The sequence below is a fragment of the Nelusetta ayraudi genome, unplaced genomic scaffold (assembly GCF_046127955.1).
Source record: "Nelusetta ayraudi isolate G7.1 ecotype Tasmania unplaced genomic scaffold, CSIRO-AGI_Nayr_v1 ptg000011l, whole genome shotgun sequence".
Lineage (NCBI taxonomy): Eukaryota > Metazoa > Chordata > Actinopteri > Tetraodontiformes > Monacanthidae > Nelusetta > Nelusetta ayraudi.
This window is the reverse complement of record NW_027466061.1, coordinates 21812173-22100530: the sequence shown is the minus strand read 5'-3', so window position 1 is coordinate 22100530 and position 288358 is coordinate 21812173. Positions and strand designations below refer to the sequence as shown.

General features: G+C 41.9%; 11 protein-coding genes and 1 long non-coding RNA gene across 26 annotated transcripts; 5 read left to right on the top strand and 7 right to left on the bottom strand.

Annotated features, from left to right (window-relative positions):
* Positions 1-28411: 28411 nt before the first annotated feature.
* On the top strand, positions 28412-32585 carry LOC142885472 (alpha-amylase). The gene is made up of 9 exons (XM_076021945.1): positions 28412-28604; positions 29576-29722; positions 29915-30112; positions 30270-30500; positions 31220-31353; positions 31603-31825; positions 31913-32034; positions 32145-32270; positions 32350-32585. The coding sequence occupies exons 1-9, from the start codon at positions 28437-28439 to the stop codon at positions 32537-32539; spliced, it is 1539 nt and encodes a 512-aa protein (XP_075878060.1). The 5' UTR covers positions 28412-28436; the 3' UTR covers positions 32540-32585.
* Positions 32586-98988: 66403 nt separating this feature from the next.
* Positions 98989-163834, top strand: LOC142885471 (netrin-G1-like). 2 transcript variants are annotated; one of them, XM_076021944.1, is made up of 7 exons: positions 98989-99367; positions 105237-105932; positions 128655-129298; positions 147649-147821; positions 151907-151933; positions 154701-154745; positions 161676-163834. In XM_076021944.1, exons 2-7 carry the CDS (start codon positions 105675-105677, stop codon positions 161894-161896), a joined length of 1368 nt encoding a protein of 455 aa, XP_075878059.1. In that variant the 5' UTR covers positions 98989-99367; positions 105237-105674; the 3' UTR covers positions 161897-163834. The 2 variants fall into 2 exon arrangements, with proteins under 2 accessions (XP_075878059.1, XP_075878058.1); XM_076021943.1 differs by lacking the exon at positions 98989-99367 and adding an exon at positions 100222-100703.
* Positions 140073-141524, bottom strand: LOC142884241 (uncharacterized). The gene is made up of 3 exons (XR_012926149.1): positions 141411-141524; positions 140434-140568; positions 140073-140324 (listed from the first exon to the last, which is right to left on the bottom strand). It is a non-coding gene; the product is annotated as an uncharacterized LOC142884241 (long non-coding RNA).
* An 11180-nt stretch (positions 163835-175014) lies between the features above and the next one.
* vav3b (vav 3 guanine nucleotide exchange factor b) lies at positions 175015-224200 on the bottom strand. 7 transcript variants are annotated; one of them, XM_076021937.1, is made up of 28 exons: positions 223690-224195; positions 220236-220352; positions 215411-215469; positions 214669-214734; positions 214036-214153; positions 213027-213116; positions 212700-212768; positions 212487-212590; positions 211908-212007; positions 211597-211692; positions 208351-208419; positions 207789-207875; positions 206490-206575; positions 205635-205767; positions 203369-203478; positions 199015-199116; positions 198411-198502; positions 198107-198129; positions 197441-197465; positions 195282-195412; positions 190512-190577; positions 190228-190262; positions 187517-187633; positions 184806-184893; positions 184586-184715; positions 179242-179295; positions 176986-177134; positions 175015-175739 (listed from the first exon to the last, which is right to left on the bottom strand). In XM_076021937.1, exons 1-28 carry the CDS (start codon positions 223891-223893, stop codon positions 175698-175700), a joined length of 2562 nt encoding a protein of 853 aa, XP_075878052.1. In that variant the 5' UTR covers positions 223894-224195; the 3' UTR covers positions 175015-175697. The 7 variants fall into 7 exon arrangements, 5 of the variants coding, with proteins under 5 accessions (XP_075878052.1, XP_075878053.1, XP_075878054.1 ...); XM_076021938.1 differs by having other exon boundaries at positions 213027-213113; positions 223690-224191; XM_076021939.1 differs by lacking the exon at positions 179242-179295 and having other exon boundaries at positions 223690-224186.
* A 6557-nt stretch (positions 224201-230757) lies between these two features.
* Positions 230758-240185, top strand: dcaf8 (DDB1 and CUL4 associated factor 8). Of its 2 annotated transcripts, XM_076021936.1 has the most exons (13): positions 230758-231086; positions 231630-231701; positions 231813-231896; positions 232447-233120; positions 233513-233653; positions 233772-233866; positions 234661-234771; positions 234912-235042; positions 235451-235558; positions 236231-236361; positions 237054-237173; positions 237554-237670; positions 237818-240185. In XM_076021936.1, the coding sequence occupies exons 2-13, from the start codon at positions 231665-231667 to the stop codon at positions 237923-237925; spliced, it is 1857 nt and encodes a 618-aa protein (XP_075878051.1). In that variant the 5' UTR covers positions 230758-231086; positions 231630-231664; the 3' UTR covers positions 237926-240185. The 2 variants fall into 2 exon arrangements, with proteins under 2 accessions (XP_075878051.1, XP_075878050.1); XM_076021935.1 differs by lacking the exon at positions 230758-231086 and having other exon boundaries at positions 232450-233120.
* Positions 240186-240459: 274 nt separating this feature from the next.
* On the bottom strand, positions 240460-246635 carry ndc1 (NDC1 transmembrane nucleoporin). The gene is made up of 18 exons (XM_076021934.1): positions 246477-246635; positions 245597-245717; positions 245410-245511; positions 244850-245024; positions 244646-244778; positions 244426-244534; positions 244251-244302; positions 244014-244140; positions 243761-243853; positions 243571-243652; positions 243339-243500; positions 243002-243250; positions 242227-242339; positions 242054-242104; positions 241888-241951; positions 241710-241810; positions 240985-241145; positions 240460-240888 (listed from the first exon to the last, which is right to left on the bottom strand). The coding sequence occupies exons 1-18, from the start codon at positions 246615-246617 to the stop codon at positions 240825-240827; spliced, it is 2100 nt and encodes a 699-aa protein (XP_075878049.1). The 5' UTR covers positions 246618-246635; the 3' UTR covers positions 240460-240824.
* Positions 246636-247021: 386 nt separating this feature from the next.
* Positions 247022-249154, bottom strand: LOC142885465 (uncharacterized). Its single transcript, XM_076021932.1, has one exon. It carries the CDS (start codon positions 248189-248191, stop codon positions 247448-247450), a length of 744 nt encoding a protein of 247 aa, XP_075878047.1. The 5' UTR covers positions 248192-249154; the 3' UTR covers positions 247022-247447.
* A 139-nt stretch (positions 249155-249293) lies between these two features.
* On the bottom strand, positions 249294-253080 carry yipf1 (Yip1 domain family, member 1). Its single transcript, XM_076021931.1, has 9 exons — positions 252698-253080; positions 252442-252593; positions 252247-252327; positions 252078-252165; positions 251835-251951; positions 251585-251751; positions 251246-251428; positions 250455-250564; positions 249294-249882 (listed from the first exon to the last, which is right to left on the bottom strand). The coding sequence occupies exons 1-8, from the start codon at positions 252729-252731 to the stop codon at positions 250475-250477; spliced, it is 912 nt and encodes a 303-aa protein (XP_075878046.1). The 5' UTR covers positions 252732-253080; the 3' UTR covers positions 249294-249882; positions 250455-250474.
* Positions 253081-253202: 122 nt separating this feature from the next.
* lrrc42 (leucine rich repeat containing 42) lies at positions 253203-256484 on the top strand. Of its 6 annotated transcripts, none has more exons than XM_076021926.1 (7): positions 253203-253990; positions 254073-254204; positions 254311-254396; positions 254540-254625; positions 254701-254814; positions 254899-254983; positions 255065-256484. In XM_076021926.1, exons 1-7 carry the CDS (start codon positions 253602-253604, stop codon positions 255328-255330), a joined length of 1158 nt encoding a protein of 385 aa, XP_075878041.1. In that variant the 5' UTR covers positions 253203-253601; the 3' UTR covers positions 255331-256484. The 6 variants fall into 6 exon arrangements, with proteins under 6 accessions (XP_075878041.1, XP_075878043.1, XP_075878042.1 ...); XM_076021924.1 differs by having other exon boundaries at positions 253206-253990; positions 254311-254429; XM_076021925.1 differs by having other exon boundaries at positions 253206-253990; positions 254308-254396.
* Positions 256020-259001, bottom strand: tmem59 (transmembrane protein 59). Its single transcript, XM_076021929.1, has 8 exons — positions 258784-259001; positions 258462-258567; positions 258065-258159; positions 257828-257980; positions 257641-257713; positions 257014-257128; positions 256788-256905; positions 256020-256690 (listed from the first exon to the last, which is right to left on the bottom strand). The coding sequence occupies exons 1-8, from the start codon at positions 258937-258939 to the stop codon at positions 256538-256540; spliced, it is 969 nt and encodes a 322-aa protein (XP_075878044.1). The 5' UTR covers positions 258940-259001; the 3' UTR covers positions 256020-256537.
* A 256-nt stretch (positions 259002-259257) lies between these two features.
* On the top strand, positions 259258-261406 carry tceanc2 (transcription elongation factor A (SII) N-terminal and central domain containing 2). Its single transcript, XM_076021933.1, has 4 exons — positions 259258-259656; positions 259739-259880; positions 260176-260369; positions 260678-261406. The coding sequence occupies exons 1-4, from the start codon at positions 259558-259560 to the stop codon at positions 260864-260866; spliced, it is 624 nt and encodes a 207-aa protein (XP_075878048.1). The 5' UTR covers positions 259258-259557; the 3' UTR covers positions 260867-261406.
* A 13-nt stretch (positions 261407-261419) lies between these two features.
* On the bottom strand, positions 261420-280670 carry cdcp2 (CUB domain containing protein 2). Of its 2 annotated transcripts, none has more exons than XM_076021921.1 (7): positions 280312-280670; positions 265623-265725; positions 265085-265432; positions 263968-264309; positions 262872-263225; positions 262137-262315; positions 261420-261744 (listed from the first exon to the last, which is right to left on the bottom strand). In XM_076021921.1, exons 2-7 carry the CDS (start codon positions 265687-265689, stop codon positions 261439-261441), a joined length of 1596 nt encoding a protein of 531 aa, XP_075878036.1. In that variant the 5' UTR covers positions 265690-265725; positions 280312-280670; the 3' UTR covers positions 261420-261438. The 2 variants fall into 2 exon arrangements, with proteins under 2 accessions (XP_075878036.1, XP_075878037.1); XM_076021922.1 differs by having other exon boundaries at positions 265085-265496; positions 280312-280668.
* Positions 280671-288358: the final 7688 nt, after the last annotated feature.

Here is a 288358-nt window from a genome sequence, read left to right as displayed (position 1 = left end):
ACTCGATACAATTGTTTTGCTATTAAAGTCAAAGGAGCATTGAGCGGTTAAAATCGTCCATTTAGCTACTAGCGCAGCATCTGAACGTCAACTAAAACGACGCGGGTAAAGGGCTCATTTTGAAATATTTAGGCAACAGTTGGAGGAGAAACTGCTGCACAGAGAAACACACAATCCACCTCCGTCCAAATTAAGACAAGTGTGAACAGAAACTAAATAACAAGCAACAGTGTGTTTATTCATTAGAAGCTCTGTTGTGATTACGTAGCAGTCCAGCTGGCACTGCTGCGTGGATTACCACTCCGTTTCAAACAGACACTGGGGCGGAGGAAAATTTCACTCCAACCAGCAAAATGTCTCAGCATCTACGTGAACTGACGAATTGGAATAAAATTCTCCTACGTCAACATTCATTCTTCACTGACGGTAAGTTCCAGTAGTTGGAGATCCACTTTTCAGCCCGGTTTCACCTTGAGCATCGCAATTCTTGCTCTTTAGCTTTTAAAGTGCTAATTCTAAAACTCTCAGAGTAACACAGGAAATATATGTGGATGCAAATCCTTGAGCATGGAGAGGCCATCTGTTTGGTTAGGCTGATTGTAAATCATTCTGTGCAAAAGAGCTCCCAGGGTTTAACATTTTCAAATGCTGCACCCATTTATTGGCGTCTTTCTTGTCACTGATACACTGCACATTTATATTTGGCATTCCTTGCTTCACACTCTTTGGCTGGTTCCAAGTACCTGAGTGATGTTCCATTTATCAGGTAGTTAAAGGGGCAGCATGTAATGTAATTTCATCGTTAGATGTCTTGCCTTGGCTCCCTTTGTGGCTACGCTTTTAGCATGACATTTTGTTATTAGAACCACTGTTTTTTGGTATCTGTCACAGTGTAATGACACGCATTACTATCAGCAGTGGGAGGGGCCACAGACAGGTATCGACAGCTGGTCATATTCAGTCGTTTTGCAACTATTTTTGGCGGTCACTGTTGGCCGAATGATAGAATGCAGGTTTTTGGCATTTTGTTAGACTCCTTCTTGAAATGGCAAACTCTGTCCATCTTTATATATAGTCAATGGGCTGCCAGTTTGTCGTAGGGCCAACACAGACGGAGAAACAACCATCCACACTCAGACTCAGGCTTACGGACAATTTAGAGTTACCAATCAACCTAAAGTACATGTCTGTGGACTGTGGGAGGCAACCCAGAGAGGCACAGGGAGAACATTCCACAAAGAAAGGCCCAAGTTGGAACCAAACCAGTGCTAACCACTGCCCCACCTCGCAACCCTCGATAATGAATGCGTTACGATATAAACCACAACTCTTAAGACATAATTTGAACCTCGCAATGACACAATTTTAACGACCCTCCTGGAGAGCAAGAATGGAAATTTGATGTTCATTTCATTTTTTCATTCATTGTTTTCTGTCTTATTTTTATTTTTATTTATTTTTTTTTTTTGGGGGGGGTTACACTTGAATACAGACTGCTCTATCTAGACAGCATAACTTCCCTCTACCCTCCATGCCACAAATGTGCGGGTGGGGTGTCTCAGTGAGAAACTTTGAATTAGAGCTGCTGTCAGCACAAGTAAGAAATTTAAAGCACGTATGTGCGCCAAACTACATACTGTATTGTTTCGTTGAGCCACACCTCAGAATGCTGGCAGAGTCTCAACGCTGCAGGAATAATGCAGAGCATCAACTTGTTTAACAAAATCTCTGATGATCTCATAGCTGCTTTTCCTATATTAGTGATCTGTTGTTGGTTATTGGTTTTCAGACCAGTGTATGTTGAAAATTCATGTATACATTAAACGTTTACTCCTTCCCCAGTTTGTCTGCATGCCAAAACCTCCTGACAAACTGATAACCAATGAAGTAATAAAAAAGGTTAAACAAAGATTAATTTCACTTAGAGACATCTGTGACTGCATCACCCCACCCCAAATCATGAATTGGTTAAAAAACAAACCACAAAGGCATGGGATTGTTGCGTGTGCTCGCATTAAAGCAGCTCAAGGTAACTTGAGCTTGCTACGAGTTTGCTACGACAATAACGTCGTAGCAAACATTCAACACTTTTATCATCGTCTTTCATCGAGGTTACTTATTGGGTTCCATTCCATCAGTTTACAATCTTATGCATTTGTAATAGTTGTATGTAAGAGTGCCTCTAAATAAACGTGGCGTTGCCGTAAAGTGGTTCGTCCGGCGTGTCGGGTCGCGCTTGAAAGTTACGCAGTGCAGTTACAGCCGGCACAAACCCCCTCTCGCTACAGAGGCGGCACCATTGATCCTATTAATCATTTATCTACCGCTTTTCTGAGTTTGGAATCATCATTTTATGGTCGAAAAGTTACCTGGAGCTGCTTCAAAGACTGGGTTGTGGGACCAAATAAGGAAAAATAAAGTAAATAACAACGATCCAGTAAAATTATCCACAACTAAGGCAGTTTTAGAAGAACTAATTCATTCCATTTGCAATGAGAGAGACTTTTAACAATCATTACATGTAATTTAATTTACAATGAAAAGGCCCAATTCATTGCTGTGGCCATTCTCCCTCATCCCAGTTCTATATTGACTGTGGAATGGGTGAAAGTAGTAGCAGGAGTAGCTTGCTGTCTGTTTTCCATGTACATCATCTCCCACAGTGTATGTACTGGCTGCTTCCCAAAATAGTGGTTTCTGGTTACTCTGAGCGCCAGCTGGATGGAGCATTGTTTCCACGCTGCTGGTAAGCTGCTCTGCCTATATTTGAGCCTCTGCAGGCTCTTCCAGCATTCCAATCAGACGTTGACACTGTCAGAGGCAGGCCTGAGGTGGAAAACCAGTGAGTAGGCAGATGTAGAACAGTTGTTTCACTCTCTCCCTACCTCCATCTCTCCTCGGGGCTCAACCTTGTCATGGTTCCTCAAGCTCCAGAACTTGTCAACTTGTTAACTTCTGCAGGAAGGCAGAAATAAAACATTTTCTGTATCGAAGTGTTCCCACATAAATCTAAAGTTGTTTTTCAATTATAGCCCGACATCCCATATATCCATTTTCTGCCACCACTTATCCCACGCTGCCGCTGCCTAGCCCAGCTGTCTTAGGGTTAAAGCAGAGTTACGCCCTTGACAAGCTGCCAACATTTCGCACTGCCATATAGACACAAGTATACATCACATCTACACCTGCCGCCAATTAAGAGTTGCTACTTAGCTTAAAGGAGCACATCTTTGGGCTGTGGAAGAAAGCTGCAGTACCTGGAAACACAAAGGGGGAACAAACAAACTACCTACAGAGGGGCTACTGCGCTTTGGAATTGAACCTGCGACCTTCTTGATGTGAGGTGACAGTGTTAACCCATGCTACAGTAGCTGGGTTTCCATTCTCCTTAGAAATGCACAAAAGCTAAACAGTGAAATAAAAGAACTTGTAATGGAAACTCCTGAATTTTGAAAAACCTCTCAAACATTGCTACTGTCAATATAATGTGAACTGTACCAACACTTCACCTGTTTTGAGCATCAATCTTGAAAGATTTCAGTGAAAAACGTTTTTCTTTTTTAGAGCTATTATATTTAGCAAAAAACTGGATCACCTCACTGTGAAATCCATTGGAACTTTTCATATTGAATATGCATCCTCCATAAGCCAAAGGAGGAGGTTCAACTCTGAAGAAAACTTCACGAACAAGCATGCCATTCAATATGACTGTCTATCTAAATTACCCACACTGACTGTGCCCTTCACACAACATTGTTCACCACATAATACATTTTATGTGCCAGTAAAATGGTGGTAATGACATTGTTGTGCAACTACCATCAGCAGGACATCTGAGTTTGGTTTTTTTTACAAGCAAACCCATTCATGCAAAACTTTATTAGCTAAAAATGATACAGTAATTACAGTCATTATTTTTCTGACCTGCATAGTTTCAGAAGGTCTAAACCAGGCATGGGCAAACTATGGCCTGGGGCCCAGATGTGGCTCGTTAAGCTTTATAATCCGGCCTGCTGAACTTGAAGAAATGATATTAATAGTGAGTAAGTCCTAAAATAGCTGTATCCCATCCATATTTTCAGTGTTTTAAGAGTCATTTCAAGAAAGAGCTAAATACAGTGGGACTTCAAAGACACATATTTTGTTGTAACTTTGCTTGTGTTCATTTTCAATTGACGAAGCACGTTTTGTACATATACCATGATATTTTTTTTCCTTCTATGATGTGGGTCACCAAAATACTCCATCCATCTGCTCCTGGTTCGGCACCTCTGTCACATTTTAGAAATTGTTGCGTGCCGCGTGTCAAAAAGTTTGCCCACCCCGGTCTAAACTTAAAGCATACCAGGGCGTCTGTAGCTCAGAAGGTAGAATGAGTTGTCCAATGACGGAAAAGGTGACAGTTCAAAGCTCACTCCATCCCAATCTCCTTCGTTGTGCCCTTGGGAAAGACCCATATTGCTTCATATGAATGTGAGTCAATGAACACAAGGCGTTGCTTCGACGCAGCTCTGCAAAAAGTCAGCAAACTGTCAGAGGGCAGGAGGCTCGTTTGAACAAATGTTAGGCCAGTTTATTTTTGCATGACAAAATCATATCTCTCTTGCCGAACTCTTCTGCGCGCACACGCTAAATCCTTCTACGGTCTTGATGGCTTTTCTAGCTATAAAGTGCTTCAATTAAAACAATTTTTTGCTCATTGATAAAGACAGTCGATCTATGAAGGCCTTTTACTCATCACACCTTTCATAGCCCTTTGCTGTTAGGGTTTGCTTGCCAAAGCTTATTCCACCCTGTTTTGAGCACTCCTCAATGACCAGAAGTTGAAATTCTTAAGGAAGGCTTCATTTTGTTGCATTCAAATAAAATGCACATTGGTCTTCTGTCGAAGTCATCCTAAGAAAGAGACAGTCACACACGTCTCTCCAAACATCCCCACAGGCCTGTGCACAGCACACACACTGTCAGGCCGGGACTAGACGCAGGACTCAGAGGTTTCAGGAAACAAGTAAATTTATTATACACGCAATTGAAACTCAGGCCGGAGAGATCAAACAAATAGGCTGTGAAACTCCTATCATCTCTGAGCCATCGGGGATAAATAATTGAAAACAGAAAATCACTCCTGAGGAAGCCAAGGGACTAACGTCCAAAATAATAAAAAAAATAAAATAAATCTAGTCGAAGACATTAACAAAATTAAAATCACTCGCAAGGACGAAAAAGGCTAAATTACAAACAAAAGTCTACAAAAAAAGAGGGGGAACTCTGAACATAAATCACTGGCCAATATCTAATAATAAAACTTTGTATTAACAAAAAAAATAAATAATAGATAACTCGCTCGACCTCGAGGAACAACTGGCTTCCTGTATAATCTTGTGCTGTGGCTGTGAGCAGGTGCAGGGCTAGACGGGACAGACAAAGACACTCTGGCACAACACAAGCAGAACACAGACTATTTAAACACACAGGGTAACAAGGCACAGGTGGAAACAATTGGTAATTGGGTCAAACGCACAGGTGGAACATGAGGAGGGGGGCGTGATCTGAAACGAGAGGAAGCTGAGTTAAGCTGTCAAAATAAAACAGGAAATGACGAGACAAAACCCCAAGACAAGACCTCACCACGGTGTGACACACACCTTTCAGGGGTCTCTGTCATCCTCTTGAACTGGATAACATGTTTGCCCCTTATTAACAGCAACATTAAACAAACGTCAGGAATGCTGCAATATGAAGACGAGTGTGGTTGATTGTGCGGCAAGAACGAAGTACGAAGAATTTTAATTGCCTGATTTCAAAATGAGGAACAATTGCACTCCTGTGCGCTACGGGCATTACCACCGCTGTAAGTTCGATTAGTTCAAGTAGCTGTTTAGTGGCTGATCTGATCAAGTCAGTGCAGATTTCAAGTGTAAGCAGATTTGTTACTTATCAATGTTTCCCGTTTTTTAAAAAATACATTAATAAAAATATCTATTTTATCTGTCAAAGTACATGCAGACATGCATTCGGTTTGTGGGATTCTTTATTCCTCTTCTGTTCGGTATTTCTTCTTGGCTTGTTTTGCCCATTGGGGGGATTGACTGGTTCTTCTCCAATGTTCTGTCCTCTAGGTCCATTATTATTGTTGCATGTTTGTATAATGTTCTGACTATGGATAGTTTGTGTGTCGTGGGGTGTTCAGATGTCCATAAAAGATGTTGGTCTGTGTGTGTGGGTTTCCTGTGGATTTTTATTTTAATGTATTTTTATATCTAGTAAGGCTATGGTTTGTTCTAGTTCTTCCTTGTGTAAATGTTATAGTTCCAGTGATGTCTAGGGTGTTGAGGTGATCTGTTAGCTGTTGGGTGTGTCCTGTTTTTACTTTTTACAAGATGTCATCGACGTACCTTTTCCATAATATAGGATATAGGATAATATAGGATATATAATATATATATCCATATATATCCGTAATATCTTCTGGTGCAGATGTTATGGCCTTTTTTTCCAGGTCTTCCATGAAGAAACTGCATATAATAGCTGACAGTGGATGTGCCATTGCAATACCTTATTTTTGTCTGTGTATCTTTTTTTTTTAATTGGAAGTAAGTTGATGTGGCGATGAACTAGAGAAGTTGTATGGTGTCTTGGACGGTAAACTTGGTGCATTTATTGAGGGTTCTGTCTGTTTGGAGCCAGTTCTGAACTATGTGAATGGTGGCTTGTATTGGTGTTTTTGTGAAGAGTGATACGACGTCATTTGAGATTAAGGGTGAATTCCAATTCCTCCCTTAACCCTCAATCTCAACCCTCAATCTCAAAAATGTGCGCTCCCGCGAGGTGCAAGTGCTGTCCCGATTCTAAGAACGTCAAGTTGAGGGAGGAGTTTAAGGGCTGCATCGCCCTCAATATTGAGATTCTCCGGCACCACCCTTGGCAGTAAGGGCTACCCAGAAGGCATTGTGTATTTTCGCCAAGACATCTTTGAAAAAGATGGCGATGTAAAAGCGAGCTACAAATGGAAGTTTTTTCTTAGTTAATAAAGATATAAATATTACGAAACCATTTTATTGTCTTAGTTTAAGACTTTTTTATGGATTATTGACATCGTTGTTGCGTAACATTTTTTTTTTTACTTTACGAGGTTTGTCAACCGGACCGGCGGTCCCGGCTTCACGTTACTTGTGTACCTCGTTGTGTAGCGAAGGAGGACTTCTTCCTTTTTCGCCGTCTTTTTGTTTTTCTCCTTCTTCTTCGTCGTTGTCGTCTTCTTGACAGACTGGACGTAGCTTTGGCGTAAGGCCGCCCCCCACAGTCTGAAGACGTAACTGCACTTAAGGGGTGTCCCATTTCTAAGCCCTTACACTTAGTTTTGAGGGCCAAAGATTGAGGGTTAAGGGCGAGGGTTGAGATTGAGGAGTTAAGGGAGGAATTGGAATTGGCCCTAATATTTCGTCCGGGCCCAGTTTGATGTTTTTCGATTCTTTTGCTAGTTCGGGGCCCGGGATGATGAACAGGGACGAGGGAGTCTACATGCTTTCTCACACCTGGAGCAGCATCCTGGACAGCGGGGGGCATGACGAGTCACACACGCCACCCAGTGCCAAGGTAGGACAAACAGAACCCATGTCTGACATGACTAACAAAAGAAATCCACAAATCTATGAAAACTGAAGACATAATGAACACAATTGTACTATAGTCAGAGTGGTCTTGACATGTGCGTGTCAGTCCAGTGCCTACAGCAGTTGGATGATAGGGTCAAAGTGTGGAGAAGACGTGGAGAACGTTATGCTGATTGCTGCACCGACAGAGTAACATCTTTTGGTGGAAGCAGTGTGATGGTGTGAGGCTCCCTCACTGGAAAAACATGGCTTGTCATCATTGGAGGTAATCTCAATGCAGAGAGATATGGTGATGATTATTATTGTATTATAACAATATATCAGAGGTTGCGTTAACTGGATATTTTCCATCATTGACAGATTTTTTTTTTAGACTGTGACAGAAAAATCTGAAGGCTATGAGTCATTTTGACCGTTTGCAATTCACAAACGGTGAATTGCAAACTGTGGTCACCAAGTGGTCAACTGAGGTCACCAAGTGGTCATGAGCATAACCAAGTAATCATGCTCATGACCACTTGGTCAATGAGCTTGGTCACTTCTGCCCTCTCAGATACTCACTTCTGACCTCAGCCAATCACAGATGTGTTGCCTTCACCGGACAACGTTCACCAACATCATCAACATCAAATAAACAGAGCAGAACAGGACACAAGAGAACACAGTCCAACTGACCAACTGTTACAATGCTAATTGGCCCTTGGCACTCTTGATGCGTGACCTTGGTGGTTTCACTCAGAAGAAAAATGTTGCAGCAGTTGAGTGTCAGAAGTTTCTTTAAAAAGCTCAATTTGATGACGCACTAGCGGGCACGCGATTCAAGTTGATGTGGACTACGAGGAAGGTGTGAAATGGTGCGTTTAGGGCACAGCCGGTTAACTGTTCATATTTCATTTGCCCCCAGAGCTGCGAGGAATCGTCAGGGAAATGTGTTTTTGTGTGTTGTGAGAATTATGTTGTGTGTTGGTGTTTGAGTGAGAATGCGGGAGAGAGTGTGTGTGTGTGTGTGTGTGTGTGTGTGTTAGTGCGTTAAGGAGAATATTTCATGTATGTTACGTGCCATGCTACGTTTGTGGCTATATAGACCTGTGACTCAGTGCGGAAACGGTTCGACTTAGAAGGTGGCCAACGCCAGCCAATATTAACTTTAACCCTAAAATCAATGTCGCAATGGGTATGTTGTTTATATTGTTTCCACACACCAGCACTGGTTGTGATTATAAAGATCAATATAGCGCTAAGCTTGATTGTAATTGTAATACTTTAGTATTAAGGATATTATTAAAAAGTCATTTATTATCTCATTTGTACAGATTGTATTGCAGTGTAATACTTGTCTTGCGGAGTTATCGCGGAGCAAATATTGCTGAAATGAATAACATTACATAACAATTTATATATATGTGTATATGTATATATATATATATACATACACATCAGCAGTCTTAAACTGTCTTAAAGTGGATGTCAAAAACCCAGATTGCATTGATTTAAATGAGCAGTAAAACAGTCTTGCTCATTGAATCATTGATCACTTTTGATAATTTGTTTTTTCCAGTGGAGGTGCAACTATTCAACTGAGTGAGACTCAAACACAGTGGCAACTGAGCTTTTGGGTCCAAACAGCTGCCTTTTGTTCACGGTTGCATAATAAGCTTTAAAAAAAAAAAAAAAAAGCCACTGGCAAATGATGCAGCAGCCGAGACCCTTGGTGTTGCTGACAAGCGGCCCCATTGGTCCCTGAGGCTGTGCATAGTTTGAGGTTTTCGAGCGTGCATGATCACATTAGCGCGTGCGCCCTCACTCCCTTGGAGCCCATGCAGGCCGATCAGGACAGCAGCATATCTGGAATCATTTAAACGAAGTGAGAACACATTTGTGCACATGGAATCATTCCTCCCAACAGGAGTCATTGTTTCCAAAGACAGCTCAGCTTTCCTCATTTTTCCGATGTATTTAATTTTCCCCTGTCACTTATACATTAGCATGTTTATATTTAATTTTTTTAAGCTCATGACCCCCACTCCCTAGGTGTGATTGAGTACTCTTTTTGGGAGGGATAAATACATGTCATTGAATGTTACAGAAAGCGGTACCAAAAAAAAAAGTTGTGTATGCGTGTGAAGAGCAAGATCGTTGATCAATTCAAAATCCATTTGTTGCATTTTGTAACGTTAATAAATAAGTACATTTCTCTTTCCTATTTCTATCTGCTTCCTTATATTGTCTGTCTCTGAAAAATATCTCAAAAGCAGGTACTTTTCCTTTAAAATGGGGTTTGCAATTTCAGCAGCTGCTTACCAGCTGTGTAAATACAGTAGTCCATTTGTTTCGGACTATTCACAACAAAGGATAACGCGTTTGATTGTTTTACTGAGTACTTTGAATCAGCAGGCTGGACTCATAATAAACTGCAGAACCCTTCATTTCTCAAAAAACTCAGCATTTCTTTTGGTGTAAACATGTGAAGCTTTGCTGGGATTTAAATCTGCTTGGACAGTTGTGGATACAAACGCAGCTACAGAGGTTGAAGTCTTATATCATTAATATGTTTTGCTCATCAAAAGATTCACTTCCCCCCATGCAGATATTTCAGCGAGGTCTTCTAACAAATAGAAGCATAATTTTACATGCTTGCTATCTGTGAAACATAATCAAAGGGTGCTGACTTCATTATTATCCAAAAGTTACATTTCACTGTTTTACTCGTGGAAACCCCAAAAAGAATCCAAACAGCAGCAACAGAAAATCATTATTTTTATTATGCTCCTTATTATATGATGTTTGAATCCAAAATTGTCTTTAGTATTCAATTTGCCAACTTTGCAGCCAATGCATACGTTTCATGTTAAATGTCTGAATAGTTTCCCAAAAAGTCCGAGTTAGGCTGACAACTGTATCTACCTCTGTGTGGCCTTTAGTATAGTAAAGGGGCAGTGAGTCATACCAACCAAATGTATGGCTCTCCTTGTGGTGGCACGAGCGGCCAGCCACATAGTTACTGGTGGTGAGGGCGAGTGCAGAGTGAGCACTGGAATAGAAGTTTATTACTGGCCAAGCCCTACTCACCAAATTGATACCTTGGGTCAAATATAACATAGAAAATCACATGACTGAGTAAACACCGAGGAATACACACATGCACGCACGTCTGTGCTTCAGCACAGTGGCATTAAACCCCTGAGTGACTATATGACCCAGCTTGAACAAACCCAGTTTATTCAGTTGAGTAGACCTGCTCAACTGAACATCAGTGCAGTGAGTGACTTTCATGGCATGTAGGCATGGTCAACACAATGGGCTGTCGTTCAAACCGAGCGTCAAAAAGAAGAGGTTGTTTGTGCCAGACAGGCTGGTAGGAGTATTTCAAAACCTGCTGTTGCACTGGCATTTTTTGGCACAACCAGCCCAAGGCTTGACATAGGATGGTCTGAAAAAGAGAAAATAGAAAGAAAGAAAATTGTGCCGATCCCAGAAGGCAGAATGGCAAGACTGGAGTGCTGTGCGACACTGTAAGATTTGGGATAGCTCAAAAGTCCAAAGTAATCCAGTGCCACTATCAGAGATATTATATGTTTTAATTATGGGATTTTTTTTCAGTAAATTGCTAAATCTGAATGAAGTATGAACTTTTGATTTGTTTGTTTTTTTCCTCCCGTGGATTATTAATTTATTAAAACCCATAGCAGAATTTGGACAAAGCTCTTTGGTAAACCATAAGTACTTGTTTACACCATTCAATGAGTATCTTAATACAAATCTATATTGTTCTCAATGCAATCGATCAATACCAATACCAACATCGGTATCAACATTATCGATATTTGGATTGGTACGTGCACTCCTGCCGGGCTGGTTCCACAGTGGACGAAAGGAGAGAGTAAAAAGCTCTCCCTGAGCACACAAACATGTCGAACCTTGAAGCAGGTGGGAAGCAGAGGACCACACCTGGTATAGTGCTACTGTCAGCTAAGACCAAGAAACTGAGGTTGGATACAATTTACAATTGCCCACCTGCCTGGAAAACTGAATAGTGGAACATTTTGCTTTGGTCTGACGGTAACATCAGAATTCATTTCACCATTAACAGCATGGAAGCATGTGTACAGGCAGCTGTTGATGATGTCATCATGTGGTAAAAATTCTCTTACACTCTTAAGACCTCTTTAGATCAACTAAGCAGCATTTGAACACCACAGCTCATGTCTGTCCCATCAGGATCACAGAGACCCATTTTTAACCCGATCCTGGTATAATACAACACTGTCACATTCACCAGATCCCAATCCAATAGAGTAGCTTTAAGATGTGGTGAAACAGGAGATTGCGTATGTGTTAGCTGACAAATCTGCTGTGGCTACATTATGCTGTCATGTCAGTATGGACCGGAGTCTCTGATAAATGTTTCCAGCACCTTGCTGATATGGCATGATGAATGAAGGCCATATCAGAACTGCCAACGTGGTCAGTTTAATCTAAAAAAACACTCAGTTAAACACCAATTTGTTGGAGTTAAAATCAATATGCAAAATGTGCATTTGTATATCACTGTATTTGTGGTGATTACTCGCACAAGGCTAGAGCTAAGCAAAGTCTTTGTGCATTATGATTGTTCTGGACACAATCTAATAAAAAAAACAACATTATTTTTTCAAAGATCTCCTAACCTTTCAAATGTTGGGATTGGTAAGAATTTAGGACTTTAATTTTGTTTATCCATCCTGCCAACCTTAAAAAAAATTCCATAAGCAATCTGCTCTCTGTTAGTCATGGGTGCAGGGTTCCTTTGAAAGCAAAAAAAGAAATGGAAGACGTGGCTTTAAGGCACCGTTAGCTGCAACAGTGGCATTCTTCCCTCAGTTTAAAACACTTTCTTGATACACGACTCAAAGGATGTAGAAGGGTTCCAACTGGTGTACCTTGGTCAAAAGACTTCCAGCAAATATATCTTTTTTTCAGGAAAGCCTGGACAATGAACAGACATGCATGTGGTCTGGCAGGGGCACGACTAGTTTGGCTGATCTGGCACAAGGTTTTTAAACTGCTGAGTCAAAGTGTTTCAGTTTGGAGGCTTGCAGAGTTGTAGGCTATAAAATAAGTGTTCCCATTATGGTTTAAGTGGGTGCGAAAAGGAGGAACAAAACTCCATCTGAGAGAAAAGTGGCAGAGAGGAGCAAAGCCAAGCCACAAGAACAGATAGTGAAGTTAGGCAAATGGGGGAAAAAAAACATGGCACGTTCCAGACATTGAAAATCACATGGCGCTCTGGAAAAAATGTTCTGCTTTTAATTTTGGACCTGTAAGAGTATGCAACTGAATTGTTTTTTGTTTGTTTTTGTTTTTTTCAGTTGTTTTCAGAAGCAGTATTTCAGTGGAAGAGCAACTACTGCTGCATTAAAAAGAGGCATGCTTTCTCCAGTTGCTCTCCCCAGGTATTTGTGGAAAAATGGAAAAAGCTGTGGAAACTCTACCCTGCGAAAGAAAGAGTCCCCCCGCTGATCTGTGGGGGAGAGGAGTGATTTAAAACAAGTGCAAACAGAAGGATATTTTCTCCATGAAAAAAAATGCTACGGTGTGTTGAAGTCAGTTCCCCTGTCGATGTGTTTCCTCATCCCAGTGGACGTCCAAGGGTTTACAGCTGAAAAAACTGTCTCCTAAATCAGGAGTTAACTAGACAACCTGGCCTACTTCTGATCATAACTATTGCACTTAATCACGAGCCCAACATCAAAGTTGGAACACTTTCACTTGACTTTGTGCAGTAGTTGGATCACTAATATTTGATTTAATTCTGAAGTTTTACTCATCAGTCTTACTAACATCCACTGCACTGCCTCTCAGCTTCCTTTACGTACATAGAGGGGGGACTCATGAGGGAGCTGAAGTTGCGATGGAAGTCCGAGGTGACTACTGTAAGAGCAAGGAAGAATAGACTGCCGGGAGTCATAACCAATACATGCAGGACCAGAATTAAACATAGATGCTGCTATCTTGGACATGTTACTGAACCAGAAGGCATTTTCACAACAAAACAATAAAAAGAAAATACAGAAAAGGGCTTCTCACAGGCGAAGGCATCATTTCCACTCTCCTGACCACTTTTCTCAACAAATCCAAACGCCACGTGCTGGTGTCACCAGCTATGGGTTTGTGGCTTTAATGCCAATGCTGCCCCTTGCACAGATAACCTTGAACTTTCTAAATTAGCGCAAACACATGCGAATGGTTGACTTGAATGCAATAAACAAAAGGTTTGTCCGGTCATGTGGGTTTCTCCTCCCCTTCACAAATGCTTTCCATGGGAAGATGTGGGGCAAAGGAATCGGGGAAACATTCCGGCTTCAGGAAAGTTGTTGGCAGAAACTATGAATCATCATTTTCTGGTGTGTTGCTCCAGTTCCACTATTATTACACTATTGCACCATTTTCCACCTGTTTTCAAATCAGGCCAGTATTGTCAGCCAAATGTCACAGCACAGGCCTAAAATTCTGTATTTTGAATATTGTTGCTTAAGTAATGCATTGTAGTCTTTATTTTTTGTGTGTTTTGCATTTAATGGAGGGCCAAAAAGGTCAAAGTTTACTTGCTGTCTTCTTGGCCTGTAGGTAGTGTTGTGTGGTTTCAAATGTAATCTCACTGGATGGATGTTTGTTGAGACTTTGATTAATGTTCATATCCTGAAGACATCCCATGTGCCAGCTGAGATATTTGTCTTAGGCTGAGCAATATAAATCCAACACTGCACCACTTATGATGCTTTATATAATCAAGTTTGTTTTGTTTTCATTTTTTTTTCCACAACCAGTGAAAATGAGTTGCATTTTTATCAGACCTATATTTTAACTTTTAAAAAAACATGAAACTAAACTCTCTCTCTCTCTCTCTCTCTCTCTCCCTCTCTCTCTCTCTCTCTCTCCCTCTCTCTCTCTCTCTCTCACCCTCTCTCTATCTTACTCTCTCTCTATCTCTCTGTACATATATATACATTTATGTGTGGGTGGGTGTAAAGACTCATCAAAAGGGACTGTTTTTGTCGTGTTGAAAATCTTCTCAGTTACACATTAGTTACACATACAAGATGTTCTCTTATCTCTTAAAGTTCTTTTCTATGTCACATGCCAATCATCTTTTGGGTGTCTGGGTTACTTTGGCAAAAATCTTGAAACAATCTAATGAAGATAATTTAATCCTGACACAGAGAGGCTGTGGGTTGGATGGGGGCTGTATCGTGATGAGCTGCAAACTCACATGATTGTGATTTGCCTGTATGCAGATTTTTACAGAATGTGTCATGGAAATAATCCAAAACTAACATCCTGGATGTTATGCAGGGCTCTTATATCCACATATATTTTTCTCTGTGAAATGGTTCTCGGGGAAATTTGTGGGAACGTTTTCCAGAGATGATTACCCACAAATGTGGGATTCACAGTTGTCAGGATGATGGAAAAATACCTTTGCGTGAAAATCATATATGGATCTGATTAGGGGAGGATGAAAAGCAACACTGAACGATCCCAGCTGGATGAATAGCAAGAGGGTTTCCTTTGCTGTGATTATCAGGTATGAAAATGAGATGTGAGTGGTGAAAAAAATGTTGCAAAATAATTTGAGTTTGTCTGGTGTTTTATTCTTCTTTTCTTTGTGTCTTTGTATCTGGTGTAAACAATAGTATGGAGTAAAAGATCATGCAGGAGTCACATACTCCAAGCTAACCAATCCAATTCAAAGCAATGTACTGTAATCATGTTAAAGCAATTCAGTTTGTATTGAGTTTTTAATTGAGAATTTTGGGAAACAACTGACAAATTCTGGATAAAGGTATCTTAGTACCACAGGCTCTAAATTCAGAGGATCGCATTCCCACTGTATCACACTTACACCTGGAGGCCATTCAGTCCAACTACAGTCTGATGTAGCAAGATTTAAGGGCTGCCGAACAGACTGGGGTGGGAATCATTGTTTTCTGTCTGACTTTTCCTAAAGATAACATAGTGGTCTGAAAGCTAATTCAGCTCTGTGCACTCTAATGAGCTGCAAAGATGTTATCTCGAGGAAAACGTTTCTTCATTAACTATCCTGCCAACACAGACAATTGAAGCCAGATGATTTATAGCAATGATCCTGGCTTGGTAATGCACATTTGTTTTCCTGTCTTTTCATTTAATATTAATTATCAACATCGAAGAACTCCTTCAAAACAAAAGCACCATTTCGTTTTAACCACCATTTAGCAGTCATTTTAGTTTATGTCTTTATTTACCAAGTCAACTCACATTCTGTCAGAAATGAAAAAAGGTCTGGACCAACTGAAGGACCTCCTAATCAGCTGTTGTCAGTCATATTTGTTCACAATGTGTAATTACCTGACAAGACTTTTTTTTAAAGCCTGTAGTAATATGAGAAGAAAATATACACTTAATAGATGGCATTTTAAGTGTGTCAGCCTATCTATCTATCTATCTATCTATCTATCTATCTATCTGTCTGTCTGTCTGTCTGTCTGTCTGTCTGTCTGTTGCTCATTTCAAAATGTCGAGTTAAGTTTTGAGAAATCTTAAGGTTATCTTATTCCAATGTTGAACACATATTTAGGAGTTTATTTTCCCAGGAAGTCCCTTGAGATTAAATGTCAATCTCAGACTCACCATTGGAAAGTTCCAATAAATTATAGATGTCTTAGCTGTGGTTATATGATTTATATGTGGTGCAAATGCATGGATTTACAAACCACAGACACATCATCACATGTAAGGCCTAATTGTTGCAAGTTTAATGTTAGTTTTCATTGAACAATAAGATTGGATGATATAATATAAGATAAAGACCTTACAATATATAAACAAACAAACTTGCGTCTGTCTTTCTTTTCTCCCCATGTTCCCTCTGTACCTGTCTGAGAAGTGCAGACATCACTTTTTAATTATTACACCATGTGTTCGGGGCAGCCAGGACTGGAGGCTGTGCAGTGTGAACATAAATGGATGAAGACTCCACTCAAACACATTCACACTCTAGAAATGTCCTGCAGTGCTCAGTGTGAAGGTTTTTACTACCTTTTCTTGCTGCGGGGCAAGGTTCCACTTATCATCCCAGTCCATGAGATCTGACTGTCTGCCTGCCTGCCTGCCTGCCTGCCTGCCTGCCTGCCTGCCTGCCTGCCTGCCTGCCTGTCAGTATGTCTGTGCACGTCTGCTAGTCAGCCTGCCTGTCTCCCTGTTGGTCTGTCTTTCTGCCAGCCTGTCTCTCTGTCTGTGGCTGTGTCTTCCAGTGCTTCTTGGCTGTGGGCGCAAAAGGAAGCAGTCAGCTGAAGACAGGAACTCACATGGTTTCGTCTCAAACTAGATGCTTTTACGACCTGAAGCAAATAAAAGTCTGAGGAAAACAAGCGACGGGGTGCTTGCCGTGTTTATGCCAGAGCTCATTAGCGAGAAATCAGGTGGAGTTTTACAGCCAGCCTCTTCCCTCTGCGTGCCAACTACACAACCAGTGATTATTCCTCTTTAAGTACAAGCCGGAGACCTACAGCAACGTGTCTTTGCCTGAGAAGACCTGATGCTATTTTTTTCTCCAGCGGGGAGTGTTGTGGGGGATGATTTCAGTGCGGTAACGCTAGCTCCTGTGCCGCAGACAGACATCTGTCCCACACATTGCTCTACCCCATCGAAGACCTTCATCATCTGTTCAGCAATTTTGGCATGCCGCTTGCTTCCCATTTAAACAAATTATGATCTATGTATACATTTGATTTTCTGGCAGCCGTGCAGTGCTGACTTTATTTTTAGTGAGCTCTGATGTCAAATGACTGGAGATAAAGCAGCGGGGTGAGGACTCAGTGAAGACTGGAGGGTGGGACACGCCGGGGCTGATACGTGCGATAAAAAAAAAAAGCATGGCAGATCTTATGTTGTTGAAAGGATGGCTGTCTGTTCTACGCTGTCACCGAACCTCCTCTCATGTTGCTCCCCTTCTCCGTCTGGAGGCTGAGCGCTGCAGCACAAAAGAGGATCTTTGTATCTCAAAGCCACTGGTGAAATCAAGGAAAAAGCCTGACATTTTCTCAGGTGCAAGAGACCAGAAAGATTAGCTCCACTTTCTCATAATTCTCAGTTTATTTTATTTTATTTTATATATTTATTTTTTAGGGGAAAATAGGTTCGTCTTTATGTCTTAATATGTTGAAGGAGTACTCGTATTCATCCCTGGAATGTTTTATCAATAGTTCATAAAAAGGAAAAAAAAAAAAAATTTCATCAGTCACTCTGCCGGCAGAGTTTATTTTAAAGGCTCTATTTAAGGGAAAAGCAAAAATAATTCCCCAAAGCCAGACAGCTGTAACATGAAAGTGCTGCGTTCTAGTGCAGAGTGGAACAAATATATAAGAAGGAGGAACTGCAGGCATTTCAGAAGTTCTGGATAACTCGGAAATTTTCCTCACAGTAAAGCTGTTGCTCGGCTTATGACCATGAAAGAGAAGCTCCCATTTCCTGCTGACTACTGTGAAAGAGGAACATAAAATTGACTCCAACAGTAGTTGAATGCTGAACTTTCCAGTCGCCGCAACCGGCTGATGCCTTCTTTCTTTCTTTTTTAATCCAAACACTCTTGAGTGTATACCCTGCTGTGTCTAAATTTGGATTTATTTGGGGTTTTTAGTGAAATGTTGTTTGAGGTCTCTTTTAAACATCCTGAATGGGCCAAGGCTTGAATTTGAAACTTGTTAGATTTGATCATGAGTCTCAGACATCAGCCAAGTTGTCTTATGGTAAAGATGACCCATTTATGAAACATTCACCAGTATGCAGGAGATGACATGATACATTTATAGCAGCACATCTCACGAATGCAACCCTGAAATGCTGCTGGATGTGTGAAATTCCACTTTAAGTTCTCAAATCACACACAGTGTCTCCTGAGTTCAATTCTTGAGGTGTCTTTGTACTGCTGTCAGCTGCCTTTTGCTACCATAGAAGAAGTCAAAGCTGGAACACAGGAAGTGGTTCTGTTTGACAAAGGAGGCTGCCGTGAATACTGCAACAGGTGCAAATTTCATGCCATTTAAAGAACTGAAAATGGCACTGGATGCCTTTCTTGGTGGAAAAGATGTTTTTACTTTCCTCCCAACTGGCAGTTTAATTTTCAAAATGCCTCACTAGTGTTAACTTTTGCACCAATAGAAAGCCTTGAGCTATCACTGGCAGGCTCTGACAGTCTGTTCTAGCTGACATACATAGAGGGCTCTATGGATACCGAGAGGTAAACAAAACCAGCAGTGGAATATAGAGGATTTCAGGAAATACTGGAAAGTTGACGACTTGTATTTGGTGTTAATAATGAGGAACTCACCTCGTACAACCAATGTAATACATGCAAGTTTCCCCCACAATGGAGTCACCCGGGAAGAAGCAGGCTGAATGTTCGTTATGTCAGTGTAAAACACACATTTGCTCTGATCATAAAAATTCTAAAACAATCAAACAACAAAGAACTTCAAGCCAGTGTATTCTAACTCTTTTCCGAATTAAAGAAAGTTGTTTCATCATTGATTTCATAAATTTTTGTAACTTTTCTTCCTCTTAATGCGAATCAAAATGTGCCACATTTTGGAAGTAACTTACCCACCAGTGCTTACACCAAGGTTCTCTCGATCGCACATAAAACCCCTGGGATTGTGCTGCCAGTCAAATCTGTTCATTGAACCTGTCACTTCTTTGAACTGTGTTGAGTAGTTAGGAGATCCTGGAGACTCAGGAGAACATGCAGCCCCACTGTTGGGGATCAATACGTGTACAAAATTATGTACTTAGACCTTGGTTTGAACCACAGGGAAAAGAAAAAGCCCTTGATCTTAATTTCTGCTTCTTCCCTTGGCAACGCTTTGTCTCCAAAGGGTTGAACAAACTCTAAAAGAACACACATCATCCTATTTCTTGAAAGTCTTTGGTTCCACCTCCTATTGTCATCCTCATCTTTTGTTTTTTTTCCCCCCGGCCCTCTGAATTCCACTCAGCAGCAGACAGTAGTCAGACAAGGTCAATGACGAGGCGGTGATCAAAGGGAGCCAGATGTTTCCCTCTGGAGTGTGTGATGAGCAAAACAGGGCGGAGCGTGCATACAGAACAAACATTCATCAGCTGGATATCTCACACAAGGACTCCACGTCATTGATGGTCTTGATGTTGGTCTGAGCGAGGCGTGTCAGCTGGCAAGTGTCACCAAGTTTGAAAGACAAATTTCGAAACGTCTTTCAAACCAAATGTTTGCAGCCGTGCAAATTAGTTGGATGTAAACGCGAATGTAAGGAAGTTATTTTTCCAATAAACACTGAGGACATTTGTGGATTTCATCAGCTCCAGTGTGAATCAGTCAGTCCCATTTACTTTTGGTTGAATACTGGCAAGCCTTAAATGGCAATTTTTTAAATTATATTTTTAAATTTCAATGTTATCACGGTGCAAATATTCAATGATGCAGATCTTTAAATAAACAGTGTTGTTTCGTAGATGGTCAACACGCATGTCTTCATTCTTTGGTGTTTCACTGTGAGAAGCACGTGATTGATCAGGCACGCATGCACGTGTGCGTGTGTATGTGTGTGTGTGTGTCACCACACATGTAATGTGGTCTGAGCCTGCGTCTTTGCTTACGTTAGAGTTCTGTTGATTGTTTGTGCGCCTCTTTTTGTGGTGTGTGTGTGTGTGTGTGTGTGTGTGTCACCATGTGTGAATCAGCGTGTGCCTCCTCCCCTGGGGGTCTCCTGCTACTGCTGCTGTTATTCCTTGCAGTGAGACGAGGAACTTCTCACAACATCTGGGCAGGACATCATCGCAGAGATTGGGCCTGGAACACCGGCCCCCACCTCCCAAAAAACGTTGAGTATTTTACTCGACAGAACTTTTTCCTCCCTCACTTGACAGGTCGTGAAGGCAAACCTTCCCAAATGTTGATCCAAACTGACTCCCTGAACGGAAAGAATTCCTCCTTGTGTAAGCATCAGTCACATACTGGTGTGTGTCTGTGTGTGTGTGTGTGTGTGTGTGTGTGTGTGTGTGTACTATAATTTAGTTACATTGTAAGTATACTGTAACAACTATATATAATAAACGAAAATACTAATTGAATAAATTGAAATAAGAATCTCCTTTGTCAGTAAAGTTCCAGCTGCTGAAATTTAGTTTAACATTCTCATCATTCTCTGAAACGTCGCGCAACAAGCTCCGCTATCTGTTGGCCGACAGCTCGTTGGCCATCAAAGGTTCCTTCCGGAGGTGTGATACGATACCCCTCCTCTTTTTGTTTTCCACTTTCCCCCTGTGAGTTTCCCTTCATTTTGCACGAACAGCAACAGCGCCTCCCTCTCTGTCATCCACTGTGGTTTCTCTCTCTCTCTCTCTCTTTCCCAATGTCTCTCCAACCAGCTTCTGCATACCCACCTCTTCTTCCTCCTCCTTCTTTCTTAACCCACTGACCCTCCCCCCTTTTTTCCCTTCCTTGCTCTCTTCCCGTGTCCACGTCCACCCTTATTCTTTATGGCTCCTCCACTTTCCCATGACGGAAGCGGAGCAAGAGTCAAATGACTGACTTTGCTCCTCTCACCTGCTCTTGGCGCTCAGGGCTGTGAAAGGGACGCTTTGTAGCGCAAGGCCCTTCATCACCTCTGGAGGTATGTACGCTCCTGTGTCATCCACACGGAGGAGGACTTTGCTCTGACTGGAATTTTTTGGGGGACACACCTGAAAATGTGAACCGGTTGAGTGCCTTAACTCCTATGGCACATTTTCACCTTGTGGATCATGCTGCAACATTGAACTTTGAAACAGAAGAAGTTGAGAGTGAACTATGTTGTGAACATTTATCAGCAATGTCACAATAAATAAAAATGGATATATAAGCAAAACTTAAAGCTTTTCTTAAAGGGACAGATCACACGCTCTCCCATGTCATAAAATTCCCATCATGCTCCAATGATGTCAATCACCTAATTTAAATATTAATTACAATATTATATTTCTTTACGACCCGTTGTGATACATCTTTAAGCCTTGTCTACTTCACTGTTTTGCTAATCAGCAAAGCCAAGCTGTACCTTATGTGGTAAATATTTGAATTTTTCAAATCCCTCTGAAATGGAGCAACTTCATTTCAATCACATCTTTCGCAAGATTTATCCTTAATGTCGAAATCTTTAAGCCAGAGCTTTCGGGGATACATCATTCCCCACGCAACAATAATATTAAAACATGGCACGTGACATACGTGAAACATTCCCCTTCACGCACTAACACACACACACGAACACATTCTCACTCAAACACCAACACACAACACAATTCTCGCAACACACAAAAAGCCATTTCCCCCATGATTCCTCGCAGCTCTGGGAGCAAATGAAATATGAACAATTCACCGGCTGTGCCCTAAACGCACCGTTTCACACCTTCCTTTCCCACTTGTGTGTCATCAAATCGGGCTTTTGAAAGAAACTTTTGACACTCAACTGCTGCCATATTTTTCTTCTGATTCCTTGCATCAAGAGAGACAATAGCCAATCAGTATTGTAACAGTTGGTTGAACTGTGTTCTCTTGTGTTCTGTTCTGCTCTGTGTTCATTTGAAGTTTATATTAACCAACGCCAACCCCATATGTTATGGGCTTAGTTAACATTGTCCAGTGAAGGCAACACATCTGTGATTGGCTGAGGTCAGGTGTGGGTGTGTGAGAGTGCAGAAGTGAGAGAGAGCGCTGAGACACGCAAAGAAACTGCCTGACGTCTACACGCCATGTGTCGGAAGGGGACATTGCAATATGCTCAGTGCCACCAAGTGGCCAGGGTTGTGAATTGCAACCTGTCAAAATGACCGATGGCCTTCAGATTTTTCCATCACCGCTAAAATAAAAACTGTCAATGACGGAAAATGGAAAAGTCTCCCAACTGCTGTCCAGTTCTTACAAAACAGGTGCTATGCGGCCAGATCCACTCTGATCTCTTTTCCAGCAACAAGGCTTGCACACTGTACTTGTACATTCTCCTCTTCTGGGGCAGCAGTTACCTCCTCGTCCCATCACAGATAAAAGAAAGTTGATTGATCGTGGAATCCTAAAACCAACAGGTTTTAACAGGTAGTCTAGTTACCTTGTGAGGCCAGATACCTTGAACCCCATGAATGGGTGACAAGGCAGAAGTTGTATAGTAGTTGTGATTTGATGTGTTTTTGTGTTTTATTTAGTGTTTTGCATGGTTTTATTTTTTGGTTTTATTATTGTCGTGTTATACAGACTCCCAGGGTGTTTTGAAAAATTTCTCACTTTCTTCTGCACGTTTTGATCTTTCTTCTTGTGCACTTCCTGCATTGCTCAAAACTGATTAGTAAATCAGCAACAGTCTGACTATCGACTACCCACAGCCAAACAGAACCGTGCGGTGAGCAACAGCATCCAATGGACAGGCGGAGGAGGATGACAAGGAGCTCACGGTAGCAGAGACAACGAGAGACGGGAACGTTGACGGGAATGCCGACCGTGGACATCCAGCGGTGAAAGGATAACGGGCAGAGCGTGGCCCACGTTGTGTGTCTGGACTTTATTCAAAAATACATTTGATAAAATACACATACACGCCCACACACACACACACACAGAACGCCACAAACCGGTACATATTCAGAAAAGGATATCCTACTGCACACGACACCTAACAACTTGAGTAAACTCAAGCGTGTTAACTTAGCTAATGACAGCGAGTGCAGTCCAGGTCAGGCTCCAAAAATGAAGCAACTTTATGCTCTTCACTCCTCTATGTGAGTTGTCTGACTGAAAAAATATTTAAACTATTTAATAAGCCTCATTGTTTGTAGAGGCAATTAGCCAGTATTTACTAAATGTATAGTAAGTATTTATACTAAAATATTTCGGCTGATGTTTTAATATTTGTTTAGTACTAAGAGACAAAGAGTGAAAATGACCTAGTTCAATAACAGAGGGTGAAACGAAACATTTCAGTAGGTTGTACATGTGCTCTGCACGTACTGTGTACTGGAAGCAGCAATTTCTTCTGAAAACCGTTGGGGGAGCTATTGTTGTATGAAAGAACCTATCATGCTTTTGTTGGCGTGATAGACAGAGCAGCACAGACTCCAACAGCAAACTTCCACTTTTTGAAATCTGGATATGGTTAAAAATAGCAGTTAATTGTTTTAAAAACACATACATTACCACTTCCTTTCCTCTCCAACAACATTAGAACACCACAATGTCCTTGACTTGGTTTGTGTAATTTCATTTTACACCTAACACATTTTGTGGTCACTGATGTTTTACATGTCATGCTTTTTTTATACTGTATAATTTAGAGTGTAAAATATGTGATAAACTGAAAAAAGTGTGAAACGTGTAATGTTCACGTGTTGCAAATTTGAAAAGTTAAACATAGATAGAACTAATATCCATTTATAACTCAAACCCATTTTTTTCTGCTTAGAAACACAGCAAAACTATAAAATGCATGACTGGGTGACACTTGGCACGCTTCATCAACCCCCTCCCACCTTCCACTCCCGTTTTTACTGAGAAATTATGCCCAGTTCTCGGCTAAGTGCTTTTTTTAATTATTTATTTTTTTTTTTTTTTACCAGAGCCATTATTGTTTATAAGTTTGCAGTCACTTTCTGTTTTTTAACCAATTAAACCCTGTTGAGAGCCAACCGACCTTCGTCAAATTTGATTGGTCACAGTTACTCAGTATGTCCTCCTCACTTACCCCCAGTTTATGGGTGCAGACTGTGACAGTTTCTTCTGTTCAAATGGCTCTGTAGGAGTTTGTCCGTGGGAGGTTGATGAGAAACATGTTTTTTTTTTTTTTGCTATTAAAATGCATTCACTAAATGTAATAGGCAATTGGAACACAGCTGTAAATAACGGAGACTGAAACACTTTGTAATCATATTAAGTTTGACCATTTATCTCTAGTTGTGTAAACACTGGTCTACACAAATGAGTTCCAAGAAATCAAGATACAGCAAGTAATGAGCCTCAGTGCATGAATTGTACTAATTGACTGCTTCAGTTGCTTCTTATCACAATCTCATTGTGGAATCACAACAAAAGGGACAAACTGAATAAGCATCAGAACAGAAGTAAACTGGTGTTATTTCAGCTTAAATATGTCACTGTTAAAACATGCACTTGGAGATGATGGATGAAGATGATTTTCTGTTAGCTTACTGATTGGCAGTTGAATCCATCACCTTTAGAAACTATTTCCTTCAAGGTTGGTTTTTCAGTGTGGTGCCGAACTCACCAGGAAATGGAATGGCAAGAAGCCAACACCTAGCGTGTGCGTGTGTGTTTCACTGTAATCAAGCTGTCTTGGTGTCCGTGCCCATTCTTGTCTCTCAGTCTAGTGAGTATGAGTACTGCTGAATCACTTTGGCAGAAAGCCAAATACCAACTCGTCTGTTTTTTCAGGGACAAACGTCCATTGCTTGTAATCACTACAAACAAACACGCATACTGTTTTTCAACATAATTATTCAGAAAGAAGATTAATCAGAGAGTTTCTGAACAAACCTGTTTTTTTTTTTTTCCTTTGGCAATTTGTCAAAGCAAAACTTCTTAAAAGTAGAATATGATTGCGGTGTTCCATGCCTAACGGCAATGCTGTTTTCATTGACAGCAACGACTCATTGCTTCCATCGTTGCCTTATGGGACTCTGGGCCAGGCTACCAGCTGCATGTCGGCCCATCTTTACCAGTGTGAGGTGAAGCTTCCACTGGAGCCGCCACTTCACTTCAGTCAGTGGAATGGTAGATGCTGGAATATTATTTCTGCGGCTTTTGTTAGCAGACGTTGTTAACCTCAAATTATTTTTTTTATGACATGCAGGACCAAAATGACTGGGTGAGTCCATGAGTCCTGTACAATGTCCTGCACTGTCATTGGTCGTGTTTGTGGTTTTTAAAAAAACAGACCAGGATACACCAGTTCTCACAACATTGGCGATCGTCAAGAAATGAAGAGGCTTTCTCTAGTATAAAAAGTAGAGCAAATTAGAGCAATTTCTTAAGTGTGGGATTAAAGAGCTTGTAACTAGGTCATAAGGCAACACAAAGTATTTGTTTGTTGCAGAGGAGACACTTTATCCAGTTTATTTTGGTCTTCAAGGACAAGGCTGAGCATCTTCTCCGAGAAGGCTCCCCAGCTGCTCTGATGTCTGTACTTTTGCACTTCTCAGAAATCTCAGGAATGGAAACCTAACTTGTGGTGTATATAAGTCCAGTGGGAACTGCCCCTTTCTTAACTTTTTTTTTTTTTTTACAGACCTGTGAGGTTCTCTGTACTGGTTGGTGTTTCAACACAAGAATAAATAGTCTTGTTTGGCTGTCAACATTCTTTATCCTCATCATGTTTCAGCCTCAATTCTATTATTTACACAATTTTATTTTTGCATTGGTTAGCACTTTCACCTCACAGCAAGTAGGATGTGGGTTCCCCAGGTCTGGGGCCAACCTGTGTAGAGTTTGCATGTTCTCCCTGCGTCTGCATCGGTTCTCTTCACAGTCCAGAAACATGCATTTGAGGCAAATTGGGAACTCAAAATTGTCCTTAAGTGTCTGTGAGTGTGAATAGTCCAGGGTGCAACCTGACTTTCACAAAGGACAGCTGGGATAGGTTCCGGCAAACCAGTGTAACACTAGTTATGCTGCAAGTTACTCGTTCCTACTTTCACTGCTCGTTACAAGTTACAACAATTGCTTTAGATGCTGTAAGTTACGGAGGAATCTGTTTTACAATATTAGGGCAAGAATTTTAGGGCAAAAAGGGTTATACATTAAATTTGTAGATCCTTTGTACAATAATGTTCTGGAGTTTGTAACTTGATGTGTGAACACTATAACTTGTTTCAATATTGAAGATGATCTATACTATTTCAGTATAGATCAAATCTTCCAATTTGAAGTAAACTCATTTATGTATGTACACACACACATATATATATATATATATATATATGTGTGTGTGTATATATATATATATATATACACACACACACATATATACACATAGACATATATAAACACTCATACACAACTCAAAAGTAGGGTGATTGACAGTCAGCATGGCAATTTCACCCAGTTAAAGGTGAGTCATTTGGTGGGAAAAAACTTGTGTTTTGACAGGATCTGTAAAGGTAACTTTGTTTTACTTAACAAACAGGACTCTATCCACACAACAGTGTCTTATCTCTATTGGTTTTACCTAATGGGCAACCAATAAGCACACATTGACACAGGTTGGTGCAGGTTTTTGTATATACAGGGGTCACAATGTCATTATTTTACCTTGAACGTCACAACCTACCACCTCAGTAATTGCTGGTGTTCAGGGGAAGAACAGCAGATGTATTTTTTTTCTGTGTCAAGAGCATCATTGCACAATTGAAATTTTCAACACATATTTTCACAAGGAGTGTTTGCACAATGCAATTGTGACTATTGATATTGCCCGATTCTCAATGTGTCCCAAGAAGATATTCCAGATTGAAAAACAACAAGCGCAAAACACAAAAGTTTAGCACAATGATATAATATGATGTGTCACATACACTTACTTTGCTCTCAACACACATACACTCATTGCATGCACATGGATTAAAACTGAACGCAGCAGCCTAAAATTGGTTATCATTTAAACTTTTGACAGTGTAAATGCACCGTACTTTTTGCAGTGGTACAGTAATTTACAGTACCACTGCATTATACTCCGTTAGTGTCAGAAGATGAAGAGATATGACTATTTTAGTTTATATCCAGTGTTTAACAAATATATTTGACCACTAGTCACAAAAGCAAGAAAACTATTATTTTCTTTAAAATTAAAAATCATATTCATATTGATTTGGATAAATAACAACGTAAAACAAATCAAACAGTAATTTGAGTTCACCCTTTTAGACTAAAATTTGCTTCTCTGAGATGTCAGAAATTAATTAAACATTGCATTCAACCATTCAAAGAAAAACGTATCTTCAGAAATACAGGTAAATCATTATTATCAATTGAAATCTTATTCAAACACTATTAATGTGATTTAATATTTTTCTGTAAAACGGCATATTCAAAAACTAATCCATCCATCATTCTTCTCACCTTCTCCTGCACTCAGGCTCGTAGGGATTTACTCGAGCCTGTCTCAGAGTGAAGGCAGGGTTATACCCTGGACAAGTCACCAGGCTGAAATCCAGGGATATCAAATCAGTAATATATTTTAGCATTAAAATATAACGACAAAAGTTAAATAACTTCTAGACACCATGTTTCAATGATTACATAGATACAAAACAATAATTTTGGTAATGATCAGTGATAGTCTTTCAGGGCACTTATGACACACTGGGTATGCTCATACATTTATACGGTGATGTAAAGATAAACAAAAGAGAAATCCTTTTGCATAAGTAATAAAAAATAAAGTAGTAAAAGTTAAGTATTGTTGTTGTTGTTGTTGTTAATATAGGTAAAAGTATAAAAAAAAATAGAAAATTAAACGTTTTCATATTAGATCTAGAAATTTACGCGGCAAGTGAAAAAGGGGAAAACAATCTTACTTGTCAAAAAAAAAAAATGATAATCAGGATGGAAATATAGCAGATCAACAGCGAACCATCTTCTGTTTGCTTTTGCCGAAAGTAAGCAAGTGTGAGAAAGATGCACCTGTTTAATATGCTGATAAGTGCCGCTTCCCCATTGGTCCTGGGGACAGGATGAAATATATAAATACAAAGTCAGGGGCAGCGAAAAGGTACTCCAGGGTGTGCAGAGAAATCATGAAGTTGTTCATTTTGGTGGCGTTGTTCGGGCTTGCCTTCGCCCAGCATAACCCCCACACCAGGCACGGCAGGACCTCCATCGTCCACCTGTTTGAGTGGCGCTGGGCCGACATCGCTGCAGAGTGTGAGCGCTTCTTGGGTCCAAATGGTTTCGGAGGAGTCCAGGTATGTGCGGCCAAACATGGAGATGGCTGAAGGCTTAGGGCCAGATCCATAAAGAATGGAGATCCGCGTTGTTTTGACGTTCGGAAACTCCGCAATTTTAGCGTCAAATCCATAAAGGTTTCTTGCCCTGATGATAAACCCGAGGAGTCAGGGGCGCAAATTGAATTTCTGCTAACCCGGCTGTAATTTGCGCCCTAGATCGTTAAGATATACACGTGTGTGGTTGGTTGTGTGGCAAGAACGATCCCGGCAACCTGGACCTTCGTGTAATTAAAAAGGGAAAAAGGGAAACTCTGCCCCAATATACGCACTCCTGTGCGCATCTGGTAATATGATGCGCGTCTGTCATTTATTCATACAGTTACCACCTGAGTGCAATTTGCTGTGTTGCATCTGATTTTGTAGGGAAAACTTTTTAAATGCTTCGCGTTTTCTCTCTCTCTCTCTCTCTCTCTCTCTCTCTCTCTCTTTCTCTCTCTCTCTCTCTCTCTCTCTCTCTCTCTCTCTCTCTCTCACACACACACACACACACACACACACACACACACACACCATCATCATCACCACCATCTAATAACATTCAATATCATTTACACTTACACTCTGACGCCATGACACCTGGTTTTTGCAGTCTGTCAAACTGTGTGGACGTCTTTGTGCACAAGGTGTTTTTTTATTTTTTTTAATGAGGCATATTTACCTAGAGGAGGGTGTCAAATTTCTGCGAAATGATCAGTTAAAATATATTCAAATTAGCCTGTCAGTCCTGTCCCTACCTGTGCCTCATTGCATTATCCGTCACTTTTTACCTTGGAAATTGGTCGTAATACCTTGGGGCATTGAGAACAACTGTTTATCATGTTATCATGGCCTCTAATCCTCGGGACAGTGTAGCATGATGAGCTCTTCATGCGATCCCTGTATTGGAATAAGGACTTACTTTACTGTCTTCTTGCACTGTTCTCACACAGATCTCCCCTCCCAATGAGCACATTGTTCTCAACAGCCCTTGGAGGCCCTGGTGGCAGAGGTACCAGCCAATCAGCTACAACCTGTGCTCCAGATCTGGAAGTGAGAACGAGCTGAGGGACATGATCACCAGATGCAACAATGCTGGTGTAAGTTTGATATAGTGTATATCCTGATATAGGAGCAAATACTCTTTAAACAGCACACATCTCAAATGCCATGTCTCTATTTCCAAAAAACATCATGCTATTGCTCTCCTGTAAAGGAAATGTCTAACTTTTGGAAACACAGCATGATTCAAGATGCCTAATTGTTATTCACTGCACACTCAATGCCAACAGGTCAACATTTATGTGGACGCTGTCGTCAACCACATGTGCGGTGCCGGTGGTGGCCAGGGAACACACTCCTCCTGCGGAAGCTGGTTCAATGCCAACAACAAGGACTTCCCCTCCGTCCCATTTTCTTCCATGGACTTCAATGATCACAAATGCAGGACAGGCAGTGGCAATATTGAGAATTATGGCGATTCCAATCAGGTAAGAAACATTGCTCGCGTAGCTTGAGTGTGTAAAATTGTCAGCGCATTTTAATTTTGTTGCAGCTCCACAATATTCTGCTTTATGTATTCAACAAGAAAAGAATTTAAAGCTGGTTACATTAGTAATAAAAGATCTGTTCCTTCTGGTCCTTCAGGTGCGTGACTGCCGTCTGGTTGGTCTGTTGGACCTTGCCCTGGAGAAGGATTACGTCAGGGGCAAAGTGGCCGGCTTCATGAACAAGCTGATTGACATGGGCGTGGCTGGATTCAGAGTGGATGCCTGCAAGCACATGTGGCCCGGTGACCTGTCTGCTGTCTATGGTCGTCTGCACAACCTCAACACCAAGTGGTTCGCTGGTGGCTCCAGGCCCTTCATCTTCCAGGAGGTGCTTTTTTTTAAAGACACAAATTCAAATCAAGTATCAAAGCTAACCACCCACTGTGCCCTACTGAACAAATCTTGTAGCAAACATTGAGGGAATACATGCACTCTGTGTTACTCTCTTTGGTATATTTTTTCACCTCGAAGGGATTGATCAATGTTTCTAATTTGCAGCCAATCACCAAAATTCCCAAAGCCACTAAAATGTAATAAAGCCACATTCACATTAGGGCAGACCTAGTCACACTCTACCAAATTATTCACATAGATACCAACAAAGAATAGAATTTATGACTGAGATAAAAAAACAAAAAAACAAACGTTTGACAGCAATGTATAGGAAAGTAAACCTATTTTATGTCATATTAGATATCGCAGAAGGTGTTATCCCGGGCTTTGACATGCTAATCTGACAAAAACCTAGCCTAATCCCAACCCTAAACAAACCCAATTGATTCTTCCATGAAAAAAGTGCACCAGCTGCAATATGCTCATGTTGGAGGTAGTATGTCCAAGTTTGGTCCACACAAAATAGAAAGACAAACAACACTGTTGTCATAACTGGTAAAACTGCTAATAATACTTTGGTAAAGAAGAGTCATGAGAAGTGTGATAATGTTCTGGACTGCTGAATCAGAGCAGTATCATTTTCTTCCGTCCACTATAACCTACCCAAGTTAACTTATATTAAATGATATTTTATATTTTTTGATATCTATGCAGGTCATCGATCTGGGTGGTGAACCCATCACTACTGGACAGTATACCCATCTGGGTAGAGTGACTGAGTTCAAATATGGTGCAAAAATCGGAGGAATCTTCAGGAAATGGAATGGAGAGAAGCTCTCATTCACCAAGTATGTATCGTTCTTTCAACATGTTGAGATTTTAGTGAGTTTTTGTTTTTGTTTTTTTTACAAAATCTTTAAAACAAAATCATACAGTCCATTATTTGTAATTTGTGTTTCTTGAAAACCCTTTGATAGATTTACATAACGATTGCTATATACTAAGTGTTTTTTAAATTATAGACTTATACATATATTTGTCCTAAGGAAGCATTTATAAAATCCACACCTTATCTTAATTTATTTGTTTTCTTGCAGGAACTGGGGAGAGGGATGGGGTTTCATGGCCAACGGCAATGCTCTTGTCTTTGTTGACAACCACGATAACCAGAGGGGCCATGGTGCCGGAGGTGCTTCCATTGTTACCTTCTGGGACGCCAAGCTGCACAAGATGGCTGTTGCCTATATGTTGGCCCACCCCTACGGAGTTACCAGGGTGATGTCAAGCTTCCGCTGGGACCGCAACTTTGTCAATGGAAAGGTAGAGTCAATTTTACGTTGGTGTTTTTTTTTTTTTTTTACGTTGGAATAATTGCTATAAAACTAATTTGTACGGCCTATCTCGCAGGACCAGAATGACTGGATGGGCCCACCCAGCCATGGTGATGGATCCACCAAGTCTGTTCCCATAAATGCAGATCAGACTTGTGGAGATGGATGGGTGTGCGAGCACAGATGGCGTCAGATCAAGTGAGTCAGAAGATGACGATGCCGTCCTTAGCCACAGAGCCAAATCAAAAAGTTAAATGGGTGCAAAACCTTGTTCAGTTCACTGAAGTTTTGCCTCAACCTTTTCTTAGGAACATGGTCATGTTCCGTAATGTGGTCAATGGACAGCCTCAGTCCAACTGGTGGGACAACCAGAGCAACCAGGTTGCCTTTGGACGTGGTAACCGTGGTTTCATTGTCATCAACAATGACGACTGGTAAGGACAAACTGTGGCATTTTTTCCCCTCCTTTGCATTTTCTTTTTAAAGCACAACACTAACCTCTTTTAACTGCAGGAACTTGGATGTGACCCTGAACACCGGCATGCCTGGTGGCACCTACTGTGACGTCATATCCGGCCAGAAGGAAGGAGGCAAGTGCACTGGGAAGCAGATCAATGTTGGCGGTGACGGCCGTGCTCACTTCAGCATTAGCAACAGAGATGAGGATCCATTTGTGGCTATTCATGCTGATTCAAAGTTGTAAACACGTCTTTGGAAACAATGGAATAAATCCTATGAATAACTGTAAATGTGTACCTAAAGATCTGTCTTTTCTCACATATGCTCAAAATTATATATTGTTGAATCTGTTTTAATCACTTTGTAAATATAAAACGTTAGCCTGATTTAGAGGAACCCCATTTCACAGTTTACCTCAAATCTTTATGAGCTGATTTTTAAGAGTGGACAAGAGAATGAATCATGTTTATTACAGCTGTAAAAGCATAAGTACATAAGTAAGTAAGTACAAGGTGCTTCACAAGTTAAATTACAAAAAATATAAAATCATTACAAATACAGATCAGAAAAAAACAGAAATATAGTCAATACAGTAAGGCAATGAAAAAGATACAGGAACACACACAATGATATATTATTGCAGGAACGCAAACCTAAACAAGTGAGTTTTTAACTGCTTCTATGAGCCATAAAGGCTCTAGCACCCTTTGTCTTTAACCTTGTGTGTGGGACAGTTAAAGGATGTCACGTATGCGGGTGCCTGACCATGGAGGGCTCTGTAGGTGATGGTTAAAATCTTGGACTGTATCCTAAAATTAACAGAGAGCCAGTGCAAGGATGCTAGGACCAGGTTGATGTGAGCCAGTAATGATTTCCAGCTATGAATAGGTTCATTTGGATCTGAGTTTGGAAATGTTCTTAGGTGGAAAAAGAAGGAGTGAGTTTTGGATGTGTTTGTTGAAAAGCATTGCATGATCCAATGTGACCCCCAGGTCTCTTGACTTGGGGCGTACATTTGCACTAAGGGACCCTAAGCAGCCAGCCACTTTGGAAACACACACACACACACACATACACACACACAATTACATTCAATTACATTTTTTAAAACATTTGTAAAACGTCAGCAGGAGCCCTGAGCAAGAACTGCGATGAATGCCAATGTCTTTCCTGCCTTGTGCCTTCTTCCCGCGTGCAAACAGACTTCTCTTTCTTTTTTTTTTTTTTTTTTTGTTGCCATCGCAGCCACTTCAGTTTCACCTGAGTGCAATGCTGGCATCCGTCATTAGGGCGATGTTGGCACCCCAAGGGCTGGCGAGTCTTCCTCACTTCCTCCTCTCCTTCTTCCTCCTTACTCGGCCCCCCGCCCCGGGGGCGGCTTGGCACCGGCGACACTGTGTGTCGTCAAAAGGTGAGACAGCGAAGGTGATGCCTGACAACACTGAGTTCCTCACTGTTGTCATGGCAACGTGACCCACGAGAACCTGTGAAATTCATTAACACCTCATCGCGAGGATGGATCACAATGAAAAGAAGTGATGTTTATTGCGTCAGACCGGTAAACATTGCAGGATCAGTTGGTCTGCAACATGTTCTTATAGTGATTCTCGAAAATCAATTCCAAGTGTCAGTGCAATCACAGCTTGAAAGCAGTGGTTGCAAACAGTTTTGACTGTATACAGTCATTTACCTGGTTTAGGTCTTGAGCTTTACAGTCATGCCATTATTAAATTAGCACTTTGTTTGATCTCAAGTGTGCCAAGTTAAAAAAAAAAAAAAAAAAAAAAAAAAAAAATCTTTGTTCCCTAAAAGGACTTTGAGCGACACAGAGTGCAGGAGAGGGAAGCAGGAAGGAGACCTTAATGTCGGACCAGCCGCGACATATTGCTACTGTTAAATTATTGACCCCCTTCCCCATCTTTTGGTCCAGCAGCTGTGAGGGCCTGTACCTTCCGATTAGCTGCAGGGATGTCACCGCAGCAGACTGAGGTCTTTGGTCCTGTCATCCTCACTGATGCTTTGTGACATGGCTGTCAACGGCGTCCCCGTCCTGTTTCATTTTTCATGCGGCGCGCCAGACCTGCCCGTCAATTCACCCAAGGACAGTCATCAAGTTGGAGCTGAAGTGGCTGAGTTTTGTTGGACCTCCGACTCTGCCGTCACAGAATACGAGGCCAGAGTGTGACGGAACCGCCGGTTGACCGCTCCAGACACTCTCTTAACATTGTAAAAGATTATTCGTCAGAGTATCATTTATACTCCCGTTGTTTGGTTGAGGAGATTTCAGACAAGGAAAAAAACAAGATATTGAGCTACACTGATGGTGATGTTGACGTGCTTGTTTGAGGGCTGCTGAAAACAGGCAGGAACCATAAAGGTTCAGTGCGACTCCAGGCGAATGCCTGAACAACATACTGCCTGGTAGCACATGGTGGCAGTATTGAAGCAAGAACTGCAGCTGACCAGCTTTCTCAATACTAGCGAGTGCGTGTCTTATAACACGAGTTATCAAAACTCAAAGCAGAATCATGAGATTTTTATTTTTTTAAAAAAGGCATTCAGGATTATTGTTGTAATACAACGAGTAAATAATATCGGCTGCAACTGCAGCTTGCCTATGAGTTTTATTGTTTTGTTGTTGAGGAGAGTTATATTTTTGATAGCAGTACAAGAAGAGGATGTCAATAAAGACATAGTCAGAGTGATCTCGACGGATGCTTTTAATTTATCCATCATCAACAATTTATAATGCATATTGTTTAGGTTTCATTTCATGTTATTTTGCTGGTTTAAGTAAAAAAAACTTCTCTAATTTCAAATTACTTTCAGTTCCATCAAAAATTATCAACACATTTTAAGTTATCTTAAAGCTTATATCATATTCTAGTTGTGAGGACAAACTTGACCCTCCAAGCTGTTGTTGGGACGCAGATGATCACGTTGTAGTTGTGACTCAGCTAGTCGGGTTTCCACTGTCGGACATCCACTACAGTCATTGATGTTTTCTTGTTGCTCCTCGAGCTTCTGCCTCAGCACAGGAATATTTTCTTAATGTAAAAAGGTTCTTCACTTGATATTAACGCCACATTTTTCCTGACATTCATTTGCTCAAATGTAGGAATCAGAGGTTTGCCCACCCTGTTCATTTTCCTCCTTTTTCTGGACACTGCTAAGTCAGGCCAAGAATCCAGCTAGAATCCAGCAAGAAAACAGCTGTCACGTTTTTTCTCTGAGAAGGAAGTTTCAACAAAAACTTTGAAACATACTTCGAAAGGTGATCAAAGTAAGTTTCATATTGACCTTTTACAAGACAAACCATTTTAAAGCATTTAAAACAACTGGCGCACAATAGTCTTGATGGGCTGCTTTGCGTGAGAAACCTCCTCTATGAACACACACACACACACACACACACACACATACAGATATCCCAGCTTAAAATGGATAAATATGATGTAATAACTTATTTCAGTGATGAAGTGGCAGCGAGAAAAAAGAGTCGAAGAGGGAAACATTCTTGCATTCATCTGTATTTCTGTTTCACCAAAGAAATGAGGACAGCATACCTGAGCGATCGCCATATGGTGCCACACTGCTTGTGAAATCAGCCTGCTCACTATGATTGCTCCTGCCCCCCCCGCCCCCTCATAACACACACCAATTTCCTATTAAAGCAAACCGGGATGTGCGTAAAATGATGCTGATACACGTGGACATTGGTCTGTGTCACAGTTACCCTTTTCAGCCGCACCTCTGCCGTCCTTGCGGTGAGCTTATTCACACCCCCCACCGACTGATTATACAGCAGCGCACTGAGCAACGTGAAGTTTGGCCTTTAGTGTCCTCATACATTTTTCTGCTTTAGTCTTTAATGATATCATCGTCTGGCTAAGTCATTTTTTAACACTGACACCCCACCGGGTGGCTAGTATTACGCCTACGGTCTGTGTGTGTGTGTGTGTGCGTGTGTGCGTGTGTGTGCATGTGTCAGGATCTGCTTGGCCCCTAAACCTTGGACCTGTGCTCCAATGCGAGGCTAAAACACCACCGTGTGGAAAGAGAGTCCCAGAGCAACTTGAAATAATTGAGACAAAGTCATGCGGTCGCGGCTCATTGGATGTAATGAGCAAAGTGAACTGTTCAATTTGCATATCCATCAGCATACGAAGCCTGCTCTCCGGGTTTTGTGGACGTTATGTCCACTCAGGGCCTGGGTGTTACAAGCACACTGTGACGACCCCGCTTAATCACATCCGATGCAAATTGGTTCCGGCGGTGTCTCCGAGTCACGTTGCCGATAGCTTTGATACAGGGTTTAACCAAATCAAAAGGATTGGAATCACAGAGCACGTCCCTTTAGAAATTTGGTCGCAGGAGAGGAAATCTTTTCTATTCCAGCCACATTCATATTTGATGCGCCGGCTTCGGGATCCTTTGCGATGACCCCTCTCAGCTGTCGGCCAAGCGCCTTCTTTATTGATCCCTATTGATCCCTATTATTGCTGTGGAAGTCCCCTGCTGCCTGTGTTTGCTCCCTCCACAATCTCTCTCCACCACGGCCAGCACAATGCAGTGCAATTGCACAGGCGCTCTAGCACTGAGCTGTTTGTATTGCTTGCGGTGTTATAGCCGCGACCAAAACAAGCAAAGGGCGCTCTAAATCGCATGTTTGCGCAGTGGCTCCGAGCACAGCCATTGCACCCCCTCGCTTCCAGAAGCTGCAGGCCTGTGGAGCAAGACTCTGTGAAGGGAAGCAGATGGCGGCATGAATAGTGCAGCAGGTCCCCGCCACCCCCGCCCTTTGCCTTGCGTGCTGCACATTACCTCAACAAACGCCTCACATAATTGATGTGCTGGAATGGCCCCCATCATCATCTTCATCGCCTGGTTTTGCAGACTGGCAGAAACATCAAGGTCATTACCATTACTGCTCCTCCAACTTGACATTCTACCACGCAGGCTCTGGGACCTTCTTGAAAAGGAGTGGACTTTGTTGAAACTTCTTGGAGAGCACTGAACACCTAATGGATGTGTGTGTGTGTGTGTGTGTGTGTGTGTGTGTGTGTGTGTGTGTGTGTGTGTGTGTACAGGGCAGTGGTTTAAATGTGTTTTTTTTTTTTGCAAATGTCTATACATCATTAGTAATACATGGTGAGTCATTTTAATTTCTTGTTAATTTTAATGGTTAGCATTAAAAAAGCAAAAAAAAAAAAAGAGTTGCTGCTAATTCATTATCCATCTACTCCATTTTTGACAGAGGAACTTTACTTCTGCTGTTTGATGCCACAATGTAAATGGAAGAGGGAGAAAAATATCAGTCACTGATAATTTATGAAGAAGAGGGCGGGTTAAATGAATTGTGCTTCTGCCCACCCATTCTGCATTTTCATTTTGCATTGCTTGCTTTGCTGAAATTGCTAAAACCTATTTAAATTCTTATTATTCTTATTATTTTTTTTACTGCTTCCTCAGTTGTGCACATATATGATGATATTCCAGATACATACTATCTCATCAGATATTCAGATAGTCTTACGATCAAAATATTCAAAGCTCTGTGATTGTGGGCAGCAATTGACTGACTGGTCATTGGTTCCACTGAAATTTTAAGGTCAAAAGTGCTGCCTATTAGAGGTTGGCAAGATGGAGGAGCTTGAAATTTGAGTGGTGGAACTACGCAATGTTTTTGTGCACTAAGAAATCCTGCAAGCTTTAATGACGTAAGAATCTCAGCCATCATAGTTATTTTTTTTATTGGTAAGTCGTCACTTATAATGTAGCACTCTTTCACCATGACCCAAAATATGGGCTTTAAGGACTTTTCACACCAGGCATTCTCACAATAAATTTAAATGTATCATTTTGAAAGCTGTTATCACTCAGTTGGATGATGAAATGCACACTGCAATTAAAACGACATGACATGAACAGTAAAAGAAAACGCTGACAGCCAATCAGAATCCATCAGTGTCACACATCAAAAAGCATAAATAGAATTCTCATTCATTGATACCCTCCTGTTTTTTGTGGGGGGGGTTTGCGTAACATGTAGCAGTAACAAAAACTCTGTTGCAAGGTTCTTCTGAGGGTTTTCCAGCCAAAATAAGTCCTTGGCCCCACCATTTACAGAATCATAAAAGTGTATCGTCCTTCAGCGTGAAAGCCCATAGAGTTATATCGCCATAGTTAGCGTTAGTGCTAGGTGGGAATAGCCCTTTGAACAAGCGAAACCCAAGGGAAGTTGTCAGAATTCCCGGCCGTATTCAAGAGACTTTCCTGGACTTGAAATCTGAATAAAGGAAAACAATAACAACCGCAGCCAACCAGCTTTTCCAAGGTGAAACACTAGTGTTATTTATTTATGACCCACCCAAACAAACACACACAAACACACACACACACGCACGCACACGCACACGCACACGCACACGCACACACACACACACACACACACACACCTTCCTCACCCCACCACTCTCCTTCTCCGTGTCCTCTCCCTCGGGAGCCAGGTTGCTGTGCCCCAGAAAGCTGACATGCCCAGGTTGAGAGGAGCGGGAGCAATGGAGGGAGATGGGCAGCCTCATGGTCACCCAGACAGAGCAGGCACTCAACACATGCAGCGGTTCTCCTCCGCTGAGCCGACACACACACATTTCCCACATGAGCTCAGAGGCAGCAATGGCAGTGTTTGGTGGGCGGGCAGCGGCTGAGCAAAGAGGAAACTTTCCACTTAAAGACTGTAGCAAATTTATATCAGCTATAAATTATCTTACGTCATAAATGCATGATGGGAGCTCTTAGGGAGCTGCCGCCCTTTTTCGTCAAAGATTGATTAGCTGAGGACCAAGATTGACATGTCAGCGACAGCTGCAGCAGCCAAGCAGCCCTGTTAGGTCAATGCACCCTGACAGCTCGCTGACACCCCAATTTCCTGATGAGCAGCCCGCTGCACAGTGTCTGTTTGCTTAAGGCATCTTCTCCTCCAGCTTAGACATTTTCCTCCGCTTAATTTCATCCTCAGCACTTGTCACCTGATTACGGGCTTGCTCACCTTGTTGTGTCAGCAGATGGAGAGGAGAGTTAATGAGTTCTGGCCGAGAGTTCTGTGGCACATGGCTACTCTGCACGACATGTAACCAAAGAGCATGTAATGCATTCAAAATGGAGATGCAGTGACTGGCATGCACTTGCCGGACACTTTCTCAGGTAAGCCTTACTAGTGCCTAATAAAGTGGCTGTTGACTGTACATGTGCACTGCAACACCGTTGTGAGGTGCTCAGGCTGTTCTGGAGACCCTGTGTGAAACCAGTGGTTATTTGAGTCGTTGTTGTCTACCACTTTGCCCATTCTAACCTTTAACCCCTGACATCAACAAGGTATTTTTCATCCACATCTAACTGCCACTCATTGGATATTTGCTCTTTTCAGCTGGTTGTCTGTGAGAATCCCAGTAAACCAGCAGGTTATGAAATACTACGGCCAGGTGGTCTGGCACCAACCACTTTGACCTGTTCAAAATCCTTTAAAATCTTCTCTTTCTTCCTTCTTCTTTTCTTTCTCCTTGTCCTTGTTCTGCTTCTCCCTGCCATGTGATGGCTGTTTGTATTAGAAAATTGAATTGAGCAATGCACCTAAAAAACAGTTGCCAGTGAGTGGAAGTGCGTTCATGTCATTTTAAAATGCAGCATTCAGAATCTGCTTAATCTGTTGTCATCAAAGAAAAAAAAAAATAGAAATAAGTAAGATAGACAAAATGAAATAATAAAATTCCCTTCTCTTCTTATGTTCAGCCTCCCACTGTAACTGGTGCTAAATGCGACCCATACCCAGAGTTTCATCATTTAAGAGACAAGGCCACATGGTCTGCTGCGTGGCAACGTCTCTGAGCACATAAAGGCCACATCACGGGGCATCAAGGTTGTGAGGGAAAAATATTGCAAGATAAAATATCAAAGGCATTTCACAGGGTTTCCATGCTTCTTTTGAAATTTAAGTAAACAGTGTCTAGCAGTGAGGCAGGAGTGGGACAACTGTTGGTCATGAGGCTAAACTGAAAAGGATGCTCACTAAATAGATCTAGATCACATCTTAAGATAAATTATAACCAAGTTTTTTGTACTTTCTTTTTAGCTTCTATTGAAGCTCTATCAAATCACCAAGTGTTGTATCCTTGTCTCTGCTTTTCAGTTCTGAAATGAGACATTAAAGCTGCAAATCATGAAGCAGCATCAAGATGAAAACCCAACAGCAAATGATGTAGGTCGCAGCATTGTTTAACATGTTTTTGTGACAGTGCACTATATGAGTTTAGTGTTGAAACTAAAGCCTGGTAACCCATTTAATAAACAAACAAATACAAACAAAAAAAACAAAAAACCAGAGCAATGTATTTAGATTAAGTTTAATTCCACAGGCTGCAGATTATAGCCAGGACTATATCACACTGAATATTTTGATTCCAGTCCAAACCTTCTTTTTTCATACTTCATTACAGAAACAGAGTATTTTGTGCTCACTATTAATAGAGATTGTGGGAATGATAGTAAACCTCAAAAAAACATCTGGACTCAGTCCAGCAAATGAGCTCAGGCTCCAGCAACTGAGCAGCTTCCTTTTAATGCTGCTGTTTATTTTGTTTTTGCCTCTTTAGTGCTCACATTTTAAGTTCAAGCACCTGATAACAGACTATTACTTTACCTTCGACACAGGTGGAGAGTGATACGCTTCATGTACAGTTTTACCTCAAGGACGTGACATCTGGAGGAGAAAGTGACTGGGACACAATTCTGGAGTTTTTTATTTTACTTAACTATTACAATCTTAATACAACATTAATATTTATGCTAGATTTTTTATTTCAATTAATGAAGTGATATTGAAACAAATGAATTAAATGTAATACAATACTAATCGAGGAAAAAGTTTCTTGCTGATCTGTTTAAAAAAAATGAAAGGAAAAAAAACAAAAGACGGTTGAAGAAAAACATATTTTTCCCCATTTATTTACTTACTGCTTACTCATTTCTTATTTATTGGCTTCTTCCCACTGTCTAAAAACATACAGGGTGAGGTGAACTGAGAACTCTAACTCTCTTGTCCATAGGAGTTAGGGTGAATTCCAATTCCTGCCTTAACCCTCAATCTCAACCCTCCATCTCAAAAATGCGCGCTCCCGTGAAGTGCAAGTGCTGTCCCGATTCTCAGGACGATTCTCCAGCACCACGCTTGGGAGTAAGGGCTACCCAGAAGGCATTGTGTATTTTCACCAAGACATCTTCGAAAAATGGTGATGAAAAAAGCGAGCTACAAATGGAAGTATTTTCTTAGTTAATAAAGATATAAATATTACGAGACCATTTTATTGTCTTAGTTTAAGACTTTTTTTTATGGATTATTGACATCGTTGTTGCGTAACATTTTTTTTTTTTACTTTACGATGTTTGTCAGCCGGACCGGTGGTCCCGGCTTCACGTTACTTGTGTACCTCGTTGTGTAGCGACGGAGGACTTCTTCTTTTTCGTCGTCTTCTTCTTCTTCTTCTCCTTCTTCTTCGTCGTCGTCGTCTTCTTGACAGACTGGACGTAGCTTTGGCGTGAAGCCGCCCCCCCACAGTCTGAAGACGTAACTGCACTTAAGGGGTGTCCCATTTCTAAGCCCTTACACTTATTTTTCAGGGCCAAGATTGAGGGCCAAAGATTGATGGTTAAGGGGCGAGGGTTGAGATTGAGGGTTAAGGGAGGAATTGGAATTGGCCCCAAGTGTGAGTGTTAATAATTGTTTGTCTTTCAATGTGACCCTGCATGAGGCAACTTACACGGGCAGCTTGTCCTGCTTCGCCTGAAGACAGCTTGTATAGGCTGCAACAAGATCTGCAAACATATTTGTCCTCATTATATAACTGTGATGCCCTGATTATCTTTAGTGAACAGGGTTCATCTGTCAGGCAAGAGAACCCCCTCACTCATCTGTAATAAGCCACATCATCGACCCTATCAGACATAACTTAATGACTCAGCACAAGACTGGTTCCAACTCCACTCCCTTGAGCTGATTAGAAACATGCCACGAGGAACACACAAATGCTTGTGGCCCTGCCTTGTTGTCCTGGGAATGAATTCGCTTCAAGCTGCGTAATGAGAGCCAGTATGGGGGCCATATGGTTACATCAGGGCTGGGTGTGACAGAAGACAGGGAGGCTGGAAGGGGGTAATGCACGTTTTAATGAGATGTGAGTCTCTGCGGCACACCTGCACTCCAGTGATCTGTGGCGATGGCTCTCAGGAGCCCGGAGAGGAATAATGTGAATAACGTGCAATAGAAAAGCCTCAAAGTGGCTGAAATGGCCCTCCACCTTCACCAGCTACTCTATTAAATGCATGGAGGTTTGTGCAGGAATCCTGATTTGCAGAAATACCTCATTTTCCCAGCTTCCCTCACTACGTTCACAGGACACTCGAGAAAACCGACTTATTGCCTTAGTCCGACTATGACTGGACAACTGAAGTGCGTGTAAATGCCGACTACAATTGGAGTTGGAGAACTCTGATTGAAGTTGGAGAACTCTGATTGAGACACCCAGATAATACAATTGGAATTCAAATTTCTCCTCCAAATACGTTTTAGTTGGAGTTTAACTGGCCAGTGCATTTGCGCATGCGCCACACCCCTTGCGCTGGCGTCCGCCCCAGAACAAAAACAATAAAGACACAAGCTTCTTCAATGTGTGGTGCTTTTACATATTCGTGTATAACTGAGAACACAATTCCTTAGATATGTTTCATTGCCTTTACTGAAGCTCCATACACTGCAATTCCAAACCGTCTCCAACCAGTGTGTTTTCCGAACCCGTACGCAGAGCTCTCAAGTTTTGAATGCAGATCAGAGTGACCCCCCCCCCCCCACTTGTCACTCCGCAGGGGTTTGGATGGGTAATAGGAATGGGGGTCTTTCATATTATTCATATTATTTCAAAACTGCTCAGGCTTACAGAAGTATGACACTAGGCACCGACAATTAAACCAAGGAGAACATCTTTATTGAAATTCTGTGTATTGAATCTGAGTAAGTGAGTGAGTGAGTATGACTTGTGTTGTTTGGTATTCGTGTTTGTGGCCTTTTTGGACTCAGTAATCAGTGTTGTTGGCTCCCACTTAAAACAGTTCGGCTCAAGTCCTGCCATTCTCAAGGTCATATGCAATGATTAATGCATCCATGGCCAGGATTATGATCATAAAATATGACATGATTTTAAAAGTGACCTATGAAAACAGCAGTGTCAATTTTGTAAACGACGACGTTTACTAAACATAAACACTATTTCAGCAGCAGGTACACTAGCTCAGCACAAAGCAGCAGAACGCAGTTTCTATTTAACTAGCAGCTAGTTACCATTGGTCAGCCGTTAACATAACAAACCCGCTGTCTGTCACAGTGAAACCATTTTTATGTATTGACTACCGTCATTCAAACAACCTAAGAAGGTTCACTGATGTATGTGAGTATTTATGACTTACTCTGTTCGCATACTCTGGTCGTCTCTGTGATGCTCGTAGCTCATGTAGCTCGCACAAAAAAAAAAAAAAAAAAAATCACAAATGTACACAACATGTTACTAGCGACTTTAATGAAAGTAAAGAAAACATGAAACCAGTTGAACCCGTGAACAATTCAAATTTCATTGCTGCATGTGTACAAGAAGAGAAGTCCGATTAGACGAGAAAACCCAAATTTTGAGGATAGCTCGATTAAACTGTGCATATAAACGTAGTCTAGTCTGGTATTGATGGTCATTTTATTTAAATGAACTCACAAATGACTCTGTACGGACTGGATATGACCCAAAGAGGTTTTTGACTCACTTGCGTCTCTGACTCAGCCGATGTTACACCCTGGTCTCATCCTTCAGCGTGGAAGTTGGCCCTCAGCCTTCCACACGGTTGACACGACTGAGAGATCCATTCCTACCATTTGCTCACATCTTGGCGTAGCTGCCTTGGCAGGGTCTGTGTCACATGCCACCGACGCGACCGCGAGCTCAGTGGCGACGCACGCCGCCTCGTAAATGCCACAGATGGAACTTAAATCTGTTGTGCAGTTGTTATTGAATCTTGGTATGGTCAAAAGGAACAATGCATTCAGTCAGGAAGAGTGGCACTTAGATACACACAGCCCCAGCATTGTGTATGAATGTCTTGACCCTGAAGTCCTGCAGGAAAATAATCAAAATTCCTCAGACGTATTGTGAACAGCACTCAGTACAGGAGCTGCACAAGCATTTATCGCCATTCAACACAGATGCTTTATTTCGCATCACACCCGACGGGCTAAACGATCTTGGTTAGAATAGGAAACAGCCATTCAAGGTTAAACCTGGACAAACAGCATGTTATCTGTGCTAGAGGGAGACAGAGACGACCACACCATGACCACTGGGGGCCTATTAGGGGCTACATATTGTCGAGCCTTGTCATGCATTCACTCCGCTTATGCCTCTCAGTTGTCTTTTAAATAATACAGCTCTGTTTAAGCAGAGTACTGTTGTTTTTATTTATTTATTATTTTATTTATTTATTTATTTATTTTTAAACACAGCACCTAAGCACACTTTGGTATTGCACAGTTTGATCCCTGCGGAGGTGCAGATTTATTTATTTATTTATTTTTTATACGGCTTTGTGAGGAGGGGGCTTTGGTTCAGAGACGTGAAGGGGAAAACACGACAGAATCGAGAGCCGAGAGCTGCTGCATGACAATGAAGGCAGTGGGAGGAATGGCTGGTTTGTATTGTGTCGCGCCGGCGAATGCGCGATGAATGCAAAGGAGCAAGGTGGAGGAATAAGATCGCAGTCAATCCGGCAATTTGGATTCTCTGATGACGTGTGGATGGGGAGAACCAAAACAAAAAAGAATGCAAGATCAGTGTCTTTTTATTCAGAGTCTTTTAAATGTTCTTGTTGTGACTGCATGGGTTCTCTCAAGGTGTTCCAGCTTCCTACCACTGTCCAAAGACACGCGCTTTAGTCTAACTGGCAGCTTTACATTGAGTGAAAGTCCAAACAACCATTTGCACTCCGCAGCCACGCAATGAAATAGTAGCTTACTCAAGGCGTGACTTTGCATTTGCCCCAGAATATACTGAGTAATAGCAAATGGATTAATGGATTGTAGCATTGCTTTGCAACCTCCCGCTGCACACAGTCGCAGGTGCTGCAACCCCCTCAGAATCCCTCCATGCCACTTCTTGCTATTTATGTTTGATACACATTACAGATCCCCGTGACCCCGAGCTCCGGACTAAGCGGGTATGGAAAATGAATGAATGAATGAATGAATGAACACATTACAGATCAAATATGTGTAGCAAGGAAAGCCTCTCAAAGGCATAAAGGTGCTTTGCATAAAGGTGCAGTCCAATCTCAGTGGTTAGAGATGTCACCAATTGGACCTTCATTGCCTCTTGAAGACAACGTATAATGACAGTAAAAATACCAAATGTATCTGTCTTTCCTGGGGGTCTTGGTGTCATCGCTTCATCCCACCACCACGCTTAAGACCTGGACTTGTTATCGGCAGATTGTCCATCGAGCTAGGCTCTTGCCTCCCAAAGCATGGACACTTACACTTACATTCCACATGGACAGCAGCCTTGAATCATTTCCTATTCTTTGTGTTTCTATCCGTTTTGCCTGGTTGGTGTATCTGTTTTTCACTCTGTCCTGTCTGCCACCCTGGCTCACTCTGCTCCTTTCTCTCTTTCTCTGTCTCCCCTCTATCTTTCTACTTCACCCCAACTACTCAGAGGCAGATGATGGCCCTCTGGAGTCTGGTTCTGCCCTAGGTTTCTTCCCACAGGGGAGTTTTTCCCAGCCACTGTCGCATCTTGCTTGCTCCGGGGGCCCGGTTGGTTCTCTCTGATTGTATAAAGCACTTTGAGACGCCTTTGGTTGTGATTTAGCGCTGTACAAATAAAAAGTTTATTTTTTTTAAAGTTTTTATCTGTGAATTCACTCTGACCTCTGTGCCTGTGACACTATTCAGTAGTGCTTTGCAAGATATTTGAAGCATCTACAATTTGCTAACCACAAACTTAGCTGCCTCTGTCGTGAGAAACTTCCTCACAACTGAGGTAATGAACGTTTGATGCTTGTGCGGTCAAGTTTCTTTACGTTCACCTAATTGTCATTATAATTGTCAAATTGCTTAATCCCGACCCTGATGAGGTCAATAACATCAAGTTTCATCAAGCTTTTAGATTCAGACTTTATTCATTCATTTAACAGGTGATTTAGAAAAACATTGTAACTGGGTTGTCATGAATGCATGGAAGTAAATAAGCATTTTCTCTCATTACTTAGAAGCACATTGTTTTTTTGTTTTGTTTTTTAAACAACTGCACATTAAATGAATGATGCAGCATGTGGGAGTTGATAAGATTTGGATTTAATTTTTTGCCAACGGACCATAAACTAAATAACTGACCAGGCAATTTCAAAGTCACATACATATTTCCAAAATTTGGAATAAATTACTTATTTGCAATACTGTTTTTGTTGTGGTACCTTATTTGTTTTGTTTTACTTTGAATGGAGTTGAATAGGCAGTAGTAATTACAAAATCAGTGTTCATTGTCCTGATCACTACAGCACACAGATTATTTGTGATGCTGAGTGTGTTAGATTCTGGAGCTTCAACAACTCTGCATTGATGCCAAACAGTAAGGACACAGTAATGAAAAATCTGAAAATCAGAGGATCATTTCGCATTCAACCATTTGTGTTATTCTGATTCCAAAAAAATTTAAAGAAAACTTTCCCAGGCAGCAGCGCAGTTTGAAGGCGTCTGTGCAGTGCTGCTGACGTCCTGAGGAGGGCCCCAGTTGCAACTGGGCTCAGTGAGACCAGCTCTTGGAGTTGTCTCATCTTTCTCACCATTCTGGCCTGGACAAATTTTGTGTCTAAAATTTCACATAAAGACCAATCAGAATCCTCAGGCTCAGGCAGAATTAAAGTTCAACATTGAAAATACGTGGAGCATGAATAGCCTACAGAGTATGTGAGAGGAAATGTAATTTGTCAAACACAAGGCAGGCTGTCTGAAAACAAAAGGTGACTCCGGCATTGACTGTCAATCAACAATATGCTGGCAGGCACGGCAGGTGGACAGTGAAGCACACAACACTCACTGCAAGATCCTGGTAGTGTTCACCATGGTGACTGACAAGACAAAGCACAGTGTCATTCTATTGGCCAATACCAAAAAAAAAAAAAGAAAAAAAGTGTGGTCAGAGGAAAATAAAAAAACAAAATTTTGTCAATCTTAACAATCAGAGAATACTTGTAGCTTGTTAGCCATGAGACATTTTTAAATAATTCATGTCGAGAGAAGGTCAACAATATCGAAAAAAATAACTAAGTGCACTAAATTCCATAAAATACAAGGATTTAAAATTAAAGCAATGCCAATAAAATAAAATGTGGGCAATGCATGCAAACACAACCCTTTTGTAAGGAGATTATCTTGGCCAGAAAAAAAAGAAACTGTGTGAAAATTGTGAAATCTGTTTCCTACCAGAGCAAACATCAATAATAAAGGTATTAAGTGTTTTAATCCCCCCAGTGATTAGTGAAAGCAAACAACCAATGGTTCAGGAGTGACAGTTGCGAATCCTTTATTAGTGGAAGAACTCCAGTAGAAATTCACTGGGGAGAATGCCACTGATTTTCAAAGCACCTGTGCTGGTAAACGACTGTTTACCATATTCAACAGTCCCAAAATCAATATGTTGACGAGGATCACGTCTCCCTGGCTACACAGCTAGCTCGCTGATGATGACCTCTGACTTGAGTTTTAGCGAAGACAACATCGCCCGCCTGCTGATAAGGACTAAAGGGGACATAAAGCAAATAGCCTGTTTAAACCCTTCCAGGAACAAGCCCACAATAAGCGATCAAACGGGACAGGAACAAGCAGGGTCTGTCGCAGAAACCTTCAGGTGAGGCACCAAATGTCAAGAAGGCGGTGACAAAGGTCAGTTTGCACCCAAACCTTCAGGTATCGTCACAGGTGGTGACGATTCAAAGGTTGCCAAAGAATAAAAAACAAACTATTTTTGATTGTTTATATTTTCTATTAACTTGCATGTGTATGATATATAGAAACTGAAAGAACTGAACTGAATGATTGACAATGAATAAAACAAAATAAATGTGGCTAAAATTGTGTTAAAAATCTGCTAAAAAAACCCCAACATAGAATAAAATAAAAGAGAATGATTAAGAAATTGTTAAAAATTTAATTTTTCCATTTATTTTTGTTTAACACAACTTCATTTATGAGTAATAAACAAAGGGTGTCATTATCGTTAGAAGACATCCTCCTTGTGTCACTCAGTGACAGCAGCAGCCTATTTGCTGCAATATCTTTTGAAATATTAGCATTTAAATGGACGGATAAAGCATCTGATTTACTGTCTTTTTTTATTTCTTAACAATGGGACATCAGTCAGACTCTCCGTCCATCCATGAACGTCACATTCCTGCAGCTTCAATAGGCGTAATGCCGTGTCTGTCGCCACCAACATCTTTATGTTTGTGTCTCCAGTTCTAATGTGGATATTTCCTGTTATGATGTGTTTGGATGTTTGGATGCACAGCAGGTGAATGCTGAAAGGAGGCAGCCTTGTGATGCTGTGCCTGAACATATTAAAGCGTTTCACCAGCAACCAGTTACCTTGATGCTGGAACCACACATAAAGTCATTAGTTTACAAGTGTGCTGATGTTTGACCACTTTCTTTTCCTTTCTTCTGTTTGGATTAACTAGTTAACTTTCTTTGAACAAGGACTTCCCCCGAGATGAATGTATATAAATAAAATGAGAGTTGGCCAGGACAGCACATTAGTACCGAAAGAAGGAAATATTAGAAGAGGAAACAATAATAATAATAATAATAATAATAATAATAATAATAATAATAATAATAAAGCAAGAATAATGCTCGCTGTTAGTTAAGGATTGTAACTGTTTTTTTCAGTATGTTTAAATAATGACTTTTAGCAAAACAATGCATGAGATTTTTTTTTATTATAAAAGCACTGCTGAGCTCAAGAGGATTATCAAAATGTTATTAAGAACTGAAATGAGTTGAATTTCCTGTGAGTGAAGAAGTTATGCTTCTGTTGTTTTGTTATTTGCACACTGTGTAATCCCCAATATGAACTTGAAGGTGCATTTCTTCAATTTATGATTTCATTTTAGCAGCACATTCAGATGCATTTACCTACCGAGGGAGTTTCAAGTCTTAATCACTTAATTTGTGAGCCTCTTTAATCAAGGAGAACTTAATCGATTGACAGAGAAAACTGGTATACAGATATAGCTCCATATCATTTAGCAATTGTTTTAAAGATGATGAAAAACATAACACTGTAATAATGGTACAAAACTGTCATTCCTGTCAGGCAGACACATGCATCGCTCTCTGTCTTTAGTCACAGGCTTTAGCATCTACCACATTTCTGAGGCCACAGATGGCAAAGAAGTAGGGAGATTAGATGAAAGCTGTATATTTTTGTGCTCTCTGATGAGGTGAGGGAGATGATGGATGGACTAATACCTGCCTGTGTCCTCCTGCTCTCCTGGCTCGCGCTTTATTGAGGTCTTTAGATTCACTTATCTGTGGACCCCTGGGTGATCCTCCTAGACTCTTTCAAAGACAAGTGCCACCTCGCACAAGCCCTGCAGACACCCGTTTCCCTAAACAAAGGCACAGGCTCCCCTGCTCTCTCTGTCTGCAGTAATGCACATCAGGCGCGGAGTGAATGTTTGGCTAAACATCCCCGACAACAGATCCATCATGTTTTATTAAGTGCAGCCGTAGATGCCAGCCGTAGATTGCGTTCGTGCATCTGGGGGTCAAGAAAGTCACGACACTTTCACAGCGCTCGGCCGTAAAAACTCAACGAACTTTGCTTCCCCTTTTTCCACCCGTACGACCAATTATCATTTTTCCCCCCATCCTCGCGTGGCCGAATCAAATTCTCCCATCTCGGACCACGACCAAATAAGCAGCAATACCTCCGCATGAGTTTGAACATCTGTGTTTGACAATCGTCAACACTGTGCCAGTTCCCCTTGTTTTCCGTCGCCAGCGCAAACAGGCACAGGAAGCGAGAAGTGAGTTGGCAATTCACTTCCATTTGGTTTGACTTTATCCTTTTGACCATGGGCTCTATTTAAACAAATGCTGTAATCTCTCTGACTGCCGTTCATATGGGGTGACCCAAAGCAAGTCATTTCCTGACGACACTGCAGCTATAAGGTATACTTTCTGAAGAACCTTAACCTCTTCCATATTGAACAAAACAGTACACACAACTCTTGACTCTTAACTCTTTTGAGGTGGTAAAACTGCCCTGAAACCTCATTGGTTCTCTCATTAGCCACATGGAAGAAAGTCATAGGTTGCTTACCCTCCCCTCACTGCCTCCAGGGAAGGTGCTGCTCCTTTTTTCTCTCTCATATGACAGCGGATGGTGTTATTATGAAGGATCGAGGCCAGAGCCTTCCTTCCACCTTCCACCATCAGGCTTTAGTCGACTGGCTATCGACCGTAGTGACTGCTGTCTGTCCTAATCAATGATAAACATTAGCCGCCACCTGGCGAAACACTTGTTCAGCAACTGGATCTATGCAGCTGCGTGTTTATACTGAGAAGACAAAGAAATATTTTCAGACAGCTTTTCAAAAGAAAATGCAACAACAACTGTGCATCAAAAGGTGCCTATTTGGTGTTCCAGTGTTTAAGAATTCATATCCACAAAGTCTGGGGGAAGTTTAGCAGATAGTTGGTTTTTGCAGCACTCTGCAAGGAGGAGACAGGAACAACCGTGATGTCACCCAGACTGCCTGTTTCAGATGTCCCGGCTTCTTTGCCTCAAATTTGGACTTGTTGCAAGAAATGCCCCGGGCTACAGTGCCTCAAAGAAGTCCAAGAAATACCCTTCATCATCTCCGAAGCGCTTCCTCTTCAAAGCGCAAGGGGCATTTAAATAAAGACCTATTGCTTAGCTGACTGCGCCGCATTCCCAATCATGTCCACGTGAGAGTGGCTTTGAAGGCAGATTTTATGACAGAGAGAGAAAAAGACGATGGAGCAAAGACATAGAGAGTGAGCAGCAAACTGGAGGTGGGGGGAGGTGGTTTGCCTCCGTGTCGCCAAGTTCGTGGCAACCATAAACTCAGATGACCGAGGAAAGTAGCAGTTCTGCCGCAACTGAAGAATCCATTCACGCTAGAGGCGAAACGTCTTCAAGATCCCAAGAACAAAGTCCAGTTGCCTCAACTTCACCCTTCTACATTAAGATGACCTGGACGACTGAGAACCTTCACAGACATCTGTCGCCAACGTGTCAGGATTTTTGTGAGACTTTTACAAAGTATACATAGAGTATTCCATGCAGTTTGTCATTTTTATATCCCATCCATCCATTTTCTAACCCTGCACTCAAGGTAGGAGAGGGGTGGGTGTGGGGGTGCAGGAGCTTCAGCTGTCTCAGGGTGAAAGCGATGTAACACACAGGACAACTTGTCACGTAGAGACAAACAACCATTCACACTCACACCTGTAGCCAATTTGGAGTTGCCAATCATTCTGACGTACATGTCTGTGTACTGTGGGAGGGGGGAAGCTGGAGAGCCTGGAGAGAACCCAGGCAGACACGGGGGGGGGACATGCAAACTCCACATAGAAAGACCGCATGTGGGAAAGAAAACTGTGACCTTCTTGCTGTGACGTGACAGCATCTTTACTAACCTTATCTTGCTTCAAGGCCTGTACTTGGTTAACATTTGCGTCTCTCTGCACACACTGACCTGTCTCAGGCAAACGTGTCAGGAAATCTGCTTCAATGGTGTTTTCCAGAATCACACAGACCATGGAACTCATGCTTGGTAGTTGTTTTTCAAAAACGTTAAATTGCGACTCAAAAATATCTTGCAGTGGAATCTCGGAATCGGAGGGCGATGTAGCTTTTTAACTGAAAGCAGCCGCTTTATAGCACATGATTCACAGTAATGGAAAACAAACCAGTGATGCTTGAGGTGAACCAGGGCAAGATTGTTTAAAAGATATCAGGCCATAAATGTACAAGAACAGGGCACATCCTCTCCTGTAGAAGTTCATCAGTTTCGGAGTATATTTATGTGTGTCTGTGTTTGTGTATGTGTATATACAATACTCTGTATTGTTACTCATATATATCTATATATATCTATATATATCTATATATATATATAGATATATAGATATATAGATAGAGAAAGAGTGAGAAGGAGAGAGGGAGAGAGAGAGAGAGAGAGAGAGAGAGAGAGAGAGAGAGAGAACTGCTGCGTCAGCTCCGGCATGCGTTTTGAAGATTAAACCCTTAAAGAAGAGGCTTTGGGGTGGGAGAAGGAAAAAAAAAACTTATCTGCCAACTTACATCAGTGCATCCCCTGAATCCAATCTCCAGCTTGCCGCTGCGGTGACAGTCACTGAGCAAAGGAGAAACAATCGGCTTAAACTCTGCAAAGAACATAGCTTTATTCCAGCCGAAGGGATGTAATTCTCCTAATAGAGAAGGTGTTTTGACAAAACTATTATTTCTTTTCTATTTCTTTCCATTTATTACAATGTGATTCAGCTTCCACCGCCTTCTCGTAAAAAAATACAGCCCCCGGTCTGCAAATTTTAACCTTAGGATTCATCATAACTTGAAGGACAATGGCAGATGAAACATTATCCATCTGTTCTGCATCCACTCAGCCCTCTGCCTTGGCCTCTGCCTCCCCCTTGCCTGCCCCTCCCCTCCCCTGGCGAGGCCGCGGCAACCTGCGCATTACAAGTAGACGGCTGATGATTACATTGTTGGACTGAGAGCGATGCTCGTGGTGCTGTAATCCCAGCAGTAATCAATATCTCTGGCCGCTCCCCCAGCCACCCCTCCCCTCCAGGTCGCATCCCTTCCTCCCTCCGCATGTAAAATATCCCCGAGCAACACTTAGCCCACACTTTAATTATTCCCTCAAAGTCATCAGTGGCTGGAACCAGGGCTGATCATGGGCATAGTTAAAAAATGCATCAATTGTGTTGTTGTTGTTTTTGTTTACAGCCACTCAATGGTGATAAATTGTTCCCATTCTGGAAATGTCTTTATGTTGCAAGCCTTTAGCAAGAATAGGAAGCCGTTAAGGGGACAGCAAATATTTAATAATTATGTTTTCTAATTCTATAATCCTTTAACTCATTTCTAGTAACTGCCACAATTTCACCACAGTCTAATATCTTTTCTGTTAGAATTCATAAACTTGTGATAATGTACCGTTGTACGCTTTACTGAAAATCTCTGTATTTTGTTTTATATATATAACAAAGGAAGTTTTGCTTTTCCTGTTGATGATTTGTAAAGTCCATTTAACTATTAGTCATTCACTGGACATTCATTATATCATTTTCTGATATGCTGATTCTGATTATGGTCATATGACTCTTGAAACACCATCAGGTCTTACTTTGCAAGAAGAAGGCATTCCTAGCTGGAATGCAAAAGTAACTAAACTAGTATAAAATAGAAAAAAGAAGGAAAAGAAGAAAGTCAAGAAAAAATGGCACCTGAGAGACGGTGATGAAGCTGAAAGAGACACAAAGCACAGAGGAAGACGTGTAAAAGTAATGAGGAAGAAAACGATCCCACCTGCTTGCATGAGATCAAGTGTGTCGCCGAACCCACGAAAACAACGCATAAGGAAACAAGAGAAAACACAAGGCAGAGAGACTTTAAGAATAACCCTTGACAAAGAAGGAGTTCAAAATAAGGACAGAGAGGGAAGCGGGGAAAACACCAACTTTCAAAAATAGCAATGAAAAAGAAATGACATCAATTCATGTCTAACTTTGGCTAATGACCCCGGTCATTTCTCAGATGTGATCCTGATGAAAGAAGTAGAGGAAGAAGGACCTCAACTTCCCAAAAAGGCAAGCAAGCACACGCGCGCGCTCACACACACACACACACACACACACACACACACACAAAAACCTAAAAAGTGATGATGGAAGAGCCAGAGGCTAAAATTAGACCACCTAATGCATATTTTATCTCTGCTCATCATGTAAAGGCTGGAGAGCTGGAGAGGTCAGCAGTCCGCCGCTGACACGACTCCCCTGCCTTCGTGCGCAATGTGCGCTGTAATAACCGGACACTGTTGCACCGGGTTTGGCTTTGAATTGATGCTTCTTCTGGCACCCAGCCACTCTTTGCCCCTATCGATACAGCAGTGTCTTTTACATGCAGCAGTGCTGAGCATCCACCCTGTCAATGCTTTAAGTAAGAATGTGTCTTGGTGATCAGAGCAGATATTTTGCCTTCAGCACTGTTGTCAGTGCGCCCTGTAACTTAATTCTGTGGAAACACTCGTATAGGAAAACACTATTTGAATCCATAAACGTATCTCCAGATGGCTTCACACCTCTAAAAAGCTATTACTATATTTTACTTTCTGTTTTTGTTTTTTTTCAGAGGTCCAGGTGCGACAACCGCAGCAAAACTTCTGCTCTCCCAGCATTTATTTATGTTGATGCAGCTATTGATCATGCTCACAAGGAAATTATGTCTCCAGGCTTCAGTGTTAGTTGGTGGGCCAGGACATTAATCAGGAAATCAATTGCGCTGTCGATTGGCCCGGCTGTGTTTGGAGAGGGATTGCAATGCGAGACCTCGGCTGGAGACGACGGAGAGGCAACTTATCGTGCAATTGCACGGCAATTTTGCAATTTGCAAGTAATCTAGAGGCGCCGAGGCATCCCGAACCGACACTCCTGGTGCTGTCATTGTGGCGATAGAATGCAATACGTCTGGTTATTTTACTCACCCTGTGGATGTGAATGGCATCCTTTTACACTGAAGGGTGGGGGTGATGTGGTTGTGCACTCTGAGCCAAATAGAGAAAAGTTGAAAAAGACTTTGGGCAGGATCCAATAAGATGTTGTGCAGCGTTTGCGGCACAAAGAAAATGACAAAAAAATAAATTGTGTCCAATCTACATGTAGCAGCATAGATATGTTCCTTATTAGTGCTACTGATTGTGTGTCCTGCCATCCGTTCTGCACCGGCTCTTCCGTTTGTGCCTTTTGTCATAGGTGCATCACTTTGGGTCCGAAGGCTGTTTGGCTCGACGGCGTTGCAGCCAGGTCCCCGGAGTCCACGATGGCGGCCCATTTATTTGAATGAAGTTGCTCACCCAGCACATACGCTGCAAAAAATGTTGACTTCTGCATTAGTTAGTCAGTGTCACTTCCCATCATGCCTCTGTAACTCCATTGATCTATTTGGCCCATCAGAACGATGCTGGAGAACGTCACCTACAGACGCGTCAGGACGCAGCCAATCAGAACAAGCTGAGATGCAGCAGCACGTACGACGTTGTGTCGTCACGCTGGGAATAAAATATTTTCTGGTGATTTTCTGGCCTTTATCATTTTTTTCAAATGATTAACAGACCATAAGTGAAAAATCTGCAATAGAAAGATTTGGCCGGTGCTGGTGTCGTGGTGGTGGTGTCACCCCTTGTTTTGTCTGCTGTGTCCTGGGAGTGCACACATACACCTTGAGTGTGTATGTGTGCCATGTATGCTGGGTGACTTTGGTCATTTTCTTATTTTGGTGGGTCTTGTTTTTTTTTAGTGAATGAATACTTTTAACAAAGGCACTTTTCATAAATAATAAATTAATATTAATGAAGTTATATTACTACTATCCGAGAACCACGTGCCCGTTCATGATTGAACTAACCTGTGCTCCTTAATTGCTTCACTTACTCCCTGGGTGAAATTCACAGGGTGGCGTTGTTGGTCTCATTTACTTGTTTTTTGGAGAGGAAACCCCCCCCCCCCCACCCACACCCCACCCACATACACTATCGGTGAAATGCAATGCAAAATGTGATACGCAGGTGGCGCCACGGCTGGCCATTCTCAGTTCACTACATTTTAATTGGTAGTTTGCAAACATTCTGCGCCTCTTCGATGCAAATAAGCCTCATGAGAAATTACGCCTCAACCACAAAGGCTTCCCGCTGACTTCCATACTCTGTTAGACAGCCGCAAACACCACTAGAAAGGATATTTTTTTTACAAATGTATGTATTTCTGAAAAGGTATTTCTGATGCAGTCAGAGTGGACTCTCCTCTCTGCAGATGTCTTGTAATGTAGGAAACCTTCTCTCCTTTATTCTCCTCCTCAGGTCTTCTCATCTCTTCCTGCACTCACCTGGCTTGCGTGTAAACTTGCCGCTGGCACTTCTGGTTTGCTTTCCTCTTTGACGAAGACTTTTTGATTGTAATTCAGCTGCACGCCACTGAACCTCGGCAGTGAGGACGGCCTGCTCATGATCTGAGTGTTTGTTTTCTTTTTCTCTCCTCTAGTTTGAGTCACCATTCTTGGCACACAGTCAATTAAGTATGTATTCCTCACGTTGAGGTAACAATTGAATCACTCTTCATGTGGAATAAGGAGGCAAATGATAAATTGTGACTAAATCATATGAATCCATTGAAGGAGATTAATGTCAACAGGTGTTCTTGTTGGTTTGGCATACCTTGTAGACTAAGTTACACAACAGTAACCAAGCGGAAGCCTTGAGAGGAGACACTCGTCATGCTTTGTGGAGTTGAGGGGAAAATACCAGCGTGTGCAGCTGCATAAGGGCCCCATTTGAATCTCAACAACTGATCAATGACACCAACTATGCAACTGCTCCAGGAAATTCTGAAAATTGCTTATTCATTACTTCCATGCATTATTATTATATTATGCTATAATAACACAGCTATATTGTTGTACTTCATTTTATAATTTGGAAAATAAAATGTAAAACTGTTGTTTACGATTATGAGACCACTTTGGCTATTTCATTGTGGGAAATGGGACAATTAATAGTGTCGGCTGACCGATATTATCGGACATCCCTAAATTATAATGAATATGGCCGCAATTTTCCTCATATAAAGGTTTAGGGTCAATAGGCAGCAGGTAATGTATCCTCCTCTTCCTCAGACAGGAGAAAAGCTCTTCATATTCACTGAAATCTGAAACTGGCCTTAAGTGTGGAAGGTGTTTCATCTGTAAAGAATGTTCAGCCCTTTGTGAATGTGAGCTTTGCTTGTTGTGCTTGTTCTGTTCTGAGTTTCTGCCAATGCTCTCCCTGCCTCATGCTGTCCACGTAGGAGCCTGGAAGGTCAGGGAGCAGAACTGAGCCACACTGGCAAAATTAAAAAATGTGCGACTGAAATAAAGTTTGTCTTTGACGAAAGTAGACTTGAATAGCTGTTGTTTCTACCAAAGTGTCTTTCTTTATGCAGATATGGCTGGATGAGAGCAGCTCTTGAGGAAGTGCTTTGTGATTTCAACAAAACCGAGACTCAGACATAATAACATCATGATGAACATATGATCATGTGTTTTGCAACTTACTTTCGGACGCACTGGTTTGTGCCTGAGCTTATCGCCCGTCGCCCGGCTTTGAAAATGTCCTTGTCTGGGTAGAGTATCGCGTATTGAGAGGAAACGCGTGGAAAACAAGTTTGACTGCACCAAATCTGTCAGGGAGGATCATTATCGCTCGAAAGTTTCCTACAGCGAGCAGCTGGGAAATTGTCAAAAACCATCTTGTTGTTGATGCAAATGAACCCCTTTGAACTCCATTTTAGGTATGTAGGTGTTTATGGCTGTCAATCACCTTTAAGATTTTGAGAGTCTAGCAAACACGACACTGATTCGCAGTCACCTTCTGTTGTTCGGATGCTGCAACACCGTGGAAAGATCTGAACCTATAGTAACATGGCAACATGCATCAAATGATGATGATTGACTCATCGAAGACCAACACTGACATTATGTGATTTCTTTATCCAATGATGATTTCCATGCAAATCAGATAAATATCAACGAGCGAGTGAGACTCTCCAAAACAAGAAAGAGAAATTGTGAAATTGCAGCATATTATCGGTGTTGCAGGTTGTAAACAAACACTTAAAATCTTCCTTGCAATCAACAGCAAGCTGGAAAAGGGATTCAAGCAGGGGGCTCTCGGGAGATATTTGCATATCACCAGGGGGAAACAGAAAGAGTATAGAACACTTCTAGGGGGAAAGGGAACTCAATGACTGCGGTTTTCTAAAAAGTTGCCAATGTGCTTGTCTTTGTAAAGTGCCTGCGTACTTTTTTTCACTTTCATAAAACTGATTCACCAGAACTGTTTTAACCCTTTTGTAAAGCACTGAAAGGAATGGCTAGATTCTGCTGATGACGTTTAATATAATTCAATTTAAAAAAAAAAATACAACTGTGACGTGTTTAAATTAGGGTTGAATTTAAATTCAACAGTAGGGTTGAATTTAAAGCCACGGTACTCAAGGAAATGCTTACGATAGAACCTGAGGCTGCATGTTTATTATACACAGTGGGTTCGGAAAGCATTCAGTTACCCTTAAATATTTCAGTCTTTGTCATAGTGTCATTTGCTAAAATGAATAGCTAAAATCAATTCATTTCATTTTTGTTCCTCATTCATGCACATAAAGCACCCAATATTGTCAGAAAAAAACAAGACATTGACTTGTAGACATTTTTGCAGATTAATACAAAATAAACAATGAGATATCACATGGTCATAAGTATTCGGACCCTTTGATGTGACTCTTTGCTGTGTATTTAACTCAGGTGCTGTCCAATTCTTCTGATCATCCTTGAGATGGGCCTACACCTTCATTGGAGTCCAGCTGTGCTTATTTATACTGACTGGACTTGATTGGGAAAAGCACACACCTGTCAATATAAGACCTTACAGCTCGCAGTGTAAAGTCAGAGCAAATGAGAATCATGATGTCCTGAGTGATCTGATGATGGCTGTCCACCAACATTCACCATCCAACCTGAATCATTCCCAAGAAGACTCATGGCTGTATTGGCTCCAAAAGGTACTTCTACTCGATATTGAGCAAAGGATCTGAATACTTATGGCCATGTGATATCTCAGTGTTCATTTTGTCATAAATCTGCAAAAGAATCTCTACAAGTCTGTGTTTTTATGACAATATTGGGTGCTGTATGTGCATGAATGAGGGAAAAAAAATATTTAATTGATTTAGCAAATAGCTGCAATAGGATTAATGGCATTTAGGTTTGAATGTAAGGTTGTTGTTTTTTTTTTTCTCTTTTTGTTCTGTCTTTTAAAAATATAAATTACAAGCTCCTCCTGTTTGACCCAACAGGAGCTGGGAAATATTGACAGGGAGAGGGTCTGTAGCATCCTGCAAAGCCTGTTGATATATAACAAAGGAATGGAAGGATGAGTTGAATAAAAATCTGAAAAGGACAATAGACTATTCCCATTGTCACTGGTCATCATTGTCACATATAAGGTAATAAAAATGCAGGTATGGAATGATATTAGGTATGTGAAGCTGGTGACCTCTCTGCTGGTGCAAAGCTTCACAAAACACACCAACTGGACGAGCCACATATGCATGTTAGTGGGTGTGAATCCCCTCCTCCTGCTGCCATTGGAACAGCTGCCCTACCACTGTAATAGATAGAAAGATGCAATCGCCTCGACAGCAGGCAAATGCACAACTTTGGAAAACACGTGCAAATAGCATAACAAATGCCAATGTTACTTAAAATTAAGCTGGACATAACTCTAAATCTGGAGGGTCAACCTTTCTTTCAACTACGAGTGATGGACTTACAGTTTATTTTTGTCATAACTGACTTGAGATGAAATTTAACAAATAGTCTTGGTAACAAAATTCTGTGTCGGAGGCAAGTCTGTCAATTTGTCCCCTTAGAAACAAAATGCCCTGCTACCCTCCAGACTCATGATTATATCCTGCATACTTTTAGCTAGCATTGCCATCTCCAGCTCGTTCAACTTGACATTCACACACTTGCGGCTTTATCATCACTCAATAATTCCACTGCTGGCACAGTGGGTGGTCATTGCTTCCCCATGGTGAGAGGAGCACAAGCGTGAAGCCTCTTTGTTTTAGTTTGCCTGCTCTCTATCGCATTGAAAATTTTTAAGTGACCGCATCATTATATCCGTCAAATCGAATCCACTGTATTGGAGCTTTCATTTGAGAACCTCATACATGTCAAAGTCAACACATGGGCATCCAATACCCGCCGAGGAAGGGGTTGACGGTTTGCCGCACCTCTGTTTTCTCACACAAACCCCTGCGATCATTTCACCAGAGATGGTTTATCTTTCGTTCTATCACTTATCGTCATCGCAATCTCGCTGTGAGAAATTCTGTTTCTGTCTCGCAGAAGCTGCCAAATTCACAAAGGCTCCCTGCAGTTTGGTTGACTCCTGTGTGGGAGCTGGATGTGACAAAGGCTCCCTGTCGTTTCGGTCGTGACATATTTGGAGCGCAGGAGATGTGGAGACTGGTGATCTCTGAATGTAAATTTTCAGCGAGCCTGGAAAAATTACTCAACTGTGCTGGTCACAGAGAAGAATAGCACAAACACACATGTATGTGTAATCAGCCCATTGATGTGCTGTTGCACGTATGTCTTTGAAAAGTGACACCCCTCCTGCTCATTTGGTTTATGTTTGGGAATAGATATGAAAAAAGAAAAGAAAAAGTGGGAATAGAGTTAAATCAGCCTTGGATGTCATCATGCAGTAATAAAAGCTTTCTTCTCATCACTCCCAGGCACTGAGGTAATTATCCTAGAGGTCTCGTAAACTCAGAAAGCAAATTTCTTCAAACATTATGTGTTTGATCATGTATTTGCCTCCAATAATGGAGTCACACCTGTCGAGAAAGCAGCTTGACGGAGAGGATTTGAGGGGAGAGTGCATGTAAATTGAACAAGATCTAACTTTGTTTTTGTCAAAAGTTAAGGACAAAAAACTTTTTTTTGTTGTTGAATTGTTCACACGTTTGTTTTTTTAAAAACATCAAATCAATTGAAAGTTTAAAGCCACATTTAAGGCCATCACCACCGCATCAAGTGTCCAGAGAGACAATAGTTTGATAGGTTGTTTTTTTTTAAATATTTCTTTCTAAAACATTTTATTTAAAAACTAGCTGTTAGATTTGTGTGAGTAATCACCTCCTGCACCTCTCGTTTCGACAGGTAAGTCATTTTTATTTGTTCTGATTGCGTTTTTTGTACATTTCCTAACGTGTTTTTATGTCTTCCATCATCAACTCCAATTCCAGTGGTATCAGAATTACTATAGTTCTGAGCTCACAGGCACTCTGCACTACATACAAATTCACCCACAACATGGTCACCAAAAATAAAGGGCAGTCTGCACACCACTTCCCAGTTTTCTTTTGAGGTCTTAGTGAGTCCTCTTTTGATTTTGACCAGTCCGCCGTTCCTCAAGGGGGGAATTCTTTACACTTTGCACCAACACCTAAAATTGATTAGAGCACTGTCAACATAATAATACTTATTTGCTCATCATTCTTTGAGGAATGTAGATTAAAAATCACAAGGCGTAGAAAGTATGCTTTTCTGCTTTACATAAATCGTCTCAAACAGAAAATAAGCTTATAGAGTTAATTGCTTTGCGTTTTAGCTCATTGTGGTTTGCTTTCAGATGTCTGCAATGGGTTTGGTCTTAAAAAGACTAAACACAATTAATCTCTTTGTTGGTTTTATCCTGCAAAGGAAAACATATCTTAGTTGTGCATACGCAGGTATGACAGCAAGGTAGATAAAGGAAGAAATTTAAGTTTTTTTTTGTTTTTTTCTGGGAGGGAAAAATGAAGTAACTGACTTTGTTAAGAACTAGAAAACATTGTCACTAGAGAACGCTGGTGTTACTCTCAGCAAGCTGTTGCCACATCAGGCTGTACCGTAATGGCCACAACCCGCAACTGTGTCCACGTACCCCCTTCTAATATGTAGCGTCATTCTTAAGATTTAAATATCCTATTACAATTCAGTACATGGAGAGAAAAGGGGATGAGCATCCAAAGGAAATGCTCGGGACCTGTCTGCGAATACTAAACAGATTATACATATGCGCAGGGGCCAGTGCTCCTCGCTGAATAGAGAGCTGTGGATTTGTCCAGACTCTGTCTCTGGCATTTTAATCCAGTGTGGAGATTGAAGCAGTAATCCACCCTCATTTCAGATAATTTGATACATACTGTACAAAAGGGCCAGTGCCACGTTAGCTTTTGATATAATTTGGAGTGTTTCAATATATCGAGGGTGAATTTCAATTGAAGGACAAACCTAATATGGCCATGCCATGATCCACAATGTAATTCCTCTGACAGGGAGACCAATTAGTTTTTATCATTAAAAAGGTCAATTTGGAGCCGCTTAGACTTGTATACTTATTTTTACAATAACCTTGGCTATAGTGGGATTCAATACATTGACCCATACAACTGGAATGAACTCCAAAAAGCAGACAGGATGTTGGATATTATTGTTAAAAACAAAACCTTGAGGTTTTTTTTTCTTCATTGCCAAAAATATCGGATCAGGGCTGGGTATGGGCTGATACGCAAAGTCAAGTGATTGGGACATCAATAAAAATGACCAAATGATAAAATTAATAAACAAAGACACATTTGTCACTTGCAGAGGTCAGTCATGTGATGTGTTTGAGGGGTGGGGGCGTCTTTCTCAGGGTCAGATGAGTCAGAAGTCAGGTAAAGAGGCAGGTGTTGTGATTAGTATGTACTGTATAAAACATTATTTTAAAGGTTCTTATTATTATTCTGATGTTATTTAAGCATTTATTCTTTATAATTTGCTTATCGGGGCAACACGGTGGCGCAGTGGTTAGCGCTGCTGCCTCACAGCAAGAAGGTTGTGGGTTCGATTCTGGGCCTGGGACCTTTCTGTGTAGAGTTTGCATGTTCTCCCTGTGTCTGCGTGGGTTCTCTCCGGGTTCTCCGGCTTCCTCCCACACTCCAAAAACATGCATGTGAGGTCAATTGAAGACTCTAAATTGTCCGTAGGTGTGCATGTGAGTGTGAATGGTGGTTTGTTTCTATGTGGCCCTGCGATGAACTGGCGACTTGTCCAGGGTGTCACCCTGCCTTCGCCCTAAGACAGCTGGGATAGGCTCCAGCAGACCCCCGTGACCCTGAGCTCGGGACTAAGCGGGTATGGAAAATGAATGAATGAATGAATTTGCTTATCTATCAATAACTAATTGATATTTGTATATAGCAATAGCAGTCACACAATGGTGACAGATCATGTGGCATCATGACTCACACATTGTTGCATTGATTCTCTGATTGATTCAGGACTCCTCTTCATTCTTGACATGAACATATGAGTCATAAATACACATAGGACAAAATCAATGGTTTTGCAGCTGGAGACCCTCCAAACGTTGGAGCGCAAGCTATACTGACACATTACAGTGTTTTGAAGACCATGCAATCTAATTGAGATGCACAAGACACTCAATGGTTTGACGTAGATGCATAACGATATACACAACATTTCTAGGCAACTTGAACAGGTGACAGTACAAAACACTTGACCTGAGTTTCAGTTAAATAGCAAAACAGATGTCGGCAGTAGTCTCATTCAAAAGTACCAGAATTTAATGATTACAGCTCTTTGCGAAACTCAGACAGTTTTTTCTGAAATGCAAAGTGCAACACAAGTAAACAAAACAAAAACAAAAAAACAAAAACCCATACAACCCCCTTGCACAGTGTGGTGAAGTCTTACCTCAGGTATTTTTATTGTAACCATGGATTTTCTTTGATCAATTTTTTGACTTTTTTCAGATTTTTTGACAGATTTTCTTTATTTTATTTTATTTTTTATTACCCACATTGAGAGGGTCTGTCTACACAACACTGACCTTGGGTGAAAATAACTGACACTCTTGTGCATCATGGTCAAATGTTGCAAAAATTAGTTGGCCTGGCTTACTTGACTGAGCCAATACAATCAAAAGGTGCTGAAGTAAAACCTGACATCATCTGGAGAGCAAAATGACTCACTGGCACCTTTGTTGATCAGCTTGCTAATTTTTTGTTCCAGTCAATTCCCGCCGGATTAACGGTCAGATTCCAGAACTGTTGTGCACGCACGTGCACAAGCTGCCACTTGTGTTACAACAGACAGTCTAATATTGTATTGATCAGTGCAGGAAAATTCTCTTTTCCTCTGTCACTTTTCACAGGATGGCGAGGGCAGCCAGAGAACAAGCTGCTTGGAGCTGGAAAGGTGTTTTGATCTCAGGCAGACACAAGCATCTTGACAGGGGACATCCATCCATCCATCCATCCATCCATATTGATTCGAAGTCTCGCCACCATCAGCATTCTCCAATTTTTAATCCCGCTTCATTCAAATGGCTCACTCCTTATTTTTTTTCTTTTTATGAAATCCTCATGTCCTTGGATCTACATGGCTGGTTCATGGTGCTGGATGACACATCACAAAAAAAGATGGGAAAAAAAAGACCATCACCTCCTGAGACACATCAAAGATATAACATAGACTCAATTTGGTTTTTGGTTTTCAGAGCTAAACACAAAAAGTTATCTGCTACTGTTCTTCAAAGGCAAGCATGCTTTTAGCAATATCCACACTATTAATGTGTAATCATGTCATCGTTATTAAAAGCTAAACTGGAATAGCGTACCCCATTGTCAGCCCCCTTGCACATATACTGTAAACCACTGCTTGCAAATTGCTTGCTTTATTATTTAGATGTCATTCATTCATTCATTCATTCATTTATCATCCATTCATTCATTCATCTTCTATACCCGCTTATTCCTATTCAGGGTCACGGGGGTCTGCTGGAGCCTCTCCCAGCTGTGTTAGGGCGAAGGCAGCGTGACACCCTGGACAAGTGGCCAGTTCATCGCAGGGCCACAATATTGAGATGTCATCAATTTAAAAAAAATAATAATTTCCTATCATCCCCTTACGCACCCATTCAACTCCAAACTTCATGTTAGACTCGCTATCAAAACACATTCATGGGCGAAGGCAGGGTGACACCCTGGACAAGTCGCCAGTTCATACCAAAATGCTGAACATAGAAATTTGAAAAATGTATGTGGCACACGATGCAAAAAACGTGTTGTTGTTTTTTTGTGATATATCTCTTTAATTTGTTGTCCATGTTGGAACTGTTGTATCAACAGAAAAAATTAAAGGACAAGAGTTCCTTTTTTTGTTTTAACTGATTTACTCAGCTACTTTGTTTATTTCTTTGTGGAATAATTCTGCACTGATTGCTGTTGAAAATGGCAGATTCGTGTTTTACAAGCCCGTTTTCCTGGCCGGCCTACAAACACAGTGAACCATATTTATACCCTAATTCTCTGTGTGTATGCCTTTGATCATAGTACCTTTTTCTTGCTCCCTACCATCTTTAGCTCCGCAGCGAATGCAAAAGCCAAGATGGCAAAGTTTTCAAGAGGATTACAGGCAGACTTTGTCAAACAATCCAGGACAAGGAAATCACTTTCACTAATCCCACTCTCTGATGTCAGCCCCACAAAATGTCCTTTTCATCAGCAATAATTGAACACTGAGCTGACTATTGTGCTGGAGTCATTTCCTATGTCCTGAGCCTTTTGACTTTCAAAGTATCTCGTGACTGTGCCCTTTCTCTGTTTTGTCCACACGCAGATGTGCCATGTTGACTGATTCCCTTACACCATATTCTACTTTTGTGGTCATTTTTTTAGCCCACACCTCTGTTAATTTGAAGATTTCTTCATGAAGTGTTTCTCGTAATTCACAATACCTTGGCATATTGTTATCTACAGCCACCAGACCTCTGTCAGGTCCCTAATTTGGACGAGAACCGAAACCCTGGAACCGAACCTTGAATAGTTTCAGTGGGACCACCAGTTCACTGTGACAACACTGATTTACGTCCACATTTAAAAGTCACAGTTGAAGGTCTGATAACAAGAGCAGTAGCTGTATAAACAAAGATGAAGTAGTTTGTTTAGTGTGTGTGTCTGTCTGTGTGTGTGTGTGTGTGTGTGTGTGTGTGTTTGTGTGTGTGTGTGTGTGTGTGTGTTAGAGCAGATAGAGGTGGGGACTACAAATGATTATAATGATGTACATGCAGACTCGAGTGCAAAGGAAGTTTGGATAGACTTCACACTGGTCTGCTAGTCAAGTGAAAGTGGCGGATGCTACAAAGAACTGATTGATAATGTCTGTGGCTCCAGAGACGCTGCCTTGAGTTTAAAACTTGACCTTTGGAAGTATTGTGGCTTTCCTGTTTCAAGGATTAAAAACAGATTTATAAAAGAAAGTATGCCAATACTGCCATAGTGTATACACACCTATGGTACTTTTGGACCTGAATAATCCTTAACTAATGCCTGTTTAGTGAATAGTGGACTTGTAATTTATTGGTATTGTTGTGAGATTTATTTGAGAGCCAGTTTGCTCTTCTGGCCTTCAGTTAGCTACATACTCCAGATATTGACACTGATTATTTTGAGAGTCATGGACTATTCACAATCAGTCACTCTTGCCAGGCAGCAGAGCTTATCTCATGATATTACTCTTTGTTTTTTTAGAGTTTGCTTTTGGAATTGCTTGGAAAACACTGCGAATAACAACTCTGACATGTTGAGTCTAAAGTTAGATGGGTTAGAAGAGTTTACTCCTTGGAAAGAAGTTGAATTAAAGGCTCCATGAGCTTGACTTTGCTGCTCAGTCTAATCTCTTGAAGTGCTTCAGACAGCAATGGATGGAGGCCCGCAGGTCAAAAGCAGTAAACGTGCCCACCAAAATGGCCCAGCAGCAATTTGGGCCTCGGTAACACTGTTCAAACAAACTGTTGACCTCGTGATGGTTGGATGGCTTCTCCATCGGCTGACCTGTGGCCACCTGCCCAGGAAAAAAAGAAATAGTAACGTCTTTGCAAACTTTTAAAATCAGGTGAGATATTTTAGTTTAACTTCATTACGCCAGTCGGCGGCAAGTGAACGGTAGCCAGGTTGTCCCTCAGCAAACGGAGTCGGTGGGATGTCAGAGTGGGCTCTGGCTATTGGTTCATGCAATGCATTTACAAGGACGGACAGGCTGTTAAGGTTTATATATTTGGACTTGTTGTTTTGTCTTGTTTCCCCCACCAGCAGGGAGTTCTCAAGCCCTGCCATCTTCACACGTGGTTTAGCCTGGGGCAGTTTAAAGCTTCTTCTCCACATGCACACACTCACACACACTCACTGTCTTTTTTCTTTTTTTCTTTATGCCTGTCACTCTCTCTCTCTCTCTCCCTTTCCTTTGTCTGCATCTCCTTCCCTCCCTCGACTTCTTTCTTTCCCTGTTCAGAGTTCGGTTAGTGAATCCCTCAAGTCTGCACCAGACCACTTCCTTTGACACACACACACACACACACACACATAAACACACACACACACACACACACGGGCGCACACACGCGGGCACACACACACACACACACACACACACAGTGAAAAGCCTGTCTGTCAGCTGTGGCTCTGACAGGATGAGGCCAAGCTTCCCCCCAAAGTTGTGCAGATGTACGTGAGTGTATGCAGGACTGAGCTGTGTGAATACCAGCACCACCTTGAACACTTTGGCATGCATGTGATGTCATATAAACCCAGTGACTGTCAAAAAACTCCTCCAGTTTTTTTTCTTTTTTTGTGCCCCCCCCCCCCCCCCCCCCCCCACACACACACACACACACACACATACACACACACACACACACACTTTGCATTGAAAAAGTCATGTGGCTGTGGTTCAACATGCATATGAACTAGTAAAACTTTTTGCACAGTAGCTATAAGGAGCTATAAGGCTCAACATTTAAAAAAAAAAACATTTTTTTAAGATCATTTAACATGTTATAATTGTATAATGATAGTATGTATGTTACGGCTGAGCTGTACTGACATTCACTATTAAAATATTGTAATTTTTAAATCACAAAATAACTCCACCTACCCATGCTACTGTACTTGTGACTAGAACATATGAATATAATTCCCTGGAAAGAAGTGAGTAAAATTCTGCAGTCACACATTACCTTGTGCGGCAGTGCTTTTAGGTTGTGTCTTTGTTCTAAAAAAAAATAAATGTATATATATATATATATATATAAATATATATATATATTTTTTTTTAGAACAAAGACACAACCTAAAAGCACTGCCGCACACAGTATATATATATATATATATATATATATAGTCCAGCAGTTTGGTGGTTCTTGATAAAGTCTCGTCACGGGAAGGTTATCTGGCCCTAATGGTTTTCATTCACCGTCCCTCAAAAAGACAAATTGTTCCACTGGTTTTGAAGGTCGACTGGTATAGACCAGCGCCGAGCTGAAAAGATGGTGAAGGATGCAAATATAGTTCACTTTTCTTCCAAACCGCTGAAGATCATATGAAAACAACACTGAAACTATTTTAAAACCCATGAATTTCATTATTTTTAGCCATTGTGAATTCTCCCAGTGCCCATCATGACCTTTATGTCTTTTTGTTTTTCATTCTGATATAAGTAAATATAAATAGATCTATATTTAACACTAGACAGGCCTCGTCCCTTCCTGTTTTTAAATGTCTTTTAAGAGCACACTTTCATTCCTTGGTTCTCAATACAGTTGAATACACTTTTACTTATTTCCACTTTGTTTGGCTTCCTAAGAAAACACTCGTCGTGAGCCCGTTTGTTTTGTTTTGTCCTCATGCTTGTGTTGTTTCTAATTCAATTGTTTAAATGTACAGCACTTTGGCTACCCCTGTGGTTTTAAAATGTACTATATAAATAAAGTTGATGATGATGATGATGATGATGATGATGATTTATGGATGTAAATGTTTGTGATAACAGTCAGGTTTGAAATTAAAATATTTGTGAATATATCAGTAATCCAAATTGCATACATTAATGATACAACACAGTTCAACATACATGTGGAGCTATTGGGAGTACAATTCTTCTAAGGGACTAAAAAGTTGAAAACAACTTTGCAGCAAGGCCAACTGGCTAGGCAGACTTGACCGATTGACTTTGCTTCCCTCTTCAAGGACACTCGCCCCATCCTTACCCCTCTGTCTCTGCAGCCTTGACTGGTGCGACGGAACAAAAACGTTGACACCTTGTTTCAACAAATGAGAAATGACAAATGCATAAATCATTCAAGCTCTGCCGCGTTGAGATTTCAGTTTGCCACTGTCCCCGGCTGGATGGCAACTCCACTGATGACAACTTCCCAGGAAGCTTCCACTGAAGCCTGCTGACATTGTGCTAAAATGCAGTGTCTTTGTCCAAGGAAAATTAAATCAATAAATTATTTCATAACGTTGATGATTGCCTTATTATCGACTCACTGGAACTGTGTTTGCAGTTTATGAAGCATGAGTTCAACACCGAAGGCTGTTTATGTGTCGGAGGTCCGTGCGTCCTCTTTAAACCAAACCAATGATTAAAATTCCCAGAGAGGGAAAAGAGATAACATTTTTTCTCCAGCTTTTATTATATCAAATAAGCATAACTCCAAATGGCTTTAATTTGAGCAATTTGTAGCAATACAGCATTTTATTACACTGTGAGTAGATCCCTTTTTTGTTCCATCAACTTCCAAATGAATTAGCATTTCAATTATGCTCCTAGTAAGTGCACATGATGCAATTATTGTAAATTCAATGTCTTTCATTATTTCAAAATTTACTTTATTCTCCCCACAAGCCCCATATCCCACAGACGCACCAATCTTTCTCAGGGCCTGTCCAATTATCTGTTTAGCCAATCGTATAATTACTCGTCTGTGTGCCAAGAGTGTTTATTAGGATTCCCCGCACACAAATTAAATTGCCCATAAACAATTTCTGGGAGCCATTTAAGCATCGCGAGAAATGATTCACTTAATGAGGGGGCGGGATGGGAATGTTTAGAAGAGGAGACGGCGGTGTAGTGAATACACAGCACCCGGCGACATTAGGAAAATAGACAATTAGATCTTGGCACGCCTAACTGCCACACGCCCACGTGATGGCTTGTTTGAAATTAATACGAGCAGTGTGCGTTTCATAGGAGGTTGTTCTTTTTCATCTCAAAGCCAGACAGAAAGAGGTGGAGGGGGAAACACACACACACACACACACACACACACACACACACACACACACACACACACACACACACACAAAAAAGATTGGCGTTGGATTATGAAGAGGAACAAAAATGTCAGGCTCATAACAGCGGGCAACTTCCTGCCGCCTGCCGTCTTGTACAAGTTAGTTCACAGTGCCTCTAGAAGGCTAAGCAGGAGGTGTGTGAGCGGAATAATGAGTAGCAGCCGAGCAGCTGTCCCTCAGCGCTGTAATGAGAAATGTATATCCACTGACTACAGTTGGGAATGCGCAACACAGAATCTGTCTGGACATCTGTGGTAGAGGTGGAGGCACCCAGGACCTGAAAGGACATTGAACAAATGGGGGGGTGGGGGGGTGGTATAACTCATAGATTATCTATGCGGCTACAAATCTCTTGAGTTTACGAGTTTATTGAGAGCGTGGTTTCATGACAACAGGCTACATTTTAGGGGTGAAACTATTTACTTTTTTGTGAATTGTGCTACTTTTGAACAGCAACTGTGCAGCGCTATCGTGTGTAGTAGAATGAATGCATGATGAGAGGCTGCACTTGGAAAGTGCGAGAGAGTACATCACACACAAACATAACCTGTGCACAGCTGTGTGCGGCGAGTGGCGTTGACGGCTCAGGAAGGCAGGCAGACCGCGTGGATAACTCCAGTCCGCTCAAATGCAACAAAAAAAGAACATTGTTGCTATTTAGAGAGGGTGGAAAAATCATGAGCATATACTGTTGGAACAGGGTCGCAAATCATTGTGATACCATATTTAGCTTGTTTCATGGGGTTCAGAGCAGAGAAGCGCAGGAAATGACATCTAGAGCTCCTGTTTTCTATGACACTCCTTGAATCAAAGGGTGTAATGCGGCTACATTATGAAAACAACGTTAAGGTAAGTAAATAGATAAAAAAAAGGGATTGGCACGGGGGACGCACTTCCACCCACCGTCCCCTCCCCACCCCCGCACGCTCCCTTTGACCAACTAACGCATCCTCCCTTCATCTGAAATCTTTAAAACAAAACTGGGGCCTTTTCTGAGGTTGTTTGGAGACTTTAAAGTCAGGTGACATCACATAACTTACTCCATTCTGCAGTTCATTCAAGTCCTTTCATTCATGCCCTTAAACGAGCAGCAGCAACTGTTGCGTACCCCCCCCCCCCTTCGTCTCACGCAGCACTCCAGCAGTCACTCACTGCCGACAGCGCAGCTGCACATTGGGAACAAAATACGCAACCCTAAGTTGCATGTAACTTTTCCATGGCCCCTTGCAGATGCTCATTAACTTAATTGGCTATCGAAACAATCCAGGCACCCGTTTGAAAAAAAAAACACATGTGGGAAGCATGGTTTTGAACTAATTCCAAACAAACCACGAGAAATAAAAGTTTGACCACAGGAGGAAGTGTCTTGACTTATTCAACAGCAAGGGAGGACTCGTGTTTTGACACCCGACTTCAAAGAATCTGGATTCTATTTCATGTCGGCATGGGAGGAAAGTCAAAAGGATGCCAAATGTAAAATCCGTCACCGAGGTCAAAGCCTCTCCCCAAGATGACAGTGGGGTCGACAGATTCATTGGCGCGGCGATACCATGCCACCTGTCCTTGAAATCCTGTTCCAAGCATTAGCTTTGTCTCCTCTATCCGCCATGACCGCCTCTCTTTTCTCTTTAGCTGCTCTTTCATCTGTTATTTAATGGAGGGATTGCCAACATGAAAGGCATGACCACTTTCCCTTTCATCACAGTGACATCATCCCTCTGGCTACACCTGAGAACTTGTCTCATTAAAATGAAATGCTGCGCATTAAGAAAAATCTAAATTGATTTATGATTCCTGTTGTTCAGCGGATTTTTTTTTTTTAATCAAAAGTCCAACTGGTACAACAAGGGGTTGGGGACACCACCAGGGGGTCTGAAGCTTGATATTCAATTGAAAACAAAAGGGTTATCCACTGTCACACCAACTAGAGTGTGTTCTGCAACAAAAAAAAAACAAATAAAAAACTTGCTTACATGTTTGTTTTTTCTTAAACTATGATGATGGCTTTCTGCATACGCAGCATGTTCAGGGCGCTGCTTTACCCTTAAAAAGGAAGCGACAGATGCGCAACCTTTTAAGTTTTCAAGTTGATGTTTTTATTCAAATAAGCAGCGTAGTGATGGAGGACAACATAAACAGGACAATCCACCTGGCTGTCTGCGGACCCGATTAGCAAATTATTTCTGTTTAAATAATAGTGAGTTTGAAAATGTGCAAATTAGGATGATTCTATCCTCCACAGACACTTAGCCCGGCTACTCTCTGTGAAGTAGCCGGGCAGCTGTCTGAACTCTAGCTTACACCCAAACCTTTCTACAACATGAACCTTTCGGATTGTCTCCCAAATGATCTACTATTCTACCTATTTACATAATAAGGGGCATTACGACACGTCCCCTTTATGAACCTGGAGTTCTTAAGTTCTGAATCAGCCCTTATGAAGCAACCATACCGTTTTATTGTGTCTGTGTCGCCAGACACTGAGACATCTGACGCCACTTGCCTCTTTCCTTTCACAGACGAGCCGCTAATGCGAGTCTTGTCCCAGAAAGCTCCAGCATTGCGCCGATGCAGCATTGACGTAAACGTTATCGCAGAAGTCGTTGGGAATTCCAGCAGCTGCTGTGGTTCGGGTTCATAAGAAGGCTGGAAAGCTGAATAAAAGTGCGGCCTTTTGTAAGCTCTGCCGAACAGTGATTAGGTGCAGCAGGAGAACGCCACTCTGATGAGTCATTCGCATTGAAACAGTTTTATTCCGTTGCCTCAAAAGGTTGCCTTTAATAGGCACATGCTTAGTCAGTAGTCATTTTTAAATGTCCGCGACTGTCATTGGCTCAAACTTCTTCCATTCATGAAATTGTAATCTTCGTCTTAGAGTCATTGAGTCTTTGCAATTTTGGGGAGCTGAGAATAATTACAGCGTCTGGGCACAGGTGCGTAGCCCAGGTCTCACTTTATATTCTTATTGGCATACAATGTTTCTGCAGACTTCAGTCCCCGGATTTTTCTCTGTAATCAAACTGTGCCCAAGTAATAAACACAATGCCAGGTTGTTGGGAGGTCTACCCCTGAATGCTTCTGCCATGAAATGAAAAGGAATCTATTCACATAATTCTGGGGTTTTCCTTGAAATGGCAACTTCAGGGTTTGCAGTGATTCTTGTGTTAGTGAATGTTAATGTCGCAAAAAAGCGTATTCATATAATCCATCCATCCATTTTCTATAACCACTACTGCTGCACTCATGCTGGGGGGGTGTGTTGGAGCGGAGTTGCGTGGCTACCCTCAGCTGTCTGCAGGCAAAGTCAGAGTTACACCCTGGACAAGCTGCGAATCAAATGTGATCGTAGCAGCAAATCATCATCATTCTGTAACATAAATAACTTTTTCTCTGTGAAGAAATAGCGTCTGTGTGCATGCATTGCATCACCCTCAGTTTTATTCATTCATACTGAGGGTTTCCACAGACTTACTGGCAGAGGTCTGATGCCATTTTTTCTAGTTGATCTATTCATTAGATTTACATTATTGTAAGGTTTGGGCCTTCAAATGCCTGTGTTTCTAGATGCTGAAAGATAACCACATGGTCCAGGTTAGCGTGTTCATGATGGAATTCCAATATTTAGATTTTATTCTCATTTGATAGCAAAGTGGCTGAAACGTCTGGCCTCAATTCTGCTTGTACCAACTCCACACTGGGGAGAACAACTTGATCCAGTGGCCCTGATTTTTACTCTCTGCAGCGACTGAAGTAGCGACATTTGGCTGTTCTCAGTCAAACATCGCTACTTGACACTGTGCACAAATCTTCAATAGGACACCTGCCCTTATCAGTGTGCTTGACCTATTTCCCTCGCTCTTTTGCGTCAGCCCCCTCCCCCTCTGTAAAGCCCAGGCGAGGGCCGATAATCCCACTGACACTATCTGCTGCCTGATGCTGGGCACCTGTGATCTGGTTATCTCGCACCATCTCGGGTGCAGGTAGAGTCACCAGCGCGCTCTTGTCGGACGGGGTTGCCATAGATCACTGCAAAGCGCTCGGCTAAGCAAGGTTTTAAAGCACATCCTATTAGGAGTAGCGCTGCACGGCAAAATTTAATGAAGGTACCGATCACAGATGCAGGAGGCGCAGCCACCGTATGAGAAGCTCAAACGCAACGAAAAAAGAACATTTAGAGAGGGTGGAAAAATCATGAGCATATACTCTTGGAACAGGGTCGCAAATCATTGTGATACCATATTTAGCTTGTTTCATGGGGTTTAGAGCAGATAAGCGGAGGAAACGACATCTATAGCTCCTGTTTTCTATGACACTCCTTGAATCAAAGGGTGTAATGCGGCTACATTATGAAAACAAAGTTAAGGTAAGTAAATAGATGGACAGGACACAGGAGGGTTGGGGAGTGAAAAAAAGTACCCGGGGCACGGTCAATAAAGTGAATCAGCTAAACATAAACACAGTTAAATATTGATGGGGGGAAGTGAATCTCCAGGGAAGGAAAGCAAAGGCATCTTCTGGTGCCTCCCCGTCTGTCTAAGGCGCAGTGATGCACCAGGAGCCTCGGCAGCGATGAAAGACGCCAACTAGCGAGCGCAGTCTCTATCTGGGTGCTTAACTCTTTTTTTTATTTATTTTTTTTACTCATTTAAAACATAATGGCCACTTTGTTTTTATCACAGCGGTGCAACTCAATCTGTGCAAGAGTTGTCCACTCATTCAATTAATTGATTTTGCTGTCATCAGCCACTCTCTGCAGCTCTCTCCTTGCATCCTTTCTGCAGACTCTCTTCTGCCTCTCAGCGGGCTCTTGATGGCGGCTGGATGGTCATAGCGAGGCTCCGCCAGGTATTTAGGCTTTCAGAAGCTCGGGATAATATGCGCCTAGTGCACGAAGTCGAAAAGGCAGCCACTCAGGCCTCTCTAATTCATTTAGCAGGCGGCCCAAGAACGGCGCTCCTCGCGGAATATGCAAAAAAAAAAAAAAAAAAGAAATCCATCAGCTGGCTCGGGGAGTTCAGGTGGGAGCTTGGCAAAACAGTAGAACAGCCTGCAAGAAACAGGGTTGAGTGCATGAAATTTAATCCTCCCATCAGATGGGGGACTAACGCGGCACAGTGCTCATAAACTCAAAGAAGAGAAGTTGATCAGCCCCAGATTAGATTTGCTCTTTTTCCCCGATTCCGCCTGCATTTTTTTTTTCCTTCCTTCCCTTCCACTGAAGGCGAGGCAGGTTCCATCTCCTGCGCAGCGCTCATCTTTCTTGCAGAGGAAACCAGGGCAACCACCTTTTGACAAGTCCCTCGACTGACTCAGCTGCCTTGCAGAGTCAGGCGGTGAGCACATGAGCGTGCGCAGGCACACGCCCAACAAATGCCGTAGGTGGTGACAGACAAGCAACCGACCGAACATGCTTGCACACGTGCTGCAATGACGGGGAGGCAGAACCAACGAGAGATGCTGGTGGATGGATAAAGATGGAGAAGGAGGGAGATGCAGTGAAAAAGAAAGGATGCAGCGAGCGAGGGCAAACCATGTAGCAGTTAAAAGACATGTCAGCAGGGCGCAAATCCCTCCGCCGTCTTAAATATTTTCAACGTGCTCCCAAAATGTAGTTTGGACTCCGACTCGCAGATATTCAACTCAGTCGCCTGCAGCGCTGCCTTTAAGAAAAATGGATTTGGGTTTGTCCCACTCAGCCGTCGTCTGGTAAAACTTACTCAAGCGCATTCAGACTCTTGCGCCTTGTTTTCTCTCGTGGCGACAGAGGTACCGAGGCCCGACTTCTGACTGATGTGCTGTGGCACGAGTCGTCTTCGGTATGACACGAGGACCGCCGAGGGTTTTGACAGTGTTCACTCCAAATAACCTGCTCCGAGGCGGCCTGATCGGAACAGACGCCTCTCTCGGCACCGCCAGGCACCCACCGCAGTCGCCCTGTCACCGCCAAAATCATGAAGTGGGTGCTGCAGCTGGATGCTCACTTTACAACATGGCAATGGCCTGTAACATCTTGTTAAACCAGAAAATATGTCAGCGCTTGACGTACAGGTCCAGATAGGCCCTGTTACTCATGGTAAGTGTAAAGGCAATGGCCCAGAGCAACTTTAAATTCACTTATATACCATGAATTTGCTTTAAGGAAGGCCAGTATTAAAGGGACTTGCTAGCAGCTTACTAGGAGCAAAACCCTTATTGCTCTATGTATATTCTAAGTGTATATATACATACATAAAATATACATAATACACACACACACACACACACACACACATATGAGAGCCGTTCTAAGGGTGGAAAAAAAACAAATAACATTTGTTGTTATCATTATTAATGTATTTATCATCAGTATGCTAAACTTATGCCAATATAAAAATCATAAATCAAGCCAGATTTTACACATTGGACCTTTAAGTCAAGATGCATATTCAAACAAACTCTTCAAATCTTTGGGGCTTTATGGGAGTCTTCTTTTCAACGCTCCCCTGTATTTGTTTCCAGGACACGGCTGTCATTACAGGCAGACTCTGCAATGACTCCAAGAGGTAGCAAGAGGTAAAAAGTGGAGTGAAGAGAAAACCTACATTAGGAACTCCCCCATGGGTTAATGGAGAATATGAGGAGCGATGAGGAAAACACACATAATCCTGAAAATACAAATGCCGCGCTGATGCAGGGCAACGTGCATTGACAGGCAGAGGCGGAGCTGAGGAACGATGTTGTTTAATTAGAGTGGCCAATTATGAGAGTGCATTCGATAGGCAGTTGTGGAAGATAGAGCGAGTCACGTGTCACCTGGTCGGGTTGGCTACCTGAAGGAGCTCTTGCGGGCATGATTATGTTGTGGTCAGACCTTTTTCTTGGTTGTTAGTTTGTTTATCTTCAGATGCCACCACAGGGGGCTCCGTTGCGCACACTAGGGACCTGGCATGCACACTACAGTGTTTACAACCACATGTCGTGCTCCACTCACATAAAAACTTACCAAAAAACACACTTTCCAAATGCTGGCGCTCTGCATTGGTGTGAAGGTAGCCTGAGGGACCTGGCATGCACACTAAGCTTAAAAACAAAAAACAAGAAAAAAAAAAAAACAACACCCCAGGCTCGTAGACTGGTGTAAAGGTAGCAGCAGTGTATATGCAATGGAAGGTGTGTTTCTCGAGCTGAAAGATAATAGATAAGGTTTTTATTATTATTTTTCCGAACATACGGAGGAACGGAAAGCTCGTTCTCTCTTGCTTTGCTTCAGAAGAAAAAAAGGATCAGAAGAGTGGTATGAGATAAAGACAATCCCCTGATGTAAACACTGTTACTTTCTTTATCATTCAACAATTACAGTGTTTTCAAAGCACAAAAACTGTCTGAAGCTGGCATACAACACTGCAAACGAACAACATTCATGCTATATTGTGGCCCAATAGAAATCATGTCACAAAGCGGAACCACTCTACAACCTGTAACATACTGTGGCCGAGGAATGGGACACACACAAGCACAATATAACCAGCCTTGAGAGGGAGTTTCTATGGTTTTTCCACCAGCAACTTAACCTCCTTGTTTTTGGTTAATTCAATAAAACCTTATATTGCCAATGTGTGTCTTGTTTGGTCCTTATTACCGATAGTAGGGTTGAACCAACCATTCAAACCAAACAACACACACACACACACACAAAAAGAGAATCAATACCAGCAGGAGAATGGCCACAGCGTGTTTTTCATTTGAAGGGAAGAATATTCTCAGTTGTGCCATTCTTTCCACAAATGAACGTGCGCTACAAAGATCAGATTACTGAAGAGGGAGCAAACAAGCTTTCCAGGGATACCAGAAACAGTTAGAGCGATGTGAACAAACCCAACACAGGGTTCCAACATTAAGATGAATTGATATTGTGACACAATAAAATAGAGTCAAAGAAAAAGGCCTTTAAATTGGTTAGATTGCATTATCATTTTACCATTTTCTTATGCAAATCCATGCCTTCCCCTTGACTTTTCCTTTCTGTGAAATCTTTCCCCTGATAGGTAAGGTCCCTCTTGTCACAACAGCAAATTTTCACCCAGACTCACAGAGCTCACGCTGCATTTCTGCCGAGCCCTCCAGCGATAATAGCCTCCCGACGTCCAGGTGCAGACAATAGATGGTGTGAATTAGTAGTAAAAGTTAAGAAAGGACAGAACAAGTCATTTGGGTAATAGGACCTTGTAATAATCTCATTAAAAAACAAGGAGACGTGCACAAGGGGCCAGGCCATTATCGCACTTGGCTCCCCACATTAGAGGTATTTATTACTTGGGCTTGGTCTCTCATCAGTAGCTTGATTTGGGATTCTGCCTGGGTACTCGCCCTCTGGGCACGGTGGCCGGAGAGAGGCCGTCTCAACACTCAGCCTCAGTCAAACCGCTGGCTGACGCCGCCCTCCTCGTTGACAACATGGCTAATGGCCCTGCCCCGGACCCACCCAGGCGGCGTTTGTCGATACAATTCCTTTTCCCTCTTTGCCACTTCGCATCTGGAGCACAGAGACTCTGCATACATTTTTTTTTTTTTACCCCAGGAGGTCACCGTCTGCCTCCGCATTTTACACTTAGGCCCGTTGCTCTCCTTCACATCCCCTCTGGCCCTCCTTCCTCTCGCACCGCCGAGCCTCCCATCATTGTGACAGGTAGTGCATTACGGTCCGCTCTACTGTAAGCCTTGCATATGCTGAAAAAAATAAGTGGTTAAAGTGCAGCCCACTTTAAAGGCACATTTATGCAACAACAAAAAAAGTTACATACAATTTTTTTTCAGGTCATCCTCCTTCACACCAGTACGATTGATTCCATATTTGGCCTGGTTGGCCAGGTTATCAGTTTGTTGTTGATGGTAAAAAATGATTATGAAAGAAGTTGGAAATTTCACATGTAATACATTCCAAGTAACTTCTTTTCCACAATCTAAAAATGGCAGAGTTTTGTGTTTTCCCTGTTGATTTGACCTCTGTTGGGATTGGAAGTGTATTGAAACCTTGAGCGGTCTTTTTGCTGCTGAAAGACCAAGGTTTCCTACTACTCTATGAAATAAAGCAATGCAAGGAGGCTCAGGCCCCTTCTTTACAAACACAACAGCAAAAAATGGACTTTGTTCCACTGCTTTAACGGTGACTTCACACATAATCCCCTCAAAAACACCAGCCGTGATTAAAAGCAACCAACAAAAAACAAAAGAAAAGAAAGGACTTTGCATGTTGCCAGGAGTCAAGTGTGGAACAGCAGGAAGCTGTCAAAGCGGCTGGCCTGAGGAGGTTAGCGTTTCCCACCCACCCAGTCAAAGTGCATATTCATTCACACTGCTCCGTTGTGGTTCAGCACTGAACTGTTCTACCGGGTCTCAAGGGTGAGCATCAGACAGGCATTATTTCAAGGCCACGCACCGTCGATCACATTACTATTCCGGGCCATGTTTACCTGTACCTTGTTTAACTGAGGGAGGAAAGAGCCGACACCAAAATACTGGAGGAAGATGACGTTTGATTAACTCAGAGTAAGACCCCTGAAACCATGATGTGCATTATTTTATTTTTATTTTTCCTTTTTTTTTAAAGATTCAGTTATTCATCGTGTGCATCTTGAGACAGGACTTCCTGTTATAGGGCAAACATAAATAAGCTGGGTGTTTCATCTTCAACACCTCTCTACATCTCCTCGCTGGGCTGGGCTTAAACTGCAGCACACACTTTTTGTAGTGAAGAAAAATGACTTAAAACACAAAACCACATGAAGGTTCAAATTATTGAGAAACAGAGTGACAGCTACATTTGGTGAACCTGCTTCACTGTTGAGATAAAATTGTGCCAATTTAGCTCCAAGAGCGCCCAAGTGGAGTTTCTATGTTGTTAGATTTAGCTTTCTAAACAAGTTTAAAATAGTGAAAAAAGAAAACCTTATGAAATCTAACTGATGGAATAATAATGGGAGGGGCAGTGTTTTTTTCTACACCACCATCTACTCTCACCTGTGTGAACAAACTGGTTCACCTCAGTTTTAGTGGGGAACAGAGTAGCAGGAAGTACCATCTCCAAGGACAAAGACTTTCCTCATGCTACAACAAACCAAACTGGGCAGAAAGTTTTTAGTTTTATATTTTGTGTGCGCTGTTGTGGTGATGTGGATCTGCTTTAAATGTTAGATGTTAAATGTTGAAGGCAATTCAGTTTGCCGTTCGGACTGTGAAGCTATTTGGTTTTATTGGAAATGTTTGGAGCAGTCTGAAGAGAAAAAACTCTAAAAATGTGAAATGTTTACTGCGAGTGGTTTAATTACAGTACAGTAAAGCCTCAGCTGCACCTGCTGTCTGCGTATTTAGCACAAGTCAGGTCACAAGACATTATTACAAGTATCCATCCTTCAAACTGATATTGCCTGTAATTAAAAAAAAAAAAAAAAAAAATATTCACCTCCTTGGGCCCCCAGATCCCACTTTGAAATCATTGGCTTGCAAAGTTCATGAGTTGGATTGTAATCATATATTTTAAGTTGTTCTGCTTTGAGCAGAATTTATGTAAAAGAAGTTGATGATTCAGTGTTTAACAACTTCTGTGAGCTATAAAATAAAGTAGAAAGTGAGAAGGCTACTTTTCCAATTTCCTGGATTTTTGTCCAGCCTCCAAACTGCCAAATATTTGCATTCTTCAATCTATTTTTGCCGGCCACCGGCACACACACAGAGAGAGAGAGATCGGAAATAATTGTAAAGTCAGTAAACTTGTTGTCTAGTGTATGTGTGCAAATTATTGTATGAGTTTATGAAGCAAATCACTGAACCAGCTTGTTGAAGCGTGTTGTGCGGTAGGAGCGAGAGAGACTGAGACTCCGGCCAGCCTGCTTCTTGTACCTAAGACGATGACTGGGCAACCAGGCGTGCCTATCCTCCAGATACTGGCCCTGTACTCCTACTTATACATAGAAACATCAAATAAGGCCAAATCAAAATGGACCAGATCCAAAAGGAGACGGGCCACCACATTCTCAAAGAAGGACTGTTGTATTTCAATCAAACGAGAGATGGGGAAACTACATTCTTTTTTATTACTGATTTGTGTTTATGTGAATTCCACAATTGGTGCCTCATTCAGGGTGTCATGAATGAAAAAAAATATGCATAGGGATTTAGAATACAAAAAAAGTTAGTCAGGTCCCTTTTTGTCAGTGTTCACTTGCAGAATTCAGACCTAACCTGAGTGTTGCAGTACACTTAATGTGTTTTCCGTCTAGTTTCACTACTGACTGTCAATAAAGATTCATTACAAAGCACCATGGCTGGTTTGTTTACTTTCATCAACACTCGCGAGGCCAAACGTTGTGCTATTGTGTGTATCGAAACAGAAAAATTGGAAAAAGTCTACGTACTTGATCGCCAACATTAGGCATACCAAGGTCCCCTATTTAGCTGCTATGAGCTGTCCGTGTTGGGTGGACACATCTTGTTTGTTACTAAGAGGAGATTTAAAGAAAAAATAAAACTGCACAAAAATTTCTGAAATGTTAGAAATATCATAATAACGCAGCTCAAAAAGAAACTAACAAATATTAAACAGGTAGCAACAGATGAATCGTCTTATCAACAGATGACATCTTTTGTGACAACGCCCACAATCAAAGCTCATTTGCACAGTTGCAGTCAGGTTTGGCAGAGGACACGGAGAACCAGACTCAGGGTGTGTGCATGCATGCATGCATGCATGTGTAAGCAACATTTAATTAGAAGGCAGAGAGGAGTGAGATGGCAAGAGGTCGATCGGCGGAATGGACACAGAGAAGCTTGCTTGTTTGTGATTCAGACAAAAACAAGTTGAATCTTTTTCTTCTTTTTTTTAGCTAAACTTCAGGGCAACTTCACTCTTACACACATTTTACATACTGCACCTGTTAATAACGTTGATTCTCCCTTTGAAGATGCTGAGTTCAAATCATTCGTGAGAAGAAGACCGTGTGCCTTTCTGACTGTGCAGCTTTCTTCCTTTGCAAACTTTACAAATGAATGCCTAGACCTCTACTCATCTCTGAGTTCTCTCTCCCTGATGGCCAGCTTGGCGGGCCTAAATGATGGGTTCACAGATTAGGGTGAACGGTTTCGGACCTTCATGCAACTCTGTTCTATGGTTGAACTAAGGATTGTTGACTTTCGCGGCTGTGATCCAGACTTGCTCTCTGCAGGGTGGACGGCGGCTCGTCTCCCTCTGATGACTAATTAAATCATTACTGTTCTGTTGGCCGGATGGGAAGCCTTGATTGGCCAGATGTGGCCTGCGGGCCGCCAGTTAATGGTCACCAATCATCAGAGTCAACCACCCCTCACTGGAGCCAAGTTAATTTACACCACAGTGGACTCTTAGGGAACCGATCCAGATTTTACTCCATACATTAGAACACCCTGGGCTTTTTGGTTTTCATTTCTGCTTGCCAATTTAGCTGTTGAAGAGAAAATACATACAATCAAGCTGATTAATCAGTATCTACTAGAATAGCACTGTGGAAGGAATGCAAAGGAAGAAATGCCACTTCTGATGCTCACGAATCACAGCAATCTGCAAGCCTGGAAAGCTGCTAACACACACACACACACACACACACACACACACACACTCACACAAGGACACACGGCGGCTTTTCATGAGAAATGAAAAAAAGCGGGACCCCCCCTCCCCCTCCAACCTGCTGCTGCTGCCTCCTACCTGCCGCTCGTCTCTGAGGAAGGAGAATATTGCATAGCTCTCTTTTTTATGTTCTCTGTAAATCCTGGGGGAGAAATTACCCAAGCCCGGTGACCGGCGTTTGTGACAGATGGAAAACCTTTCCGAGGGGATTATGATGCCCCCAGACTTGCTCTCATTCCCATTTCTTTTAGAGCCCAGGTATCAATGATCTGTCAGTGACGACGCGGATCGCTCTGACGGAGGTGCGCGCGTCTCGCGTCTGGCCTCACTTAGGAGCAGATGAAATTCCCTGTTACGACCTCTCCGTCTGTGTCGTTCACAGCTGTCAGGCGACACAATGACATTGCGGTGACATTTGAAATGCACTCTGCTGGGCCTTGTTACTGCTATCTGCCCTACTACAAAAAAAAGTCTTAAGTGTAGCAAGTTTGCAATGGCCCCTCAGCAGAGATAGTTGGAGACGACCTCCCCTTTTATTGAGACACATGGTGAAGGCATTCACCAAATTCAGACAAAGCACATTGCTCTATTTCTGACAGGATTATCACAAAAAAGGTGTCCTGTGTACTGACAATTGTGGGTAAACAAGTAATCTAAAAGCACAGGAAATTTATCTTGATATTGCATTGTTTGAATTCGTAAGACATTGCCTTTTTTCCACATAAACTTTTGGTTTAGAACCAAGAAATACCAATGGGACCCACAAAAAGTTTTCTCCTTTTTGGAGCTATAACACGACTTCACACCCACACTGCCATTTCTGCTCTCTCTCTCTCTCTCTCTCTCACATACACACACAGGTACACACAATGGACCCCAGTCCTCCCCTCTTTTTAAAGGAAAAAAGAGAGAAAACAAGTTCAGTGCCTGTGAGAGTTGATCTCATTGCCTTCCAGGAGGAGAGGAAATGTAAAGAAAGTTTCAGACATCATGAAGTGTGGGAAAGCAAAGATCTTTAGCAGATGTATACAACCACACTCTCTGTGGATAAGAACCCCAAATGCCCAAACTCTGCCTCTTCCTTGTGCTTCCCTGTACTCTCCAAGTATCAATGATATTTAGTGCACTGGATGTTAAAGATGGACCAATTATATCTTGTTGGAACCATCTGGAAGGTTTTCTGAGAAATGTTCTCTGATATGGAAACGTACAACTCGGCAAGTTGGTATCGGGGTGAGGGTGGGTGATCCACCCATCCATTTTCTATGACTGCTTATCCTGCACTCAGGGTTACTGGAGTGCCTGAGCCTATCACAGCTGAGCTGCCCACGGGTTGAAGGCGGTGTATGTTGAGTCCTTCAATATGCTCAGAAAAAAAAAACGTAAAATGGAAAATCAGCCATCAATTTCATTCATTTTCAAACAAGCCCATCAATACAATCATTACCAAAGTATTTGCAACACTTAGACATTTGCAGCTGTTGGAGCACCAAGCCTGGCAGTGGTCGAGGAAACAATATTAAGAGTCTTTCTCTTTAGTAATGTCTGTCAACCTAAACAAGTCGCAGAGTACAAGTTTAAATATGCAGAAAGTTTGGCCACATTTCAACAACTTGGAAAAAAGATTATACACATGCTTTTAGATTGTATGAAACTAGAAATATGGACTATTTAGAATTTTAATATAAATCAATTTCACTTGTTTTTCATAATTCTAAAACCATAAAAAGAACAATTTTTGAAAAATTAGAAAAATATTTATACATATATAATAGCTATAGAATCATCTTATTTGTAAAGGTAAGTACATGATGAACTTGACCTCATACTCTAATTATCCTCATTTTACTGCTTCATCCGGCTCTTTTTTTTTTTTTAAGTGTAATTAAGGTTCAGATAAAAAAAAAAGTTGATCTGCTTCTTTAACAGGCACTGTAAATAAGATTATTCAGATTTTTCTCTTTAATAACTTATTAGAACTTTTGCTTCCTTTGAACCCTCTGGGTGAATCTTGAATATTTAAACTGTTAACACATGTTTTCATTCGAGACTGTTTTCTCGGGTACATTTTTGTTGCTGCATGTTTACTTTGGAAACAGCCATAGAAATCCAACGCACATCTGTGGCTCTCATCTGGCTTCAAAATAGTCTTTGCTATTCCTGGAAAATCTTTTCCAAGATATCCCTGTATAATTGAAATACTGCATGATTAAGATTTTAAAAAGTTGTATAATCCTTGGAGTCCATCAAAAATATCTCTGATTTATTTTAAATCATGCAAAAACAAAAGTCTTTTAACAGGCTGAGCCTCAGAAATAAGAGGAAAAAAGAAAGCAGCAGGAAGAGTAATCTTTGGAGACAGGGCTGTAATTTTGCTAAGTGAGTCATCAAAGATAGCCATTTAATCCCAGATTTGTCCCAGACAGGAAGAGAGAACTCTTTTGATCAGGAAATGAGGCCAACACTGGGCCTCCAGAAAAAAAAAACACACCAAAAACCCATTTTGGGGATTGAAGTCAATTCAGGGAATGAAAAGATCAACAAACTATTTGTCAATAGCAAAGCCTGTGGTTATCTAATTAAGTAAAATGTACACAAACAAGGCCGTTGCTGCACTCTAGACATGCCTGGGAGAGTGGGGAATGCTTGGAAATTCAGACTCCTTCTGGTGTATTTGCAGATTTTTTTTTTTTTCATTTTTAAAAAGGAGTGTCTTGAGAAGACTTTCTTTCCAGAGCAGAAGTTCAGAGGGAAATTTTGCTCATGACGCCTCCATCACAGCAAGTTAAAAACAACTCCACAAATCTATGCTTTAGTTTTGTCATAATCAGGCTTTGAAACTATCTCCAGTATTTAATCATTTCTCCGCCACATAGACAAACAATTTACCTCACTGAACCCACCAAATTGTCCACCTGCCTTTTTTTAGACACCTGAAGTTAGGTGGACTTATACTGAAATCCTTGATTGTGAGCAGTGTGATGGGTTGGCTCTTGGATGGTAGTTAGTTGGTTAGTGGCAGTCATTTAGATTACCACAGCGTATATACATATATATATAGCCCAGTAGATCTCAACTGGTGGAGTCTCCATAAATATATGTATTTACAGAGAAAATGCAGTCGGACATTTTCTCTATAAATACAAATATTATTTTAAAAAAAGGGAAACTGCCCACGAAGCCGCGAACCAATCAAAACAGCTCCGCAACCCAAAAATGGGTCCAACCAGTTGAGAAATGCTAGTATAGTCCAAGTTAACAAAGGTAGTTAGTCGGGCAAATTACTTATTTTTAATTTTTTTTTAGTTCCAAGGATGGACACTAACATTTCCAATACTAGATAAGTGTTGTTGGACGCAGTCACCTTGATCACTCGAGCAATTACTGCACCTCCCTCACAAAGGGAAAGATCGCAGCTTGGACATCGTTGGACATTGTTGAAAAGAGAGAGAGGAGAAATGAAAAACTGCAGGAGGACGGTGTTTAATATTTACGAGCTTTCGCTGGAGTCCACAGCACCTGCCGTGCATACTGAAGGAACGGATCCCTCAGAGGAACTGGCCCGCAGACCCCGTGGCCTCCAAACAAGCCCTCCATCCCACATCACCCCACAGCCCGCCCACCGCATCTCGCAATCCAGTCTGGCCTTCTCCACGCAAGCCCTCGCCACAGCACCCAAACACTTTACCTTCATGCGTTATTCATCCTCCGCAACGTGGACATCACAAGTCAGTCTCTGTCCGCCAGCCGCTCTTTGCATTCTCCGGTCCATGCAAGACCCGACAAACGACGAGGGGATTAAGCGGTTGGTAATAGATGGGTGTGATTTGCGGTGTGAATTCATCAGAAGTGCCTCCATCAAGGATGTGACTTGCCTTTGTTTGGAAGCTGTGGGAGCGCATAACACTGAGTTAATGTATTATTATCATTATTATTATCATTATTATTATTATTATTGTTATTATTATTATTATTATTATTATTATTATTATTATTATTACAGGGGCAAATGTAGAAGCTGACACAGGGAGAACATGCTCCATGTAGAAAGGTCCCAGGCCCAGGATGGAACCCGCAACTTAACTGCAGTGAGGCGACAGCACTAACCACTGCTCCACCGTGTCGCCCTAAACCCAAGATCAAGGGTCAAAATGAGTGACCCAAGTTTTGGGGTCAAAAACAGGTATTTTCTTTTAAATCCGTGAATTGGGTCAGCACAAACTGACTTTGGGTTTTTAATGCAAGCTGGGTTTTCATGACGTGAATGAATGCACCTTTATTTAAAAAAACAAAAACAAAAAAACAAAAAAAAAGCAGTTCAAAAAAAAAAATCCACTTTTTACACTAACATTTGGGCAAGATGCGTAAGAACTCAAACATAGGAACCCAGATCGTGAGGCTTCTTTAGCAGGCTCTTGGCAGATGAGGACACGCTGTTTCATGTCTCCTGTGAAAAGTGGTGTCGCCAGGCTTTCACCAAATACGCAGGGACTGCTTTTGATAGCCGTTCTCCACGCCCCCGTCTGTCTGGTGCCTATCACTTTGCTGCCATTTTTTTTTCCTCATCATAAATAATGCAGCTTCCACCCTGGCCCGAGCCAACAAACACCTCAATGAAGGCAGCCTGCATTGCAGATCCTCGGAATGAGTAAGGTGACTTCAAGGAGCCCATCAAACCCGGAAGAAGAAACAAAACAAAAACGGGAAACATTTAATGAGGAAGCCTCTGGTCGAGGGTGGTGTAAACAAATATGAGGATTCTATAGTGTACGTCGGTGTCGAGCATGCTTGAGTGCACGTGCACCTGTGTGTGTGTGTGTGTGCGTGCATGCGCGTGTGCGTGTGTGTGGGTGGGTGGAATAAATAAATAAAGGCAGCAGGGTGTAGTATGGGAGTGGGAACAGAGGCGTCTATGGGTGGATTTGCAAGCTTGTAAAATACAGTAGCTCCATCTCCAAAAATATCATGTTTTGGGGGGGTAGAGATGAGATTGGCAGTGGAAAAATATATGCGATGACAGTTATCTTCCACATAAAAGTACGACGGAGCACTGCTCCAGAAAAAGTTGTGCCTCAGACATTTCCAACAATCGAAAAAATCTGCTTTCCCCTCTGCTTTTAATCAGCCAGCGTTCTGATGAAACACCTTAGCTGGAGGCATGTCATTCCCCGAGTAAGGACAAACTAACTGTTCTCTGACTGCAGCATACCAATGAACAGGGGAACGTGTAAACAGCAGTAGTTCTACGAGTCGGTAAATTCTTACATCAATATTTATGCAACACGAAAGCGTTGGCAGGTCATTATCAAATTGATGGGCGTCTTATTTTCGGTGATTAGCAAAAGACATTTGCGTTAAACGTTGGATTTTAATTAGTCGTTAATAAAAAAGCTTTTGTGCAGCGGCCCACCCTTGTTCCGATGCTCTCGGGCTCTTTTTCTTCCAGGTTTTAATAGCACATTGGCTTGTCTTTCCTGAGAGCTAAATAGATTTAAAGAAAAAAAAAAGCCATGCTTCACAAGCCAAATGGTTTACTGACTGCCTGGTAACAAATGGAAGAAGATGTATAAAATTGAAGTCAGAGAAACTGGTGGTGGATTAAATAAAAATGCAGCTTGTCTATATAGCTTGCCAATATTACAGAAATTGCCTACTTGTATTTGTGTGTTCCTAATTTCTCATGTTTGGCTGAGGTTAGTTCATGTTACTGAATCACAGAAATGAATCAATGTCATTACCTTGTTTCACTTACAGCACTGAACTATTTCACATCTAGAAGTTTTTTCCATGCAGCGTCCAGAGTTAATTAAACTGAGGTCCTTTGTCCGGATTAACTTGACTGTGAGAATACATTAATGTGAAATTCCTTTAAGAATAAAAAATTTCCATTTCTCTCTCTGCTGAGGCTTTATGTACTGCATCTCTGAATGAGCTTCCGGACTTCTGAATAAATGTATGTATTTTATATGTATAAAAGAAATATTCTTTCATTAAGTGATGCAACAAAGGAATCGGTGACCATGACGTATAGAAGCGATTTTCAATATTTAGTTAGTTTTAAACTTTATTGGTACACGCAGGTGTGCAAATCCTCCAGAATTAGAGACATACCCTGCACATTTTCTGGAGTTAGAAGAGGCTGTTTCTTCCCTTTATTGATAATGGGAAGAATATTATGATAACTGTGTAAGAAAATGTTTAGTTTTTGCGGTAAAACTTGTAATTCATTCAATTATATATGATATTCAATGTAGTTGTGGAGATATTAAAATTTAGATTTTAACATACTGTACATGAATCAAACATTCAAGACAAACCAAAACTAAGTACAACACATGACATGACAGCTTATTAAACACATTTAAACAAAGACACAAAACTACATTCAACGTTGCTTCAGTTTCATAGTTGGTATGGAGGAGGGAGAAGAACCGCTGTAGCTGTTGTCATGCTATACTGAGTTGGTGCCATCCATATTAAATCCAGGGGTTCTTCTCAGTTGATCAATGTGGAATTGAGTGCTGTTTTGTCATTTTTTTTGTCCAGTTTTTATTGGAGCGTCTGCTGCCCTTTGTTTCAGGTCAGTATAATATTCTTCATTCCTCCTGTTCACGTGGCAGGGAGTGTCTCCGTCGTTTAGAGGGGGCTTGTTTTCCGCTCGTTCGCTCCCACGTCATCGAGCACCTTGGTGACAATTTGGTCTGCTGACGTCTGAAAGGGGAAGTTTCCTGCCGAGATCGGAGGTGTGACGATGCTGGCGATGAAGATGATGATCATGAAGGCATTCCCGCTTAAAAATATGAGGTTCACCTGCCTTAACATGCATGAGCAGCCAGACCAGGTTTGTGAACAAGAGGATAGTTAGGTATCAATAGCAACAGATAGACTTGTGATGCGCGACGTTCCAGCGCAGAAAAAATAATACCACTGGAGATTAACATACCGGGTGTTTTGTTACCCTATACAGTATCTGCCAATGATGAAAATCATGTAATGCCAATTTAAATCTGACCTTGTTTTCTAATTACCTCTTCCTTAAAAACTTCTTTTGATGTAAAGTAAATCCACCAGAATCGTGAGTCTCTACTATATGCAGGGCAGGAAAAGGAGATATTGAGCTCTAATCATTGAGGCTACTATTGAAAAGAATCTACAAACAACGGAGCATGTGCACACTTTTACTTCTAACAAGTTACAATTCAATCTTCAATTGCAAAACGACTACAGGCAATCAGTAAAGCAGTCAGCCTATTTTGTCGCAACTCTTTTTCTTTCTTATTTAAAGCAGCAGGGGTTGGGGGGCCAGGGTGGGGTTTAAAGCTGGAGATTTGTTATTCATTAAGCCAGCTAAAGTTCTTGAAGATGCAATCTCTTTCTTCTTGATACGGAGAGCAGTTTTTGCAGCTGAGCTCAGTTTATGAGCAGCGCAGGTCCCTGAGGCTTCCGACATCCCAACATGTTAACCTCAATAAAAAGTAGATTAGACACGGGCGACTGAATGCTTAGTCAAGCACTGACACACAAACACACACACACACAAATCAAGATAGTGCACTCTATTTTACAGTGTGCTCTAACACGCTGAATCAATATTCTCTAAGTGCAGCCGAACGTTAGAAAGCACGTCCCCACTTTTAAATTTGTCACCCTCAATCAAACGCACATTAGGCGGAGGTCAGTGACCACCTTGTCGGCTGCTGGTGGTCCGTGTCGGAAATAATGAACAGTTCAGAACATGACAGGCTCCAGTGGCATGATGTATGGCACATGCACACCCTACATGGTGTCTACAAGGGTTAATTGATAGTCAAGTAATTAATGGGGCAAAACGATTCTATCGATACATTCATGTTCGTTGATCTTGATTTCCAGACAGTGTCTGTGCGACAATAACATAAAGTAATGTAAATAATGGGCATAGAATGACTAAAAAAAATTGTTCGCAATAATTCCAGAGAGGTCCTCCAAGGCACGCGACATTGCACTGCTGTTGGTGCAACATTGATAGGAAATGATGATATATTCCATCAATGTCTGCCTTCTACAGAGGATCAAATAATTACTGAAAGGCTCCAAGACATGAAAGCAGAGCGCCGGGCTATTCCCATTTTTTTCATTCTGCTTGACAAAAAAGGATGATTTAATAAAATTCAACAGTGTCCTCCAAAAAAGGATTGTTTTTGTCTTCCTCAGACATAAAGCTAAAAACCTGTTCACACTCGGCCAAGCTCCAGCCACAGGCCAGTGAACAGATCAAGGTGAGTTATTCCATGTTTTCTGAATTATGCACAATGTGCCATTGACGTCAAATCGTTCCTCATCAGACCTTGTAGGAAAATCTCAGGTTCATCTTTACCGCAAGGAAACTCTTTGCCAAGACGAAGCAGAAAAACCCGAGGGGATGTGTGGACATTTTATGCATGCCGTTCCTTGTAAACGTCAGAAGGCTTGCATGTGTTTGAATTGCATTTTAGAACGAGTGTTTTAGCGCTAGAGGAGGTAAGCAAGCAAAGGCTCTATACTCGTATCGCATATTGGGATGTTCCTCTGCAAAACAAGAGGCAATGTTTCTTTCTTCTTGTTTTTTGCCATTTCAAGCATGGTGACTTTCTCATCGCAAGCAAGGGCCTTATATGTACACGTAACGAGAAGACTGAAAGGATTAGTAAGACGGAGGACCAGGAAATAAGCCAAATGGGCTATTTGCCTATCAGTCAGAAAGGAATAATTCACAGTCATTCAGTGATGAGTAATTTCAAGACCGTAATTCTAAACAGGAAAGAAAACAAAAAGAAATGCTTTTATATTCCTGGAAGACATTAACAAGGTCTGTCGACGAGCTGATTTGTTGTTACAGTTAAAAGTGATTCATGCCATCCATCATGTTAGGGAATGTAGCACAGCTCCCAAAGAGCCTGGCATGTTGCCCACTCCTCCTCAGGCAATAGGCACCAGGCTCCAGCTGCTCGCATGGCCTGGTTTTGGTGCAGCTGAGGTGCCACCCGCTTACCTGGAAGAGTACAAGTGTGCCACCCACTCAACCAGCGCCTGGATCCAAGATCACAGTCTCTATCTATCTATCTACTGCAGCTGATGTTGCTCTTCTAATGTACCAAGGAAAGAAGTATCAAAGTGCACTTTTTTTTGTAAATTTCCCCATCGTGGGATCAATAAAGGTCTTCTTCTTCTCTTCTTCTAATCATATCATGCACTGAATGAATACATGTCTGGTGGGGTATAAAAAGCATTATCTAACACTTAGCCACTTGTAAACTTGTAATTTCCAGCTGTTACTCCTGAGAATTAAAAAATCTTACCTACTTGTTGCCTTGTTTAGCACCTCTGCATAAGCTAAACTTCTTTACCAAATTGTGAACAAAAAAGCGCTAAACAAACTCTTTGAACTCTTTTAAACATTGTAGCGATAACATGTAATTGCCGGATTTTCACCAGGTTCTCTGGTATGTACACAGCATACAAAACCTTATCATGCTCGCTGGCAAATTTCACTTCAGCATTTTCACATGTTGAAGACAAAAAAAACACATTTTGCTGGCATTTTCTCCCTCCGAAAATCTGTGACTATTTTCATGAGGGGAAAAAAAATTCTTGTAAATTCCCTCCGTTTTTGCTAAGTGAAAACAGGGTTTCAGTTTTACCTTACAACTCAAGGCCCTTATACCAACATTTTTTAATGTCTGAAAACCTTCCTCATTTCTGAAACGATCCCAAATTTCAAACAGTTTTTGTTTTTAGTGTTCACCAATGAACTTTGCATGTGCTTGCACAAAGGATGTTAACACCTCGTCCCGTGTTTTGGAATCGAATCATCTGTCTTTTTAAGTCAATTATAGCCTTGCGAAACCGATGACTTCCTTTTAATTGTGGCAGAGCAAGATGTGAATTCTGCAGGCTGATCCAAAAAAGTCAGTCCTCTCTCTCTGTCACAGGTGGCAACGGGCATGGAGCTGTTTCACCAGGTCTCTCCATTTGAGTCGATTGAGGGCAATAGGCACAGCTTCAGCCAGTGGCAGGCCCAGTTGTTATAGGTCCCTTGTGATGACAGCCATCCTTCATCCAGCATCAAAATGGATTATTTATTGTGTAGGTTTGAAGCTATGGTGAAATCATGGCAGTCTACCTTTTCTTTGTGCACATGCTATGTGAGCAAGCTTTAATGCTGTAAAATTTGGTGTTGTTAACTGTTTTTAATGCAACTGTGCTGCCGTCCTTTTCCCCAGGTCTCCCTTGAAAAAGAGATACAGTATTTGATCTCAAAGGGACTAACATGGTTAAAAAAAAATAAGTAAAATAAAAGTAGGATGTTCAGTGATAGTCTTTTGAGGTGCTGTTTTGAGGTCCGGATGGGACGCCGGGGGTTGTTGTGAACATTCTGAGAGTCTGACATTAGACACTTGGTGGTGCCAATTTATAACCTTGATTGTGTATAGTGAGGATCTTCCAGAGGGACACATGGTCCACCATATCAAAGGTGGCATTGACATCCAGGAAGGGCGATGTGAGGACGTCTGTCTTGGCGGAATTCCTTGGTCTTCTCAATGTTGAGACAAAGAGCAGCTATTTGATCCATAGTGGAGCAGTTTGGCATGAAGCTCAACTGTTGGGGGTGGCGTTTGCTTCGGATGGCTGGAAGGGCCTGGGAGAGAAAGATACAAGTGAAGATCTTTCCTGGGATAGAAAAAAAGTGTTATTTCTCAGTTGTTACTGCAGACCAATCTGTTGCCCTTGTGCTTCCAGAAGCTTCTCAGGTCCAGTCCTCTGTTGGAGGGGAAGGAGGGAGGGGGGTGCTCAATTACCCATAACGTGTCCATGATGTGGGTAAGCCAGTCGATGGTGTAGTCACTGCCCTTTTTCAGCATTTCTACTGTGATGTTGCAGACACCAGGGGCCCTGCCATTGTGTAATTCTGACACAGCGTGTGCGACCTCTTCCTTGGTAACGGAGTCAACGGAGGGTGGCGTCTGCTGACGGTGGGGGGATGGTGGTGGTGCAGAGGGTCGCTGAAATGCTCTTTTCAGCAGTTGAGACAGTCCTCCTTCATGTTGAGAATGCTGCTCTGTGTGTTTTTCGCCAGGTATGTGTTCTGGTGATCGCCTGCTTTTCCTTGTCCTGGGCTGCAGGAGGCATTGGTGAGGTTGTCGCTTTTAGCAGTTGCGCCTTCAATGAAAAAAAAAAAAAAGTAAACAGAAAAAAAATGAGTTGTATTGAAAACAAGAACTCTGGATTGAAAACAATATATATATATATACATATATATATATATATATATATATACATATATATATATAAGCATTATGTAAAGCTGTAGCAAACATACGTAGATGCAGTTTGAAGTCAAATCTGATGTCAGACTTTGTCTGTATTCATTCTCTGAAGATGATCTGCTTGACAGAAATTAGCCGGAGACTCTCATAGAGACCTAGCAGAGCAAGGTCTCTCCAGTGTTGCAGACGACACAGACTTATAAGCCAAAGCGAATGAGATAAATATTCAGACAAGACACGCATCTGAACTAATTTTTCTTTTTATTTATTTTGCCGTAAAGGTCAACATGTAAACTAACCTGATAATAACTGAAAAAAAAAATCTCATACAAAGTGTATCCCTGGTGTGCACATGCATGCACCCTCAGCTCACTGCAGCACCTGAACTAATTCCAAAGTGTGTTACCTGACCCCCTTCCCCTTCCCTCCCATCCTCCCCCATCATCCACCCACTCCCCTCCATCTCTTATGTTCTTGCCTGCGCCGCAATGCCATGCTCTCCAGCAATGTGTCGCACGCTCCCCTTACACGCAGGCTTTCATGTGCGGCTACAACCTTGCTGCAATTCCCGACGCCGTCTCACTCTTCACGTAGAACCGCCGCTCTATTGCTGCTCAGTCTGACACTTCAGGAGTGTAGTTTCGTTGCAATTTCACTAAAGAAAAAAATGTGTGGTGAGAGAAGTTTCGCTGCAATTAACAGTGAGCTCCCGGTGATGCAATTGGCAATGGTAAACAGTCTAAACAACCATCTCAGTCCAGCGTTGCAGAGGACTGATGTGCTTCTGGCATTGTGGGATAATCTTGTTTTAATTAAAGCCAGTGGAAATCTAAAATCTTTATGTAAATCTCTAATACGTGGGGAAAAATGCAACACGTTTCGTGTTAATTTTCTCAGGGAAATTGGAAGCAATCGAATATTTATAGTTCCTTTAATTGTGTGCCATAATTACAACCTTGGCCTAAAGAAACTCTTCTAATGAATTGAATTAAGGTGGCAGCCATAAGTTGTACCCGCATGCTGATTCACTCTGCTTCACCTAGGGAGGAAATCCTGATTAAATACACTAACACTTAATATTATAGTATCGAAAACACATAGAGTAGCTTTGTGGGGCAGAGAAGTCTGCAGCTGGAGTGAATAGTGAGTGTTATTTCAAGTCTCAACCAAAGCATGTAGGAATATGGTTCGATGGCAATGGCGCCGGAAAGCATCCCTTATCTCTTCAGGTCCGAGTGTTTCTTTATCGGCTCTCAAAATCTGTCTATTTCTCTCGCTCACATACAAATACGCACACACCAACAGAGCCAGTGATCCTGTCCCCCCCTCTGTGGTCTTCTAACATGCAGCCAGGGTCATGGATGATTAAAGCAGTGGCAGCTGGACTCCACTTTGAAACTATCAATAGACCCTCGGGGGCTGAATCAAACAGCTAACCCTCCATCTCTGTCACCGCTGGCCCGGAGTGGCACCGAGGGAGGCAATGCGTTGTGAGGTTAGAGGGCACACTCCACCTCTGCATCCTCACCGCATGTTGCTGCATGGAGCTGGAAAATAAAGGGGGGGGGGGGGGGGGAGTGAGCATCTGTGAAGAGCTGTGGAGGAAGTCCTGTCTGTCTGATGTGGTTTCAAGAAAGCTTTGTGGATTTATTCAACTGACCCCACAGCCTTCCACCGCGTACACTCAACAAACAATAGTCCACTAGTTGTGACTGTGGTGTCTTTGGAATCAAAGTAGCCAACACACCAAAAAAAAGGGACAGTTGATATTTAATTAAACTTGGAATGGCAAAACAAATGTTTTGGGAGTGTTTTGCCATACATTAAACTCAGACTTCTGTTGAACATTTACCTACCTACCAACAAGGAACAGAACGGTTCAGGAAAAAAATCACAACCATTTAGTTCTACTGACTGTGTACTGTACTGTCCGGCTCACTGTTTGCATGCGGATATTTCATTCCGCTTTGCGGCACAGTTGCACTGGCATAAACAGCATCACTCAGCAACACAATCAACTATTTTATGTTTAATCAGCAATTAGAATGGAAACCTTGGCCTCGAATGTACTCTTCATTCACATTAGTCTGCTGCACAAATGCATATTGCAGTCCTGTCTGTCTAGTTCTCTGTTATGAAATGACTAACCATTTGTTCTTAGCATTTGTTAAGGATAACCTTCTTTACCAAACAAGTGAAAAGCATGTTGATGCTTGCAATGTCTCCCCTGCAGCGCCAAAATGTCAAACTGTCACATTATTCCAGTTTTTACATGATTATAAAACACGTTTTGTTTTGTTTTTTTAAGTATTGGTCAAATACTGGACTATACATGTCTTAACTCATATACATGATTTGTGAAGCCTTCAAAACAACAGCAAATGTCAAACCAAAAAAATTGATATGAAATGAAATGTGGATTTTGTGAAACATTCCACCTATACTACCTACCCAGTTGTCCGTCTGCCAATAAAGCCAGCTGCTCTAGCTTCAACCTTGCTTCAAACCTAACCAGCCTCCTGCCGTCAAGTCTCGGACCTATTTAGAAATCACCCTGGTCGTCTAGCCACCAGGCCAGCTTCCTGACCAGTGTTCTATCAGCCAAGCAGTAACTAAAGCTGCGTTCAGACTGCCAGCCAAAGTCTGATTTTTAGCCCATCCAGATTGAAACCGGATGGATCTTTTGTAGTCTGAACAGTCACAAATCACATGAAAACCAATTTTTGCAAAACGGATTGAAACCACCGTCGGGAGGCAGTTTCAAATCGCACAGATGCGTATCAGCCGGAACAGCTCCAAACACACCAATGGGTTTTGACTGTCCGTGACATCACTCTACATGACGCAAGACCCAATGCGCCAGACCAGAGAGCCCCATTCCAGGTGTAGAGCTGCAATGTAATGGAGCAGACACTAGAGGTACAGCAGTCCCTGGACAGAGGTGGGAACTCATTGCCTCATCAGTCTGTGGGGAGATAGCTCCATTCAAGCCAAGCTCCAGAACATGTATTGCAACAAGTGCCGCTGTCACAATGACATGACGTCACACACTATAGGCGCTGGACAACGCCTCCGCTCCGACATCGTTGCTCAAGCAACCTGTCAGATGGGTCAACAATGTGACCCAGTCTGAACACAGCAAGATCCCATTTGGACACTGGCTAAAAACAGTGTGCACAGTCAGCCCTAAAAATTAGACTTGAGAATGAATCAGATTTGAATCAGATTTGCCTGCAGTCTGAACACAGCCAAAGTTATTTACATAGTGGCCTATCAGCCAATCAGCTAGCTAAGTGCCTCTCTCTATAGCAAACTTGCTACCAACCTCTTAGCCTCCATTCAGCAACTTAACAAGCAAGCAATCCCTATGTACACATCAACCTAGCAATTTATGTGGTGAAGGATCTAATAACCATGCTATTGTCCTAGCCACCTACTTATCTAGCTAGCTACCTATCTTCCGAGGCAGATGATGTTGCTGTTTTGTAATATAAAAAAGGAGGATCAAAATACAAATGTGCAAATCTGTCTGTCGAGGAGGAGGGTGAACAATAGAAGCAAAAGAGAAATCTAATAAATATAAACCCACGCTTTCAACATACATTTAAACATTTAACAATACTGTCTGTCTTATCTACATAAAAGATGATCTAATCAGCCTCTCCCAATTTCTGAGCTCAGCCTCCACTGCCGTCTGTCTGTCTGTCTAAGCTAATCTTATCTAATCAAATGAAGATGAGCCAGCACCATCATGTATGTGGCTGTCAGGTGTGTGTGGTCGTATTTCCAGGAGGAATGATTTAATGGAAATGTCAAGAGCAGCAGTCGCCCCAAGCAAAGGCAGAACACCCTGGTACAGTGGTGGGGGGTTGGAAGGGAGTGGGGGTGTTGTCATCCATCTCAGGTCTCACCCATAATCTGTAATCAATGAAAACCCAGCATTGTCCCTTTTATTGTTTTTATTACGATCATTTTAAAAGCATAAGGAACGGTATCAATGTGCTCCAGTTCAGCTCCAGTTCACAACGTGTGTGTTAAGCAAAATGAGTCCTGAAAGGCAAAGGGGGAAATGGAGAGCTTTCAGATTTCCAGCTGGGATTGAGATGAAAGAAAAGAGAGGTGTGTGGAGGGGGAGTTGGAACCAACCTTTTAATGAAAAAGGGTCTTTTTTACCCCACTGGCTCATCTCACGCGTTCCATAATAAAACGTTGTGGGGACGAAATTTTAAGAGAGAGTAAGCAGGGGAGGAGAACTTAATGAATGGATTTAGTTTTGCTATCGCACACCCGTCATAAGTGCCCAGTTAACAGTCGCATGAGAGTCTGTATTCCCCGTGGTCCGCAGAACGCTGGAGCTATCCAGGGTGCTGAAACACACGACCGGCGACCGAGAAGTTGCTTCTTCTTTTTTTTTTTCTGGAGCAGTTTTTCTTTCTAACGTTGCTCAGACAACAAGTGAGTGGAAAAAACAAAACAAAAAAAAACATCTTCGTCGACTATAAATACAGAGAAAAGACACGCTACAGTGACTTGAAAACACAACACGTGTGTCACCATGTCTTGAAGCTGACACGGGATAATAAAGGTCCGCCGCTCGGTTACTGTGGTGACCTTCGGATTTGCGCGGTTGCTCTTGTCGCGCCATCTCCGCCAGTTGGCATTACACCGCAATTAAAATGCGTGTTCGAGGCGCCCTGTCAACGCGGCTGTTCGCCGTGCTGCCTGGCACCCCGTAGTGGAAGAGGGTGACATCTATGACTCCGCGCCAAGGGAGCCGGCTAGACGCGCCTGGCTCCAGTTTATTCCTTCAGCTCCTGTGGAATCTTCGTATAATTACAGCAGCAACTACCGCCAAGGAAGGGAGTTTGCGTTACGCGTCATTTAGCCCCCTGGTTTTGTTTTCCCATTTCGTATCATCAACCCCTAACCCTTTACTGATTAAAGGTAAGCTTTTGTCTGTTTTTCCTCTTCTCACTTTGTGTTTTCGGAAAGCAGAGTGAAGTCCGAACGACGTGGTTCTGGTGATCGAGCCACTTTACAACGAATAACCGACGGTATTTTAAGAAAGTTAATTTTGATGCATTTTACCCCTTTTCACTTGTCGATAGCATCTGGGCAACTTCGTTCGCGGCATCGTTACGTTAGGCGGCATCGGGGTGAGTTTAGTTTGTAAAACTCGCTTTTAATCTCCACGTGCATAGGGGAAGAGTGTGACATTTAACCACATGTATGCGCGACATCTGCCGCGGTGTGGGGATACATTTTACGAGTTTCAATGAATGATCATCGCCGCTTTATTTCACTCTTTGTTGATGTACGGACGCGCTTCCCCAATGACATCAGTGTGAATCTCGCACCTGGGCGTCGAGCAACTTTAATGTCTCGATTCAGCGCCCACCGCAAAACAATAAAAGACACGTGAATTTTCCAGAGCGAAGAAGCAAGTGCAAGTGACACGCTCTGTTAAATACTGACCACAGGTTACATTGAAGTCGTGCTAATATGGAGGCGATAATTAAACAACTTGGGTCAGTGTTTTTTTTTTACGCCCTGTACCTTAATGGCAATAATAAACGATTCCCGCATGGTAATGATTCAATACCTGATTCATTAAACTTCGGATTTGCCCCCTCGCTGTTATCTTTAGGACCCGGCGGAGCGCGCGCAGCCAAACAGGACACAGTGGCTCCATTTGAGGAAGATTTCTTATCTCTCCCTTCCTCCTCTCTCCACAACTCGGCTTGGCAAGGGGATTCTGATCACCCTCCATATATAGTTAGTCTCCGCCGTGGATACTGTTTAACGCGCCTCGGTGGACTTTAATTAATTTGCAACCCCTCCGTATCCCCCCCCGCGGGGAGCAGCTGCACCTTAAGTGTTTGTAGCGCGCCGTTCCGATGAACAGTACGCCGGGAGCAGCGCTGCGTAACGGCCAAACAGCCCGCCCGGAAGCCGTTCAAAACGAAGGGTGCGCGCCCAGGAAAGTGTCTGAATGCAAGCAAGTCTCTGTTCTGTCAATTTAGACGGAGGCGCCCGCGTTCTTGAGGCAGGAAGAAAAAGTTGCGGGAAAAGTTGAGGATCAGAGGAAGCCGGGCGCCTTTCACTTACAATCGACGGACGGCACCTTTTTTTTCTCTTCTTCTTCTTCTTCTTCTTTATTCATTCGCGCGTGAACATTAAAACAAACTGAGAGAAGAAAACCATTCTCCCAACTCTTTCTCTCTCTCTCCGCCGTAATGACTTGTTGAACGAGCAGCTCGCCCCGGGAGCACGCATAAATGTGAGTATCGTCGCGTTCACAACGTGTCTCTTTTTTCTTCTGGCGCAGCGTCATTTGTATAATGATGACAATCGTGACTGAATGGGCGATAATGGGGTAATTGTAGGGGGCTGTTTGATGGGCGGAACTGCTGGTGATCAGGTTTGAAGTGAGTTAAACGACTGAGGGAGCTGCTTGGGTGTAATTTTACGTAAAATGTTTTAATTTTTTCCCCCCCTCGGGGAGTTAACGTTGCCGTCACTGAGAAGTTTTTTCTTCCGAAGGGGGATTTATTTTCTTCTAAACTTTAACCGTAAAAAATCTCGATAAACACTTCGTATGTCTATTTCACAATGCTTTTTAGATATAGTATATTGTCAACATTTAAAACCTGACTTTCAACCTGTTGCGCAGACGGTCAGTAAATCATCCTCAATACGTAACCTCAAAGGATTTTATTGACCTTATATTATTATCTTCAAATCCATTTTTAGAGCGAGAGTAGTTGCTAGTTTATAACCATTTTGCACACATTAAAATTAAATTTCATTTTCTGGCTCATCATGCATGCAGTGGATTTTTCTTATTTTAATGTTTGCAATGTGCTTTGCATTTTTACATGCCACTGGCTCAAAGATGAAATTTAAATAATGCACGCCAGCAGATTTCATGTGTAGTATATGGCTAAGGGCTACTTGGCTATCTTGCTGGGCTCCACACTGAGAAACTCTCACTTTAATAGCAGCACATCCACCAACAATCTCTCAGCAGCAACAAAGGTCGTGGTTGTTAAAGAAAAAAAGAAAAGAAAAGAAAATGGCAAATTACAGACAGCATGTCTGCAGACACTAAGTGTAGGTTTTGTGTTTATTTTATGTGGCGGCAGAGTGAGCACACACGCTGTTTAAGACAAGGCGAGGAAGGAATGAAGAGGGTCTGAACAGTGAAAGACAATAAGAAGGCAAATGTGTGCCAGTGCAAACATGCTTGTGGTTGCCAGTGGATCCCACTGTGACTAATACGGAGGGGTTGGATCTTGGCTCGTAGGACGCTGGAAGCATTAACCCGTTTATTGTTGCACTCATCAGGCAGCCACAGAGAATCAGTCTGCTCAGAGCTGGCCGTGGATCAGAACTTATTGGTTGGAAGTCAGCAAAATCAATAAGCACAACATGGCGGTATTGTGTGTGCACGCATCCAAAACCCTGAGCAGGTGCTCAGTAGCGAGCGCAATGCGAGACAAAAAAAAAGAAGAAGCTATTGTTGGAGTGTAATGCACAGAGGGAGCATCAATGTAGGCTAAGAGGTTTTTTTTTCCCATTTATTTGAAATCAATAAACATCTTTGCTGTTGCCTGTTTAAGCGACAAGCAGCACTGTCAGCCCTTCCATTTCAGCACCACGGACAGGTCCAGCCCAATAGAAACGCTGGTGCTGGGACTCAAGAGGGTGAATTATAAGGGACACGCTTGGAGACTAAGAGCACGTCCACATTTTATTGTGGAATTACTCGAAAACTCGAAATACAACCACCATGGTTCCTCTGAAGCCCTGGCTAGCAGTTTGTAACCAATCCAAGCCACAGGGCACGGCCGCCCGCCGACTTTTGAAACACTCTGCCATGCTTGAGCTGCCCCGGGGACGGAATGCAAGCGGACACAAGGGGGTGTTTCAGAGGCTTGAAAAACAAGTAAACGAAAAGAGGGAGGGAGGAAGTGAGAGAGGGAGGGAAGGAGGAAGAGAGGGAGGGAGGAAAGAAGGGAGAGAAAGAGACAGAGTCGATGGTGGTCAACCTGGGTTCGCTGACTCTCTTGCCGCATACGCAGTGGCTGCTCAAATATTGATGATTTTTAATATAGAACCTGACCTCATATATTTCCCAGTGAAATTATGACATTTTTTCGAGGTTTCCCTGCCACCACCACATTAATATAAAGCACAGAAAAAGAAGCGGTTGCAGTTTCTCTTTCTTTATTTCAAACCAAAATATGGGAATGGAAATGAAAACATAAATTGGCCGCTTGGATGAGAAGAGAAGTGCGGTTTATTTTTTTCTTTTTAAATAAATCAAGTCTCCGTGGGTACTAATCAGCTTAATAAAAGGTCAAACACGTGATATTTTTTTAAAGTAGACTACACTTCAGAAATGTTCCATATTCTGCCAAATATTTCTCACTTAACTGTCCTCTTTATGGTGTTGTGAAGGGTGTGTCCGCAGCAGCTCACACACACAGTGTGGCCCTGACACCTTCCTTTCATCTGTTTGGATGTCATTACTCTGGGTCGCTACGAATTAAATCCAATATTCCCCCGGTTGGCTCCTATTGCTCCCTCATATCAGCTTTGAACGTACCCTATTAAATAAAAATTAGGATAAGCGACCTCCACCACCCACCAACTACAGCCTAATTTGACTGTTTTCATAATGAGAGTCAACAGCTATGCAGAAAGCTAGGTGTGAGATCAGAGCAGCCCATCCCATGACGCCCCTCTGATCCTTCCCTGACATTTATATTTATGAAATTTTGTGAAAGCTGCAGCCATATTATGAAACGTGTAATTGGTCTCTCCTTCCGGAGTCCTTCTCTCCTTACACACACATATATATATACATACATTTTTTTCCTTGTATGTGCGTGTTGTTTTTCTTTGCACAGTTCCTCTCTATCTGGAGGTGGAACTGTCCATCTGCATTGTCTCCTGCAAGCCTTTTTTTTTTTTTTAAATAGTAGTGTACATAATTTCTTGGCAGTTTCTTGATCAGCAATTCTCCTGTGGTAATGTCGTATTCAAGCCTGCAGTCGTTTTGTAAAGGGGGCATTAGGTCGTGGAAAAGGAAGGCATTAATTGGCTCAGAAATGGTGCAAATTCATTCAAATTGGCACCCTGTATCAGTGCAGGACAAGACGGCCAAGTGTAATAATACTGAATTCTAATACCTCTACATGTCTGCGGCTAGCACCGAGAGCAGCATGCACGTGTGAGCCGCAGCGACTCATTAAAACGGGTTTCTGTTTTCCTAAATCTGATCATCAGAGTCTTTGTTCCATCCCACGATGAAGCTTTTCATTAAAACTCTTTCTCTAATTAATTTAACTTTCATCAATCGTTCTCCGATTCTAACATTTTCTTTCTTTCTTTCCAAAAAAAAAACTGTTTCCTTTTGATGAAAATCGAAAAAGCAGCCCTCTCTTCTCTGAACATAAAAGGTTCTCTGCGAGCTTCGAGCCCTCAGCTTACCTGAAAAGATTTATTCCAGCAGTGACTGTCAGTCACGGGGGGGGTGGATGTAGCCTGAAGGGAAGAGAATAAAGCCGCTGACCGGAAAGTTTCTGGTTCAGCTGCACAGGGCCAGCAGGTTGTGCCGGGCATTTTGCAACTCAGAATCTGCAAAGGAATAAATTACGCGACGTTATAGTGCAAACATGCAAGGGACGTGGAAAAGTGATGGCTGTGCATGCTTGTTAAGAGTCGTGGGCATAGGTTAAATGTAAATGTAAATGAGCTCTCTGAAGAGGAACCTTTCGTGGCTGGTGACGTACATTAACTCGGGCAAAACTTCAGGCCGCCTGTGCTGAGTGACTCAACTTCAGCTCGTGTCATTACTCTGACAGGGACCAGGTGCGCCTCGCTGCCCCATTTTATTGGCTCTGCTCGCGCACAAGTATTTGAATACCTTCAAAACATCGAGATCATGCGGGTCTCCGCTGAATGCTGCCAGCTTCCATTACCTGGCAGGTTCAGTAATGTGACTGATGGCTTGTGATAGGCCCTAGAAAACCTGCAAATTCTGAAATAGACCATTAGGCCCCACAGAGTTGCTTTTTTATTATTATTTATTTCCCCAAATGCCTCAGAGTTCACCGGGACAAACATTGCACCATCCGAGTGCGTCGCGCCGTTGCAGGAGCTATAGGGAGAAGCAATTCCTTAAATGTTGTGACTTGACACATGGAAATGAGCCTTTCTGCATGAAAATGGAATGGAAATTAGGGTTTGGAGAACAAGCTCAATTTGAATTCCATACAATGACGTCTGCAAGGTTGTTACTGGAAAATGGATGTAACTGTACTCTCACCATATATAACCCTGTGGTATTTCTATGTAAACATCCATGCAAATGGAAGCAGACGGTGTGATGGACATATTCTTACGAAACCATGTGTATACATATTTCTTTTTATTTAAAGGACCTGTGATATGCCCTTTCCCAGACTGTTTTTTTTTTTTCATCCTGGTCGCCAGTGGAGCATTCCTCCATGATTATATAGAGATCTCCAGAAAACAGCATATTTAGCATTCTGTTTTCAGCCTACCAGGAAAAAATGCTAGCTGGCTTGGGCCTGCTGTCACTAAATCGGGAGAGAGCTCTCTGTTCCATTTGTGACATCACCGAGGGATGTTAAAAATAACTGTTTATCTTAAACACACACTGAAAAAGTAAGGGGAGCGAAAACTGTTCGGAGACATTAGCTGAGGGAATTTTACATATTGATATAACATTGTTTGCAAGTCGTTTCATTTGCCACATTTGTCTTTTTCTTCTGTCCTCCAGGATGCTGCGTGCAGTGAAAGCTAACAAAGACGAGAGCTCGAGCTGAGACGTCGGATAGCCACTGACTTATGAGGAGTGTCACTCCTCTCCACACCTCACGCCTGACCGGTAGTTGACCCTTTCATCGGCGCTTGCAGAAGAAACTCACTTGTTGACACACCTCATCATCCAGGCAGAGGTGGCGGCGATCGAATGTCTCAAATGGGCGCTAATCGTTGCCTCAAGCAGCTCATTCTGAAGTAGCGACATGCTGCCGCATTTCCCGATCATTCCACAGCACCGATCAAAGCTACGGTCGATTTGAGGAGGAAAAAAGAAGAAGAAGAATCGTCGGGCATTAACATTATCTCTCTCTCTGTGTGTGATCAACTCTTAAGATAAAAGAAGAAAAAAAAAAACCAAAAACCAAAAAGAAGATCCTGGGGTTAAACAAACAGGATGAGATTTGCGATGCTCTGGCCGGCACTGTTCACTCTTCAGGCCACGTGCACCACCGTGGCGCTCGCCATGCAACATTACCCGGCGGCCTGGGGACACTATGACGTGTGCAAATCCCAAATCTACACGGAGGAAGGCCTGGCGTGGGACTACATGGCCTGTCAGCCCGAAGCCACCGACATGACAAAGTACCTGCGAGTGATGCTCGACCCCCCAAATATCACGTGCGGGGACCCGCCAGAAACGTACTGCGCTTTGGTGAGTCGCAACCTCGGCCGTCGCCTGATGGAGACGAATGAGGCAGCAGGCACGATCACGCAGCAGACTGGGTCAGGGTTAGGGAGCGGCGCACACAAGGCAGCTCGCTGCCACTGCGGCGGAGATTGATGCGCATGCTGAGCCGCTGGTGCAACAGTATACAGGCGTTAACAAGCACACGCTAACAAGCACGCGCGCGCACACACACACACACATGCGTCGAGTTAGTTGCAGGCACACGTCGATACATGTGGCAGTACTGAAAGGGGAGCAGGTGTGAAAACATGCACAGGGACAGGGACATTCAGGCACCTATTGGCCTGATCGACACACTCTTGACACGTACACACACAAGTTCATACAAGATTTGCGTCAAAGTCAGAAAAACCACATGAACTACATGATGACTTTATTGAAACATGTGAGTTTATGTTTCTCTTTGTTTTAAACATCACTTTAACTGTAAAGACTTTTTTTTGTCTTTTCTTGTGCACCGTTTTACTCAGCACAACTTCCTTTTGCCACTTGTCATCCTTGGCGCTTGAGCCTAAAGTGGGTCGCAGAGCTGTTTTGATCATTTGGTCGTGGCTTAGTGGGCAGTTTCCCCCTTTTATTACCCCTTTCTTAAAAAACAAGGATATCTATCTATCCATTTATCGGAAAAAGCAGCATATACATATATGTATGTATATATATATATATACATACATATATATATATTTAAGTAAAGCATTTATATATATATATACATATATATATATACATAAAGATATATCATGATGATATATCATATATCATTCAATCATTGTAAGGGTAGGGAAACCAAATGACTTTTATTGCACTGCGATGATACACTTTTATTAATGTTTTATATGCAGTATATTAAGCTTTTACCAAAATAAAACGAATAAATTAAGCCAAATTTTGCACATTAGACCTTTAAGCAGCCTGAAATCGTCTCCTCTGGTGGTTCCACATTTTGCACAGCACTGCAGTACCAGCCTTGTATTTATAGTATACGCAAGCATGCACTTGCAGAGACTTCCACGTGCGCAAACACACACACACAGAATGTGCAGCGGCAGCGAGAGCCGCAGAGAACAACAGAAGGGCCAATGCCAGCGATGACATCGTGCACTGTGCGCTCGCCGCGTGGCGTCTCACTGACGGCTTTTAAGAATTATCTACAGTTGTTCAACCACAGGTTGAGTCTGAGCACAATCGCACTCAAAAGAAAGAGCAAGGTGCCCAAAGGCTTTAAAGTGTTCATTAGAAGGCACGTGTGTGTGTGTGTGTGTGTGTGTGTGTGTGTGTGTGTGTGTGTGTGCCGACAGCTCCTCTGAGTAAATATTTACCAATTAAAATGGGCATCTTTTAAAAGGAGGAGTTGTTGTTCTCGCTGCTCCAGATGGCACTGAGACATTTAATGCCACAGTCAGAGGAAGAGGGAGGCGGCCTTCAGCCGTGTGTGACGCTCTCGTTCTGTGAAGCTCCTTATCAAAGCAAAACACTGAGACCTTTATCTGCCCAGTGGATCATTCTGAATACACAGCGTCAACATAATGGGGGAGTATGAACAGCAAAATAGAAACAAGGAATGTTGGTTAAAATCTAATTTCCTCCCCGTGCATTACCTGCTGGCCCTAAAAGATGCTTTTGTTTTCATTTTCCCCTTCGCTTCCAAAGTTTTAATGCCTGACCTATTCATTTGATCAGTTTGCCAAACCAACCACTGCTTGTGTTTTCTCTGTCAGTAAGCTTTGCTTTTTTGTGCGTGTGCACCATATGCAGAAGTGCATAATGTTTATATTTAATAACTGAAACTGTGCATATAACCCATTGTTTTTTCAAACTGCTGTGCGATCTTGTATCTGGCCCAGTTCCATGCGTTGCTAATACCAAAGTCACAAATTCAGTCCTCCTTTTAGCCAAAAAACAACAAACTTTCATCGTTGTTGTGGGCCAAACAAAGATCTGTCTTTACATCCTTTAGATCCTCAGCAAAAACCAGTGATCAGTGCCATCTGGGACGCTTCACGACTGCAACAAAGAACATTTTTCCCCTTGTGAGACAAATCCTACGACGTGTTCCTTCATATTGACGCCTTCCCGGCTACCTCCCGCACAGTGACTGATTGGGTTTCTGGTCAGGATGACACTTGTAGTGTGGTCACTATTCCGACCAAGAATTCACAGCACCATGATCCTCTAATCTGACCAAATTGTGAAGGACACAAAAATAAAATCCTGCAGTGTGGCCCTGGCATAAAATACCACCAGCCACAACCATCTTGACAACTTGCCATTGGTATACAATGTTAAGGACACTTTATATGCAGTGATGTTGAAAATGTGCAAAGAAAAATTGCACGAGTGAATGATTACATTTCTCATCTTCACCACCTTGCTGAATAAAAGATCACACACTGGATGCATCGTGGACAAACGACACAACAATGCAGACATTCATGGAGATTTCACATCAACACTATTCAAATCAGCTGTCATGCAATTTTGTGTCATTACGGCAGAGGTTTCACCGCTGAAAACTTACTGCGAAAACGCAACAATAACTGCAGGCTGCCAGCAATGACGGTGACGGAGTCGTCCTTGATCTCCAGCAGCGATAAAGAACTTCATGTCGTCAGGCAGGGGGGAGTTTCACCTCCTTGTACAAGAACTCAAATTATACCATGATCATTCTGAAAGAAGTTTTAGGTGTCATTGGGTATGAGTGCTTTTGTTCTGTCTGAGGAAGAGGAGGACAAAAATTACTTGGAGCCCATTGACCCTAAAAAGCACCAAGAAGTGGCTTAGAGCTAAATTATGGACATATTAAAATAAGCTATATGACTGTCATATGAGCCAACAATACGTGGCCTCAATCATGGACAGATGCTTTTGCCACATTGCAAATGCGCTGAAAATAATCAAACTTCAAACAAATCTAAAAAAAAAAAAGGCCTCACTTCCTCCTGACGGAAATTTCAGTGGTCCATTTGTTTTAATCTATACCACTTCCTGACCACTGTGTGTGTGTTTTTTAAACTGTCAAGCAACAGTAGGCTTTCACTTTCTTTTTGGTAATTTAGTCTAATGTGTAATAGTGTATTACTTTCAGCTGCCAGTCAGAAATCTTTTTAGTCTCAAACAAAGTCAACTTGTCATAACCACAACTGAATTTTCCTACCTCTAATTGCCTTCACACAGCAGCTATTTTTTTCTTCTTGCAAACACTGGCATTCGCACAGAATGCAAATATTACTCTTCTGACACTCAATGTCCCAAATTTTCTGGAGTCAGATTTATTTTAGTTTTTTTTTGGTTTTGCACTGCGAACAAACAAACACGGCATCATCAGGCTTGTGTGCGGAACAGATGTCTTGACTCATCACTAATAGCATCAACCACAAAGGCTTCCAAACTCATCATCTGTGCCTCTCGTTGTCTGAGAAATGAGACATGCACAACGACATATGGCAAAGTATCACTGATGAGTTTGGCTAGTTTGCTAGCATCTGTCAACAAGCCTCAAACTGTCCCTTTGACAACCTAGAATACAGTCAGAAATCACAGGAGCAGACAAACTCTTCCTTTTTGTCCCAACTTCAGTACCATCAAAAGGCCACGTTTGTTTCTTTATTTTCCTCTGGAATTCGCTTATTAGTTTCAAACCCCAATGTTTAACACAATTAAGGAGAAGGAAATGTTCTACCTACAACCCATGAAGGCCTTGATGAAGATGTGGAACGAACAAGAGAGTTCTTTTTTTTCTTCTTCTTCTTCTTATTGTACCTCGCGAGCACTCGGTTCCGACCTCTCTAAAGCTCTGCGGATCACCGTGGACTGTCAGGATTACATCCTTTATCATCATTAGGTCAGACTTTGACCTGCCAAGGTGATGTTGCTCTGATAAGCCTCTACTCACACATTGCTAAATGGCTCATGATCACTTCACTAAACTCAACAATTAAACTATACTTTGGTCATTTATAAATGTAGACCTTGCTAAAATGTCGAGGCAGTCCTGTTGCAACCGGAGACTTTTCATACAGGAGAAAAGCAGAAAACACCATCAGCAGCACTGTGAACATTCACACTGCTTATGTTGCTTCAGACCACATGGTGTGTGTAGTTTTTGGTTTCAAATGAACTTGCCTGTTTAGGAGTAATTTCCCTGATTTGTTTTTTGTTTTGTTTGTGTGAGTTATTATATAGAATAGACCAACATCTACATTGATGATAATCCATGTTCATATATTTATATTTATACATTTTTACTTCAATATTCTGGAAGTTTTAAAGCAAATTAGGACAATGTCATTGGATTGTTTTGTAATAGCATCAGTGTGGCCGTGACATAAAGAGCGTATACCGTGGCACTGACAATACAATCCTTTATTCTGTTTCAGAAGAATATATCATCTGACAAAATCGCACCGCTTCACAATTTTTTGGAAAAACAAGAATCAGGAAAGATCAAACTTGCTCATGTTTTCACTCTCTGAGCCACATCACAGGCGTGAAGTCATCCAAGGTTTAGAAGTTAAAACGGCCTCGGCAGTGTGAGCACGGCTGTGTTGATGTGACCTTACCAACACCTCGCTGCCAGGATGTCGATCACTGCTGACACAAATCTGAGGCCATTATTGTCCCGATGATCAAGAACACAGCCGTTCCCTGCGTTCGCCCAAACGGCTGTAGCGCGTTTGATCTGTTCGCAGCGTGAGGCCAGCACACAGGCAGACTGACACCGGTGACCTTATCCAGCGGAGCTTCCTGAGAGCCGCTTGGAGATGAGAGGAGCATGCAAATGAGCTTTTTTTTATCCAGTTGCCCAAGTTGTGCCTAAAAACTTTACCCTGGAGTTCGGTTGTGTCTCATAACGGACGGTCAGAGAACCTCCTCACCCTGCGGGCTTTGTGTTCATCATTTGCATTTCTGCCCCGCGATTGAATTAATCTGTATTAATCTGAATATAGTCATGAAAAGGGCACCAATCATTCAGGAAATGTATGTCTTTGAACTAAAAATCTTTTTAGTGATGGAAGAAGTTGAAACCCTCCAAGGCTTTTCTTGCTGGAATTCCAGGCTTGTTTTGCCCTGAATGTTTAGGACAAGTGTTAAATTGGCTGTGGGATAAACAGTGGCTCGGACAGGTGTTCAGCATGAGGGATTTAGCCCTATTTTTATTTTTAGCTCCACACCCTCAGGGGTTCTTCAAAATGTGTTGGTATTAAGCATGTTCTCCTGCAGTGTGCTGTGGCAGTGTCACTCACCATCATCCAGCACCGTTTTCGCTGTTTCTTAACCATTGCGATACTTGGTAGCTTTCAAGCTTGCACATTAGTTCATATACTTTACACTTTATTAGATAAAATGTTCAACTGCTTGTTAACTAGCTAATCAGCCAATCAGATGGCTGAAACAGCAAAAATGCATTTACTCTCGTAGACGTGGTAGGACAACCTGCTGAGGTGAGCATCAGAATGGAAAAGAAAGGGGATTTAAGAGACTTTGAACCTTGCATAATTGTTGGACTCAGACAGGCTGGTCTGAGTACTTCTAAACTTTTGGATCTACTGGAATTTTCATGAGCTCTCAACCATTATGGAGATTTACTCAGAATGGTCTGAAAAAGAGAAAATATCAAGTAAGTGCAGTTGTACGGAGGAAAATACCTTGCTGATGTCAGGGCTGAGAATGGGCAGACTGGATGGAGATCATACACTCTTAGAAATGAAATGCTGATCTTACATAACAAAGTTATGTCAACCGGTCCCACAAAACTGTGTTGTTTAAACCCGAAAAGCAAATGACTATTAATATGAACAAAACATCTTAAGTAAATCTAACTTAATATTCTTACTCTAAAGCTTCAGGATACTGTTGAATTGCATAACCACAACAACATTATGTTCGATTTACTGAAACCACATTCCGGTAACTTAACATGATTGAGTTCAATTCACTTTACACGATTTAGTTGAATTAACTAACACAGATTAACACAATTAATGTGGTAGGTTTGTGTTAATCTAACGCCCTTGTTGTATTGGCTAAATACAAAAAAATAAATGAATACAATTTAAATTGCACACCTACGGACAATTTAGAGTGTTCAGTTGACCTCACATGCGTGTTTTTGGAATGTGTGAGGAAGCCGGAGAACCCGGAGAGAACCCACGCAGACACAGGGAGAACATGCAAACTCCACACAGAAAGGTCCCAGGCCCGGGCCCCAGAATCGAACCTACGACCTTCTTGCTGTGAGGCGGCAGCGCTAACCAATGAGCAACCGTGTCTGTACCCTGCCTTCGCCCCAAGACAGCTGGGAGAGGCTCCAGCAGACCCCCATGACCCTGAATAGGAATAAGCGGGTATAGAAGATGGATGGATGAATGACAATTTAAATTGCTTATTTTCACTTGAATCTTTTTTATTCTCTGCAAACATTAGAAAATAGTGGGACTATTACAAAAAATGTGTGTAATATATGTATATATATATATATATATATATATATATATAGAGAGAGAGAGAGAGACATGTATATATGTATATATATATAAGTCATCTGTATTTGGTTCAATGGTTCAAAAAGAAATGTTGATTTGAACACTTGGGGTGTATAAATGATGACGGCTTCAAACTGACCACGTGGCAGGCAAGTGCACAACGGTTGGTTTCCTTGGTGGTTACTGCGAATGTCTAAGAATGCGTCTTGCGTGTGTGTGTGATTTAAGTGAGGTGGTTATGTTCGTTTGAAACGTCTGTGTGTTGTAGCCTAGAAATATCTCACTGTTGAGTTAATCCAACGAGACCTTGTTATTTTTGGTGTAAAAACGTAATAGTCAAAGTAATTTTAACACAACAAACTTATATAATATGAAAAATAGCACTGTATCATTTCTTAGAGTGTAGAAAGGCAGCAGTAACTCAAATAAAAACAATCTTCAACCAAGGTCTGTAGAATAGAACCTCTAGACAATGTAGAACCTCCAACCTTGCAACCTTATCAGGCACCCGGTACTCCAGAGGAGACAGAAGAAAACATCAACATGACTCACTGAAAAGGCAAACCCTGCACCCCATCACACACTCACTCTAAAATGAATATTTTGAACTGAGGTAACTACACCATTAAAAAAAAAAAAAAAAAAAATGCACCACATGGGCTCTAATGAGAGTTTTTCCATTAACGGGGAGGAAGCCTTCTAAAAGGCTCCTGAATTCAAACCAATAATTTCTGATATGGTTAACAGACACAAGAGGCTGTTTAATTGCAGTTTCCTCCCCTTGATAGTGTTGACTCAACTGAGTTTTTAATGAGATTTTTTTTTAAGTAGCAGGCCCTTACTTCCTCTTCACCAGGTGAATGGATTGGATTTAGCCTGCTAAAATAAGTTGTATGTGGTAAGTCATTGGAAAAGACGGCTTCCTGCAACAAATTCAGTCGAAATCTACTGGTTAAATACGTTTGGTTCTGTTGTGTTTTAAGCACTTGGACCTCTGGGGTTTGATGGCTTGAAACGTGGCAGGGTGAAGCTGCTTTGCCACCACGTCTGCAGCCATCAGGCCGCCCACACGAACGGACGGACGTTTGAGTTCCAACATCGACGGTCGTCTCACTCCTGACTCACACAGGTCACGTTGGCCGCGTCTAAACATTTGTGAGACTGACTCAGTCACGGCGTTTATTCCAGCTCCTCTGATTTTAAGTGGGTAGATTCTTGTAATTCCTCTGAACTTTATTCAGCTCTCGCAGAATGGATGAAAGGAGCTGCGGCTGCCAGCTCACCACACAGCCCCTTTGGAGGCTTAGGAAGGAAAGGCGAGACAAGAGCTCCCACTAAGCTGCTGGGAGACTGCCCCGTTACTGACAGTCAATGCAGCCGAATTATCTTTCCTGGCAATGACAGCAGTCATTGTGAACTTTTAATCTGCGTCTTGCATGCCCACAAGAGCTGATGTAATAGACCTTTGCAAAGATAAATAGATTATGAGGTAGAGGAGATGATCCGGACGTTTTACAAACTGCAGGCTGTGGGGTCACTGACAGAAATAGTGACAGTAGAACGGCAGACAGAGAGAGCGACACAAAAGAAAAGTTCCGCCCAGTTTCCACTAACAGATTGTACCAGTCATGCTTTGTAATGACGTCTAGCCTGTTCTCAGGTGTCTGTCTTCCATCATTCTTTCATCCTGTTGTGTCATGTACAAGGCTTTAATTGCTATCCAAAGGAACTGACATCCACAAGAGACTAGCTGTACAAGTGATGCTGCTCAACCTTCTGTCTTTCAGAAAAAACTGAGTTGGCGCTCTTCAGCAGACACTAACCCAGCAATACATCCCATCATGCATCAGGCTCACACTGACCCAAAGGTTGAAGAGCGAGAGGAGCCTAGCGTTGATTTATTAAATATCTAAAGATGCTTCTTATCATTTATGTGTAAATGAATGTATTTATTTATTAAGCCGTCAACAAGATGTTTTAATAATGCAATTGCCATGACATTATTAATGGCACCAAGAATTGTGCCTGAAAATTTTACTTATTTATTTTTTTATTTTTTCATTTGGCTATTGAGTGCACTATACTGTATAGCTGGCTATGAAACGGGGAGCGTCTATTTTGGACCCAAATGCACCACGCAGACAAGGTTTGGAAGGTTCAAAAAAAGGCACAGCTTTATTTCTTGAGAGAAGGCGGCTGGTCAGTCGAAAAGAGGGGAAAAAAGGGGCCAAAAGAAATAACTGCTCCAAACAGGTCAAAAAGGGGCCAACGGCAAAAACGGAATCTTCTTCTTGGGAAACAACAGGTCAAAACACAAAACTCACTCAAACGCCGAGGTCCAGGGGAAAAGCTGGAGGCGAGAACCAGGACAGGCAAGGTCAGTAGCCGAGGAGTCAGTCCGGGGTTTCGTGCTGGAGCGTCGTGCATGGCAGAGGAACAATCTGGCAGGGAGGAGAGGGAGCAGGGCGGCTAAATAGTCAGGCAGGGAGAGCCGTAGCTTTTTGCCTTAGCTACTCGAATAAATAAACCATATTATATTTACGTCATAGCTGATAGTAATATCTATTTTAAAAAAAAAGTTAGAAATGCTGAAAATTTTGAAAGATTGTTTGTGCTTTTCTTGACTCCTTGAAAATGGGGGTTTTAGTCATGGCCTGTCTGAAGCGAAACAGTTGGAGCACGACTGTCACAAGTAGACTTGTTCTCCTGGCTAAATTGACTGTAGAGGTCAGAGGTCACCATAGGTTGCCAATGCACGTCCGTGACCCCTGTCCTCCACCTCCTTGCTTGGCGAGTCACTCATCCATGTATTTGTTTGGGGACAGGGAGCAGTTGGAGCGTTTAGCTTCCTGTCAACCCTGTGCCCTTGACTCGGCTCCGAACTAGACCTGCCCCGCTCATCATCACCGCACCACCGCGCACCAAGACACCGAGATGACATGCAACATGTCCCCCGACTCCAGCAGAGGGAGAAGTCATCGTTTATTCTTTGACTCGCCTGCCACTTCCCTTTGTCTCCCGGCTTTTTAATTTCCCCGTCCCGTGTTTTCTGTCGGCTGATGATGCATAATATCCAGGCCCTGTTTGAGTGCGTAGGAGGCTGCATGCACCTAGCGTGAGGAGGAAACGTGACAGATAGAGATATGCCACGCGCTATTTCCCTGAGATGTGTGACAGGTTAATTCTTGGAGGGTTGTAAATACAAAGATGGATGAAATATGTATGGAGATAGGCGGGAGAAGTGATGGGCTTTGTTGGTTCGATGAGACTGTCTGGACACCTTAATATCCGAATGCATGTTTGTTGTCTGAGCCGCAGTAGCAAAAACACACCAGCGCTTCATTCTTTAATTGTAGTTTGTTTTTTTTTTCCCCCAATGACAATGTAAAACTTTGCAAGGTGACACATCTTCAGATGTTTATGCAAAGTTTACAACAGCATCTTCCCCAATCATCCCATCAATCTAGTCATGTTTCATATCATGTCACATTTCACATTTTTCTGGCACGTTGGAGCCAAGATGACAGACTGTCACATCCTTATTATGTTTGATCAAGCCAAGTTCAGATGAGATGCAAATTTTCGACAACACAGTTGGTACTAAAGGTACGTTTACTTTGAGACAGTGAAATGGGCAGAAATGTAATAATAATTCTTACATTAAAACTAGAATTTATCCAGGTTTACCTTGAGGTCACTCTTACACCCGGCGGCTATAGGAGAGAAGTTGGTAATGTTGTCATCAGAGTAGAATGGTGCAAGTGCATGGAAAATTATCATGGAAATTTCATACATATTACTGTATGTACTTTTTGGTACTTTTTACCTCCAAATGACCTTTGTTGTGTTAATGACGTAAGTTATGCAGCAGGTTCTGCCAGTTCAACTCTAAAGCTGAACAAAGATCGCTTTGAATTAAATGAAAAATGTGTTTAAAACCTTTATGAGCGACAAAAACAGCAATCAAGCCTGATTAGTTTGCAATGTGCCAGTAAAAAGAGCAGTCACAGCTGGTCTCGTTATACTGGGGAGCGGAAGGTGGACTGCACCCCGGGGTGGCAGTGCTAACCACTGCACTACCATGTCACCCCAAATGAGAATAATATTAAAAGTAATTGGTATCTTATCTTCTTTTCTGCCTTTTTTACATTCGGTCAAAATATGAAAAAAATATAATAAAGTTCCAGAAGCACACTTAAGACACAAATGTTCCCAATCAAAGGAAAAGGAAAACGGCTCCATCTTTAATTTCCATCTTTTTTTTTTCATTTTTTCTTCACAATCGTTCCATGAGGTATTGGATCTTTTTTATTTTATTTTTTTTTATTGTCCCTTTAGGGTTTGAGTTCTGAAACAGGGTGACAAAGACTTATCTCATTAGCATTTGCCGCTTGAGGACCCACATTTCAGGAGATAAGATGGTATTTTGGAGCGATTCAAAGGAAATCCTCTTACCTCACCACATGACTCAGCCGCCTTTCTTTCCCAGAGTCCAGACACATTTCGCTAAACGGACCCGCATGCCAGCATATTGTTTGCCGCAAGACACAAGCTGCGTGACAACCACAAATGTTGCTTTTTTTTTTAAATCATTGTTTTTGTCGGTGCAGCGGCGCACAGGAGGCAATTAGTTCCTCCCTCGGTAAGAGACGAGACGGTCGGATCCGAGAGAATGACGACGGCGACGCTTTGAATTGGGCACTCGGTGAGGGGAGAGTGTCGGGATGTCCTTTGGTCAGAGAGTGGGCTCCCAGCCTGCCTGGTTTGCCACTGCAGTCTCCACTCGTCAAACTTTTCAATAGAAAAACAAGAGCAAATGACTTTTATCAGTGTGCTTTCCTCGCTCCCGTCTCTCTCTTGTGCTTGAACAGCCATTCGGCGTCCTCGTGTTTCGACAGGCTGAATGGGATTCTTGAAAAGAATACAGTAGCTCAATTACACAGACAGTGGGTGTTTACTTCTCAATTGGAGCCCAAAATAGTGCAGTGTTGCACTTATCAGCCAATGGCTTCCTTTTTATTTATTTATTTTCCAGGTTCTCGGATGCAGCTTGACATAAATCGTGCACTCGTTCTGGAAACTGCCTGCGATTACACAGACAACAAAGCACCACTTTCAATCGAGAGTCGGAGCACGCGGAACGCTCGGAGGTCTCCAACACACCGGCTCTTTAAATATTTTTCCAACTGCAGATTGGGCGTGTGTTGTTAGCTACAGTAAGGTGATTGCGGCTCTGCGCTAGCAGACATCAGTTTTAATCAAACTGTTCCACTGACATCCTTCACATCTCACCATCCTTAGTGGGAGAAGAGCCACTTGTGCAACTTGTGCCACTTGTAGAGAAGAACACAAATGGCCAGTGGTCATCAGACGGATTTAATGTGAGTCTTTAATTCATGCATGATTTTGTGCAATAACAAGAAAGTACAGCAGTGGGAGTACAGAACTTAGGCCACACTGGCTGTCCCTCTGACTGTGTAATAGAAAATAGGACACAGGTGTGCATGGCACTATCATGTAGTGGCTCCGGTTCAGAAATACATAACGGGTGACTGACTCTCCTTCATCTCATTCTTAAAAAAAACCCAAAAAAAACAGGAGTGACATGAATCCCTCCCTTACGCAACCTTGAAATGATAGTGAACCATTGAAACCATTCAACCACTGTAAATATGCAATGACACATTGGATCAAATCTGAAAATGCCACACAAGTCAGTCTGGCATTTTCTTTTTTTTTTGAATGTTACTTTCAAAAGGCCAGGCATTTCAGGTGGACGTCTCACGTTTATTCATTTATTTATTTTGATTGAAAGCGAGAACTGAACTTGAATGGCAAGATGACAGGCAGCGGCTGTGACCCTCCCCTCAGGAAACCCAGCCATCATTTTGTCAGGCCATATCGATCTCAGGGAAAGAGTGAAAAAGACTGAGATGGAGAGAGAGAGGGAGGGAAAGAGAGAGAGAGAGAGAGAGAGAGAGAGAGAGAGTTAAAGGGGAATGTGGGGGATGATGGTTGTAGGGACGAAAACACAGAAGGGAATAATGTTCCTTTCCAAAAGTGGCTGGTTTGATTTTTATCACGCTAGGTGAAAAGGGTGACATTTCAGTAACGCTTTATTCCTCGCTTTGGCATTTGAAATTAATAAAAGCCTCTAATAACCATGCAGATTAAAAAAGGTGGAGGATGAGTTGACACACAATGAGCTGACACTCTGAACAATGCAGCAATTTCACTCCCGCTGTCTCCACGTTCTCTCTGACGCTCTGTTAATTTCATCCCAGTTTCTATCAATTCCGCCGTAATGACCCCTGCGTCTGAGTGTGGAGGGCTGTGGAGTCAGACTGTGTCTTCTCTGTCTATTTCTCAATGAGGGAGCAGCGCCAGCCGTCAGTGTGTTGCAAATCTGCTTATATGAAGCCAGCAAGAGTGGAAATCAATAATGCGCTGCCTTTATAATAGTTCATCACTCTGCTGTTATGGAATACAGATGAAAATTATCGATTTAACTTTTCATCATTGTTTAACTTATTTCAGGCATTTATATGGCATGAAGAAGCAGAATTTGAGTTTATTCCTTTTGTTCTGGGTTGCAGACAATTTGGATTAAAAGATGCAAAAAAACAAAAGTATGGCGGCCTCGCTGAGGATTATCTTCTAGTTTTAAACTGTTTACAGCAGCAGAGATCTGCGCTGAATTAATCCGATAATCTTAAAGCATTTTCCATTAACAGATGAGTCACTTGAAGCTTAAGTTGATTTCTTCACTGTCTTTGCCATCACTGTAATATGGGACGACTGTGACACGCGCCCGTGCGACAGCAACCCAGTGAGAACTGTAAACCCAATGTAAACGTCATGCTCACAATGAGACTATGACGTCTGACATGTACGCACGTGAAGTGAGCGCTGGCGGAGATCGAGGATTAGCTTTCAGGAAAAGTAGAGTTTTTAAAAAAGGCAACATATCAGCATAATACATGGATGAGAAAACAGGCCGGAGCCCAAACATGCACAGTGAGAGTTAAAAAAAAAAAAAAAAGTTGCACATGAGAATTACATTTCAAAAAAACGTTTATTGAGAGACAAATAAGAACCTAGAAATCAGCCTCTTTGGTTGTAAGCATGAGGGGCAGACTTGTAAGTTCAGGCAGTTAAGCATTCTCTCTCATATTTGTGCACTCTGAACATAAGCGAGCATTGAGCAAAAGCGCAAAGTAAATGCACCACTACTCAGCAGCGTCATGTTGACAGACTTGGTAAGTAAAGTCAAGTTTTGCCTCATGTCAATCCTTTTACTATTACCTTCCTCTGATGGGGCTTACAAGGTCCTGCATAGGTTACCGGTTACGTACTTGCTAGTTGTCCATATCTCTTCACTATTGTCTTCTCTTCAGCGCACTTTATTTTTCTGCCAAAGCCAGTCAGAGCCTCCTCATGATAAGCTGACTGAAGACTGAAGGGAAGAAATGTTTCATTTGCCATCATTTTACCTTACAATCACGGGCACAACAAGCGATTAACAATGTTTTCAACACAGTAAATGAAAAAAAAAAAAAAGTTCAGTCATGCCCCTTTAACCTCCGAAACGTCTACATGATTTTTTTTTCGCCTTTCGTCCCGTCAAATATTAAGTTGAAACGCTTCAGCAGTGTTTTATTTTGAGTCTTTGCATGGAATAGGAAATGTTCAAAACAATGAACAGCAAAAGAATGTTGTGCCGCGTGATATTTTAGTCACAAACACCTAACGAAACTCCACATCTTCTTTATTTATAATGCTGATCTTCACTCATGCACGTTGTTTTCTTCAAGTTGAACCCAGCCATCAGCAATCCAACACGATTAGCGGAGAACAATGCTCCTTCTGTGCAAGATCGAGGGATGACGCGTCAATTTTACACAGATATTTGTTGATATTTCTCCAAATCCAGTATTAGGCCCAAAGTGTCAAGACAAGAGAGATATCAGTTCCAGCAGTGCGACGCAGGTGGCATTTATCCCACGGCTGCACAAAGAGAATTAAACAGCCTCTCATTATAGCAATGTTGAAGCCCGTTATTGAATCCCAACATAAAAGAGAACCTAATCCCTCACACAACCGCACTGACACTTGCAGCAGCATGTGGCCACACACACACACACACACACTGACACGAAAAAATACCTTTGCATGCGTGCAGTTGACTTTGGTTCTGGATATCACAAGCGCCAAAGCCCACGTCACCCCCAGCACCCCACCATAATAACGCGCCGTTAAATTTTACCCTTGCGGGATTCTGCCACACGGGACAGATAATGAGGCCAGGTGTTAATTAATGTGGAGTGCGTTTCCTCTCCCGTCTGCCGACGCCCCGTGAATCCCAATCACGGAAGCCGCGCAGGACGGCGGCGCGGCTGATTTGCTAAGCAGAGCACTTCAAAAGGCCAGACGGGCTGTGCTGCAGCCCTCAAAGGGACTGCTTTGGCTAGCGCTGCCATTCCAAAGGGCGGAGTTCTTGGCATGTGGCTAATCGAAACAGGAGCGGCGGGAAAAGTCCATGTTTTTGTTTCGATCAAACGGCTGCCACTGGCGGACTGCAGCCGTCGCCTCCACGCTCTGCACCCTCCGACCTGCCCGTTTACCCAGACGCCCGGTGTGAGTCCGTCTAGGCCACACACGCACCACAGCACAGACACTCGCAGCAATGCACTCGCCACTGTAACATATGCTGCACATGTATATATTATACAGATACTGCAAACAAGGTATATTCCCCAGAACGGTCAGTTCACATGAGGGAAGGTCATTTGCTTTATGCCTACTGCAGTACGAACATCATTTTTGATGATTCATCAATGACTGAAATGTCTGTAATTAGATGTTATGGTCATAACTATTTTTTGTGTCTAAAGTTCAAACTGTTGTGAGAAAATTATTAAATGCATCAAATGCAATACAAAGACACATCATAAATGGCATGTAAAAAAAAATTGTGGATTATGTCAAAAGGGTTTAAACGAATCTCACAAAGATCTGTTTGTGAGAGCTTAATTCAGTTGAACTCCGTTGAACAGTTCAATTCAGTTCAGTTTTGTTTTTGTTGTTGTTTTTTTGTTGTTGTTTTTTTTAAGAGGCAGGCTTTAGGTGCAGAATCAGTTTTCACTTTGACAAATTTGAAAGTCAGTGTTTCTTCTCAGCCAATCCCTCACATCTCCCGACCACTTAGTATATCAGAGCATCACGGGAGATTGTGTGTCTTTTAAATGCATGACAGGGAATCCCCATTGTCTCCTGCCGGGTCTCACACGTCGAGCACACCAGCAGCGTCCGATATAATATGACGGAGCGCTCACAGGTCAGATGGGCAATCCTGTCCTTCGTTGCTCTGAAGGTCAGCAGAATGAAAAGCCTGGCTCCATTTGTGAGCCAGTGCTGGCCTTGACTGCGGGTCATTAAAGCTCTATTGAGTTTCTGCCAAAGCTCTGACTCTCCCAGTATCTCACCATGACTCATCTCAGCTGTCTCTTCCGTCAGGGCTTATACCAAGTCCAGAAGGATCAACGCCGAGTCTTTTCGTTCACTATGCACTTAAGCATCGCCTCTTCTAAAAAGCCGACCCAGATCCACCTTCATATCGCCCGTTTTTGCCCTGTTGTCTCTGCGCACCGACGCAATAGGAATCATCCCTAGTTTTAAAGGAGGAGGTGAAGAGCGTGGCCTTTGGAAAGACTGAAAGCCAACAGTTTAGTCCTTCACCTCAAAGCACTTCCATTTTTTTCCAACCCTGGATGGAGTCCCAAAAAAGCTGAAACACAAGTCGTATCACCAAAGTGTCACTTGCCATCACTTGTGAAATCCGCCCTGCTGGCGCATCCTGAGCGAGTGTGGGCATCCGAAGGTGTGATGCAGGATGGAGGTTTAGGCCAGCGACAGGTCTGCAGGTGTCATGTGGTGTGCCGGGAGGTGTAAGGCAGAGCAGGATGATGGGCTGATTAATCCAGCAACACCTTCAGTCCGGTGGGAAGAACCGGGCTGCAGTCATTGATGCACTGCGGCAGTACTGGAAACAGGCCGACATGGTAGGGTTGGTTGACTACTCTTAATGTACAGCATGTCAGACAAGACACGCGGAGACTGTACGTGCAAAAATATTTTTCAATGTCAGTTTATTAATTAGATGCAATGTTGACTCGTTGGCTCGTGGTTTGGACCGAAGCACATCTGACCCAGACAATTCTTAACACCATTCTGGAAAGTAAGAGGCAGTGAATGCACAACAGCCCCCTCAACACTTTAACAGCTTCAGTGGAAACAGGTACAAAAGTGAAGAGGTCAGCTCCATCACATTGTCATAGATGAAGCAGCCCAGGAGGAGGATATGCGCGGTGCCAGTATGGGTCAAAGTTTAGCATAGGGAAAGGTATAGTCGAGGAGCTTGTATTTGGGTTGACTTGACAGTATTTTGATTTTGACTCTGATGTTTCATATTTTCACTTTTGTGACTTTCCAGTTTTTATGTTGGTTTTAAGGTGAGTAACACAACTGATATTGTCATGATCATAAGTAGCTGAATCAATTAATCAATGAATCCACTTGAATTGATGAAAAAAAAATCCAAATCAATCTGCTGCCTCTAAACATTGGTTCTACTGTTTATGCTTATCGCAACACACAACACCAGGATGTAGTTATTTTTTAGATATCCCTTTACTTCTATATTATTTGATGTTGTTTGAGCTGGACTAAAGGACAAGGTGTTGTTTCTTCCATATTTACTTCTTTTTTAATTTTCAAATTGAAAAAAAAATACCATAGATGAATCAAATACAAAATACTTAATAACAGTTCTAATCATTAGACAACTTTATTGTTAACCCTATTGTCATTCATTGCATTTCATCAATTAGCTACAAAATGCAGAAATCTACAAACAATGTTTTGGATTGTTCTTTTTTTCAGTTGTATTTTTTTGTTATTAACTAAAATTGAGACTGACTATTAACTGATAGCATAATATTTGTTTTTTATGGTAAATTAGTACCACTAAACTACATCCTCATTTTTGAAGCAAACACCGGCAAAGTTAAACCATCTTGCGGTGATGCCCTGAGAAATGAAGCATATGTGTTTGCCTCTAACTTCGCCCTGAAATGTCACAGCTGTGAAATAACAAGCTCTGCCTTCGGGGAGACAGTAGCAAACTGGCGAGCCCGATCTCTGATGCGAGCCTCAAGTCTGCAGATCTGACAAGTGAACTGATTGGTTGCTTCGCCTGCGCTCATCCTTCAGCGGGGAGCTGTCGTTGGCTGGGAGAATTTATCTGCCGAGCCACATCTCGTGTCAAAAGGGGCATCGGCAGGTGGCACTTTGTCAATCCCGTCGACTGTACTTCAGTCCCTCAAACATGTGGCCCACGTTACATCATCATCGTTGATTGTTTTGTGTCCAGCGCTCCAGCATGGATTTCTTTTTCCCTGAGTGCCGTGCGAGAGGACGTTCGCCGTTGCTGCTGGTGTCTTTCCTTCAGTCACGGTTTGTTGATTCCTTTAATAGAAACCTCAACAAACTATTGAACACAACCGTGAAATTACATCTAAATAGCCACTGTCAGTCTGACGGGCTGCTTGGTGTTCTGCTGAATGGCATCAGGATTCCTGTTCCCCCAATAACAACTGCCTCACTCTCTTCCTACTCTGACTTGTTCTGCAGCTGGTTGACAAACTGATATTAGATTGACCACAGAGGATGAAGAAACCAGGACGTTGGTGGACTGCTGTCTGGTCACCACGTCCCCACAGATAGCACGGGTAGAGGCCAGCTGGGTTGCTTCTCCTCGAGAAAGTGAAATGCTGATGTTTCCATGGAGTGGTTATGCAACAATGCTAGTCTGAAAAACGGCAGTTTCGATAATGTGCTAAAACATTTCAGTAATAAAGTGTTAAAGTAAAAGTGGGAGCTTGGTAGTGATCATATCAGTGTAAAGCTCAGGAGGTTGATGTCAGAGTTCTGGCTGGTTTTTCGATTGGTTGACATGGATATTGTCATTAGACGCTGTGTGTAAACATAAGTTCTGTATTCGATAGTTCCCAGTGTACTTAAAGCCAAAAGTGGTTCCATCTCCCAGTCAGCAGAGATTCACATGCACTAACATGCACGTGTGGCAGATCAGGATGATAGGAAGGGCTCTAAATCAACAGATAGAGGAGGGCGTGATGTGACGCTATGCCCCAGAAGAAATAACACCACTGGAGCGCCACATGCCAATATTTCAGACAACCAATATTTCAATTGAAATATAACATTATAATAACCTTTAACTTTAATAATAATCCCAAATTACACTTGCGCGGCGGCAATTCTTTTGGCAGGACAGCGGGCATTTTTCAGCTGGTCGATATCTCATTTTGCTGCTTAACAGCTGTTTGGTTCTGATTCTCTGCTGACTCTTTCCCTCTCCCGTAGCCATGATCACAGGTAAGGGATCAAGCTGGGAAGCCTTATTGTTTTCCAATAGCTGCCCTCTGGCATTGGCCCTGACCAAGGCCCCGCAGAAACTATTGATCCCCATAATGCACTGTTTTTTGTTTTTAAATAAGCACTGCGGGAAATCCAATAAAAGGTCCTGACCTTTCATCCCGGCTATATCATTCCACCACCACCGGGGCCTGCGTGAAACCAGTACTGGTATGCGGGGGATGACTGGGAGAGGCAGTCCTTTATATGTCAGTTGGAGTTAAATCTGATGTGTGCCGTTTGCATTATTGAGCGTTATTAATGATGAAATAGCTTTTATGAAGGGTCTCGTCCCCAGCCGGCTCCCATTGGTGGGCTGGCTGCTCACTCAGACTGATCACTTCCCTGCAGGCCTGAAGAAGTGGAGGCAGGCTGTGAGAGAATGATTACGGATTGAATTTATGGCTGTTTTCCACCGGTCACCAAACACTCACTCCACTGCTATGATGAAGTAAATTTCTCTCTCTTAAAAGTCTCTTATTTACCTCCGCCTCTCACAGTTTGGCCAGGAAATGATTTTTATTAGTTGCCGCCGCCGCCGCTGCTGCCATTCCGTCTGTGATTGCAAAGCGAGGGTCTCTTGGGACGGCGACCCCCGCCCGCTCTATCCAAACGTAGCCGTGGCGGCAAATGAAACAAATAAGGGACACTTGATGTTGTGGAAATGTTGACGGGGAAATTGCTCTCTATCTGTCTCTGACTGATACTGAGCCTCACCTCGAGGGCTGCCGCAGACAGAGGAAGGAATATAACGAGCGGCGGCACACGTCAACAGCAAACAGTTGGCACGAGAACAATTTATTATCTGTACGGTCAAACTCAGGCAGTTGACATCCTCCCTATTACACCTCGACACCTCCAGTTTTTTTTTTCTTGTTATTTTTTTTTTTTTGCGCCTTTGCTTTCAGGCTACAACCTCCATCTTTTTCCACTGCGTTTGTGCGTGGGCGTGCACAGGAGTGAGGGAAGGGAACCTTGCTTCACAGAGCACATTGCAAGCAGGTCAGCTCGTACACTCTTCTTAAGCTTCCAGCCTCCCGTATCATGTCTGTCTCAGCGGCACAACCCCTGTTAATTGTCCGAATTAGACATTTTTCTGAGTCAGCTGGGCAGACCCAGTGACCCACACCCCTTCAGTCCTGTTATCAATGGCAATGCTATCATTTGCCTCAACCAGTGAGCTGCGCAGGTCAAAGACAGTGTGTATACGTCTTCACAGGAAAAAAAATAAATGGGAGATGATTTGTGGCCTGTATGCAAAAGCAGCAGGTGGGAGTTTTTTTTTTCTCTTTGAGTGAGGAATGGTGTGCAAAATTCAGTTCATTAGATTTAAGGAGAAACTAGTGGCATCACAGGCCTCGTGTTGATCTGAAGCTTCTGCCAGGCTGCTCACATTTTCATTTTGTGTCAAACAACTTTTCAGCAAATTTTTATTAAGTTCACTAAAGAGAGGGGGGGGGGATTTGATGCAAGCTAACAACACTACCAGAATGTGCATGAAATGGTTTCATGTAAACAATCTAATCTAATCTGACATTCTGATAACAGCAATCTATGCTTCTGGTAACGTCCATCCATCCACCATCCCTTTACTATTCCCGCTTCTCCTGCACTGAGGGTACTGGGAAGTGCTGGAGCCTTTCCCAGCTGTCTTTGGGCGAAGGCTGAGTTGCACTGTGGACAAGTCACCAGTTTTTTTTTGCCTTTGAGACATTTTGAAAGGGACAAACATCTATTCGCATTCACACTCACTCCTATGGCCAATTTAGGGTTCCAAATTTGCCTCAGAGGCACATTTTTGGACCGAGGCTAAAAGCTGGCGAACACAGAGAAAACCCACACAGACAGGGAGAACATGGAAAATACAGGAAGGAAAGGAAAATGTAAGGAAAAAAATAAATAAATTACTAATGCTAAAATGGTAGTCTGACAAAAAAAAAACAATAAAGGAAAAATATTGACATTATTTGGTTTGCCACTTAGCTGTCCATGTGTCACTTCAGTAGAGGTTCAATGTCCACTACTGGTGAGCACTGTGGATATGCAGGTCTTGGTGTACATGAAGCCGACAAACAAAACACCTAGTGCTGAAACGATGTTACTGGCTCCTCCCTTAAAGTTTTGTAAAATACATAAATAAATAAATAATAGTCTGTCCTTATCAGTATTCCTGCTGTGCAGTCTGTGTGAAATGCAGCGCAACACCAGAGAGTAATGTTCCAGAGAGCGCCTTTCTCACCTTTAGATATTTTTTTTTTTGAGTGCTGGGTGTCCGATGATAGATGATTATCGAACCACTTTACAGTTGATCTGAATCTCAGCTGCACTTAACCTCACTTGTTCTGAAGCAGGGGCAACGAGAATGTCAATTGGAGCATGTCGCGTGCTCCTAGTGCTCCGTTTCCAGCTCCCTCTTTTGCCTCTTTATTTTATGCCGCACTCTCACTCAAGGCACAGTACAGCGCGTGTGCACAGAAGTAAACACATTCAGAGTTGGCGACCAGTACCCCCCCATCCCTCTCCACCACCATCACCACCACCACCACTACCACCTACAGCCCCATTCCCTTTCACTCTCACAGGCAAACACAAACACATCAAGAGCCGCTCTTTCTCCACACAAACACACTCGCACAAACAGGCTCGGTGGAAGTCTATAGTACAGAGGAGACACAGACCCATGAAAAATGCATGTACCCTTGCCTGTTTCATAAGAAACACTCATTGGGATTCCATCCACATTTCAGCTCTAAAACCACACAGGAATATCAATTACACCGGCAATGTTGGCGGGAGTGTAGTTGGGAACGGTGCTGAATGGGAATATGGGGAAGCGCGGTGTCATCCTAATGAGAGGGTCACTGTCTCCTGCAGGTCTAGGTGCCACATTACTGGTCTAGATTGTGAAATACACTTTAGCCTGAGCGTAACAGAAATGCTATTGAGTGCTGTAGTGGAATTGTGATGGAGTGGCAAGCCAACAAGCTTAGCAATAAAAAAAAAAAAAAGTGGACTAACAGTGGACCTGGGATATATTCCAGTGTTCCTTATCGTGAGGGTGAAAGCAAGCAAACAAGCACCAGGGCCCCACTTATGCTCACTCTTAATATTTTATTCAAAGCTAAATATTAAATCATTGCCTTTTTTTAGACATCACACGTGCTTTCCTTAATCTGGTGGAGCGCAGCTTATCCTCTAAATGTTTCTAATGCAGTCATTCAAGGGGAAGATAAAGTGGTGAGGAAATGTCAGATATTTGCAACATTTGCGGCTTTGTTTCAATTCATATCAGCTGTCACTTTGATCAGTTAAATTTGTTAGTGCATCATGGAGTTAAGAGGCGTGGAATTGAGTAGTCTAATGAGATGAGGGGCAAAGCAATTAAATCCTGCCTTAATCCACTTTTCTGCAACTTGTGAGAAATTAATTTTATGACCCGCCTCTCAGGTATGATTACTGTCAGGCTTATTGCATTTGTTTACATGATTTGAGATGCTTTTCGCATTTCCCCTGAGCACTGCAGACACTGGTTGGATTCCTCTAATATAGTTATCAATGCACATGCTGGAACATGTTCATGAATGCACAATGGACACTTCAGTTTACCAAAGCACAAAAAAGCAAAAAGAATGTTGGTGTGCTGCACCACTTTCTCTGCCTTCACATCTTTACTAATATGCTTTGTTCTGCTTTTTTTTTTTCTTTGAAGGAAAACCCCTACATGTGCAACAATGAATGTGATGCCGCCACGGAGGAGCTGGCCCACCCTCCAGAGCTCATGTTTGACTTTGAAGGACGCAACCCGACAACGTTCTGGCAGTCCACCTCGTGGAAAAAATACCCCAAACCGCTTCAGGTCAACATCACTCTGTCTTGGAACAAGACCATCGAGCTGACCGATGACATCATAATAACCTTTGAGTCGGGCCGACCAGAGCAGATGGTCCTGGAAAAGTCCCTCGACTATGGCCGGACCTGGACCCCGTACCAGTTCTATGCCACCGATTGCCTGGACGCCTTCACCATGGAGCCAAAGACAGTGAACGACCTCACCCAGCGCACCCTGCTTGACATCATCTGCACCGAGGACTACTCCAGAGGCTACGTGTGGAAAAACGACAAGACGGTGCGCTTCGAGATAAAGGACCGCTTTGCCCTCTTTGCTGGGCCGCGGTTACACAACATGGCCTCGCTGTACGGCCAGCTGGATACCACCAAGAACCTGAGAGACTTTTTCACTATCACCGACCTGAGGATTAGGCTGCTGAAGCCAGCCACTGGGGCCACCATGGTGGATGAGAATAACTTGTCCAGATACTTCTACGCTATATCCGACATCAAGGTGCAGGGCAGGTGAGTTCTCATCTCAAACCTCCAAGATCCCCTTCAAGTGCCAACCCCAACTGCACATATTTTCAAACTTACCATTTTAACCCCCTCATTGTAAAAAAAACAATGTGCTGTCTCAGGGTTATTACGAACATGATGAAGTCATCCTGCTCATAAAACTTTCAAGGAGTTGACTCCTCAATATTTCAAAAGGTACGCCTTAAAAAGGGAAATGTTCTTTTCTTTTGAACACTTCTTTTAAAGCCCCAGTCTGTGAAATATAAAGAAACCTTTTATTGGTGTTACATAGGTAACGTCACGAAAATGACAAGCTGCTGTGTTTTCATTCACAAATTATAATCGGTCACATTTACACTAAGACCAATAGGTATAAGGAGGTGGCCTTATTGTGCAACAACACTCCAGAATGTATGAGTTTACCCTGCCATAGCCTGACATTAGATAGGCATGAGAAAGATATGATTAAATGTGACATCAGAGAACAGGAATTAATATTGAGATTGACTGCAATATGTTTTCTTACCATTAGATACAGTTAAATCTTACACACTGCTTTCCTGTAAGTTTTCCTGCAAATCCTTGCAGTGTGTCATAGTCATCATAGTATGCCTTGAGATAGAATGTGCGCACTAAACACAATGTTCAGGCACACATGCTTCTTTTTTTTTCCACAGCAGGGTCTAAAACATATTTTATCTGAAGGGACGTTACAATGATTTTAGAGTCAAGATTTACTGTCACAGTCCTCTTGGCCCAAACACATTTTGCCAAGGAGCACTCTGAATGATGACTTGGTGATGGAAATTCGTGCAGATCTCAATCTACCAAAGAGATAAGTCCCGGTGTCTCCGGCTGTGTCACCTGCATTATCTGGCTGTACGATGCTTGGAAGCATAAAGTGTAAATGTTCCCCAGGAGAAGAAAAAAATCACTTCTGCCTGTAATTCTGTTCCTAAAATAGGTCTGAATCAGAAGGAGGGCAGCCTAAGCAGATGCTGAACCCTCATCTTCTAAATTACTTATCATGACCCTAACTCAACGAGGACAGAGGACTTGAGATTCCTTCTTTGAGCTGTTTAATGAATGTCTCACTGAATTTTTAATTGCAGACTCATGTCGAAATACCAGACTTTTGGTAATCCTAAAACATGATATCATCATCCTTGTTTCATGTAAAACACAGACTTTGGCTGACTGCCACGATAAGACACTTTTGTCATTGTGTAAATTCTCAGTTACTTTTTTAAACATCCTCAAATGGAAATCAGAGGTAAGTGGTGAAACTCTGGTGGTAAAACAATGGTTCAGTTTAGACCTGATCTACAACACCAAGTTTTTTTTTCTTCACCAACCCCTTTCTGTTAGTCTCGACGTCAGGCGAGTCAGCAAGAAAAAGGAAGCAACGTAAGTGCTTTCACCTGTTGAGCTTGTTTTCATGCTGAAACAATATGGTGGGAAGCACTCATAGAATATTTCATGCAAAATTTAGAAATGCTGCCAAAAGTCCAAAATGTGTATGCACTGGGTATGTGGAAGAGGCAGGTTTCCTACTGAACTGCTACCGAAGAGTTAAGTTATTTCTTTCTCTGTGGGAGGCTTGTTTTTGTAAATTATGCGATTGCTTAGGCACGATACGTCACACTGATCAGCTCAGCAGTCCTTTGGTAAAAAGAGAAATGTAAGACAATGTTCTAGTACTTTTTGCATCATTTTTTCTTTTAGTGAGATAAACTCGTAATAGAAACTGTGGGATTGTTTTCTGTTTCCCTTGGTGCTTAATGAAATGGATAATTGGAAAGTTTTTGTTCGTATAGCTGTCACCCCGGGAGTTCTGGGCTCCAGCATCAGCATACGACTCACTGCCTACGACTACTTTCACAGAAGTCGTAATTACCATAGATATAATTACATATTACTGTCCGCCGTGATTGTGTGTCATCATTAAAATCCCCTTAAGCAGAGATCCAACAGATGATCAGACTGTTGCTAACCCCACACAATGTATGTGTTCCAGGCTCCAGGAGTGTTTCGATAGAGATTTGATATGTGTGCACTGGTGTTGTTCATTTAGGTAACTAACACTGTTTAACTTATTTTGAGAATGATTTTTGTTCAGAGAAGCTCTAAAAGCATCACACAACATTGTCATATGGTAAAATTGGGGTAGTACATTTGTTTATATTAAGCATTTAGATTATTATACATTTAGTTTTTCAATCAGACTTATATGTGCGTGTGTGCCTGTGTGTGTGAAAACGTGAAAAAGGTGTACAAAAAAATTGCCCTTGTCAATCCATTTTTACTAGATAAGCCCCACACTCCTCTCCACTCCCTGCAAAGGGTACAATTAGGAGTATTTTCTAAATTTACTGTAAACCTGCAGTGATATGCCTTTACATTAACACAGATTGAAAAGCTCCACAGAATAATATCTGGAGTCATCAGAGTGCCTCTGCAGTTTCCGCTGAATGGAAACATTGCCACTTCATGACGCATGGAAATGGGCCGCATGATGGTTGTAAAGCCTGCACAGCTGCTCCCCAAAAACGGGGGCTGCTGTTGCCTGCTGCAGTTGGTTTATACAAGGATAACTGGGTTGGTAATGACCCATTACATGGGCCCTCTGTGACTTGAAACAGTTAGTCCCTAATTAGAATTCAGTCTACTTCAATGGCAGATTAGAAACATTAGCACGTTGGTTAATTGGTAGGAGAGTAATCTTGTAATTAGGAGCATTTGTGCTGATTAAATGGTGATCATCAGAGATGTATCAGCGAAAGAGTGGATGCATTCAAAGCACGAGTTGTGCTTCCAAATTTAGCCTGTCTAAAGAAGAGGGGATTTATGGTTGACAGATTTTTATAAGCAGGCTACATATTTTCTCTTAAAAACATACATTATTCTCCGTCTTTGCTGGCTGCATACAAACATGGGGTGTCATTACCTACACAAAAAGAAGTGACACCATTCATGACATTTGATCAGGGGACAACAACTCAATTGTGGCATGCGACACGGCCCGTTGACAGAAAGAAGGGGAGAGAGAGAGAGCGAGAGCGAGAGCGAGAGAGCGAGAGAGAGAGCGAGAGAGAGAGAGATACATTTTCTGCTGTCAAACGCTCTCCTCCAACATTCACAGCCAGACTGTAAACACAAATTGATGAATTCCAAATTGCACGGACACCAACCCTGTGCAGAATAGCAACTCCAGCAGATATCTTATTTGGCCATTCATTACTGAGGGCATGGCAAATGGTTCAATGGGGAGGAAATAAGGTATTTTGCCCAATTTTCCATCCTGCCCCTGGGCATCAAATTCAATTTTCCACCAAAACTTTGCAGTGAGAAAAGAAAAGAAAATAAACATAGGATTTCTGTCCAGAGGTGGATCAGTAACTCACTTGAAAGAGGGTGATGGAGATGGGCAGGGACAGACTGATTAGAGTGCCTGCCGTCTTCAGCAGCCTCCTGGCTATAACCAAATGTGAAAGCCTTATCACATAATGGCCATGCTGTCTTCCACAATACTCCACAAGCACTGATAAACTTTTTCCTGGTGCAGAGCTGGTTATCCACAGTGCCAGCTCACCTGCTAATTTGAATGCAAGAGCTCTTCAATTCAGTTCAAATTCAGTCTACTTTTTATAACGTGACATTGTACTGAATGCCGTGTATGTAATTAATAAAAAAAAAATAGTAATAATTGTATTAAGGCCTCTAATTAATGTGGGTATATGCACTTATTTGATAAAAGTTGGATTAATTCGACAAATGTCTCCGTTGAGACTAGCTCTTTTTTTTATCTGCAACCCGGCTATATTTACAAACCAGACTTCAGAGAGAATTCTCACTTCACAACATGAATAAGCCAAGCAGAACACACCCTAAACCTCTGAAGCAGGTTGGAGCAGAAAGCAATAAAAGTAAATGTCACTTCATTCTGAAATCATTCCTAAAGGCTTCAGATGCCGCACAGCAGTGAGTGTCTTCAAACTGACATAGGTATGTTTTCAATATAGGCAACAAAGCACTATTTTAAGAAAAGCAGCCGCAACTCCCAGACAAATCTTCCCATCTTGCATAATGGAGGAGCCAGGAATACGAAAGAGAAGATGGGGGCGGGGAGGCAGCAGAGGGAGATTCGTTCACCTCCTCTGCTCAGAGGATGAGCACGAGTGCCAGAGCCATTCGCACTATTGATTCCTAATGTTATTCCGCATCAACAGAAAACAAAAACCTTGAACCGTGCAGGCCTTCCTACCTTTTCACGTCTTCTCTCTTGCTCCTCACTTATTGATCAGATGTCTGCTTGTTAATTAAGACATGACCGCTAGCGACTGGCTGTGCGGTCAGAGCTGCAGGGCTGCAGCAGGGCCTGGGAACGTCAAGCAGCTAATCCATGTCCTAATAATGTGCTATTTTTCATGATCCATTTCTATCACACACACACACACGCACATACATATAGATATGTGTGTGTGTGTAAAAACTAAAACCCCTCTCAGTTTTGCTTTTTCTCCCCTCACTCGTCGTGCTTTCTTCTGTACTTTAAAACAGCTTAAAAGGAATTCATTCCACAATAAGAACAACAATAAAAGACACCAGATGTTTAAAAAAATGAAGTTAGTTTATTTAGGAGTTAGTGTGTAGCACAGGCATACATTTAAAATGAAGAGATCAGGGACACAAATTTTAAAACTGACAAAATGGCATGGTAGATAACTAAATTATGAAGGTTAATCAGATGTATCCATCTTGGAAACAGCCCTTTTGGAAAAGTGAGACAAAACTGTTTGGGTCTAATTGAAGTTTAAGACATTTCCTTAAAATTCTGTATTGAATTCAACCATTACAAAAACATTTAAAGATTTGTGATAAGAAATGCATTTATCATCATCATTAGTAAAGCCAATAAGCCTGTTTTCAAGAAAGTTTCAAGAAAGATTCAGGATAAACTGAGGAGACATGATATATTTCCTAACCATTGTTGTTTTGGTCACCTCAAGTTTCATGCCGTCTTTAGCAAACCAAAAACTGAGCTGCTTACACGTTGATTCCATTTAGTCACACAACAGACTTTTCAGGGTTTAACTTAAGGCTGAATCTCCCAAATGTTCTATATCACCACCGTCATCTTTGCGCACACAGACTCACTCAGGTCAAACTAGAGCAAGCAGCTGTGGTGGGTGGATGGGAGGCTTGTCAAACTCGAACAAAATATTAACCATGTTTGCATATTGAAATGTCTGGAGGATCTCTGGAATGATTGGAGTTTAACTCTCTGCTCTTCCTATGATGTCAAATGTTAAACAAAAGCATATTTCAAAGACATTTCATCTTGGATTTACCCTCAGAGGTAAACATGAGTATTACTCAAAGGCAATTTTCATGCAGAGGAATGATAGTTTAAAATAACGTGGAACGTTTGGCTGCCGAGCTCCCCAGTGTTCCCCTGGAGCGTCAGACAAACTCTGAATCTTCCTCCCTGCTGGGAAAACTGAACTCATAAAAGTGCCGTACTGCACACTTCAAATATATCTTGCACTTAAAAAGAGTCTAAATTTGTAATACCTACTCAGCGCATTAATATGATTGGCAAAGCACTGAAACCGAATAAAAAGCATATTTACTAGAATACCAGCATGTGTATCAATCATCGCGCATAGAAATCCATTGACGCTATCTTGAACTCTGTGTGTGCGTGTGTGTGTGTGTGTGTGTGTGTGTGTCTGTCTGTGTGCCTGCTTTTCTTTTCTTCCTTCAATTCATTTTTAAGCAGCTTAGACCCCATTACAAGACAATAAATCAATATTTCCTGGGGAGGCTTGTGTGAGGTGTTGCTGATGTATAATGGAAAATATTTTTTATTGTTTTTTTTTTTAGTGCTGGTGGGTTGTGGACAATTCAGAATATTTCCACTGTGGTGAACAAGGCTGTCAAAAAACACTGCAACCATTTCAAATGAGTGACAAATAGACAACTATACAAGTGCTTGAAATCTATCCAGAAGCCACAGTCTCTCTGCAGTCATTGGAGAAATACAACTATCAATTGAAGTAGTATATGTATAGAGATAGTTGTGAATGGGATGAAAGACTCCATATAAATATATATATATAAACATATTTAATTGTAGCATGTTGGTTCACTGACTTATTAACAGCAAGAGTTAGAGGACTTTGTCCACATGCTGTTTCTCACCCACTTTTATCTCCCCTTTTGTGTTTTCCACTGGTAAATGTCACTGTGGCATATTCATATGTATGTGGATGACCCTGTCATGTCAATTCTTGATCTTGATGCGTTCTACACACCACAGTGGTCCTGGTCTTAAAATGTTGTTCTGACCAGGCTTTCCACCATGTTACTGCTTGCAAGAACAACAAGGTATGCACTGCATTTTGAAGGGATTCTGCAGGATTAAAGCAGGTTCATTGTGGCATGAGTAAAAATATCTGGGCACTGTCAAGGACAATAAACTGAAGCACTTGGGGGCTCGTAAGGTAAATCAGTGACTGTTTATGACCTGTTGAGACCTGATGACCAAGAAGAACTGCACAAATCTGCCAGACTGTGCTGTCCTAAATTTGTCAGCCTTGAGAATCTTCTGCAATTCTATCAAGAAAGACTTGTCTTGAAAAACCAGTGCATTGTTTCTGACTTTCTGCCCGGAGTGCTATGCTGGGTCTTGGTAGATGCCTTCAGGGCAGAGCTTCAGACTCCCCAAATGCAGTACCAGTGAGTGTAGATTGTCTTCCATCCCATATGCTCCCCATTGTTGCATTGTCTTTTGAGTCACATGAGTCAGAAAGTGTGCAACAAAAATATTCTGTGGATCTGTCCATAGAGTATTGCAAATGTTTACATGGAGGATCTGAGCATTATGACTTGGTTCACTGGCACAATCTGAATTTTAGATATGTTTGGATCGGTATCTGGATTGGATGTCTGGTTCTGAAGGAAGTTCCGACCCAGCCATGTCGTTTAACTGTGTGTGCGCCTTTAAGATACTTTAAGAAACTTGTGGAGGCAAAAACTGCGAATTGGTGTGAGAGATATGTGGCTTTGGCTGCTATGACTGGGAATATTATACTTCCCAGTTTACTTCCCTGCGAAGAGTTACTGGAGACTCCGGATTCATAATGTTAATGGGCTGGGTGAGTCAGGCTATGTATATTTATTCTAACACTTAAGCACTGTTTTGGGTGTGCAGTGTTTATTTCTTATTTTGTATACATACTTTTATGTTGTACAGTAAACCACATCAGCCCTCATGTACATTAAATTTGCCCTATTATGGCCATTTCCAGATGCAGCAAATTCATTTTGGTGGTCTGCGTCCAACAATAAACAAGGTTTATTAGGTCAAAAACTCCTACAGTAGTTTAGGTCTAACAAAACAAAGCGTTTCTCTCACTCAACCTGAAGAGGCTGTTGTGTCTCTCTGCTAACTGCCGCTAATTGCTAACACAAGCTAGTTAAAGGATGATACTATCTCTAATGTAGTGATGCCCCGCCCACATCTAAACAAAGTCTGCAGAGGCCTTACTATGATAATCAGGTTGGCTTGTGATGTACAAAGTAGAGTGAATTCCAAATTGCTCATTTCAGCACAGTAACATGGAAAAAGCAAGCCCATCTAGAAATGTTTCATTGTCATTTTTTTGTACTTGGTGTGTTAGTTGGTATGCCAGAATTGCTAAAATACATGTTAAGATGAGGTAAAAACACATGAAGTGAAAATACATGATAAAGTAAAAGGAGATTTATCCTGCATTTGCTCAAATGGTGGTAACTAATGTAAGGAAACTAATGTAACTGTGCAACAAAATAAAAATGTAGCATATTCCAAATATGTCACCGGTTCTTTGATGCGGCCGCAGACAGCAGATATCAAATGATTTGTTTACCCAACACTTTTTCTTGGTCTATTATATAGCAAATTAATATATGACGAGTTAAAGAGAGATTCATTTTTATGGCTCAAAGCTAAAGCAAACATTGAGTCAAATCTAGCGCCCTCAACAGTCCAACAGTTTTTTGTTTTTTGTCGTTTTTTAATAATACGTGTAGAGTGGGGCCCATGCCCTTTGTGCAAACCATCACAAATACTCACTTCCACTCACCTGCTCGTATCCAGCTCCTTACATACACTCTACACACACATTTACAATCCTTGCAAGCCGGCGGTACTCCCAGTGAACCATGACAGCTGTACTCAGCTTGATTGACAGAGTTTGAAAGTCAGGTTCAAGTGTGAGTTCACACGACCCCCAGCGTTACCCGGCTACCACTGTAAGGTTCTCTCTCCTGCTCTGGCAGTGCCTGCTCACTTATCTTGCGCCAGATGCCTGTCACATGCTGCAATGTTTCCTGCCAGTCATCCGGCGAGTCTCCCAAGTTTAATTAGCACTCATTAAGACCCAGCCTTTCTTTGTAAATAATATATGGAGAGAGGGAGAGAGAGGGAGAGCGGGAGAGAGCATAAGTTCTCTCTGGAGGGACAACAGCCGTGAGTGTTGAGCGCAACAACGTGTCCTTTTAACTGAACTGAAGCCACTGTCGCCCATGCAGTGGATCCTCCGCTTGCAGGCGATTTAACTGATTCGAGATGCGGCAGATGAAGATTGTAACCGTAAACATTAAGAGAGGGAAATATTTTCTACATCTGTCTTGTTTCACATTATTACCGTTCCATAGCAATCAATACGTTGCTTCAGGTCAGATTTTTTTAAAAAAAGAAAAAACACTAATTGTCTTTTTTTTTAAGATTTAACAAGATCATTTCAGTGTGTTTGACGTTACTCGTTGGGGATTTAGCGCAAAAAATCATGTGGTATTCTTCCATCTTTGTTGGCTAAAATGACCTTAGAACCACTCTGCTCTGGCAATGATGGGCAAAAAGTAAAAAATGCACTGCACATTTAAACCTAAGAGTTCAATGAAGTCAGTTTCAGGAACTTTGCAGACCATGAGGGTCTCCATTTCTGTGCGGAAATTGTACATACTGTATGTGAAATGTGTGAAAAGACTGAAAACATTTAGCACAGAGGAATATCACTTAGGGAGTTAATCTAACAGTCAGACAAGAAAATTGCAGTTTACAAAGAAACAGTAGGCTGACTGTAGGGTGGAATAATACTGCTGGTCAAAGTGAGGCCTGTATGCAGTTTTAAATGGAGCAAAAATGATGTTATGGTGGTTGAATGACCAGCCAGCATCAGTCAACCTGTCACCATTAAGTTGGAGTTTTAACGCACAATATGATTGTGTTGAGACGGTACCATCTAGGAAAAGTCATTATGGAGGTAATACTACTAACTGCAGTACAAAACAGATGGTAGTTGATGCTAAATATTCATGCCATTTTTTGGTGCCAAATGATTCTTATAAAGAAATTTGACTAAATAAATTAAAAAGCTGCTGTTGTGCATGTCTTCCAGTTAGTTGATGTCTGTGGGCTCATACTGTGTTATAGTTCTTGATTTTTCTTTGATTTGTACTTTTATCCTTCACACTCTAAGAGGCATGCTCACACAATGAGCGTAACAACGGAGCAGCGCGCTAACACACACATACATACACGCAGGCATAGAGCGCACAGGGCTGCAGCCGCAATCTCATTTCCATATTAATATCTCTTTCCCATTGCTGTTCCTTCACGCCTTCCTCCTTGTCTCAGCGGCTTACATCACATGAACGAGGCGGCCCTCCACCAAGAGGGCTGGGGAGAGTCAGCTATTACCATACTGTATGCCTACATCAATGCACAATTTCAATAATAGGCCCTGTCATTGAAACAAATCACAGTCTTTCAGTGTCAGTGGCCCAAGCTATGCACATTCAAATTCCATTTCACCTGAGCAGAAAATTGGAGCGCAGGGAATTAACTTGTGATCCATTCCTAATATTTTTCCAACAATTTGGAGGCCCGGGGGGAGCGGGGGAGCGCGGGGGGGTACTCTATATTTCAATGGGGGTGGGCAAACAATTTGCTTGAGATGTATTGCATTACAGCCCAAAGAATGACAAAATTGGCCACAGAGCAGGGCGACGAAAACAAGTCTAATCGCTCTCCTCAATTTCACGGTGACACGGCCCGGCGTAATGAGATGACTGCAACTCCCCTCATGTCTCCATGGAGGAAGTTCAGTCCGATTTTCAGTCTTTAAAGACACTGATGTGAAGCAACTCTCTCCAAGTCATTATGAATACTGAATGTTTCTTCTTCCATCTGAAATAGCTTTTGTTGATGATGGAGATCAGCTTTTCTTCTCCTCCCACCCATGTACTTGAGGTGGATCTAATGATGGCAGCCTAGATGCACCAGTGATGTTCTAAATTAAATAATTCTTATTTATGGGTTTTGCAAACATTTAGCAAACACTGCAGACATGTCTAGTGTCAGTTGACGGCTCTTTTATTACCATCATTGTCGAATGTGTGTCTGTAACTAAGAAAATGCATGATGGAAAAAAGTGGTTAAGATTAAAAAGAATAGTAAAGGTCATGCAAAATGAAAGTGAACAGTTTAAGCAATACAAAAAGCATAAGAACAGTGAAATGCACAATACAATGGCTTTCCAATTATATTTTATCAGCATCAGCCATGTAATGGTTCAAAATATTATGGTGGCATGGCAATGTGATTAAGTGCACACGAAAAGATTAAATGCTGCTGTGTACCTACATCTACAGACAGCAATAAAAAAAAAAAAGAAAAAACACCAACTTATTACATTAACAAAAACAGAATCAATCCTGTGTTTTATTCCATTTTGCTACATTGCCTGACACAAGGACCTTTTATACAGAAATAACTTTCACTAAACATCAATGTAACAACCCTTCATTCCCTGCATAGGTTTCAGGCAGGTTTTGGTCCACTCTTTTTGACATTCATCAGAAACCTTTAATAGGTCCATTGGTCAGGGTAAGTGTGGCTCCAAGTGTCTTGTTGCAAGAAGCAACCCAAGCATGTATTCTTTCAGCATGGAAGCACATACCAGGTCCAGACCATGTGCGACTTCTATGAGGAAAGACGTGAGAGGAAACTACTTTACTCTGACAGTTCTGTCAGTCACTGTGAGATGTTCAAAGACAGTTAGGTTTTACCTTTGAATACGATGCGTACTCACCCAATAGTGTTTGCACAGATACCTTGGCTGGTTTTTGCATGTACGTGTGAAGCTGTCTAGATTTTCAAGTCAAATTTAAGCCTTCCTTTTTGTTCTGATCTTGTGTTTCAGGATTTAGTACCACCATTGACTTCACTGTAGTAAATATGGGTTGTTGAATGTTAACATTGAATCAGAGAATCATCAATCATGTTTTAACAATTTTCTTTATTTTTTTCATTCAATTAAAAAAAGTCACATTTCCGTTCAAATAAGGAGCTGATTAGATTGTCCAATCACATCACAAGAGGAATCATGAAAAACATGAACGGTCGACCACTCAATGCCATGCTAATGGGAAGGGATCTCCAAGGTAGACTTGGATTTGGAAGAAAAGTGGAAACTTAAAGTCAGCATCGACAATGCTATGGTATACAAGAGATTTCACCAATGCCACCAAGTGGCATGTTTACACACAAGCTAAATCTGGTGCGATTGCATTGACCAAAGTGCATGCCTGAGAGTTGTGTGTTTTACACACCCGCTTGCTGGAGGACGTGGTCAAGCACTTTTTCCCCAGAACAGTACCTACAAGATGGAGCCCCAATAGGTTGCATCAGACAATAACCATGCAACAAAATTACCTGCGTACAATATTCCACATCATTATGGAAATCCCTGACAGTTGGGATAATAACACACTAATGATTTCAGGAGGATGTCGAAAGCATCAACATGCTTTCTTTTTTTTTTATGGTGTATGACCGCACATTCAATGAAACTGGCAGACTTTTTCAAGTGATGAACGTTGAATATTGCCTTGCGTACATCCGCAACACTGTAGCAGCTCTCTAATCTATGAGAGTGGAGTTTGACAGTTTCTACAACCAATTTGAGCAGAAATGTGGCACACTTTGCCTGACAGAGAGTGGCCCAGAAGAATATTAGTCAGACTGTTCCTGAGGCATTAAAGTTGTTCAAGCTCGCACTAACCGTACCTTCGTCGGTGGAATGGTCATTCTCAACTTTTAAAAGACAGACAGTCAGAACAGGACTGATCGAGAAGAGCTTTCTTCCTTGGCAGTGATATCCATTGAGACAGACACTTTTAAAACTGGAAAAAGACAAGAAAGAAAGTAACATTTTATCAAGAAGGATCAGCACGTGGGATTTTATTTATGAATACATTTAAAAATATATTTATAAATAAGTGGAAGTCCATAATATTTTATGGGCTGTGAAAATGCTATGAGGAGAAATACGTGAGAACAGAAAATCACTCCTGAGGAGGCCAAAGGACTAACGTCCAAATAATCAAAAACCTAAATCTGATCTAAGTAGTTTACAAAATCAAAATCACTTGCAACAACTGGCTTACACTGTAATCTTTGGACTGTGAGCAGGTACAGGGCTAGACATACAGACAAAGACACTCTGGCACAAGACAAGGGAAACGCAGACTTTTTAAACGCACAGGGTAACAAGGCACAGGTGGAAACAATGGGTAATTGGGTCAGACGCACAGGTGGAACATGAGGAGGGGGGCATGATCTGAAACGAGAGGTGGCTGAGTTAAGAGCTGTGTCTCAAATCAGGTGCTGTGTCTCAATTCAGGGTCTGCATCCTTGAAGTACGCATTTTGAAAGGAAGTTGCGTCATAGCACTGCGCGAGGGCTTGTCCTAATTCCCAAGGGTGCTTAGGACGCTCAAAATGCGTACTCGGAACGCACCCTCGTTTTAGCCGATTCCAAGGATGCACCGCTACTATCCTTCGCGTACTTATGTATCCCATGATGCTTTGCGTGCTGCTTCAAAGCATCGTGAGATCTTGGGAAGTCAGCTGAAATTAGCGGCATGTACTGGTAAAGACATGACATATAAATTTAAGTATTGAAATTTCACATAAAATATGCAGTTTTAACATTGGGTTTTTATTTATTTGAATATCGAACAACGTTGTTAGATGGCGAACCAATGGTTAGCTTGATGCTATAAAAACGTCACACTTCCGGGGTTGGCCAGCAGGAGGGAACTGCGGTGACGCAATGAGGAAATACGCTGAAGGCTAGACTGTCCCGTGTGGTTACAGGGAGGCGGGGTTTGGTCCGTCCTTCTTGGCTGGGTCCTCGAAGAACGCTTCCTTCAGCCGGAGGACACTCGGTTTGAAGGGTGCAGACCCTGAATTGAGACACAGCAAAGCTGTCAAAATAAAACAGAAAATGACAAGACAAAACCCCAAGACAAGACAAAACCTCACCACAGTGAGACAAATTTCACTGTAAACTGATTTTTAAACCAGTTTATATGTGAGGTATTAAAGTGGGGGCAGGGTGGCAGTCACATACAGTACTCATGTGAGCATCCTCGACAAGTCAAAGATTCCATGGGGAGGACACTGGACTTATTGCCCCCACTAATGTGAACACGCTTGTTTTCCTGGATAGATTGCTTGATGTGAAGGTGGCACCTAAGATTTAATAAATGCACGAACAGAGGTTTGATTGTGAAGCACTTGGAGATCTTCAATGACGAGAAAATGCTCTATGAATACAGCCCAATTTCATTTACATTGATTTACATTGATGAGCGTTAATGCAATATATTAGCAATGTACCTCAGTGCCCTTATTGTGACTTTAGTTTCCTTTAAGATTTTGAAGTAACCCTGCAATGCAGCAAGGGTCACTGAGACAGCGATGGCAACTTTGCAACTTTGTGTCTAGATCTGGAAACCTTCCAGAGGCCTTTTGTTAACTTAAATTGTCCAAAGAGAATCATCACCAATTCAGCCATGACTCTGATCTGTAGAGGAATTTTGGCAACTCTAAGAAGCAACAAGGTTTGAGGATTTTCACAAGCAGCCAAAGTGTTTTATATATATACATATATATATATACATATATATATACATATATATGTATATATATATATATATATATATACATATATATATATACATATATATATATATATATATATATATATATATATATATATATACATACATATCAAGTTTTGCTTTGTCTGACTAGTTCTCTTATTAGATAATCAATTGGTTAAATTGTGATACGTAATAAAACAAAGTTAACAACAAATGATTTCACAATAATGCCACTTAAATTTTGTTCTCTTATCAGTGACAAAAGCAGAGCACAACTGCTGGAAGCTGAGATTAAAAAGCCACAAATGAACACAAAGAGGTGAGATGAATTAATAGAAGGATTAGTATGGTTGCTCCAGTTGCCTTAGTATAATCGGAACTAGAGGGCACGTTCACATTGAAAGAACAGCAGGAACAGGACTACATGATGGTTTTGCTGGCCTCGGCAAGAGTTTAGTTTGACGCTATTGTTCAGTTTTGATTGAATCCACTTTGGATGTAATAGACAAAACATTTGTCCATGGCACCTTACAAAGATTTTTTCTTCGGGATCCAGCAGATATTCAGACGACGCTCCATCTGGCTCCCAAGGTTAATTTTTTATAATGTTGAAACTCAAGAATGAACAGAAGAAGAGGAAAAGTGGTTCTGTCAGCCCATCCACTCTACAAATTCCATGCTCCTTTCCGATTTTGAATCAGACATGTTAAAAGCTGTCATGAGCGAGACAAGCCGTGTTAGACACGGTGAGCCTGTCACTACGGTGCCAAGCAGCCAGGAGAAAGCAAGGTTAGGCAGCAGCGGGAGAAGATGACACAGGACACTGTTGCTGTCTGCTCCAGAATATCAACATGGACAAGACCCTCACCCTGCCTTGCCTCACCGTGGGGACCGGCTCATTGTTACATTTTAGCATGCAAATTTATTTAATGAAAAAAAGAACCGGAATCTGTATTGCATTATTCACTAAGTGCGGAATACATTTTGGCCTTCTTTTAATGTGAGGATTAAAGGAGATCATCTCCAGGAAGGTCATGACAACATTTATAATTACACGAGGCCTTAAGTCTGCCTCAGTGAATGTGAAAGCACCGGACATGCTGCCTATTTCTTATATTGAACCTTCTAGACAGTTTTGATTTTTGTCATTTCATCAGAGCCATGTTGATCCAAACTGGCAATCCAGCTGGAGAAGTCAACATGCCAACAAGATGCCTTTACCGTGTCAATCTGTGAAACAGACCATTGAAGTCCTTTAGAAAGGGGACGGCCATTCACCAAAAAAATTGAATGTTGATTGGACGACCTTGTTAGTCACATGTCACGCGTGTTTGTAACAGCACTGTGCTGGCAATCGGTGGCTCCTCTCTCCTGCAAGATTTGAGATTTTTCTCCTGCTATAAACCTCTGGTTTAATAAAGTAGATGTTATCTCTTTATAAATGCTAAAATTCCCAACCATACATGCCTGGATGTAGTAGACAGCCTTTACTGAGCTCTCTTGTCTGAAATTTCTACAGGCAGTATTGTGCTGTTATGGGTTTTTTGTTTGTTTGTTTGTTTGTTTGTTTTATTTACATAAACGTTCCAACTAAAATTAACGGTTTCCTCGGTTTGTCTATAAAGCTCTTTTCTGGAGAAACATTGTTGATAGCAGTTGGACGGTCACATGTTTGGTCACGTATGGTCACATGTTTGACTTGGAAAAAGGTAGAAGTTTCCATTGTTCTCTATCTATTAAAAGGTCATTAAAACTTTACAAAGTAAAGCCTATGCATCAGGGCTGGTTCAAAGAGCTGGACATGAGTATTCCCCTGCGTGCCGGGGACTGGGGACAGAAAATTATTTCAACGTGACAATGCCAGCGGCAAAAGCATCACATCCCACAGCTCCAACTCCATCAGTGGGCTACCTGCACCGGCTGAGCCCGACGATCCAAATTCTGCCGCTTTTTAATTAAGTGGAAGGTCAAATTTCACTGCTCTTTACTTGAGGGAGCCGCCGCTGTCTGGAAGGGAGCTGCAGCGAGTCATTAATTTTATGATGCAAGGCCTTTAATTGATTTAAAAGTTAAGGACTGGGGAATGCGTGGCAAGAAGGAAAAGCTGTGGTGCTGTGTGGCATTCATTTCATTTTGGATGTTGAGAGAGGCCGGAGCAAGAGAGCAGCTGCTTTATTCCTTCACACAATATATTTTTATCTGGTGTATAACCTTACTTAATACTGAGATTGGAGAACTTTCTGTTCTTCTGATGCAAAGCTATCGCAGTGGACAATAACAAGACTTTTTTTTAGCATCCAAGAAAACATACTTACATTGTACGTAGTGGCTATTAATATGATGTCAATACAATGTATTTCTTCTCAGGATTGGCTTTTACATCATGTATGTTGTGCTTTCTTTTTTTAGTTGGGTTCCTTATTTATTTGGAAGTAAAATGTTTGCACTTTTTGACAAGGGAATGCTGTCAAACAATGGCAAAAAACTACTGAATTAAAGCTATCTACAGTGTCTATATTTGTAGTGGCACATTAAAACACTAATTATTATTTTTCATTATCATTACTATTATTTATTATTGATGCTTCCTTTTCAGAAAAAGAAGAGTTTTAGAAAGTAAGAAAAGACATCACGTAATCTAATATGCATCAAACTCCCCTTTAACAAAGAAAGTTTAAATACAGTAATGTTTGCCTTTTCATCTACCAACCTGTATTTTTGTGCAGATGTTCGCTCACCTGTTTATTAATCATGACAGATATAGTTCTTTACACTTTATTCAGAGATGGTGTTTGTGCTATCACACAAATGTACACAACCACAGAAGTGTATTTAGCTGTATGAATGCCAATCCATGTATTAATAATAATTACACCTTACACATTAAATACACCTACTTGTCTGAGTTATTGCTCGTGTAATTTGGTTTCCAAAAGCATTTTGCAAAAAGGCATTAGAAATACATTCAAACATGAGGAAAAAAGACATTTTAAAAAAAGGAATACTGGATTTGAAACAAATGTGAGTCATATTTGGTGGCGGTGGGATATCTGAAAAGCGTCAAACATAATTCACAAGCTTGGACTGGTGCTTATCAGTGAAACAGAAAAGACTGTGGTTTCCTTTCAGTCCAGCAGTTATCTATCAGTAACACAGGATGTCACAGGAGGGCCAGGAAGTCAATTAGAAGGGACGTTTTGAGACTCCTGCTGTCATTATTCTGTCTCATGTTCACCGGCAATTGGAGGCCATACGGATACCCGGCCTCTTCGGCTCGAATGGGAGAGATTTTCCCTCGGAAGTGCTTTGTAAAAACAAACATAGTCTCCATGTGAAACCTTGAGCCACTCGAGCCCCCAAGGAGGGGTCGCGTGTCAGATCCACTCGATGGTTCCCAACTGTTTCCCCAACCGACCCCGAGAAGACCCGGCTGTAACCTTTTACCCTCTGAGGAGGGAAATCAAACACAGGGAATCGTATTTTGCAAGAGAAGTGCCACTGTGTTTGAAACTGAATATGTGGGCATGAAAACAAACACAGCCTGTCTGCCTCTGAAAGAGATCTTCACTGGGAGTAAACAGGTCTAAGGGAAATGGAAAGGAATAAAAACCCAAACGGGGTGCATCCCTGGAAGGTGCATTTTGCTCACTGTTCCCTCGCATAAATGAAACTCAAACTGCGGCCGACACGTCTCTTCCCAGCGTGCTCAGAAATACGAGCGCTCTTGCTCCATGTGGTCAGGAAGAAAGGGTGGGGGTTTTTTTTGGTGTTTTTTTTTTTTTTTTTTTGGTCGAGTGCTGGGAGCCGTCAGCCCGTTTTCTCCTCTCCTGTCAGCGGCGTCTGTCAGGTCTGCCATAGTTCTGTCTAATAAAGCCGCTCTGTCGACCAGTCGGGCTTCCAGCCCGAAGGCTCCCTCACCGCATAACACAGCAACTTTGAAGGCAAAAGAAAGAGAATTCTCATGCTGTGCTGCTTTTCTCTTTGTGCCATCATCTCTATCAGATCCCTGTTTTGTCCTCAATTAGTAAATCTTACAGAGTGCCTTTCCTTCGGCTCTCAGAGTGCCTTCATTCACATTCGCCGTTCTCTCCGCAGGGGCAGATACAAATGAGGCCTTGTTTTTTTAAAGGCGAGCATAATGAATCTTTGTGGAGGCACGGCTTCCAGTCAGATAACCCGCCTGGATTTCAATCAAGCAGTGTAAAAAAAATAATAAAATTTTAAAAAAAATTCAAAAGCGCAAATAAACGCAGTGAGGGTGGAAAAAAAATTGTGAATTCACCCCGGAGGGTATTGATTCTGCGGATACAGAATGATGCCTATTCATGTCTCCGTCATCTGTCTTCTCTGTCTCAGGTGCAAGTGCAACCTGCACGCCAACAGCTGCGTGTTCGACAAGGGGAAGCTGGGCTGCGAGTGCGAGCACAACACCACAGGGTCAGACTGCAGCCGTTGCAAGAAGCACTACCATGGAAGAGCCTGGAGTGTGGGCTCCTACCTCCCCATACCCAAAGGAACGGCAAATATATGTAAGTGCATTACTTATTAAAACGCATGGAGGCAGGATTTTGAGAATGATTAACGAGACAAAGAAAAATTGGTCTGGATTTCTTTTCGGAAGAGCCCGTACTGAGTATGTGGAAATATGTATTGAAATTATCACCACAGTCTCTATCCACATAGTGACACATAGCAAAAAGGAAAGGGAAAACTATCCCTAATGGTTTTCAAAGATGCAGGTGGTCCTGATAACTACTGATAACTATATAACACAAACTGTTGCCCACTATAACCTTTTGCAAAAGTCAGGTCCCCGTCCATTTGAGGAAGCCTTTGGCAGCAGATTTCTTTGAACGATGTTTGTATTTGCATTCATTGGCTGATTTATTTTTCAATGAATCAAAACTTTGGACGAAAAATCAATACTTAAAAACGTTCTCGATGTAATCTGCAGATTTGGATTCCATTCAGATTTGTGAGAGTCCAGTGTGAGTCTTGATTGTGTGAAATAACAAGGATGATCTCTTGACGACAAGACAGTCGTAGGTTTTTACAAAGACACATTACACATTACACATTAGATTGTGTCTTTGTGGTGTGAAAAACATTTTTTTTTTAACTAAGAGTATAATACTCAAGGTTCTGCCCGTGAGCTTTGGAACACAATTTTCAATAACACATTTTTTGAATAACAATTATTTTTATTTTCTTTGCTATTTAACCCAGGCTGTATTTTATCCATTCATCATGGATCTTAGCTTACCAACAGCATCACCTTGACCATTTCACCTTTGAAACAGCAGATGCTTAAGCGTGTTGGATATTTATTTTTATTTTTTTGGGGGGGGGCCTGGTCACATGTTGACCTCGGAGGCAAGAAGTTCTCGTTTGCATTATTCCTATTATAATCTTGGATGGGAGTCGAGCCACATTTATCAGATCCCATGCCTGAGGCTGGGGGCTCATTGCCTCTATAAATCTAATACGGGCACTCTGGGCCGTGGCGGTGGAGGCCAGGCGGGGCCAGATGGTGGGAAGATCTCGCCCTCCGGTCCTGCGTTTACACTGATTCAGCCTTACAGTCAGCGGCACTCTGCTGGGAACTGACGGGGAGCACGGGGAGGTTTAGATGCTCACTTTGATTGCCTGGCCTGCCTGAATTCTCAGACGTGGTGCTGTGATTAGGTTTGTATACAGACATGATATTACTATTGATCTTGTGGTTTGGCATAAGCACGTTGGTGCAGCGAAGGACGTTTCTGCTCGCCAAACTTTGCACGGTAAAAGAAGCCGGTCTCGCTCTATGAGCGCGTGCGGGAGCGAGCCATGTGCAACACGTACTGGATGGAGTTTGGGAGCACTCGTGAACTCTGAGGAACTATTGCTGGATTTACCCGCGCACCTCCCATGTGATATGAGTCTCCCGGCAATGTGGCGCTCGCTGCCAGATTGACAGGCCTTTATTAAAAAATCCAATACTTGGCCGCATGTGCGCCGCACTGATGAAAGTGGGGTTCAGCCGTATCAAAAGCAATATTAGCAGCTGTTTGGCATTGGCATAAAATGCAATAATGTTGCACGTTGACGTGACGTAACTATATTGTTCCCCTCGGGGTGCTGAATGAACACTTTTGTCTTAAATCATTCTTATTTCTCTCATAAGTGAAGCCCAGGTGCTCGAACATGCCTTTATCCATTACTCGGTTCTAGTATTTCTGTGAGGATATTAAACACGCACCCCACCCACCCCCCCCCCCCCCCCCCCACCCCCCCCAAGTTTCAAGACAAATATGCTGAGTGTGCAGAATGTAATTATGGTTTAATAGCTTTCATCTGTCATCACGTCCTCCTCTTTAATCATGGGAGTCATTTATTTCACAAGTAGGAACAGGGTGTGTTCCATTACATATTCAAATCTCCACTCCCAGATATATGGACATACATGACCCTTCCTCTAATAAATCAGAGAGCCGAAAATGGAGCCTGCTGCTGCTATGGGCCATGGCTGTCAGCGGCGTGCGTTGACTGAGAGTGAGTCAAATCCAAGGCTTCCTGAAAAGAGGCGGGAGAAAAATCTTTAAGCCGCCTGCGGAGCAGAAGAGGAATCACTTTGAGAATTATGTTGACAGTCCACTTTGCAGGGGTGCGTCAACTCATCTTGTGCTCCAGAGCGGGTTCACAGGTTAAGAAGGACTGGAGTCGAGAGTTTGATCAGACTGTAGAATGTGTTTTGGCTTCAAAGGCCGATATTGTTTGCCCTCCATTTCTATCACACCGATGCTTATAGGGATTGCAGGTCCCTCCCTTGCGCTGTTGCACATTGGAGCTGAAAAGGCAAACTGCTCCTGCTGCAGCTGCTGCTGCTGTGCTTGCCAGCAATTGTTGTGATACCCTTAAAGTGGTGATGAATAGATGGTTTTTGCAGACAATAGGGGATTACTAGACAAGTTAGATATATAATGGACAACACCCAGGGACGGAATAAAATACCCCGTGAACTCATCACGTGGGATGATTTGTCAAATCATCACTTGAAATTAACCAAAAGATTAAAGTGCAATATTACCAGTACTTGGGTTTTTTTTTTTTTTTATTCCCTTTACTGTTAGTTTGTGGAGGGTATTACTCCTCATACCAGAGGCTTTACAGTGTGATTGTCTTTTTCTGATGATGACTTGCGGGATTTCGAGTTAAAGGTGTGGTTCAACATTTTGGCAAATTCACTTACTGCCTTTACCCAGGGAGAGCAGATACACAAGCTGATCAGCAAACACAATACAATCTCATATATTGTATATTCATATATATATATATATATATATATATATATATATATATATATATATATATATATATATATATATATATATATAGATAGATAGATATATATAAATACATATATATATATATATATAGATATAGATATACAAAATATATATATATATATATATATATATGTATATATATATATATATATATATATATATATATATATATATATATATATATAGATAGATATAGATATATACATATTAATTATTATAATTAATATAATAATTATATATAATTAATAATGTAACATGACAGGTTAGTTGTTTTCATGGCAAATGCAAAGCCGGAACTACATTCCAGTCATACTGTGGCTGCTGGGCAGAGTGATTTTAAACGTGCATGTTTAGCGTAGCTACTCCTGTCATCAAAACAATGTGTTTGTTGACAAGAAGCCAACCAATCTGATTATGACAGACTTGATGGACAGCTGTGATCATTACTTTAGCAACCAAGACCCACTCTACCTCCCAAATATACTTTATCATATATAATTTGTATAATAACATGTAACATTCATAATTATGCATCATAAATGAATTAAGAGTAGCAGCGTGTTCAGTGTTACTCAGGTCTCAGATATACTCTGGGACAAACAAATCATGTTCTTTTTGTCAAATCAAAGTAAAGGCACTTACCTTAACTTAACAGTCATGTAATAGATTTTCCTCACAGTGCCTTTTAAACATTAGCCAGCTTTTCCTGTATCAAGGCGGGAGGAAATTCCAAAGGAAAGTTATTTCATAATGATTGTACAACACAGCAAGGGCCAGAGTGTGTACAATGGGGTGTCACTGTGACACATCTTGCAACACCGGTGTATTTTATACTTTCCTGTCGACCACACAGCAGAATGAACAGGTTCATACCCAATTCTCCAGCCCAGAGTTCTGAACAGAACACAAATTTACTGCTGGGTAAAATTTTCTTTACTGATTTTAACTTGTAAGAAACATATACAGGAAAAATTGACAGAGTTCAAACAAGCATGAAAACCTCAATGTTACTGATTACACTGGTTATGAACCCACTAATTTATCGCTCCACCCTGTGAGCGTCAAATTCATAATTCAGCATTGACATTTCATCAAGGCGAGATCTGTTATTATCATCAGGAGACGCTGGCTGCTGGGCTGTGTGCCGGTCAGAGCCAAGTCTGCGGTTCATCAGTGTGCACGGTTGAGAGTGTTGTTGCTCTTGACCCTCCAGTGTGTGTCGTCTTGCAGATACGAATGGCAGCATTCCCACCGCAGTTAAAGCTTGTTGTCTCTGCTCTTTTCCGCAGGTATTCCCAGCAATCACGGACCAGTGCGTAAGTTGACCAATGCGTTTGTTTGCGTATTTGTGTTTTATTTTGTCAGGCCCCACCACCTCCCCACTAATGATTAACATTTGTCTGACTGACTGTGTGTGAGAACTTGTGGCACACATTGCCATTATCTATCATGTTTTCCAAGCTGAGAAACAATCCCCAAACAAGCACAGTGGAGCGTTTTCTCCATGACGTTTATTTCAAAGCAAATTCATTTCATTAAGAAATCCATTTTATTTAAATTGTTGTAGCCATTTTTATTTCCAAATCAAATCATATTCTATTTGTTGCTTTTATTTTATTTTTTTCACATTGTACTGTCAATCATATACTTTTTTTTTTTTTTTTTAATTATGCATGGTAATAATATATTTCATAGACACTTTGGGGATTATAACACAACAGATTAAGGAATTAGGGATGATTTATTCTTTACTCTAACATAAGTGCTATTGCATAATGCAATTATTTCATTTACTTCCTGCTCACACATGCTGAGAGTTAAACTTCTTCAATTTTGCTTACACTTTGGCTATCAACCGGGGAAAAAAATATACAATCTGCAACTTAACGATATGAACAACAATAAATTAAAGAACTTCATATTCCTAAATTGAAATATAAATCCCAAAGTTTTCTAATTTTGAGTGCCACTGCTGTCACACCTGCAGTTGGGCAGTATTGATGGATGGATGTATAAACAGCTGAAAGCTTGAAAGGTACAACTAAAGTTTTTTCAACACATTTTTAAGGCTATGCAGAATATCATCATTTGTATGGAATTGTCTCAGCTAGAATTGTTACATAAAATCATGTTGTATGGGACTGCGTGTCCATGATTCTGCAGGACAAAAAAGAACCACATTTAAAAGGTGAAAGAAAAAGGAAGTCAGTCTTTAGATCCTGGGTGTGTCCAGCGTTTCCAGAGACGTACGCTTAGAGAGCGCAGTTGTTGGCAGATGTCCAGGTCATATCCAGTTTAATTTCACATATAAAGAAGGCCTAATTCTGATCTGACAGAATCCGTCTTCAGGTGGTTCTTCCTTTTTTGCACCTTTGAGTTACAGTTCTGATCTGCGCCATTTGGGAGTGGATAAAAAGCATCTGAATTGGGTCAGCTGCATCGGTGGGTGGGTGCGTGTGTGTGTGTGTGTGTGATATATACCCAAACCCTCAGTGTCTCCGTGCAGTTACCAAAGGATGCAGTTTAAAGGGGCAATAAGCAACTTGTCACTGGCAGAGAGCGCATCTTAGCGTAGCATGTAAACCAAAAGAAAAGAGGCTTCAGAGCCCCCACCTCCTCACACTTCTGACCCCCACCCCTCACAACAGTCTCTAAGCTAGCAAGGAACGAACACCCAGTTAGCAAGCGAGGAAATTGTGAAGTGACAAAGTAAGTATATAAACATATAACTGTGTCACTGTCAAGTAAATGAGCTGGATATGCTAATTTTAGCTAAAACTATACTGTATATAAGCTTAAATCTGGAGGGCCACCTTCTGTTACTACAACTCCTGCCTGTCTCCGACATGGAAAACTTTTTGTTTACTTTTATTTATCCATTGCCAGTCCAAATAAAACTAAGGCACTTGCATATTGGTATTATTGAGGTCTGTCGCTGTTGTTGGTCTCCTTGGAAACACAACATTGTAACAAGTCTTATAATAGAAGGGACCTCTCCAGATTTAGGGTTATATATGGCATAAATTTAGTTTAGTTTTTTTGGCATAAATTTGTTTGGATGTGTTTTCTGGAGTTACAGCGTTGCTTTATGATATCTATTGCAGTAGTAGGGCAATTGTTGCAATGGGAAGGAGGAGGCGGGGATTCACATGCACACGGAGCCCTTCTGGCTGTGTAAACAAAAGGATAGAAAGGGTACAATATCAACAGACAGACAGTGACGCTCTGCCACATAAAGAATAACACCACTAGAACACAATTTCTTATTATCTTATATCCATGATATAAAATTTCTTATTGCAACCCTTTAAAGGTTGATTGGAGGGTCAAACTTTAAATCTTCCATTTGCATAGTGATTGAAACCAACCTAAGGAATTTTTCTCCCAAACACCCTGATAAACTGAGGCAGATTCGGCCGTAGCTCGACATGAATGGCACAAGCATCTCCGCGACCCACATCACCAAGAGGCAATAAAGCGAAGGCTTAGTGCTTCTCCCACAGATGGCTGCCACGTCTTTGTGGAATTCAGGCACGTGGGCCGCGTGGCAACGCTTCCCCATCTCACAATCTGGAGTCGGAACGTGTAGCTAAGAAATACCTTTTCGAACAATGTACCACGCTCTGCGAGATGTGATATGGAATGCAACCGCATTGAAGGCGCCGCGGTAAAACACATAGCAAATCATCTGGCAGATGTGGGAAGGTTCCTGATCTCTCCGCAGTTGCACAGAAAATGTTTGCCCAACAGCGGAGAAAAAGGAAGAGCGATTCCCTTTTTTTTTCCCCCGAGCGTGTTGGAAATCACCACGCATCCCTTTCACACTTTGATGCCTCAAGGTGACTCATATGTGACTCAACAATATGCCATATGCACATGTCTTTGTCTTACAGTGGGTTCACTCATTAAGTCGCATGCGAGCTACTTTACATTTATACAGTCACGTGGCAGCGTCACGGGATAATGAGCCCTGATTGGGAACGCCATGAGAGCGACTGTACTGTGCGTGCATGCATGACGAGCGCACAGCATGAGCCGTACGACAACAAGATGGAACCTCTAACCTGTTCTGTTTCTACGCAGATCGAGCAAATGCCTCATCCCTCGGCGTGGCAAATCGCAACCAAGGTAGGCTTGTGGGCTTTTAACTTCAGCATGGCATCAATTATTCATACAGAGAAATCATTTGTTGTTGAGTGACAGCTGCAATGTACAATACATAGCGCGCAGCATTGAATGAGTTGTGTTTTTCTTGTGTTTTCGTTGATCCAAACTTAAACACAATGCCGGCACCGAGAAGGCAGTTTTTTTTTGTTTGTTTGTTTTTTTATCATGGGAACACTGGCGGAGATGGACCACATGCCTCTTGATCACAGAGCCCACGGCCTCCTAACCCCTCCGCTCCTGCCCTCTTTTAAATACCCGTGGTGCACTCTCAGGGTGCGCCCTTTGTGCCGTGTTCACAGGGCAACAACAAAAAAATAAGTAAAAGAAAGGAGGGGAAGGAGAGCGAAGGAGAGAAGCAGCTCCGGGGAGGGTTATGTAGATTGATCTCCAGCCATCTTCAGTTAATCCTCAGGCCCAGATATCCTGTGTTGTGAGCACTGCATCTGCGCCACTGATCTCGGGGGGTGGAGGAAAAAAAAAATTAAAAAGAGAGAGAGAGAGAGAGAGAAGACTATCAGGATTTACACAATCAAGAGGAGGCCATTTTTTCCCTCACTTTCCTCAGGACTCCAGGAGCGAGGGAACAAGATGCGCCGGCAGAATAATACAGCGTTTGCATGCAGTCAGAGGTGAAGAGAAAAGTGGTTCGTGCACCGCAGATTACAAGCAGTTCGGCTTTGTACTTGATATCAGCATCATTAGCATATAAAGTGTCAAAACACAGCGTCGGTCCGAGCCATAACAAGTACGGTACATGAAAACCTTGTACTGCATTTGCCGCAACTACATTGACAGTTTTGGTGTGCTCGTAAAATATTTCCCTAGAAATGTTTTTAGCGCCATGTCAACGAGTCCGCAAATGGGAAATTGTCTCAAATCACAAAATGAAGCATGGCGTTGGGCTGCAACTCTGTGTGTATATATATATATATATATATATATATATATATATATATATATATATATATATATATATTTTTTTTTTTTTTTTTTTTTTTTTTACATATATATATATTTTTTTTCATCTGTCTCATTTACTCCAATGTAGTTTCACAGCATCGACATGATTCATGATAACGCCGTGACAGGCAGTTCCTCGTGCCAAACTTGTAGGTGGGTGATAGAAATGGAGCCATTTTACATCTTTGGGAGAAGCCTCTCTGCCACTGCCAAGTGCTGCACAGCTGACAGTCTGTATTGAACTCCGGAGCCTGGAGTCATACCTAATGATGGAGGCTTCATGTTAATATGATAACAGGAGGCTGAGCGCAGGTTTCAGCTTACCCTGACATCACGGCAAAAGATATCGATTGGGTGTAATTGAAGCAATGCTATTCTGTCTCAAAGCATATAATTAGCAGATCCTGTATCTGAAAACTGTCTCGGCCAATGGTTAATTGCACCGCTGGATCCATAGTTATAAAAGCTTTTTAACATTTTCAAATGAATCACCATGAAAATGATTTTTTTTTTTTTTTTCCCTCTGCCTCCTTCTCCCTGCAATTGAATTAAGGCACCACTTTCTCTCTTGGAGCTTTCTGCGTAAAACTCATCCAGTAATCAGATGTGTGAAAAAGGTTGCTTGGATGTCCTTCTTCTTGTCATGATACATCTCTGACAAAAGGACTGACAGGTGCCCTGGTGCTGAACCTTCCTTTGTGATTTTGAGCCTCAGATCGCAGCGATATGTGCTGCATCTTGGAGGAGTTCACTGAGATGAGACGATTGAGGATCTGAAGGAAGTCACATATGAATGTCCAGAATGTCCAGTGAACATCATGAAATTCAATCTCGCGCCCTTCTTTCAGTGAATTGGCGCTTTTGAACTCTTTGAACTCTTCTTTATTTCTGTTTTGACGCTCTGGTTGAGCGTGAAGTTCGACACGTTGCTTTGGATCCAAGTGTGCCACAGAGCCGACATAACAGTCAAATGGCCTTAATATCACAGGTCTGACACAAGTGTGAGCAGCACATTTATCTCAGAGGGAGTTGCACCACTGCTTTGGCATGGTTGGAGTTGCTGCGTTCACACTAGCCGCCGGCACAAGTCCCAAAGTGACTGATGTTGAGGTAAAGGTGATTTTATAGAAAACACTTATTTGAGCTTTTCATTTATACATTTATTTATTTTCAAGTGGTTGTTGACGTAAAAAAAAACAATTTCACAATAAAATGTGTTTGTTCTCTTGCTCATTAGGGAAATGCCACCCTGATCAGTCAATATTGTTATCACTTTATATGTCTCCCCATCATTTAAGTGAATGTCAATAGGTTTCAAACAAAACATAATCAATTATAAATAGAAACAAAGGAGACTGGAGCCATTTGAATGATTTTCCAGAGGCTCAGTCGCTGCAAGAGCTTTACTCTCTGAGTGACAGAGGACAACTCAGCAGGGCCCCGTGACTCCACAAAGACACTGCAGGCTTAAGCTTCTGGAAAAAAAGGGGGGCCTAATTGGACTGCTTTTAGAAAGACAATGGTCCTGAGGGTTCGCTGGAAGACTTGCAGATTATCCTCCTGCCACGGGCAACAAAGTTAATGTGCAGACCAGGCGAAGGGGACTCAGCCAATCCCGTGCAATGTTTCCTTCTTTCTTTCTTTTTAACTGAAACACATGAAGCAGGTGTTTTCCATTAGGCTGGATTTAGGGAGCTGACATGATTGTTTGCAGTGTGGACGGAGCACCATTAGTGACTGAAACCACACAGGACAGAGAGACAGCACTGTCAGATGCAGTACATTTGTAACTATTGTAAAATATGACAATACAAGATATGCAGGCACACATTCAGGCCACTAAAAGGAGAACATTACATGGAATAAATATCAATTGTAAATAGATGAGGAAAATGGACTGTTGTTGCTGTCGTTTTCTGGTTACAAATGTAGTTTTAACTTGTGACTTGCTGAAGCTGTTTCTACGCAGTCATCTACTGTTTGACTAATGAGAAGTTCCTCATTACAAATGTCTTAATGTGCAAAAGGAAATCATTTTTCTTATCATTTTAACATTATCCATCCATCCATCTTCTATACCCGCTTATTCCTCTTCAGGGTCACAGGGGTCTGCTGGAGCCTCTCCCAGCTGTCTTAGGGCGAAGGCAGGGGACACCCTGGACAAGTCACCAGTTCATCGCAGGGCCACATAGAAACAAACAACCATTCACACTCACATGCACACCTATGGACAATTTAGAATATTCAATTGACCTCACATGCATGTTTTTGGACTATGGGAGGAAGCCGGAGAACCTGGAAAGAACCCACGCAGACACAGGGAGAACATGCAAACTCCACACAGAAAAGTCCCAGGCCCGGAATCGAACCCACAACCTTCTTGCTGTGAGGCGGCAGCGATAGCCACTGCGCCACCGTGTCGCCCCAATTTTAACATTATTCTTAAATCAATTTTTTAAATCATTTTATAAACATACAAAACATAAACATCTTACCTAACTGTTAACAGAAACATCTTTGGCTCCAATTTACCCTAAAACTGATTCTTTTTTTTTTTAATTGATGATTAAAAATGATCTTCTTATATCTCCTATCGACACTACAGCAGGCACGTTTTAAACCCTATAAGCCCAAAGGGGTTTATGTAGCTAAGTCCTGGAATTAGCTTGTTAGCAGCCTCTGACGACACTAAAACTCCATCAAGGTGTTTGTTAATGGTGTGAAGTATCCACAATTGCAGACTGGGTTTTTGAAGTTATGAACAGAGAACTGTTTCTGAACACGTCTCCCTGAACTCACTTGAAGACTTGTTCAATATGGGACACATCTAAGGAGGGAAATAGGTGCCCGTACCTGAAGACAGTCCAGCTGGAATCAAATTGTCCCCTAATACTGTTTCTCTTCTACGGCTAAGCTAGTCAAAGTACTGTAGAAAGCTTTAAACAGACAGAGAGAAAGTGCTCGAACGCCTGATATCACCCTCCAATAGACCCACTGATAGTAACGGTATAAATCATAGAACTAATTCCACTCACATCTGTTTCACAGCTATAATACTGCCTCTAATTACGAAAGCAATCAAAACGAATTCATCACTTGCGTTGGCACCATAAATTTGTTCTCTTGCTCTGCACTAATTTCCCCTTTGAAGAAAGATTAATAGAAAGAAAAAGTTGATCTAATTTGAAATTTGATATGTTGATCAGTTTGTTTGTTTGCTTTTGTTGGCTCATCTTAAGGCAGACCTAATAAAGCTGTTCAGGAAATAATAATTTTGTGTCAATATATTATTATATCTACTAGGAAATTGCATATGGGAGCTTTATTGTGCCGGCTCCTGAATCAGAGAGCTGTGACTTCAGGCCAGACTCATTATTTTGCTGAACATTCACTGAGAGAGAACAACCCATGCAACACAAGCTTCAGAACCTGCTGCGTCATTGTGTATGACTCAAGGAACAGATAGTTTGCTAGTTAGCTAGTCGCTAGCAGTTATCAATCTTTATCAATCGTTTTTTTTGCCCTTTTCCTAACTGTTCCACTTCTTCATTCAAATGTAAACATGATTGTTGTGTAATTTTGTCATGAAAAATGCCAACAAAAAAAATAAATTAACTGAATTGAACTTAACTGAGATACTCAAGGTGGAATGTCCTTCACCAATGACTGGATTTTTGTTGTCTACAATACGAGAACAGGAACGCTACATTACACAAAATGCAATATTAATGCTTTTTCAATCAGTTTTGGAAAGAGCAATAAATATTTGTGGGGTTTACACAGAGGTCCATGTCCATGTTACTGAAAAGCATGTGTGAAAAATGTCATTACTATTCATGCTGGGAGAGATATCCAGTTATGCTGAAATCTCTAGGCAAATATTACCTCTTCCAGAATTTCACCTCTGCTAGCAGAGGGGCTTCCTGGGATAATGAAGTTGTGAGGTTTTGTCTGGAAATGTGTATATCAGCTTACGCAGTCCTAATTAAACTAGCAACACAAATAAAGGCTCAGGAGCCACTCAATCGGTTCAGCCGTGTGCGCCGTCATCTCCCTATAACGTGGTTTTGAGTGTTTTATTGTAAGGTTAATATGGGAGGACAACATAACCATCATTACAGCAACCTGATATTTGCTTATTTGCATATCAAAAGGGACAGAAGCGAGGCAGAGCCAGGTATCCATCCCATGTCTGCACCTCTGTCTGCTCTTGAGCGCCTTTGTACAAGAGGGAAGCAGAATGTAATTCTCCTGTCATGCAGAGGAGGTCTCCTTCACAATGCACTGGCACGCCTTGTTTCACTGATCATTCATTTCTCCTCAGCACTGCCACTGTTCTATTTTGCTCTTTTCTCATGCCAGGATTATTGGCTTCTTTTGGTTCATCCTATAAATAGCCGAAAAAAATGTGAATGGTGATGTTTTATTGGGGATTTTAAAGGGTTTGAGGCTTCTCTTTTGTTTTTATTTTTTTAATGTCCTTTATTTAACCCCTCATAGGGCACTCGGTGAAATGATTGACTTCAGTTTTAGACTACATCAGACAGTAAAAGCAGTTTTCATACAGTTCCTCACCCATTTAAGTTTTGTTTTATATCATTATTATTATTAGTAGTAGTAGTAGTAGTAGTAGTAGTATTTGAATGCAATGTAATGGAACATAATCTTAAAATTCAAAGGACTTTCATTTCCTTTTTGACATCAATACATGAGCAATGATGTTTCAACCGTCAAACATGACACAATGTAGAAACGTCAGCAAGTCGCCACATGCAACCAAGAAGCAAAACAACCTAAACCTCCACATGTGAGAGAAAAAAACAGTCCATCTTGTATTTAGAATTAAATTTGTATGTGTAATAATATACCTGCATAAAAGACCAAATATGGTTCCTCGTCCTATATAACCAGGAGAGACTAATTGGGATTTAAATTGTCTTTCCCAAGAGTGACCTGGGCCGTGATAAGCAGCAGGGCGATTGACAGGATGTCTACAGACACACAGTACGCAAACAATACACCTGAAGACACAGTAAAATGAAGAACCAACATCAGAAATCAATCAAAATTCTCTTCTAAACCAATATTTATCATGTTTTTTAAATAATATTTAGGTGCCTCCCATTTGCCTTGCAAGTCAGAAATCGTCACCAATTTCAATGTCACATGTGGTTGGTCGGGAAAGCGGCACACACACGTCTGTTGTTATCGCTAACAAAAGCTGGCAACGTCAGTCTGCACATGAAGGCGCAAAAAAACAAACTGAATTCAGCACCGCACAAACGTTCAGCATGATTCTGTTTAATGCCACAAAACAGATCTAGCAGCTAATAAATCCTTTAATGGGCAGCTGTCACTCAGTGTTGATGTAGACGGCCATCGTCCAGCGTCTGGACTCTCAGGGTTCTTCCTCTGACTGACCGACCTTAAATTCCCGCTCGTAGAAGGTTCATTTAACGATGTAACAGCTGTTTTCATGTATCAACTGTTTTTTTTTTAGTTACAACAGGACGATGGGCAGCTTTCCACCCTCCACCTGTTGTCTGGTATTTTAGGAGACCGATTGATGCAGACGAGGACCAGATTAAAGATTCAAAGATTTTGTCACGTCACCTTACATGGCAGTGAAATGTTGGTGTGGCAAAACCTGACGTGAATGTGCATGCAAGAGATAAAGAAAGTGAAAAAAAATAGAATTTAAAAAGTGGCAAGTGCCAGTTACATAGTAGTTTTATATATACAAAATACTCAAAAATACAAGAATTAGCAAAGATTATAAACTGTCATGTACAGATAAGGGTCACTGAAGTGTTGTGATGCAATACTATACAAGGACGAGCCGAGGCAGATTAATGCTCTATTAATCGTGCCCACCCCTTTCTGCACCACCCCCCCCCAACCCCCACCTACTTGTTGCCTTGTTCCCTGCAGCCCGGGTGTGCGACAACGCGATGCTGCGCTGTCAGAACGGCGGGACGTGCCACCACCACCAGCGATGCCACTGCCCCCCGGGCTTCACGGGCATCCTGTGCGAGAGGGTCCGCTGCCAGGGGTCCGGCGGGGAGTGCGACGACCAGTTGTCCCGGGCCTCCATCAATCAGCTTGCGTTTTCCCTCGCAGTTCTCCCGCTATTGATTGTTTCCCTCTGCTGAGACACCCGGCTGGCCTCGCATACTTAACCAAAATCCTAAGACCACATTTGCTGAGACTGAACTCTCAACCTCAAGAGCGTGAGGGACAAAAAAAAAAGAAAAAAAAAGGGGGGGGGGGGGGGAAGGTGTCAGGACGATACGCTAAGAATACGACATGGGAGAGTATATATCTTCAGGGCCGCGGAGGGAGGTGGCGGTGTGACCGGTGCGACAGGCTGCGCACTGATCTGTTGTTCTCTGTAATAGAGGGATTTGCGGAAGGCTAGTGGAGACGCTGCGGTAGCAGGACACAGTCGGAGGCCTGTCATTGCCTGACTCTTCATTAAAAGCAGTTTGGAGACTTGAGGAGAGCAACTTGTAAAAAGAGAGAAAGAGAGGGAAAAAAAACTGTACAAAATGTGACAATATGGATTCTACGTATCATTATGAAATGATCAATTATAAAAATGTAAAAAAAAAAAAAATAAGAGTAATGTGGACTGGGGCAATTTAAATACATCCAGCCTCAATGCCTCATTTCTTGTTACATTTGATCCCTCATACCGTCTTTCCTTCCTTCCTTCCTTCCTTCCTTCCTTCCTTCTTGCTTTCCATCCTTCCATTTTTCCTTCCTTCCTTTCCTCTAGCCTTGCCCTCACCTTCTCCTCCCTGTGCTTTGGTGACTCTGGTGATTTTCTTTTGCAGAAGAGCGTATGTCGCTTTTCTTTGTTTTTTGTTTTATCTTTTTTGTTTGTTTTTTTTTTGCCAAATGCTGCACATGTAAAATCAGATAAAGTCCCTCGAAGTCCCAGTGTAGTACTTCTCTTGTTTATTTTTTTTTTTCTCTATCTCTGCTCACCTGTACAGGAGAGACAAGAAGAAGAAGACAAAGTTGTAACATACTATAACTGTATTTAATTTTTGTATAAAAAAGCAGATATTTTCATGACTTCGCTAAAACAAACAGATGTGTTACTTGTTTTCTATTTGCTGCCGACATTTCCTGGACGTTGGTCTCTGAGTGCATAAGGAGTTGTGAGGGTTATTGTTTTTTGGATTGTTTGTTGTTTTTTTTTTGTTTTTGTTTGTTTTTTTGCTTGTGTGCCACGTGGTTTATCTTTCATTGGAGAGCTGCTGTCAGAACATTGTTTACACACACACACACATACACACACACTTACACAATACACTTCCACCAAAGTGGGGAAAAACAAGAAAAGAAAAAAAAACATGTCTTTGTCTTGTTGTTGAACAGTAGTCTTTTTTAGTAGATAGTAATAAGGCACTAGAAGTGAATTGTTTGTAGACGGGCACCAGCTGATGACAACATCTGAATGTTATTTTACAGGGTTTTTTTGAAAGCCAAGCGATGACCTTCACGTTGAGGCAACGACTTGCTGGTATATAGAGGTATATTATAGCCAACAAAAAACTCCATCGTCCAGTGGGCAAAAGTGCTGCTCCCCATCATCCTTGTGCTTGTGAAATGGGGAATGGGAGGAATCATGATCTCAAGCCAAAACCCCATCAGCTTTACGTAAAATTTAAGGAGACAAAATGCGGGGAAAGAAGGTGGAAGAAAATAAAGAAAAAGAAATTGCATGGCTGTCGCAGAGGTTGTCCAGCTCAAATATTTAATCGGATCTAATCTTCAAATCAAATGAAAAGCGTAAGCCTCACCACCCCAACCCCTACCTCCCTCCTGAGCTAGTCCAGTTAAAAGGATTGAGTCCTGCAGCGGCGGCCACCAAGAGGCGGCACGTTCGAAGGGAATGAGCTTTAATTCATGGAGGGTCAGAGAATAAGAAATGAAGTCCCCGCTGGGTGACATATTGTGCACTGGGACGGATTTCATTTGAGAGATTAATTTTACTGCCGAGGTTGCAGTGTGAAACACCTAATTGTGTTAGAGTCGACTGTAAGTGCCTCTCATTAAATGACACTGTCAATGAAAAGAGAGCTGAATGTCTTTTTGGGCTGAGGCGGCTCGGAGCGGCGCGGTCTTAGTAGCATCTCAATTACTTGGTAAATGAGTAAAACTGGAATTCACGACATGGATGCCAGCTCTAAGTACAGACCACAAGTTTTTCTTGATGCTGAAACGATGAAAGGGGATTTCTTGAAAGAGTCTTTTCTTTCTCTTTCCGTGTACAAATGACTGCATGGTCGCGTTCCCTGCCGATGACTGCAAATGTTCATCTAGAGGTGTTTGCAGTTTGCTTTGGCAGCTATAGAGCTGTGATGCACTTTCATAGTATGCTAAAGCAGTCTGGAACCCCTTTTACATGACACAAGTACGGCCACCAGTGCATCAATATCAGTGCCGTCACAATACAGCAAAGGCCAGATCTCCACCACTTTACCATCATGTCCACAAACGTTTTTGCCTTTAAAGCACCTGAGGAGACAGAAGCGAAAATTGCGGTCTGGTAACCTGGCCGCAATGTCTTTATTATCAAGACTCTGTATTGACCATATGTACACACACTTGCTCAGGTCAGTTTAAAAGCATTAGATAGGCTACGTTATAAAATATATATAGAAATGATGGTTTTCTGTATGGCTATAGAACAATCTACCAACAAGTGGAAGGGGTATGGGTGGTATTAAATTGCTGCAACCAGCCACCAGGGGCAATCAAGGCATGGAATGAAAATTGGGGTCACTTTTTTTGCCCCATTTAACAGTGAGAAGGGTGGATGTGGTTGCATTTATTTTATTATTTATGAAGCAGCACTTCAACACTTGAAGAAAGCTTGGAAACGTTTTTTCTCCAGGAAACATTACCCCTGCAATTTGCACTCTTTTTCATGTATTTAAGTGGTCAGTTTGTATTCAATACTTTAAATGTGGCAAACATGAAAAACCTTAGAAGCATGTGACAGCTACAGCTTGTGACAGCTTTCCAGGGGAGGAAAGCTGCAGTGACAATGCAGGTGTGACAACAACTGAAACACATCTGCAGCTCAACACACACACACACACACACACACACACACACACACGCGAACAGATCCGCTCAGCGTTACAATTACGGCGACTAAGGCTGTTATGTAGAAGTTGTGTTCAAGGTCCCTCTGATCCTTTCTGGCTCCTACAGAATGTGAACGTGCACACTTGGGAGCACTCCTGGTGGCAGGTCGGGGGGGAGGGAAGAAGGGAATCATTAAATGGGCCGCAGTGTGTGTTAAAGCCTTTAATGACATGTTAGCGTAATAAAATTGGTGTTATATTACACGTGGCTCCTGGCTCTGGGCTGTATTTGGCTATTAGCGGTGCTTAGTCTTAAGGTTAATTCCAAGTATCTCACACTTTATTGCAGATCGCTGCACAAATGGTTGATAAACTAGTAGATGGAGGGCCCCAAGAGTGAGTGCAATGCTTTGTTAACACTGACACTTTTAACATAAGGACTTACCATAATTCTTCTGCATGCCTGTGAACTGTTGGCTGGAGTATATGTAGGCTGTGTAATATTTAAAACTAACCTTTAACCAAGTGTCACAGAACACTGTGAATGACAAAAAAAGGAGAAAGATGCGGCCACTTAGGTCCAGATGGTGGAGTACGGAAACATCATTGCGTGGCATTTTACTAGCAATTCTCAAGTGCAGTTGATTGGGGATTTGAGGGAGGTCTTGTTGAAGGTCAAAAATCAGCGCACAAAGGAACAGTCCACAGAGTTCCGTCTCAAGTTCGACTCTCCATAGTGCCACGTCAATTACGAGACTGGAGGGGAGGATACCAGGGGGACACAGTTACTCTTTGTGTTCTGCCACTGTCAGCACCGGTGGCACCAACGCAAAGTTATGAGTGAAGGGGTATTCAGTATCAGGGAAAGGGGAGACTCAGCAATACGGTTGAAGCACTCAGCTTATTAGGAATCCAGTATCCATTTTCCAGCTAATCACATGCTTGGAAATGCAGAGCGTCAGACCCAGAGCATTAATTGGTGCTGTGTTGAAACAAGAGACTTAATTTTAATAATATGTGGGGTGGCATTTTGATTAGGTGGGTTTCAAAACCTCGGCACACTGTTTAGTTTAGGATTATAAAGTTGATTTATTTATTTACAGCATTTTGCGCAATAAAAGCAAAACAACAGTCATAAAACATAAATAGACTTTGCAAGTGAGATACAGAAAAACCCTAGTGGCTTATTAACAGAGCTTGGACCTCAAAATTGCATTAGGAGTCTTATATGAAGAAACAAAACCAATGAATGTAATCAATGTATTCAATCAATGATAAATGTATAGAATTTCCTGGGGTCCTTAAACCTCTCGCGGGCTCACTTCTGCGTTTGCATGAAAGAATCGTCCTTGACACCATCGCAGGGCACGCTAACAAAAGAAATGACACTCTCTATACACAAAGCATGGCTTACTCAGAGAACTATTCTCACCACCGCCAAACCGCCTGACAATAGATGTTTGTTCGTATGTTCATTGGCGTATCAGTTTCTCTGTTCAGAAACATTCCAAACAAGACATGCACACCGCCCACAGAAGGCATCCTTTTAGAGAACGATTAGAAGCATTGCAATGTTCAATTTCTGGTAAACACAGCAAAGACAGATGGAGTTGAAATACTTGAATCCAATCCCACCCATTTCAAAGCAGGCTTTCAGGGTCTGTGAATCAGATAACTTATGCTATTACTTAACATAAACGTAAATGCAGTTTAGTAGCAGGGGGTGTTTAATTAAAAATGACAAGTCACAACAGAAAGACCACATTGGTGATTGGTAAATTCTCTTATCATGAAATGCAAAGGGAGCGCTGATTGTTGCAGCACGAATATTCTACCTGCTGTTGGGAAGCCTTGGCCAGAGGCAGCACTTTGCACCTTTGCACCTGCACAAATGCTTACTATCAAACAGCTAGACATGTTTTTTTCAGACATCAAAGGAGAAAAAGAGATTTTTAATAAATGGAATGACGGTGATTCTATGATACAACAACGCCTCCATCTCCAATGTCCCAACACTGTCAAGTTGCAATGCACTTGAACCAGATTGTAAGCTGAACTTGTATAAACAAAGTGGATGGAAGACAGACCAGACTTATACTCTCCCAGTGTAAAAAAAATAAATAAATAAATAAATATGCATATATACATATATACAGTGATGTGACCATTCTATAGCAACAGTTATTCCCCTGCTCCATGACAATAATTTCTTTTGAAATACAGCAACAAAAATGTTGAGGTGCAAGTAAGCTTTAGTGGGCATCTTTACAAATCAAAAGAATCATAATACTGGTTATGTCCAATTTGCATGGAATTCCTGAAAATAATGATGAGGTGCACCTTCTGTGCTTTCATCTAGACATGCTGCTGCTGCAGCCCCGCACACTGGCCCATTAATGTCCTCCCGCCTCATCCTAATTAATTTTTTAGCTCAAACGCAAGAAATTGTGTCAACTCCATCCACACAGCAACTCATTAATGGCAATTTTGTAATGGTGAAAGCAGCGCACCCTCTGTGACTTGCTCCAACTTCCATTCACATCCCTGACTGCAAGGACAGCTGCTGGAATCAGTAGACAGAACAAAGAGGAAGTCAAGCCGCCATAGCATCGCTGTGGCATAACAGTAGGACTTTTCTTATCCCCTTCCACCACCAGCACTGCCGTAACTGACTGAATGTGAAGCAGCAGTGTTATATCGCGGCCTGCTCAAGGCAGATGCGAAAATACCAGTTCATTGGATGACACAGCGAAGTCAATATACGTGACAATGTGACGCATTCTTTGCATTCTGTCTCGAGTTTCTCAAGGAAAAATAAGACGATAGCGTTAAAGAGCAAAAGCAGAACCGAGGTGGCCGTGATGAATTGATAGAAGGACAAGAGAACAAAGAAAAGTGAGCTCACGAGAGAGCGCAAAATGAGCTCAGTGCCGACAGGATATCAAGGAGAACGATGATCATTGGTGTCCACTCCAGGTACTATCCGAAAAATTTAAATATCTAGTAAAAGTTGTTATATTTTGGCAATTTAACATAAAAGATGAAACCAACTAATTTTATTGAGCCATTACATGCAAATTGACATATCTCAAGCAGTTCCTTGTTGTTACTTTGCTGATTAAGATTTTCATAAAGATTTGACTTTATGTAACGTTCTAATTTTCTGAATTTTTGAATTTGAGGTTTTTTTGTTAGGCTGCAAGACCTGATCAGCAAAATCCAAAGAAATAAAAACTTGACATACATTGATTTGCATATTATTTGTTTATATAATATGTCACGTTCACCTTTTAATTTGAATTGCAGAAATACTCCAACCTTTTCAGAATATTCTAATTTTATGGGTAGTACTGTATGTCAAAGAATCGAGCTGCATGAACACTCGGATGATCAGAACACAAAAACTCCCACAGCAACTTGGACAAACCACAAAAGAAGACCAAGAGGACGAATGGACTCCAAGAATTGCTGCTGCTGAAGAGATTAACGTGGACGCTACAGAAGTCGTAAAAATCCAAAGTCCAAATAATAAATAAATAAATGGAAATGCCTTGTCTCTTTTCTGTTATTCTATTATTTATATTCCTGTTGCTGCTGCCCTGTCACGACCGCAAACCACTGTGATGGTTCTTCATTTCGGTACAATCCGAGGCAGTGTTCAGCTTTTCTATCGCCACATGCTAATCCTGCTCTGTGTCACACACGATCGCCTCTCCCTCTCCTCACAACCAAATCCGCCATTTCTGGCCTTGAGTGCCACACCTAAATTGCAAATCAGCCCCAGCTGGGATTGGCACTGCAAGCCCCCGGCACCCTGTTGAAGAAATTATTTATGTATCACTCTGAATCTGTCCATAAATAAAAGATTCTGTTCACAGTCTGTTCCAAAGATCCCAGAGCTTCAGAGAAAATTGTTTATCCTCAGGTTTGTTTTATTTTCGTCACATATAAACATATGCTGGAAGTGATGCAGGGATTGTTTTCATCCCCAGCTTTCATGACGGGAAAAACAAGAACAACATACCTGTAGAACGAGTGGAACTTGTGCGTGATGGAAATAAAGGCCTGGTGTCTTCAGAGAATGGGCCCTAAAAGTATATGGACAGCAAATTCATGATGTTTTAGCATATGTTTCATATACATATATATATACTGTATATACTGTACATATATTTTTATTGACACAGGGCTGGAATTTGTTAAGGGCCAGTAATGCAAAAGAGGGCCAGGCTATCAATTTTAAACAAGGTGTTAGTTTTTAAAGCAGTTTCAAAAGAAATGTAAAAACAAAGATGACAAGCTTGATTAGTCTCAATAACAATTCAATTTTAAGTACCGGTGGCATCCAGTTATAACTGGGTGCGGGGTCATGTGATCATGTCACAAACAGCATGTTATGTCACAGTGCAAGGCATTGGGTTAACCCTCAAATCAAATGAATCACTTCATTGAGCACTAAATATGAGAGGGACAGTGACAACCTTGTGTCCCTCACAATTTAAAGACATGCATGTTTGGCTAGTTGACAACTCTGAATCATCAGTCGCTGTAATTTTGGAAAGGTGTTTGTCTTTATGTGGGACTGCAATAAACTGGCAACTTGTCCAGGGTGTAATTCCACCTACTCCCCAAAGACGGCTGGGAGGGGCTCCAGCAACCACTTGCAACCCTGAGTGATAGAAAACAGATGGATGAACGTTCCAAGTTAAGAGCGGCAATGGCACTATAATGAGCGGACTGTTTTGTTTGTTTGTTTGTTTGTTTGTTTGTTTGTTTGTTTGTTTAATGGAAGAAACGGGAGGCACCATAAGCTTCACCGAGTAATCCCTAATTAAGGATCCGCCCCTAACAAGAACTTAAAGAATAGACTTTCATAGACTTTCATAAAGTTCGTCAGAGACAATGACAGACATGGGAACGGAAACACACACACCAAAAAAGTTTTACATTTCCGTGAGGGTAAATAAAAGGAGGAACACAAAAGTGTTCTTTATTGCAGAAGGAAACAGTAGTTCCCCGATGGAATAAACCAGCAGTAAATACAAACACTCCTGCTTGGCAAGAGCCACTGAGGAGACTGGCGATAAAGGCGGAGACAGAGAGCGTGAAGGCGGCGATGCAGGAGGGGCACGAGGGCTGAGACACGTCCAGGCTGAGCCCAAGCAGCCCCTCCGACGAGCCGCCACCGCCTCGTTAAGCCCGACGGCAGGAGTCACAGGCAGATGCTCCTCTTCTTCCATGATAATGACCGTCCCGCTAAGCGGCTAGCGGCGTCGCGCTCCTTTGAACATCCATTGACCTCAAAGCCGCCGCTGGGCGCCGCGCCAGCAGCGCCAGTTCCGATTCATCGCACTCAACAAGGCGCTTTGGCGCGGCATAATGCGGTTACTGCAATGTGTTGATATTTCTTGTTATCGTTCGGGCAAAAGTCCCACCGCTAATGTGTTTTTATTTTCTCCCCCCGCCCCCTGCAAGTTTATGTTGGGCGACGCCGCGTGAGGCCATCAGACAGTGCGGCCACAGAGCCACGAGCACCAATTACGCCGCAAGACCTTTGAAAACACGCTCCCCAGCCGGCGCAAATTGGCGTTAATGATATGAAAGTGTTGCCCATTAATGCACATTTATTCACCATTTTACATTTAAGAGACCCACCACTGGCAGCATCAAAGTGCAGCCGGCACACAGAGGCATGAGTCAAGAGAAAATAACCCGGGTGAGGAGGGGATAGACGAAGCGGAGCAGTGCTTCTCTGAGGATTAGCTCGTTTAGGCAGCTTTGATCTGTGAGATCTTAATTGCCGCGAAGCACTGATAGAGTCCTCGCAGAGACATTCGCTGCACCAGCCAGGCAAGGGGGGACGGGGTGGTCGCATCTCTCGCTACTCACTCTCTGCTCCCCACCACCCAACCATCACACCCTCATCCGTCTCTTTCCGGCTGGGCTCTCAAACATCTCAATTCCCAAATCAGTTTTTTTCTTTCTTTCTGTTTTTGGGCGGGGGTGATTTAATAATTAGAAGGAAAAGGCATTAAATGTTGGGAACCTTCCCGTGTTGATGCTAAAATAGGCCCATTACATGCATGTTTAATAGCACTTTAGTTACCAGCCAGCTAATTTAATTGCCTATATTTACTTTTGCACATCTGTGGTGAGACCCAAGCTGTGCGTACACCTAAATGTGTTTTCGCAGTTTTCCACCATGCATTCGCTGCGTTTACATCAAAAACAGGATTAATTCTTCCAATCTGGTTGAAATTTTGATTAGATAGAGCCTATTTGATTGGACAGAGGTATGGACATGACATGATATTTATAGTGCATCTAAATGCACTTATTGGCAATCAATAAGATGCACTGCTAACAGTAACTATTGAGACGATCGAAGTCGATTGAAGTTGCAAATCATCTGCACAAGCAAATAATTAACCCTGGCTGACGAAGACAGTTAGAAATGTTCTCAATATAGTTGCACCTGACATTTGTTTTATGAATCTGTACAAAAAACAACTGATAAATGAAAGAAGCGTAGCCACACAGGCATCATTTTCCTCCATGATCTTGCTGCTCTGGGAGGGTATGTGTGAGGATGTGTGTGTTCCCATAACTTTGTCCCTAAATTGCGTCAACACTAAAAGGTTACTCGTTTTATTGCATGTTACCTTTGACAATGTAAGTCACAAAGTGATTCTGTGAAGTTGTCAGGTCTGGCAAGAAAGTTGCCAAAGCAGTGATTTATCCAACTATTTCAGATCAGTTCAAGAACTGATGCTGTTTCTGTCCTTGCTTTGGCAGCTCCACTAACAGGACTGGAAGCATTTTTCCTGTGTTTCACCTCTATTGCAAGACCGTTCTTTATGCTCCTGTCTGGATATGGGGGGGAAAAACTGTCACTGCGGTTCCATGATTCTGTAAAAGCTGGGCTGGCATTCACAAGTCAGCAGCCGAATGTAAATCTCCCAGATAAAGTCTTTCAGAGATGAGACCTCTTCCCAGGAAGTGAGAGCTCACTGCATTTGATGGGCATCTCCTTTTTTTCTAAAGCCCTGTTTAACCCCATATATAGACGTGGTGAGGCTCATTTCCAAAGACCAGGGGTTACAAAGATCACTCACTCAGATGAAGATGATGCATGACTTCCTTTTCTTTCGACCTGATACTCGCACTCAACCCCTTTTTCTCTCTTTGCTTTATTAACTCCATGCAACCTTGTTGGAACATTTCTCTGTCTGGCTGATTTCCTGCTCCTCCAATGTCGCCTTACATCTATTGGGAAGCTGTTGGGAAAGAGGATTTATTTTTGCCGTGTGCGTTTTTCTTCACACAGCAGGCCCCTCCCTCTGGACGAACAGTCAGGGGGAAGAAAGGCTGAAGGAGGGTTTATATTTTTGAAAATATTGATATTATAATACATGTGTTTTGGAAGCCATTCTCCTATTTAGCTGTTAAAAAAACAAAAACAAAAAAAACAATCACACAAAACCCACTGTGAAATTACTCCATTGACAAGGGTACAATGGTGCCAAATGGCACTAAGGGGACCCTGTCAGTGAGAGAAATGTAGACAGAAATGTCAAAAACCAGTTAAAAGCATTGCAACAGTACTCGTGCACAAACGGCTAACGCTCAGTCTAAAAGTAAAATAGAGTTCACGATAACGTTTGCAATAGTCTCATTGAAAAACACATATTTGTTTATGAAGGTAAGGTGTCAAGCAAATCTGTTGTCCTGTGGTGGAGATATGATTTCTGTTTTTTTTGTTTTGTTTTCTTGTTTTAAATCAACAATTGCAATTCCAACCAAGCTTATCGAATAATGTCCCCATTTGAAAGTGGCACCTGGACCTGTGTACAAATTCTTACATCTGGGCGTGCTCATGTTTGCGTCCACACTCGCAACATCTTTGACTGCTGAAGGCTCTTTATCTCTCCAATGGAGTTTGCCTTTGGTAGTAATCAATACCAGTGATAGCAATGCAGGGAGGGGGCACAGGAGAGAGAAGTTGCTGCTGCCCTTCCCCTGGACGATTTCTTATTGACTGCAGCTTTTCCTGAAGACAGACGCTTGCAGTAAAGTCAAATGTTGGAATGATGTGGTGTATTGAAAAATTGGAGACATTTAAAGTCATTGGATGATGAGGCACACAGCATTCACAGTCATGGGTGACTGCAAACAAGAAATTAGATCCATCTGTCACATAGTATTGACATCCCTCTCTTAAAATGTTGGATCATACCATTTTTGTAATTTTCCTTGAAGAAAAATATGATTTGTTAATAGGACTAGGTGTTACAATCCCTTGAGTTCTTCCACGCTGATGGGGGGTGGTGGGGGTTCCTCCATTCGTCCAGGTGTTCAACCCTATCCCTCACTAAACCACTGCTACTACTGCGATTGTCATTGCTGTTATTTTGACCAATAACTTTTGCACAGTTATACATGAATATTAGTTGGAACTGTCAGTAACATGCAATCACTGCTTTCCATTGCTTTTTCTCATGAGCTCTCGCAGGACTTGGGAATTGAACTGGGACTTAAATGATTCACTTGCTTTCCCAAACAACAGAAAATTGGTTTTAGTGGGATATGCCTGATTAATTTCTGACTTCTCAGACATAGTCCACTGCGACAGCTCAGATTTGCATATAAAAATCTGCATAGTTGTTTTATTTGGCAAATAAATAACATTATTAAATAACATATTTGTTTTAACTAAGTATTTTTTCATATGTGTGTGTGTAGATAGGTGGATAGATACATTAAAAATGTAAGCAATAATGTTTTATTTATATGCTTATTAAAATGTAATACAAGTAAAAAGAACATAGTTTTTTGCGCTTACCGTTTCTCCTCACTTTGCAGTGGTTTAGTTGGATCTGCACAGGGTCATGTGACTGAGCATAAACCCACTCAGACATAGTCAAAGACAGACGTCAGCAGCTTTCTGTGGTGGTTTATTGCTGATTTTTTTTTTATTTTTTTTATTTGTTTGCTCTTCATCTGTTACCTTGATTTTTACTCATTCCAGTCACTGGCAGTGCTCTGCTGCAGACTGACACGATAAGATCTGTGATGCAATTGCAGCAGTTCTGTCTCTTCAACCTAATGTGTCTAAAAAGGAGGGAAAATAGTTTCTCAATCTTCAGAAATAAAACTTAAAGAGTATGCTTTTAATAAATGCTGATGTCTCACGCATGCATGCGTACATGCGCGTGCACACACACACACACACACAGAGTGTGTGCAGTATGTTAGCATTTGAAGGAAAACAGCATAATTCTGTTGTACCTTGCTCTTCAGTGAACAGCTGTTACATCATCCTTGAATCATTCATTTTGAATCCAAAAGGAGAGAAGGTAGAATCAAATCAAATAAAATAAAAATCTACGGAATATAAAAAAGCTCTCATGTTTTCACAGCATGCAACGAAAAGATGAAAGCACCACCACAACTGGAGTGGTTCTGCCATACTTGTCATGCATGTTTTCTGTTTGTTTATTTCTTTATTGATTGATTGATTGATTACTTAGTACCATAAATCATTGTAAATTATTATGTATGGTGGGAGCGCCTCACCTTTCCTTGGATAATGCACTGTTTTACTCTGATTGGTGCATTTCTATCTGTAATTGAGAATTATTTCAGTCACTTTGGGATATCCCTATTGGCAGAAAAAGTCAAATGAGAGACCTAACACTCTTTTAACACATCCAGTCTGGTTTCTCTCATCACTGACCCAGGAGTAGCTGCACCACGGCGGCCGGATAACGTCCAACAGCAACAACTCCTAACCACAAACCTTAAAAAATATTAAATGTAAATACTAAATTTGACCAAACAAAAAACTAATAAAAATTGTCATTTCTGATGAGCGTCCTAATTTTGACCATTTTCCTTTGAGATGATTAAGTCCAATATAATTTTTAAAGAGATTTTTGTTTATGGAATGTTGTTTTTTAAAAGTACGTAGATGTAGTTACTAACATAGCTTCCATTCACTGATGTTAAGCATTTTGATTTACTTATCAAATAACTTCTAAGGAGATTATGTCAAACATTGCACTGCACACAAGTCATTTTCTTTCAATGTATTACCTCTTGAAGACAGTGTACGTGCCATGTGGCATTTCGAAGGTCATTCAAATTGTTTAAAAATCACGACAGAATTACAGCGTAACAAAATCAGACTCATATTTATTTGTCATGGATTTAAACACACTAAACTTCCAGCAAGTTTAACAAATTTGAGAGGAAACACACTTCAGTAGAGTAATATGGCTTTTCAAATCTATACACACAAAAAGAGAAACTTACATCCATTTCTTGGCAAATCATCCTGGTGCATCCATTGCGTTGTATAGAATGTATTCCTACAAAGTACAAAGCTTCTTATCTTCAGCTTTCCAAAATCACTGTTGTCAGGATCTCCAGTGTGTTCCAGTTGGGTGGCTGACACTTCCCTGTATCCAAAAGTGATGACAGTGAAGGCAAGTCTCACACACCAGCCAGTGGAGTTATCAATTATAAGACAAAGAGAGGTGGAGGTGGCTTTCCAAGGTGGGGGCGACCTGTGCACAGCACTTCCCACTGGACCAGGTACGACGTCACTGTTCCGGAATCCCTGATTTGACATCTGCTCTGTGTGTGAGTCTGTCAACAGGCAGCAGAGGGTATTTGGGTGGTGTTGTTGGTGGTGTGGGGGGTCCTACCCCCACTCCCAATCTAAGTCCTAGTCTTGGCCTTTTATCAAAGAGACTGGCAGGGTGCAAGAGAGTGGCCGAGCAGCATGCTCCCTGCTGGAGGTGGACAGCTTTGAATGGGCATTGCTGAGCCAGATGACGAAGAGATGTCAGTCCTCATCATCCACATAGGTCGATGGAAACCAGCCCACCTGAAGGACAGGAACACGGATGTGATTGAGCAGTACACAAATGTACACATATTTTTCAATTATTTTTCGTTATTCATCCACGATGATGCACACTGGGTTTAATTGCACACATTTGTGTTGAGTCTGTCCACTTGTATTTAAGTATTTTCTTTACGTTTATTATCTTTTTAAACCCCTATACACACCAAAAGTACTTTACGGCGACACCATCATTTGAATTTCCATATTTAAAAAGCTATTTTTGGTGGTCTACTTCCAAAGAAAAACAAGGAAGATGGCTACAAGCAGTCATGCAGTGATGTCTTGCAGAGAGAATTCTGCAGAGGCCGTACTCTGATAATCAGCTCCACTCACGATGCAGAAAGTCAAGCAAAATCCTAAGGGATTCAGTGCAGTAACACAGAAAAAGCCAGCCCCTCTGAAAACACAAATGTCGTTTTTTGTACTTGGTGTATTAATTGTCATGACAGTAACTCAAAACAACGTTTAAGAGCTGAAAAGGTCTGTTTTTATGAATAGGACCCCTTTAAAATAATCTTGTCTGCAGGCAACTGTGCATGCACATCTGTCAGGCGACAGTTAAGCATGGTGCTCGCAAAAGCAAGAAAATATATAAGGGAATATAAGACCAATGCTTTAAGGACCAATTGGAAGGCTGAAGAAAGTAGCCAGGCAACATTACAAGAAAACGATCAGCAACATTAGCGCACGCTGTACGGCACACTCTTGAGTATTGACAGTAAGACTTCTGAAATATACACTGAAATGTTAAGTTAAGGAAACACACATTTACAAATATCAATTTACGAAGATGAAAATATGTTTGGTATTTTTGTTTTTTTACACCATTTTATCCACTGTTGCTGTTGCAGAAAAGCTACACAAACACTCCACATAAAAGACGATGTCAAGGAAAGAAGACTGTGCGTATGTATACATGCAAACTCCAAAGTGGATCCCAAATTCATATACAAAAGGCCAGAAAGCTTGCGTCAAACCCATATTTTGATTTGCATGGGAATAGGATACTTTACTGGCCTCCTGCCACCACAGATACTTGTGGTTATAACACCAGCTACTCCTTGAATTACGTTGCCACTCTGCAAGAAAATGTCAATCAAACCTTTATGAAAATGAAATTGTTCCGCTTGGACAATTCAATGACATTAACTGGACAGTGGAAAGAGGATTAAGGTTAAGAGAAACTAGCCATCCAGTGAGGTTGACCCTGTGATTTCAAACCTACCCTGCCGTCGATGGCACCCTTCCACCAGCCGTTCGACATCTTGGTGTAAACCTTTATGAGGTCTCCCTGCATCAGGGAGAGCTCCCGTGTGTCTCTGGCACAGAAGTTGTAGCGAACTACAGCGATGGCCACCACCCGGGGAGAAAACACTGCAAAAGAGAAGGCGTTTACTTGCAATTGAGCCTAGTGAGCCATTTTTGTTGAATCCCATGAATAATCTGAGTTGCAACAGCAGCGATCGGGCCGGGACGTGTTAAGTTTTCAGGTGTTCTTGACTCTGAAAAGTAGGGTTAGGGTTTGTGCTATCATAAGACAGCATGGTGATACACATATATGGAGTTGTCATACTCAAATATTTGTGTTTATATTTATATTTATATTATGATGTCATTTCACAGGAAGAAGCTTGCAGGTTTGATTCTCCGGGCCTGGGGCCTTTCTGCATGGAGTTGCAGGTTCTCCCTGAGTTCTGTCCAGGTACTGCTGCCTCCTCCCAGCACCCCACGGACCAATCAAACACACGTCTGTGTCAGCTTTGCCGAAACTCAGCTTAGCAACGACGTCATCTGTGCTGTTGACCTACAGGAGGGCAGCAGAAACTAGGCTACGGTTGGTCAAATAAGGAGAAAGGGAAGACCTTAGAGAGAAAGAGAAGGAGAAGAAGGGACCTTGACAGCGATAGCCCGAAGGAGAATGTATAAACTGTCCAAAGTACCACTGAATCGGCCTGCTTCAATTTGGTTTCATTAAAACAGGAGGTACAAAAACTAACATTGAGATTCTTTTCTTCTTGCATAAACAACCAGCTAATATACATTCATATACTGTGCCACCCTCCGCTCCAAACATATATGATAAAGTCCACTGCATCCTTTGAGTTGTCCCCTTTTTCACGTTAAGTCTTGTGAATTCCCATTGATAGTGTAACGTTCTTGAAATGTGTTCAGTATGTGTTCCTGTTGTTGGGGTCTGTGTTAAGGTCCCTTTAAGGAGGTGCAGGGGGGTTCCTGGGAAACACACACGGGTTGGAGGGAGTTCTAGAGGAAGCTGAGTGAGGCACATGTCTTGGCTCCGGTTCCGATTGTTGGGTTAACCAAGTGAAGACCGCATTCGAGGCTGTTCGGAGCTACAATAAAGCCAGCTGTCAAACCCGCCTGGTTCTTGACGAACACTACAACGTCACAATACTATTTAAAGTTTGGGAGCGAGTATTTTTTTTTTCTTTTGTGGCGACACACAGCAGGTTATTCGGGGTTATTCCGCATATCGCATGTGAACACATGTGCAGGAGTTTGTTTACACTGACTGTGGATACAACTGGAGCGATAGCCAGGATGAAAGGAATACATTTGCTCAGTCATGCATACATAGGCACAACATGCCGACACAGGGTTCCAGGCCAACAAAGAATTGCATGCATATGTAGATATGCCAGTGCATGGAAAGGCAAAGTTACAGGGTACTACATGATGCACACACACACACACACACACACACACTCTCACACATACACTCACTCACACACACACATATGATAACGTTTCAAGTTAGCAAAATTGGAATTGTGGGGAAACACCTGCTTGATAGCATTGACATAATCAATGTATACCTTGCAGTCGCACAGAAAAAATGTCTTTTGTTCAATAAAACATTTACATTGAAATGCAAAACAATTTTCTTATATAAATATTACGTGAAAGGTTCCATACTATATACTATTGTTTCTTTGTTTTTTTGTTCTTATTACATGATAAAAAATAAACCACAAGAGAACTTCTCAGAAAAAAAAGAAAGAAAGAAAAGCCACAAAGCAAAAACAACATCCAGTTGTGGGTGTTGTCACCAAGCAGGGAGAGGTATATCTTTGTGACATCACAAAGGTGATTTTAAGAACTGAGAGTTTAGTTCACACGTCCTGAAAAAGTGGAGCAAGCATAAGTGGGAAAATAGGAACTTTTTTCATTTCTGAGGAGTTCACGACCATGCTAGAGAGACTTCCCTAGTTTGAAAACATTGGTTAAGTGAATTTTGTATAATATGGGACCTTTAACTTCTGCCAGGGACAGGGATTGTAACACTCTGAAATTTCAGGATCTCAAATTAAGGCTGTCCATGTAAAATTGACACAAAGGTGGCAGCGTTGGGCTACATTATTCAACAGAGACAGGGGAGACATGACAGGCAGCCTTTGGAAATGTGAAAATGTGGGCAAACAGCAAGGGAGAGACAAAGAGAGAAGAAGAGCTGTACCTGTACCTGACCAGAAAGGCGAGGAGGAGGGAGGAACAAAGCCGCAGCCGCCAGGAGGAACTACAGAGAAATGTGGCGAGTGATGGGAGGGTTTCAGGCCGTGGTGGGAGAGAAGACAGAAGCAAAGTAAACACAACTTTGACAGAAAAGTGAATGTGAGAGATGGTAAAGGGGAGAAAGTGAGAGCGAGAGAGAGAGAGAGTGAGAGAAAGTGTGGGAGAGAGAGAGAGAGAGAGAGAGAGAGAGAGAGAGAGAGAGGAAAAGTTGGCAAAGTCAAAGATCAAGTAGAAAGTAAGGGAGGGTAAGAGGCAGCCATGAGTATGGAAGTGATAACAGGAAAAGCCTGAGAAGAAAGCCTCAATTCCCCAAACACGTGACCTTCATATCATGCTGACCACAGGAGGCTGGGTGCTGACTAATAATTGTTTAGGAGTGGCATTGCCGGCTCCTGCAAAAAGGCCTGTTTCCTTATGTGTGTGTCAGTCTTCAAGGTAAGACTCCCAAATCCTTCACTGTGTAGGAAAATCATTTAAAGACTTTTATGTGTGTGTTTTCTTATGGTTCGAGGCAAAGCAGAGACAGACATCTGACAATATCACGCAGTGTGTTTCTATGAAGACATTTTCATGTGCATCAGAAAGTTGCGTGAGAATATGATTGGAAACAGCAGAACGAATTCACAATCAAGCTGGAGAGCTCGCTTGAGGTGTTCTTTTTTTGGGGTTTGTCTCATTCAAATTAGAGCTAATGCACAAAACCTTTTATGGCCAGGTTTTCCGAATAGTCTCTGACGTAGCAATCATTCAGCTGACATGACCTCTCATGTGTGCTGTCTCTCTTGTTGTGTGCATTTGATGATTATTTTCCTATGACCAATATTAAGAGACCTGCAAGAATAATTCCAACTTGCCCACTTGGCTGTTATTCCTGAAATCCTCTCATTATTCTTTTGGTGGTTTGGTCTACCTCTAGTCCTTCGTGCGGACACAAAGCACCCTCTTATGACATAGCTACACTTTGCATAGCCCTGTTAGGTCGTGTCAAATCACTTCACGGAAACACAGCTCTGAAGCAGCATCATGGCATTCAGCAGCTGGCAGCAGTTAAGGTCAGCTGTCAACCACTTGGCTGTCAGGTGACACGGTCACGGTGCGAGCTGCTTTGGAGGCTAATGTGGAGGCTAACACCAACCCTAACTCAAATTTCCGAGGGGGAAAGTTTTCAAATCGGTGCACGCATACAAAGAGAAGCCCATCGCTCTGCTTGAGTTGCCAGTCGCAGGCAAGATCACCTCACCTCACAGTTTTTTCCTTGCCAAGGTGACGAAAATGTTTTGATTCTTCACCTTCACATACCACTCCACAACCTCCTACAAAAGCTGCCTTTTTTTCATGTTAGCGCCAGCCCATTCCTTTTCTTGTTTGGGAAAACTGAGAACTCAGTGTTCTTACACTTTAGCGTTCGTGCAACCCACACAAACACAACAGTTTACCTCTGTGAACAATTGTAGATAGAAAAGAAAAGAAAATATAAAGTAAAGACGGAAGGAAAACATCAGCTAAGTGCTGCTCGCTAAAGTTGACTTGATGTTCCGTGGACTCAGCACTGACTGGGTGAAATCTCATGCATCCATCTTGCTATGCTCTAATCCATTTTAGGTTAGTATTAATAGGAAAAGATTTCTTTTCTGAGACTGCAGAACACTGTGGCTCACTGAGGGCCAATGACACATTTATATCGACCCTACATTTACAAAAAGCTTTTAGCTGTTGCTACTGCTTTGGATGTGATAGAAGGTCACCATTATTTTAATTTTTTTTTGTAAAGATCTTCTTCTTCCAGATGTTTTCTATTTCGTTCCAGACAGAAGATTCCCCTTGGCATCTCAGGCTTTGACAGAGTGGAGAAATTTGTGGTGTGTTGCCAAAGTAATCCTAAATAAGGAATGCTTTTTTGGTGTGTGTGTGTGTGTGTGTGTGTGTGTGTGTGTGTGTGTTGCTGTACATATGTTTTATTGAGGATTCTTAATTTTAAGAGTTCCGAGTTGATACAAGAATTGAGGCTATGTTTTAAGGTAAGGCCAGGTATTGGCTAGGGTTACAAAGTTTGCGTTCAGGTAAGGTCGTACATAAGAATGGAAAATAAATGGAAGACAACGTAAGTCCGCACAAAGATAGAGACCAATGTGCGTCTAAGTGTGTGCATGCATGCATGAAAACGTGAAATCCAATAAATGCCGTGATTCAACCTACTGTTTGTGTGGAAACTCAATTCTGCCTTCCTTTTGTTTGCAGGACCTTGGTGTGGAGGGATCTCGCACACGTCTGATGCCATTTCAGTGTTACAGTGCTGTGCTTGTGTTTCCAACGACATGTTCAAGAACCATGCGTGTTGAAACATCAGTTATGCCATCTTTGTATTCATCTGTGGTGCACATTCGCCCCTGCAACCTTCCCCCTCTTCCTTCTGAATAAAAATATTAATAAAAACAAGATTTTTTTTTTTCCCAGACCAGGTGAGCGCATCTGGGCACAGGAAGGTGCCCTGACAAGTCAGCGTCTGGGAACCGACAGCACAGAGACGACGACTTCTGCTCCCATATGAAATCCCATGTTAAGCAGCAAGTTCTGGAGAAACCACCTCCTGTCATGACGGCAGCATGTTTCCACACTTTCCCCCACTAAACTCTCAGGGGTAAATAAATGCAGGGGCCAATCTGTTTTTGGCACATTTGGTACGCAAATGTGCGTGTGTTGAATCAAAAGTAGTATGATAGATAGATAGATAGATAGATAGATAGATAGATAGATAGATAGATAGACTTTTGACTTTTAAATAAATACTTTATTTTACACATGCTGGCAAACAATGTTTACGTATTGATAGATATTCGATGCTGGACTCGAGAAGATTTTTGGATCACTAATGACGATAATAACCTAAGATAAAATGTGTTTAGACCACTGACACGTTGTTGCATTGGTTAGCACTGGGGAGTTTGCATGTTCACCTTGCGTCTATGTGGGTTCTTTCTGGGTTCTCCAATTTCCTTCCACTATCCAAAAACATGCACGAGTCAAATTCGGAAACTCTAAATTGTCCATAGGAGTGTGTGTGAGTAAGAAGGATTGTCTGTTTTTTCTATGTGACATTGCTATAAACTTATTTGTCCTGGGTGTAATCCAGCCTGGAGACCGCTGGGATGGACTACAGCACCCCCCTCAACCCTGAGTGCAGGTGAAGAAGGTATGGAAAATATAAATGGTAAATGGACTGCACTTATATTGCCCTTTTCTAGCACTTTTCACACAGTACCTCAAAGCGCTGTTGGTGTTGGCTACCTTGGCCTTTTCCAAAGGCCTCTCATTCACCCAGTAACACACACATATTCACACACCAATGGGTGGCTGCTGCTTAAAATCACGTATAATTTTCTTTCCACTTCACAATTGTATGCCAGTTTGTGTTGGTCTTTCACATAAAATTCCAATAAAATATATTCATGTTTGTGGTCGTAACGTGACAAAATGTGGAAAAATTCAAAGGGTATGAATACTTTTGCAAGCCACTGGACGTATATGTACATATAGATTTCGACTTTAATGAAAAATTTGAATGAGATTTGATGGCTTCCCAATTCTCCTCTAAGAACCGCTTATTCTTTCATTTTTCATGAGGTGTCTGTTTTGAGATTTCAACCATTTTGTGTGGCGCACCTTATATTTATTTAATTATAGCATGACATCTGTCTTTCCATGGAGCCTGTTTACCAGACAGAGAGAGAGAGAGAGAGTCGTGCCCACACTCAGTCTGTCGGCGGGGGTGGACGACTTGAGGCAATAATAATTCATCCCAGAATGCACCAAGACAACAGCGGGTCTGTCAAGGCTTTTCTTCGTGCCGAGTGAATGGCAAGGAAAGCGAAAAAAACGCACCTCTTGTGGAGCGCTTTGTAGCCTGATGCGCTGGGAGACCGCTGCTGCCAACGGAGGCAGAGGGACGTGGATATGGCAGAATTTTACATCTGAACACACACAAAAGGCTAACTTTGACTTTGTTCCGGGCTTTTCGTCTGCTCTGCCTCCACCGCGGCGGCGGCTGCAGCCGCTGTGCTTATGCTTTATGCTAAGGCGCTTCACCCCCAGCTGTTCCCTTTTGCATCTGATCATATTTTCAAACTTTTTTATTATTATTATTATTATTTCCACCTCCTCCAGTTTTGTTTAAAACAGGCCCTGGTTGGACCGGGGGTATTCCCCAGGAGTGTGTTGGCAGGCGGCTGTCACACACTTCTCTTTGCTGCCAACCCAAGTGAAATGTCATGTCCTGTCAGGAAAATTGTGAAGCCATCTCAGAGCCGCGCACCGTGTGCAGCGCGACGTTTTGGAGTAGTGGGCTCCTGGTGCTTGCCTGGGGCATTAGGCCCTAACTGGGACTGCTCCGCTACGCCTGGTGAGGTGCCGCGGCTCCTGTCGTTTCCTTCCACTCCCTCGCTCTCATTTTTTCCTCTTTTGTCCTCAGCTCTTTCTGCCTCTACCAACACTGTCACCCGTTTGAGCCTCGTGTCTCTCTTTCAGCCCATCCGCACCCGTCCACAATAGATAACGAGCGATCCGCATTTAGAAACAAACCCATGTTAACCCATCTGAAGAAACGCCTTTGGTAGATTTCACTTGGAGAGAGGGTGTCTGGTAATGTACTCTGTTGAGTGTTCATAACAATGTGCAAGACTTATTAATAAACAACGAACAAGCCCACGTGAAAAAATTCAATCCAGCATCAGCTTGTGTTGGTTTTTTTTGTCTTAGTAAAAAAAAAAATTGCAGAACTACATTGGTGGGTCATATGTTTTTTCACACTTTTCACAAAAGCATACTTAATTATTAGCCATTGCCCTCCATCTAACAACAATCCCACATATTTCATGTTCAGAATCTCATGCTGTTGTCTCTTATCCCTGCAGGTCTCAGCTGGAAATATTTCTATTTTTTGTAAGCTTCCAGGAAATGAGAAACATCTTCCGCAGTCTCCGGCGATGGCGCAGTGGTTAGACTTGTTAAACGTTGGCACGGAGATCAGTTGGCTGGAATCAGCGATACTGCTTAGCCTGCCATCACATGGTGCTTTAATGTCAAAATGTTTGGTGCATGTCTTTTTCCAACTGTTTAAGAACCTTTTACCTGACAGTAATTTATGCTTCTAAGGATCTAAATCCCTGAAAGAATGCCTTTAATGATTTTAATACTTACTTTAATACTACAAAGCTCCAAACAGGTGCAGAGACCTCTAAAATTAGAGTTGGACTGCTGCTGTCTGTAGGAGGACCTGGATGTTCATGAAGTGCACTCACCACTGTTGGCCTTGGTCATGGCCCTTGGCATTTTTCCATTTGACTGTTCTCTATAGGGGACCTGCAAAGTGGTGTCGAGGCTGCTGAAGCCCTCCTTCAGTGAGTGCCGCTGGTAGTATTCCACCAAATCCTGAGTAAAACAAACATTAAAAGTACAAGAACGTCAAAAGAAAAAAGTTTTGTACTGTTTGTTAAAACCCCATTAGCAGAAGCTACCTACCTGTACCGTCCTGAACAGCCGGCCCTCTGCTATGTAAAAGCAGCTGTCCTTTGTCAGGATTTTGATGTGCTTGACTTTATCGCTGAACCTGCGTGAGGAGAAAGGAGAGATGACCTGCAGGTGACCGAGACGTACATTTATCCCTGTGCGTGCTCTGAGCCATCTTAAAGGTTTGCCTGACCTGACTGTCTGCTACCATGCTGAATAAGTCAGATCCTTTCCACTGATATTTAAGATCATAAGGGCATTATGGGATGTCTGAAGTCGCCTGCAATTCGCTTCAGTCTTCGCCTCGCCATAAATGAAATTAAGTCCACGCCGCCATAATAACTCACACAGGTAGTGTTATTTGTTCAGCCAAAATGTTATTCCTATATTAACCAAAATACATACAAGGTATTTATAATTAGTCATGTAGTATTTACAAATAAGACACAGTGTTTATCAAACATATGTCTGAATAAAAAACAGTTGGTTCTCAAAGGTGCTCTGGCTTCCTACCACAGTGTAAGGACATGTGAGGTGAATTTAGAAATATGCTTAGAAGTATGAATGCAAGAATGAAATGGCAACTTCCCCATGGTGTAAGACAACAGAGCTAGGCTCCAGCGCCCTCTGACCCTGAGTGCAAGAGAATCAGTCATAGAAACTCAATGTCTTAAAAAAAAAAAGTTCAAAAAGTTATGATTTACCTGGTACCTTTTGTGCAAAGCGTTTTGCCATGTCTGCGAGGTTCTCAGTCTTCAAAACCAGCATGATCAAAGCCAGTCCAATTACCTCAAGGAGACTGGTTTTGCTACCTAGACTCGGCCTCCTGCTACTGGAGACTGTACTACTGAAAACTTTCGACCTGCCACAAAGTGCAGAATCGAGCTGCTGTAGACCATTTATAAAGTTCCGTTCAGTGTGAGAGAGCCTGTCTGTTGCAGCATCAGCCACAAGGCAATGGACTATTTGAGACCACACAGCACCCAAGTCATGAGTTCAATCATATAGATAGATAGATAGATAGATAGATAGATAGATAGATAGATAGATAGATAGATAGATAGATAGATAGATAGATAGATAGATAGATAGATGGATAGATAGAGATAGATAGATTTGTTTGACGAGTAAGCTATCCTGGGAATGGAGTGTAAATCCCCCAGTGTGTTGTATGATGGACAAGGAGAATATGGTCAAACTGCAAACTCACTGATCCATGATGAATATATGGCAAGCGATGCATTATTGATGTGTGCTTAGCTGTGCAGCGCAAAACATGGACACAGACAACCACAGGTTTCTCAGTCTTTTCTCCTATAGGCTCCTAAAGCTACTCGCACACACACACACACACACGCACAAAATTTCCTTCAGCTGACGACTCGACTCACAGTGTTTGACATTAGACAGTTCCAGTTGATTAGTGGCAGCTCTGCGTATGAAGCTCCATTATCTCAATCGCCATCCTGATAATGATCTTAAGCAGTGAGACAGGCAATTAGGATTGGAGCATTCAGGGGCTGGGCCGGCACATCAAAGCTTTGAACCGTGGATGGTGTAAGTTCACTGAACCAAATGGTCTGGAATGGCTAAAATAGCCCCAACATCTAAACACTGTGCCCCCTCCATCACTACAATATCTCAGAGATTCCATCACAGGTCAGGAAGCCTTGGCAGTCTTTTCTTAACAGCAAAAAAAGAAAAAACAGCAGCCTGAGCAAACTTTGATGTAAGCTAAAATATAACTGCTTGTTAAATGGACACTGCTGTTTCAAAAGGGGGTCACCAAGACGCTCAACTCGAAGAAAGAGCAGGCATTTGCAGGGACCTAAAGGACTGGATGTTTTATCCACAATTCAAGTCCCACCAGTTTTCTTTTCAAACACATTTCAGAGAGCGATAACCAAGCGGCACCGTGCAAAGCTATCAGACTATCCTTGAACATTTATCTGTGCAGAGGAGACAGAAAATAGATGGATGATCACTCAATATTCCGTTTGATGACCGGCTCTGCATTCACTGCGAGGTGGATGGCCACCATGAGAGGAAACTAAGAATGACAGCAACAGGCCTACAACCTCTGAGGAAGGTGCAAGACTCTTTTAAGGGGTTGTGGAAAAAGCTATAACACAATCAACACTTTCAAAACTTCAGAAGTCCAAACCAGAAGGTGTTAGCAGCTTGAAAATTTAGTATGAGGCAGACAAGACTTTGGTGATTAAAAGTTGTTCAAATGAGTAGCGAGATACACATTTGAGTGACACCAACACAACAGCTTGCAGCTTGTTTTCTTATTTAACAAGTGTCTAACCCTTTAAGTCTTCATTATTCAGGTTACACTAATACATTATTTTTTTGTTGGTTTTGATGACTCAAAACCAACAAGAGTCCAGAAACAAAAGTTAGTTTTTGGTTTTCTTGCAACAACTGGAAATTCAACATTCTCTGCTTGTAGCTTTGTGGAGCACGGCATGATCTTCTCCTGCTGTGGTCTGTTCTCATTCCCAGTAGATAAGTTGTTTCATTTCAGACATTCTGCTAACCCCGCAGGCTGCATCTTTCACATGGAGAACTTGTTAGCTTGAATGAGTGCTGTCTCTTGCAATAAGGAACTGTTTTTCTATGGTACAGCCAACACGGTTTATGCTGCTGAGAAAGAAAAATTGTGAGGGTTCCTCAACCAAAAAGAAATAAATGGGAAAACAAGCCCTCCCATCACTCACTTTATACTTAAGGCGTATTCAGTGCACTCTTTACTCCTGTGCCGGATCAGGTAGGTGCTGTTTCCTCTGTCTTGGAGCTCCACCTCAGCCTGGCATCTCTCCATAGGCCCTGCAAACCTGAAGCAGTCACCATCAGCCAGCAAATCAATGTTAATGTCATGATTCAGATCTTGAATACAATCAATTAAATGTCAGATGAGACTTGGTCAGAGGTCCAGGATTTTTTTTTTTAATGTGTCATCTTTGATGATAATTTGTGTATTTCAAGTGGGTTTTAGTTGTATTCGGCCAAGTGTGATGCCAGTTGATTTGATTTTATAAGTAGTGGTATAGCCAGCTCTATCTGTTGCATCTGGTAGCCCTGCGTCTCGAATTATTAGCTGGGAATGAGCTCATTGATAAAGCCCCGTTATTAACATTGCGATTATTTATACTCCCACTAATCTCACAGGGATTTTCACTGGTTGATTCAGGTTTATAAGAACTGGAGAATTTCCAAAGCCTCGAAAGAACAATTAATCACTTGATTCACTTGAAACAAAACATTGCAAAACTGCTACGCACATGCTTTCCACTGTGCAATGTGTAACAGTGTTTGATAAAGCACACAGAGACTAAAGCTTCTCTGAGAGAAGAGTGTGTATCATAGCTCTTTATTTCACAGTAGCTGTTTTGGATAAAAAAAAATTAAAAAAAAGTGAAGTATTTCATGATACCAGTCAAGGTGCTGTGTTTGATCATGTGCGGATCAATACAGACGTGTCCATTTTTCGGTCAATCATAATAATGTATCAATTCAAGTGTCATTGCATAGCTACAATCTTGAACTTCACTCCATGACAGGTGGGATAAGTTCCAACCCTGAGTGCAGGGGGAGGCAGGTATAGAAAATGGATGGATGGATGGATGGAGTTATCTTTTCTCAACAAATTAAACAAACAGTACCACATTTGGTTTTACTTGGTATCGGATCAGAGAGGAAATCTGTGGTATCAAACATCACAACTGTTTGAAAAGAGTGACAGTGCTGCTCTGGTGCCTGATAAGCTGTGCCATGAATGTATAGCAGTGGTTCTCAAACTTTGTCTGTCACGCCCCACCTTGGAGGAAGACATTTTTAGGGTTAGCAATAAGGCTGGAATTAGGGTTAGGGTTACTGCTGGAATTAGGGTTAGGGTTTCGGTGTTCCTCATGGACTAGAAGCCCCAAATTTGACGTGGCTGTGTCTCGAGGGATCCCGATGAACCTGCAAGTGGTCCCATGTCTCTAGGACAAAGTTGACTTTTGACCCCATAGACTTGCATGGCATTAGGGCAGCGGTTCTCAAACTTTCTCTGTCACGCCCCACCTTGGAGGAAGAAAATTTTTATTCGCTGCGCGGCGCGAGCCGGCCACGAACGTGCACCCCGCTTCAAGTCTGGCGTGAACGACACCGTCGTTCTGCAGCTACTCGCAGAACGATTCTGCAGCCAAAAGTGGCCAACAACAAAGAACACACTGGCCACCGCCGGACTCCTGAATTCTTCTTTTCGTCCCTCTCAAATATTTGTCCATCCTGTGTACCTGAGCAGCGTTTTTCTTAGCTACAACCTACTGAACACTTTTTGTTCATTGTTCTGCCGTGGAAAAAGTTCCAACGTGAAAACATTAGTTCCCCCCCCAGATTACAGTTACAGATTAACTCTCATTAGTGTAGTGTAACCACGGAAAAGTGTAATTTCAGAGTGAATGTTAAACTAATGTCAGTGCCCTAACATATTGAAAAATCCATGCATGCTTTTCTACAGACGGTTTTCTTGTCATGTGGGCACTGTGAAATAATGTGCTCTACTGTGATATACAGAAGACTTTATACATTTCTCATTTGAAGCATGTGTACCTTATGGTCCATACGCATGCAGAAAAGTCATTTGCTTTTTCACATAGTAGTGCCAGCACTCCTTGGCTAATGTACGAACCGGTTTCAATGTCCTCTTTGATTACTTTGGCCCTCGAATGCACATTGCAGTCTTTTCTGTCTAACTCAGTCTGATGTGTCACATCTATTACTTCAGAATATCTTTCACCAAAATCTCTGAAAAATCTAGGTTGACATGTCAGCGTGAATGAAGTGAAACTGAAAGCTTGCCAGTTATAGCATCATTAACCGAAGGGGAGGGGTGAGGGGAGAGGGGGTGTGCGGTACTTTGGGAAGGATGAATTGTAAATGTAGGTTATATATTGTAGTCAGTTCAGTATTTATGCACAGTATGCGTGAAACATGTCACTGCATTTTTTTGTGACAGTGAGTAACTTGTTCTTAGCCATTGTTCAGATAACTAAAGATAGATTATTTCCCAAATAAATAAAAAAACATGTTGAAACTAGCAATGTCTTCTCTCTTGCAGCACCAGAGATTTGTCCAATGTCAGACTGCCCTGTTATTTTAAGTTTTGTATGACCACAAGACCACAAGACCATATATCTTAGCTGATATGTGGCATTTCTGCAGCCTTAAAATCAACATCGCATATCGAAACGAAAATCGTGACCACAAAAGCAGTGCAGATTTTTAGTGAACCCTTACGCCCTTAATAAAGATGCACACGGAAGGAATTATAAAGGATAGACAGAAAGCCATGATTGTGTGAACACAGAAAAGTTAATCCACTTAACATTCCACAAGTGTTTGCCGTGTATTTTACCATCTACGATTTGTTCTCATCACTTACCAGAGCTGGGCAGAGTAATCGACAGGCTTGGGCACCTGGCAGAGAGAAGCGCTTGCGGTTATTCTGTGTTTTATTAGGGGTCAATGCTGTGGAGGTGAAGACAATTTGCACTAATGTGATATTGAAGCCGCATAATGACTGAAATAAAGTCTTCTAGACCAGAAAAGTTCAATTGAAAAGCGTCACATTCCTTTACTAAGACATCAATAGTGGCCATTATCCACTGACTGCGCCGTAATCGCGCTGAATTCGTCTTATTGATTGTGAGAGATATGCACACTTACGCAAGGGCAAGGTCTCACAGCGTCACTTGGAAAGAAGCCAGTCTTGCTTGTTGCCAGAATTTTGCCCTGAAACGGCAAAGAACGGCTGTTAATCGCATCATATATGTCTGAGAGCAACTGCACCTCCCTCACTCTTTCCCCCCCGTTCTCTTGCCCTCCCACACTCACTTCAATAAATCCTCAGCAATTAGCGCACAACAAGCAGCGCATCTAATTTGCAGCCCAAGTTAATTATGGTTCAGACTCTGCCGGCAGTTAGATTTGTACTGCATCAAAACAAGAGCCTCATTTAACACTAAATAATGGTTCTTACTCTGGCCTTTGAATACTAAAACAGCATTCTGGCCTGCATGAAAGGACTAACAATTGCTTTTGTAACTAAATGGCCTTAAGCAGGCACCGGTTTGCCGTGAAAAAACTGAAGCCCGTCTTTTTTTTCTCTCCTGCAAACACTCACGAAACCAAGTTTTTTTTTATTCAATTTTCCTTTATTGTTCTTCATATTCCATCCCCTTGAATCATGGGTTTAATCTTGTTGCCCCTTATTAAGCTTACACATCGGCATGAGCTGCAGATGCAGGGCATTTTCAAATTCTAGTTTGTGGTCAATTTGAAGTCTTTGGAGTCAATCTGGGAGGACAGTTAACGCTCCAGACACGTGGTGCTCTTCATTCAGCTTCCCGCACTGTTTATGCTTTCATCCTCGCTCCTCTTTATTAGAGTATAAAAAGCTTTTTGGGACCATGCTAGACCTGGCACTAACTAGATTGGAGAGCAAATCTTTACCCATCTCTGTGATTCATCCTGTGTAATAACATTTCATCAAAGATTTTTATTTTTTATTTTTTTCCAGGGAGCCCCTCTCTATTTGTTATGGCCTTGATAAGTGTATGATAAAGATTAAACTTATTACTCCGTTGGCATAAACAGGCAGCAGCCAAAGGATCAAATGAAATTACGGTGATTGATTGTACTGTTCTGCCAACAGGATGGGGGATAATTGCCTCCTGGGTAACGGGGGATATGAATTCTCAGTACTCTGTAATTCCATCCTCCGGCGCCTCCAGGGACGCTGAAGATTAAAAGTACCCTGTGGAGTTTTCATTGTGAACAAACACAGTTTAGTTTTTACTCAGTATTTTTTCTGTTGTGTTTTTTTCCCCTGAACTGCATTGTGTGTAAAAAGTTCTTTTGTTTTTTCACCCTAAAACATTTTTCACAGAAACAGCCACTTTACAAGACACTTCAGGTTATTAATATGATCAAGAGCAGCCTCCATCTTCATTGGTAGATGTGATGACGTGCTTTTGATTGCTTTTGATTAAATATGATTACTTCCCTTGAACATTGCTAAGAGGCATGATGCGGGCATTAATGGTACATGGAGATTGACAAGGGTGTATGTGCGGTTCGAAGGTAGCAGAGCCAAACTCAAACCATGGCCTTATAGCAGGCACAAGCGGCAAAGCTGCAGGCTGATAGGCCGTGCCAGAGCTTCTGCAACAGTATCTGATGCTGCCAAGCGCATTGGTGTCAGCTAATGTTGAGCCTGCTGTCTCTCTGACAAGAAATTGGAGTTTGTAAATTCTTCACACACACACACAAAGGAACGATAATCCCTCTGTATGAAAGGGCTGTCACACATTGCAGCTCTGCTTTTGTTGCTAATGTAGCAGTGACGCTGCATCACCAGCGCCTGCAAAAACTGCAGCCATGCGTGAAAGGCCAGCACAACACTAAACAACAGGACTCTGCTTTCATACTGACTAGACTGACTAACTACCACTGAGCAAGAGCTCTCAATGCTGATGACATTAACTATGTTTGCATCAAAATGGTTAAGTGTTGTACCAAGCGGTGGGTAACATTTGTGAACAAAATAAAATAAATTTCCGTTATGTTATTGAACATTAGCCTTTCAAATGGTCAGATGCACAAGTATAAATCTAAAAAAGGAACTATACTGCGCCATCCTTTTTGAAGCACACTGCGGTGACAAAGTAAGAACTGCCTTGTCTTTTTTTGTGACATGTTTCCACCCCAGCTGAGAGGTGTACAATAAACAGCCCAACACAAGCTAAAGTACAGAAAACATAACAATTTTAAGAAAGATGCAGTGCAAACACATCTGAGCACTGAGATGTGTCTGGACTGAGTCAGATCTTCAGGTATCTTTGTTTAATACCTTTATATCATGTTTGACAAACTGTGTCTTGTATTCTTACTCTGTTCACACATATTCAACTTCATTTTTTCCCTCTCAGAGACTGGCCACTTCATCCTGATTACTTCAACCAGTTACTTTTACCCATTCTATTCTGCTATTTTAGAGTCTTGTACTTTTCCTATACTTGTTTGGCATGTTTCTGTACCCAGCCTTTACTCCAGTGTTTAGCCTCTGTTTCTGTGTACGCTATGGTTTTTTTTTTTTTATCAAATGTTGGCTTTCGCCCATTTTGGATCTGTTTCCCCGTTTGGACTGATTCTTGTTTTTGATTCTTGGGTGATTTATGACTGTGAGTTTTCCTTTTGCTTAATAAGTGATAATTCCGAGGCCTGCTCATCCTGTGGTGCCAGCACCTGTTTCCTAGTGTGTCTGGCACAAACCCTGACATTCATTCTGGAAGGAAAAACAGAAAATTGGAATTGCATTGAGCAGTCACTTTATGCTATTAGTGCTTTTCATAAACAGATGACACAAATAAATGTTCAAAAATGTGGCCAAGCTATTTTAAGCATGTCATTTCTTGATTGTTTCCCTTTTTGGCAATTCACTCCTTTCATAATTATTTCATAATTTCATTTTATAAAGGAACAGTCGGCATGATAATTGAATTATGAAGTAGCAATAGCTGACAAAACTAACAGAGCTCATAATAATACCTGACAGCACAACAGCGCACAATCTGGCTCTTTTGGCTTGTCATTATTACCTTCATACTGCTGAAGCTAAAAGCTATGCTAAAAGCTATCGTCCTTATCTCAGCTTTCAATAGCAGCTCTCTGCTTTTGAGCAAAAATATGTCTCATTTTATTACCAACTTCTTCTATTTACTTAGCAACAAATGGTACCACGTGGTTGACTGCGCCCATGAGGGAGAAAAAAGACAGAGAAGACATAAAGAAACAGCTTGAGAGTGCAGTGGCTGCTTTAGTTTCTTAAGTGAAGCGTCTTTAAATGAAGATGGTGATAGGCACACTTATTTTCCTCAATTTGAAACAACCTGCAAATTATTGAAAATGGAACTGCCGATATCGAACCGGTTACTTTTGGCATTCTCACCTTCACTTTTTTTTTTTTGCATAATATCAAATGTCTGCACTCAAGGCCAAAGGGATACTTCAGAAATCATATTGCCTTCCTACTGCTCACTGACAAATTGAGTCTTTCACGCAAACAACAATGGCAAGAGAATAGGAGCCTGATTGCCACTACATCACCGTGTGCAAGACTTTCAGTACACACTAATTTATATTGTCATTTAATTCATTCAATTATACCTTCCCGGGGTACACGGTTGCCATGGCAGCAAACAATGCAGCGCCGTCAAGTCTGCTGTGTGACATTCTGCTCATCGTTTATGTCATTTCACCAGAAGTCTCCTGGCATCTGTGCCCTTCGCCCTCCACCTCATGCTTTGTCACAACAGAGAGAAACACACGGTGCAGGAAATCGGGCTAACGGCCAACTACCAAGGACGGCTTTTGGCAAACAGCTGTAGTTGGACTGGAGTCGAACCTAGAGGAGGATGAGGCTCTGACACAACCATAACGCAGAGTCCAGGAAGCTCACCGCTTGTTGGAAAATAGATAAATTGAAAGAACACCACCAGCCATTGGCGGCCTTGGGCTGTGAGGTGGCAGTTCAATGGGTCTGTCCGCCCAGGTTTTGCGGCGCTGTTGAAACTTGTTACCGGGGCTCAAATGTCGACTGCTTTATTGTCCAAGATGTGGCACTGAGTTAATCAGCCGACGCCGCTAATTGGTTAGATCATCACATGTCGGCTGTGATTCAATCTGAGGAGTGGCACAGCTGACAGATCGCCCCTTGGAATAACGCCGGGGTCCTCTCGAGTTCACACACATCATTTAGCGGAACCTCTGATGGCAGCTGACCTCATCACTGTGGCATATTTGTGACTCATCTGACAAAAGACTGCGATTTATGACGTTCAATTATAATCATGTATATCAAAGGTGTGACATAGCTGATGTCATCCTACTTATAATTTATTTTGTCATGTTTGGCAAAATTTCCAATACCACTGTTTTCAAACAGCATCACACACCTCCTGAAATGTAAAATGGCCATTCAATTTTTAGATTTGGACAGGTCTGATACCTCTCCCAGGTTACCCTCCAGAACCACCTCATGGCCACATTAGGGAACATGTGGGGGGGGGGGGAATTAATTTCAGCAGGATACTAAAGATAGTGTTCTTTCGGAAGATGACTATAATGAAGTTTTTTTTAGGATAATGAATCATGCCATGCTACTGTAAGACCAAGCTGACAAATAAAGATCCAGAATGAGTTTCATGCAGAATCTTTTCAGTCTTTCTTTTCTTTTTCTTTTTTTTCCACTTGTCAGAAAGGGAGACAGCCAGCTGGTAACACCCGCGTGATGACACGCAGCGTCAAGTCAAAGTGATGACAGCGTAAAGACATTGCGTGCTCACCGGGGCCTGGCCTCGCCAGCCAAGGCATGTTATTTTTTTCATAGGGTCACAGATGTTGAGATAAAACAAGGACGAGCTAAGTGACACGCACCTGCCACCAGGAGCTGTGCAGGTCAGCAAACATCAGTTCAATGACATCCCCCTCGTGAATGCTTAGCGGGGGCCCACAGTGTGGGCAGGGGATGCCGCTGTAGTCTCTGATTACAACCATCCGGGGCAAACCTGGCAGACACACAGCACAAACACCTTTATGCAAAATAGTGCAGACATTCTCTCAGAGGGGAACATTTTGGGAATGCAAGGATAATGGCCACATGAGTAGGCATGATGCTCAGTTGCATGTAAACAAGTGGCTTGTTAGCCATTTTTGCATTGCAGCAACTCATTCAGTGCATTCAGGCATGTAGACGTGGTGAAGATTACTTTCAGTGTCAGAGTGGGGAAGAAAGAGGATTGGAGTAATTCTGAATGTGGCACAGTTGGTTTATGGTGTTAGACAGGATGGTCTAACAATACAAACACGTCAAAATTGGAATTTCCTGGCTATTTTTTTAATGCTTGAAATCTTGAAAAGAAAAAAGTCAAACCCTTCTGATGCATGGTCCTTGGTTAGTGACATTTTACCTGATGGCCGGAACTGAAAAAACTGTGTTAATTGCATTTAATAGTATTGCATTAAACTCATAACCTAATAAGTCCACAGAGAGGCATCAAATTCTAAAGGATCTGAACTCCGAACAAAGTGTTCAAGAGTTGGAAAAAAATAATAAAATCCATCATTGTTTTTGTTTTGTGATGACACACAGCTAATCCAGGAGGGTTCAGTCAAGTTTATTCAGCTTTAGAAGTCAGAAGCATTTCTTAACCCATAATGAAACACTTAATCCCCAGGTTTCTCACACATTTGTGATTTTCTTTTTTTTTTTCTCTGTTACATGGTATTCACTGGAGAGGAAGAGTGTGAAAAACTAAGATCTGAAAGCTAACCCGGGGCTAAAGCGACCAGATGAACACAAAGTAAAAATGACTCGCTCTGTGTGTATGAAGCAGCATGAATTGAACATACAGAACCAGATCCACCAAAGACACCAAGGTGGGCGGTCAAGAGGTGAAATTACCATTTTTAGTGGACTGTTCGTTTAACAATTTTGGGCCGTCGTCAGGTTGAGGGCAGACAGATCAGAGGTGGTCCAGTCAGAATGTGCCAAACGTGTTACTATCCATTGTTTGTGGCAGTCAGGAAGACAAAGCATCCTTCCATCGCCCTGACAGTCCCTGTGACTGAGGTCTCGACCACCTCAAAAAGATGCAGATTTTTATTCTCACCCTCATGCAGCATTAATCTGCTCTGCTGCTATGCAGCGCCACTGCTCCAGTATTCCCCACGGCGCGGCGGACAAACACAGCCACAAGCGTTCGGCTTATGGCTGAGACTAAACAGCCCTGCCAACGTAGCAGACACGGCCACTTATTCTCCCCTACACTCCCACTGCAGACACATCTCCCCTGCAGCCACCAGCTCCTCCATGTGAACCAGCCCTGAGTGGAGGCAGGGGGGGAGAGAGGTGGGGTGGGCGGGGTTGGCAGTCACCTAAGGTGAATGGAATACATTCATTTTTTTTTAATAAGAACAATGAGTTGGGGGGTGGGGGTTCCTTTCTCTCAAAGCCCCTTATGGAAATTGATTTATCACATAAAGGCAGTGGTTCAGTGGTTGAGGCTGAGGTGTACAGAAGTGCTTTCTCTGCCAGCATTTCTCGGGTCTCATAATGACTCCACCCACCCACAATTCATCACAGCGCCGTCTCGGGTTTAAGCGCCGCAGCATGTGGTACGCTTTGGTTAAGGATCTTTCTGCATCCTATTATTCGTTGGTTATTCTCGCACAAAAAAAAATATATTGTCAGGAGGAAGCCGCCGCTGTTCTTTTTCACTCCTTTGAACCTTTGTGCGAGCGGCAGATTCTGGCGTCTAAGAAATGTGGCGGTGGTGGAAGGGTGGAGGGCATCTGTCGGGTTTATTGGGAGGAGGAAGAACCGGAGAAGATTTGAGTAATATTTGATCAAAAAGGAGATGGGGCGTGTGATTGCATCTGCCTTTCAACCGCAATCTGTCTGCTCCAGGTCTGACTGCGGCCGCCGTCTGACCACCTCCTTTGCAACGCAGCCGTGTCCTGCCGTGTCCACGAGGTAGCACACAAAGCCCTCAGCAAGTTCAGCCAAACGGGGGAGGTGGTCAAGTCATACTGACCTGGGTCTGGTGCTGTGGCGCTCTCCTGCACAAGAAAAGAAACAGAGGGAGAGAGCAGGCGGGTCAGAGAGAAGGCAAAGTAAACGCAGGGTAAGAGACGGACCTCGGAGAAAGAGACCGACGGAATGGAAAGGTTATTCTCGTTTGATCTGAGAATTGAGTCACCGCTCCCGTTTCCATTTCGGTGCAAAGCCAAATCTTTTGGAAAGTTCGAAGCAGAAAAATCGAGAATGGAGTGCGTATCCATAAAGTTGCTGGAGAGGATAAACGAAACTGGTCATAATGTTCCAGGGTGGCGTTTGCTGTAAAGTGCAGAAGAAGCTCGGTGACTAACCACTGGGAAAGTAGCTGATCACCATGGCAACTCAACCAGTTGATATTGGGGTTAGGCTTAGTACTGTGATCTTCATCTAATGAAAAGAACGAGGAGTGTTTTCCGTCCCTGTTGGGTGACGTCTTGCCTTATGTTCCCGTTTCCCCATATCTGCTGTTTTCTTTTTTCTGTTGTATAAGTCAAAAACCACTGTGAGAAAGCGCAAAAACTTGTGTGTATGTATGTATATATGTATGTAGTAACCTTATGTAATCATCTGCAATATTGTGTTCAGTGAACTCTAAGACATTGTGCTTGAATAATTACGTAGAGAGAAGCAGTCCCAGTCTTACCTTGGACTTGTGTTTGCCAGAATCTGCAGCAGGGTGAGAAACAGACACTATGAGAGGAAGACAGGCTGCATTTGTGCATATTTGACCCTGTAATTAGTTGCACTGTAAAAGCCTCCTCACAAAGCAACTGCCTTTTTAAGATTTTGATTTTTCCCTTGTTGGAAAGTGTAGACTTGCCATTGCAACCAAGAGAAAAGGTCACTCGGACATTAAGAAATATCCTCGCCATAAAAAGGGGGTTGCAAATATCATGAAAACGAACGGCTCCAACTTTTTAAGATCGCTGGTTTGGCATCCGTCTCACCTGTTCGCCCGCAGAAGCCCAGTCGACCCAGACACTCCTTATGAGTCCCCAGACCACATTTCAGACAGAAATAACCCTGGTTAAAGATGCCCCTGGACACAATAAAGCAGAAGAAATCTCTCAGTTGTAACAGCTTTCCCCTTTTCAGACGAGAGCCTTGACATTTTAAATTTTTTGGGTCGCTCACGATGGAAGAATGATACAGGGAAATGGCATCTGCTTTTGCTGAAACTACAAAACCAGTGCTGTCTGCCAAACACTTAGGCAGACAAATTTCCACATTTATTTCAATAAATGCAGCGGTTCAGAAAAGTTAGTAAGAGACTAGAGTCAAAAAAAGAAAAACCCCCAAACTGACAGAAGATTGGACTACTTGGAGTCACAGTGAACCTGTCAGACTTGCAGAGGGGGAAAATGTTTTGTATCAAGAAATGAATGACACTGTAATCACACTTGATGATTTGCTAACCCAGAGCAACGTGCTTTGCTATATTTGAATCTGTCCCAAGATGTGCTGTTGTACCCCAAGTTGGAAACAATTTTATGAGGTTAACCCAATTGACTTAATTGTGCTACAATCTCAAGTCTGCACATTTCAATTTACCTGAGCAAAAGATGGCAAAAACTACAGGTGGTGATCCTTTCGAAGGTGTGCATCTTGAAATGGTGGGAGTTGTGGTTGGCTTTCGCTGGTTGTACATTCGATCTGAGACAGGAAATGAAAAAACAAGGTTAGAGCACGTGACACGCTGTAGATCTGGTCTTGCGTTGAGCCAGGGAGCCAAAGGTAAAGCGTTTTAACATACAATGGCAATGAAGTTATTTAAAGGTAGGCTATATTAACAAATTTAGTTGAGCAGTTTGTGTGCGTGCGTGTGTGTGTGTGTGTGTGTGTGTGTGTGTGTGTGAGTGTGTGTGTGTGTGTGTACGTGTAGAGATGCTATGATGCAGTTGTAACTAGTGGTCCTTTGAGTTTAACCAGTCTGCCTATTCTGACCTCTGACCCTCAAGATATTTTCTTTTTTTCCAACACCATTCTCCTTAAACCTCAGAAATGGTTTAATGATGCGAAACTCCCAGCAGATCTGATCCGATCAACAGCATGTATGTTAACAAGCAACCAAACATTTTAAAAACACCTCCAACACATTCTGACTGAGAAACGGGACCGTCCTAAATGAGATTTGTCCCTGACAAGGTCCAAAGAGCAGTTTTGAAGAACCTCCTCCATTAGGACACACAGCTGATGTCTGCAAACATTTTTTTTCCATCTGCTATGGCTGTGCCTGCACTCTAGGTGGCAAAAGGCCATATTTAGCAAGGACAGTTGCAATCTGACACGGTAAGGGTGCAAATTGCTGACATTTGCTATACCTGATGGGCATGATTGTGCTGTGTATTACTCGCACCATAATTCAGACGCAGAGGCAGCACAGATAGAGAGTGATATAATGTAGGAGGAAGCAGAACCTCAGTTTGGCCCTTACAGAGCAAAGGAAACTACACTTCCATCTGAAATTGAAGTCAGTAACGTGAATGTAATTGGAAAACCAAACTGCTTTGCAATGCATCACTACAGATATTCTATGGATGTAAAAGTTGGGACCACGACAAAAGAACTGTATGTTATAAGATTCAAGTAAAGGCAATTGGGGGCAATTATAAAGATGTTTGAGACAGGGAATCAATCAATAATTGTGAAATGTCACCTAAAACACCAGCACCATCAATAATAATAGATTTCATTTATTACGCACTTTACATTTGTGGAAATCTCAAAGTGCACAGTACAATAAATAAATGATAATCACAATAAAATTGAACAACAGATAAAATAAACAAATCAATAAATGCACTCAACAAATACAATCACGTAAAAATCCGATTTAGAAAAACAGTCAGGAAAAGCTTTGCAAAAAAGGAAGGTTTTTATTCCTTTAGACTATTCAGTAGTCCCTTGGTAAATGATATGGAATGCCCAGAGGCCAGCAATGCCTGAACAACTGAACAAATGTTTGCATCAGGCCCAGTATTTCTTGGCATAAGGGAATGATCCTTTTACCAGTTGCAGAAATTTCAACTCCCAATTTAGAATTTTGAATTCAGCTTTGTCCCTCTTTTGTCATAGACAGGATTCAATGGTAATGTGTGCCATCACTTTTGATGCTTTTAACGATCACTGAAACGGCGACATGCTATTCTTTAATGTGTCTCAGCTGTGCAATTTCACTTTGAATTTGCTTTTGTGCAATGCACAAATCATTTCTCTTTTATTCTTTTTAGCACACAGCAGTAAAACTTTTTTTTTTACTTCCAGCTGACCAAAACTTTGAGAAACTGAACCACCAGCATGAAAGAATCAATGTGGAGGGGCAGACCAAATCCTTGCCGCATGTGTTCCACGAGAGTGAAAATAAGGAGCCTCATTGGAACTCTGATGAGCACCGACGGCACGCAAGTACACCGTCACTGGTACACAGCACACGTCACCCCAGAGCCACTTCAACTGAGTGCTCACACAGGTGAGTCTTTCATCAGGAGCCCAAATTCTTCATGCTGGGACAGTTTTTGCTTTCCAAATAGGCCTCACAGGTGTCAGTACCACTGTGCTTCTCTTGGCTCTTGTGGCTGTATTTACATAAAAGCAGTGGTGGCACTGGTCTCCCTGTTTATAACTTGCATGCATGCATAACGACATGTTTAGTGTCAACAATTGGAGCACTCGCAAGGTCGACTGAACAATTTCCAGCAAGTGAACTGCATAGAAATTTTCATGAGGAACCAATGTCCTTCCTGAACCTCTAAAAAGATAACGTAGAAAACAGGCAATCAAAGTCTTACACTTATGAGATCAAATTCCACTTGGGAACATTCAACTGTGTTAACTTTTTCATTGTTGTTGCTTGAACTGCACAAATCTGGATTTGCATTGCGCAGACAAACAGCACCAGACATGGGTGATTTATAGATATGTGTCCACATACATGACAGGGACTGTGAAAATAGTAACTTCTTCTTGTCTTTTCAGCTGCTGCGGTCCATCTAACCCTCCCCCTTCTGCATATTCTTCACACACACCAACGAACTTCATGTCCTACTTCACAACATCCTTAAATCTCCTCTGTGATCTTCCTCTAGTCCTCCCTCCTGCCAGTTCCAACCTCAGCATCCTGCTACTGATACACACTCACTGTCCCTCCTCTCTACATGTCCAAATCATCTCAGTCTGGCCTTTATGGCTTAATCTCCAAAACATCTATACATGAACTGTTCCTCTAATGTCCTCATCCCTGGTCCAATCCACCCTGGTCCCTCCCAAAGAGAAGCTCAACGTTTTACTCTGCTTCTTCCAGCGTTGCCTCTTGTCCCACCCTTAGTGACTCCAAACCAGACAGTCTCGCAGCACTTGCCATTGTTTTCGACACTTTCATTCTTGCTTCATCTGTTCCACCTGGCTTGCATGTGCCTCTTCACCTCTTTTCCACACAACCTATTGCTCAGGATTAATGACACATAAAGGTGCATGAAGGTCCCCACCTTCTTTATTTTACTCTATCTAACCTTGGCGCTCCACTTGAGCTCCTCCCATTCACGCACATCTATACGGTCTTGCTGTGGTTGACCTTCATTCCTATCCTAACAAGAGTCTCCACCTCTCGAGATCATCTCCACCTGCCCTCTGCTTTTACCAAAGATCGCAGTGTCTCCTTGGAGATTCCTGCCTATCCTTGTCAGTCGGCCTATCTGTCACCATAGCAAAGAAGATGGTCAGATGTAATCCTTGATGCATCTCATCTCCTCCTTAAATTCCAATAGTATCCTATATTGATAATTTAATTTGACTGTTTTACAAATTTCTGTTTTGATCTGACTAAAGCTGGACTTCTAAAACACATGTACATTTCTTAGCCTGACTAAAACAAGGCTGAAACAAATTTCCTGATGGATAATGTGGTTAGGAGCAAGCTATTCTTTCATGTATACACCAACTGAACAGGCTCTGATTGTTTGTACATGCTCCCCAGCCCACACATTGTTCTTTTCCCTTGAAATTCTTCCAAAGCATTGTCGTTGTTGTTGGCATGCTCCAAGAGCATATGTCAGTGTTGTCTGCCTTCGGACATCAGCAAAGCATGTGCGATAGTGTCCATCTCATTTGCACACAAATGAAGATGTAGAATGTGTATGAAATGTATTGTCATAAATTGTACATGTCTGATTGTACATAATTGAATGGAGTCACATTTCCCCCTACAGCAGTGGAGATCAACATATGTCTTTCAATAAATGGATTCTTACTCATACTTTGCACACTGGGACAAAGACAGGATTCCATAAAAAGACATAATGGAATCCTGCTTTAGTCCAACGATGAATAATTGACTCACAATTAATACATTTCTTTGCAATGTTTTGCAACCAATCTTGACTGTCTAATGCACAGGTATGCACTGCTTTGTTTTGCTGCAATGCGCATAAATGTAATTCATCACTCTTTGAGAATGAAACAATTTTCAGTCCCCATGACAAGTAGACAGTGTCCATATCAAGGCCGTTTTCATGCATACCCAATGCATGAAGAGAGAGTTTACCAGTCAACATTCCTTTGTACTGAATCAACATCAGGAATGCAGGAGGGTATTCCACATACCATATACCATATACCTGTGGAAAGGCCCGCTGTGCGAACCAACAAAGAGACCAAGCAGTTTCTTTGCAGTATTGCCGGTCTGTGGAGCAGTTTATGTTTGCGTGTGCTTCCCTGCGTAGGCGAGTGTTATCATGCTTTTTCCGACAGTGTGTGCTTGATTACAGCTGAGCCCTGATCAAACATTGCAAATGAAAGAGTCAACACCTCTCTCAGCCTTGGAATACCACACACGCAAACAAAGGCAAACACGGACGTACACGTGCCAGTCGTTGGGACAATGGTTATGTCAGTGTGCCAGTATACTCACATGGCCATTTCAAACTGGTCAAGCCACTTCTTCTTCAGCTCCCTGGTCTTGAAAAACAGCTCAAAGCCTGTGTGCCCCTGCTGGTGAGTCACGTAGAACCCGTAGCACCACTGCGGAGGTCATGAAGGAGGACAACAGTCAAACTGAGGCACAGATCAGGTGGAAGTTTTCCTGCGGTTGATGTTCATTCATGGGCCCTAAGAGTTTTAAGGTTCATCTCGAATAATTACAATCAATTTTTATCCTACGTCAACCTCTTACCAGTGCCGTTTAATTAATCATCATAATGTCTTGGTTATGATGAAGAGTCGCGACTAGACGTTTTCTAATACCTCAAACTGAAATAAGCTACTCTTTGCTTCACTCCCCAAACCCTTTCCTTCAGTTCCAGACCCTGATGACCTTTCCCAGTCTTACATATTCAAGTTTCATATATGGAGTCCAATAAAAAGCAAAAAGATGCTGAATTAGCATCAATAATCAAAAATGATTTCAGAACTGTGCTGAGTGGAAAGTTGTCATGGACTTTACATTGAGGTTGGTCATATAGCATTAGCATTTTGTGCTGTAATTTATATTTTGATGAAGCTGAAGTTACATGGTACCTATTCAACTGCTTTACTCAACTGGTGAATAGGTAAGTCAATATTGATCTTTCACTTTACAATTTGGCAAATCCATTGCAGCCACTGTCCACACCAGGGATTGGAGTCTCTGCATGTGAGATTTAGTTACATCTGGTTTGGAGGAAAGAATGTTGCAAACAAATGAAGGCTGATTTATCCTGTTTCTCCCTTACAGCAGCTGTGATGTTGGGGTAGAATCCTGAAAACTCTGAACAGATACACGTTCAGCCACTGTAGGTATGTGATGGAACAATATGACTGGCTGCTTACAAATCAACCTGCTTTTTTATATAAAAAATAATTTAATTTTGCTAATATTATTAACGTGTGTTTTCAGTTCCATTTCACCACATTATGTCTTTGCAAATGTTGCACCACGGGCCTTTAAAGCCTTTAAAAAAACACACACACGTAATAGACATCTTAACACAATGGAGACCTATTATATTATTATAGTTATTACAAAAGGCTTGTTTTGCTTATCTGCTGGAATGGTGCTTATGGGTAGCAGTCACACAAAAGGAAAGACGAGGTAAAGCACGTCTAGAGCTCTCCCTAACCTGGAAGATGTTTTCATATGATGGATTTACACTGTTCCCATTCGCTCCAAGCAACAACACCAAAGCTGCACCTGTTCCTGTTGATCATCTGCCAAAAAAAACAGTTGTTTCGGCCAGTGCAGCGCATGACTGCAGCTGTTTTATCAAACTCAGCAGCCATTACGTGCAAAAGATGAGGGTACTTTTTTTTCCTTTCTTTTTGTGAACAACTAAGCAAACCTGACGAATTTTCAGCAAATGCTAAATTTACCAGTTTTATTAATTTAGGTTGAACAGTAAATGACAAATACATGTGTGTTTCATGGGGGGTTTATTCACCCACTTTTTACAACGAAAGTACGAACAAAGCTTTATCTTAAAGATGAGAAGCTCTACCCATATTTTTTTTTTTCAGGAGTGTTGGCGGGGGTTGGCGGCACCTGCAACTGTTACCTCTCAGGCTTTTTAGTGTGTTGGTTTTCACAGCTTCTCATTACTCATTGCAGAGGTGTGACCAGAAACCTCTCACTCATTAGTAGAACCCTCAAATGCAACATGTAAACCCTTCCCGGAATGCTCTGGTCACAGCAAAATAAAGGATATGACCAATGTGGGTAATTTCCTGTTAGCCCTGAGATTCATGCATAATAGTATGCAAATTGTGCATGTTGAATAACAATCACCGCCACATGTCACAACACACACTCGCATACTACATTAAAGTGCTCTGACACGCTGTCAGTCTCAAATTAGCAATCAGCACCGTAGTGAGAAGACGCCATCTGTGGCCACATCAACAAGACATCAACAGGTCCCCTCGTGCACACGTTCCCACGTGAAACAGGCAGAAGCAGAACGACAAACTCTATCAGCTGTGGCGGGTTGCAAAGTGGCGCGACAGCTGACCTTGCACTGCAGCGAGGCACAGCAAAGCAGTCCTGCTCTTATTACACATTGATATTACAGCAATAAAGTCCGACGCTGACATTTCCGAGAATGGCATTTCTGCAGATTGACGCAACTGCGAGCTAATAAAAATGTGCCATGCTCAAAGTAAAAAAAAAAACAAAAAACAGAAGGCTTACAGGTGTCCCCACTGACCTTTTTGCCCTCCTTGTCAGTGGTAGGGTTGTTTGTCACCTTGAAGTTGTTGAGGTCCAGAATGTCCTTCATCTCGTAGTTGTCCCCTCTTCTCTTGCAGACAATAGCGGCCATATCAAACAAAAAGATGTGTCTGGAAAGAACGAGCCAAGTCAGTAACAATTTGATGACGTACCTGCCTGAAATAATTTCATTTCCCAAGGTCAGACGTCTGACATTTAGGACGAGTTAGTCAGTAACATCAGTTGGCTGTTTCTTGGCTGATTGCATATTGTTTTGTTTTGTTTTTTAACAAAAGAAAAATATTTAATGCCCGATATTATCCCCATTATCAGACCTTGATTTTTCAGTCCACACTCCAGTGCAACAGACCTCATAATTTTCTTTAGCCACAGACATTTCAAAAGGTCTCCAGCAAGCAGCAAATGTAGCCCTCTGTTTGCAATCTCTCTACAATGCTCCTCTTTAGCTTTCTGCTAAAACCTGAAGCTTTTTTTGGCCATTCCATCAGAAAGTGCTGATTTCCAGAACTGAGTTCTACAGACTGACTTTGTGGAAAGTAGCAAGTACAAGAAGTAAAGGAAGGCCTTTCCATTGAAATGGAATTAAAAGGAAACTGTTGTGTCCAACAGTAAAATCATTGTGTCAAGATGAACAGAGACGACACACAGACTATTGTCAAGGCACTGAATGCATTTGCTTTACCAGCCTTTCAGAAGCAATAAAAACACAGCACAACACAAAATATACATTTGAAAGTGGAGCAAAAAAAAAAAGAAATGGTTGATCAATAAAATGTAATGCTCTATCAGCACTTATTTTATCCATTTCTTCTTTCTTTTCATGTGAAACAACCTGTCTTGTTTCCTCTTGTCAATGCTGGAGATCAGTCGCACTTCGCCGTCACCCTTGGGTCGCCCGTAGGTGATTAGAGGCTGGTTCTGAGGCACAACAGAGAGATGGTGTATGATTGCTGGTATTAGTTGACAAAGCATTATAAAGTAATACATGCATTTATATTCAGATTCTAATTTAAACTCATTCCAAAGGACACATTCAGCGGCACCAACTCCCGATCCACTGAATCTCCTGCTTTCTTCGCCTCAATTCTGGCTGCAAAGACTTCTCTTTGCAATGCTCTATCCACTTCATACATTTTGCAGCACAGGCATCCAGCAGACAATCAAGACTGAACCTTTCCCAATTTCCTTTTCTTGCGTGTTTCCCAACATGTCGGCAGAATGGCCAACATCTGACCTCCCCAGTCGTGCTCGCCTCGAAATCACCAATCACATGTTCAATGAAGGCGAGGAGGAGGCTTTATGAGTTTACAAGCTGTCGTCGCACCTCTGCCGCAGCTTCATTCAACCCTTTCCTCCCATCAGCCACCCAGTCCGCTGCCGCGCCACTTACTTACGACTGCACTCGGTGATTGCATCCCCCTTGCATTATGGATGAGATCCTCCCAATGTGCATCCTTACATGTGACACGCTAGCGTGAGGTAGCGTCCCGGACGAAAATGAAAGAACCCAGAAATCTCTGACTTCAGTGGGCGGAATTTGATAATTTAGCTGCTTTCGGGCTCTGACAAATTTTTATAAATATGTTAAGAGTAAGCATTCGCACGGGGACCGCTGGCTCCAGCCCTCTCCACGACCCTGAGTGCAGGAAAAGTGGGTATATAAAATGAATGAACGAACGATAAGTATAAATCTTTAAAAGAAAATAAGCAGCTGATGATTCTTTGCATTAAAAAAAAAAAATTAAGGCCAGAATCAAATTTTATTGTATTTTTCCTTTCCGTTCAGTGGCTCCCTTGAGGGGACGCCACAGCGAATCACATGAAATTGATTACTTCACTTTTTCGCTGCCTTTCCTGACATGATCCTTGTATTTATCCGGGCTTGGGGTTCACTGTCACACGAGAATCAATTTTTGATGTCCTGCTGAAATTATTTAATAGCAAAATAGAGCTATAGAAAAAAATGGATGATGATATCAGTAATTATGAGCCTAAGTTGCATCCCTGCTGATTCTATAGAGTATTGAGAGTAAGAATGAGGGGGATGAGCAATATAAACGGCGAGAGGACAATGTTGCTTCTCGGTACGGTTGGGTTTTCTGCTGCTGGAGGAAAGAGACTCCCAGTTTACCAGGTTTTCAATGGATCTCTGGTATTGGTCGATCTCCCTCAGAGTCTCATTATCCCGCTTCACCTCGTTGACAAACTGAGCCAGGTCCTGAGCAACAAGAGTCACACACAAACACACACATTGACTTGAATTACGACAGAGTGTTACACGAAATGTCAGAACTGATTTATCTGCAAGGAGTTGAAGAATGAAAACCGTTGTGTCAAACGAATAGATTATCCCTTTTCAGAAGCAAACCTTCCTTAACTGAGCGTTTGTTAGTTATTGCACCAAACTGAGTTGACATCTTCACTTTGTAAAGAATGGCAGAAACCTATCACTTTCATTTAATTCCCTCATTAGTCTTTTGTTTTTTTGTTGGTGACCTACATCTACATCTCAGCTTGTTTTATACACCAGCTTCTTGGTTTCTTCATCAATGTAAAGTTTTCTAAATTGACAATTGTTTGTAGGAGGAGCGCAAGTTGTTTATTTTAAGAGTATGGGTATGGCAGAGAGTAAATCCACAACAACAAAAAAAGTCACAGTGATTGGAGCACATGCAATGAACACCCATGCTTACTTTCATGGCGTCAAGAGCAATTTTCAAGTTGCTCCTCTCTGCAGCGTCATGGGTGTGTTTCACCAATTCCTGTCAAAGGAGGGCAGAACAGAGACACGCACTGTTGCCTTGCTGACATAAAAATATGTATGAAAGAAAAATATTTACAATTTATTGTATTAATTAACTCACAGGTTAACTTTAAAAGTTAAGGGTCAAAGCAGTTTAAGAACGGCTAACCCTAACCCTCAGAAAACAGAAGGAAATAGGATACAATATGTTTATATTAAATCTATTCAAAGTTGCATAAATTAGACATATAATTATGTTCAATCAAATGAGCTGGTAAATTTGAAAACACTTCAATGTGGTCACACAAACAAATCCATTTGCAGTGTAGAGTAGATACAGATTTTCTAAGAGACTCTTAAAAGTAGGTGGAGTCTTATATTTTCATTTAAACCTGTCCTTTTTCAATGATGAAATCAATGAAGAAACAAGTATTAAATTGCCTGGTGCAGGTTAGAACCAGCAGGCACTCAATGTCCAGGAGAATAATGTGGAACAAGATTTTCAAACTACGTGTTTGAGGTATGCTGCAGTGTCAAATGAGATTCTTTCATTTGCTTTGATTTTGAAATATTGAAGCTAAAAACAGATACACTACAAAAGAAGTCATTCCAGAGACAGACATCTGACAATACCAGGGACTAGATGAGGCTGAACCACCTCAACAGGGCCAACCTTATCAGCACCCAATGTCACCAAGGCGCTTGGCTCCTGACACAAGCTTAAGCTCAAGTAAGTGACACAATGTGAGCCTACTGTCGCTCTAGCAAGGAAGAACGAAGGCAAATGCTAGTTTTGAGGAAGAGGAGGGTGCACATTTTGCACACACAAGAAGGAAAGATGATCCACCTGCACCTCTTCACCTGCACGACCAGCAACAAGCACGAAAAGCCAGTCTTTTGTTCTTTTTATTATTTTTTTTTTGTTGTTGTTGTTTGTTTGTGTGTTTGATTTGTTTTTTTGTCAGCACCCTAGCCTTTTGCTTTTCATGTGTGGGAAACAGAGAACTCGGTGTCCTGACAGGTTAGTTTTTGTGCAGCCCACGCAAACACAGTAGTTGAACACATTGAGTGAGGGGGAAAAGAAAAGAAGGAAAAAGAAAAGAAATCACGCGGACAAGAAGAAACCAACAATAACTAACAACGGCTAGCTAACATTAGGGGACGGGACTGGGGAACTCAGCTACCACGCAGACTGGACTGATGAAATGCTGCTATCAAGCCAGGGCCACCCACCGTGCACTGATGACTGGCAACCGAACAGACATTGGTCTGATGGGTTTTGCGTGGCTCTCCTGTGTGAGCTTCACACAGGAGCGCCGCCAAAGTGATTGTCAACAAAATAAAAGATCCACTGCATTTCTTTCTCTTGTGTTTTTGAATAGGTCTAGTCAAGATGATCTTTTTGGTTCTTTCTTAACAGTGAGAGAGTTGTGATCACTTTAATTTAACCAAATTCACATTTTGCTCTGCATTGCACACCTGTTAAGTCTAACTGGAGATTTTCTTGAGGATAATTAACATGCTTTAGCATACATTATTGATCAGACAAATTGACATTGATCTGCTTCGTTTTAGTCTGTTCAAGAGTACATCATGAATGTGGATGTGCAAACACAAGGCTTTGATGGAATGGAGCAAGTTCCCCTGTAACAGGCCGCAAATCTATGGCAATATCATCACGCAGCAAGATGCTCTCAACTCTCTTGCAACCTTCAGTCAAAGCGAGAGAGCCGCTTGTATTATTTTCCTAGGTTGACAGGTGAGCAAGTTGAATTGAGGATGAAAGGTTTTGCCACTCTCACATATCTTTCTGGAATCATTGAAGTGTAAAACTGTTTAACGGAAACAATTAGAGGATTATAAAAGGAAGACAAAATCTTCCAGAAAAAATGTTGCCCATATTGTCGAAACCCATGACATGCCCCCTCAGTTTTCTGCAAGACAAAAACACTACAGATCATAGGTGCATGGGGACAGTGCTTCCAGGGCGCAGCTGATGACAACATGTGAAAAATTATCACTATCACTATCACTATTGTTTTATAATAAAAGCAGATGATGTACATTTCACCTAACACCTAAAGGATATAATTATCCACTCTATTACCTCTCTGATATGGCACAAAATGACCAGACTAACCGTGCCTTTGTGACCCTCTCCTCCGGGGGGGAAACACCCAGGATCAGCACCGCTGTGGCCTTTCACCTCCACAACAATTTAAAATGCTCTCCAGTCATTGTTATTTGCCCCGCCAGCCACAGTGTGACCTCTGATTCAGTCTAACCGGGGGAGACTACGTCACACAACATTCATGAGGAGTGCAAGGCAGCTTCGCCACACTGGTTAATATAGAAGATGAGCTCAATTTTACTTAATTTTTTTCTTTACACCTCCCCTCACGTTTAAAATCATTAAGCCATGTGCTGATAATTGCTCTGAGTGGCGCCCAGGGGATAGACATTCCAGGTATCAATTACCTTCATGAAGAGGCAGGAACAAGACATTACTCCACTCACTACACTTTTTTTCAAGAGGTGCTTTAGATTTAAATTGCAAATACATTTTAAATGACTCGTCAAAATGATTGTGATTTTCTTTTCTTTTTTTTCTTTTTTTACTATGGGAATGTGTTCAGTGGTGGGATATGCGTCAAACATGTGGAGAATGTCGCCATCTTGTGGCGACTTTCTTTTATGTTCTCAGAGACACCTCACACGCAGTCTTCGCCTCAGGTTGTCTATCTGATCATCTGTTTAGTGACGTGTTTTCATCGAATATATGTATACTGTCTGTTTCTATAACTATTACCATTGCTTTTGTTACTATGAAGAAGTGCTGTGTATACATCATTGTTATCATTATTGGTCATGATGATGGTGCTGGTTGAACTACTCGACTGGTGGGCTAGTCTCAAAGTTCACAACAGTTAACCTGTGACGTGTTACTATGCAACAAAAGTTAACATGTATTCACATTCAACATTCAGTTTGCACACAAATATCAGAGTACAAATAAGTCCACCTTTGTTCACATCTTATTTCAAACTTCAGCACATATTTGTCACAGGAGCTTAAAGTGTGTCATTGCACCCAGTAAGCCACTAGTTTTGAAACCTTTTTTTTTTTTTTTTTTTGTAACACGTGGTTTGTTTTTGTAACACATAAATTGGGGCAGAGTTAAATGCATCTCACCCACCTGCAGAAGTAGATGGTACTTGAGGACCCTCTGCATCGGGACAACAAGCAGGTCCCTTAGTGAAAACTTCCCGTTGTTGGCTCTCTTTGAGCACTCCTGGAACAACACACACAATAGTTCCCCACCAATCAATGATTAAGCCGTGATACTGTTGATGAGCTATTGATGACTCGGATCACTTTCTATTCAAAGGAAAGAAAACTTTCGCTGTGCAGATGCATTGCCGAAAATCACCACTAGAGGTCGCCGTAAATGTTGTCTGTGCATATTTGTGTATGGGGCGCATGTTCGCTAAATAACACGCAGCACACCTCCAGTTTGAGGCGCACGTCCTCTTTCTCTTTGCAGATCAGGTCGAGAGCGGCGATGGCGATCTCCACTTGACTGCAGTAGACCCCATAGATGAGCAGTCTGGATACACAAGGACAAAGAAAGTTTCCTTTTGAGGGAAGACAGATGGTTTAAATGTTGCAATACAGAGTTGCAATACAGAGCTGCACGGCTTTCAGGGTTTTGTTTTTTTCTCAGTGAAAAACATGGTGCTGCTCTTCATTGCACCTTCATGTCACCAACAAGGGAATCCTCTCTGATGTGGAGGGGACACCTTTTTGGAGAGACACGTGTCAGTGACGTCACCATGATCTGAGTGGACTTTAGATTTGAAGCACTGACGACACTGAAGCGTTCACAGTTTGATTCTGAATTCTGTGCGAACCGCAGATTTTCCATCACACACAGAGTCAGAGCTGCAGAGCCCATTCAATCAAATTAAATAAACGTGCCTTCAAGAGGGTGCAAAGTGTAACGTCATAACTGCTGAGGCATGACTCTGCCCCTAAACCTACCCCATAATGAATGAAACAACCCATTGATACAGCGTTCATGCACACCTCTCTTTGTAGCTGACGAAGATCTGATGCAAGTTTAAGGCGTTTTTCTTCAGGATGGAGTCTTGCACATCGTGCATCAGGCCCTTGTGAACTTTAACCAGATCCTGCATTTCAGAAAGACATGGACAGGATATGAACTTTTTTTTTTTCATCCCAAAAAGAAGGCTGCAGAAGAGTAATACATATAAATGTGCAACGTGGAGGAGAGCCCACCGGAATGTTGACAAACACTTTGATGATTTCAGCAGCGGAGAGGAATTTCTTCAGGGGATTCAGGAAATACTGGTGAAAGAAACGGTTTGTTGGGAATTGAACAATGTTTTGAGCGCAGATGCTGTCAATGAAACTGCCGGTGCCTAGCGCAATTACTCATCATCAATGTTTTGTTTTTTGTTTTTTCCATCTTCTGTTTGTGGCAAAATTGACGAGGATGATGGACAAAACTATTAAAAAAAAACTTCCCACTGAGTGAATGTACCCTCTAAGGTTTGTTCTGTAAAAGTGTACAAGGTGTGAATGCTTAGGAGACACGTTGAGCACCTTCTCGATGGACTCCAGGGTCTCTGTGTATTTCTCCTCAGTCTGTTTGATCTCGGTGAGGCAGCAGCTCCGGACGTCGACCTCCACCTGCTTCCACACAGACAGAAAGCTCAGGAAGAAGAGTGGCTTGGAGAAAAACTACATATTTACTTAAAGGTATAAAGGGCAGAGTGTTTATTTGGAGGAGTAAAATTCATAAAAATCTGCATCTGCAATTACTTTTTACAACTTTCTTTTCCTAAGCAAAAAGTGTTGACGTGCCGAGTGCTTTGTTAAAGCAGCAAGTGCACTCTGCCCTTCCCACCCTCACCCTGATAAGTTCACTATGACGTCAATCACAGTTTCATGTGTTGTCCGCAATTTAAATGTGTCATCTTCCTATTTTAAGTTGGCTTAATCACAGTATCCAGAGCGGCAGCTATCAGTTATTGTTTTATAAGTGACTAATCTATCAATTATTTTTCTTTGATTCAATTGAATAATTATGTGAATAATTGAAAACAGTATCAAATTCATGAAAACTGTAATAGAATATTTTTCAATTGATTCAAGTCTTTCACAAACTAATCCAGTTCAATCTAACTATCAGAGAGCCAATTGACTAAATGTTCTGAGTACGACATAATGGAGAGAATATAGGAAAAATCGTAATCAGAGTGTGTAAAACAGTATGTTACAGATGTTAGGGTTTTTTTTTATTTGTAATTAATGATTAATCAATGCGATGTTCAGTCCAAAGTCTGAGGTGTTTAAAACACTCAAACGCTGTTGATGTTTTATTGAATTGATTTGAGTTAATATAGTCAATATGTCAATGTACTAATGACAGCAAGGAAATCTTGAACTACAGTCCTTCGAGTGTTTTGTATTTTTATGCTGTACATATATACATACATATATGTATGCATAGACATATAAATATATATACACATTTTACATGGAAGTAACAAAGGATGATATATGATATAAATAAGCAACAACTAATAAAAAAAGCTATAGATAGCAGTACCTGAGGAGGAGGCTGTTCTATCCTCATCAGGTCTTCGTATATCTCTCCACCTGCGTACACGTCTTCCAGGCCATACACGTCTGAGTACAGTTCATCCTCATCCTGAAGGCAGTTCTCACTTTCACACACACACACACACAAAGGAATAAACACGTTACAGGTCAAAACGTTTGATCTTTCCATGTGGGTCAAGGCTGAAATCAACAGCGGTGCTTTCACAGTAACTTTCTACTCGAGTCTGCACAACTTCCAGCTCACATCTGAATTTGAACTACAAAACACAGTTTGACTTCATTTCTGTTTTCTTACATTGCCCTTTTTATCTTTGTCCTTCATTCAGAATGTCAGCGGCAGCCGGCCGGGCACTTGACGTAGGTGGCGTACATTGCTCAACGCAAAACATTCAGTATTACTCATTTGTTCCCTCTGACAGTAACAGAGAAACGGAGCCAAATCGAAGCCATGTGGGTGTCTGGACCCCTGAAGAGCAGTGAGGATGGGCTGTTGTGTTTTGTGTTTTGTTTTGTTTTTGATTTTGATGTTGTTTGATTGTTACTGCACAGAATTATCTTTTTTTTTCTTTTTTTTTCTTACAAACAACAGGAAAAAAACAGGTAGCAGCCTCATACATACTCAATCAAGTCCTCTAGATTTTTGTAGATGTCCTCGTCTTTCAGGCTCTCCTCGGTTGGGAACGGCCTAGAAATGAGAGCACAGCAGAAAACTCAGTTTTGTGATGCTAATTACTGACTGACGTATGGAAGGAAAAACAACTTCAAACCCTAATCATTTAAATAAAAAAGGTATAGAAGATTAGTCTGTATTGCTGCTCTTATTTAGGGACTACAGTCCCTTTATTGCAACTAAACCCCTCTGATTTACCAACTCTTTACCCTTGAAGCACTCTGATTTGGTCTGGATATTTTATAATAGCTAATGGTAATAATGGTTCAGATTGAGGGATTTGAAGATTGAGCTGATACGTGACTCACTTATGGAGCTCTCAGTAATTCAGTGGCAGTGGCTGAAAATGAGTTTATTTGTGCAACGAGAAGTAGAACCTTACTTAACACTAGTTTTTTTATTTCATTTTTATCTGAATGTGCATCACACTTGTTCCATGTTTGAGTGGACTTGATGAAATTATTAGATAATTGGAATGATATATGGTTCCATAGACAAAAAAAAAAACGGTGTTTCTTGTCTCTTTCACTGTTTCAGTCTAATCTCTGGTGTTAGTTTTGCTCTTAGTTGTCGGCATGACAGGTGGCATTCATCAGCTGCAGGAAGAAAACATCTCATAGGGCTAGAAATGACAGTTAGAAGTAGTATGTGTGCATGTGTGTGCTGTGCTTTCTAAGACTGGGCGACTTACTTGAATCCCCCTTGCTGCGCGATCACTGTGTGCGACAGCTTGGACAGAGTGTCCATGACCTAGAAGAGAGAGATGTGTTAGTTCATGGTGCTGCACAGCCTGAACAGGAAATAAACAGAGGCATTGTTATTTTTAAATATAACAATGCCATCTTAGCATCACAGTAAAGTCATCTCTATAAGTATTTTGAAGCATTCACATTGCCAATATTATTGTTGCTGAGTGTTAAAATTCCTCAAAAAAAAGAAAGTTCTGTCAGTCTTCTTCTTCTTCTTCTTCTTCTTCTTCTTCTTCTTCTTCTTCTTCTTCTTCTTCTTCTTCTTCCAGACTTCCCTGGCCCCAGTCACCTCCTCCAGCTCATCCAGCGGGACCCCAAGGCTTCCCAGGCCAGCCAAGAGACATAGTCCCTCCAGCGTGTCCTGGGTTTTCCTCAAGGCCTCCTCACGGTGGGACGTGTCCAGAGCACCTCTCCAGGGAGGCATCCAGGAGGCATCCGAAACAGATGCCCGAGCCACCTCAGCTGGCCCCTCTCGACGTGGAGGAGCAGAGGCTCTACTCCAAGCTCATCCCAGGTGACCAAGCTCCTCACTCATTTGGGCCACTTGTATCCATGATCTTCTTCTTTCAGTCATTGCCCAAAGCCCATGACCATAGGTGAGGGTGGGAACGTAGATCGAACGTAGAACGTAAATCGAGCCTTTCGGCTTGGCTCTTTCTTCACCAGGACAGCTCAGTACAGCCACCTCATCATTGCAGACGCCGCACCAATCAGCCGGTCGAGATACTTGACTCCGAGACCATGACATACTTGAACTCCTCCACCTGAGGCAGGGTCTCTCCACCGACACAGAGAGGGCAAGCCACTTTGCCCTCGACCCCATACTCCTGGAGCGCCTCCCACAAGATGCATCGTGGGACACAGTCTTCTCCAAATCCATAAAGCACATGTGGACCGGTTGGACAAACTCCCATGAACACTCGAGCACCCAGCGGAGAGTGTGGAGCTGGTCCAGTGGTCCGGACGGAACCCCCATTGTTCCCCCTGAATCCAAGGTCCGACCATAGGCCGTATCCTCCTCCCCGGCACCCTGGAGTAGACTTTACTGAGGAGGCTGAGGAGTGTGATCCCTCTGTTAGCCTGATTAAACTACTGTTCGAGTGACTGATCTTCCTTCAAGACTCTTGACAGACTGAGTGAGCACTTTTGAAGCCTCTACTACCTCTGCATCGTGTGGTCTGATCAACCAGAAAGCCATTGAGCTGTGAAGTCACAACTGCTAACAGGTGGCATTTATAGCATTAGTTATACGCCAAGAGGAAGGTATTTAAAAGCATGCTGAAAATGATAAAATTGAATACATTTAATTTAAAAAAAAAACACATTGTAAACAAATAAAATAAAAAATAAAAAAAATTCAAAAATTCAATTCAAATCCTGTTTTGTATTGTCAGGCTTTAATCTAAATGTCAAAATTAGCATGAAGCCACACAGCAAGTGCTTGAGTTCTCAAGAGTGAGCTCAGAAGAAATGGTTTGAAAAAAAAGTTAGTGTGGTAGAGATAGAGGATCCACTTTATCTGCAGTTTATCACCACTTCCTGTATGAAAGAGTGGTTTCATACGCGGCTTCAGCAGAGGCCAGGTGAGACTAGAAAGACTCCTTCTTGCAGTTTAATAAAGCATCGTGCAGCCGGGACCCCCTATGTACATTCAAATATTTTCAAAGCTGTTCTATGTGAAGTAGTGCCTGGTACAATGGGCAGTATCATTTGTTCAAGCGGTAAGAGGAAACACATGATCTTCTGTGTTCTATGTTGTCTGTCACAAAACGGAAAGCTCCTCTCACACTTGTGGTGTCTGACAAGGACAGGCGACGTGTTACAAGACCCCCAAGCTGAGCACAAGTTTAACTACTGCTTGTTTGCATTGCGTCTTCATCAACAGAAACAAAATGCGAGTTCGCATCAAATTTCACCAACAAAGTGGTTGGTTTTTAGATCAGGCACAAATATGTCAGGATCTGAACAAGCTGTCTCTCTATTTATGCCTAACTGGCAGGCCTCCTGTTTTCTTTCATGATTATTTTTTTTCATTATTATTTTATCTTACTTTTTACAAAGGATAATATAATTTTATTTAAACTACAATTTTTATATGTGCCAAAACTGAAGGAGAAGAAAATTCATCAAATCATCGACTCAATACAATGAAGAAGAAAATTTGGGTAACACTCGTGGTTACGTGCCGTAGTGTCGGGTGTGTGTATGTGTGCGTGTGTCACAGGTGTTCCGGGATGGTGCCACACGGCTGATGCCAATCAGCAATCGGTGCAAGGGGGATAAAGGTGGGAGACACCAGGCTGCTCGGTGTCAGTGGTCAGGATTAGAAGGACAGACCTGTGTGCTGAGAGAGTGGTGACGCCACCTTTTCATTCTGCAGTTTTTATTTAGTCTATATTGGCTTTTGTTTAGTTTCCCAATCAAGTGTTTGGCCTACCTTGTGTAGTGACTTTGTATGTGTGGTTGGGGGGGGTTCTATGTCAGCAGTAACCTTGGTTTTAAGCACCATTGTTTGGTTTCGTTGCTCCTTTTGAGTGGACCGTTTTCAGTTCAGGGGTTTAACCTTTTTTCAGTTGTTGGAGTGTTTTTATTTTTTCACCTCGATGGGAGTAACAATCATGTTCACTGCACAACCAATTAACGACCGTGATGATAGTATAGATTATTGTTGAAAGTATAACGAAGACTGGGGTCAAAATTAGCCAATTTTCCCCCTTCTTGATGAAAACTGTGCTCTGTAAAGGAAAAATAACCTTCAACACTGCATTAGAATTATCACATTTTCAGAAGCACAGAGCAAAATACTAAACACTACAGACGCGTCTAATTTTATGTGCACCTGCGCCTACCAGTCATCTCGCTAAAGGAAAGTGAAACGCTATCAATTAAAAGTCGGCCAGTTTTAAACTTCAAGTTTTTGACTTTTGAATACTCTGCTGCTGATGTCAAGTGAGCACGAGCCTAGTATAGTAAACTCTGGGATGGAATGTAGGTTAGAGAGCTCTGGTTAGACATTCAATGGACTAATTCTCAGTCTGTGGGTCAGAGTTGGAACAATTTAGCCCAAATAGATTAGACTGCGAATTGCTGATGTTTGCTTTTGGATAAAATAAGGAAGAGCATTTCTTGTCAAGCTGTACAACCACCACTGGGTTTAGTCCAACCCAATCACCATAACGTGATTGAACTGAAGGGTGGGGGTCAGGGCTGGGGCTGAAATGGTGTGTGTGTGTGTGTGTGTGTGTGTGTGTGTGTGTGTGTGTGTGTGTGTGTGTGCGCGTGGGGGTGTGCAGGGGCAGGGAAATCTTCCCCCTCTGGAAGCTTGTAAACGGACAAACCTTGAACACGGCAGAGATTATGCAACTTGGATGTGCTGTACATATTTGCAGAGAGCACCTCCCCTTCGGGATTACCAGCAGCCAGATTAACCACAAGCTTCTTTGGAGCACAACGTGCTCAACTGAAAGAGAAGAAGTCTGTGTGGCAAACAGCATTAAAGCCCCTCATGCGCTCCCCGAGGCACTTGCAAAGGGAACTAAAGTCCACTTTTTGTTTTCTGGCGGGAGCCAAGTGAAAAGTCTTAATCAGGTGTAGCACACCCAACCAAACAACAGAACTTTGACTGCTCACCAGAAGAGGTCTCACCACCAGATACCTGGTAACGCGGTTCATAAGTGTATGCGTGCGTGTGTGCCAAGCCGAGAGCCATACTCCCTGTAACGTTTTTATGATATTTAGATTTATTCAATACGCAGACTACTTCAAGGCTGGAACTGTTTTCCTTCAGAGATGCTATTCTGCAGATCCTGGCTGAAACCAGTGGTTATTTAAGCCGCTTGTCTTGGTCTATGGTCTCCAACCAGTCTGCCCATCCTGATGTGACCTTATTGATTATCTAACTTTTTTACATTTTACACCAAACTTATAGCTGGTGTAGAAAGGTGTGTGATCAAGTGTGACAAGAAAAAACAGGGATTGACATTAACATTGACATGCACAGCATACTCCCATCAAGGGCCATGATGCTTCAAATAAAATGCCTGCTGGTACAGAAACCACATGAATATGCATGTTTCCGGGATAAATCATCAGAATTCTGAATATACAGTGTATATACAATAATATATATATATATATATATATATATATATATATATATATATATATATATATATGTATATATATATATATGTATGTATATATATATATATATATATACATATATATGTATGTATATATATGTATATATATGTGTATATATTGATATATATATACATATGAGTGTGTATATATATATGTATGTATATATATATATATATATATATATATATATGTATATATATCTATATATATATATATCAATAGATAGCCTTGAGAGCCTCGAAGGCAAAGTTACCGAATGCATTGAAACGTGCATGGGGGAAAAGTGCTTTATTCTGCAGTTAAACCAGTGCCTGGAAGGAGAGCACTAGAAACCCACTGACCTGGTAACACTGTGGACACACACGCGCACTGAAGCAAACTCTCACAGCAAAAAAATAATAATAAAAAAATTAAAAAGTCCAGACCAAACACGCATACGCTCACAGACACATTTTTTTCTATCTCTATTATTATATAAAAAAAATATATAAATAGCATTTTCTAAATAAAAAAAAATATTTTGTTTCATTGTTAAGTGTAATGCTATGTCAGTTTAATGTTTTTTGATTTTTGATTTTAATTTTAAAGTTGATTTCCACAAAGGTGTCAAGCGGGGAAATTTACCTTGCCAAAGTCTCGCACATCAAACAGGTCGAAGGCGTCAAACAGGTCACTCTTCTTCATGGCAAACACCGTGTTGCATGACGTCAGAAATGTGCGGATGTTCTTCAAGCACAGGAACTACAAAGTTGGGGGTTGAAAAAGATAAAATATTGAAAAAGTGAACTCAAACAATATACATCTAACATTTTTTGTTTATGTCTGGGACAAACAGGGGTGTCTCATTTCCAAATTACAGGTAAACTTGTTTGCAATAAGGCAGAGTTTTTTATTTTTTTTGCACACCCTTGATTTGTGGAAAGACAAAGTGTTGCACTCAGTGCTGTGATTACAGTAACTGCCTCGGCTGTGACGTTGCCTCTGTACAACTGAACAAACCACCTCCACAGTGAACAGTAGTAGCGAGAGCAGATTATTCTGCTTGTTTAATTAGTAATTATGCTCCGCTAACGCAGTTGGTTTAGCAATCGGGTTGATACTCAACAGCCACAAGTGAGGGACACATTGTGTGATTAATGGCAATTAGGAACGCCACTGAAGTGTAGTCACACATCCTGCCAAACGTATAGGCAACATTAATTTGATTGGTACCAGATCAGATGACAGATTAAATGGAGAGAGACATACATCCTATTTTCGGGACTGGCAGAGAAAAAAAATGTAACCACTTGTGGCTTATTAAGGCAAAAAAAAACAAAAAAAACACCTTATACATCTTTTGCAAACCTTAGAGTGATTACAAAACTGTTAAACGTTGACACTTGCAGCCTCGCATGGCAGCTGACTGATTTCAACTCCAGTATCTCACTCATCCATCTTGTATTCCTTCTATAGGGAATGTTTACAGCTGTCATAGTTTCTCAGTATATTCCAAGACCTGTAAGTTTCTTTCACAGAAAAGGTGGTGGGAGGTGTGATAGTGAGAAATTACTAAAAACCACAGGAGACCAGGAAGCAGATGCTATGCGGCGTGATGTGAACGTAGATGCTTCATCGGTACTACATGGTATTTTCACTGACAGAAAAAACTACTCAATAAAAACTTAATAATAAAAATAACAATAAAAATGTTTGTTTTTTCTCTTTTGAATATTATGATTTTTACAAAGCCATATACATTGTGATCACAGAGGGGTATTACAAATTCATTTATTACCATTCTTTTTAAATATACACACAGGAGACGTATATTGTTTTTTGTGTACAATGTGGATACAGAAAATAGATAAGCTGATCATCATTTAACCTTCAAGTTATAACCCCATAACAACTAACATTTATGACATAACATGAGTGGTTAACCATGAAGACTTAGATTTAATATGTTGGCCCCTTTGTTGTCTTTGCTCAAGGAATAATAGAATATACTTTATGAACAGGGGAGTGCCTATTTAGTTTCTTCTTTTCACATTTTTCTGCATTTCTGGCAAACCCAATGTCTAAACAGCATGTGTTCTTGAAAATAGCACCAAATTGGTATTTTCTTTTGAGAACGAAACATTCATCTTTGTGTTTTGATTTTAATAGACAAAGTTCAGCACTGCCTTTGTTATAGTGAATTGAGCATGCAGCAAAGAGAAAATAAAACAAGTGCTACAGCTTGAAAATAAAACACAATTCGTGACCGTCACTTCCTAAGAGGACCTGCACCTCGGAGGTGAGAGTGCAATATAACAAAAGACAGTTTCCTGGTGTTTGGGTCGGCTCAGGGGTCTGACTTTGCTGCAAACCACTCAAAGATTTAAACGGGCATTTTACGAAATGTAAATCCGCAAATGAAACAAACCCCCGCAGACCAAATTTGCAATCTGTGACAACATTCTTGGGAATTTGGAGCCCTGTTATCACACCGACTCATCGCAGAGACGCCCCTAATCACTACACAGCCTGCCCCTGGGACCCCCGTTGTCTACAGAGGAAGTACATGAGCGTAATGACTCTTCAGCAGCAGCAGCTGCAGAAGCTTCGTTGTCATGTTTGCTTTCACAGCTCTGCAACATATGTATTTTGTTCACACTTTCACTTAAAGTGTAGTTCCATTTAAAATGACAGTGAAGGGAAATTTTATCCTCCCCTCGCGCAAACAAACTGTAGTCATTTCCTGAAGAACTGTTGAAGATATTCAATAGTTCAGGAGTTGTATGCTTCCTTTGCACCTTGTCCATCACAAGAGGAGATGGGTGGTGGTTTTTTTTGGTCACACCTGAAAAAAATCAGGTCCTTCAAGGAGCAAGTTCCATAGCATGCTGCAATCTTATGCTGCGGTCCATTACGCTTATCCCCTCATTCCAATTTCCATGACCGTAGGTCAGCAGGGCACAAAGGAAGGGCATTTTAAAAAGTGAAGCCCACTGACACATATGCCATCCCCAGCCGTGCTCTCGTGGCCTACAGCTCCAGGCAGTGGACGTGCATTGTTCGGCCCCTCTTGCATTAGGTTGGCTTTCAATGCCCATCAAGGACAGAACAACAGAACCCGACGAGTGGCAGCGCACTGACAGGGCAGGACATGTATGCTTCACTTTAGTTTATAGGGCAGAGCGCTACGTGCCTGGATCAGACAATTGGCTCTTTAGTAATGCAGAGGCCAAGATTTCTCGAGTAGAGGAGGAGGAGACGTCGATGGGATGATGCGATTAAAAACTTGCCAGCGACGTATCAGCGACTAAACCACACATCTATTTCAATGCCTTGAGGGTAGTTTATCCACGCTCTGACGGCAGGTTTCTCATTATAGGCTGATGAAAACCAAATAAAAACTTAAACACTGAAATGAATGACATAAGTGGGTTCAAGTCACGTATACAGGAAGTCGTGTTCCTATATCAACATCATCACAAATAGAGGCCTCACCAATTTTGCTTTAGTGCCAAGCAAAATATATCTGCCTTTGTCCTTATCTTATTTTTTGTGACTTTAATTGTTTGTTGTTGTGTTTAAATGTGTTTTTTAAAGAAACTTGTCCTTCGAAACTTTTCACCAACTGAGCATGGTCCGCATTGTGAAAATTAGTGGACAGACGTTTATACAACACATAGCCTTAAGTCACGAGCAAAGGATGGAGTCTTTGCAGACATAGTAAAAGTTGCCTGGGTGGATCAAAGTCAGGATTTTATCAGGTCTCTCCAGTGGCATGGGAAGGGGAGAATTATGGGTAAAGAGAGGTCAGTCTCTGACCATTCCTCTGGGCTTCACCTTCATGAGTCCACAGTCATTTAAAGTTTAATATTATGTTAAAAACAAGGGAGGACAGAGTTGATTTTCTAAGAGCTCGTTACTAACAATACAGAATAGCCGCACGCATGTGGCAGCCACACCACCCCGGTGTCCAGGAAAAATGACATTTGCACTTGAATAAATCATCTTGCCCTCTGCTGACATGCCCGGGGTTCCGCAGAGCTCACTTCAAACTCTCGTTCTTTTCCTGAACTTTGCGCCCGGAGAGAGTCTCGTCTACCTGTGACATCTGGGGCCGCAGGTTGATCTCCTTCAGGTTGATGGTGTTAGGTCTCAGGTTGTTGAGCAGCTGGCACAGCAGCACTCCGTCCCGCAGGGTCTGGGCCAGGTCGAACACCTGCGCGGCGTCCGCTGTGACCCGGTGGTTCTGCGGCAGCACGTTGCAGCCGATCAGCCATGCCGCACACTGCCGCCAGTCCTCCATGGTGTTGGGGGCGAACGAAAAGAAAGAAACGCACGAAAGAGAATGGCGACACCGCCTGCCTGCCTGCTTGCTCTCTAATTCAAGTCTGCGATCTACTAGAGCTGTTGCTGCCGTTGCTGGTGTTGCCGCCGCTGCTGCTGCTGCTGCTGCATGATCGCTGCGCCGCGATGTCGTGCGTCGGTGTCCCCGGACTCCAGCATCGCCTCTGGAGGACAGACACCGCTGCTGCAAGCTTATGAGCGCCGCCCTGGAATCCCCTCTGAACCTCCTCTCCCTCCCTCCCTCCTGTCATCCTCTCACTCTCACTCACTGGAAACAACATTTTAGTCATTTTCAGATATTGAGGACCAAGCATGCGAACACCTGGCCAGTTTCATTGTGTTTGTCATCTTCATTTGATTTTTTTTTTTTTTTTTTTAAGTCCCTGAAAAACATGAGGGTTTTGAAGCGAGCACCATGTATGAAACCCCCTCCAACTCTCCGACCACCACCCCCGCCTTGTGCAGTGATTCACAGCTTTTAAAGCCTCCATTTAGATTGCTTGTTGCTTGCACATTCGCACATTCAGAAAATGTGACGCATAATGAAGAAAAAATGTGAATGTGAATATTGGCGCTTTTAAAGCAGCCGAAGAAAAGATGGCAACAAAAAAAAAACTGGCTAGAATAAATTATTATATGTAAGTACAGTGGGGCTCAGACACAAACAATGAATCTTTCTTCAGAGAGAGAATCAGTGGGTTGATTGATTTAACATTACATTATTTTGCTCTCTCTCTCTCTCTCTCTCTCTCTCTCTCTCTCTCTCTCTCTCTCTCTCTCTCAGGCAACAAAAAGTTTCCACAAGTTAAGGGTGATTAGGAGGATATGTAAGGCTCATTGGAGTTTGACTTGATTTACTATTCTTCATATATTATACATTTATCCTTGGAAAGCTTCCTAGAGATGCAGCGTAAGGTTTCCTGTGTTCCACTCAGAACTGTTTAATCCACGTGGAACTGGAGTCAACAGGTGAGTTGAATGCGAGACCTTACTGCAGGGGAATTGACATCTCAGTGCTTCAGCAGATAAATAGAGATGAGTTGGGGAGAGCGACAACTTCCTGTTAACTGCTGATCGTACTTCTTTATCTATTCATCTTGCACTCGTGATACGGGGAGGAAGACAAGGAAGACTTGTTTGACACTGAGCATGCAGGCTTCACTACCTATCAAATTAAACTGCAAACAAAACTTTCTCTATGGTTACAATTAAGCAAAAAGTGATAGGATTGTGAAGAGTTCAATTGTGTGCGCACATTTAATCATTATGCGGCCTTGTTGACAAGGTCTATGTGTTTTACATTCTGATGAACTGCCTGTTAACCTGCATGTTATTCCCTAAAGCAAAAAATAAAAAATAAAATATAAAAGACATAATCATATGCTCAGCTTGTCTGAGTCTACTGGCCCTATCTTCTTATGCAAGTAACTCCTGCATTTACTGAGTGAGCCCCATCATACCATCGTATGTATGTATTGTCACTGCCCGGCTCCTATAGGCCATGACAAAATGGCAGACCAGATGGGTGTGCGAGCATAAACAAGCATTTTTTTTTTTTTAATTATTATTATTCTTGCTAAATTAATCTTAACTAGGGCAACACGGTGGCGCAGTGGTTAGCGCTGCCGCCTCACAGCAAGAAGGTCGTGGGTTCGATTCTGGGCCTGGGACCTTTCTGTGTGGAGTTTGCATGTTCTCCCTGTGTCTGCGTGGGTTCTCTCCGGGTTCTCCGGCTTCCTCCCACACTCCAAAAACATGCTTGTGAGGTCAATTGAACATTCTAAATTGTCCGTAGGTGTGCATGTGAGTGTGAATGGTTGTTTGTCTCGAAGTGGCCCTGCGATGAACTGGCGACTTGTTGCCTTCGCCCTAAGACAGCTGGGAGAGGCTCCAGCAGACCCCTGTGACCCTGAGCTTGGGACTAAGCGGGTATGGAAAATGAATAAATGAATAATCTTAACTAAGGAAACAACGTGGAAGTTACTATCATGCGAGTGTGTGTGCGTGTGTGAGTGTGTGTGCACGCGCGCTAACAAAACAAGATGCCAGCTGCGTCCGTAAGGGGAAGCAGGAGAGAGAGTCATAGGCACACCCCGTGGAACGGAGGGGCCGACACAAAGGGCAGGAGACGAGGTTCAAAGTTTTAACACATAAAAACAAATGGTAAACAGAACAGGTTGAAGAAAACAAAATTAGAGGAGAGACACCCCACTCACATGTGACACACATACAACAAAAGTGAAGTGCAAAAAAAAAAAAAAAAAAAAAAATCCAGGATCACAGCACACAAAGGGACCCACCACCCATGAACCGCCACCACCGTCAGCTCTCAGCAACTACGAAGAGAGGGATAGCACAATTAGTTGGCGCAATTCACTAAAATAAATCCCTTATTTAAAAAAATAAAAAATACAAATTTTCAAACACAATAGAACAACAAGCTATTAATAGTCTATTAAATTGTAAATCAGGATAGCAACTTAACCAAAACTAAACAAAAACAATAAACAAAGGAAGACTGTGTCGCTGGCTAGAGTTATCTCAACAAACAAACATAATAGCAACTCAACAAACAAACATAATCATTTGATTAGCATGAAAGCAAAATAAATGACCTATCAATTGAAAACAATGTGATATACTTAAAATAAACAAAACAACCTGATCCCATATAACTCCCCCCTTCACACAAATTCACTCTAAACCATGCACAATTAATCAATGCGTAAAACCATTCACTCCAGTCTCTCACCAACCAATGTCACAATTGGGTGCAGCGAGGACCGCAGGTGAAGTAGGAAGCGGCGAGTGAAGCAAAGGAGAAGGGTCCAGCTGCAGACTCAGAGGAGGCCTTTTTTAGGCAAGGCTGTTTCAGACCGGAAACTCTCAGAAGCAAAGTGATTTTCAAAATAAAGGTTTATTTATCACGCATAATACTTTGCCACCCGACAAATTGGATGACTGCAAATGCAAACGAAAGGTTCATTCATCACAATTGTGACTTCAAATTAGTTTAAAAAATAGTGACCTTGTAGTTTATTCAAAGTTAAGTAAAGATAACTAAGTACTTTGTTTTTGTAAATTAATTTACTTTTACTTAATGAATGGCCTACTCTGCATTACAACTCAAATAGATTGTTAACAGTTGCAAATCAGGCAATCTGTGGTCAGCATAACAGGTCATTACAGGTAAACTAAGGATTAAATCATATTTGGCCAGATACTATTAAAATATTTGAAAGTTATGAGACACGGCACAGATTTAATATGTCATAAGGTTTGTAACATAATAAAAAATTATTATTACAATAACCCAGCTTCCTATGTAATCTCATGTATCAAATTAATATCATATAAACATGAATCAATGTCACAAGACTCTGAACTAGCATACTGCATAAGGCTTTATCGAAGCTGTTCTACAGTTAAAAAATTTGTATACCAGCCAAGATATAAACCTTGGTACATTAAATGACCCATGTCTAATTCTAAAGAAGGGCAGGGTTCAAAAATAAAACACACAAACTCCTTTTTGCGATCACACTTTATTACACACACACACACACACACACACACACACACACACACACACACACACACACACACACACACAAAGGCAGTTTTGATCTACATTGTAGCCCACATCTGTGAATGGTATACCCTATAACAGAACACTGAATTGTAATAGTATTCAATAATCATTTAGAATTTTAATATACAACATCTGAGGAAATTAAATGCTACAACAAGTCACAGAAGGATTAGTTTGGTACAGTCCAAATGAAAATGATCTCTTTTGTGACTTGCACAAAATGTTGAATGCAAACTTTACTTTCATGTGACACTGCCATATTGAAATGGTCCTCCACATGGTTTTTCACCTTGCACCGGTAAGTGGGTTTGAACAATGAGGACTGGCAGAACGGGCAGTGGTACAGGTCGCATAACGTGGAGCATCTTTGCAACTCTGGCAGAGAGCTCCCTTCTTGTATTGTTATATGCATCTGGAAAATAAGAGAGCCCAATTGGTAAAATCTAACATTTTTAGATGATTCCACAGAATTAAGTAAATTATTTTTTTTAAAGACCGCATTCAAAAAAGATAGGATACTGTGTAATGTTTTTGTCCCAATACTTTTTAAAGCCACTAAAGCTACTGTGAAAATAAGGTTACACATTTAAACTTTAACATTAGCACAATTTAATTTAAATGTAATATTTAATTTAAGCTGATCAATTTGATCATGACATAATGTCACAAAAATATGGAAATATTATATGGAAATATTATATATACTAAATATAATTATTCTAGCTTTATAGTTATAATATAATCAATTAATTATTGATAACAACTGGGCATGCTAAAATATTTCTACTTGAGACTCTTAAAAAAATGATTTGGCAGTATATGCTTTTCGTTCGTTTTGCAGGAATTCCAGCTAGCATAAAGGTAACATTGATGTAAACGGACTGAATACCACCATCTTTATTGTTATCGTAGCATTAACATAACACAACTCCTTATGGCTTTTTGTTCATTTTGCCGTTAAATTATCCCACATTTACATTTACTTTAAACGTTTAAACTCCACATGTGACTTACTTTGATTCGGACTGAATGCTTCTGACGTCACATCCGGCACAAAGGAGCCTTGCCTGAAACAGCCTTGCCTGAAATGGCCTCCTCCGAGTCTGCAGCTGGATACCACGACCTGGGATGCCACGGAGGTTGTATGGGATGGAATCTCCTCAACCCCAGTGGGGAAGCTCAACACTCACCTCACTCAGAGCACCTACCGCTGTACGTGGGTAAAGTAGCACATCTGAGGAACCCTCATTCACAATGGAGATGTGTGCAGTACTGTTCTCAACTTGAAGCCAGCAATCCAGCAGGAAGTCCCTGGTCAGAGGACTCAAAAAGCACCGTAGTGCCCGAATACTGTACAGAACATGTAGCCAGAACCACCCGCATGGTGCCACCAGGGATGCAGCAAGCCTTTTGGTCTCGCACCTTGACCTTACCAGCAGCTTCTGAAGGGGGGGCTTCAGAGGCATGGTGGCATCTCTGCAATGCCTGCATCACAGATTTTGGTGCTTCTGTGAACATGGGCAGATCAAACAGGGCGAGACCATGTTGCCCAAACAGCATCCTGTAGCATTTGATGCTGACGCATGCCCAGTTGAGAAGAAGCAGGCGGATGTAGGGCAAGGCAGAGTATGCTCTGCTTCGCAGTCCCTGGAAAAATGGCCAGGGTGGTGATACTGCCTGCAAATTACTGGACCATGGTAAGGAGGTTGGTTATGCTGCTGACAGGTTTGCAGGAAAAGAGTTTCCGTGAGGCTATTAAGCTGTTCCTGTTGGAACAGCTCACCCTCCTGGGAAGGATTAGCCACCAGTGAGGCACTCTGAACACTATACTGTAAACCCAGCACTGCAACCCCTCTCGCTCCCACCTAACTACCTCTGCCCTTACCTCAAGCAGAGAGGCAGCCGGCTGCTTGTGTACAAGTTGCTGGAGAAGGGACCCATCGATAACAAACCTCATGCTGGCGTCATGAGAAAAAGGCTTCATGTAAGGCAACGTTACAGTCAGAACAACCAACCATACAGCTCCCGCAGAGTAGCAATAATTTTAGCTGGGTCACTCCTCTCCGTGCTAGAGAAATGCTTTATCTCAGTGGTCAAAAAGGAAAAATGCCTGATCAGATGGGGACAGATGGTGAGCTCTGGTACATGCCTGAACCTCCTCAGCCTGACCTACCCCTAAAGATTGGACACCTCCTATCTCAGGGTACTAAGACCAGCCTCTCAGTTACCGGAGTGCTAGGAGTGTAATGTGCCGGGAGGGGCTCAGTGGAAATGGAAGGTGCACCGCTAGTACCAGGTCCGGCTGCAGCCTGCTCCCGCTGCAACATCTCATTCTCCACCCTCAGCTGTGCCACCAAGTCCCTCAATTCTTGCAACTCTCCATCCATTATCCTACTGCTACCAATAAACCCTGGACGCTAGTCTTAGCATGATAAACAGGAAACCCACTGTTGCTTTGCCCAAAAACCCATTGCCTCCACTCACACACAAATCTCAGTCAAGAAAATCGGCAAATCATTATACAACAAAAAAAGACCAAATAACAAAAAAAGAACACACTTCTCCACCTTCACTGTGTATGATCCTGCTGACAACGCCAAGTGTGGCAGTGCGAGGGGCCCGCCATGTATGTATGTATGTATGTATGTATGTATGTATGTATGTATGTATGAATAAATGAATGAGTGTATAATTTATTAGACATTAATTCTGTACTTATCATTTTTTATGTTGTTGTTGTTGTTGTTAAGGTATGTGTGCACATTGTACACTATTTCATGTTTAGTATCATGACACCCTCAAAGCACTGGCAAGAATTCAAACAGCCTTTAATCTATCTTTTTCTTGTCTTGAGCTACATATTGTACATTTAAACAGGCAGAAGGGGAAATGTGACAAACACCCCAATAACTTCTTATTATCAATGAACCTCAATTAACCAAAATTAAACTCCTTTCAAAGTAGGTATAATAATAATAATAATAATAATAATAATAATAATAATAATAATAATAATAATAATAATAATAATAATAATAATAGTAGTAGCAGTATTTTTGTACCGTCAAACCCTTCAAAATAAAATACGTCAAGTCAGTTATAAACCGTTTGAAGCGTAGAGTTAGCATACAATACTATATACACAGTAGTATATAAGTAATTCCCGCACAAAAGTGTTAGCAGTGCAGTATTGAAACGCTGTTGCTGCCTTTTGTCTTCGCTGCGTCAACTAACCGGCGGGGACAAAACTGGGAGAGTACGTCACCGGAAATTGAAGCAGAGGAAGGGGAGAAAAAAAACTGAACCTTTATGCATCCATGAGCCAAAGCGTCAAAACATAAACAGAGTCAACCTTATGCGAACGGTGCAGGCTCGCCTTGCCATAATCCTGTCTGGTGCCCAAAGCTTTATGCAGGCTTCCCTAATGTCGTCCACTCGCGGTCAAAGACTTCCTAGTCGACGCACTTGGCTGAAGAGCTAAGAACAGCGGCGAGGGAAGCAATCTGCGGGAAGATTAGGACTCGACTAAGAAGCGCTGCTCGTCGGGCCTTCGGGTAGAGGTAACGTTAGCCATGCTAGTTAGCCACCGTCAGCCACCATTCTCCCTGCTCACTTTTTTTTTTTTTTTTTTTTCTGACAAGCAGCTGTCTTGCTCTGGCGCAGGGCTGATTCGATGTTTACTTTCGATTGTGCTAGCCTCAGGTAGCACAGTTAGCATGTCCCCCTCACGTGTGTTGTGTATGCGTTTTCTGCGCTGCGGGGCTGATCGGGGGCGTCAAACATGTTTAACAGCCCAAATAAAAGTGCTGTAGGCAGGCCTGTGGGAAAAGGGTAGCAGTGGAGTTGTTTGTGTACCCGTGTTCAGCCATAGCCACCTTGTAATTCTAGCACTGGTGCTTGTTTTCATAGGGCTGTTGTGCGAACAGGTCATTTGTGCCCCAGAGAGGCACATATCACCTAGTCAGGTGTGTAAGGAGTTTAAGCAACGACGACACTAAAGTCAGGCGCAAAAGTTCGCAATTCTCAGTTTTCACTCGTGGCATTTGCTCTAGAGGAGAGAAGAAACGAGAGACACCTTGATTTTGTTTTTCCTCTCTTGACAGGTTCTTCCTCAGGTTGTCGCGCGACCAAACGCAGGATGGCCGAGGCTGACTGTAAATCCACAGAGCTTAACGGTAAAGAACAAGTGCCTTTGAGTAAACTGGCTACCGGCCATAGTTGTATCAGCTGTCCAGCTCCTCAGCATTTGGCAGTTTGACCAGCGGGGTATGTTTGTCTCCTCCCAGGTGAAGAAAAAGAACCAGGAGAGGATCAACACGAGAGAGGCGATGCCTCTGGAAGCCAGGAAGGACAATCACAGACCCACAGTGGTAATAACCCCATGACAATTGACTTGCGTTTGCTTATTTAAAGACATTTAATTTTGTAGTACATATTTGTAGTGGTACATATTATGTTGTTCTTTATTCACGTATGACGGTCTACATTAAGCATGGTGGCCATTCTCGGACCCTTACTTCTCACCCCAGGCCGACTGACGGTGGATCTGAAGGAAATATATTTAGATATTTAAATATTTAGCCCCCTGTTTGCAGGTGGCAGAAGCAGTACTTGGTCTCAGCAGGCAGAATGAATACCTGGATGGAAGTGACTAACGTAGACTAGATATAGTACATCACAGTGGGTGGATTATTTTTATGCCGTAGCACCTCAAAAGAAATTGTGGACGCTCTTCGTTTTGAAGGAGATCATTCATTTGCTGCCAGGCACTGGTTACTGACTGTAAATTATTTGTCAAGTAAATTTGGGATCTTTACAATTTCTAAAACAGGTTTAAACCTTTAATTGAATGAATCTGCCTAAACCTCAAATGCATTTTCTTAACCGAGTCCTCCACGACTCTGACTTGTCCCAATCCAGTAGCTCTTAAAGAGACTGGAGAGGCATCTGGAGACAAGCTCATGCCAGATGTGGAAGCAGATCCAGATACAAACGGGGAGCGCGGTGAGGAGGCGGAGGAGGAAGAGGAGGAGGAGGACACGGACAGCATGGATGGCAGTGGCCTCTACTCCTTGACCGAGGACGGCGACAGAGAGACTGACGGAGACAGAAGGGAGCGAGCCAAAGCCAAAGACGGCAGCAAAAGGGCAGCGAGGAAAAGGAACCGACCTGGCAACGGCACCAATAACTCCACCAGCTCCGACGAGGACGACGAGGAGGACGACGAAGAGGAGCGGAAGGACGAGGAGGACGAGGAGGACGACGACGAGGCCATGGAGGCGTGGCTCGGCGCCGAGCTCTGCGAGCTGCGCGGCCCCGTGTGGCGGGCGGTGCCCTCACTGCGCTCCAGGGAGCTCGGCAGGGACTCGCAGCAGTTTGTGAGGCGTGTGTGCGGGGCCCGCGGCCTGGTGCAGCGGCTGGAGCTGCAGGGTCGCCTGGAGAGACATACGGGCTGCGTCAACACATTGCACTTCAACCCCTCGGGCACGCGGCTGGCCTCGGGCAGCGACGACCTGCGGGTGGTGATCTGGGACTGGGCCGTCCGCCGCGCTGAGCTGGAGTTCGACAGCGGCCACAAGAGCAACGTCTTCCAGGTGAGGCGGCAGAAGAGCGAGAGCCAGACCAGTGAGAACCAGTGCTGCAACCATTAGCCGACAAAATTTTGCGTCGACACAAACACAACACGTCGTGTTGTTATTGTTATTGTAGATTGCTGAATGATAAAATTACTCTCCAGCCACTACGTCTTCATCTGTACCTGCAAGGCAGTACTGAGTGCAGAGGGTAGTGTTGCTCGCTGTTTGCAGGTGCTTAGGTGCTGAAAAATAAAGAAGATAATTGTCACTAATCTGAAAAAATAATCCATAGGTCAGTTGACGACAAAAATAATGTTCACTTGCAGCCCTAATAAAAAGCAGTGGAATGATTTGTGCTGGAGTCTCTATTTGCTGACTTCCTGTTGCCCTCCCTTCTCTTGCGTGCGCAGGCTAAGTTCCTGCCGCACAGTGGGGACTCCACCTTGGCCATGTGCGCTCGAGACGGTCAGATCCGGGTGGCCGAGCTCTCGGCCACGCAGCGCTGCAAGAACACCAAGCGGGTCGCGCAGCACAAAGGGGCCGCGCACAAAGTAAGTGTGTGGGGACTCTTTGCAAAGTTCTGCTGCAACCTGGCTGGAGGTTGCAGCAGAACTTTGGCAGGACAACAGTTAACATGCGCTGCGCCGCTACCTCTCGCTCTCTGCTCAGCTGGCCCTTGAACCCGACTCGCCCTGCTCCTTCCTGTCCGCCGGGGAGGACGCCGTGGTGTTTGGCATCGACCTGCGCCTGGACCGCCCCGCCAAGTGAGTGACAGGGGTGTTAAAGTTGACTGACTTGCGCAGCGTTCTGAGTAATATTCACTTTCTATTACAATATTTTATGCGCCTGCTGTTGCTGCAAACATGTTTCTCCATAGTCACATTTTCAAAAAGAAATTATGTATTTTCATCTGATTATACTTTTCTACCTGCTTATTATTTTAATCTTAGCATTAATATTCTGTTGTCCAGCTGGTTTGTTTAAGCCCAGTTAGACATGCATTTTGACATACTTTTGATGCAGATTAGCTGCAGGTATTTGAGTCTCACTGCCACTCCTTTGAGATTGCAGTATATTATATTTTGCTGATGTCAAAAATCTGTAAAAAAAAAAAAAAAAAAAAAAAAAACAAGAAGTGGCATGAACAGGAAGGTCAGTTCTCTCGCTTCCTTAATGGCAACAAAGTTTCCTCAATCAAGCAGGCATCAGTTAGAAGAGATAATCTATAATCTATTCCTGAATTGATCCGCCATAACGACAAAAACCACAAAGGCGGGACTCTGTGAGTTGTCAGACAACAGACGCAAGCTGATGCGGAACGCCACTTCAGCTCGACACCGCATGTGGTGAATACATGTGTGGTTCACACATCAAACTGGGGAACCGAAGAATTCATGCACTATTGAAAACAATAACTGGTGTTCAAGTGCAAGCATCGTCTCAGTTCTCATGGTGTTTTGACTCCTCCCTCCTTGTCGTCTCTCTTCTCTTGTAGCCGCCACTAACTAGCAGGGTTTGTGTTTTTGTCCTTTTGTGCCTCTGAACATTTGTGCGGCAGCAAACTGGTGGTTGTGAAGGAAGGAGACAAAAAGGTGGGGCTGTACACCATCTTCGTCAACCCAGCCAAGACGCAGCACTTTGCTGTGGGCGGACGGGATCAGTACGTGAGGTACGAAACCAGCCGTCGTCCCCACTGCAGGCGTGTTCCACCTAAAGAGTTCATGCTCTGAAAAAAACAAACACCTTGACAACAGTTTAATTTGTTTTGTGTCTTTTCTCCCTTCTGCCTCCTATCCTGGCCCCCTGCAGGATCTACGACCAGAGGATGATCAATGAGAACGACAACAACGGTGTGCTGAAGAAGTTCTGCCCCTCACATCTGGTGTCCAGCGAGGCCAAAACCAACATCACCTGCCTGGTGTACAGTCACGATGGCACAGGTAGAGACCGTCCTCACATCCTTCCCAGCTGTTCACCGCGAAGGGAAACCGCCTCGCTCCATGTCTCCATCCCCTGCGCGGACCTCTGCGCCTGATTGGATTGAGTTTGAACGTGTGTGTGAAATATAGAAAACTCTGCTGCCAGCACTCGACGCCTTCTTTCTCCTACTGCCTTTAAAATTCCAGGGGCCGTTACTTCCCTGATGCAACTGCCGTGCAATAGCAAGAAGTCTCGGGCAGTTTCCCTTTAAAAGGAAAGTTGAATTGTGCTTTCTTTCGCAGCGCCTCACTGAGGTCAGACGGACGAAACGAAGCCCAAGAGATCATTTCATTGATCTTCTTCACAGATCATACGCCACTGAGAAGAATGCTTTTGAATGATCTGTTTGACCCGTCTGGTCTTTCCAGAGCTCCTGGCCAGTTACAACGACGAAGACATCTACCTGTTTGACTCCAACCACAGCGATGGGGCCGACTATCGCAAGAGATACAAGGGACACCGCAACAATGCCACAGGTGTGCAGCCAAAACTTCCCCATTGCAGCTGTGACTTCACCTAGTGCACCTTGTCACGCCACTTCCTCTTGTAAGGATGGAGCGGGATGAGTTTGGCAGGGGAAGGAGGGTGATTGGACAGATTGATCGAATTCATTGACAGATGTACTGCTAATCTGGTCAGGACACGAGGCTTCCTCCCGATGCAAGGGGCAACATTAAATGCAAATTCCTGCACTGTGGCAAGAGGCCGTGCTCCTCATGGCAACATGCTAGATTCTTGTTGCTAGATTCTTTGGTAAAACACACCAACATTTTCCCACAGCCTCAGTTGCTGTTTTTGGTGTGTTTACTGTCGAAGTGCTGCCCCCTTCTGATAAAACGTAATGCTCATCTCTTCAGCTAAAATTAGACTAGAAGTTGCTTTGTCTATTTCCGCTGTCTTTTTTTTTTTTTTTTTCTAAGAAGCAGCTTCCTTCCTGGTTGCTTGTCAGAAGAAGAATGAAGCCTCTGTAAATTCTTTCCAGTTGAGCAGGACAGATGATCTGAGCGATCAGGCTGTTGCTGTCTCGTTCCAGGAACATTTTGGTTCAACCTTTTCATACATTTCCTGTCTGCTGCTTGTTTGACTTGATCGATTGTGATGGTTTGCGCTGGAGTGGAGACGGACTGACACTCTGGTCCTTCTTGCAGTGAAGGGGGTGAACTTCTACGGGCCAAGCAGCGAGTTTGTGGTCAGCGGCAGCGACTGCGGACACATCTACCTGTGGGACAAAAACTCTGCTCGCATCGTCCAGTTCATGGAGGGAGACAGAGGAGGAGTGGTGAGTCAGTGGCACACACACACACACAAGAGGCAGGAGCAAGGGGTTGATATTGTAACATACTAGCGGGTTAGCAGTGTTGCCTGGGGTCTTTCAGTGTGGAGTTTGCATGTTCTCCCTGTGTCTGCGTGGCTTCTCTCCGGGTTCTCCGGCTTCCTCACACACTCCAAAATCATGCATGTGAGGTGAATTGGAAACTCTAAATTGACCATTAGGTGTGTGCGAGAGTGTGAATGGTTGGTTGTTTTTACTGTTTTTTTTTGTTCTGTTTTTTCCTTCAATTGCTCCTTCCCTCCCTGTTTTCTCTTTCTTCACTCCACATCCTTGACTCACTTATTTGTTTGATATATTTTTAAGTATCTTAACTGAATTTTATTCTGTATATAACTTTTTTATATTTATCTGTTCTTCGATGTAAAGTGTCTTTAAGGACTTTAAGACTTTAAACGCTATTATTATTATTATTATTGTTATTATTATTATTATTATTTTTATTATTATTATTATTATTATTATTATTATCATTATTTTTTTATTATTATTATTATTATTATTATTACGATGATGTTCAAACCTTCTAGGTGTCTGACTACTCGTGTCGAGATGATCCTCCCAAGATAATCTTCCCCACGTCTCTCTGTTTTTGCGCTCTAACCTCATGATGTTTTTCCTCCGGGTTTTTCTGACTGTAGGTGAACTGTTTGGAGCCCCATCCACATCTTCCAGGTATGGCCACTAGTGGGCTGGACCACGACGTCAAACTGTGGGCTCCCACAGCCCAAACCCCCACGGGACTCAAAGGCCTGAAAGAGGTATTCTGATGCGCTTAAAGATGGAGTCATCGCTGCTTTGCTGAAACGAACGCAGCTGTCACTTTATATCCCAGTTAGATCTGAGTTCATGTACAGAACAATGAAATGATTTTGACTTTGTGACAGTGTATGATCATATGAGACGCTGGAACACCTTACCTTTGCCCTGCTTTGTTAATATTTTACCACCCTGTGGAGAGCGCAAGGGCAGCCCTGTGATTGGTCACCTGTCAGGGTGTGAGAACCGTGCCACCGTCACTCTGCCCCGCTCTCGTTTGCTGCGGACAGGAACAGGAAATGCATCTTGAGAATTCAAACGGAAGCTGCAAATGTGTCCCGAGCGCCATGATCTCAATCCCTCTCTGTTCCTTCTTGTCAAGGTGATGAAGAAGAACAAGCGGGAGCGGGACGAGGACAGCGTGCGCCACGGCGACCAGTACGACACGCAGCTGCTCTGGTTCCTGATGAGGCACATGAGGAACCGGCGGCCACAGAGGGTGAGCTCACCGAGTGGCATCAGGGAACCTGAGACCGCTTCAGCCTGAATTGCTGCCTGATTTAAAAAAAATATATATCATTATCATTATTACAATTATTATTTTTATTAATTTTTTTCTTCACCTGCCTTATCTGTGTCCACCCAGACCCGTCGTGAGGGCGGAGAGCCAGACTCAGACGAGTCCTGGAGCTCCCCAGACTCCTCCGACGAAGAGGAGGGAGGTCCAGACCACGTCCAGTGCATGTCCTCCTGAGCCACACACACACACACACACACACACACACACACACACACACACACATACATACAAACTTTATTGCCCTTGAATTGATGCACATAGGCAAGCACTATTGAGTCACTGGCACACTCAGACTTTGACAAGCTCCTCTTTTTTTCTTGTTAAACACAAACTCACACACATTAACACACATTTCCTTTTGTGTATTTTTGCAGCAGAGTGACTGAGAAAGCCAAAGCCTGGTTCCTCAGCAAAAAACAAGAAAGAAAAAACACACACAAAAAAAAACAATCAACAGAACAATTAGCACAAGGTTGCACCTACACATCCAGAATCATGATTTTCTTTTTTTTTTTTTTTAGATTAGTAGAGAGGTGTGTATAGAGAGCTCTTACTTCCCTATGAAGCACTTGGAGGCTGATTTACATGCGCTGCCTAGGCCTCAGAGTCATATACTGTGAGTGTATGGCAACAAACACCTGTTTTCCTTTGTTTCGGGTGGTTGGATTGAAGGAGGGGTGTCGTCCGCACACTGCGCAGTGTGAGTAGCACGTGCACAGAACAGCTGACCGTCTTAACCCGCTGGTTCTGGTCACACCACTTGGACAAATCGCGTCACATTATCAAGTCACACGTCACGGTCTGATTTTTCTTCATCTAAATATATATAATTCCTAGTGAATGAATTAAAAGAAATAATGAAGATCAAATCAGGTCTTTCAGTGCGTTGCAGGCAGCTGTTGTCACAGGCTTTGCCTCTTGTAAGTTCTTTAACCGGCAGATACATCAACTTCCTTTTTTTTTTTTTGACACAGCTGCTGGTTGAAGATGGCAAAAAAATACCGTTTGTCTTCTCATTTGATGATCAGGGACAGAAGGTGTGGCAGACCAAGATGGCCAACCCCTCTGCACTTTGATATTACAAGACATAAAGACCCATATTGTGTCTGGACAGGGGTGATCCTGCACAGAGTGACACATCACCAGCACACACACATACACATATACACACACACACCTGTTAATAACTGTGTTTTGCTCAAGCTCTCTGGCCTGGTGGAAGAGGCTTTGGCAGCAGAAGACCTTCCCCTCGAACTGACCCCCTAAAATGTGATTGTCTTCAAGATTTGACTGGACACATAATTCCCCCGCACACCTGCGACCCCTTACTGTTGAACTTCCCTCATACTCACGTGTCATACTCACTTCCTGCTTGGAGCTTGTGCAGCTATTTGCGGGTTTTTTGGACAAACCTTTTTTTCATTGTATTTTTTTTTTTGTCTGCGAGGTTTACCAAACAAATCCCGACATGCTGCCCTCCGTGAGCCCCACCCCCTCTCCTTCACCCTCCACACACCCTTCACTACTGAGTGCACCTCGATTCAGGGATGCTTTAGTTTGAGACACAGACAAAACTGTGCACCGAGTGCGTGGTTGTGGGGAAAGAGGCTTTTGCATCTCCTGTCCGATTTAGTTGGTTTTTTTTCTGGCTTCATGCAGGGGATGTTTTGCACGTGCAAGTATTGTTTTTGAAAAGGAGGAGTTTACTTTTTACTATTCTTGCTTCCACCTGCCTTTCTTCCTCCTTACTGATCCTCTTCCTCCAGACTCGCATCTGACAGCAAGTCTTGAGTTCACCTGCCCTGGTAGACGTGAACTGAGACGAAAGGTGTCGATTCAGCATGTAGATTCAATGTGCTTGCCGGTCAGGTTTTTTTCTCTCTTGTGTGCGTGTGTGTGTGAGAGCGATAAAGTCCAGCTTTTTTCTCATTTTGTATGAGAACTCTAGTTAGTTGAATTTATATGTACATATATAAATATATATTAAAACTGTACAAAAAAATCATCTTTAGCAAATGCTGTTTGACTTTGAAGAAAGATTAAAAAGATGTCAAAACATTTGATTGGTATTGATGCAGAGCTTTATATTCTATACAAAGAAAAAGTACTTTTCAAAACCAGTGAAAACAATGTTGGTAATGCTTTTGTTCCCCTCCCCCCCCTTTTTATTAATGACGGAACGCAGAAACGTTTCAAGTATTAAAGTTTTGATTCTCTTTAATGAACAGAATTTAAAAACAAAAACAAAAAAACCAACCAACTTGTATTTGCCTTCTAGCATTATTTGGGTCGAAAGTTTCGAGATTTTCCAACAGGCTATTTTTGGCATCTTCTATTCAACTGTTTTCTTTCCAGCACTGCTTATAATTGTGTTCTGCCAAATCATTTGGAAAAAAAAAAAGATTTGTGCAATAAAGGAAGACCATGCTCTAGACATTGTCGTAGTTTCATTTCTGATTAAAACTTTTTTTTTGCAGTGGTTAGGTTGGCGCTGTCGCCTCACAGCAAGAAGGTTGTGGGTTCTCTCTGGGTTCTCTGGCTTCCACCCACAGTCCAAAAACCTGCATATGAGGTAAATTAGGAACTAAACGGACCTCATTACAGCTGGGAGAAGCTCCAGCAGGCTCCCACAACCCTGAGTGCAGGAGGAAGTGGGAACAGAAAATGGAAGGACTGACACTTTTTTTCTTTAAAAAAAAAAAAAAATTAAAAAAACAACAACATAAGAATAAGGTCCCCTGAATTATTCATTCTAAATGTCACCCTGCTTTACCACAATTAGGCCATGGACAACTTATTCCAACGAGCACACACTGAATAGGTGCACTGAAAAGATTTTAACACGGGAATCAGTCATTTACACGGTGAATAGGCATAAAATCTCCCAAGTGTTGAACCTTTGTCAGTTTATTAGCCCGTCTTCCTGCTCCAGCATGTAAATGCAGTCTTGCCATCCATCAGGGCAAAAGTGCAAACATAAATATTAAAGAGGCACGCGCTGGCTTTCACAAGCTGCCTCTTCATGCTGATCTGCAGACGCAGGCCACATAGATTCAGAAGAGTGTCAGCCGTGTTACTCCTTAAAATCCAGAAACTGTTGCAGCCTTTTTCGGTGTTCCGCCGACATTACAACGTCACTGAGAGATAAAAAAAATAAAAATAAAATAGAATACATTAGAAAAATACAGAATTTAAGTCTTTCGCAGAGAGCACAGTTCAGTAACAGGCCTTACTTTAAATGATCCCCAAAAGTAGTGGTTATCCTGTAGATGGCAGTCTTGAGCGTGGCACGCAGGGCAAAGCGCAGTGTTTTGTGGGAGGAATCCTCCATGCTGCTGCTTGACCTGCTGGGTTTACTGGAAGCGTGAGGCAGCTTGAAGTGTCGGTCTACAGCCTGAAGAGACACAAAGTGAAGAATGAGACGGTGCAGCACTCACTGAACTCCCCCGCTGACTCCCTGAATATTATCTGATACCAGGGAAAACAGTGAGTTATTGACACACTGGAAGTATAACATGCAAGAGATGTAGTTATAAGGCAGTGTCACTTTCTAGTTAATGCTTCAAAGCCACACATTTACTGAATCCTCGCCGCTGTGTACAATTTTGATTCCATTTCCTGTTTCCTTCTTGTCTTCACTTCTACTAAACAACACCACCTAAGCCAGCACAGCTGAGCCCGCTGACTTAAAGGACTTGATTGGGACAGAACTCCCAATTGAGCTCCTGAAGATTCATCTTCGCTTTGATCAAAATAGTGAACACTGATTACGCTCATCTTTTAAAAAGATATTTAAGTTTAGGTGAATGTAAAATCACTGCAGCCAACAACATGCGAGTGTGGACCTCTCAAAAACAAACCAACCATTTAGGGCTTTTTCCCCCTGGGTGGTGGTGTTGAAATTACACAGCTTAATTGAAACAGTGAAACTATTTTATAAACATCAACAGAAAAGTACCTCTTGCAAGACAAGCATGCAGCTGAGAATTCTGGGTAATGTAGTCTGCACCACTCCATACTGATCTTCTGAGAAGGAGGCCTGCACGAGGTAAGACAGTCCTAGAGAAGGGCAGCAGAGGACGGGTGTTACTCAAATGTTGAGTCACCTGCTGTCAATCACTCTTCATCACTCCCACCTTCTAGAGCCCAGATGTGAGCTTGGCTGTCTGCAAACAGGGCCTGACTGGAGGCTTCAGGTAGCTGAAGGATTTAACCAACATACATACACAATGAGAACATACATACACCGGCGAATTTGAAAGCAACCCAACCAACTCAGACGTGCACACCACACCACCTTACCTTGTTAAATAAATACATAATCAGCACCCGCCTCATCAAGAACTGTTTGACCTGAATAGACAATAAACAGTTATTGGTACAAATTAAATGCACGTCCTCATTTTAAAACGGATGCTGAAAATGTCTGATGCAGTTATGATAACTGAATGAGAAAGGACAGTAGTGAAACACACCTGTTCTTTCCGGCTTTGGACAAACTGGGCCAGGAGGCTCGGTTTGAAAGGCTCCTGCTTTGAACCTGTGACTGAGGTGGGCGATAATTGAGGGCTGCCGTTGACCTGTGAATCTGCACCAAAACACATGCAGGCGGGGTCAACAAGCAAATCAACTAATCTGGAGACATTCTACTCCAAAAATGAACCGTTCCGTCGCCAAACTCTGGCATCATCTGAAATCTGAAAAGTTCGACCATCAGGTCTGTTTTTGAGGCGAACTCAACATGCAATTGATTTCTTTCTGCAACCAAAAAAACTACACAACATTTTTAAACACCACATATCAAGAAAAGATGATGATGTGTGCTCTGATGAAGGTCTTGCAGACCTAAAGCTCCAAGTAAAGTGAACTAAATGCACAGATTGAAATGGGCAGTATTTGCTTTAATTCAACATATCAAACATGCTGAGTATTAAACAGGGATCCCTATTAAGTCTGAGGGCCTGTCTAAAATGTTAAGACTAGATATGTCCAATCCCAAGTTTCCTGGTGCGACGGCCCAATCATCTCTTCCAGCTGATGACCTGCGTCATAAGTCTGTGGCCTGTCAATCAACTTCATACAAACAAGAAAATCTTTTGTTTCTTGTGGTCAGGACAAAAAAAACAGAGTAATGCAAGGCTCTTCCGCAAGAGCCTGGGATGAAAAATAAGGGGAAAAAATCCATTTAGCAAACATCCTTTGACTGAGGTTACCATTTCACCTTGAGTAGCATTCATTAACACCACTGACCTGTGGAGGTGGACCAGAGTTTTGGGCCTCTCCTCAGGAAATGAGGGCTCTGCACGGTGCTGAAGGCTGGCGAGTGCTGTTCCGCAGGAGCAGTCAGACGGCGCATGGCGGGAAAGGCAAAGGGGCTGTTGAGGTCTGGAGTGAAGGGGACCGTCAGAGGGGCCTGCGGGGTCTGAGGGGTCCCAGCGACAGAGCGGGGAAACACTGATGCTGCCCTGGGACTGAACAAATCCTCCGTCCCTGATGATACTGTTCAGACAACCAGAGAATGGGTCACACAATGGTGAAGGAACAACAGACATTAAACCATTTTATTATTGGGCCGACAGAATCATACAGGATTTGTCTGATGAAGTCTTCCTCTCGCTGCCTTGGGACAGGGATTTGGGCCTGCCATTGGTTGCAACAGTGTCGTGATAGATCACGAGTCTCTGGGTCAGATCAGTGAGCAGGGACAGACACTCCTGACTGATGGCGTTCCAGTTGTGGGGATGACCACCTACAAGGAGACAAAAATGCATTTAGCTTTGAGAAAAAAGAAAGAAAGATAAAAGAAAATTCATACACACCAGGCTGACTGAGACTGAACACCTCAGTGCGTCGTGATGGAGAGTGCTGAGACAGCAGAGCCAGGTCCTGCAAGGCTAAATACTGAAGTTTGGAATAAATTCACATGTTAGAATGGTAAATTTCATTTATTAAAGCACAAAAAAAACAGAAAATGTCAACTTAGAAGGGTCCAATTGCTGACTCAAATACCTTGACAATCGACGGATGGTTGTCAGTAAGAATTTTGGGAAGACACTCATTAGCATCGTCTGTAAAAGTCGGCTGCAAAGGAAAACTGTAAACCTGCAAACAAAAGAAAAATACATTTCAGACTTGGCACCTCTGTAAAAAATGATTAAATAAAAATCCAATGATGATCGTGTGAAGTAATTAACTTATTCTGCAAGAATACATGTATGCATGTAACTATTTGTACAGAAACTGTGACTTATACCACATATACCTCAGTGACAAATATTCTGAAGAGCAGCAGTGTGAAGTGCCAGGTGAAGAGCAGGAAGGTGGTGCTGAGCCACAGGTGATAAAAGAGGTCCAGCAGTCCAGTTATGCTGTCGATAGAGTGGATGGGGCTGGAGATGGGGACATGGAAACACATGATACTATACATGAAAATCACTTCAATGAATTTAAAGAGAGTCCACCAAAAAGCTCAGACTGTATGAACAATACTTGGACTGACCTGTTCGAGTGCAGATTCCATGTTTTACAAAGCCATGCTTTGGGAATATGTCCTGGAAATTTGACAATGCAACATTATATCATGGTGCTACCTCTTGGCGAGTAGAAAACACTTCAGAGCAGCCTGTTTATTAATGGCAGAAAATTGTCAAACTTGCCAAAGAGAAATCACTTACCTAAAAATAAATATAAGACAGTGAAGTTCCTGACAGTGAACAGAGCAAGAGTGGCACTGCCTCTCAAAACCACAAGCACGGACCCTTTAACATGAAAGTATTTGTATTGCTGTGGAAGAACAACAATACGGAACATGAATACTGGTCAAAACATCAAATATTGCAACGACAGGGAATTGAGTGATTTTAACGAAGGCAAAATAAAAGCACCAGAGCAGACCTGAACAGTGCTGAACGAGACATAATTCATGTTGTGGACGACTCCCAGCAGACTGTAGGAGAATCCAGCAAAGGCTCCACCCAGCAGAAGAATGAAGTAATACTCATTCAGACACATCTGAGTACCAATATCACTGTGGAACACAAGGTGGCAATGAGGCTTTGATAACGCATCGGTGTCTTGCTTTATCTGGTAGCCGCTTACCCATCACTCTGTGGGCATGTATAGCCCAGGGAAGTATATCTGGTCCCGCTGGTCGTGGCACAACACCAAGCCACGACCACCCCCATTCCACAGTGGAGCAGGGAACTGAGGAGCTGGCGAGGATGCAGCAGCTGACCCAGCAAGGCAACCTTGGACACTGCAATAGTTGGGACCACTGCAGGGGAAAGCGCATCATTTCAAATAAGGACAAAGAATACTAGGATATTATAAGGGATAGAATAGAATAGAGGCCTTTATTAATACCACATTGGGGACATTTGCATGATTACCGCAACAATAGAAGGAAAAATGATATCAATTAAAATTATTCCTCATTATGGGTTCATATTCCTCAGTATGGACTCATGGAGAATACAAGGCAGGCGGTGCACCTCTCACGCAGATTGATGGCAGTGAGATTAGGTTCAAAATGGCTATGAAAATGAATTTGATTGCTTATTTATCAAAGATTGTTTTGTGAAATGTGAAAACCTGGTTCAATTAAGAGAAAGGGACAAAAAATAATTTCACTACGCGATGACCAACTTTTGGTCTCTCACCTTTGTAAGACTTGAAGTTCAGGAACCCAACCAGGCCAGTCACCACACAGAGCAGGATTAAATACATGATGGAATTTGCACTTGTGAAGAGGGACAGACATTCTACAGGGGGAAGAGCAAGCTGTAGTGAATGCCACATCTTACAGCACCAACAAACCATTGCAAGCAATTCCAAATGGTGGCTGACCTGACATCATCTGGATAGGGTGAAGAGGACTGAACCCGCTGAGGATTACAAACACTGCTGCGGCATTTGGCATCAGCACAACAGCCCAGGCAATACTGGCTGCGGCTCTCCAGTAAATCACCTTGACATAAGAGACACTGATGATCACAATGATTTTGCACTGACGACTTGATCAAACAAGTCAGTCTACAGTTAGGAAGAAGTCAGTACTGAGAGTAGTTTACGCCTGCATTCCACGTTTTTGACGAGCAATAAAAATGCGAATGACATGTCAACATTGAACGCAGCAGGTACGACCATGAGATAACACGTACAGCAGTCAAACGGTTATAACTTAAAACATTTTTATTTTTGGAAATCAAACGGAGGCTTTACCACAATGAAAAGGAATCTGCAAAGCAACACCAATAATACAATTCAAGAAATCACCGCTTGCGGCGTATTTCGATTACCCTTCTCAATAACAACAACAATAATAATAATAATAATAATAATAATAATAATAATAATAATACGGATCATTGGTTCTAGTGTATATGCCGATCTTACTGACTGCAACAGCTATGTCCTTAGTTTCTAATTCACTTGCTAACATATTGTTTGTGTCTTCTTTGATGCGAAGCAGTTGACAAGCACCTGTGAGCACTGATGAAAGCTTTCATACTTAATTTCGCCATTGCTAGATGTCTCATTGAAGCAGTCACGTTCGACAAGAAACGTTGTTCAATATCTACTGCAGTTTTGTTTCACTTTTGTCCAAGTTGAAAGCTTAAGATTTCTTTGCGCTAAAATTAGCTAACATTTACGTATGAGCTATTAGCACGCTAGCAAATGCAAACTTTTTAAAATGGTAACAAATGGAGAATGGACGGGAAATTACCTTGCGGACAAACCAAGAACTTTGCTTTGAATAAACCATGTTCTGTGAAAGAACGGTGAGGCACAGGATGAATGTACAATTTACAGCAGCCCTGCTATAAAACGGTTTTCTCCTTATTTTCCCATATCGCGCCACATGCATTCAAAGGACCTCTGAAGGACCCGAATAAATAGTTGTCCTACCTAATGCCTGTTGCAAACACTACAAGGCATGCCGGTTTACCATGTCTGCTCCGCAATAGCCTCTCTGTACAGTTGGATAGGCATTCCCGAAAATTGACAAAGTTTAAGTACAAAATATAGTTCTAATTAATTTAGCTAGTTTATACCAAAACAAGAAAAGAAATTGCATGGTTTTTACTACTACTACTATTTATTCTATTTATTCTAATGAGCACAATTCTATTTGTTTAATTGGGAATTTTAGCAGCATTGCCATGATCAACTATCTTCAACAATATTTAATTGATCACTTTGAGTACATTAACAAAAAAAAAAAAAAAAAAAAAAAAAAAGACCATGACAGGACTTATTTTACTGCATTAAGTGACACAAATACATTCAATAACGAAACAGTAATATGTGGGATAGACAAATAGACATTTTTAACTAATGCCAAAATATGTCATGAAACTGATACATTGAGTAAACATTATTATTAACATTTTGGATTAAAAAAGGCATCCTGCTTAAAGACGCAGGGCCATCTTGTGAATCTTTTTGGTCATAACACAACTTAACAAGAATGCAGGGATGGGTCATGCAGGTTGAGTTAAGATCAATGCAATCTTCAATGAGATAATGATGCAAAATGTGGTCTACAAATGGTTGAACAGGTATTAGAAATAAGCAACTTTGGCCTGAAACAATCTATAATGCATATAAAGGCCTACAGGTGAAAAACAATTCCACAGGGCAACCACACAAACTAAAATGTCTCTGTATTCATTCTGCTTTACAGTACAGGGTCAGTCAGTTGTGAATTCCTTTGGTTTCATCATGCAAGAACGCTTTCTTGTCATGATGGTAGCCATTTCCAAATGCGGGAAAACTGTGCTCCACAACTGTCTTCTTCTCATGGTCCTGAGAAAATGATCTTATCTCAAAGGCATTCAATGGAAGCTTTTGTGATGCACCAATGGACATCTCAGTTTGAATTGATTTATTGCCGACAGGCTTTTGGCCAATAGCAGGAAGGGTGAGCTGCTCCCTCTGGATCTTCTTGTCCTCCCAAAGCTTCAGCAGACGTCTCTGATTGTTTGTCATGTCTTTGAGATTCTGTTGCAAAGAAACCACTTGGTCCTCCAAGAGTGTTTTCGAGGTGACTGTATTGGCCAACTCTGATGTTAAATCGTCAATGGTCAGGCTCAGTTTCCCAGCTTTTTCCACCATGGAGCTGCACTCACGTTCCTTTTCATGCAAGTCGTTTATTATGTCCTTAGTCGTCTTTCCGTTGAACTTGGGGCTGCACTCAAGTCCAATTTCAGTTCGGAGAGTCTTCACTTGTTTCCTCAGCTCCTTGTTGTCCAGAACCAAGCTCTTCAGTTTCTGTTTCAGAGCCTCGGTTGAACGCATCCTTGACTCATACTGTCTTAGTCTCTCTCTGACAACACTTTCCCTATGAATGGCATCGTCTCTCTCCTTTCTGCATTTCTCCAAAAGTTTCAAGGTCTCAAATTTGGACACTTTTTCAACCTTCCCAGCTGACGTGGCCATCCCGTTGCAAGATCCTCCAAATCACTTCTCCGTGGATAGTCACATTTCCTCTTTGAAAAAAAAGATCATCAATCGTCAGCATTCCAAAAAGATTTGGGGGATTTTGGAGGGAAAATCCTCCTCACAGGCACAGGTGGCTTTCTGTCTTGTACTGAGGCAGGTGACATGCCTCCAACTGAGTTATCCGTTTAACAAGTACCCTCCTGTGTAACTCTAAGCTAGGGCTTGAATGACCATTAACTAGGGCACCACCACCCCTTTGACACCGTTTCAAGTGACACGTTTTTCTCCCCCCCTCTTCTGTTCAAGGGATTTATTAACTCCTTTCTTTTAAATTAATGCAAATATTGATCAGAGTCAATAAAGTCAACAAAAAACCATGTACAGTAGTGATCACAATATTATGTGTGTGCCCGGCTGTGGAAACATGGATAACATTTTCCACCGCAGGAGGTATGTGTAACAGTGACACCAGAGATTCTATCACTTTGATTGACCAAATGAATGTTGAATTGGAAAGACACTGGCAGCAGCCAAATACCCATTTTTAAGTCACACTCAGACTTAAGAATGATGGAAACATATCTGTAATTAGTTCCTCACTTAAATATTTTAAAACTATCAACAGTTGAAATGTGCTGGCAGCTGCACAACGTGACTTAAGTTGCCACTTGAAAGTGGTCTCAAGGCCATTTATGCAATCGATCCTTTTTTGCTTTATGCTAAGAAACCAATTTATTTTTCCCGACTTCTTTTTTATCATTCATATGTCCCTATACAAAACAGTAGGATTAAAAAAAATAAACACAAAAGTAATCAGTTTGTTGCTTCACAGTTAAAACCAAATATTTCCAGAGTAGCATAGCTCAGAGGATTTCTACAAATTTATGTTAAACACTTATGTATGTCAGTATGCTATATCTGGTAGCTATGTGTCTGAGTGTAAAAAACAAAGCACTTCCTAAACATTGCTCTGTGCCTAACTTTTTGAATACCATTTGACTGATTGTTTACAATTTGATGATTGTTTACAATCAGTCAAATGGTTGGTTGAAAATAATTTGTGGTAGACTGTATTTTAATCACTCATGACTCAGACTGGTGAAACTATGTTTAGGTTTTATTTGTTCCATATGAAAAAGTAAATACAATAGAACATGTTACATTTGCACAACACCACATCATAATATAAAACAATTTCTAGAGGCCAACACCAGTCATTATCAATTATTCTTACAAGTTATGAAGTAACCTTGGGCATTAGATGAAGGCACTTGTTCTGCTGGGTATAAGAAAATCCAGCAATTTGTTATCTTTTCAACTCTGATGAGGTTTTTATATGATACCAGAAATTTGTTCAGAAATACAAATTTATTTTCTTCACAGAAAAAACAGACCAGTGAACTGAAATGTTTAACAGGAAAAAAGAGACTAACAGAAATCATCCTTGAAAATTTAATCTGTCATGTAACCCCTGAACAGGTTTATTCTTAAGGAAATCTAGAGCCCATACCATTAGAAACAGCACATCTGGTGACAGTTTCATTCTCACTGGTGACTTGTTGGTACTGAGCAGATTCACTTGGTTTTAAGGTCTTAAGCCAGTGTGTCTGAGAGCAGGTGAAATCCAGACGACCCGTGACTTCATTACTGCAGAAACCTGATTCTCTCTAATAAGGCAACAGGAGAGCCTGCAATTTACAGAGAATAACAATTGCGTTAGGAAGGAGAATTCATGTTCAGGAAGCTCAAATGTTCTCCTCTGCTGGGTCAAAAAAAACACCTTCTTAGTCCAAGACCCCTAAAGGCCAACTACCACTCCTGCTGAAGAAGATTGTCATTATTCCTGGTGCAATTTAAGGATAGCTGTATTCCTGATGCGGCAGGAAAATCAAAGCAATGACACAACTTAAAGGAGAAATATATAAAACTGTAGCGCAGCCGCAACACTGTAGAAAAAAAATAGGCTCTCATTGATTATCAGTATTGTATATTGACTTTGTCACTTGACATCATCCACAAAAATGATGATGACTACATATGATCATAATTTGCAGTTTCAGTGGATGCTCAGAGCTTGTAACACTGACGGCCAACGAGGATACACAGGCAGGTAGTTTGTTTTGCTAAACATGCCGTGCACAACTATGACATCTTGCAATGGAATTATGATACAAATTTCCACTATATATGTCATAGATTCAAACACATTCCTACTGTGGGATTATGGCATGAAAAGCGGTGGTGTGTCACCATCGTTTACCTCCAAACAATGAAAAACGTTCATGTCGAGACAGTCAATGTGTTGGTCACCAGTGTTTTGACAGGAGGTTCAACTGCCGCATCTGGTTCTGGTTTGCTAAAGAAATACACCTAAAGAAAAACAAGACAAAACAATAAAAAGGTATGACATAACATAAGTTACTGTGTTAACAGACACAGCTGATCAATCAAGAACTTAAAGTTGGTGTGACGGGGAGAAGAGTGCTACAAACCGAATGCATCCTTCCTCCAACCCATTCATCACCGTCAACATTCAGACACTGGTCTATCCTTGCAGACTAATTACACGAATGTGAGCAGACATATGAGACCTGTGAGGATGTGACCGTATTCACGTTCATGTAGAAGTGGACAAACGCCTCAGTCTGACGCCAATGCGGTCACAGTTTCCAGTACAGTCTCCACCAGCGGGAGTAAACTTGACACTATCGGGTAGAGTCACTTCCCAAACACACACACACACACACACAAATGTCCCGGCAGTAGCAATGTGATGTCTGTGATTGACAGTAACGTGTTGGGTCAGGGCATTGTATGAGATCACCGAGGACACAATGACTCAATCCTTATTCCGCCATCTATATTAAAATGGAGAAGTGCCTTCAATAAGATGGATTAGGCAGGCTGATAGGCGGAGAAAGACAGAAAAGTTGTATCTCGTTTCACAGGACAGACACATGAGTTTTATTTTTCCAACTAACCCTGAAAAACGTTATGTAAAAGCATTATTATTATCATTATTATTATTAAGGTAACACACTTATCACTTACCTTACAGCCAACAGCAAGAAGAATGTTGAGAGCAACAATGGTTGAGAGGACTGCAACCACAATTTTGGGATGGTCATCACGGACTGCAGGCCAGAAAGTCATCACCAAAACTGAGCCAGACAGGCAGAGAGCCACCACGATAGAAAACCAGCGCAGCCATTCAAACGGAAGAATCCATATGACCTTGTGTACGAAGCAGAATAATTAGCATTAGGATTCAGGAGAAATATCACAGTGGAAACAATCTAGATAATAAATATAGGCTCAATATAAGACTGTTATCAAAATGGATTTCACAAGATGAAAATAATCAAAAGCTGTTTCAATAAAATATCTCACCACTGCTGGGATGTAAATTGCAAGAGAATATCCATAGACGCAGACAGTTTCCATGAAGGTGTAGGAAACTAAACTCATGACCTTGTTGTTTCTCCATAGTAAGAAGCCCCAGAGGCCTAGGGGCACCAGCCAAGCATAGCTGAAGATGGCTGTTGCAGCGATACTCACTGCAAAACATAACAAACACAGAGTAGTTTCTCAAAAAAAGGTTGAAAATAGTTTCGCCTGGATACAGAACAACAGCACATACCTTTACGAAACTCTGGGGTATACTTATAGTCTGGTTTGCCCAAGTGAACCAGGAAATTGGAAAAATTTCCACTGATGGCAATAGCAAACACAAGAGTGGTGCAAATCCAGAATGGTCCTGAAAGTACAGGAAATTTTCAATAGTGTCCAGCTGGTGGCTCTCTGACTGTCTGGCCCATGGATAATTATTATTTAAACACAATTACCCATGCATACTATTTTCAAGCATTTTTGAACTGCTTACCGTAAAGATCTGGATTCTGTCTGAGGTAAACATGAATGAAATTTTTTCCAGGCCATGGCACCACTGATCCAAGGATTCGTTCCTTTACCTACAGAGGCATTTCAAGTTCAATTTGACTGGAAATATTATGTGGCCAGAATAACTGCCACAATAATAGGAAATACATTACATGGTGGGTCTCAATATCAAAGAATCTTTGGTAGTACTCAAAGGTCCAGAAAGGGGCACTTTTCTTTTCCCCAGAGAGGAGCTTAAAAGATAAAGAAAAAGAAAGAAAGAAAAAAATTACAAATCTAGATGTGAAAGCACGGATTAAAATGTGGACATTTGTAGCATAATTCACATTTCTACATCTTTTCCATACCTTTGTCTGGTCGTCACTGACATCGGGATCCTCATCATTCAGCGTAAAGCCATCACTTTTTTTCTGCTTCTGAGGTCTAGAACCTGGATCTTCAATGCTGATGGCGACTGCATCGCTGTTGGAATCCAGTAGATTTTCGCCTTCATCAAACTCTGTTCGCGAGCACAGTGAAGACAAAAATATTTCGAATAAAAAAATGCTGGCTAGACACGAGTTCTTGATTTGCATAGCATAAAGTATATTTGAGAGCACGTACCTTGGAATTCGAAAGGATCTTTAATGGACGCCATCTACAAGGCTCCAAATTAAATGTACTGCTTCTTTAGAGCAAAGCTACAACAACCCAGTAAATGAAAATGAGTCTTTTTTTTCTTCCTTTGAGTGTACACTGTTTCGGCTAGCACGGTTCGGATTTGACAGCTAATTTATCAACAAACTTAAAAAGACGTTTATAGGACACAACGTAACTCTAAGGCGATATCGAGGACTTGTTTGTTTAATGCATAAACAATACCACAGCAGTAATAGAGCTAACTCATTAGTCTCGCTAGATTTAAAATAATTTAACTTCTTTCGGGTAGGTTGCTGTTGCGTAGAACACCATAGCAGCCAATGTCAACATTACTTTTTCCTGTTCCAAAAAGCGTTTCAAAGTAAGAGTTTAATATTCTCAAAATGTATTCTACGTATGTTCTAAAATTGTTTTTTTTTGTCATATTAGAACCTGCTGTAGGGTCTGGAAAGTTTAAATGTGAAATAATTGTAGCAGTTTTGTTATTTTGCGATTTAAAAATGCATTTTAGTAGACACGGGATTTTAGTTTGAAGTTAGTTTAGCGAAGATCACATATGGGATAACTTGGTGTGGCCACTGACAGAAGGAACTTTGGTTGAACACTAGTTTTAATGTCTTCAGGTTACTTTTCATTTGGGAAGAATAAGGGGGAGAATCGAGCGCAGATAATGAAAGAGCTGTCCCAAAAATGATAATAATAATAATAAAAAAAGACTCTTCGCTCGCATTTAGTCTGATTTTAGTTCGGTAAAACTACACATTATAGCTAACTAGCAAAAGGCTATTATTATTTTCTTTGTTGTATTATTATTCTCCGGGCTGCAAATTATTTTTGTTTCTTCTTACAAATTAGGCGTGTCCTTAGCATGGACAGTAGCACCATTTATGTACGAGAAAAAGGGAACCTTCGTCGTGTCAGCGGTATAGTCCTAGCACAACCTCAGCCAGTGTCGTCATGCAGGAGGACAAATCCATTCGTGCTGAGGAAAGAACACTTCATCTTCACCTACAATGCAGAGGGAAGTTTGAGATACACCACTAAATCCCTCTTTGACATCACACTGTTGTTTGTTGTGGACAACATTCAGCATGTCGACTCTCTGGTGGGCTTCCCCGAGCAAATAGGAGACAGACTTTTTTCAGCAGCTGAGGAGAATCGTGTATTTCAAAACGTTGACTCGTGCTCGAAAGCCTTGCAGTTATTCAGCGATGCATACGGTGCGATGGTGCTCGAGTCACTCTGTCTGAGAAACAGGTAAAGTGTAATGCTCCTCAGATTTGTAAATAGGGTTCTATTTCAAAGACACTAACATCTCCCATCTCCTTTGGCTCTGTAGATGTCCGCTTTTGCATGAGAAGATGGATGCAATCAAAACATTTCACAGTTTGAAATCTTTGGACCTTTTTGGCTGCAGACTTGGTGATAACCATGAGATTTTCCCTCACCTAACAACCAGCTCATTGTCAAGGTAACCCCCTGTTTTACTCTAGAAAATGAGATGTGGAGAATTCAAGAAAAAACAAACAATAACAACAACAAAAATAGTTGCTAACACCTCTTGGCCATCTCAGCAGCCTGACTGAGCTCTCCATTGGTGACAACAGCCTGTCAGATGCTGGCATACAGAGACTGACTACACCCATCCGAATAATGAAGAAGGGTTTGAACTGTCTCAAGATGCTTGATGTTTCTTGTTAGTAATCAGAGTCTTACCTGCTTTTTATATAGTAGTAGTAGTAGTAATATGAGTCTCTGACTTCAGTTATTTGTGAAGATGCTGATCAGGTCCTGTCCTATATTTAGATAATCCTCTCACAGAGAAGGCTCTCAGGTACCTCACATGCCTCCCCAAACTTGAAAAACTTGATGGATCGGCAACTGGTCTAAAGGTATGACCGTAGCTTCTGCGTGTGGCACCTTGCTGTGATTGATGATGCTGACAACTGTGTTATTGCTGTCACCAGCTTGGCAGTAAATTGAAGACAGCTATGTGGGATCTATTGGGGCTTGTTTACTCTGAGAAACCACTGGACACCTTTGATCATTCGAGATGCAAAACAGAAGGTTGGGCAGAGCAGGTAATTTCCAAATTTGCACCTGACGACACACACAGATATACTGGCTTGCTGTATTTTTATTTAAGGATTTTGTACAATTTTCAGGTTATAAACCAGTGGGAGACAAATGCCTCACAGGTGCCTAAACAGAAGAAAATAGATGAATCCAGGACATCAGCTCTTCGCTTTTGTAAGTTACCAAGGTCATTTTAAAGTCAGGCCTAATGTTATTTCTAGCCATTAAGATCTTCTCCAAATGGTTGCTTTCCAGTTGGCAGGCATAAGTTTATTAGACAAATGCTGAACGCAGCACCCCAGACACCAGAGAGCGATGAGGAGACCAGGAAAGAGATGCTCCATTTTTACAGACCTGATGCCAGCCGTCACCAACCAGACAGACATCTGCCCTGCCAAAATGAAAAGAAAAGGCCACGGCACACAGAGAAGTGCAGCAGTTCACATCAGGACCCTCCTGCTAAACGTTTGACTTCATCAACTCTGACTGCAGAGGACATGGAGTTGTTGAACAGCTACTGATGGTAACATCAGTTTCAAACCTGGTTTTGCTTCTTTTATTTATATTTTCCAAGCTCGTTTCCACTCTTTTCTATCTCACAATAGGCATGATAAAAAAATTACCCTTGAAAACAAATATGGCATGGTTGTATGCATGAGTGCACTGATAATATAACATAATGAAGGTAATTCAGTTGGATTAGTGCTGGATAATGGAAGCAGATGACTGTCAATTGGTCCCTTCAGCTCTGCATTTATGGAGTGTGAATGCTTTTCTTAAATTTTCTTTATAAAAACACATCAGCTGAATGCGCCCCAGCTGTGGGGCTGCATTTTGCCGATTTAAAAAAGTACTCAAGTCTCCTAGGCAAAGAAACACTATTTTGCTACGTCAGTAGAATTTCTGCATTTTATAAAGTGTGTATAAGATGGATTTTTGTCTGCAAGCCTTCTGACTGAGTCTTAAACTGCTCCCATCTCATGTGATGCACTGGTGGTATGTAATGTAGGCCTGCAGGGTTTGACAGGTACAGTCAAAGCTGCAACTGAAGATGGGATTTTTTTTTTGTTGTCTGTAAAATGTCAATAAAGTAGCCAAGTATTACAAAATGATGCAAATGAGCCGATGGATGTTTACAGTCCTAATTCCGATATTGTTTACTTTGTACCTCAAGACAAAAGGGTAAGTAGTGGAGCAAAAAGAGGCAGTCTGCAGGTGACCTTACTGTCAAGATCAAAGCAGAGACTTTTATTCCAAAATTCAAACATCTGCAAACCACAACAGGAAAGAGAAATATTAGCACAATTGCTTTCACCAAAGGTTGAGGAGTTTCGGGAGAAATCGGTATCGCTTCAAGTCACTAGGAGATCATTTGCACAAATTCAATCTTTCGAATAATAAAACAAGCACACCAACAGAAAGCTAATGCAAATTTTCAAAAACAGGAAGAAAAAAAAACAAAAAAACCCTAAAGCAATTTGGCCTTGACTAACCCTGTAATGCCTCAATATCAATACAAATATACAGAAAATAACCCTTCATTGTAATTTTAAAAGCTTCTCACAGAGACAAGGTGGTCATTAATTAAAAGTGGTCCTTGAGTGAGTGCTCCTGCTGAGACCACAAGAGCGCTGCTAAGCTGTGGCATAAAATAAAGAAAATAAAACAAAAAAAATTGTAGGGCCATTTGTAAAGAATGAATTCCCTTGTGAGTCTGAGCATCAGCCTCTAGACGTCAGACTGGCCCAGGTTCACTTTGGAGGGCAGCGGTCCTGCCTCATCAACAGGTCCGTTGGTAGTGATGACCAGGAGGGAGGATGCAGGGTACGGAGTCAGTTTCTTCTCCTGAATGTACTCCTTGTCACCATAAATGCTCAGTTTCTGGAATAATAACATTTTGCCAAGAGTTAAAATGAATTCTCTTACGTATCAGATTAAGCCTTGGATTCAGAAGTTGGCATTTAACCATTAAACTTGCCTCAGAAGGGACATATTGGTCAACAGCGGTAGCTACTGTGGCACAGCAGATCCAGATCAGCACCAGCACAGACAGGACGAGTGTTGTGGTTAAGATCCATCCCGGTATCCAGGGGTTCCTGAGCAAGAAGTTCATATAAATCTGTGTGTTAGATTTTAGTCAATGCGATGCACAAAAGGAAGTGTAACTTTTGAAATGTACTAAATGCTGCAGAAAAATGGTTAACCTTGAGAGGCAACTGAAGAGGTTGTATTCACTGTCGTATCCACTCATGTCTCTGTCTCTCTCCTGGATAAAAGTGCGATGATATTCTTTGTAAACTGGGCTGCTGAACCCAGGGACTAAACAGGAGAAATGAACAGTTAATAACAGGAGACACAGCAACATTATGTTAAAACAGTGACAACAAAATGAACCTGAGCTTTTCACTTGTACAAGCTCAATGGTCTACTGGTAGAGTGTCCTTCCTGAGACTGGGAGGTTGTGGGTCTGATCCCTGGCCAGGTTATTCTAAAGACTATAAAAATGGTACCTCTGCATCAAGGTTTAGAGGGGGGAGGGGGGACCTTTTCAAGATTATGTGAAAAATGTCCTGTTAATTCATCAAATAAAGCTAATAACTAAGACGTTGGTGCCAATTTCGGGGGGGGGGGGGGATAATTTCTTTAGCTGTGGAAGTAAATGTCTGAGAACATGTGGGAGTAACACTCCCATCCAAATGTTGGTTTCCTAAATTTGCCATATATTCTGGAGTTGTATTGTATTTACTTGATTTTCATGTGACAATACTCCACTGGAATCTGCAATGGAAAATAAAGACCAGAAAATAAGAATGAATATGTGAAGAGCTTACAGTTCTTCTGTGGCTCTTCTTCAGGTTCTTTCTCTTGTTCAAACTGGGAGAAAATCCTAATTTGGGGCTCAGTCTGTTGAAAGAGAAAACATTGGTCAACGATGTCATCCATCCCCAAGAGGATCTACTACTCCTTTGTCTGCAAACATAATGTCCCATTAAATTACACATTATTGTCAAACCACACCTGGAAAATGACAACTTTGCCATCATCAACTTGGAGGTACAATGTCCACGAGGAGGTGATGAAGCTGTGGGCCTGGTTCATGACATCCTCCCAGAGACCTCTGACCAAGGTCAGTGGGTACAGTAGGTGCATCCTGGGCATCATGGCCTCCAACTGTAAAGAAAATGAACAACACTGAGCGCCCTGTTCCAAACCAATACCCCCACAGACCACTGAGTGAGTGTGACAAACTCAAACCTGCTCTTGTCGTCGCTCAGCAAACGGAAGCTGGCTCTGACAGCCGAGGTTGCACGCGAACTGCTCATCATTAAGAGAGTAGGCTTCACGACAGGCTGCGGAGATGAAACAGCAACAAACAAACGTGACTGCAGGCTTGAACGCAGAGGGCAGAGGGATTAGAAAAAACGCTTGGAGCCATAAATGCAGCAGGCAGGGCACAGCACAAACTTATTTTTGGAAGGACTTTTTTTTTATCCTTTAAAATAATGATTTATTTTTATTTATTTATTTTTTTAAATACCCAACTGAAGCAGGTTTGCGCAGGCTTAGCCCTTTGCAACGCTGCTTCGTGTCTGGTAAAAAAAAAGGTTGAGTGCATCGTAAGGCAACTGAAAAATGACAAAGGCAGACTTACTTGCTTCACAGTCGGATTTGGTCTGATTTAGATCCTCACTGTCACGAACAAACTGGCAAATGGAGAACAGACGACAGCCTCTCTGACAGGCATAAAGTTCTTCCGCCTTCCAAACAAACCAGAGGAACAGTTAAATGCCACGACAAACAGGATCGATGGTATCAATCTCTACGCATAGTGTTAACTGCGTGATTTCATGGGTAATTTAACAGCAAGACATGGTAAACAATGATTAAAACCTCCCATCGTTTAAAACGCGTATATAAAATGTGAGCTAACGCTAGCAGGAGTTAAAGCTACTTGGATCGTTGCGAGGACTTACCCGTGGATAGGTGTGTAAAGCGTATGTCATTTCACATGACTTGTGACAGGATACTGTGTTTCCCAAAACGCTCTCGAACACATCCGGAGAGGCGGATGTATACGCAAACAGTACAAAGAGTACCAGCGTACAGACTGAAAAAGCCTTGGTGCCCATTTTGCCTGCGAATACCTACACAAACAAACAACACGCTCGTCTTCCTCCTCCTAAATCGTCTTGTTTTCTCACGGGAACTCCTAATCACGCGATATCGTTTTGTTGCATTTATGTACCTCTAAGACAGTCGTACACGGCAATTGATCTGTCGCTATTGTAAAACCCACAATGTATACGAACTTTTCAAAATATAGTTAAACAACATTTGATATGTATTCACACGTACATTTTCACTGTTTGACCAAAATCTTCGCATAATCGGCTCTAGTGGTGCGTATTTTTCCCTACATCGTTTTGTGAATATAGGATTTTCCCCACAACATCTGAAGGTAACACAATTAACAACACCGGTGGCGGCGACGTTGTTTTCTGCTTAAGTTAGAAACGTCCCTCGTGTCGTGTATTTTAAACGAAAGTTAAAACTGACTTAAAAAGAACGTGTTAAGCCAAATTAGTAATGCGTTTACGTTGTAGTTTTAACGTTTAACTGTTAGATTGTAACGCATCAGCAGCTGCTAGCTTAGCTGCAAATAGCAGTTGGCGCCGATCGACTAGCTGAGCGGTACAGTCACTGTCGAGACTGAGCCAACAAGGTAGCATCTAACTTGCTATTCGAAAATGGACAGGTTTGTAGTTCGGCTTCCGAAGGGTGAGACGCCTAAAAGTTCCAAAAGTCACGGAAAAGTATACAGACAAACTACAATTGAGTCGTTACGGGTAAGCTGCAAGTCCCCACACTATCGCACAGCATTGCTGTTTCATAGGTCAACGATGCTTTCTGTCACTGGACTTTTTACAGAGAGTCGTCGTGATAGAAGACATCCTGCGCTACAAGTCTACGTTGGAGTTGCCGCACCAGAGTAAAGAGAACATGCTCACAGCTCTGACAGACCTGAGCAAGAAGATCCCATCAAGAGAGGTGCTCAAGTCCACAAAAATAGGTAGAGTTGGGATGTGTTTTCACTGTTGATTTTCATGCAATCTCATATTTCTGTTGAGTGTCGAGCACACACTTCAAGAGTCATTATTATATGATTTTAAACCTAAAACAATTAGAATTGTATAGCTAGGTTAAAATGTTTATTTGACACTATATGATAGTAGTGACGTTGTTTGGTGTGGTATGGCATTGTTATGGCGACATCAGCCGGAAAAAAAAGCACAAGGATATGAATTGTTTCTGTTTATCTCAGACCAATTAGTTTGTCTTATTATGAGATCTTCTTCCCTCCCAAGGTCATACTGTCAACAAATTGCGAAAGCATCCGGACCCTGACGTGAACTCATTGGCGTTGAAGGTCTACACTGACTGGAGGACCTTCATCGCGGAGAATTCTAATAAGCCGCCCATTGAAGTGCGCTCCGACAAACGGTCTGAAGGACTCAGGAGCAACGCTAGAAGGCTAATGTGTGACGCCCTGGAGGTCAAGGTGAGTGTCTCAGCAAAGTCTGGCGTAACAGCATGGCTTTTGCATTTATTCTTTCAACGTTTCTGAAAGTCGCATTGAACACGTATGCATTGCAGCTTCTTGCAGTCAGCGTCCCCTTCCTTATAAGAATTTGATTGAAGCTTGATTACATTTGTATTTGCTTAACAGCTGACCGCTACAACATCTTTTGTTTTTTTGTTGGTTTCTTTATTATCTAAAAGTACTTTTTGTGCCACGCTGCTTGCTATAAAAGTAACACAATGTGCTGTATGCAGTTTTTTTTTTAATGCTGTCTCCCTGACAAACAGGAGGACTCTAGTCTTGTGGACAACATTGAGAGAGAGGTGTTTCACCAAAGCTCCAGGTTGGTCAGCAGCTCATACAGGCGGACGATTCGAGCATTGGTGTTTGCCTTCAAACACAACCCGGACATCAGAACGCAAGTGAAGGACAATGTAATTTCAGTTAATCAGCTGGTTTCCAATTACAAGAAATAACAGGTAAACAGTTGTTCTCTCAGTCTGAATGCATATTGAGGATGGTTGCTCATTTAAAGGTCCACTTTCAGTGGTATTTATTGGCATCAAATGAAACAGAAATAAATGTTTGTGTATTTAGTTTAATTGTGTAAAAACTAAAGCTGTTTTGCTTTTGGTGACTCCTCATAAGCCTTTTTTTCCCAAATCTTACACACTGGATCCTTAGGTCTTTTACTTGAACATCATGTTTAAAAAGACAGTATTTGCCTTTGTTTTTTGTGGAGTATTTGTTTCCATTATTTTAGTTATTTATCTTAACATGTCTAAGAAGATATTAAATACTTTGTGACACATTGGCAATGTTACGCCTATTGTACAAAAACTGATATTTTATTGTCCTTGATGGTTTTTATGCTAATACAGTTCCACGATACTTCAGCCATGTTTGTTTTTTTAATCTTATGAAGTCTTGGTTTTTTAATTTTTTTTATGAGTTGAATGCATTTTGTTTTTAAATACAAAATTCAAATAAAATTTTCAAAGTCATCATGGAAATGATTTATGTGTTGGATGTACATTTATACATGCTGCTATAGCAGCACCAGCCAAATAATAGCTATGACCATGAGAATAACAGCCAGGACACAGATGCTAATGAAGACGATATCGCTTAGGTCATGAGGCTCAGTTGCTGTGTTCCTCGTGCCACCGTTGCTGTCTCTGTCGCTTTGCTGGGCCTCCTCCTCCAGACGACGCTCCTCTGCCGAAATGATGGACACTGATGCTATTTTCCGCAGGGCGTCACACTGCACCTTGTACTCCTGCACGTTCAGCTGCTTCCCATCAGAGAAATCTATGTAGAGTTTGTTTACCAGCACCGTGATATTCTGATATTTCTGCAAGGAATAGAAAGAAATATTAAGTGTCGTACGCCCAAAAGCTGTCAGTTATGTATTTTTCTTCCTGAACTAAAGTGGAGAGTCTTGCTGTAATTATCCAAAGAAATATCAGAAGACGGTGTGTTTTGACTCCTGTTTCAGGCCTCTGTCCGAAAATTAAGCTTCCAGCTAAAACTGATAGCTGAAAGTGCTGTTACTAACCTGGGAGAAGAATCAGTGAACTTTGACATAACAAATGGGTAATTTAAAGAAAAGCATGTTTTAGGACACACTTTTGAAATAAATGAACCAAATTAAGGAAGTAAAATATTAACTTCTCATTTCTGGGCAGGCAACAGGCACAGAATATTGTTAGAAAGCTCTGGTGAGTGAAATGAGACTGCACTCACCTGGCCAGCTGTACCACAGTTGACAAACTGAGCAAGTATCTTGTATGAAGTGGCTGTCAGCTGGGCTGCACAGGTCGGGTTTCCCAGGTAGATGCTCTCACGGTCCAGTTGAGGTAAGGACTGCTGCGGTATCAGAATGGTGAACTCTGATCGTGTGCAGCTGACATTAACAGGCACCACTTGCATTGTGGAGAGAAAATGACAGTTTTAGGATTTTTTTTTTTTTTTTTAACAATGAAAGGTTCACTGTCCACAAAAAGTTAGGAATATGTAACTTTGAATTATATAGAACATGTGAAAAGTTCATGCTACAGTTATATCTTGAAAGTGGTCTTCTAAGTAGAAGCACGTGATTGGAATTTCTTCATTTCAAATAGTTCATTCAAACAAATGTCAAAATGCATGTCTCAATAACTGGTCATTTCACATTTTTGTTTGTCGTCTTCCTTGATCTCATGATGTGAACAGCATAGTGGAAGCGGGCTGTTGTAATACAAACTAATTTCATCAGGTGAACCAGACAATTGTGTGTGTGATTTTTTTTAAAATCACCTTGTTAGAGAACAACATACTTGGCAGTTGATAATACAACACTGAAAAGTTTAGCAAAGGTCAAATTAAGGTCACGTGTAGATGTATTCTGAAACCTGAAAAAAGAATATCCCTAACCTTTTGTGAGCGGCGTATATTCAGTTGTTCAGCTGAGAATCACTATCATATGCGGAGAACACCTACCACCAAGATAAGAAGCAGTGAACCCTCTGCGAGCTTCATTTCTGTCTGTGCTGAGCACCACCAGCAACTTATTGCCCTTCGAAACGAGTGAGGCAGGTTGCTCCCTGCCACACCAGCGTCCCAGCAGGGTGTCCGTCTGGCTGTCACCGTCGAAGACCGCCACTGAGTCATAGTCGCACTCGCCAGTCAGACTGTTGCCCTCTTCCAAGTCCATGATGGGGAAGTGAAGTTTGATGCGGTATCCAGCTGCTAGAGTGATGCTCCAGTGGCAGTTGATGTTGTTTGGGTAGATGCTTGGAAAGTTAGGGCTGCTGAAGTTGCCACTTACTCCCAAAAGCACCTGCTGGCATTCACCTGTGCAGAGTGCAGTGTAAGACGTACGTTGGTTAGCTTTATTCATCTAATTTCACAATGTTCTCAATTCAGTTGGGACTTTCGGAAAGCACATTTCCTATTGGCTGCAAATTAAACTCTACATAGCTAAAAGCCCTGTGTGTAATGTCCACATGGCCTGGGAAGTCACTATATGGCTACATGTCCACCTTTTTACAAGTGGCTCTTCCTTTTATGTACATTTAAAATCTGTTAATAGCAATTGAAAACTTAGCAGCTGTTATTTGCCATGTCACACTTACGCACTGGGCATTTAAAGTAAGAAGGTTACACTGCTGGAATTAGATAAAGGTTCAGTCAGCAGGCCTGTGTTTTCTTGTTCAAGCTATGGATGGTGATGGTGTGAGGAAGGTAATGAACTTCAGCTTCACATATTATTTTTTTTTACCAGAAGATAGCTCTGTCATTGTTAGCAGAGGAGTTTGATTTCTATTTCAACACACAGAATGGCAGAATCTTTTGTGCAAAGTTTGACTCTCACTTCCTTTTTATTTTTAGAGGCCCAAGTAGATTTCAGTTTTGTTTTTATTTTTTGTGGAATGTTCTTGGATTGGCATATATCTGAGAGACTGACAGAGTTATTGCCTGACATAAAAAGTGAGTTTTGGATTGGGACAAATACTTCAAACACCTAAAAGCATCTGTGCAGTTGAGTCTTGTAAAAAAAAAAATAATAATAATAACTTTTACAAGACTTGTGTACCTGAATAGTAATAGGCCATGAATCCCCGTCCACCAATGTTAAAGTCTGACTTGAAGACCACAAGGAGGTGGTTCGAGGTGGTGACTATGAGTGGAGGCTTATCTGTCCCACAGTATTTTCCCAGGTGGCTGTGGGTGACCGTCGGGCCGTCAAACAGGGCGACGTAATCAAAGTTACATCCCTCATTGTTTTCCATCTGGAAGTCCAAGAAGACCAAGGTGACCACGCTGCTGTTCGACACGTGGATGATCCAAGAGCAGTCAGCATTGTTGCTGTACTCCTGAGGGTAGCCTGGACTGGAGATTTTACCTGATAGTCCAGTTAAAACTCCACCACACATGTCTGGAGAAGAAAGACCTGATAAGCAACTGATATATTAATATGGTCTGAGCTGATACCATACAATATAATACGAGATCAAACGAATCAACAACAGCAACAGTCACATAGAGAGAAAAACAGAAAGTGCTTGTCAACAAATTAGCCTGTTAACTGAACTACCTGTAATGCCTCCCAGCTCACGTGTGTATCATTAAAGACACTGAAACAGAGCAACTGCTCCGCGAGGAGGCAAGCTAGCAGCTAAACCTGGAGTCAGTGTGATGTTATACCCACACACACACACACTGGAACCCCCAAATACCACTGTTGCCATACCTTGGACACAGTTCACAAGTTATCAGAAGAGGATAACAAACAGCTAAATGTGCCAACGTGGCCTCAAAATGCACCAGACTGAAGTAGGATTGGGTCTTAATTGGCACACTGATCAGAGTCTGCCTTTAGGGGGTGCCGTTGTTTTAAGAACCCTTTTTTTTTGTTGTTGTCATTTTGGTAGCTATTATTGGCCAAAGAACAACATAATTATGTTCGGATGTCAAAGGTTGTGGCTGATAATTGCTACTGTGCTGTGGGCTGGCAAAGCAAATGCTTCTTGCTGAACAATGTTTTTTTGTTGTTGTTGTTTTTTTCCCCCCGGTGCTCTCTAATCACATTAAGGTCAAGAAGTACGAAGCTCAAAGCCATGAGTTATAGGATTGTCAGGAAATATCAGCTCAAGTTTTGTGCAGCTTGCCAACTGATCCCTGTCATATCACATCAAGTGCAACTCGTTTACCTTTCCTGTAGCCAACACGGAAGCCCCTGGAGGCTACGTGGCGGTCTGAGTGGAAGATGATAGACATGACATTCCATGAAGAGGTGAACTGTGGCGGGTACACGTCGCCACAAAATGTCCCGAGGAGGTTCCCCTCGTCCTCCGGTACGCCGTTGTAGATCTTGATGTAGTCGTATGCGCAGCTGTTGTGGTACTCCAGCTCAAAGTGGTGAAAGGTGAGGAGGATGGACGAACCCTCTGCAACCACGATTAGCCAGGAACAGTCGATGTTGTAGGGGTACAGGCCCGGGAAGTTTGGGCTGGAGATGTTGCCGGATGATGCAGAGAGGATCCCTCCACATTTGAAACCTTGCGATTGCAACATGTTAGTTGTCTCTCGGTGTTTTCCATCAAGATGGAAAAATCCCTGACACTGTAGAACAAGTTTGCATTGAACAACTAAGGTCCAACTCTCTAGTGCAGTGGAGCACCGGCAAAATAAAGCACCTCCATCAGATACAGGCCTTGCTCTATCGATAAAAAAAAAATTGCAACTCACCTTTTTTTGAATCAGCCTTGTCAACAAGCAGCAGTAAATATATCAGCATGGCCGCCCAGAGACTCATGCTGTTATTGTTGATTCGGCTTTTGTCACGCCTCGGCTGCAAGACAGACAGCGGAAGTTTTAGAGCGAACAGCCTTGAGATATCCGAGCTGGTTCCTGCCGAGGTAATAGCCTTTTGAAAAATTCATCCGCAGCCCTGAAAGAGGTACCCGACACCTACACAGGCTGGGCTGCGGTCCTCTTTGCTAAATTTTAATGACTGATATCCAATGAGTGTGAGTTGCTTGTCAGGACACAGTTTGGAGAGACACTATCACTACATATTTAATGATGGTTTCTCTGCTAATGCGTAGACATATTCACACTAAGTACCAAACAGGAAGACAAGACCACACCCTTGTCATGTCAAATACATAGCACAATTATTGTCAATGTGAACTATTGATGTCACAGAGTAAGGGACACATTGGTAAGTTTTGATAAAAGCTGCACAGATGTGAATGAAAGACATGGTCATCTGAAAGTGGATGAGCTGATAAAAACATTCAATCATTTATTTTATCCAAGGGGACATCATACAACTTATTATGCACTGTCAGCTGCTTAGAAAATCTTGAAACAAAAGAGCATGTTAAAGAAAGTGATAACTGAATGCTGGGCACAGAACTTCAGTGCATTTGAAATCACTGGGACTTTAAGTACCCCTATCTTATCTGATATCAAAAAATTAATCTTCTTTTGGTGCCAAATTCTGATATTCAAGATAGTAAATCTTAGTGTCTGCGAGCCAATAATCATTTGGCAGACACAAAGTTGCTAGCAATTGGCTTTCACATTATAGAGGCATGAACGAAAGACACTTGGAAACTATTGTTTATGTTAGAATGAAAATTAGCTCTAAGTCTAAAGTGTGGCTCCACTTCATTAAGGTGGATCAAAATAAAATAAATGTAATATGTCTGCCAAGGATATAGAGACAGGCGGATAATGAAACAAACTTGATTTGGAGAAAAGTCCAATTTGAATCAAAATAGGAAATTCAAGTTTTGTGCTGCAATAGCAATGATTTTTTTTAATTGTTCAAATTGCTTTTAAAATATCTGTTATCATAAAAAGTATCATTCTGGACAGTTCCACAAATTGTCATGCCCATTGTCATTGTCACACTGACACTTAAAAAAACATTTCAACAAAAAAGCGCCCACTGCACCATTTACAATTATCCTTACAGTTCCTATACTCCCATATTTGTCCTCATTTTCCTCTGCGACATTCGAGGATATCGTTCACGTGTGCTTGACTCGTCGACTGTCTGAAAGTGTTTGTGGATTCGGGTTTTGTGAGGTGTGTTTATAGGATAGCAGCGTTGAAATCTCAGTGACAAAGCTGGCTTACATGGCCACCCTCACCTCACTCGATGCAACCATCAGCTGTCGTCTCTTCTCGAGTGTTTTTTCATTATACTCTTTCAGTCTTTCTATTTACAAAACTTTCTGTCTGTGTATCTTCATTCCAAAAGATTCAGAAGAACACCGCACCACATATAAAGTAGCGCTCAGGAAGCATTCTTGGTTCACAGATGCAGGGTTGGGTTTTTCCCAAGACGCTAACTATTTTAATGCTAATTTTGTTTACACTGCTTTCCAAGAGTCCCAGACAGAAATGTTGCTGTGTTAACCAAATGCCAGTCATATTTTATGAGTCATTCTGTCTGGTTTGGCATGCCAATAGCTGAACAACGCTGACATATGTGGACAGCAGTAATCCTGACTTAGAGGAATACATAACAGACAGGGAGATAAAACACTGGCAAAGAAAACCTATTTTGGAAATAAATGTTTTGGAATGCAGGCAGCGGTGCATTGAAGTGCGAGGCTTTACGTGTGAACACTGCCTCTAAACGGCTTGGGCAAGAAGAGCAGCAGTACCCGAAGTCACCTGCTAGATGGTAGTGTTGCACCGTTCAGAGCCCGTCTAAGAAAAAATAAAGAAAATAAAAAAAATATAAAACAGAAAATCACCAAAGGCTTTTGAAAAGTCATGTGGAGCACTAAGCTGAAATAAATAAGAATGTGATTAAAATCAGTCAAGTGTTTTTCACACAGCGGTTCCTGGAACTAAAATGAGCCGGCCTGTCTTTGAATTTTAATTCTGTCCTCTCTGAAAGCCTGTCATTGTTCAAGGATGTGGATAGTGGGCAGTGCTGAAATGTGTTTCAGAAAGATATCATTTGTTTAGGACAATTAAATCACCTATTAGCTAAAACAATACTTGAAAACAAACATGGTTGAAAGCACTGTATATATATATATTTTTTTTTGCTTTTTTGTCTTTGTGGAGTGAAGCTGAAGTTGAGCCAAGCAAATATAAAGCTTTTTGAAAATAAATAAGTAAATAAAATGGCTAAAATAATAAATTAGCCGCTGATCATTCTTGGAGCAGAAGATAATGACAGTTTGTTGCAATTTAAATATATGTTCGTGAGACCATTGGCTTGGAATGTGTTTCTTGGAGCATAGGTGCATTTCACATCCTGGAAATGACACTCATCATGTTACACATTGCACCTTGAAATCACAAGACGATAGAGATTTGCTGCATGGCTGTGGGTGGATGCACTTCAACAGCTATGTCATCTGGTGCCTTTTGATCCAAATAAGAAGAATGAAACGATGCAAATGTTGATGGTGAATTTTTCATAAAATATGATCTGTTTTTTCAAAAACACATTTTCTATCTTTCTTTTTTTAACGCATCAGCAGAGGCAATGCTGGATTTTGCATAGGGTAAACAAGGGACCGCTGGTAACAGCTCAGTCTGAAAACCTCTGACAGCCAGAGAGAAATGAGGTGAATATAGAAGCGCATACTATGTCACAGGACAATAAAAACTTAATGTTACCGACAGAGCCTCCCACTTGGCTGCGTGCAATGAATGAATTATATGATTTATCGTGAAGACCTGAATGCATTGGTGTTTCTCTGCAGAAAGCCTAGGGATAACCCTCAAACATCTTCTGCTGTCCGTGTTAGTTGAGCACTGCTGCATGGCGTTTGATATATGAAACATCACACGGCACCGCAGCTGCTTGGATATTTTATTGCCATTGCAGCTCAGCCTGCATCAAGCACAGTTTTGTTTTTTTTGAGCAGCATTTTTTTTTTTTTTTTTAACCAATAACAAAGTATTTTACATTAGTCAGATTTGTAGAGCACTTGCGTCCCTTGCAGCAGTGATCCAGCCAAACTCAATGAGTACAGAGGAAATGTTGTTAGAGGCTTGTACTGTCTATTCTCTGTTGGTGCTGAAAGACTGAAACACAGACAGAAATGTGTCCCCGCCCGCCAAATCACACTGGTTTCCCTGCACCGGGCAGTTTGTTACATTTCCACCTCCTCTCTGAGCCAAGGACAATGTTGATGTCACTGCACCTCCAATTCTGGGAGCCCACAGATTTGATTATAGACGATAATGAGCTGAGCCTTCCCGTCCAGTTATGAGGGCAATGAAAGCCGTTACACAGGTTAAGAAACAGAGAGCAGAGAGAATTGTCCTACGTTGGCAACACAGTCTTCTCCTATCACCTTTGCTTTGTAGCTTTAGGTGACGAAGATAATATCTGACTTTCATAATATATATAGATGCAATATCATAAATGCACAATGTTGACTAATTAATCCAATAATAAAAAAAAAACACTGCAGGAAATAATGATAGGAAAAAATACATCTGCAAGTAATGAGAAACTTTGACAGACCTCTGAGGCTTAAATTCAATATTTAGCTGCTTTGCTTAGAATCTGCATTTCTTTTCCTTCCCAAAAGTGCTTTTGCCATGTAAAATAATATTGCATTCAGCAAAACACTGTAATTGTGGCTGTCATAGCTACGGCAAGGATAAACTGAATGAAAAATTGGGGGTTTTAAATATTAACAAAACCGGTAAATTTAGAAAGAAAACCCGGCTATGAGTTATTCATGTTCTTAAACTAAAACTTTTAAATCCAATGAAAGCAAAATATGAAAAAATTAATATGAAAATATGCACTTGGAACTTTGTTGTCCATACTGTGCTGAACTCCTGCAGTACTTGGAATGTTTCTGACAAAATGTAGAGGCAAGAATAAGTGGAATTTGTAATCATCACCAAATAACTGGCAAGTCATCTTCAGTTCATTCTTAATATAACTATTATTGAGCTGCCCAGCTGCAACTTCACTGTTTTGGTCCCATTTTTGTCAGGTTTTTGGTTTCAACCAGCAGGTTTTTATGCCATGCACACCGACTGGTCAAATGCGCATGACTATCACCTTGGGAGTCCGGGGTTCAAAGACAAAAAAACACAAAAAACGAAACACTCGCAGAAAATAGGTTGTTATGGAGTTTTTAAGTTCTATTCCAATGGCCACTTTAAGTTCTCCTCAGCGCTACAACACTTGCAACATTCTCACTCAATCCTGCAGTGCCGCCAATCTATGCAACACCCTGTGGTTCGTCAGTACTCGCAGCAACACATCTGTGCATTTGCTATTCTGACATGTATACTCAAGAGAATGATGCAACACAGTTATGGATCAAAGCAAGGACTTCAATATGATCTAGTCCTGCTAAAATTTCCGAGGGCAAGTTTTTTTTAAAACTTTTTTTTAACGTGATCATCCACCATTAAATCATCCATTATTATTTTTGTTTCAAATCAAATCACAAATTATTTTCAGTACGTGTGTTATTAATAACTTTGCACTCAACTAGCCCACTAACCCCATCCCGGACCCTCCACCTGTACATTGTATTTGATCATTTAACACAAGCCGTTGAGAATAGTCCAGAATGAACACACCACCCGGCAGGTGATTGACGGACGGACACCAGCAGCCAAGAAGCTAGTTGATCCTGAGCCTTCTATTTAAAAAGCCAATCAATCGTTTCAGATATTCTACGTTTATCTGAAGTAAGGAAACTCCGTGGAAGTTCTTCAGTCAGAATACGGTTGCTTTTAAAGAGAAAGCCCAAAGGAAAAATTAGTTTTAACCACCATGAGGAGCCGAGCCATCTAACTATGAATGTTTTATTTTTTAAATTCATATTTTGGTAGAATTCCTAGTTGCCTCAACTGACTCCACTTTTGAGTGACACGCAACGCTAGATTCCCCCTGCCACACACACACACACACACACACACACACACACTCAATTTCAACAAAATCTGGGATTATATTTCAAAATAAAAGTGCCATGAAAACACAGATTACATGATGCTTGTTTCCAGATTGATGTTTTGGGGAAAAAGTGGAATCAGTTTGCAGCAGCTAGACATTTGTCCTGTGTCTGTCAAAGTGTCAGCTAGCTTGAATGCAGTACAAATAGGCCATGTGTTGTGGTTTTATGCTTTTATTTGTGTAAGGTTGTCTTTAGATGACTATTACTGATAGCAACAAGTAGATTTTAAATTTTAGTAATGGCAGTTTGGACACATGGGAGATTTTTTTTAAACACACACATGCACGCACGCACGCACGCACGCACACACACACACACACACACACACACACACACACACACACACACACACAAAGCCATTATGTTTACATTTCTTTTATTTTTCATGCACTCATCTTGAGTTGCCAGCTGTGCCCCAGATGGCCTTCTTCCTTCAGTATACTGAAATGCAGGTCATCCCAGTGCAGTACACTGTGAGGTGCACAAATCTTGACATGGTGTTGCTCCAAGTTGTGTCAGGCTGTTTTGCACTTAGCAGAAGTGACAAGGGTGAAGTCACAACTTTTTCTCTTGTCTTCCTCAAGGTATTTAATGAGTAGTTGCTAATAGATAATAGATAGAAGTTGATCTCACATAAATCAAATACACACTGCAGTATGATAATTAATATGTGCTGCTGTATGTAGGAGCGCATTCACTAGTTGGCAGATACAAGGTTTAGCTTTTGTTGGCGATTTTTGAAACTGCATTGTGTTCATTGCACATCACAGAATTTGGACCGTTTTGAGTGCTGAAGTCATATGCCACACTTTTACAACCTTCTTTGCTTAAATAACCTTTGTGCATGTGCGTTTATCTAAAAATATGAAGTATTTAACACATGAGTATGGCATTGAACAGACAGATATCATAGTCTATTGAGTCTAAACCAATGTACATAAAGATGGACGGAGTCATCATGAGGTCACGCATTCTTTCATGATTACTCCAGAGATTGGTCTCATGGTCAGAGCTATCTTTAGTTTCCAGTTCATTTTGAAAGTGTAATATTCCATTTTTGGATATATGGGTGGGGCTGTAGGTGAGCAATGATTGTAGTGTGAGACCAGCGGGTGCCCCACTACCAGCCCACCCACTAGGAAGCCCACTACACTTGGCCTCAAAACTCTAGCCATGGCCACAGCTTTATTGCCTTTATTATTCATTAGCTTTATTGCCATTTTTACCTGAAATTAGACCAATTCAGACAAAATGGGCATTAGAGTTAATTTAGTGACATTTTCTACTAGTAATTTAGGGGAACCAACATAGGCGGTCTCTGCCTCCTTTTAAAAACCAGAAGCTCTGTTAATCTTTAATAGTCTAAACAGCCCTTTTCTATCCATAAATAAATCCAGTAGAATATATCCATGTGTATGCATGACACCCTATAGCTCATGGTGGTGCCAAGGGCGGTTTGCAAATCCTCATTGTGAGACCGCTATCTGCATGCAGCTGTGATCTGTAATGGCATCATATTTGTTTGTTTTGTTTTTGTTTGGTGGATGCGCCATGAATTTTCATGTTGTTATTGAAGGAGGCTGCCTTTGTGCACACCTGTGTCTCTAGATGTGAGCTAAGATACCGTTTGTAAAAATACCATATGCACACATGATCCTTGCACTCGGCTGCTTTGCATAATTATTTTCCTCCCTTGGCTTTTACTTTGCGTGGTTGGATTATAACTTTGCTGCTCATCACCAACCGCAACCATCATCACACTTACTGCTGACCTCCTGCACTGCGGCTTCTGTTTCAGCTGTTTCATTTCAGATCATAAACTTTTGCACGGCTGCTTATCACTGACAACGTAATGTCTCACTGGGGATGGACTGTGAATTTCAATACGCCCGAGTTAAGAGCAGTGCTGCGGTGCCGATGCGCTGGATGTTCACACCGGCAACCTTGGTCTCATTGGAAGAAATGGGGGATTTTTTTTTTTCTTGCACACTGCTAACGCAGAAGCCTGCCAACGAAATGGTCTGAATGGTCTGATGGGTGCAGAGGAGATGCTGCGGCTCTTTACTCACTATTTGCTGACTTCAAACACGGTGTCTGGCAGAGAGTTAAATCATAAAAGGGTTTTTCAACATATCTCTGACATAGATTAGCATTCGCAGGGCAAGCTTTGGCAAGCTTTCTGTCACAAAACAGAGGCAGTCCGTAATAACATTCTCTCTCTGTGCTCAGTGAAGCGTTAGATAAATGGTGGAATCGAACTCAGAGCAATAGGTTTATACAACGGAGACAAGACAGTCAGCGCACATTCCTTTTAATAGCTGTGGGCTGTGTTTTGAGTTGGGTGGGGTTCATCTCTGCCAGTCAGCTGCCAGAGCTCTATCAAACGTCACATTTCTTTTCTGTTATGGGCAAATCATTTGTAAACAAGAAGGCAGCCTTCTCTGCAGAAAGCTCAAGGTTGGAAGCTGATCTCCTGCTGATACTTGTTTACAAGCCTTCAGACGGTATCGCGCCCAGTGTTTGCAAAATGCCGCATGTTTACATTATTCCACTTCAGTATTAATTAGCTCGGAATGCTAATTGTGCAAATTATTTTGCAAGTGGCACAGTTTGTGATGCACTTTCATCGGTGGCGAATGAAGAGATGCTCCATAGTAATAAGTGTCCTGTGTATCTCGGCTTTTTATAGAGCAAATGCATAAAAGCAATGGCATCAAAAGCGGAGCCCTATAAATCAATTCCAACGAGCTGTCTTGTCAGCAGCATTCTTTTGGGCATGGAGCGACAGCATTTTAATTAATCACTCAGATAGCGATGCTGCAGCATAAATACTCGAAATGACAGGAGTTCGAAGGGTCGGAGAGAGGAGCACCGTGGCAAATAAACAGAGCGCGATTATGGCCTTGAGCAAGAGCACTTGATTAAGCTGTTTTAGCACCCGGTACTCTCTGGATTCTCAAAAAAAAAAAAAAAATATGACTCAGTATTTCAGCGAGATTGGTAATGGCTCTTGCTATGAGCTTGCATGAATATTCACACAAATAATCAAGAGGAATAGATGGCTCAAGTGGAGTCGGTGACACAAGTGGCTTAGTTACTCTGTGATTAATACTGGGGAAGTGTCTTGAAAATATTACAACCGCATTTGCTTTGCAATTTTAATATTCCAAGGTAAGTCTTTTAATCCTGTCTGTAGGGTAAGCGAAATACTGACAGTGTCACTGAGGCGAAACACCAGAATTGGTTGTTTCATTTTAGGCCTGAGCAGCCACTGGATTTATACCCAGTTTTGTTCACATTTGGGGAGGAAATATGGGCTCTATGTCAGGGCAGTGGGTCCGACAGTTCCAATAGCTATGCACTTAGGGAAAGGGTCCCTAGATAGTGCTCATTCTTTTAGTCTGCAGTGTTCATACAGGGAGACAACTGTATGGTTCAATAAAACACCACTATCTGTAATGTTCTTATAAATCTGACCTCAGAATGATGCTCAGCTCTGACAAGAACGGGTATTTTCCACCAAAACAATGAGATTCAGAATTACCTATTGGACCGCTACAAACAAAATTTGTCTTATTGCACGCCTGGATAGTGCAGTGAAATCTCGAGCGGGCCAGTACACTGCACAGCCTGCCAGATGGTCGAGTACATCCTCCTGGTCTCTTGGATGGCTTCAACTGTTTTGAAAGGACAAATATTTTACCCATTTTCAGATATCTGTTTTGCAACATAGCCTTCAGTGAAAATGATCATTGTCAGGAAAAATGCATATTTAGTCCTTTGTTTGTAGCCTACCACATATCTGTTCTACTCCCAAAACTAATGTTTTGCTTCTGGAGGCCTGCGTGGTGCGCTCGGATGGCGGGGTGAGGAACGCGGCTCGGGGAGTTGTTACTAACCTGGCAGAGGTAAGTGAGATATTATGTGACTTTTGTGATGTCACAACGTTAACATTGTTTGTTCAATATTTAATCAGGCTAACGAATGTAGGTGAAATTGATAGGAAATGTAGCCTACTGAACTGAAACTCCATTTTTTTGTGTGTGTATAACAAGGGCGTTTTGGAAGCAGTTTAAAATGAAATATAACACATAACACACACACAACATGATAATTTAAACATGCTCTCGTTGCTCAGGGTCGACTCTTGGTGCTTATTCAGCAGCCGCGAACAAACTCAGAATTGACAATCAGGTATATTATCGACTGGGAAAAAATATATTTTTCACTGGAGTAGTTATTCATAAACAGTCATGATCTCATGATAATTTCATGGCAAATCTGTCACTATCTGAGGAGAAGAAGCACAGCCAGAATTTTTCCACAAAGGGAAGCAATATCCACCACAGCCAAACCAGCTTCGATTTTATCCTGTCAGATGGCAACACTCAGCGGTACTGCCTGTTATTTGCGGTATTAATGGGAGGAGCCGCAGAGTTTCAGGGAGGAGACAGAGAGAAACTCAGGGTTTATTGAATAATGCCTGCCTGAGTCTGTTAGAGTCTGCAGTGCCTAACTCAAAGTCAAAGTTACGTCTCTGTGAAACGGGCTTGGGTTTGACTTCCCTCACTTAGTGAAATGGAAAACAAACAAACAAACAAAAAAAATCCAGAAAATCTGCTTTTGTGCAATAGACCCCAGAAGAGCCGCTGCAATTGTTGCACTATGTGGACAGTTTGCATAACGTTGACGTTCGCTGACAAGCAAGGTATTCGAAAAACACTGAACAAGCTCAATTATTTAGCAATACTTTTCCCCCTCAACAGTCGATCTGACTGTCTTTTGTTGGGAAAATGTAATCCATGAGACGCCACCTCGTGCTTGCAGCCAGATACAATGTTGACATTTGAAATGGATTTTTCCACTTTAAAGCACTCTTGAGGAATTATCCACCTTGCATGAATAAACAGCCAGAGTTAATCAAAGCAGAGTGTGGAGCACAAAACTAAATTTTACCAGGAGATGTTTGGAAAAGATGCCCAGTAGTATTTCAATAGTCAGGGGGACAGCAGCAGCGGTATAGACAGAAGGTTAACAGCTATCGGCCAGTTCCACTCCCGGGATGCAGGGTGACCAATTACTGTGATTAATAGAGGTCTAATTAAAGTCTCCCTCCCTAAGATTGAGGCTAATGTTTTCTGTGCAATAAAACAGAGGGGAGATATCTCTTTTCCTGCCCTGAATTTTATTACAGCTATACTCTGTATGGGTAGGTTTCAGTCTCGCTGGCGCTTCATCTAAGCTTCTCATAAAACATTATCATCACTTGCGAGCAGACTGATGGGAGGGTCTTTGTGTATTTTCAGCGCGCGGATGGGGTTGTTTGCACTGCACTCCCTCATCTATCAGCGGGCTGCCCTTCTCTGATGGCCGCTGAAGCTCCATTAGCACCCACCGTCCTGATTGATGTTACACAATCCTGTATTGGAAGGCAGGGATTGTTGTTCTGTAACGGCGACATGCTTATTACAACACCTTTCTCGGCAGAGAAGAGGAAAATTGCCCCACCGGTGTCGTAAGGCTCGGATTGGAATTGATGGCAAGCTCAGCAAACGTCTGAATTTATTTGCTTTTAAGGAGTTTGTTTGCAAATGTGCTGTAACTCTGAGGATGAATAATGTTTTCGAAAACAGGGTAGTTTACTGTAATGGGGATGTTTTCTGAATGAATACGAATGAGTTCTATTATATGAAATGGTTTTGGATTTTGTATATTTATAAATATATGTATATATATGAATATATATATATATATATATATATATATATATATATGTATATATATATATATATATATATATGTATATATACACATACATTCTTTTTTTGAAAGGAAGGTGCAACCTTAATTTAGATGCTTGATATATTTTGAGTGCTTAAAGTTGAGCCTTTGTCTCTGTTGACAACTTAGCAACAATATGTCAAGTTGAATTCCCATCCCAGAGGGCTTTCTGTCTGTTCTCCAGTTGCCCCCCACCGTCCCAACCACGTTTGCTGACAACAAAAGCCCATGCACCAGAAAATGTGACCTTGTCACTGACTTGTCACACTGGTACACTGGTATGGTCTTTTTTAATAGATGAAGCCTTGATGGCTGAAGCCTTTTATAAAGGAAACACACTCTACTTGTTACTGCTACTAGTATAAAGTAGTTTTCCATTTCCAATCGATATAGGATTTCTAACCTTCAATTAACATCCCATTTGAGATGAACTATTGACTGTATGAAAAAAAAGGGCAGATTCTATTGTTTGTCTCGCAGGAACGCAGGAACTGCCAGACTTTGCTGCAAAAAGATTGGCAAGAAGCACTGGCTGTCAATAGGGGAAGAAGCCTAACATCCATACCTATGGTGGATGATAAGGGCCAAACACAGTACAACTGCCTAATGCGCCTTAGTTGGCAAAAACAGCTGCAGATATACAGTAGGTGGATGAGGACGGCATTTTTGAGTATATTTTAAGCCAATTTCTACTAGAAACTTTCTAGTCAGTCGTTCTCGGTCTGCCTGTTTGTCTCTCCATTGAGCTGTTCCACTAAGTGTGCCCCTGCAGGTTTGGAGCACTTCCATTGTGGTGACTGGTTTATGCAGCGTTTTGTTCGTTTGCATGTGTTTTCGGGGGTTTGCATCCATTGTGTTTTGCATCGCTTCTAAGTTTGCTGCACATTTGATGGTTAAGTATATGTTTTTATGTCTTGTAGTGCATTTTCTTTTCCGTTTGCACCACAATCCTCTTTTTGTACCTTGTTTAGACTTGTGTTTGTCTTTGCGAATTTGCATGTTTTCCATACCTGAAGCTGTTTTCGCCAACTGAGGCGCAATAGGCAGTTGTGTTTGGGCCTTGTCTTATTTGTCTAAATCGCTAGAAAAAAAAAGATCAAATACGCTGTGATGTCCATTTTGTTAGGTTGGAGGGAGTTGGGGCACTCACGCTCCACCTCCATTTCTGGTTTCAAAACGAACCAAAAACTCAAAATGGCATTGACAATGAAACCAATCTCTCAGCTATTCTGTAATGGGTGATATTGATGGGTGATCTCTATATACAGTCTATGTCTATTTATAAGTTGGAAAAACAAGAGGAACGTGTCCTCAGTTGTTGTTTGCGCTGACAGCTCATCCAAACTAATCAAGTTATTATGTATATATATGTATACATACATATATATATGTATATTTATTTATATATGTATATATATATATACATATATATATATGTATATATATATATATATATATATATATATATGTATATATGTATATATATATATATATATATGTATATATATATATATATATATATATATATATATATATATATATATATATATATATATATACATATATATGTATATATATATATATATGTATATACCATATTGTGGGACCATAGTGTTCATGTACAGTTGTATCCACCGAACTATATTTAAGGAAGTAGGGGGTTTGTATGCATGGCTCATCTTTGGAGCAAAGTTTTAGTGACATACTGCCACCTAGGGACCTGGCATGCACACTACAGCATTTACAATAGCGAGATGGAAGAATTCTATTCAGGCTGAGGGGTGATGACAGAAACTATGCTGTCGAAAGCAGAATCAATTTCTGCAAGTATGACAAAGATCCCCAAGGTTTGTGTATTTGTTGTTATTTTTGTTTACTTTGGGTTTTTTGTATTTTGTACCTGTTATGCTGTTCTTTTGTGGTGCTCTTTGTTTTGTTTATCGTTTTGTTAGCTCTATTTTAATTTGGAACTTTGTTTGTTATGTGGTGTTTTGTTTGCCTGTATTTTTATTTTTTAGTTGTTTTTGTAAATTTGGGGATGTTTGTGCAGTTTGTGGCATGTTGCTATCACCTGTTCATCTTCTTTATTCTCACTTCTTGGGGAAAATAGTGAGTGAAAAGAAATAAAAAAAACAACAACACACTTTTCCTCTTGCACTTGTATAAACACTATGCAAGAAAAAGCACACCGGAAATGCACCATTCCTTTTCTGGGAGGGTGCACGTTACAACTCTATAGGAAGCCTGAGTATGATGTCACTTGAGATGTCATGATTTTACTGGTTATCATAGCAAAATGAGTTTTTCATCAAATCAAACATATTGCTCCATTTTTAATAACACAGCTGGCTAATCAATCGCGTAAAGCACAGCTCTCTCTCTCTCTCTCTCTCTCTCTCTCTCTCTCTCGAATTTAGATCTCAGGTCACTGAGGTCCCTTTGACTGTCTAATCTGAAATTAGGACTTCAGGGAGTGTAGTTATACTCAATGTAATGCAGTCACTGAATGTTTTTATCCCCGCAAAACTGAAAAACTCACTCGCTTCTAAAGGCCATTTTGAGATCAAAGCGAGCCAGACTTTGTTGTCAGCATTAAACAGCCTTTAACCACATAAAATGTGACATTTTAAAAGCTTTGAAAAGTTTATTTTTTATTTTTTATAAAAATCCATAAATTTATGCCATGAGACGTCGACGTGCCCATCTGATCAATGCTTATTTTTCCTGTGGGACTGCTCATCCGGACGTCTTCTGTGTTTGCAGTCTCTTTGGTGCCATCTGTGTCAGCAAAATCTTGAAAAGTGAAGGCCGGAGTCATGTCGCTACTTTTCATTACAGCCTTGAATTCTTGTCTGTATTCATTAGTTGGGAGCGATGACACCATGAGTGCCAGGGCAAGCTGCCAAGGCATCCATGCCGCGAGACAATGAGGGAAACTGCCGGCTCTGTAGCCTGCTGATGAGTACACAGTCTCTTTGATTTTGCTTTTGAAACAGAGATGTAAAGCTTGTAGCCCGCCGGACTGTCAGAAAGAGGCTGAGCTGAATCACTTAATTTTGGACTTATTTAGTGCCAACTTTTCTTTTGTTCCTTTCACTGAGTGACTCCTTCTTGTCATCACCAAGGTCGCAAATAAGTCAGACACCAAACTGAAAATAACACGTTGTCCCAATTCTGTTGCCGGGATGCAATTTTTCACTTTGCCTTAAGTGTAGGTTGCTCAAAATAATTATTAAAATGTTTGGAGATAATTTTTTCTGTGCATAGAGGAAGGAAGTGTGAGAGAACGGGAATGACATGTGGGTACGGATGAGTCAGATTCAAACTGACAGCCTTAACAAGCTGAGCTTCCCACACACAAACAATTCTGTTTTCATTGTTAAATTTATGCTGTTGGAAACATCGTACACATTCCCCCCTTCCTCTAATACTTATTTTTTGGCTGTGAGTGTATGCACAGCGTTCCTCTTGTACAATGACATCTGACAAAGTGTCGTGATTGCTTTGCCGCATATTGAACGCACCATTTTAGTATTCCAACGTCGCACATTATTAAACCCGCTTCCACACATTAACCTTTCCCGAGTTCTTTTCTGTGCTGCACGCTCACATGTGCCCAGACTATGATTAATATGCCTTTGCCCTCGCGTGATAAAATCTTGCAAATCTTTCTCCCTGCCTACCTTCAACTCCAGTCACCTTATTATTTTCGAAAGGTTGTTTGGTCACTGAGCTTAGATTATTTTGTTCCCGGCTCTACATCTTGTGTGCCATGTGTCCCTTCCTCATTCATTCAAATTATTCTTCCTTCTTTTCCAGGAATGGAATATGGAAATGTGGTCTCGCGACCACGTGTGGATGAGGTTTCACAATGCTGTTAGAAAAAAAAAAAATCCGCTACCTCGCACTGCGTGGATGCCCTTGGTTTGCCTTGGTTTCTTTTTTTCTGACTACATTGTGCTGTGGGACTGAAAAAAAAAACACACAGCATACGTCCTAACAGAGGAATGAAAACTGATGTAATGGGCTGGTATGAACTCATTCTTTGCGTAAGGCATAATGGTACCTTCCATTTACCTCTGAAGTCAGAAGTCAGAGCTTGGAATTATGTCATATTCCAGCTGAATGTTCTATTTGTATGTCCGTGAAGCGGCGTGGACGTGACCAATGTAGCAGCAAGGCTGTAGACTCGGTTCTCTCAATAGTCGTGTGGGTGTGCTGAACTTTTTCAGGTGGTTGCATCGACTTGTGGTCCGGTGGCGCCCCTTTAAATTTTTAATGTGCTATTAGCCAATGACCTTGCATGTTGATGAATTGTTCCTTGTGCACATAGCCAGATAAAAGAGTCAGGGCTTGGTAAAGGATAAACACTTTATTAACAACATTATGAAACACGATCAGGTATGACTACAGAGACGTCTCGTTGGGTGATGTGTATGTTGCACACATGGACGATAGGAAGAAGAAGGTCCAGGCGTACTTGTGTGGTTTTCACAGTTTATTTTTGTCTTCCAACCTCTGCTACCGGTCGTACACACCGGCATATGCTTAGCAAAACTCTGAAATCTTTATGATTTTATGTGTTTTGTGTGTGTATTCTGCATTTGGATTTTTTTTATTTTAACTTAATTTCTGAGTTTTTGCAGTTCCGTGGTAATTTTTGAACTTTAAGCAAACCTTTTTTAGCTGTTCCCTTCGGGGTTCGCCAAAGCAAATTGATGCGGATGTTATAACAGAAATGATTGACAGTTGTTGGAGACGGATTTACTATATCATTCCAGATAAGCTGAACCGTTATGTGGTCTGCTTGCCATCTGTTGGCGAGTGCTGGACCAATTCTTTGGAAGTTTACCTCGTTTTTAAATGTATTAATATAACCATTTGCTATCACTGCTTCTCCTGTACTTGAGTAATAACACTTTAATCAAACTGTCTGTCCTGTGGGAAAAATATCTGTGTGGCGGCAGCAGACAGAAAATAGCACCATCTTCATAACTGCAAGTATGAACACTGACATTCTGGAATTTTCCAAGTGGAGATGACGGTACAGAACCTGGTGACCATAATGGGACTAAAAGGGCTGAGAGAGGAGGCAGGCAGCAGGATGAAGTGGCCACTACTGTGACTGACTCAGTTAAAGGTTAAAGCTCTAAATGTTGGCTGGAAAACACATGACCACCTCTTACCCAGGCCAAAGCTACAACTAGACTAGCCATGACGAGATGAGAGGCGTGAGTTGGCATCCCTGGTGTTTGTAAATCTACATTGACTTCCATCCATCCAATTTTCTATTAATGCTTCTCCTGCACTCAGGGTGACAGAGGCTGCTGGGGCCTATCCCAGCTGTCTTTGAGGAGTGCGGGGTTACAGAACGAACAAGTCACAAGTTTATTGCAGGGCAACATTAAAAGACAAACAACCGTTCACACTCACTCCTGTGGCCAGTTTAGAGTTCCGTATTTACCTCGTGTATGTTCTAGAACTGTGACAGGAAGCCACAGTACCCAGAGAGAGTCCACGCAGGGGAACTCAGCTCAACTCAGAAAGGACCCAGGCCAGGGGATCACACCTGTGACCTCCTTGCTGTGATGCGACAGTACCAACCATTGCACCACCATGTCACCCTTGTTTTAATTCATTTGTTGATTTATTTTCTAATTTTGCTTGTGGTGTTAGATCACAAAAACTCATATGCATATCCACACTTCAAAAAACATTAACAACAGAAGACTAAAATCAATCATATAACAAAGAAATAGTCTTGCATTGATTTGGTAAGTTTCACCACAATTTATTAACACACACAGCATTGGTTGCAGCGGCTGAAATCATCTGCTGATCAGCACTTTCCCCCATTCATCGTCTGGGGTGCCACTGACTACTGTTAAAGTGAATGGCGGGGTCGTTAACTTCTTAACATAAGCAAATAGCAATACAGTTAACACACATTGGCAATGGTCCGACACAGCATGATGTACTTTGAATGAGCTGCATAGATTATTGAAGCACTGATAAATATGCCACAGTGTCTATGTTCATAGTAATAGGAAGGGATGGGACACCTAGCACAATGCCTCCCTGTTGTCCACCCACGCAGTTGGCATTAATAATTTGCGGACATTAGAAAACACTGAATTCTACCTCAAGTGTTGAATCTATTGTCTCCTTCCGCTTACATTTTAAAATGTTGCAGGCATACAGAAATGACCCAGTTAAAAAAAAAGATGTCTTTCTACAAAGTGCACTGACCCAATAGCAAAGTGGCTGGTTTGCCAGATGGTGAGACCAGCGCTGCCTGCTACTATCCATCTGCAGCTGTTTTGTATTTCTACTAGCGGAACTTGGCAACCGTACACACATATTTAGCAGGAAAAAAGAAAACTATTAGCAGTTGTTGTGTGTACCAGGAACAGAAAAGTCCACACAAAAAGCTGCTAGAGGCCAAACAAAAGTGCTGACTGCTGCAGGGACAGCTAGTGGCGCATGGTTGAAATTGTTTTCTGTTTTTTTTGTTTTTTCCAATCCAGGTGCTCCTAGCAGTGCCCTGTGGGAAGTCATTTTTGGAGACATATTTTTTCTCAATGGCTGCTGTGAAGCAGTTAAGCCCATAAGAAACAACTGTCATTTTGCAGATGTGAGGCTAATGGGCCTAATTAATTACCCCCAAATTTAGCAGTGGTGGGCCGTCAGGCCCAGCACGGCCTTCTTAGCTTTCCATAGTCTGTTTACTTCATGTTATATCATAAACTCAATTGCATTGCTTTTATTGTTGCATGTTACAGTAGTCTTTACCCAATCATATTTCAGCTGGCTTGTGTTATCAGGTTATATGGAATCTGCCTCAGGTCAGCAGAATCAACAATGCAGGTTCCTGTCTGCTGTAAGTGAATGGACCACAGTCGGTTGCGATAGCCAATCTAATCTTCAGTCTGCGATGCCGAGGCAAACTAGCTGGCCTGAGGTCTTACGCTGAACTGTGATTAGATAAGCACTCGTAAGAGCAGGACAGACTTAACTGACCCTAGAAATCTGATGTCGAAAGGAGAAGGTAAATTGCTGAATAATCTGCAATTTCTAATGTAAATAACATGGCGTCTAATTATTCAATTGTTTTGCTGTTGCATATTCTAAAAAACATGGAAAGAATCTGTTGACTTAATTTCAATGAGTAGTTTGTGTCGTTGTTGTCTCATATGAAATGGCAACAATGCACTGTTTATTGGACAAACTTGTTTAAGCTCACATAAAATACTTTTGCTGGACTTATTAAAAGTTTGTTTACTAATATCTTAAAAATCACCATTTATTTTTGAGTTTTGACAGTATTGATGGTGTTATGAGGTGTATTGACTTTAGTAAGACGAGGTACAACGTCAGTGAAGGCCTAAATATGAAATGCAGGGCTCTCCACTGTCTTTTAGTAAACATTATTGTCATCTTTCTGCCCATCTTTTTCTTAATACGCATTTTAAATACACCATTAGTCAGAGGAAGATTGTGCTGTAATGTATGCAAGCTGATCTTATATCATTAACACTATCTGACAGGGGCGACACGGTGGCGCAGTGGTTAGCGCTGCCGCCTCACAGCAAGAAGGTCGTGGGTTCGATTCCGGGGCCCGGACCTTGGACCTTTCTGTGTGGAGTTTGCATGTTCTCCCTGTGTCTGCGTGGGTTCTCTCCGGGTTCTCCGGCTTCCTCCCACACTCCAAAAACATGCATGTGAGGTCAATTGAACATTCTAAATTGTCCGCAGGTGTGCATGTCAGTGTGAATGGTTGTTTGTCTCTATGTGGCCCTGCGATGAACTGGCGACTTGTCCAGGGTGTCACCCTGCCTTCACCCTAAGACAGCTGGGATAGGCTCCAGCAGACCCCCGTGACCCTGACCTCGGGACTAAGCGGGTATGGAAAATGGATGGATGGACTATCTGACAGAGTAGTGTCACTGGGGTAGAGAAAGCCATGAGGAGGAAAAGGCAACTTTCTCATGGACCTTGCTTCATCCACTTTGTGAGAGCGGCAGAGAGTGCAGCAGTAAAGGCAAAGAGCAGAGGAGTCCTGGCAACAGCAAGTGACTGAGAGATGCAGGCAGACCTGAAGTTTCCAGATTTGATTGCCCGAACCAGCCTTAGACCAGACATTGTCCTGTGGTCAGCAAGGACCAAACAAGTGGTGCTTGCTGACAGTACCCTGGGAAGAGAGAATGGAGGGTAGGAGGATACCCACCTGAAGACCTGCTGATGCCACCTAACTCACTGCTTGTAGCTGGGTTTCTGTTGTTTGGGCAGGGGCATGATCCAGCCGTGTGTAGTCCTGCTGTTGCCTTGGGGAGGGATACAGAGTAAGAGTGAGTGATGCCACTGGCTCACAGTTGGCACAGGGGTGGGTACCTGTAAAGGTGAGCCAGTTGCGATACCCTCTATCATATATTACATATTCGGTGGGATGAGGTACAACATCTGTGAAGGCCTAAATATGAAATGCACTGTCTTTTAGTAAACATTGTTGTTAGCGTCCTGTCCATCTTTTTCATCACAAGCTTTTTAAATACACCAGTAGCCGGGGGAGGATTGTGCTGTAATGTGTGCAAGCTGATCTTACATCATTAACACTGTCACATCAGTAATCAAAGACTGAATCTTCATCATAGGTTATTTTTTTGCGCTTAGTGGCAGTAATAAATAATATCTGGCCAAATTAGTGATGCAACAAGTCTGAATATTCATCCGCACTTTCTGGGAGATTTGGTAATATGGTAATAATAAGCGAACAGCGTGAGTTTCCAATAATGAAACTAACAAATACAGCCGCTGCCTTTAACCTGAAAGCAGGACGAGATCATTAGAATGGTGTGAGACTTGGAACACTTGTTTTTCAGACACTTTGGCCTGGCCTTGACTGTCAAGACTAAAAGTGCATTCACAAACACACACTAGGTCTGCTGGAGGACGGGCCGAACTTATCATCTGCTCTCTTAACTTGTACTCAGGCAACCTGCAGGCACTTACATGTCACCTAAAATCATAAATGAATAATTAATGGCAATCGGCTTCATATCAAATGTTCATCATGATTTTACCACATGAATCTGTTATTTACAGTGTAAAAAGCACTGCACCACTGCAATCAATGATTATTAATTTATATGATGCTAAAAAAGATGAGGGCCAAATCAACATCAGCCTTTGTAACTACACGGCAAGTGTAATCGCTGTCTCTGTATTAAATATTCATTATTATGTATTATTAGATTATCTTTTGTTTTGTATGAATTTGCCCATGAAAACTTAAAAAATACATACAAGGATGTATATATATTAGGGCTGGGCAACGAAAAAATTTAATCGCAATTAATCGCATGATTTCCTTGATTAATCACGATTAAACGCACTGTGTACGCAAAATCCAATAATGAATTTAAAAGAAGTGTATAGTGCACTTTTATTTTAATGTTCCACAATATGAATGAAGTGTTTTCTTTTCTGGTTCTGCAGCAGCCAGCAACACACTTTTCCAAAATAAAAGCACGTATTGCGGCTAACTGGCGATCAATAAATAAATAAGCCGCGGTGGGTTAAACGAAGGAGTAATTGTTGACGCGCATGCAAAAATAGATCCAGTCTTGCTTCGAGGTTCTTTTTTATTTACTTTATTCTTTATCACAATGACCTCCGACGCTCACCCCACCACATCAAGCCATCCGAGGCGCACAGGTGAATGTCATTAAATAGCTTTGTGGCTACACCCCACAGTGACACACACACCTCCTACCCAGGTGTTAAAGAAGTGCACTCACAAATATAAACATTAGAAACTCATGGCTAGGGATGGCCGATATGGACTAAAGGTTTTATCACAATAATTTCTGGCATTTATTGCGATAACATTAAAAGTGACGATAAAAAATATAAAACAATTCAACTCCATGTTTTCAGATTTTTTTTTTAAACTGCATATTTTTGAAACCACACGAGAAAAAAAAATTGTGTTTACACGAAGCCGTATTTGAAATGAATAAATAAATAAATACATAAATTAAAAAAATAAATCCCGTTTACACGGATACGCAGGAAACGACTGAAAACGATGTAGTACCTATGCCCGGGCCTGGTGTGGCACCGCAAGTTTATTCCTTGCAGGCGGAAGAAGAAGAAGAACGTGTGAAGCACGCCGTGTTTACAGAAGCAGTAGCTCGCTAAAAACAAGCGCGAAGAGAACAGAAAGAAAGATTGCTCTTGAAAACAAGTTGGATAAACGACAGTTTAACGTCTGCTTCGAGTAACTTTCGAACACAAAGCCTGAAAAGGTCCATGCTCAAATTGACTCGGAGTTGTGCCAGTAAAAGTTCGATAACATGTTTGCGTTTCCTGCCGGCCCAAAGCAAAACAGGATGTTTGCAAATCCTTTCTGTGGTGTTTATTTTCACTTTGCACACAATCCACGATCGATTCTCGAGCACGGTGGGTAGGCTTATCAGCCCCGTGCTTGTTATTTGCTGTGTCTCAATTCAGGGTCGGCATCCTTGAAGTACGCATTTTGAAAGGAAGTTGCGTCATCGCACTGCGCGAAGGCTTGTCTCAATTCCCAAGGGTGCTTAGGACGCTCAAAATGCGTACTCGGAAATACGCACTCGTTTTAGCCGATTCCAAGGATGCACCGCTACTATCCTTCGCGTACTTATGTATCCCATGATGCTTTGCGTGCTGCTGCAAAGCATCGTAGGATCCTGGGAAGTCAGCTTAAATTAGCAGTATCTACTGGCAAAGACACCTTGTATAAATTTAAGTATTGAAATTTCACATAAAAATATTCAGTTTTAACGTAGGGTTTTTACTTATTTGAATATTGAACGACATCGTTAGAAGGCGAATCAATGAAAATGTCTCTTCCGGGGTTGGCCAGCAGGAGGACACGGCGGTGACGCAATGAGGAAATACGCTGAAGGCTAGACCATCCCGAGTGGTTACCAGGGAGGCGGGGTTTGGTCCGTCCTTCTAGGCTGGGTCCTCGAAGAACGCTTCCTTCAGACGGAGGACACTCGGTCTGAAGGGTGCAGACCCTGGGAATTGAGACACAGCAAGAGTGTGACACATGAGCTGCCGGCTGCCAGCAGCAAGTGCGTTGCGCACGAAATTACGTCATCAACACGAGTTTATCGTTATTACCGCGAGATGACATATTCTTACCGCGCTGAATTTTTTGACAATATGTCGCAAACGCTGATACATCGCCCATCCCTACGCTCCTACAGCACGTGAGCAACATGCGTTAGTGCGCGTTTGTCGGCGTTTATAAATGAGTTAACGAGATAATAACGCGTTAACTTACCCAGCCCTAATATATGTATATATATATATATATATATATATATATATATATAAATATATATATACATATACGTATATATAGCTCAGACAAATTATTTCCAGACATGTAAAGTGCTTTTGGTGAGGTCATCAAACACAACTCTACACTTCCCTGAGAAGGCTCTATCAGCAGCTGGGATGCAGGGGAGGCCTCGCTGTCCATGGTGGAAGCAAACTCACTCACTCAACGTTTCCACTTGTGCATTGGTGCTCAGACAAATGACCCAGTGCATGAAATGGAGTTAAAAGCTTTGCCCGACCAAATGGATCTATTTACCCTCAGATTCGCTTCCAATTAGCACAGAGACGGCAATAAAGAGATATCCATTACAGCCCACAAAATGTTTTCAGCCCTGGCACGAC

Bases quoted from the DNA above. Each gene is read 5' to 3' on its own strand.
- ndc1 (XM_076021934.1), bottom strand. From the start codon at position 246,617: ATGCATGTGGCGCGATATGGGAAAATAAGGAGAAAACCGTTTTATAGC. The intron at 244,779-244,849 runs GTAAGCGGCTAC...TGTGTTCCACAG, and splicing joins ACATGCCCACAGAGTGATGG to TGATATTGGTACTCAGATGT. The intron at 241,811-241,887 runs GTGGGAGTGATG...GCCCTTCTCTAG, and splicing joins TCACATCTGGGCTCTAGAAG to GACTGTCTTACCTCGTGCAG.
- LOC142885472 (XM_076021945.1), top strand. From the start codon at position 28,437: ATGAAGTTGTTCATTTTGGTGGCGTTGTTCGGGCTTGCCTTCGCCCAG. The intron at 32,035-32,144 runs GTGAGTCAGAAG...ACCTTTTCTTAG, and splicing joins CACAGATGGCGTCAGATCAA to GAACATGGTCATGTTCCGTA. The intron at 32,271-32,349 runs GTAAGGACAAAC...TTTTAACTGCAG, and splicing joins GTCATCAACAATGACGACTG to GAACTTGGATGTGACCCTGA.
- LOC142885471 (XM_076021944.1), top strand. From the start codon at position 105,675: ATGAGATTTGCGATGCTCTGGCCGGCACTGTTCACTCTTCAGGCCACG. The intron at 151,934-154,700 runs GTAAGTTGACCA...GTTTCTACGCAG, and splicing joins CAGCAATCACGGACCAGTGC to ATCGAGCAAATGCCTCATCC. The intron at 154,746-161,675 runs GTAGGCTTGTGG...TGTTCCCTGCAG, and splicing joins CGTGGCAAATCGCAACCAAG to CCCGGGTGTGCGACAACGCG.
- LOC142885465 (XM_076021932.1), bottom strand. From the start codon at position 248,191: ATGGCCACGTCAGCTGGGAAGGTTGAAAAAGTGTCCAAATTTGAGACC.
- yipf1 (XM_076021931.1), bottom strand. From the start codon at position 252,731: ATGGCGTCCATTAAAGATCCTTTCGAATTCCAAG. The intron at 252,166-252,246 runs GTAATGTATTTC...ATGCCTCTGTAG, and splicing joins TTGATATTGAGACCCACCAT to GTAAAGGAACGAATCCTTGG. The intron at 251,952-252,077 runs GTAAGCAGTTCA...CTGTACTTTCAG, and splicing joins ACAGAATCCAGATCTTTACG to GACCATTCTGGATTTGCACC.
- lrrc42 (XM_076021923.1), top strand. From the start codon at position 253,602: ATGGACAGTAGCACCATTTATGTACGAGAAAAAGGGAACCTTCGTCGT. The intron at 253,991-254,072 runs GTAAAGTGTAAT...TTGGCTCTGTAG, and splicing joins TCACTCTGTCTGAGAAACAG to ATGTCCGCTTTTGCATGAGA. The intron at 254,815-254,898 runs GTAATTTCCAAA...TACAATTTTCAG, and splicing joins CAGAAGGTTGGGCAGAGCAG to GTTATAAACCAGTGGGAGAC.
- tceanc2 (XM_076021933.1), top strand. From the start codon at position 259,558: ATGGACAGGTTTGTAGTTCGGCTTCCGAAGGGTGAGACGCCTAAAAGT. The intron at 259,657-259,738 runs GTAAGCTGCAAG...GACTTTTTACAG, and splicing joins CTACAATTGAGTCGTTACGG to AGAGTCGTCGTGATAGAAGA. The intron at 259,881-260,175 runs GTAGAGTTGGGA...TTCCCTCCCAAG, and splicing joins GCTCAAGTCCACAAAAATAG to GTCATACTGTCAACAAATTG.
- cdcp2 (XM_076021921.1), bottom strand. From the start codon at position 265,689: ATGAGTCTCTGGGCGGCCATGCTGATATATTTACTGCTGCTTGTTGAC. The intron at 265,433-265,622 runs GTGAGTTGCAAT...TGCAATCGCAAG, and splicing joins CAAGGCTGATTCAAAAAAAG to GTTTCAAATGTGGAGGGATC. The intron at 261,745-262,136 runs GTGAGTGCAGTC...TATTCCTTGCAG, and splicing joins ACTGTGGTACAGCTGGCCAG to AAATATCAGAATATCACGGT.
- tmem59 (XM_076021929.1), bottom strand. From the start codon at position 258,939: ATGGGCACCAAGGCTTTTTCAGTCTGTACGCTGGTACTCTTTGTACTG. The intron at 258,568-258,783 runs GTAAGTCCTCGC...TTTGTTTGGAAG, and splicing joins CTTTACACACCTATCCACGG to GCGGAAGAACTTTATGCCTG. The intron at 257,714-257,827 runs GTGTGGTTTGAC...CTCTTTCAACAG, and splicing joins GCAAAGTTGTCATTTTCCAG to ACTGAGCCCCAAATTAGGAT.
- dcaf8 (XM_076021936.1), top strand. From the start codon at position 231,665: ATGGCCGAGGCTGACTGTAAATCCACAGAGCTTAACG. The intron at 235,043-235,450 runs GTAGAGACCGTC...TGGTCTTTCCAG, and splicing joins GTACAGTCACGATGGCACAG to AGCTCCTGGCCAGTTACAAC. The intron at 236,362-237,053 runs GTGAGTCAGTGG...TTCTGACTGTAG, and splicing joins AGGGAGACAGAGGAGGAGTG to GTGAACTGTTTGGAGCCCCA.
- vav3b (XM_076021937.1), bottom strand. From the start codon at position 223,893: ATGGAGGACTGGCGGCAGTGTGCGGCATGGCTGATCGGCTGCAACGTG. The intron at 208,420-211,596 runs GTGGGTGAGATG...CTCCTTTGACAG, and splicing joins AGTACCATCTACTTCTGCAG to GAATTGGTGAAACACACCCA. The intron at 190,578-195,281 runs GTGCGTGTCACT...TTGCCGTTTCAG, and splicing joins TGCACAGCTCCTGGTGGCAG to GGCAAAATTCTGGCAACAAG.